The sequence below is a fragment of the Bombus pascuorum genome, chromosome 9, assembly GCF_905332965.1.
Source record: "Bombus pascuorum chromosome 9, iyBomPasc1.1, whole genome shotgun sequence".
In the NCBI taxonomy this organism is placed as follows: Eukaryota; Metazoa; Arthropoda; class Insecta; order Hymenoptera; family Apidae; genus Bombus; species Bombus pascuorum.
This window is the reverse complement of record NC_083496.1, coordinates 8,878,616-9,110,190: the sequence shown is the minus strand read 5'-3', so window position 1 is coordinate 9,110,190 and position 231,575 is coordinate 8,878,616. Positions and strand designations below refer to the sequence as shown.

Sequence of the window (231,575 nt, the reverse complement as noted above, 5' to 3'; positions counted from 1 at the left end):
CTGGATTGAAATATTGCGGTTTTTTGGATAATTCTTATGATCATATACAATGTATTATATTGTATGACTTGTATTAACAATGCGTGAATTTTACTAAAATATATGAATTAATGGCATACTGATGAACAAAAGCAATGTTTATTATCTTCTTACGGAATCAAATACAAATAATATACAAATAAAGGATCGTATAAAATTGAAATCGTTTATTTAAAATTTTACCAATATAACATCAAAATTAAACACATGATTCGCCGAAATATTAAGATATCAATTCATGTATTGTATATTAACTTCTAAGAATAAATGTTTTCGTGTTACAATATCCTGTGATAGCTCCAATAAAGTCATAAAATCATTCTTGAGAAGAAAACATTTCCTGTTTCTCATTTCCTGATTCAATTATCCACATACACAGTTAACTACGTATATCAATTGTTTTGTACCAAAAATACGATACTGTCTCAACAATTTAGATCAATTTCTTGCAACTCTATTGCCATTAGTAAATATATTTATTCTCTAAAAACTATATAACACATTTTTTTAAATGAAGAGAAATGTCTTTCGTTTCTGCTAGGTTCATCTTCCATTAAATAAAACCATTGACAGGAACTGAATATAATAACTCTCGGTTAACAAAAATACGAAGTATCTGTAATTAAACGAAAATAGAAGAAAAATAAAATACAAGAAGTATCTTTCCGCAGGGACAAAATTCAATCCCAGTTATCAAATATTCACGCCTCTCCACTTACAAATGATCACTATCATCGTCCTTTTCCTGAGGACGATAATGCGTGCACTTGTCTTCGCCTTCCTAGTGACGGTGCGAGTTTTGCGTGCGATATGGGGTTGGTTGGTTCTTTGAAACCTAACATAGGCGTGTCCTACGAAGTGAACCACATTTGCCCCGTTATAATACCATACATAGGTGAACCCTGGCAGCGTTTCGCTGGTATATCCAGCAAAGGCAACGGGGGTCCTGCCAAAGATGTCCTGACATATGCGATGCTTATGTGGGGTGGCAGCCCTTAGGCTCACGAATTCGGAACATGTGCGTGGAGCCGAACTGTCCTGAATTCTATGACGGAGTTTGTTTGCAGTCACATGCGCGAATCGTGAAGTGGATGCATGATTATTTTTGTCTTCGCTGGGACGCCGAGGGCCATCAACCTGTCACTTGTTAAATGCATTTAGGAGTTCAATCTTCGATAAGCAGCATTTGGGAGCTGATTTTCAAGCACTGGCGACAAGCACGAGTTTTAAGCAGTGGTCGGTTTTATTGATTCTATTTGAGTGGTACGAACTACGTTTTCTTCTAAAGTCTTGTTTATATTTGTCAAAAGTGTGATTTTCTATTTCACGTTTTCATCAAATATAACTTATTAATTTTTGTAATGTATTTATATCGGATTTTTATTTATATATCTGCATCACGTTCTTATTCAAAATGTATGTATAAATAAGAAGAAGTTCAATTGTAATAATATATGTACATTAGTTATAATTGGATATAAATATTGAATTGAATTGAGTAGTAAGTTCGTTCGTTTTTCACTAGCGTGTTTCCAAGATCATGCTTAAAGATTGTAAAACAAGATGTAAGATCTAAAATTCTTTCTTATAAAAGATAGAAATTTACAGCTAAACTAGTCAAACAAATTACTTCTTGATTAGACTTATATGAAAGTAGTAACGCTTAAATATTTCAAAAAATCGTGAACGAACTTATTACTCAATAGAAGCAGCTTAGATACAAATTGATTGTGATTACGAAAATAAATTGTTCGTTATATATCTACAATTTTCCTATGCTTAAAATATAAAGCGTAAAGTACATCTATATAGTAACACCGTTTTTCCAAAAAAGTCATTTAACGTATAAAAAATGAGTCGACAATAAAGAGAACAGGGTAATAGATATATAGCATTCGTCTAGTTGGAAGTTCAGCATTTGGTATGACAATACGGCTGATCAGCGCATCGGTGCACGATTATAATGATAATACCAGCCTCTGTTCCGGAAGGGGAGAAGGCGGGGGCGCGCAATGCCCCCTAAGGGGTGCTCAAGTTTTTCGGCTAAAGTTTTTGCTACGCAGATGCGCCTCCGGACGGGACCATTTATTAGCACGCCTATCCTGCTTGTATGCTCCCATTCAAAAGGTCTGGACAACAGGTTGCCGCGTCAACGTCATTAGCCACAGCGTTTTTGTTCCTATCCTTTTGGGGTTTATCTTTGTACTGATAACAGGCCCCAAACTTTTCGATTAATCCTTCTCTCCAGAAAATAATCTGGAAGCATTATCTGATTTTAGAAGTGTCTCATAAACCTGGCCAAGGTACAACATGAGATTTGTGCAAAATTTTACGAATATAAAGCATAGGAGAGATTAAATATTTGTTTAGGATTTTTAACACATTGAAATGTTGTATACAAAATTGAATAGAAATTAATATGATTTAAGTTGAAATAGATATGAATATTTAGAAAGAGACAACATACGGTTAAGAAAATTATATTTGTAATAGTTTATAGAAAGACAATAAATTAGAAAGTCGCTTTTAATTAGTGAATATTGATTTAAGCAATCACATGCATTATTAAACCGCGCATTTAATTATAATTGGATAACGTATTTATTCATCATTTATTCAAGAGTATGTATTTATATTAATGTAACGCGTACGTTTCATATAAATGTTTTTATATAAAAATAAGTTTATATAACGAACACAGTATATCTTTGATTTAGTCATTAACTAGAGATTATTATAATAATATATAATTACATATGTACATAGTATGTGTATAATATAATAATATATAATTACATATCCTCCGTATCATAGACGCCCATAATTATACATGAAGTTCCAAATGCTTCTTTTGTTAAAAAAATTGAATACTAAAAATAGCAACATGATTTTATTTTTTAATATTATGTAATTTAATAGATATTATGTATCATACATCTTATTAGAAATATATAGTTAAAATGCTAACGAAGGAAAGGATGCACACCTACTGATTAGATGTGCAAATTTACGTATAAAGGACGATATGTTCCTTTGATGAACGCAAAAGATGATTTCACATCGGATAGGATATCTAAAAATATAGAAAATTTCTATATATTTTGTCGTAGTTGGAGAAAACACTTCATGATTTATTCTATACAGATCGACGGACATAGAACCGCAACCGCAAGTAAACCCCTCCTGCTAGGATCGAGGACGCGTCTGTTTCCATAAACCAAATTATTTTTATATCCAGGGATCTACGTTACCGTGAATTAGTGATAAGCTGGTACGGTCACTCGATACGTTGCTGACCATTCTGCGATCCCTATGACATATATATGTATATGTATAAGTGGATAGAACCAGCTGAACCACAGTTACCATTTTTCCATTTTCTTTCAATACCCATAATGCGAGAGATTTATTTCACTTCCCTTTCTCTATAAGATCTCATTTATCATTTCTCTTTCTCTTACTAACGATATGTTTGGGACGTGTTCTTACTTACAAAGTTTACGAAATGTAAAATGAGCAGGAAGGGAAATGTTGTTTAACAATTTAATGTAGTGGAATAAAAGTAATCTGTGCGAAAGAATACCACAGAAATAATTATATTTGACAAAAACAATGAACAGTGAACCAATCTTCAAGTGCATGTAATCATTAAGAAACTTCTCGTTTAAAAGGAAACATATCTATCTTTGCTTGAGATCAAAAATGTTATACTCTAACGTTCTATGATACATATATTAATTATTATTGAGTTTTACTGATAGAGGAACGAGTGGATGAATCTGTAATAGAAAAATATATTGAAATAAGTATAGGTATAATTACAGGTATTGTGTATGCTGATCCAGATCCTCACTCTTTCAGTGTTACAATATAACAGAAAGTAATAGGAAGCACGTACATACATTTATAGCAACATTACCAAAAAAGTTAACCTTGTTGTGTAGCTTTAGCTGAAGGCTACAAGAAACAGAAATAAAAATCTATTTATAGCACTTTTGTTTCTAAACCTTGTAACCCAAAACATTTCTATTCAAGAGCACAATGATATGGACCTCTCCTTGTTTTGAACATTTTGTGTCAATAAATTTTATTCTTTTCATAACAGAAGTCTCCAGATCATGGGTATACAAAAGAAAAGATGTAGAATTCTTCTTCAAGTAATTACTTCAACAATTATAATTATATTTATATTATAGAATATCCAAAAAGTGTTTGAATATTTAATACGTTATTAAATATATTAACAAATATCGAAAGAAACAGCCGATTACATGTTTCAAACGAACAAAAAAATATCACATATCGACATGTGCAATGCACATATCTATCGTCTACTACATCGATTGTCTTACTGAACGTAATACTCATCTGTGAAATGACAATATGTACGGTCCCGTTAGAGGTTTCGTGGGATAGCAATCGACATCGCCACTAAGTACTACGAATTACCACTGACCCTGTACATTGCCGATTTCATTGGACGTTCGCCGAGGGGGTGGAAGTTAGCCGATCGTTTTGGGGATGAACGCGGGGAATTCGGCCAGTTAGCCAAAGTGTAACGATGCATCCAGGTCGAGAAATCGTTCCGGAGAGAGACGATACGGTGTTACGGGGATGGAGAATGCGGCAGTCGAAGATAGGACACCCACGAGGGCCGTAGGGACACGCTCCGACTTCACTGCGTACAGCAAAGATTACCAAAAGTGTAACTTACTCCGCATAGTTACCTTTTGATGCGCTATTAACTGCTTCTGGTGATCTGCACGTGATACAAGGAATTATGTTGAGAAAAACATTTTTAACGCATTTCAACCTCATATAGGTAAAATATACTTTGATACACGTAACGTCTTTGTATAAATTTTGACGTAAAAATATCCAAAGAACAAGGAATGGTTCCACGATATTTTCTTCGGAAAAGGAAAGTGATATATTTCAATACCCTAATTGTAAAATATTATAAGCTATAATACTTACAAAATGTCAGTTACGCGGAAGCCAAAGTCGTCAACTCGATCGAGGTTGTTTGATATTTGAAAAATGAATAATCACGAATTTGAAATAGAATTGATCAGTTTGACTTTAAGTGGCTCGCGTAAGTTTATTACCCATGTTAATTTATAGTGAATTATATTTAACAGATAACTCCATCGATCATATAATCATATATGCATTTGTTGTGTATAGGAAAAATGTAATATTTTATACAGAAAATATGTTTCTCACTATTCTCATTATCTACTTTCTTTATTATAACTCTGATATACCAATCATACCATGTCTATCAAAATACTGAACAAAATTGAAGTCTCTTAATAAATATATAACGAATAATCTAGTAAGTATCCGAAGACTAATTATCGGTACACTACAAATCGTGCCTTTGTCAGAAATATTCTTATACATTCCTTCTTTATCCGGAATGACTGGCTAAACTTCTGGTCAAGAGTCTAACAGAATTAGCAGGCGATGCCATTCGCCACAGACGATCGACGGCTAATTCATAGATGATACTTGCGTGCTAACGTACGGATCATTAAGTTTTCACGATCGTGCGTTCGTATATATGGAGAAAAGTTGGCGAAAGGCACGAGACAGGCATTACCAAATACGCCTAAGCCACGCACGAAGTCGAACCGAAGAAGAAGAAGAAGACAGGAAAGAAGTGGAAGGACGAAAAACAAAACGGTGGTGAAAAAGGGAAAGAAGACAGGAGGGAGAGGAGAGAAAGAGGGCGGAGGGATAAGGGGAAGGTTTCCAACGCTGTCGACGGGACGTGTATCCGCTGGATTGCGGCCTCGTTCGAGAATTCTCATGGGAAGACGCCATCTTGTTCTCCTATGTAGGTATCCACTGCCCGCCAACCCGATGTCCTGCCACCCCTTTGCATAAACTTACGGACGGACGATGACGTCAGGCAACAAAGGCGTTCAAGTCTTGTTGGAATATCGATTTGGTATTTGTCTCGTCATGACGAAACGCTACGAAATATTGGAAAATTTCGTGTCTTTGTCAGAGCTTAATAATGGAAAAAATGAACACGTTTATTTGATGTGGAAGACACTTTAGGATCAAGTGTGAGTAAGGTTGGAGATTGCATCGAGTCGTTCAGTCGTTCAGTTTATTGTTATCTATGTAACATTTGATTTACAAGTTTTACGTTCTTATTTTCTGCGCTATGTAGTATTTTTTATAGAGGAAGATTGTCGAATTTGAAACACTTAAACATTTTTGCGCCGGGAACTGATAATAATTGGACTTCGGGTTTTTATGTATTAACGAGAACTTTTAATGTTTCAAAATGAACTCTAATTTAGACGACGATCAAATCAAAACCACTTTTCTAAATATTTATAATAGTTTTCAATAAAAATATTTGAACATATTCAATACATAGGTAATGCTAGATTTTGATTTATCAAACATAATCGATAGTGTATGCGTATTAAAACAATTCGCATTTAAAAACAATTCGTACTTTATAAAGATAGTTATATTAATATTACGTTGTCTATAAATCTTTAACGAAATGTACCGATTTATCCAAAGTGGTAACACGATATAATTAAGTGTCAAAACGCGATGATTATTGTAGAATGGTAAACAAGCCAAATCATCATCATTGACAGTCTAGACATATATTTATAGCACCACCGGGAAAAATAGCGACAATAAGTGCGAGTACGTATAATATACGAATACTATTTTATTTATTAAATGGGGCATGCAGAAAGGTTCTTTCGGATCGCTATACTGGGTGGCATACACATTTTATCGGCTTTAATTGGACGCCACCGCATATTCCCGGTTAATTAATACGAAAAATTGCCAATGTTAATATCGCATGCATTACCTATTTGAAACGGTCTGTTGCATCGGCGTACAAACCGATGCACCACGAAGGGTCACCTGAACGGCAGTTCATACAGGGAGGGTGATATTAACGTATTTTGTTGTAATTATCGAACAGTCACTCGCGGTAAACGTTCCGCGATTCTCATTCCGATATTTACCATTGTCTCAGTAATTTTCCTCCCTTCTAAACGCTCCTCCCAAAACAGAGTAAATTTAGATTCAAATCTGCTTTATCACGACACGATTATCGATCAGTTTGATAGGATTAAACGGACAATTGTTAGAGCGAATAGTATTCTTTAGAAGGGTTTTAGAACTATCGAGAGTCGCTAGTTTATGGTCAGTTAGCGAAGGTATGAATCGACTCGCCGATTAAACTGCGCAAAATCACTTCTTCCATTTGAGAACCCCACCGAGGGCGGGTAAATAACGAATTGAAAATCAATGGTATTACGAGATTATGCGTTTATTGGTAGAGAGCTAGTAGAGTTACCGATGCCCAGAGCAGTAATATCAAGTAATTGCGTAAACGCACCCGGATCCCTCTGCGTGCCTCTCCCCCTAACGAAACCCGCGAATGTGATCACCCATCCGTGGAGTTTCGCGCATTCGTGCGATCGTTCGTGATGTTTAAAATAATTATCTCGATATTTCGCGTCTTTTTCCTTTTTCTTTTTTTTTTTTTTTTTTTTTTTTGAACTCAACCCGTTACTGATTGCTTACCTTTTATTGGTTATCGATTTTGGAAAGCAAATATGATGGAAACGCATCGGTGCTCGAACACGAATACTTTCGTGCAAGAACACCTGTTTACTGAAATGAAATATTAATTACTGTGGACTGTAGACGTGTATGCGAATTTATATTTTTATAAATAATAAAGAAATAGAGTCCAAGTAGAGACCTTGTGATACTATAACAAATACTTTATTTTAAGTATTTTTACGTATTATGTGTATTCTTCTCTGGATGCATTTTTGAAGAAGTTCATAACCGTCAAATTATGTAACAAAATAAAGAATTGGAAATGGACGATCTAAAAAACAAATATCTCTTTATTCTCAAAATTTATTAGGTAGGTATATCTATCTTATCATGTTTGGTAACAGGTACAAGAAATATACATCTTGGATTCTTTATAGGAAATAAATATTAATAATTGTGATACGTATAATGACATTTAAAGTATGAAATTTATTTCTCGAACATTTCTCGAACTAAAGTATTAAAGAATTAATTACTTACTTAAAGCTAAAGAAATCTCAATGTTACGGATACTGATAGAAGTATAAATTATTATCTGTATGAGTTAAATCTGCAGGCAATTACTGTCCAAACCTGTAACTTTGTTTATATTACACGCTATAACATTAAGCAGCGGTGCAATATCATGGTTCGTTCCCAGTGGCAATCAAAGTAACGCTTCCTAGGAAAGGACCATGCGTCACAGTCTTATCCGACGACGTTCTCGCAATATTAGCCACCGTAGGATGTGTGTATTTCGCACATTAACGTGTTTACACAGGACTGATTCTGGGCCCCGTCAGCGACACATTGCGTGCAATATCCACTGTTTGTTCCACGGCTCGCTTAATTCGGACACCCTGTTTCCTTGTTTTCTCTGTAAATTCACTATTATGTTGGTCGCTGCGCTGAACACGTTATGCAAAGAATATCGCAAAAGGCATTTTTCTTTTTCGTCTAGGTAAACTCTAATCAACGTAATTCTTCTCCCAAAACTTCCAGGAAAATTATTTTCTTGTTTATTTATTTGTAAACTCAATTCATTTACCGCTTGTTTAACTTTAGGGAAATACGAAGTTTACCAGACTGTTTGCGAGATCATGAACTTGTATCAACGTTCGTAATAAATGACAGTAATTGACAATTGCAAATAATCAATGGTATAAGACTATCGGAAAATGAAAAAAGAATAATCGTCGCGTCACTCTTTCAAAATATGCTATAAGAATCTATTAAGAAGAGCTGAAATGTATGCAGAATCAAATGACGAAAGAACGAACCACCAAATTCAACGGAAAATCATCAGAAATCTAAGACTTATAGATACACTTGCGAAAACTCATTACGTGTATACTGGCAAAACAGTTACAACATAATCTCGACGGTGGGACAATTATACATGGCGAAATAAGGATAAAATCGAGAGAGACAGAGAGACAGAGAGAGAGAGAGAGAGAGAGAGAGAGAGAGAGAGTGAGTGAGTGAGAGTAAGGGATGAAGGCGAGCAAAGGTGGCGCGTTGGATAGTGGTAATTCCGTCACGCCGTAAAGGTTGCTTTTTATCGTCTCCATTCTGTACGCCCATCCAACGAGATCCTACGGTCTGTGTCAGACATCTAGGCATTCCGCGTTTCCTCTCGTATTCTGGCGTTCGTTTCTCACTTGCGCCCGTTTTACACGTGCCGCTTGATTGTTCAGGTTTTATTATCACTCGTTGGTCCCCGACTACTCGTTCATCCGGTATATACGCCCGTGGTCACGGAAACGATCCAGTACCGCGGATGCCCTCGGAAATAAAAACGGGAGTTAATCGTTTTTCGACACGGTGTTACGCGATACAGGAACTACCGTTGGCTTGCCCTGCTTTTATTAGATCGTTGCATATCAAACATTGAATATTTTATTCCTGTTGAGATTCGGCCGTTCTTCAGGCTCGTGCTCGTTGCCTCTCAAATACCTGGGGATTATTCCGTTAACCCGGCGTCGAGCTTTCCCTACACTTTTCACGCTTCTGTGCGATGTAAATCCTCTTTGTCTACAATTAATGTCTCTTCTTCTTTCAGTGTTTAAATAATACTAGACGAGAATATATCTCACGGAATTTGAAACAGCTTGTAGAAGTACGACTAACTTTTAATATCAGAGCAAGAAGTGGTAAATAACGAATTCGTGTCTTATGAAGTATTATAGATTTCTAAAGGCTTATACTTTCTATCGATTATTCTCTGTGTGAGCTATTTCACATTAAAATACTTTTTTTTAATTTATAGGTTGAATAGGAAGTTCAATAAAAATTGACCTACATTTTCCTCGTACGGTCGTGTTAAAATACTTCTTTTTGTCATAGCGCGACGTTAAAATGAATAATTTTACGAAAATATGCCTCCTGTGTATTTTTCCTGTGGTCTTCGTATAATAAATACGCGGTATAAGTATAAAGTTGAACAAAAGCTTTTCGTTAATTACCATTAAAAACGAATCGTCCACCATCTGCATAATTAAATTGAATCGTTTTATAAGCAAAAATGCCCCGTTAACGTTCGTTCGGATATTATTTTTCCGTTCCACATTGTTTAAACGTTTCCATCAATATTTGACGATGAAAAGCTGAACAGCGAATATAAATTATTGTAAAGGAAGGACCGACACACGGACGGTAGAAAAACGAGGGTGGTGGGGCCCTCAGTGGCGCGCCAGCAGCAAATGGAATTAGCGGGCAGTTTAGTTCGGCCGAGTCGCGAAATAGAGGTTGCATTTTTACGGGCGTATTAATATGGTTGGAAACACACTATGATCGGACTTGTAATGCAGCCCTGGGGGCCCGTGTGATATGATACATTTGCTTTGCATACAGGATAGCGAGAGGCGGTGCCGGAAGAGGAGAGAAACGCTCGGTTCGTAACGGACGAGAGAAATGACGGGGTGGAGAGAAAGAGAGCGAGAAAGCGTGCGCGAATACAAACGTGTTTGCATTTCATAACAAGTTACGAACACACAGCAACCGAGGCACCGAAAACGACGGGGGTGGGTATCGATGGTGTTTGCTTGTATCTATTCGAGCGATGCGCGACCAATTATACCTGTTTATTGCGAAACGCTCAGTTCGTTCGCACCTTGGCTACGAATTTACATTGCGAAATGTATATACGCATTTTTGCTCGACAATAACGATGAAATCGATATTTTCATCTTCTTGTGTTTAATGATTTTTCCCCTTTAGATTTGTAAGGATAGCGATATGCATATAGACTAAAATGTCACTTTAATGTGCCATTTTGATATTCCGTTTTTCTATGTTAGTTTGATTTTTATGCTCAATTTGTGTATATTCTTTTCCAAATTATTATCTTAAAGTCAATCTCTATCACAGCGTCGTACAAATAATATGCAAATCCACAAAACTTATTTGCTTTCATTTGTTTGAACGGTACAGTAGCAATTATGCATACTATTGATAATTTAATTATTTTGGGCAGTGTATTTATATTTGTACAATCAATTCTACTCTTCTGTTTAAACGTAAGTATCAATTTTATTAAATACAAAATTCTTTTTTAAAATTTTGTTAAAAAATACCATGATCTAAGCTTTAATACAACAAAGAGATGAAAATTCTTCACGACATCTGCGAGCACTCGTTTCGTTCAATCAAAATCCAGACTGAGAGGACGTATGACCAGTGTTTTCAAACAAACAATTATACCACGCGCCGTGATCAACTTTTAAAATTGTTCACTGAACATTTCTTCCACCAGGTACCACTTTGGACACGGAGCGTTGCGCTGCAGGGTGGCACGACGGCGTCCGATCGAGTTGGCCAGGACAATGGTACTTGTTACGAAGGCAACGAGATGTCACCGACCGTGAATTAGCGCTGTGGTTGAGGTCGAGCTGGGGTTCCAGCGTGGAAGAAGGGTTTTCTGAAAGGGGTGACACGCGATCGAAACAAGAGAGGAGGAATTCTTTTCTTGCGTATTCGTATACAGATGCTCTTTATCGAAACACATGGTACGTCGTGGTAGCCTAAGGTTCCTGCCTCGACCAGCTCAAGATTTATATCCTATCAAACTGACATCGCAAATGCGCTGGTACCTATAGTATATAGTACGTCAACGCCAATAATGAATCATCCTCTTCTGGTTCGGCTAACCCTGTGGTAACCTGAGATGCTTTATAAAGGATTTTCGTCAAGATATGACGAATTTCCCAGACTGCCAGTAATCGTAAGTCACGCTATCTAATTACAGGGATCAACTGCAGCTTCGCATCGGAAAAGTCAGCAATGATTAGTATCACTTCATCTCACACAGACATTTTGAAAGATTAGAAATCAATAGGATTAATTATTGTTAGTTTCCTCATGTAACTATCGTATAATAATTAATAATTATCGTCAAAATATTATAGCAGGGATCGTAATGACGTAATGTTGATAAAACGTACGAATATCAATAAAATAATAATGGTAAAAGAATTTAATAAAAATAGGAGGATTTGGAAGATATTGAAAGCTTACTAAAAACGTTCGTAAAAATGTTAAAATTAACTTACTGTGTACAGCAGAAAATTTCCTCTACAAAACAAAATTGTTTTGTATTTCGTATTTACTTTACACTTATTCAGGGTAAGATGGTTTAATAAAATCTGCGCTTCGAATCCGCAGATATTTGTCTGGATAGCAGTAGTTATCTATCGGTAGATGAACACATGGTGCATGGTTACGGTGAGTGAATACGGCACCCTCTGTTTGGATTACGGACCCGAAGTTTCGTCGGTGTCTATAAACAGAAATGAAGGAGAGGAAGACGAGCGGTACGGAAAACCACGTTTTCGCGACCACTATGACAGATTGAGAGGAAGGCATTGTCCTTTGGTGACCAACGAGGCGTCTCGCTACCTATACCCTCCCTTGGTGCGAGACAATGGCACTATAGTCCATTTCATTGTATGTGCATCATAACATCTATTCCACTTCGACGTTTCAAGTGATCGTTCAATGTGGGACTCTTCATCATTCACGTAAGGTTGCTCGGCGAAAACAAGTTCCGTTCACGTTCACGCACCTGTTAAATGTTCAGAATGTAATATAAATATCGATTACATATCATGCTTGTTACAGTGACCCAGGAAAGTATTTGAATATTTAAGCATAAAACATTTTGTGTTAAAACTTGTCGAAATTTCATTAATATTGTTATGAGATGAAATTATTGTGATTGCATTGACAAAATTGATAAGCAATCTGAATACGTATATAGAAATTACAAATTTCTAGTTATTTCGTACACGGATACATTAAGAATGATTATAAAATGCTTTATAATAAATATTATATAAAAAGATTATACATACGGAATTTAAATTTTCCAAAAATTGAGTTACTTATATTGATACTCGATCGTACAGATCATATCGACCTCATTAATTATTCTAAAAACAAATACCACAAATAAATTAAAAAAATTTTCAAAAAAAGTTTCATAAAATATAAGTTCTTATAACATGTAAGTAACTAATCCAAATTATCATTATAATATAGAATACAATTAAAAATATTATTATACGTAGTAATTACATCTTCAAGTGATATTTACACGGTATTTATATGTATATTGTTACGAATATAGCACGTTGGAGTGTGAATTGTACTACTACATGGACCATTGCATGTAACATAATCAAAAGTAATGCTATATAAGGATGACTTCATGTGCGTATAAAGGTAGAAATGCTACGTAAGGTACCTGTGATAGTGTTGCAAACAATGGTCGTTCAGATATGAGAATGACAATGCCTGGCAGCCAAAATGCACGTTAGAGACGCCTAACTGCCGCTTCTTATTGAAACATCATCTCTGCTTACCGGTATGGAAACGACTGTTGACAGTTATCCATAAAGCGAATGTCCTCAAGATATTGCTTATTCTCGATCTTTTGTTTCTTCGAAATGTAATGATGATTTGCTTTTCTTCTTTTTCGCAGATAATGCAAGTTATTTCATATTACGAGTAGAACTAAGGTGATAAGAATCGTATAACATACAGTTCATTTTTTAACTTAACGATACAAAGTAGATACTTTCTTAAATGACTCGAAATCTTTACCTAAATTAAGAATAGGTAAAAAATTGTGACTATTTACATTAAATTTCTATAAAGAGATTGAAATAAATATCTATCAATTGTAGGTATCTATAAATTGCATATCTAACTTGGTAATATATGAATTTGAAAACATCTTTATAAGTATGATTTTATTCTGTATATTTTTACATCCTTCCTGTAATAAATTTTAGTTACTTCGATAACAATGTATATTAATTAACACACGATACATCTGTATACACCTACATCGATTTATGCTTTCTTTAACTATATAAAACATTTACGCATTATCATAAAATTCATATCCACTATTCATGTTATTTATCAAGTAGATTTACAAAGTATCGAGGTAACTTGTTTCGGTATCAATCAAAAGTAATACTCTTGACCAGATATCTAAGTGTTCAAAACTGATGCTTTAAACCAATCAATTACGTTTGAAGAGGAGCCGAAGTAGGTTTCGTTACGCGTCGAACGAACATTAACCAATAAACGGATAAAACCAAAAAGATCGAGCCACTTGTTTCAATTGCAAACAGATGTGGTCATTGTATCGCCGTGCTCACCCCCTCTTTTGTAACTCAGCCCTCTCAGTCTTTTTAGAACGTAGCTATCGTTCAAACTTGCTAAATGTAGAGATACAGTATCCACTTCGAGGGGAAACGAGGCCATCAACGAGGGTGCCGTCGGTATCCGGAGGGAGCGTCAGATTTTAGACCGCAGCAGATCGGACAAGTGCATGCTCTCTCCATTATAAACGTGCCTCTAGGCTTTACTTCGACGAGCAACGAGCCATGAAGACCTCGTCATATGTGCATTTCCTATTACGTCTGTGATCGATGGCGCACGGCATTGTTATCTCATCGAATAATTCAGTAAGTCTGCCGATACTGTTTAGTTGGAAGTGCACTTGCAAAGATTTCTTCAAAACATTCCAATTTTCAAATATTATATACTTACCAGATACATCAAATGAAAGGCAAAATTTCAAATTTAATCCAGGTAACATTATTCATATTTTATATAATTCCATACTCAACACTATTTCGAAGTATATGAATACTGCTGTTGAGATTTATTATTCTAAATAGAAAGGGATGAGAAATGAAATAAAAGTACGTTCTGTTCAAGAATGAAATCACACCATAGAAACGATTTATTTAGAAATTCAGCTTCGTATTCAAAAATGTTACTCTACATTTAAATTTTTATTCGTCGTATTGCAAGCTTAGTGGCACCGTAGTTATATTTTCAAACAATTTCGAATAAAAAATTGTCTAAGGCTTTAACGGCAAATACAAATCAATCACTAAACTTCTTTCATCAACTGGGCCAACGCAGAAGATTAACGTTCGTTGAGTTTTCCTTGCGATACCTCTAAAATACTTCATCCTGGTAAATAAACGAATACAAACAGAAATCTATATATAAGATCTAATTTATGACCATTAGTTCACAGCCTTCCATTCATAAATAAGATTAAAGGCGGCGTGGTCACAGTAACTAGGCGTTCATTACTTACTTTAAAATGACGTGAACCGAATAATCCTTGGGAAAGCCCCCTTTAGGCGTCCAGCTAAGTCTTTGTTTAACACTTGTTCGAATAATCTCTCTCGCCTCGGTTCTGGCAAGAGGCAAACAGCGTGAGAGATTTTCGCAAGAAGAAAAAGGAAAAGAAGGATATCTACATTTGGGAAGCAGAAGTCAACCAATGCCAACAAAAAGGTAGGACGAGGACAAAATGAATACAAATGATGTTCGGGTCACCTGCACCGTAATTGGATGATCCTCTATTCGGTGGATTATCCTTCGTTGAACGTCCTAGGAGCTCACCCGCACTCTCAGCATCCGCCCATTTCTGCTTTTTCTACGAGCCAACAAATTTCGTCGGTCTACGACTAGGCTGCCAACACATCAAGACTAAAGGCAAGATCCTTCGGAAGGAGTCTCGCGAGAGTCAAAACCGAGATCATAAATCTAGTAAAGGTATACTGGTCCTGACTACCTAAACAACCAAATAATGTCGCGTTGTCCAGAAAATGATGGAACATCATGCTTTCTAATACTTTTACAACACCGCAAGTAAGTTTACAAAACGTATGTTCGTGGTTTCGAAAGTGGTTTCCACGCCGCATCAACAGTCAAAACGTTTACGACTGGAACGAATCAACGGTTGTCCGCTGCTTTTTGTTCCACCCCTGCTTCCTTGAAGCCCTTTCTCGCGTATTCGAAAAGGTTAAGATCTCACAAAATGATAAGCTTTAACCTCGTCGTTTTTACAAAATTATCGTACAAAGGATTTGCAACTGTCTTTGGTTGTCTGTTGTCTGATTTTCTTCTTCGTGATGATAAATGGTTAGATATTGAATGTAGACGAAGATAGTTTTCACAGAAAGAAAAAAAAACACAGTAACTACTAACAACAAATTAATAAAACAAAGCAACAGTTAACACAGTTATAAGAACACAGTAGGATTAAAGGTTGAAACAAACCTTCGTTTAGATTTCATTTTCTTCTTTTTATTTGTGAACATACGTATTTATAGATTTAAATTATTTGGTTATAGATATTATCACTCTTCTGATTACCAAAGTAATGCACTTGTATCTTTGGTTTAAATAATCTTTCAAATTCATGTACATCGATGAATCTCACATATACATAGGTACGTGTATCCTGTAGCGATAAAATAACGCTGGTGCCTCTAGTAATGCTCTCTTGGGTTTTGATAAATTTCCAAGCACGTTGGCATGATTGGGGAAAGAGTGAACAAATAAATCTCATCATGATCTTGACTTTTAGCATATTTTGCCAATTAAAGTACCCGGCGACGTTTTACGAGCTTCAGTCAGTTATTCCCACACTTCGTCTGGCGTTCCCAGCGGTGTCTTTGTTTCGTTCCACTCCAAGCGAATTTACCTCGTTCAAAATGCAAATCTTGCATTGGTAAGTAAACTTGCGTTTCGAAATGTTTTGTATATTCTTTTGCGTTCCTTTTACAATGTTGATAAAATATTAGTAAATACACTTAATCACAAAATATTTCGTATTCATTTTTTAAAAAGCTAACTATCCATTATACATTCCGTTTTATTTTCAAACGATTAATCCATCACCATGGAATATAATAAAGAAATATTTGTCTCATTTCAATTTTATTTCATGACGGTTTCTCTACTCTCTTAATATAGAACTGAATTATTCTGAGTCATATTAATTTTCTCTCTGTTATTTTCCAGCTTACTTTCTCTTGTTTTTCCTTCGATATAATAACAAGAAAGATATAAAATTGCGAAACTGCTGATTTAATTGAAATTGTTTTCAGCGGAACACAGAAGGGACACGTCGTTCCATTAAACTTCCCAATCCTTACGAAGTTCCACAAAACAAATCTCAGTTCTGCGGTGACAACGAATTGTTCTGTCGTCGCGACGAGGTGACCAGTTCCCCGGCCCTTCTCCCCTTTACCCCTGATGCTCACGTTGTACAGCTTTCAGCAGAGTCGGCAACAGGAGTTCCTGAAGTCACGACGAAGGCACGAAGCCAGCTAGTGGCCCCCACAGGGGCTATGCACTGACTTTCGCCCCTATCTACCCTAAACCACACTCTAGAAGCTTCTCCTCGTCCTCCAACGAGCAGATCGCTAGTGGCTTGGACCAGACTTCTGAAGACGGCTTCTCCACCCTTCGCTTTTCCTCTTTCCTTGCGCTCCGCTTAATATCAGTGATACGCTTGAAGCCTTCTGGCGATCTTTTAATTCTTCTATATATGTATACACATGCCATTCATGGTAACTGCTATTATACGAAATTCCCGATAAAGAATATTTCTTTTCTTATCGAACGATAATTTTATTTAATAGCTACTATCCTAGATTAATAATTCAGAACTCTTTTCTAATGTACACGTTCTTTATTGAAATCATTAAAACAGTCGTCTTGGTTTATTCGATCGATTCGAAATAATGCTTGAAACGTAGCGTGATAACTAAAGAATATATCCGATGATAGCCATCCCAAGCAAACAAAAATAACAGAGTTTCTCAAAGAGTGATATTAAAATGGTACGAAACGGGAAAGGTAATAAACTGACAATTCGCTAAAAGGAGCGAATGGCAGATTGAACGGATAGATCGTTAGTGACAACAGCTATTTTACTCCTGCTACTGGCGCAGTGATATAGGCATTAAACTTTATTAATATCCTTATCAAAAACAGAGACGTGGCTAACTGCCGTAGTTGCAGTTCGCGGGATTCGGAAGTTCCTTGGTTGCTCTGTTCGAGGATAGTTGCCGGGGTTTCTCCCGTGGGCGCCGTGGCTAGCCATTGGGTTTGCGAGCCCTGAAGGACTAGTCCGTATCTCTGGTAAACTATCGTTCAGGACGTGTACAAGAGTCGGGATAGTGGTCGACGCAGGTTTCGGGTCGTGCGCATCCCGTCATATCGGCGTATCGAATTAAATTCGTGTAAAGAAATTCGAAAACGCAGTGGATTCTTGTTCGAAACGTGTTGTTTCACGTGATAAATGGAAATGTGTTGCTAAACGATTGGTTTCAAATCTGTATGGGTATGTGATCTTTCTAGTTTTCACGTCACGTCACATTTGTCACGAAGATAAGTTGCTACGTTAAAGGAAGAAAGTGTAGAAGAATATAAAATGGATATTTTATTATTCATAAGATACTGATATCTTTTTGATCTCCAGTCTTGAACATGGTATTGAAGCTACTTCAAAAATAGAATTTTTATATTAATATCTAAAAGTTTGTGTGTGTGAATTATTCTATAGAATTGAAAATTTGTTAAATTGAAATATCTGAAACTTATCAAACCTAATTGTGGATGGTAAGATACTATAATAAATATAGATTTTATCCTGAAACTTGATGGTTGTAAGAATTAAACATTGGTGAAGTTGAACAAGTTATAATGACTCATTTGCGACGAAAGCTAAGTGCGTTCCAAATGGAGGTGGAAGAGACATCTCGTAACACACGCGAGTAAAGTTATGATGGTTTATGAATACCCCCGTAACGAATGGCACGCTAGCCCCATGAACCGTGGTGAATAGCACTCCGTTATGCTATAATACAAAACTATAACGCGTGATTTTCTATGCTGAAAATTGTTTTACGCCTATAAACACAACCTGCTGTGCAGTGACAGTTGGCGCATAAAAATGTAATGACCGTTATTTTTACGGTTCTATATATCGATTTAGCGCTTTTCTTTCCGTAGTATTGATAAAACTGGATAAAGTATTAACTTTGTAAATTAATGTCTCGCTGCAGTTACTATCTCACTTCTTACAAAATTTGTAGCACAATTTTCTAGCACAATGCTTGTTACTACTTGACATTCATTCGTGTTGGGACGATGACTAGACTAGATATGTAAAGGCTAAATTATAAATGCTGGATGTACATACATATACTATATTACTAATGTACTACACGGTCGTAAAATTTTTAAGTGTAGATGTATATCTAAATTACCTACCTGTGTGGACGTTTAATCAATGTAGCAATCGCTTCACCTTAATCAAGTTTTTTACTTAGGAACAAATAGTACACGCAAAAACAGTTGAAGGTCTTTAATTTTCTTTCTTCTTTTTTGCAATATGAAAAATATTATTATACAAATATGTAGTAGTATACACTTACATGCGTAAGTAAAGGGACACAATACAGTCTAATGTCGAATTCACCAATAATGCATTCAGGGAGTCATGACGTATCGTTGACATAACTGCGGGGGGCGCGATAGGTAGCAATTTGTAAGAGGAACCCCTGCGGAGCGGATGGTGTAGAGTCGCATTTAGCTCAGGGCGCAATATGCTATGCCACTTGATTAAAACACTGTGCTGCATTCTCCATCGCATAAAACACTCCTAAACGGTGATACAAAGGGATTGCTCCACCGAGGCTAATTTACTTGACGAATCAAGAACATCGGCGATAATGAACACGCCAATGTATTCGCGAATATCTTTTATATCAGTCTCACCTTCTGCATTTCTTCAAAAGCAACAAGACGTCAAAAGATTTACGTTTCAAGTTTATGAACTTATGTATTAACCTGAATCGGTACAAAATATGATGGATATTTTGTTTAAGAAAATTGAAATATATTGAACAGGAATTAGAGAGGCTGGAGTATCATTTTATTTTACTGTAGGAAGATAAATATAGACGAGAGTCGTTTTCTTTACGAGCTCTTTAATTATTTGTACATATTTGGTTATCCATTATGATTTTATCCGAATTGTTATTTGTAATCTTATTTTATGATATGAAATAGAGGGATGCATTTGCTACGAAGTCCATTGCCAGCATGTAATATGATGTGGTGGCTGACTACGTAGCACTGCAGAAGTAGAGGTCTCTGGCAAGATGTACTAACAGATGGAGGTGTTAATAATTGATAGTCGCGCCCCCTTGCTGATACTTGAGGGTACGTTGCTAAGGGTTGATGGATATTTTTTCAGGGAGAAGAAAGAATTACGCACGATGTACTTAATTATTTTGACGAAGCCCTTTGTTCCCTTCCTCGATACTAGGGGTTGAACTCAATACATCACAAATGTTCAGAAATTTGTTGACTTATATAACAAGTAAAATGTGTTTCAAGGAAAACGGAGCAAAGTACATGTATAATTATTATTCTTTGTTTGTCTGTAGAGTTTTATTAAAATATTATATGAGTTTTACGATTTGATCGTTTTTGGAAAGCAAGAGTTGATGCTGGAGATTGCTATTTACGCGATTGTACATGTGTACATTTATCAAATACCTCCTACTTTCCCAAAAGTGTGACAATGTTAACTATTCATTTATCAATTTCGAGGGAAAAGTTCCTAACTTTTACTTATCGCATTAGCTGAAAATATACATGTACAAACTTCAGGCTACTTGATCTTGGAAAGATGGAGGAAACTTCCGTCCTTCACAGAGTAAGCGAGTTAAGTAATTTCATTCTTCAAACAGTATAACTAGGTTGATAAGTTCTCGGTGCTGTAATTGGTCAGTGTTCAAACAATATTAACCAAAAATTCTATTCCTATATTCTCGAACGTACTATTGTACATTTATATTTCACATGATACAAAACATTTTATTGTCAACATTTTCAAAATCCTTTATCTTTTAAATGTTGACTATGAATGTTTATATAAATCAAAAATTATTCATAATCGAATTCGACAAATTACAGGAGACGTTGTTCATAGCTTGACCTAAAGTACTCAAATAGGCTTTACCCTACATATTAAAATATTTAGTGTATGTACGTAATCTATACTGTATACTGTATAGTATTCTTTTGAGTATACATTCTTAGTAAGTAAAAAAAATATTCGATTAAAATAATTTGTAAAAAAATATTTATATCACACGTGCATAAACATTCTCAGTCTATTTATAACAATTCGTCATATTATACTACCAGATAATACATGCCGTTACTTACGTTTATACTATCTAATGACATAATATGCATTTTAAAAGACTGTCTTTCTGATAATAACTACACATCGGTGTGGTACAATTTTTAAGGTGTAGGGAGCAACTTCTTGGCGAAAATCTTACACCGCAAGGCAGCTTTTAACGTTGATCGAGCAGAGGGTCAGAGGTTAAGACGGTGTTGGGCGTGATATTTAACGTTCCCAGCAGGTTGTGGTCGGATCAGGGTCAGAGAGTGAACGAACCGCGAGAGATAGCGAAGGAATAAAGACGAGGGGAGGGACTGAGGGTCCGGTACGAAGCTTGGCCGAGGGCAGGACGACATAATGGACACATTAGTGCTTGGCCTCCAGTTTAATTAGTTTACATTACGGTCGCATCGTCACCGCCGCGGAAGGGAAGGCCACAAACTAGAAGGAGAAAGAGGATCGGAAACCGAGAAGGAAGATAGAGAAGGATGGAAGGCGCGCACGGCACTGTAGGGCCAGGCCAGGTTGATTAATCGGGAAAGTTTGATGTGAGTTGACGGAGACGCTAATCACGCCTCGTAACCGAATAATACTGCGCACTCTAGCTTGCAATATTCATGAACCGCTCAGTATACACGTACCAAACGGAATTCATTATCAGTAACACTCGTTAAATATCGTCACTCAAGAAACTGCCAGAATATTTTTCATTGATGCTGTCGGCTAGCACCGATTTATTCTTGAACCTTCATCATGAAGAATGTCGTAGAGAAATTACTTTGATACTTGTTAAATATCCTTTAGAAATTACCAGAACATCTTCCATACATCAAATTGTGCGAATTTCTTCTTGAATTTTCCCCGTGAAGAATAATATTGAGAAATTATCTGAAGTCTTTTATAGAGTACGTATAAAATAATAATATTACGTATAATAATAATATAATAATAATAGTAAGTAATATTACGTATAATAATAATATACGTGTAAAATAATAATCGGTGTACTAATAATACTGCTATCGTCACAGTGTTTGATAGCTATAATGTGGCAGAAATTAGTTTGGACATAAAACTGCGCTTCACATGTTTTAGTGTATACTGTTCACTATAAAATATTTGAAGACGTTACATGAATTTTGTTAGACTTTGTTGAGGATTATTATCCGCTGAAAAACACATCGAACACGAAAGATCCATCTTTACACTTTTAGGGTACCGTAAAAGTACCGTTTACACAATCGTTAAGAAGACAGTCTAGCCAGTTTTTATTGATAACCGGGTTATCAAAAAACAAAGAAAATAGTCGGTGGTATCCATAATCCTGAATTGTATCTAAATGTGTATTCCAAACCAAATATCCCATCCACATCTTGCATCGAGTAGTGCATAAAATTGAACAGAATATCGCATAAGAACTGAAATCTTGGAAAAAGGAATAATGCAGGAGGAAGAAAAGCAGTTCCATAACAATATATATCGTAATCTCGATTGACCCACGTGACCAAAAAGATTGACCTACTTTACCATAAACATATCATTCGAGATGTTTTAAGACGAAAGGAGAAAATCATGTCTGATATTGAAAATGTCGTAATAATGAAGAGGGAGGGGGCACATTCCGACACGCAAGTAAGACAGAAAGAGGCGCGGCATAGTTCATTTAATTACAAATTCCATTAAAATGAATGCCAGTTCAGAAACAAACTCCACATATCTGCATTAAGCCACGGGACGACACGTCTTAATCAGGTTAATATAAATATGAAATATGCAGTGAGTGTTAGCCCTGGGTTACTCGCGGGTAAAGGGTGGACGTAGCCAACATACGTGTGCTACCACCTTACGACTCCTGGGGGGCGCCTTCATATTAACCCCTGCATATTAAGCACGCGATAAGCGGATTCTCAAATATTAACGTTGTCACTCGGTGCTCAACGAGGCGACAGCTTGCTCGACTAGTCCTTACCACGCGCCATTTGCCCAAAGACGGATCCATCTCGTTGCGGGAATAATACACGAACCTTCTACCGTTATGCATCAACCGGAAAATCTTGGCGTCCCGTAGCAGATTGCCTGAACCGTAGCGTTTTCCTAAGATTCCTCTGATGAAACTGTAGACGGCTAGAAACTAAAATTCCGTGGTTAACGTACAGTGGCTATTGAAAGATTTTGTTAACTAATTCTTTAAGTAGATCGTTCGTACTTGTAGAAATTTGCTATAAGTATAATATGTGTATTATATGCAACATTTTGAAGTTTCATCAACGCTATGACAATTACGTTTTAAAGTTTTGGAAGTTTGTAGAAATCTCGTTGGAAATAATAGTACTGCCTTGCACAATCACATATATTTTGGAATGCAGTCAAATTCTCATTTTCATCGATCGAAGATCACAGGGAAAGGCGTGATAAATCCATTTTTGTTGACTCTCTGATTTTCATGTCATTTGATCGCTAACAAGAGTTAGGTTTAAATTTCGTTTTAATGTGAAACGATTGAAGAGGTTAGTAATACCAGAGACTCACAGAATATGACAAAAACTTTTAAAGCAGTACAGCAAAGAATCGCTATTAAACTCATTTCTTAAAGTCGTGGAACCGTGAAGAAGCTATTGCATCGGTGTGAAGCGAAACTGCATTAGACGACATGTTTGCCGACCCGCGAAGGGTAAACTTTAATCAAACTCTGGCTGGATCCGAGAGCAGAAAAATTCCATAGAGAAAGAGCGTAGGAAAGAGAAAAAGGCAAAAAGGAAAAAGACAAAAAAAATGGCAAAGGACGTGCAAACATTTCAACGACTCGATATTTTTCAATATAGCCGGCTGTACCCGTGACTCCGGTCACCAAGGGAAATCTGGCTAGGTCTTCGAAAACTGGACGATATTATAAATATTAGATCAATTAAGAATTAACAGACGGTCACTGTCACAAGTATACGCTACCCTCGTCTGGAGTCTCTCATCCGCGGCGGTCGAGATTGCAAGGACTAACGACTTTATAAGTCAGGATTTACCCGTACGGCGTCGTGTGTCGGAGTCAAATATCGTGGCACGTACGGAAGCGAGATCGAGGAAACGAGAAAAAGAGGCGAAACGTTGAAGAACGAGAGAGACCGTGAGAGAGGGAAAACGAGAAACGAGAGAAGGAATACTCGTGCGTGGTCCCAGAGTCCCAGAGCCGATCCTGCCAAGTTATTTAAATTCAAATTCGAAATATCGTCGGGGGTTGCTAACATATTGTTTGTTTCGTTTGGGCCGTGGCGATAGTGAGAGAGGGTGAAGGCTATCTCGCGGTCGAAAACGTTCCCCTCCTCGATTCCTCTTTGCCAATTGCCACAAGTCTGGACCCGTTGGAAAACAAGCTCTGCAATAACGCATTCCGATTTTAATTAAAAATAGACACTCGCTATGTTATATTTTATAACAATAACAACGAGAAGATTGTTCGAATACACGCGATTAAATAACTCCTACACGATCTCCGTATATTAAAAATGAAGAAAATTGAAACGAAAATATTTTCATTTTGTTTCATTGATTGGTAACGTGTTGTAAAAGGATTCCTCTTTGGTGAATGTATAATGGATATAAATTATTTAAAAACATTCCCTATCTTTCTCTCTCAAGTAATAAAAATAAAATTAATTCAAACAAAAATGATTTATTACTATCTGCTCCCGTTAATTACTAACAGATTATAAAATACTTTATTCTAGTAAATATACCAGAGATAGGTATTATTTTCAAAAAGATGTACATATTTTATAATTATTCTTCTTACAATGACAGAAAGAGTGTAATTTCCAAACTATTGTAGTTTATATCAAATATCCGTGTTCGACTATTATCGATTTTATTTAATTTTATTAATTTAACATTATTTTAATGAACTTTCCTACAATTCTAGATAAGACGGTGAAGATAGTCTACGTTTCGTACTGAATTGTATCCACAATCACTTGCTGTTGTTTCATTTCACACCTTTGAGCTACCTTGGACTGGTGGTCTGAAACTTACTTGCATACGTGAGCGAGAGCAATATGTAGGTTCCCACAGTTCCAGCATGGCTCAGATGTCATGTTCACGTACGTAGTATTCCCTATCCCTTAACAATTTGCCGCTAACATGCCGAGGAAACTCGCTTGCGACCATTCTGCGACCCGGCCCGGTCGTACAGGCCTCTTCAAAGTTTCAAACGTTCCACAAACCATGCCACGACAAATATACCTTGCGTAATCAAATCGTGGAAATCACAGTCTTTACATTCTCCTTTTATTCGATAATTATTTTTTTCTTTTTTTTTTTTTAGTGTTTGGAACACCATTTCGTTAATCAGTTATGTAACATATATGTTAATTTATTTTTGGATATAAGTTTTTTGTTAAGAGATCTATCAAGGATTCTTCGCTATTTGGTCTACTATTTGATACTGTTTATATTGAGATTAAATGTACACTATCTTCAATTTGGACATTTATCTTGGATTCCTCAATATTTGAATTACTTTTACTGACGTAAAAAATTGTATTAGAACAGAATTAACTGGTTCCGAACGACGAACATTGAGATTCATAATTTTTTCCAATGAGAATATTTTTTCGAACTTTCATTAACACTTCCTTAAGTAACTATATTTTTTTTACACACGACACGACTCTATATTGTATTTTTAATATCCAATCAATTTAATTGTGTTTCAATTATTGCAAAGCATATTACTTATTTTGGTTTATTAAAAATTTTAATTTCCACAGAATCTACATCTACAGATTTCTAGTTTTTGATCGCGTGAAAAATATAATTTAGACCAACGTCTTCAACATTAATAATAAATGTTTGCGAAAAGTTCTCCTCGAGCAACGTCTTCTAAACTTCCAAGGCTTACTTGTAAATGAAGAACGTCTGGAGGCTGGTGGCGAAGAAAAAGATCCACGAAGAATAAAACGAATTACGAATGACATAATATGGTCGAGTATCGGTGAGCAAGCGAAGATGAGAAAGTCTGGCGTAGGTGATAGAGGTTCGGTGGCTTTTTAAGCTTTCGTTGCCACTTGTGCGGGTCAGTCTGTAAAAAGACTTAATTAATGAGCAGCTTCTCCCTAAGGACGTCCATGGGACAGTACGGGGAAGGCTCGAGGTGAGCGAGAAGCAGTGAGATGACGGAGTGCCCTCCGAGGAACGACCCTCGATGCAAACTCCTCGTATGAATATGTCTCTGCTAATTCAAAGTTCGTCCCAGAGGTAGATGCTGCCTGTTTACGGGGAATATTAAAAACTTCAACGTCGTCCGTTTTCGCCTGACCGGTTACACCGAGAATGGAAGAATACCTAGAAATAAGGCTGTAACTTCTATGACACGTCCCAATGCCGCGATAGCCCATAGAAACATAAAAATTCATAATATACTCATAACTTATTTATAACTGTTCTATTCTTCTTCAATTTGCAAGTTGATCAATATACCTTCTGAATGTTTTGCTACAGTTTTTGATATATCTGTAAACCACGGAAATTGAACTATAACTTGTTCTTCCTTGGTGAACTCTGATAATGAGATAACCGTATTAACTTTTCCAGAACCAAGCAAGTGAAATATTAAGTTGAAACTTGAAGAACTTAAGTATGTATATAACAACATATGTGCATTTCACACTGTTGTCTCAAGAGCTATGGCTTTACTCCATTCCTATAAGTGTAGCCTTAATTATTGACTCAACCTCGTATATGATTTGGAGGGAAGTACCGGTAATTATTTATCGATAGTTTGTATAATTACTTTAATCTGTCCAAGGTTTAAGACTAAATTTGTCGAATAATTAGGTCAAAAATTATCCAAATGATATCGTTGTATTTTATTAACATCGAATGGTATCGATATAAGATATCGATAAGACTAGATAATTTTACGAGCTGCATAGTCACTTATTCTCCTTGAAACGCCTCGTGTAAGGGCATCGTTGAGGCATGCACAATTCAGTTAGGGAAACTAAGACTAGTGTGGGCGGGTTTACGTCATATCCTGTCGTCCCGTTTTCCGTTCCTTTCGTATTCGTTGAGAGATGTTTTATTTACGTAATAATTGAAAATTCCACGGGATACGACCAATGGATTTGACACCACGGAAGCTTTTACGCCTCCCCTGAATTTCCCATTGCGTTTCTCCACGACGCTCCCGTAAGGGTACGTTTGACAACGCGTGACGGTGTCCTCGTTTCCTCGATCGCAGTCGTAACATCCAGAAATAAACATCGTGCATGTACGTAATAGTATCACGGCCTTATTGACCATGTTACGTCGATGTTTTAGTAATCGTTTAGTCCGTTTGGCAATCGAGATAAGAAAAATTGATCAACTTCACTCTGCGTACATTTTTCGATCTTATTACTTAAGTGGACGATTAGAATTCGACTTCCCAAAAACAAAAGATTTATTTCTATGAATTTTTAGAAGGAGACGCATAGATAATATAAATTCTACCAAAAATTGTTTACCAATAATGTGTGTAATATCATAACTCCTCTTTGCTATATATTTTATGGGGTTGATCAGTGTGTTTTCTGAGCAGCTTATAAGTTGCTAACGGCGTATTACTCGTACATTACGATACTTATTGTCACCAAAAAAGGTACTTAATTGAGGTATCAAAGCAACAACGATAATTTTCTGATATCCACAGAATAAATTAACCCACTTTCAGTATTTAATTCTGCACAGCGTACATCATCCTAAATCTAAAACTGTGGTAACTTTTGTGATCATTTTATCTCATTTCCAGAATTAATATAGATTATCATAATTACTATAAGATTACTACAATTATTAGGAAAATAAAATTAATTTCTATCCCACATAGATTGCGATCTGCGCGTAATATAAAAAATCACAATTAAAACGAATTTACATTTTCATACCGCGGTAATTGATTCCTCGATTTTACGATAGAGCGAGCATGGATGCCAGTTCGAATTCATTTTATGAAGTGAGAAATGCGAGAATTTGGTGGCGGTCGGTGTGTCGAACTCGATGTAGAGGCAAAAATGCGTGATACTTACGCGGGCACACGTGAGCGGGTACGTGTGAAAACGTGTGTGGAGAAACGCACCGAGGTCGGAACGACGCGGAGGTCAGGGGTGAGGGGTGAGTGTGGATTGAGGGGACCCTATGGAGTCGTGAAATCCATCAGACCAGGCCTCGAGCCCCGTTTGCCAGCGCTACTTACGGTGGTGCGGCGAGAACGGCATCAACGGGACTGAGAAGACCTGGAAGATGTCATGGAGGAAGGAGGGGATAGAGGGCCAAGAATAAAATATCATCCACGGTATGTCCCCTTTGAGAACGTAGCATCCCTCACCATCCTTTCCATCCTTTTCTTCCATTCGCATTTCAAGGTACTCTCACTGGGTCTCACCTACTCACCTCCGCGTACGTCCCCGGCGCACGTCCGGGCGAGAGTGCATGGTTGTCATTCAAATTTTCAATTTCGATCTCTTTGACGCGGCAATCGCGTCGCCCGATGCTAAAAGTAACACCGCTAAACTCTCAGCGGTGCATCACGGTGGTATTTTTAAGATTTTAGCATACACGAGTCTGCTTTACGAAATCAATGTTAAGTTTGAAAGAGAGAAACGAGAAGACCAAGAAGCAAAACTATCATTATTTCATATCTTACAACAATTTAATAAATTTAGCATACCATTACGTCACATCTCTAAATGATTTAAGTCAACGACTCCTACTGCCATGCACTGCATCGCATTACTAATCAAGGCAAACATAAGATTTTATATTTTTTGAACGTTTAGGATCAAAAACTATCTGGCTAACGTAAATATTTTCTATCGTTGTCGATATTAATTTGTATTTATATCGTGATATAGTGAGAATTATTGTAATAACGAATTATTGTATTCGATTTGAGTCGATGAATATGACGCTTCATGTACCGAGAATATTCATTCGCCATTGTTTTGTGAAATAAACGAGGCTTACGTCGAAACAGAAAGTTAAATGTATATATTCCATATACCAGAAGCCATGTCAACTAACGAAACATCATCGACTACTTCTGACATACGTTCTCATTTCTTTCCCCAGTTACTATTACACGCAGGAAAGAATCACGATGAAAGGAAAGTTTGAATGGCGCGAGAGATTCTTCTTCAGCTTGCATCAACGGACAATCCAAAATCCATAAAGTTTGGTACTCGGTGCTTCCTTCGGAGCAAAATTCGTCGCCCGAGGGATCGTGCAGCGAAGACGTAGACGAGGGAGAATAGGCGGTCCTTAAATCTGAAAAATTAAATTATATCGCCGTAAAGAACGATGCCCGGGGGTTTAGCGTCTCGCGGATGGGGCCAGCCGGTGTATATGGTGTGGAGGCCGTTGAATAAAAACAGCATTAGTCCGTACATAATGTATGGATGATGGCGACGTGTCTTGTGCTCCTATCGTATACAGGACAAGGATACAGGATACACGGAACAGCGGACGAGCTAAGGGAGCTGTACGAGAATGCTGGGACTCGTAAAGCATGCGCTTGCTCGCATTTCGCCCGTTATAATAATTTAGTTCATAAAATTTGTGCCCAAACCCGACCGGCTACGGCCTTCTATGGGATTTCGCGGACATCGGGAATACAGAAGTTCATTTGCCTCCGGCCAACTTTGCTTTATGGAATAGGTCGATAACAAAATCGCATTAACCAACCGCTTCGAACCAGTATCATTTATGGGATCAAAATTGAAAACGTTCTGCTACCAAAACTTGCCAATTCTGATATTGGTAAAACGAAAAACATATGCAAGTATATCAATCGTACCTCGCTACATCTTACTACAGCTTATCATGGTAACTAGCTAAAAATGGTAACAGGAAAGAGTGAAATAAAATCTGGAATATAGTAAAAAGAAGCAATATATGCAATGTAACTCGGAGCTTCTTTTCAAAACCACTTCCAACCGATTTCAATCTGATTAAACGCTGATCGCACTAAATTCGCACACGGTCACGTACACTGCCATTCATAACTAGAAAGTCAGAAAATCAAAAAAGCTGAACTTATCATATATTTTTTATATTGTCTTCGTATGTAACGTGGAGGATATATTTACATTCAGAATTAGTAGCCAATTCGTTAATATTTTTCTCGTAAGTCAACCAATACAATGATTTGATAAAGGAGATGAGCAGATGTTCCCAAAGGTAGGATGAGAAACAAGAAGCAGCAGACATTAGGTAGACACGCGAGGTAAATAATAATAATAATAATACACCAGGAGTGATGGGTTCGGATATGAAATCAATGAAAAGGGCCTCGCGATGGAGGATCAGCAGAGGATAAAAAAATTGATTAGTAGCGAACCGCGCGAAATACCGATTTGATTTATCAAGCGGGAAATCCTATCATCTCCATACTACAAGACTTTTCACTCCGGGTCTTTGATTAAAATGCGAGCTTAATCATCGCTCTCTGCCGGCACCTGGGGACTTCGCTTGTCGCCTCCTCCGCAGTCTGTACAGCCCTTCTTCAGCTACAGGCTACATCCAGGGCCTTGCTGTCTTTTCTTTCCCTACCACTACCTACATCGACATCGACAAAAACCTGGAAAACCAGAAGGATAATGCATGACGCGGTCTTTTGTTGTTTCGCCGTTAACAGAGAGAGAGAGAGAGAGAGAGAGAGAGAGAGAAAGAGAGACGAGCAAGAGGCCGACGAGAACAGAAATTCACCGGCTTCCCAGCTGCTTGTTTTAAGATATTAAAATGTGTCATCAGCTGATGCCTTCGTTACTGCATCGTGATGGATCCTACTCCGGTTCTTCCTTCCGACAGAGTTCTTCTCGCGTTTGCCCGTACTCCTCCCTCTATATCTCTCTTGGTATAACCGCAACTTTAATTACGAGAATGTTACTTTACTTGCGGCGGCGAGGAGACTGAAGAAAATTGCACGAATTACCATACGACGTTATCGCATGGGAAATCGATTCCAGTCGATTAAAATGAATCTTCTTCTTTAGTTTGACGAGTAACTTCGTCAAAATTAGTTGGAACTGAGAAGGGAGAATTTTAATATGGAATTAAGGTGAGAATTTTAATTGAAGAAGAGTGGTGTCTTCTAATATACTAACGGTCAAGAATACGTTATAAATTTTGTTATAAAATTACAAACAGAAAGACACTGGATTATTTCTATTCTTTATTAGAGTTGATGGAGTAACAGTTAATAAGTGTGCAATTGCGAAATTGGCATCTGTAAGCGTCACACATTATAGAGTTGTTCTGTTATTTAAAAAGTTCATCGATAGATCGCCAATATTTATGCAACTTGTGCGTGTGTGTGAAATATCGATTATGGAAAGTATTTTGTACATAATCTCTGTAAATTTTCAAGCACGTACGATCAAAATTCGCACGACGCTAGTTAAATCATTCCGCGTTTATCTCATACCGCGTTAAAAGCCTCAAATGCTGTGATTGCTGTTTGCCGCTTTCACAACAATTCAACGCTGTTTCGTTCCCCTCCAAGCGTTACATACCGGGAAAGTTTTGACGCCGTTTATTTCGAACCAAATTTTTACGCCGATTGGGAACATTAAGCAAATCGTATACTTTCATAACGTACATAATACACTAACAAAAATATTAATCCTTTGACAGTATAATAACGCGAAAGAATAAAAAATAAACAATTTAGAAGATAATTCTCTCTACCCTGTAGAAGAAGATAAAAGTAAATACGCTTTCAACTTTCTATAGCGAATAAATATTAATATTCATGTTAGGTATAGTAGCATTTAAAATTTGAAATTTATAATACTATATCTGTATGCGTATATTTGTAGTTATTGCATTAATATTTTATGTTTCAATCTCGATTTACTTTCAATCGCGAAAGAATATTAATAGCATAAATAAAATTCCAAGATTAAATTAGATTAAAAGATTTTCTAACAATAGATTCTAACAATAGAAACACACGATCCGATGGAAAGTGGCTCACAGAACATAGTAGGAATACGAAATAAAAATTTCTATTACAGATACAATACATTTCGCAAAAATGAACATCACTCGACAGACACTAGCGAAGAAACAATATAATTGCAAAAAACACTTGTAATTCCGTTATAGCTTAAAGAATGTTCCAAGCAGATGTGAAAGGTGTTTCTTAGAACGTTGACAGACAAAAGTGTTCGTTTTTAGGTTTAGAACGAAATTCGTGCGATTGTCTACACTGTGAGGGGATGGGTGACGATCGACAATCGTCAGGTTTCCAATTTTCGATAAATCATCTCGAGACGAGTGCGCGGGGCGTCAATAGGACCGCAGCGGTATCAGGGACGTAAGGCGTCGGCGAAAAAGGTAGGGTGAGTCGAAGGGTAAAAGGTAGAGGAGGACGGGGTGGTTTCGAAGCTGGAAGGTAGAAGAAGGAGAGAAGAGAAGGGGTAGTTCTCCGGGCTTAGCGGGAGGATGGGAAGGCGAAGTAGTAAGGGAAGGGGATGGGGGGTGCAATTTCCGCGGCTCGTGATTGGGGCAGCCTCCTCAGGGAGCAAAAACTCCATCTACAAATGAACAGCCGTGACAAGAGCCATAATTTCTCGGGGCTGAGCCGCAGCCACCGTGGCTTCTGCCAGCCGCAACCTTCCTTTTCGCTTTTCATACGATCTCGTGTATAGAAGATGCCACAACTGTGTCGAAGAATTCAGATCTTTGAGGATCTTCTTTCGTCCCTGTTCTTATACTGGTAAAACTGCCGATGAATTTTCTGCTACACCGGACAACTCTCCATGACGATGGACAAGACAACGGAAATTTTATTGAAAATACAACGGAGAAATAGCAATTACAAATTGACATTACTATGGAAGTAATGATTCTTTAAGTTTCGTTCAAATTAGTCAAGTTTTTGACTTTGACTTTGCGTCGCTTAAATCAAAAGTAAGATGACTAATTTGAACGATACTTTAGGGTTCTTTGAGATTATAAACTGAAAATGGCAAAAATAATACATTATTTATCACTTGAACACTTTCAATGGACTTTCAACGTTTACCAGCTTTGCAGAGAAAAGGTGGAAGGTAAAAATGTATCGAATGAACTAAATTTATTTATTTATATGTACTTTTGTCTTTTTACCTACGATCACAACTATGTCTTGCGGCAGCTTTAAAAGTTAAAATAAATTACTTTTATTCTTTTGACATTCTAAATCGTATGCCATTTCGACACCTCGATTGCAAATTATAATTTCTGTTTCAATTTTGTACGAGTAATTCTTTTTAGAGTCAGTGCACGTCAGTTCACGTAAACGATAACCACGCTGTTCTTCGATACGTATTCTTCGTATGTTAGGAAATCGACCCTAGCCGAGGCACATCGATATCATGACGTGAGACGTCAGCTCAGATAGAAAAGACTTTCCTGAAAGTTTCCTTCAAGGGGCGTGACGTGTAGATCCTGTCGTCAAGCTCCCCATATATTTCACTGGTATTTCGAGCGACTGTTCTCGTTTCCTTTAAAAGTGTAGATATACCACAAGACATAAACAAGACGTTGTAGAGAAATAGTAAGTATACGTTTTCGTTGGTTCGGTCAATCTATCAGTTGCAATTTCGCTCTACAGCCCGGATCATAGTTATTCGCGAAAGAAGCGAAAGAAGGTGGGGTTCCATTTTCCGGTGAATTTCTCGGTTGGTAATCCTGCCACGTCTACGGAAGCGAGCTCGACCCTCCGCAGCCCTAACCGGATCACGCCTCGAGGATGATGTATGATTGTGCCCGCGAAAAAATTAAACGTACATTTGATAAATAGAGTTGGCGGCAGTGACTGCGTCCGTGGAGGGAAAGGAAGTGAAAAGGTCGGTTAGACCATACTACAGTAACATTGCCGTAGTCGACTGGTATAGTGGTAACTCGACCTACCGTACCTTTCGGTTTTCCTCCGAAATTCACTGTCCCGCGGGATCGCCTGCTCTCGATGCTTCTCTACGCTCGAGATCGTATTCGTTTGATCACACTTTCCGTAAATCATTAAAACCTTTTAGCACGCCCCGCAAACGAAATCGCGCGACCTCTTCACCTTCCCTAGCAATTTTATGATATTCCGTTTTACATTAAGTTCCTTTCTTGAAACGAATATAAATGCATAAACCTATAACACCGGAAAAGAGTTTGACGTACCTTATTTCATATGCTATATATGCAAAGCGTGCTATATTTCGTATAATTCTAAAGAAAGAAACGATGGTTGATAGAATTATAGCGATATCCCACTTTGCCGTTAGTTGTGTTTCTTTATTACTTTGTAAATTTACCGCTTATCGAATACCGGTCAAATAAAGTTTATCATGATGTCGCATGATCGTTCGTATACATGTGTGTTTTAATGTTATACTTCCCGCTTTCTTCTGCAAAGTTACTTATTGATATATTTAATATACATGTACTTACATCTTGTTCATAAGTGTTAGGACATTTATTTATAAAATACGATGATTAATTCAGGTTATCAGTAGAACCATTAATCGATTGGAACTTTGTATTCACGCAAGAATAAAATTCAAAGAAACTCGGAGGGAATTTGTAAAAACTATATGCAATACGACAATAAGTTAAATAATGGATTAACAATTATATTAATTCACGTTGATCTCTGTTATTCCAATATGAATATACAACAAACACTTTATTACAAGACGTTAAACATCTCTTGCACGTGCGTCATTTTCGTAAGAAGAACACAGTTTCTCTGTTTTAAATCTTTGTACGAAATGAAAAATAATGGATCGTGCAAATACTTATAAACGACGGTGTAGGTTAGACAAGTTGATGTTAGATATACACAATCACAATATATCTTAGCTTGTTAGGTGTTTTAATTGTTGCTGACCGAAACTGAAATGACAATCCAGACCAAGACGATCGTAAGTTGGTTTGGTACCGCCGAAGAGGGTAGACCAATTTCCAAAGTCCGAGTTCTAGCCCCGAAGGGGCTGACCTCCATTACGCGGGGTTAACCGCTCAGCCTTCTCACTTCCGGCAGACTTTGATTGGCCGCGCAATCCTATTAGTCCTAGATATCATTCCTTGAGGTGTTCCGTTATTTCACGAACAAGTAACGCAATCTAATATTTCAATTTCAACATTGAAAGTCATTATAGTATGAAATGGGTAATATTCTAAAACACTTTGGACTTTATCATAATAGATACGTGACCATCTATAATGATAATCTTAATATATAGTAGTAGCACCTTAAATAGTATAGGTTTGATGTTACTTCAAATCAGAGATTTTGATATTTTTTATGTATGACGATATGTATTGTCTCACAATATAAAACAGTCGTCAAGAAACGATTACTCCGTTACGTTCATCAAATGTAACGTGAGGTAAGAATAAGAAGATAAATGAGACTTATGCTTCTTACTAATGCAAATTAAGCAGGAATAGCCATAGAATAAATCTCTCGAGATACTACTTTGAAATTCTGACACGTATTATATTATCGAATTACAACATGTAACTCTGTATTCTGTAATGATAACTTTACAAACCATGAAGACTCTAAACGATTAATACGCGCCACTGTTAATATCATATAAATATAAAGAAATATTATATCTATGGTATAGTCTTTAACTGTTTTAGCACATAATATGATTCCAGTAAAATAGAAATAGTTAGTATTTGATACAGAAATAGAATTTCTTGATATACAAAGTCTTGTAGTCTAGACCAAGCATGAAAATAACATTTTATTCGAAAGAAAGGTGTATCACTCGGTCCAAAGGGTGTTTGTGTGTATTTTTTAAGAACTGAAAAAAGAACGATGGGCTACGCGTTTCCCTTTGCGCCTTGATCTTTCTGTTTGGTCGTTTTTCAAGCTAGACGGAGTATAGATCAGATCCACATAGAGAAGCACCTTCTTCGTGCATTCCGCGTTTCAAAGCATATGCAGATGGATAGATGGAAAGCTGTGACGTCGCTACCGCCTCGCCTTCGAATCTCCGGAGACACCGTACGTCGCGACCCTAAATAATGCACAAGCATATTTTTCTATCGCGTACACGCGGTGTCGTTGGCACCACTGGAAACACGCGATTGTCACCGTCCCAATTTATTCTCCAACGTACCAAGTCGCTCGAAGATATTTCACAATATTTTTAAAAAATCGCGACAAAAAGTTCGTTTGAAAAATATTTTTCATTCGACCACAGTTTTCGTACATTCAGTCGTGTTATATATTTTAATACAATTCATCATTTTATCAAAAATTTCAAATATAGAAATAATAAGTGAACCTTTAAGAAGAAAAATAATAAGCGTTTCACACGTATGAAGAATATAGTCCATGTTCGTTCTCTTAAAAGTATGCAGTCTCACCTTTTACACTAGATAAGATTAGAGGGTAGCAGTTATGAAAATTTATAGCAATCAGTTTATTCTGTCGCGTATTGTAAAAAGATTTTTCAATTTCAGGCTTCTTTCTTTAAAATTTGGCACGAAATCGACAAGCCAAGCTTATCGATAATTATCTTTTCATATTTTCTCAGAATTTAAGAATTCTTTTAACGGTAGGAGAATACGATTCGGTTGAAAATGACCCAAAGGACGCAGCCAAGTTAAGTATTAATAAGTGTGAGAAATGGAATACGAATACCTAAGAGTTTCCAATGCATCTCAGACGTCTGAGATACCAAACTCACGTTTCATATTTTAGTAGCACTTAAGCAAGTTTGATAATTCTTTTAGAAGCAACTTTTTTCGCGCACTATTGGTATACGCGATACCGGAAAAAGTTCAGGGTAACGCCGTAATTTCGAGGAAAAACTTTATCTTCATGTTCTATCTAGCATGTTGTGCCAAGGTAGAAGTAGAGACGAGAAGAATCTTGCGTTTATAAGAAAACGCTATAAACAGCGCGTAGCCTTTCGTTGCACTGACGATATTAAAACAGTATGAAGATAAATATCGTCTACCTGGTTAGAGGAATTGAGAACCTACACGATAACTTGATAAAACATGGAAGCGTCCAATGTTACCCACCTCAATTTAAGCGTATTTTACTCACAAATTCCATAATTTTCGTCATTCATAGTTATATTACCATTTCTGTTATTATTATTTTCTAATAAATTCTATCGTTGCATCAATTGCAGAATGTAGTTATTAGCGACAGTTTTGGAGAATGAAGAGACCGATTACATATCAGAATAGAACATCGTGTTTACCGAAAAGGACAAAACTCCTGAATTGTTTCCAGTCACTGAGATTTTCATTAAGAGTTACCTTAATCCTCGAAGGTCGTCATGAGTGACATTTGACCCCATGCGAATTTTTTTCTAATACTATCGTCTCGTAACGATACCATCGCAATAATTTCATTTGTAACGACCCCAAACATTAACCCTCCTATTTCTCGTCTAATATCGAATAATAATAAAACATTTAATTTAAATCAATTGCACGTGTACGACTCTATCAATTGTTTAATATAAGAAATATGTGCTGTAATGAATATTCACCCATGACCAAAGATGAATTTGGAATTTAGAACGTGGACTCAGCATATTTAGGACAGTTTAAAAGAACATGTTTTACTTTGGCAATTACAAAATATCACATAAAGTATTACACATTTTCTTACCCATATAACGCGACCGTCGAACATTGTTAACGTTTCAGAAACATTCGCTCACTCCTACGGTTCACGACAGAGCACACCAAGAAAATATATTTCCATGAGTTTATCGAACGTATTTCGATTCGAATAATTTTATTTACAAGAGAACGCGAGTTCTACGAACTGGGAAAAGTAATCGAAAGGTGATCACCATTTTCCTGGTGAGCGAGAGAAGAGTCGGGTTGGTTCCAGATGGCTGCAGCTACGTGTCGTGATCGCGCAGGTGCAGATGGGCCGGAGCAGTGCTCCGCAATTAAGAGCAAGGCCTCTGCAAATTAAGAGTTAAGGTGCATAGGTGGCCCCGTCGGAGTGGGGTCCTAGGGGTTGGTGGATTTCACAGGGGTTGCTTGGCTGCGAAGGCGGCACCGGACACGCCCCTGGTGGCCGTGCGCGCAACCACTGTGCGCCTTTCCTTGCGATATTCCACCTATATACGTCTGAAAACCTAGTACAGCCCGGCTATCTCTCTATTCCTGGCTCACTCCACCCCTTTTGCACTCGCTGGGACGAGCTGGCTATGTACGGATCGGCGCAAACAGCGCTAACCCCGTTGCACTGTTCGCACACTCCACTCTTCGCGGTTTTGTTACTATTCTGCGGATACCTTGTCGCCATTAATTCTGGTATGTTCGATTTTCTCAAATTTAAATGAACAGTGGAATTCTCGACTGCCCATCTCTCGCTGCAAAATTTACTATCAATTATAGGATCAGAGAAAGAAGAATGGCTTCTCACTTTAGCAGTTGAAAAATTTATTTAGTCCGTCTCGGATGAATTGTGTGAACTATATAACAGGTTGTATTTGATTATTGTGTAGATAGTTAAATGAAATGTTATAGTATTTTAAGTGTTGAAAGATACAGTTTCTTCCCTATTTGTAATTTTATATCATTATTTGTTGCTATTATCTATATTGTTCCCTGGCGAGTAGCAGTTATCAAATTGTCACTGACATAAGTAGATATGTAATATAACTTGAAGAATTTTATAAATTGAAGTTTCAGTGCAGATGCAGACTTGTAATATATGTCTTTTATTTCATAAACATGTTAAATGGTGAATGTTTAACAGATACAAGTATCCTATATACTATTATAATGTTATATGGAATTACTTTGGTACTCTTTATAGAATTGTAATTTCAATTTACGATGTATCATACAATTATTCTTATCGTGATTAACATCTGGTTAGAAACAAGAAAACAGTCACCTCTGCTGAAATTACGTGAACAGTAATCTCATATTACATCTATTCAATGATTCGTTTATATCCAAAGTTACTAAGTAACATAGACATCGGTATCGAATTGTTTCTATATATGTATATAAGTGATAATCAAGTATTAATATCTTATACCAACTTTACTCGAATTATATCACTTTTCGTAAAATTTCTAAATTTGTATAAAATTGATCTTCTGAAATGAATTACACGAGATAACATGGAACGATGCGTACTTTTATGGTTGATAGTTGAGTATCGCGTTTTGACATAACTTGGCATCGAAACTGATCGCACGTGTCCACGCGGGGTGCGTACGGCTTCCGATACTTTTGGGACGAGTTCACGAGGGCACGAGCCCAGAACGGTAATTACGCGAGTCGGAAAGTCGTCAGCCTCGGTCATAACTTCGTCGATTCCCTGGAGGACGTGGGCGCAATTTGTCGGTAGGCACGAGCAGGAGAAAAGGACTGGTTCCGATTATTTGGGGTGCAGGATGCACGATGCAAACAACGACGAGGGACGTTGAACAAATGATGTGCGTCTGTTTGTGCATTCGTTCCGTTTTGTCGAACGCGTATCCCTGCTTCTAGTCGAAGCAGCATGCAAAATTACGTATCGTACTTTGGACAAATACGGAGCTCCGTTACTGCGACAATTATCTTAACGACCTACGATGGAGCTCTATCAAAACGATAAATGAACGTTCTTCCTTTCTTTTTGAAAAATTCGCCTATTTCCCTCGTAACGTGCTTTCACAATGGAATTTCATTTTCTCCGATCTCATCGACGAACAAGTTCAAGTAACTAGAGTTCATATAATAGAATTCTATATACTGATTGTCCTCAGCAATGGTAATTTTTCCTTCATGCGATAGAAGTTCACGTTCAGCTTATTGGATTCAATCGATAAAAGTTCAGTTTAATCGGACACTAGCTAAAATTTCGTTCTAACAAATGGAGTTCTATGCTGTATTTCGTGACTACTTTTTCGTAACGTTGACAAAAGCTTCACTATTTTGCATAGTACACTAAAACTTCGATTTCTCGAATTAATAATCACGCAGACAGCATATTTGCAAAAGTATGAAATTGTATGAATATATAAATATACGCATCCATCAGTGCAACTAAAGGAGAACTTACTCGCAACACGTATTTAGCAACAGATAAATTCTTGAAAGAAATCACAGATGTCTTAAACCTGTTTCGCGTGTACTTTAAAAGCCGCGAGCGATATTGGTCGAGCAATGGTTCGTCAATGATTCAAACGCAATCTCATTTCTTATGATAATCCGCTGACCTGGAGAAATATTCATCGTGGCGGTTCAGTGACTCTCACGAAATTCCAGGTGGTTCTCGCGGCTTACGCCCTTCTTAGAAATCCACTAGGGGCTGTACACCTCCTCCTCCATCGGCTTCCGTGTTTCAGAAACGAGCCGGCACTGCGCGTTACCAGGGCCACGTGATACATGCAGAAACATTCCTGCGAGTTCTTGCCGGACAGAAACAAAAAGATCACGAAAGAAGCAACATCGAGCTGGTTGGAAGTAGAACGGAGGGAAAAAGTTGAGTTTTTTCAGGAAAAGTTTCTCCGCTGGTCCGGTGATACGAGAAACTGTTGGATTACCGACGGTAGGGGATGATACTTTCGGGAGTCGGACACAAGTAAATGATGGATCGTCCTTGTCGCGATGTGGAATGTAAAACTCGCGTAAATCTCCACCTCGCCTGGTATTTTGACACGAAGAGTGCCTAACGTACTTTGCACTTTGCTTGCTACTGGCTTTCAGGATTTCTTACTTTATCTCCACCATAATTAAGGAATATTTATTCTTTAAAGAAAATATGTGTATAAAAGCAACTGATATACGTATATGTGTGATTGATAGACTAGAGATGTTTATAATATTCTCTATACAAGTTCCTATTTTTATGAATACATTCAAAGGAAAGGAACCTAGATAGTTTCCACCTAGCAAATATTATATTCCTATAACGAGGATCTTATCTTGAATTTTTTATATTACGTGCATTCTGCGCATTTGTATAACTTTAAACTTCTCTAACTTAGAGTTACGGTCAGGTTTAAATTTAAATAATTTCTTTAAGTGTAAAATGTTACATTCGTTACCTTTGATATTATAATGGACGAAATCGTGATCGCAAACAGAAAAAATAGAAATGTGAAAAGAAACTAAAAATTCAAATCGTTAATAATTACGACAAATACAAGGAAGAATATCTACAAGAAAAAATTCTTCGTTTATACAATGATATTCTCAGGTACGGTTAACTTAAAGCGATTATCGTGACAAAAGTACCAGAAAGAATGCAATGATCGTTCATTCTCTTGAGAATTTTAATGAACAATGGTACGTACTGCAGACATGAATCGGAAACTAACACCTTTCGTTTCGAGGTTCGTTCGGAAGTCAAATATTTGGACGGATCATCGAGTTATTGTGGGCCACACGCACACGGTTTTTCATAGAAGAATCGGTAGTTTTCACGAAATTCGTTGTACTCTGCAGTAACGGAAGAAAAGAAACATTGTGCGAGCTACGTCGTACCCTCTGGGACGTGCTCTTCTCCGCCTCGCCAACAGCTGATTAATCGTCCTGGATCTTCCCCGGAGACTACGGAGACGCATCGAGCGGCTTCTTTGTCGTTGCGAACGTCGTTTCGTGCCGACTACCTATTTTTCGCTTACCGTTAGAAGGAATGAACCGATACAACTCGTTGAATATAGAGAGTTTCTCATAACACGCCTCCCAGCCTCCTCCTCCTTCTTCTTCTTCTTCCTCGAGCATTTTAAAGCGATTATATCCTTCTGTTGCTAAGCGTTCTTGATCAGCAGCCAGAATGATAAATCAAAAACGTACCTTAGATGTATGAAAATTATTGACAATTTTTTTGGTCGTGCCATGATGGAATATTTAAAGAAAGTTCTGTGGAATATTGCTGACGATGAATTATTGGCGCTTAGAACGTTTGATTGATTACTCCTGTATAATATTTCTCAATTTGCTGATTGATTTATAAGATTACCTATTGGTCATATTTTCCAACAATTTTGCAAAGTATCTTAAAGCAATGGATATTCGTATGTAGATAATCCATTTAACGTTTTAGCTACTATTGCATATACGTTGTATCGGATTAAGTATTTAAGTAGAACTGTTGATACATTTGTTGCGGTTTTTTTATCCTTAACCCTTAACCTGTTGGTCGTGTTATCTCTTACACAAAAACTTCTATAATCATGAAGTTAAAACTTAACACACGCCAAATTAATTCATCAGGTTCGTTTTAATTCTCGCAAATATAAATGTAATTTATTTTTGAGAAAAATGAAGCGACATAGGAAATTGCCAAATAAGGCAATTATTATGTCTATAACGAATTAATTGGTTTTGCTCAGTCAACAGGTTAACATCAGAGCAACATTGTAAGTCGTTAAAATATTATATTATTGTTTCATGTGTCTAAATTGCTTTTGTAGTTGCGTTTTATCCTGTAAATCGTCTGTATAGTTGAAGGGAGAGCGACTCGAAGGATAAACGGGAACGTTAGGAAGAATAGACGTACGGCAGTTTGTTAAGCGTTGAAGTTGCCCCTGCAGTGCGGCACATTCGTTGCAGCTTAATTTGTTTATTTGTAGAAAACGTTGGTAGGAGATAGGGATCCGAACGGGAGAGCGAATTGCAGTGCGATACAATGTTTTATTTAAATACGTCGCTGCGATCTCACTCATGCCCCATGGGTGTCCTGGGCGGCAGTTGCCTACACTTAATATGGGAAGCGACAGACTCATTTTTATTTCTCAGTCCCATGGAAAGCGACATGGTAGCTCCTCTTGCGTTCTCTTTCAGGCGCGATTTTATGATTCCTGTATATTTGCATTCCAAGAATTTATTTTTCTCGCTAAATTGGAAATGTACGTCGCCACGTAAGATTTATTAAACGCTACTTCCTTTCGATTGCTGTTTTAAAAGTCATTTATGTAGAAAGAAACACAGAAAGATTGGAAATTTATCTTAGAAAACTTAATACTAAAATGGAAATTTGATATTAAGACTTACTTATTTTTACGAATGATTCGAGATTAGTCGTAAATAAAGTATTTCATTTTACATGTTTAATCGATGTTTCTAGTGAATATATTAATAACAAATAGCGTATCTGCAACTTTTTATTTTATAAGTGAAAAATAAAACAAGAAATTCTTTTAAACTTCCTTTTTGCAGATAAAACATTCTTTAAGTAGTTCAAGTCAATAATTCTCCATGCGTATCTATGTATCACGCCCAAACATTCTAATCAAAAACTATACCAGTATTTACCAATATAGTATTTTATGCTATTTCACTCATTCAATATTCAAGATAATTAACAATACAATTACGTATTTAAATAGAGATTCATATGCAATAAAAGTACATACATATGCACGTCTAATTGAACACCAGGTATTCAACGTTTCATGATGGGTACAATTAAAGAGAAGGAAGAAGTATCCTTTGTACGACGCGTGATCATGTCATGCTCGTTATCAGGTACTTCTCTTATGTCAGGGACAATGGAGATTTTGAAAAGACTGCATGAATTCTAAATCCATGCTGGGAGCATGGCCCAGCGCGGCGTAATTTGAGTTAATTCCGCTGCAGGGAACAGGAGACTTGATTAAAAATCTTGACTCATTGTCTTATGTTTGCTCTGGGTGCATACCAGGCTCGGGCCAATTTTCTCGAACGATGGTGGAAAGGAATTCATTAAAATTCATAAAAATATGTATCTAGTTAGCAGCCGCTACTAAATCGCTTCGTTACACTCGCTATCGAATAATCCGTCCATTTGACGTCTTTTGTTTCTATTTGACTCGTCTCCTAGGGATTTTACGATGCAGCATCGTTGAAACGATATCGAGGATATCTTTTCGATCGGAACTGTATGCAGAACCGAAAGTCGGATCGCCACAGTCGATACGCAAAGATAATTATAAATTCTCTTTCCTGATTACGTCGAAATCCCTACGGTATGCCAGAGTCAATGAAAAGCGACTTGAACTTAACTCCAAGCTACGTTCGGTAATCTTACCGTGAACAGAAAGTTTTGTCCGATGCAAAAGGCAAGCTGCTTCGCTAAAATGCTGCGATTGCTTGATCTTAATTCACTCTTGGTCGATAGCGGTCTAACTTCGTGTAACGAAACGCGAAGAGCAATGTAAGGTTTCCCTTGTTGAAAGTTAGGTTGAAAATTTAACATCGCTAGGCGAACGAACGGAGACATTAGATCGGCGAGGACGTAAGCAAATACGGTTAACGCTGTTTGCTTTGGTTTGAATAGAAATCACATGTGTGGTACCTCGAGTAACCGCGACCGAGGACCTCCTACTCTTACGACCTTCTCCACTTCGATGCGCACCAACGGTCCCTCAAGTTAAATAGTATAATGGCCAATTTAAAATGTCCCGGAGTATCTAAGATCTGTGTTTGCCCGTGGCCGAGATGTGTTTGAACGACATCTCGTACCTCGACACTGAGAATAGAGAAAGGAGGTGGTTACGACGATGACAAACCCCATGGGCTCTCGATCGGAGAGTATCTTGAACCCTGAAACCATGGATTCTTAGCATGTATATTCAGATGATGATTTAAAAGTAAAATTCGCGACTATCTTTTACCTTATCAATGATTAATACCTTACAGTATGCATTTCAATGAAAGAAACTTTAATAAGACTATATATAAGATATTCAGATGTCAAATAAGCGATGCAATGATCAATATGCATACTTGGAAAGACTATATTAAAAATACATATCTTTGTATGTACGATGAATTTTACTGCATTAACGTCTAATAATTTTTAGAATTAGTTCTTTCCACTCCAGCTAAAAGCTCCAAGCAAACGTACAGTTTTCTATGGCGAATTAAAATCGTGTGTAAAAATCTCATTATTCTAACTGCAACACAAATTATTATACGTCGTGTAAATAATACATGACTATACACACAAAAGAATTAATTTATTATTACGTTATATCATACAGCTACATTCGCCATAGAATTTATTTGATTCGAGTGACATTATAAATGTCTTTGATCTGTGTGAATCGCCAGTACATTCTCAAATATCATTAATGATGATATTATCCGATTTAAAGACAAAATTTAAAGTGTGTGGTGTTAGAATTTAATCTTAAAGTTAAGATTAATAATCTGTGGAAGACACAATGTTTATGTTAAAATAATATTCACTGATAATTAGTAAACAGAACTACAGAACCAAATGTATATAAGCGAGTGATATAATTAACAAAGTATGCAAGAATTGTTGATTGTTGGCCTGTTACTCTCAGACTAGACGTGATCCCTTAAATATTTTGAACCCCACTCTTTATACAGTAATGAGTATGATCTGTGTAAGTGTCCTCTTCAAATGCCTGTGTGGGTGTCTGTGTAAGAGTATTTGTGCCTATGCGTGTAATATCGTTGTATTCCAACATGTGGCAAAATAACGAGGACAAAGTATATTATATGATGTATTATGCGTACCAAAAAGGAAAGCGAATGATCAAGGCAAACAGGAAAACATAAATTATTAACGTATACAGTACAATTTCGTTTATATGAATTATATTTAACATGTTAAACGCGAAACCAATTTTGCCAATTTTTAATATCGGGATATTATTTGCATTTTATATCGTTTATCAAGATCTTGCAGCAGTTTCGCTATCGACGATAAACGCGACTTAAACGGACAGTTCATCGTCGGCCGCCGGTGATTAACACGATGTTTAATGTATTAAAATCTTAGTTAATGTCCGACTAAATAAACTCGTTTTGGTTGAATCTATTAGTCTAAACGTAAACACTTACACGAATAAGTTATAGGTAACTGGAAGAACAAATAGACTGCTATTAGCAAACTATTTATTCTCCGACAAATTCATATAAACGAAGTTTTACTGTATATACTACATCTTGGTAATTAATAAATTTTGTCATTATAGTTGTTCGTATCGTATTTGCGTCCCAGTTTTACCAAAATTATACAAAATTGTCAAGGTTCTCTCTCAATTTAACAATCAGGGACTGTGAGATAAATCTTGTAAAAATAATTTACATCAAAATAGGAAATGGTAGATTACGTGTAGTACAGGAGGACAGAGAAGAAGAGTAGCAGAACGCACCTATTTTTCACGTAGCCACTGGAGAGGAGCAGAGGGTTGCGCATTATTGCATTGTCCAGTTTGATAGAATCCCAAAATCCTTCAGGTCGTGGGACTGGGGCCACGCGAGGTGCCTAGCAATGCGCCTTGCGACCATTTTCCCTAGGGCACGCGGTAACCCATCAAACTTTTAGCCGGACATTCCCCACCCAATACTCCTTCGCGTTGTTCTTCTTTTCGTTGGAACGTGCCAGAAGCCAGCTTCACCAGCAGTCGTGAGAGGGGTTTACCGTGATGAATATTGCAGGGGGCGCTTATTGTTTCCACTCACAAATCATCCGCCGATGTCTCGCGGGGGGCGCGCCGCAATGTTTTATTCTCCTCCGGTCGACAGGGTCGACATTCGAACGCCTTTACTCGAGCTTTTTTCATCTCCTGCGACTCTTGTATCGTCTCGTTCTCGTTTTGGGATAACGTTGACCAATTCGAAGACTTATCGATGCCACTTTGTAAAAGGATTCCCGGCCCTCTGTGACCGCTGTGATTGCTATACGAAATTTTTTGGAAACATCCGTACATCACGGGATGTTATACGAAAAATGATGAATGATGTAGTCTTTTGCGAAATGTTACGGTTCTTTGATACTTGTTTAATGTAATTTAATTTATTTTCAGGGAAAAATATTTATTGTTGTTATTGTTGGTAATTTATTTTTATGTCTACGAACATAATATAAGAGTTTGAATTTCTTAAACGGCAGAGTTAACAATTGGATTGTTAAATACTTGGACATAATAATCAGTTTATTTAAGGAATATTATTCTACATGTTTATTTCAGTTGAATGCAAATTATATCATATTAAATTTGAAAAAATTGAAGCAGAAGTAACTGAGATATTTACCATTTTTAAATTCTATAATTATGGAAGTTTTCAAAGGAGAATCAATTTGGTTAATACGTAAATTCATAATACTAGTAATAAATAGTATTTTAAATATCGAGTACGCGAAGTTTAATTTATATGAAGATCAGCCAGAATCAATAAAAATTCTTGTACTAATATAATGCTACGAAAATTCAAATATTAAAAATTCATGTAATCGTGTAAGTCAAAAAGAGTATCATTTAAATCATACCAATTTCCTTCTTCGTGTAACAATACGGGAAAGTAAAATTCTCAGGAAGAATCGCATGTTAGTGCAAGTATATATTTCTGTTCTTTATGAGGGAGGCTAAATGGTGGTTGGGAAAGAAACGTGAACTCGTTTCTTTGCTAGGCTCGAACACCACCCTCGTCCCAATTCCGTAACAATAATTTTGCAAATAGCCGACGGAAGCCGCTGCTAAATAATGAAGAACCCTGTCGTCCGAGAAGATTCAATTTGCGGCACCAACGCATGGGATGAACCAAGGTATATTCTAGTAGAGAGAAAGACGCGTGGCAAAGTTACTTGAACTCTGGTAAAATATCTGGCTATCCTCCTTCCTCCTCCATTTCGTCGAGGAATTGTAAGGAAGAAAAAGTAGATCGCGTGCATTTTTCGATGTTTCTCGCTTCAAGAATTCATGTTGCTTTGTTCGAGCGTTATGTCTCACAATTTCTTTCCTTTAATCGACGAATACTCTGAGAATATTTCGTTCGCATTTAACACTCCATGACTATTTACAGAATTTTGTTCGAATACGGGAAGAAAAAATTATATACAATTTTTAAGAGATTATTAGTTTAGTTTGAAAATAAAAAAGCGATACATAATAAGCAGATTGATTGATATTCATGATATAGCGATAAAATATAATGATACAATAATTTAAATAACAATTGGAATAACAATCTACATATTGTGAAATACATATTAGTATTGTATAGTTAAGAACCATTTATATTTAAATAATTAATGTTCAAATCATTTTCATCCTTTCGAAATATTCTATCTTTGTATACTATATATTATTGCTCAATTCTTTCAGTCATTTCTTTAACTACGTGCGTGTACTAAAATTTGGTGATAGAATATGGAAATTAGGCTGATCACTCGTACTTCCTTGTTCCTAAAACTTTGAAACTTGTTAGTGCTTTACATCGCATCTTAAAAAACGAACGGTTCGGATAAGATATTCAAACGCAATATTCAAATCCTGACCGTAACCCACAAACTTGATTTTCGTCGTATGTATATAAAATCAACGTTCGTTTTTGAATGGTTGTGTAGTTGGTTGAAAGAATTGATTTTACAAACTCGGAAGATTTACAAAGCATACAAAATATGTACTGCTAATCAATAAAACATTATGGTTATTTTATAAAAATTCCATATTTTGACTGCATAAAACTAACGAATAAAATAATACCTATTTGAAATATTTAATTATCTCTTAATTTGTACCATTTCATTTTTGTTCCACGTATAATCTCAAACTAGTGACTGCTTTTATTATAAAAATTCCATTTGATTAAAATAAACTAACAGAAAACAAAAAGAAAGAATCTGTGCAACAGAATAAGCGAATATGTTATCTCACGTGTTATTTCACTCGGAATCTAAGCTGTGCTTACCGAGACGTTTGGCAGTCAGTTTAGGGTAGAGGGTGAGAAATTGCGGATTTCTGGACACCAGAGAGGGGAGAGATTCGCTGGAACGTGTTTACTCCCGGTGAAACTAATTGCGCGTGCACAATTTTATTAAATTTGTCCACAACGTTAGCTCGTTTGCATTCGTTAATGAGTTTTCGGTCTGCCAGTCCGAGCTAGGGACGTAACGAGGTTGGGACAAGCAGAAAAGGGTGAGGAACGCTAGAACAAGCGGATGGACAGGCGAGTAAGCGAACTGTACCGGTTTGGTTTTTGTTCGTATTTGCATATTTTTCGCGGTAGGTTAATTCTTGGGGTTCCAGAAAATCGTGCAATATCCTCTTCTTTCTACGGTATCTCGTGAATGTCATCCGACTGACCAGAGAGACTTCTATGCTGTACATATAAGTACACGGAGGATACGATAGAGAACCGTAGATCACTCTGTGGTCTGGCATCTCAAGGGTCGCATTATCCCCACGCCCAGGGGGTAACAACCCTTTTTGTCGGGCTTTCTTCTACAAATTACGTTTTACATCCTACTGCTTCGACCGTGAAAGAGTTTAATCGACCCTACGGAAAAAGATGGGCACCTAAGCATTTCTTAACTAATCCAAAAAGGACCTTCCTTGTACTGGTTCTTGACCTTTTTGATTTAATATTTCGTCCAACTGTACGTGTTTGAAATAAAATAAATATAACGATACATTTCTTTGACACTTCATGAATAATAAGGATATTTATAGAAATCCATTTCTCATTTTTGATAAGTTATTCTCAAAGAAAGCAATAATATTTTAATCGTCAATAACTGTAATTTGGAAAAGATTATACCGTATAAAGTAAAATTTACCGAAGTTCGAAATTGAATCGATTTTGAAACTTCTTACATGTTAGGGGTATGTTTATGATACTTCTATCGCGATTGTTCCTAAAACTTTTTAATCGCCTCGTTTTGATACATAGCGAAATCTTGAGCAAAACACACTCCTCTTAATGTCGAGACTTCTACAACGATACGGTATCCCGTGGGAGCGAAACCACTTGGAATATTTACGATAAATACGCACACGTACCTTCCTGTCTACCAGGCGGATAACAAGAGGGCGTAGGCCGATAAAAGACATTATTCAAATTTGCTTTCCGTATAATCGAGTAGGATAAAGTGAAGACTGAGGAGAATGTGCCGAATGACAAGATCATCCAGCATCTGCTACATTTTAGAAAGAATATTTAATTTTCCCGAGTACACTGAACACTCAATGTCGGAGTAAACCCTACTCTCTACTACTGGCAGGTATGTTACACCATAATAGGATTATATTATCTTAAAGGTACAGTTAATCTATTTCTGAAGTTATAAATCTTTTCATCAGGCATGCCTTTATTTCAAATAATATTATTTTTGTCGTCTTAAGTACTTTGTTGAAATATACAGAAACAGAGGTGCATTAGTTATGCTAGGAAGGTTATTTAAATAATGGAAGTAACGAAAGAGTTACGGAACATTATATGTGTAAATCTAGAAATGTACATAAAGTACGTAGTTTTAAGTCTTTGAATGTACAGCTTAAACATATCTTGTACGTTTCTATGTAAATGAAACTATCATTGATGTCCGTTATACAGCTTACGGCAGAGACCGCGAGTCACATAATCCGGCTCTTTAATAGTAGAAATTTGCCGACTGTGAGAGGAACCAGTGAGCACTACGATGAAGATATGGTGATAGCTTGAGTCTGAGCAATATCACGGGGACGTGGTCATCTTAATGGAGTCGTCGGTCGCCGGTGCGAAGCCTGGAAACCGAAAAGCACGCACCAATGGCTTTAATGAGATTCACAAGTCGCAAATCCCGTCTGAAGTGATGACACGCTTTCACTGTTGGACCTTGTAAACTTAGAATTCCCTTCCAATATATCACGAAATTTAACGAAAGCTATGCTTATTTCAAATGTGTATTAACATTTGATATCTGTGTAAGTCAGTTAATACATAAGTTAATCCCCCCTCTAAAAATAGCACAAAAATATGGGAAAAGTGTTTGTTAGTGCTAATGTAGCGTAAATAGTTCTTTAGCGTTTGCTGTCTTATCTAAAATAATGTTATTTAAGGCTAGCTAAGTAATTTGTCAAATTTCAACAATGAACAATTCTTAAACCATCTACTGTTACAATTTTCTACAAGCATATAACTTCTACATATCAAAAGATAAGACACCCAATAACATTAATATTCTCAATTTTAATTGTCATAATTCAATAGCGCGTAAACATCACTTTGTTTCTGTAAGTTATTTTGATGTTCACTCTCTTAGTTCTTACATAAAATCTTTTCGTTGACTCAAATACCTGCACACAGGCTTATTTCTGTTATTATCTCATTTTTTACATTTTCTCCCCTGAAAATATACAATATCTTCTCATTCTTTTGTTATTACGTTGAATACTAACGGTATTTCATGATAGAGGAACGAGTGGATGAATTTGTAATAAAAAAATGTAAGTATAGGTATATGTTAGAATTTAATCTTAAAGTTAAGATTAATAATCTGTGGAAGACACAATGTTTATGTTAAAATAATATGAATATTACTGATAATAAATATTTATTAAACAGAACTACAGAACCTGATGTATATAAGTGAGTAATATAATTAACAAAGTATGCAAGAATTGTTGATCGTTGGCCAGTTATTCTCAGACTAGACGTAGGTAGTAACCCATGCTCCCTTAAATATTTTGAACCCCACTCTCTATACAGTAATGAGTATGACCTATGTAAATGTCCTGTTCAAATGCCTGTGTGGGTGTTTGTGTAAAAATATTTGCGCCTATGCGTGTAATATCGTTGTACTCCAACAGTATAAATATAAATACAGGTATAGTGTATGCTGATCCTGATCCTCACTCTTTCAGTGTTACAATACAATAGAAGAAAGTATGATACGGAAGATGTTCATATATTTATAACAAAGAACATTACCAAAAAGGTAACCTTGGTGTATACCTCTAGCTGGAGACTACAAGAAACAGTTACTTATAGCTCTCTTGTTTCTAGACCTTGTAATCCAAAACAAAATTTCTATTCAAGGGCACAATAATATGAACCTGTCTTTATTTTTCCTTTTTCTCACTAAATTCTATTCTCTTCGTAACAGCGGTCTCTAGGTCAGCGGATATACAAAAGAAAAAGGTATAGAGTCTTTCGTGAAATAATTACTTCAACATCTCATAATGTATCTGCAATACATTATCCGCTTGTTCTGTATAAAGCTGAAGATTAAATTTTAAAATGGTAAAGCTGATTCAAACAACCCTATATTACTATATATCTACTTACGCATTAAAAAGAAGAAAGCAACCACGTATATCAAGATCACAGAAGAGTTTACAGGGACGATTGGTTTTCAAGCTCTCCACCCTCGGCTACATAGGTACCGCGTGATGAAAACGAAGTGGAAGAGGTAGAATTTCAGTTTCGCTCTGCCGTATGGTCCGTGAGCACTGAGGGTAATGGGAGAGAGAAGAGAATGGGAATAGGAAGGAGGAGAAGCTGACAGGATTGCGTTCGTGTTGGTCATGAGTTTCGGACTTGGGAATTTCGACCGGTGGCTCGTTCGCGGGGCACAAAGCGGTCTGCCGGACTTAACGTGATTAGCAGAGATACCCCGGTAGCTTCCTATTATCCGCGGTCCAGACGCCGCCACACAACTAACCCCACCTCCCATACCACCCCCACATCCTCATTCATACTCCTTCCCCTTTCTGACCCCCGTCAACCACTTCATCTCGGTTCAACCGTACAAATGGATAACGCTGACTATCAATGTCTTCGGTAAACGATGCTCTTTCCTTCCGCGTGGTTTATATAACATTTGTAACTCATTTTCTGTATGTATTAAGAAGTAGTGACGTGTGATTTATCATATGTACACTCCTGCTCACAAGTATTTTTATTATTAGTATCACTTCAGATAATGAAATTGAAATTGCATTAATCTTTTCATCTTTTCAACTTCATCTTTTCCAGGTTTGACGTATTCGAAATCCTAAGACTTTTATAAGTGGTATAACTACGGAAGTATAACCCAGATCCATTAGAATTGTGATTACATCCCGTTGTGATCCTTGTATATCTATATATTAATATTATATATTTTGATCTTTTAAAAACTTGTTTAACACGTTCACTGATAAAAAGTACAATGAACAGTTACCTATGGAAGTATACGTATTTTTCATTACAAGTATCTTTATCATCGTTGCCTCCCTTTTAACTTCTATAAATCATTTCGTCGAAACACACGAAAATAAATATCGTCAGCGTAATTATTTATATATATAATACATAAATTAATTAGATAACTGACACGATATAATTTATGCGTCAGTAGCAACCATAGAATTAAAAGTATTAATAAAGGATCGAATATATTTCCTTAAACTTACGCTTTAATGCGTAAAAGGAAGCATAGGTTGAAATTATAAGCAAGTAATTGTTAACCGATACAATGGACCGGAGAATATCACGAAAGTGTGGGACTACGTTTGCTACTGTTTAGCAATAAACGAATCTCGCAGGATCGGTACAATTAGCAAGGTTAAAACGATGAACCTCCGGCGTAGCTTCGGTCGGCTGACCGGGATCACAGGCGAAGAGTCTGATGCTAAAATCAGAGAAGCGAAGCGATACTCGAATGCACGAGCTTACGGTCAGTACACAGGGTGAGAGTCCCTGCGAGTATGAAACTCAATTTGATTCCTGCTTCCAGCCGAGCTCGGTCGTCGGAAGCAGGAGGTGGGTGGCCAGGGAGAGGAGGAGCGGCGGGCCATCGCCACCCCAGAAAAGGGGGTGCTCCCAGGGGCGTGCGACTGACCCGACATCCTGCAGGATCCAGCCACTCATATTGCCAATTACCAACTCTACGACCCTCTCGCTCTTCGCTCGCTTCGGACTTCGGATGATTCCAGCCACTTTCAGCCTGCTCCAGTTACGTCGCCAACATTCTCTTCGTCATGCCACTAAGAAACGTTGTCAATGTGTATATACAGCTCCTTCCGTGCAAACGTGTTCGTGTACGTGGGTGTCGTAAGCGAAATCTTCGTCGAGCACCGGAAAGTCTAGCTATTTTAGAATGCAGTGGTTTTTATGCCTGTGAATCGAGAGATATCAAGATGACACTGATTTATTTATGATCGATGTTCATAGGAAATAGGACACGGAAAATGAGATAAACTTGACAAATTACTGGGTTCTTATGAAAAACCTGTATCAGTATTTTAATTAATTTTGGAAATTTAAATGACTCTACCGTTTCATAAATCTTTAATCATTGAATTAGGATTACTCAACAGTTTCAACGCCTTTCCCTCTGTTTTAGTAAAATTGAATGATGTGAACCATCTTTATATGGTGAGAAAGTTTGTTAATTACAAGGTTGTTATTCGTGTACATGTACATGTCATGTCATAGCTCGACTTTACCTCCCTTACCTTAATTAAATTTTGAATGAGTTATTTAGTTATGGAAATACTGGGAGGTCTCTATCATGAAAAGAATTCTATGACACATCTCGCTCTGTGACATGATATAATAACAAATTAATTACTATGTACACATGATCATTCATATATTTAATAATAATCTGAGCAACTAAAAATCATATATCACATGTCATTTATGGATATATTGTAATTAGAAGAGTGAACTTTGTACATGTTGTTCTAACTCGATGACCAAAGGCTGTATATCCAAAATACCTGTTTTAATTATATCTCATTATTTCATTTCTTATCACTCTGATATATTGATCTATTTGGTTTCATAGGATTGAACGACACATAAACAACATTAAAGCTTTGTGATCAAGACGAAGACTGCAAGTAAAAGAAGGTAATAGAAGCAAACACTGTAAATCTATAAACGTCCTGGAAAATATACAGAGAGTCGGAACCAGCCGGTCGCATCAAAGTGCAGCACAATAGAAATGGAACCACGAAAATACGGTCGCAAAATCACTTAGGTTTATTGAACTGGAAGAAAAATGACGATGCATTTGCAGAGGTAATCGTATATAAAATCTATATGTCACTCGTATATGGTCCTATATTGTGAAGTTTATGCGTTATAAAAGAGGGGACGACCGATGGCACACGGATAGAGGAGAAGCCAGAGGGATGTCAGAGAGGTAAAAGGACGAGGAGTTGAGTTTAACAAATATTGAAGTCTTGGAAACGTCAACTCACACCGAACCTCTCTTCGTACCGGTACGAAAAGAAAGTTCTGAGTTTAAACTTGTCTAAATGTTTATACTTTTCCCTCGCTTCGATATTTTCACGAGACCTGACCTAACCCCTCACTCTGATACGGTCTAACGCTGCCGTCGACTTGACGTGTTCTCAAAACGACATTTTCGCCCAGTCGCCTTTCAATATTTTCCTTTACACGCCACCGACGCAGCTTCATGAACAACTTATGTGTCGTCTTTACCCTTTTACTATCCTCTTGCCCAACTTGTTGTACGTTTCTTCAAACTCCCACTTTGTTGAATACAGGGTTGCCCATTTTTTGCCCATCTGTTACTTCACCATAATTACGTGCCTTGAGAAGAACTCGTGTATACTTGAATATTCCAATAATCTGACAAGATAGGTAAATAAAATGAAAATACCGTATCAAAAATATTTGGTTTTATTAAACCATAATATCTTGAAAAGGTTTTCAAGTTTTATTATTTGAACCAAGCAAATTTACGGGACACGTGCAAGTTCCTCCTGTACCTGTTCTAAAACAGTACTTAACTTCTCAAAGATCCTATTAGTATATTCATTTTCACGAAATAATATCTATTTCCTTAAATAGTATAATTTATACTTCTTTACGTTATCCGTAATTTTCCACAGATTTATATTATTTACTTACACCATAGTTCCAATTGTTTTTTATAGTACTCTTCGCTTTAATGGTCGTTGATTGATTAAATTTTTGAAATAATTCCACGTAACATTCACACCGATCATAAAACAATTGTAACAGTATTCAAACTTGTTTGGCACGAACGAGGACAGGAGAAAAAGTTTCAACATCAAGGAACGAACGTGCCTGTGAGTGATAATATCGAGAAGCGATTGTGGCCGATTACAAACGCATCGAGGCAACGGTTGCAAGTGGCGGGGGTTGAGTTGATTCGTAGAAGGGTAGTCGGTGGGTGGTTCACGGCAGAGTAAGATGTAATTTTCAATACACGGGACCGGAGTCTCTGGAGGCGCAAGGGGAGCCACAATTCCGGGGGTTTACCGTGCACTGTCGACGTAAACTCTCCTCAGTCGCACCCCCGTCGGCCGAAGTCAGCCACGGAGAGTACCACTTATTCGAACCCCCAGTGACTGTCAATACAGGTTCCTATAGTGTCTCCAGAAGCATATCAGACGGATGAATAAATCTTGTTACATACTTGATCCGATAGGATTCGAATAAGCCGTAACGTGTTAAATCGACGATCAAGACGGCATCGGAGCTCTTTTATACTGTGCCTTAACACCATTTGTTAGGAATTTGACATAATTTATTAACATATTCCGATACATGTATGAGACACGTAGAGATAATTATTACACTTGAGCTGGACATAATTCGTTAATATATTTCAATGAATGTAGAAAATATATAAAAATAATCATTATACCAAAGCGTCTACTATAATGAGAATTTTAATAGTTAATTAATTTTCGTTGTACCTATCAAATATTATTATTAGACTACGAATATTTATATGGTTTAATATATTTTATAAATATAATTAAAGAAATTTATTTTACGTATTTCGATTATTAGCTCGCAGTTAATTTGTATATTTTAGTAACAGATTCCTATATTGTTAATATAGATCCACCAAAGTATATATATATAATTAGTAAATTATACTTTTACTCTGATATATATCAACTTTATAATATTACAATATATCTTTCCTCTTACAGAGTAAAAGCACTAAAGTATAGAATATTCATCGATCGTCTAATAAATCGCACGAGCACACTTAAGTGCATCTAAATGCATCGAAAGGGTAAGTGTGGTTTTTTTCTTTGAAATAACCTTGTTTCAAAGTTGCAACTATGCCATTCGATGTAGTAAGGTAAGAACCATGTGGGAGCGTCGTTCAGAGCCCAGGGGAGAGCTGAGAGTCACACTGATCTTGCTCTTTGTCGCGGGGCCCATTGGAGTGCATCCTCCACCCCCATAGCATCTAGCAGCGCTCCCTCTACTACGCCACGATCTTCCCGGCAACCTCTCTGGAACGTACCTTCCTTCCTTCCGGAGTCGCGAGCTACATATCGTGGCTTTCGAAACCTCTTGAGAGGGTACGCTGACTTCGATATTCCGTATCGAGTTACGCTCGTTTCGTGTACCAAACAGTCCATAGGTAAGGGGGCGTGAACTAATACACAGGTACTGTTACACGAGAAACTTGCTAAATTATTAAATTAATATCCGTCGCGTTGTTACCAAAACATATATAGAATACGCTCTACAACTATGTATATTCAAAGATTTTTCACGTTAATTAAATAGTTAAAAATCAGTTTGAATATTATCGTGTTTGAAGGTTACAGGGGAAAAGTGCACGTGTGAGTTAGAGTTTTCATCTTTTAAAGAGGAACAGTTTCGGAATTCAACATGGAGAATTGAAAATCATAGTGGTGTAAGCGAAGATTTTGAGAATTTCAATTAATTGTTACACATGTTTGAATTTTTCAATGTTTTCTACTTTATTAATTTTTCTACTTTATTAATTAACAAAGCTGCAATTTTCTTCTCTGCTACCATATGATTTCGTGACGTGAAAAAATGTAATCAATTTTGTATGGTAATAAACGAACAATATTATTTTACGAAAAGCATGCATTGATTTGATTACTATAATCCTCACCCATCTATTTCCTAATAATGAAACTAGACTCTTATTTATGTGAGTCACAATGGCTCTAATCATTTTTGCCATTATGTTGAACGAACAAAAGTGGACTTATCGTGTTTTTCCTATATGACTTTCACTTGTAAATGATATTAAAACACTGATTAGCAAATGGAATACGAGACGACTTAAGAGAAAAAATTCATCGATCTTACTTGCACGAAACGACATTTGCAACTATGCGTGACGGAAAATACGAAATTTCGCAACAATGTAGAAAACGTTCGTGTGACTAGAAACTAGCGTAACGGTAATTAGAGTAATGAACGAACCTTGCAAACCTGTTACATCTAACTAATGATTTCTTAATCTATAACGCTTCTTATATAGATTGTAAACTAGATGTGTCTGAACTGCTATTTAATATACAATATACATTTTTTTCATATTATGTAATTTTCAATTCATATCGACACCATTCAAAATACATTTTTGGTAACGATACAGAGGAAGCAACGGTCGCAATGATTGCGACCTTCGAGCGTATAACGATCTTCGAATCAAGGAAATTCCCTGAACGCTGCAAATTAGTATCCGTTTGATTTACCCATGGGAGGATAAGGTAAGTTGGCGATCGGCCGTTCGTCTCAGGTACACGCAAAAACGTCTTCCGGCCCGCCACTGGAAATGCGATCGTCATCTAATTGGAACTCGATACCCGGTAACGAGGGTTACAAACTTTTCCGTTTTCTATCTGCCTCAGCCCTCTTGCCTCTGACATCCTCGTTCGCGTCCCCTTAGCTCGTTCCTCATGGGCGCGACCCTTCGAGTCGAAACTCCGTAAGAGGGGATGAAAAATTGTTATCTTATTTATGGGCACGAGATTAGACCACGTAGAACGTTTCGTGTCACTAACAGGCGTCGGAATGATGAATGTCCTTGGGATCGGGCATGCCTCAACTAACTCGGTCAGCGAGTCGTTATTAAGTCCATTTACCGGCTCTTCATTAATTAACTAATTAAACGAATGCAGCTAAATATCGGACAGTCGAGTGGCGTCACATCGCAAAGACGCAAGGGCAGATTAGAACGTATGGAATTGCTATGGGGTTGATACGGGACACCGATTACGAGGTAATTGTCACGTCGTTGGCGTGCCACCTATCTGTATATCGTTCTATGCGAACAAGCCACCGATTCATTATGCGACAATACTAGCCACGATCGAAGTCCACGCTGTTTCCTTTTCGCAAAGTGGATATTACTTTAATCCGCGTTTATCTTCTTTCGAGAAAGACGAATTTTGATGTTTGCAGTGCATGCGTGTAATTTATGTCAGCAATTATCTGTGTTTTCATACTACTTTGTCAAATGACATACTTTTTACAGCACGAAATACGTCATACTCAATACGTGACTAAAAAATACATTGCAAGAGATACAAGGTAAAAGTAGGCTCATGCAGATGTGGAAATAAGAAAGGGAATTTCAATTATCAATAATCCACGCATGAAACATATACAATAGAATCATTAATCACTTGATGTAATATAACGTACATGGGAAAAATGTATTGTCGGAGATACGATGAAAAATCAGAAGCATACGTGAAAATAAAAAAGCGAATTTCGACGTAATGCGTTCCTATAAGACGTGTGTATGTTGGGGTAGGTGGGCGAAACGAGTAGTGTGTTTCGCGCGCAACGACGTCGGATACGGGGAATTACTCCTGCGCCATTACGAGCTGCGGTTCGTTTGCAGAACGCCTCAACGATGCAGACAGTGCATTCGACTGCAACCGGCCACGGATCCCCAAGAGAGATGCAACACCAGCTTACCTACGCGCCAGTTTGGAAATCTCAGCGTGGAGATGCGATACATCTGGAGGGTAGGTTGCAGACATCACGTGAGAAGTACGAATGTTGGATGGAGATGGAACGATATCAGGCTACGAGAAAGGGGGAAGAGAGTCGAAGGTGGAGAGCCGAAAGGACGGAAGAGGAAGGGTAAGGTCGCTTCAACCTCTCAGCATCCCACGAGGCCTCCGGTGTAATTAAGCGAGTGCACCCTCACATGTCTACGTACGTTCGCATCGTGTCTATCCATCTAACCGTGGCAGGGTTGTTCTCTTCGTTGAGTCCGTGCCTTAAACCAAGGGTCGGAAGATAAGGCCGCAAAAACCTTTGAAACCTCGGTGCAAACTCGTTCGTACATCTTGTCGACTCATACCAGAATCTCGAAAAATGCGCGTGTTAGAAGAAACGATTATGTCCAGGGGGAACCGATGCCCACTTCCATCAACGAAACGATAGTTTTCTAGTTTTTTCCTTTCTTCTTTTTCGCGTATATCGTTGTTCTCATTAAGTTCACGTCGAATGGAAATATTATAGTTCTTGACCCATTAAGGAACAATCAAAGTCAAATAACATGCAAAATTCTACAAGTGCAACGTTATTACTGGATCGCGGATTTTTATGCAAATTTATAATCTTGAGAATATAATTAAAAAAGTAAAGATAGAAAATTGTACTATAAAAAAATATTGGAAGCACTGTGTTCGTTATATGCATTCGGTTTAATTTTACACTTTCAAATTTCGTATAAAACATGAACATTTGCAGTTTAATTATTACAAAACACGAATAAAATAAGTTATTGTTCTTTATGTAGTTCCAAGAAATGTATTAGAACAATAGATAAATAGGTGGGAGCCTATAATCGAAGCTTAACTTCTCACTCTTTTATTATTGAGATTTCTGCTGAACAAATTAGAAATTTTCTGATATGATTCTGATAAATAATGATCAGATGAATGCAATAAACATATAGAAAATAAATATGAAAGAAAAGACAATACTGTCTCAAGATAGAAATCTCCGAAATCTCTCGAGTTTCTTTTTGCCTGGAAATCCAGGAAATCGAAGCAGATCTAAAGGTGGCACAGGAATATCGTGGAAGACCGCATGCACGTTAGTGTGCACGTTATATGGTAATGGAGGGCCAATCATGCGGTAACTAGCCACCCTAGGGAGACGGTCAGGGCTGCCAACCAGTGGTCAGCTCCCGTCAATGTGTCACTTACGTAGCTAGAATACCGAACCCTCCCGACAGAATGTTACTGCTGAACGCATTTCCCCTCGATTGCAAGTCCCGTCAGTTTCGTGTCTGGAACGTTCTGTCTGCGAACATCAAAATTCTTCGCGACTTTTATTAGTGTGTAATAAAGTTCCGAGAAGATCTTTTAATATTTATCGCCACTTCGAAGTTGTTCAGTCCATTACTAAACGTTTAACTTAATACAGTTTGTAGGAACATCTAGCGCACGCATTTAAATTGTACGAATAGAAATGTAGAATATCTACAATATTTCCTGAAGCTGGATTTTAAAAATCTCAACAAAATTGAACTCTTCAAATTCTATTAATTTTTCGAAGAATTCGGATCGTAATTGGCTCTGATAATAATCTAAGCAAAGAATATTACCTGACATAATCAAATTAAACACATTGTTAAAAAAATGTTACAAATGTCTTTCAACAACTCGAATAAAGGTAATACTTGACCATTCACATTTTTCAAAGTTTACTTTCTTATTTATTTGACTACATAAATCAGTCGTTTCATTGGAAAAATAGCGACGTTAAACAGATTTGCCACAAGCAGTAGCAACAAGTCCCGCCTTTGTTCGCTCCATTTGCCAGTTTGTGTGCTGATGGTGGAAAGATTCGCAGAGTCGCGAAACTGTATTAAATCTAGCATTTAAAGGGCCACGGATGAAAGGATAAGGGAGAGAAAAGTACGATTGGGGTGGAGTGAGCGAGCATAGAACGAAATGTGTCGGGCAATTCTTGATTCCGAGGGTCATGAACGACTTGACGAAGGTCGGAATAAAACTACCGCTGGTAGAAACAAACGTATCACGTTCTATCACCGATGCCAGCGGCCAGCTATACCACCTTCGCCACTGGTCAAGTCAAGGGTGTATAGAACCGCGAGAGAGCGAGAGAGAGTAGGGAACAGGGCGATAAATAACTACAGGATGAAAAAGGGGGCGCGGTACCCTCCCGGGGCCCCTAAACCTAGACTACATACCCCTCGCCATCCCTTGCCACCCCTCATCGTACCAGCACCGTATAAACCGCGCACGGGCCGACCCCGACAATTATACCCTCGCACGCGAAATGTTTTATTACCCTGACGTAGAATGCTTGCGTACGCTGAGAGCGTGTGCGCACACGTGAACCAATATACGAGAGCAGCGCAGTCAAGTTGCAGGTTTCGATGCATCCGGCAACTGCCGCTTGCTGGCCTACAGAAGCTGACACTTTTACAACTGAATCATACAGAAACGGATTTAGATGCAATTTCTTCGACGACGGTAAAATTGTTGATATTGCTTGGTACATTTCTTAGCGTGACATCAAGTTGATAGATGCTTCAGAAAGCACACAGACGTATGTTCTTTAACTGGTTATACGATGTAACAATTACATATAAGAAGAGGATACTAGTTATTTTTGAAAGTAAGTTAGACAAGTACATAATTATATTTCTCTGCAAATACGTTTTAACTTTCTCATTTTTAATTTCCAATTTTCTAATATTTTAGCTTCTATTCATCCTTAATTACCTTTTAATTTGTATTAAATTGAACAATTATCTGTGGATAATGTAAAGCGAGAAACAATGAGTATTCTATTTCTTAGTCTCTGCAGGGTCGTTTTAGACGTAATGTTCAGCAATGCGTAATAGCATTAATGAAATTGGTAACATGCGAGAAGTAGTAATGAATAATAATTTCTATATTGTTCTTCAGAGTATTATAGATTCAAATGAAGTAACACACGGTGTTATAATAGAAATCTCTCAAGATTTCAGTGGAACCTTTGAGATTCAAAATGGCTAATTACGAGGCAAAGCACCCGATAAAGTCCTCTACGTTGGACTATGGTTTTGGAGGGATATACGAGGTCCGTAGCACTCGAGAGGATCTTGTACTCCCAAAACGTGCAGCAGATGACGCTTGGTCTTTCGCCTAATTTTGCAATCAAGGCACACACTATCTGTTAATTGCTCACTAAATCGAGGATCCAATCTTCCCTACCGTCCTAACTTTTCAGTACGATGATATGTCATTAAGAACGAAGTCTTCAGTCGTTTATTAAATGTTATCCGATGTATGAAAAATAAATAAAGATATGAAAGTTTTCTTTAGTTTCTTGATTCTGCACATTTGTTGGATTTATTGTTCTGTATTATTTTATTAATAATTCAATTGTATAATTAATTTGTAAATTTTCGTAGTAAATCTAATTCATTATCGCATAATTTGCATGATGTTTTTGCAATGAACCGGAAATGTATCAGTCTTCATTAGTGGAGCGCTTTTATCTTGACATCAGCCGTATTTTTCCATGCCCCATGTTATCAAGTTTCGTGAGCATGCGTTAAACTTCTTAAAGTGCATTTCGCGTGCAAATTGATCGTTAATTAATTAAAAATGTAGAGACTGACAGCAGAGGTATTTACCTCCCACGTCCTGTATTCACCCCTCCAGCTAAGTCAGCTCTTAGTCTTCCGTTAATCGGGTTAAATTAACTTAGTTAGCGTACGACGGGCTGCTGCAATGCCCTCATAGTTGGTGACTTGTTATGTGAAATCGGAATTGTGATTAAAAATTTCATACGTTTATCATGATTCTACCAGTAATAATAAAACGTGCTAATTTTGAAATAAAGTAGCTAAATTTTCTTTTATATCAAAATTTGCATTTACCAATTGTAATATTAAAATATTTATAAAATATATATACAATATAATTTAACTTAATTTTAAGCTAAAGTTATTAGTTATCATAGTCAAAGGAGAAAGATGTTTCGAAATTAGATAATATAAAGTTATGAATTTTATACATGAATAATATGATGAACGTTTAAAATAACAAAATAGGCTACTGAAAATAATTATCTATAAATAATTTATATGTTTTGTCACACGGTTTCATACAGAAACAACATAGTAATTTATCTATTTTATAAAAATATGTTTTTTTTATCATAATTTTAACATAAATTTATTCGCATTCATAATAACCATTAAATCAACTTAGATCAAATAATTTAATAGGATTCACAAATTACAGTAGAGTTTTTCTGTTGAATAAGTTTATTTCTAATAAAATATGAATTCTACGGGGTAAAAAAGTCGTTTCGGTCTTAGCAGCGCTGCTTTATTAGTTTCTATCGAGGCATTGATTTTTAAATTGTGTAATAAATAAAATTAGCAACGGGGATGACTTTGGTAGCCGCCCGAGGGGTCGAGATGTAACTTAATCAGGGCAACTTCCCCCGACTTAATAAAGCTGTCTCAATTTTCGCCTCATTACCGAAATACCTACCAAGATTTTTTTATTCGATTTCCGCATGCTCAGTTAGTTACGAAATCTCATTTATTAGCAATCACTTGAAATAAAAGATAAGACATTGTCTCTAACTACAGGTTATACGAATGACTATCAATTTATAATAATTCGATATTCATCACGCAATTAGGTAACGACCAAGACAAAAATTCTAGTTACTTTCAACTTATTATTAAAATGTTAATCCTAGCCTATATTTATTATCTAACGCTTACTCACTTTCTTTGATCATTTGATTTTATTCATTTGTCATCTCACAGGATACTTTTCTTGGCTTACCTAATCCGTATAAATCTTCCTATTATTTATATTAACGATCGACTTAATATACAATAAATAATAGTCAATAAATAATAATCTGTATTTAGTATAATATTTACAACATATACTCAATTATATTTCGACGCATAAAGCTGAAACTCATTTTCGCGATGATCTTACGTTTTTCGTAATTAGGTTGTCCCTTCAGTACAGAAGCATCGAGCGTTACGACAAGGGTTGATTTGACCCAGACAGTCGGTTGATTAGTTACAAGAGACCATTCTGGTCGGTGCTCGACGTATACGATGATACGAAGACACATTCACCTCGACTCGGATACAGTCCGCACGATCCATACGTCAATCGTCGTACTAATGGAACATCAAAATGTACACGATGCAATCATGTTATATTATGCATGACGCTTCTCACATTTCGTCCTATACAGTTAAGTTCATAGAAAGACACATTGGATGAAACACAGACAGAGCATTTATGAAGAAAGTTTCACTTTCGCGTGAAACTGGTAAGTACATTGAAATTATTGTCGCAGATTTGATGGATTATGTAAAAATTATTGAATAACGACTCTGCAATATACCATGAAATTAGTATAGAAGTCATAAAATTGATTATTTCTGCTTTCTCCTTCATTTTAACAATTTAAATTTCTACAAAGAAATAATTTAACAATATATTGCACATTATCGAACAAATATAAATTTTCCTCTCTTCTTTTTATTAAACAACTTAAACTTCTATGGAGAAATTATCTTACAATGCATATACTGTACATTATCGAACAAATTGTATTACATTGTCTTCTTACACTCAGATTACAATTAAAAAAAAAAAAAAAATAGCAGGTAAATAAAATCAGAAAACCACGCAATCATGAAAGACTTCAGTGTGTCATTCCAGGGTTAACACTGCTCTTTTGTAAAACATGGAAAATGCGATCAATCGTGTTTTTCGGATGCATTCTACGCAATTTGCATCTTTAAGCACAGATACGTAATAATCAGTCTACAAATAACAAATTCGAGTCCGTTTATTTATCCCCGAACAATTCCATAATGTGGTCAAAGTTGTAATCAATTGTGAAACCAATTGAAAATGAAAATTTCAACGATATCATATATCCAACGGCGCAACGAAGTACGATGCAATTTTCGAATGTCAACTGCTGGAATAAAAGCTTCGGTCGAAGCCTGGCACGATTTCGCTCGGTTGCGATGTCGCAGAGGTAAAGGGAAAGAAAATAAGAGAATTGTGCCGAACAAAGTAATTATAGAGTGGCGGCGTAGCGAGAAGAAACGGTTCGTCGGGTTGGCGAGCATTCCGTGAGGCGGAGGTGGAACCAAGGGTCGGAGTTGATAAAGAAATAAAGAATCGTGAAAGTTCGCGTCGAACCCCGCGCTCCCGTGGGGCCTTATGACTTAAAGTCTCCTTACTCCGTTAATTCTGAACATTAACAAAAGTCTCGCTAAAACTCGCCGCCAACTTTCTCGTCCTCGTGGGACCGGCTCGGGACTTGTTAATGAAAAAAATACAATAAAACTCTCTCACGACGAAACTCGTCTCGAATTGTCGAGACTTGCCGGTTGTTCGCGCTTTGCAACGACAGACTCTTTCTTTTCGCTACGAATCTTCTAGGCAGAATTATTGCTGGCGACGGATCAGGATTTCTAATTATTGAACGCTTACTTAACGCTTTTAATGATACATATTTGTTCTATGAAACGATCGATCTAGAGGAGAAAAGTAACTTCCTATTGAAATTGGAAATTTATCCGGAATTATTGTATGAGAAGTAGACGAAGTATGTGTATAATCCCAATTGAAAATCTTAGAACGTTATATTTGCTTCAAATTTGGAAACAATTAAGTAATTATTAAGACGAACGAAGAAATATTTTATTCAGCTGAATATTTTGTAGACTAAAGAAAGTATACGCTGTTGAAGTATCAATAATTATAGTGAGAAATGTATAAACCTTTAAATTCATAGTCTAGATCAAATGTTAAAGCTTCGCTACAGATAGAAAATATTTCCAGAATTTTGGACGAGTGTGTGTGTGCGTTTTTCTCGTAACATGTTCAAAAGAGAGATGAATTAGAAAAACAGTAAGTGTTATACATATATTACAGAAAGTACATGATAATAGTTAATTCTTCATGTTTAATTATTTTCATAAAATTTAATTGTATGGATACAAAATCATTTTGTATTTACAATATTTTATAAAGTCTTCCCACAGTTCTGTATTTGTTTTATACATATAAAATAATATTTATCCAACAATATATATATATATATATATATTACGACGATATTCTAACATGTTAAAACAGATAGTTGCGGAATAAGTGTTTATATTTCTGAAATATATTTAATAAAAGGCTGAGTGTTCTCCGCTATTGGAAGGTACACGATTAAATGAAAAGTAATACAGAAAGTATGGCATGCTCGCCTTTCGTTAAGTTCGTTTCTTGTCACGATTGTCGAAAGTAAATTTAAACTCCGTTTTCTTTCGGTAGGGCTGGAGGTTTAATATCAAAGTGGCGGTGCAAACCGCTTTATGTTTCCGCTTTATACCCACCGACCCTTTCTTTCCTTCGCGAACGAGATCTGTTATTTATTCATTTATTCCGGCCGAGATGAACTTTACGAAGATTTTAATAGCGCCTCGACTTCCTTGAAACTCAAGCGTCAAGTAGACGTTTTAGATTTAGGGACGTGTGATGTACGTGGTTCGAAACAAATCCCATGGAAAATGGCTTTAGACGGGTAGAGAGGCGCGTCGAGATGCTCCCTGCCTGCGAGCATTCGCCAGGGAGGAATATTGTGTGAACTCGTTTCGTAAAATTAATTACTCAGACCTTGAGAGGAAAGCGTGGCTCGTGATTGTGCCACGAACGTGTAACGGCAGACATCATAGCAACGTATTCGACTATTTAACGACCGTCGCGCTTTCTGAATACGAACGATTTTATTACGGTACATGCAACATTAAATGCAAGCAGATTATTTCATTCGAAATGGTTAAAGTATAACGCACTTTGCTATTCCTGAAAGGTGAAATCTTCTTTTGAAGATAATTTCAAAAATGAAAAGAATCTATGACAGGTACATTAAAGTTGGTTAAAAAATGGCAAAATTAATCAGAAGCATCTGTCGACGAATATAACATGAAATTAATGAAACTTCAATCTTCCATTATATTTTTTAAACTTGCTGCTTTCTATCATTTACGTGTGAAATTAGACAATTTTATACCGAAATTTTATGCCAATGCACGTGACAATTAACAATATTGACCATAGATTACTTTGATAAGAACGAAATCAAACTCCCTGTTTTTGACAACAATTTTACGGGCCTTAGAATAGGGTGCGAAATTGAAGTAGGAAAGGAAAAGTCGACGAGAGAAAGTTATCTTTAACACGAAACGAAAAACTTCTCAATATCGGTTAAACGAAAGTTTCAATGTAGTGGTGGAATAGGTTGGAAATAACGTTTGATCGTGCTGAAAATTAGGGAAGCGATCTTATGGACAGGCAGGAAAGATCGAAGAAGCAAAAAAAGTATCGAGGGGAAAAGGGACACAATATCGAGGAAAGATAAGGGTTTCGGAAACGTGTCCTTTTTAAATTTGTTTCAACATGTGTCCTTTATTTCCTCTTTTAAATGTATCTTTCGTTCAATATAACGTTAAATTATTTTTTAACCATTATTTTATATATTTCATTGCTATTAAACAATAACGAGAGTATGCTCAACAACAATGTCAAAATGAAGAAACTCTGATACTTCTACTATCAAAGAGATTCAATTTAATATATTCTATAAATCCCATAAACGTCAATAGTCTGGTTTCAGTGTTACTAGTCACTACCACTAAAATAATCTAATATTTGATAAACGATCCGTACACGCAGAAAAGAAGAATCGAACTAGCTAAAGAGAAATGCGTAAACTTAGCCTCTGACAAGTCTACGTAAATTGGTCCTGCGGAGCATCCGTCGAAACTGCCAACTTCGCTTACCGATCGAGATTCGATCTTTCCCCTTCGGGACGAAGAACGTGGCCTCGGAACGCGAAGATGAAGCTGGCCCAGGGGTGATAGCACACCTAGTTTTGATTCGCCTCATGGCATCCTACCGGTCACGGGGCTGACGGCGCGTAATTGTTCTCTTGTCTGGTTCTCGCACGGCATCCAACCCCTGCCAACATCCGCCATCCCCGCGATTGCTATCGCGCCAAGAATGCATAAGCAGCCAGCTTTACCAGCCCGCAATGCTGCAAACTCTTCTGCGCTTATTCTCCCATCTTCCGATCATGTTTTCGTTCTGGAATCACGCTGGAACGTTCATCAGTGCGAGAAATAACAGTTTCTTGCTCGTAGGCCTTTTTCAAAAGCTCAGAGGCGAGGAAGAGTCCTCTGAATCATGAAATCTTCATCACCTTTAGAGATGGGTATATATGGTGGTCACATTACATATAAAATTTACGTTTCTAAGAATAATATATGAGATACAAGAGTTTAAGGTATACGAGTTCCTATTTCGTCATGCTCCGAATATAGAGAAAAACTGATTGTGAGTTATAATTAAGCGTTTCATGCATATTACAAGTAAAACGTACAAACTCACTTATCGTATTGTTCAACGTATCAATTCTGTAATAATGTATATAAATGATTTAATATTACTTCTATTAACGTTCTTATTATTTCCTGATAAATTATGATGTCACTTCACACACTACATATCGTCTAATGTAAATTTCATACATTCTACACTACACTAATTCTTTTCTAAATTCAGTAACAAATGCACAGAATTGTATATGAGAACATTTAAAGTCATAGGCAAATCACAGACGTGCCGATCAGTTTCCTTGTAAACGATAACCCGATTTACGTCTGCGAAGCTCCGCAAACCTAGGTAATAGATGAACGCATCATGACACGGCTCAACAGCCAATCGACGGGACTTTTAGAAATTGACAAACGATCATTTTCCCCTTCGTGGTCTCCCTCGGATTCGAGTATCGGTAGAGAAATCGAACTATCGATACGCTTGATGGATTATTAATGATTGACGGGAACAGTCCGATTTCTCTGACTCTGTTCTCTGTACCATCAACGAGCTCACTCTGTCGCTCTGCTGGCTATCCGATGGAGAAACGATTCGCGGAGGTGTGCACTCAATTCGCAGCTGAATCGCGCGATTTCACCCGCAATCATATCGCGACCTGATAATTGGCAGAGAACCGACAATCGTCGTAATTTCCGGTTCCCAGTCCGGAAATTCTGACGTGTGACACGCGACGGTTCGACGCTCCTGGGAGGCACCTCATTCAATTAGCCACTCAGTTACTCGCATCACATCGCATTTACCCATCAACCTCCCACCCAGTGTTCTCTCTCTCTCTCCCTTTTACTCCCTTCCCTTTAACTCCCTGACGACCCTCGAAAATCGTCCGGGCTGCGCGTACAGTTCGCCTTCACCGTGAACTCGTGATTTAAACCTTTCGAGAATGTCGACGATGATCCCTTCCTCCGATACGCGCCAGCATCCTCACCGAATGTCACCAGCCTGTCATTCGGCAAAACGGTTTTAGTTCGCTGCTCGTGTCGTCAGGAATATTACCAGCGAGTCTGGTTTCCGTAACTTCCTGTAAGTTTGTTTTCCGCGGCTGGTGCCAACGCCGGGCGAAATTCTAGACGCCTAAGAAACGACGCTGACGATTATTATCACTGCGATGAAAGACTGTCCTGGGTCCTTGAAATATTACGAATATGACGAAGAATTGTAACGTGTAGATGGACGTGTTGTATAGATCAATCAATTCTTTCAAGAATTTATATTCTGTGTGTATAGCTTTTAATATGATATCGGATCTGCGTTCTTGTCCTTTGTGTCGGCTGAAATTGTTCTTTATAGCTGGATGCAGGAGAGGAATAGAAATGTGGATTTTACATTGAATTTTAAACGTACTATCTGCAATGATATTGATAAATTTTTTAAATTCGAGTAATACCTATATTGATAACGATAAAGAATGTAAAGGAATTGCATAACATGTGTTCATCATTCATTTATCTTTGCGAAGTACGTTTTACGCAGGCTGGAATAAATCATAAATTGCTTTTATAACTTTAGCTATGCGTCAGCAAACATTTGTGGAAGCAAAGAAGCGTAGTATAAATGGAAGATACAGTACACCATGTGTATACGATAATACCTACGTACATATTATACGAAGTATAGGTATTACCTGTTTCACTTCTGTTTTTCCCATTAACGCTCACTAATATTTTTAATATCCTCTTTTTAATTCAAATACCATCAACACTAACGATCGTATGTCGTGTCTCAACAATCTTCTCAGCAATCTTCCTTCGTAATTGCAGCTGAGTATTCCATTCCTTTGTCGTTCATCTTCCGACTATCGTATTACGTTCGATTAAATACGCATAAAATAAAGACGAGTGATTAGTAAGAGGACAGTGAGAGAAAACGTAAGTGAAGGCTACGAAGCGTAGAAGTTGCTACGAATTCGCGAGTGATCGCAAACTCGCCGAAGGGCCGAAACCACCGGCACAGTGGAATTACTCGACGGCTGCCTCCCACGGGGCTAAACTTGTCCGCGACAATTTCAAACTTATTTTAACATTCATATAAGCCCCGCGCCCTAGCCTGGTCCAACACACCAGCGAACCGTCGCCTAAGCATCCCTTTCCACGTGTAACCAGAGAACCGACCCACGTAAGTTGCTTTTCCTATACAGAAAGGGCGTACGAGCATAAGGGAAACGCGGGATTTACATAAGATTATGCGTTAGCTCTCCGTACGTCTCATACAAAAGGGAGAACGAGATGCCGAGCGCCAACGAAACGGTACTCAGGGGTGTGCTTCTCTTCGGTTGATAATTAGAATCGGCTGAGGTTACGCGATTCGTGATTCTGGGACGAATTTGAAGCCCTGGTTCAGATAGATATAAATAATAAGATCTATACGTAACACAGGCATGTGCAATGTACATGTTATATAATAAAATGTATATAGATTTTAATCGTCGGCAGAGAACCCCGAGTTCTGTTTCGTTGTCGCTCGGTATCTCGTTGTCCGCCTTTCTATCTAAATACAGATATACTAACTGCTAGTTTAAACGTAGTCCTTTAAGCTTAATCTGTTAATCGTGGAGATAAATAATAAATTTAAGTTCGATCTTATTGAGTATAATTAATATTGTTATCGAAAATTACAAGTCACGAAGGATGATTGTCATTGTCTTATTTCACGCGATTAATTGTACATTTACATAAATTTTGTACAACACAAGTTTATATCATAAAAGATATAACTTAGAAAACACGAAGTTGGCACCCCGCTGGGGGTAGCCACCCACATGCTATATTTATTTTTATTTTATTTTTTTATTACCAATGAGACATAACACTTTACCAAATGTCCTTCAGGACAAATTGTAAAAACCAAAATAAACTATAAATAAAAAAACAAGTTTATAGTCTTAGAAGTTACAACTTATCATTTCCTTGATGTATTCAAAAATATTATTAGCTAAAAAATCATTGTAATACTGAACCGGCGATATCTTTTTCCGAAAAATGTCGATTCTTTTATATATTTTAATGAGTCAGAGAGAATTTATTATTACGTGCACTGTTTTTCATGCCGTTGTTAAATCTCTACCGCTCCCCATAATGTGTTTCGTATTCATAGTCTGAGCGAAAATTGCTCCTAGAGCACAATAAAGGTTATACGGGCCATAAAGTAAGTTCAGCCTACCTTGCCGATGTTTATTTAAGCACAGGAGAGGCTTTGAATTTTCCCCTATCTCTTCCCTTTTCCCTTTGCTTCCACTCTATTATTCCATCCTATTCTTTCGCTTTTCTCCGATTTTCACTTTGGCTAGCGCAGCTTTCAACCAAATTGCACCACCACGAAACGAACTTATCGATCGAGCACATGTAATAGTTTGCGCGAACTACATCGAGGGCTCTTCTTGTAATTCTGGGAAATTCTGCCCTCTACAGAAAGTACTTAGAACTTAAAATTCAAATCTATCAAAAACCGATGCCTACACTATCAGAAAATAAAAAAATAATTTATAGGCAATAACTTGTTGTAAAAGGCCTATGTATAGTATTAGTTTAACATATGTTTAATAAAAAAACATTTTGTTCTTGTTACCGATCGTAACTGTATGTTAATTATTTTTGCTTAATAAATAGAAAGATACGCGTGGATCGGCGTCGATTCTAAGTTTAAAGGAATAAATTTATTAAAAAAGTTTTCTCTAATTTCCCTTCAAATTACGCTTAAATATTTCTTTTTGCATCGTCGCTTGAATAAAACAGACGAATATCGTAAATTAGTAAAATGGAGGAATTCGCTGTATAAAATTATTTGTCAAACTCTACATAAATAAAATTTTAACGTCATTTTATCTTGTACTTCACACTTTTGTATTATGATACGTGGACGGATACTACCACTTTTACAAAATGAATATTCCATGTTTAGATCCGTTTTGTCATCCACTTTTCACACGTCAAAAATTGTTAACAGAAAGTGTTGTAAAAGAGAGCAAGAGAAAAGTTGTGAACCTGTATCTGTAGCTGTTGTAAGTACATACATGTGTAAAATATTATAAAATATATATATATTAAATTAGATTAGATGTGTTATTTTTATACGCAATAGTTCTCAAAAATTAAAAGTTATATCGTTAAACTTCTCTGTTTGACTTCTGCAATATAATCCATGTTTGGTCTGAAATATTTTCGCTGCAGATTTTGTGCGGGTGCGGTTATCTAGATGGTACCGAAATTTCGGAAGCCGTATCGTCGGCGATACATATCTGCCGGAAAGATATGGTGCCACACTTTTACGCGCCGGATGTAGACATTTGCGAAACTGTCGATCATTTCACTAAACAACCAGATACAAACAGTCCATCCAGAAACGGACTAGTCGAAGCTGCCAGATTGGCTAGATCGAGTATTAAACCGCTATGCGAATGTGAAGCTTGCATGCACGGGGCACTCGTTCTCCCTGGAGGATTTGGTGCGGCAAAGACATTGTTGGTATTTGTATTTTATTTAAACATCGTTAAAGAATTAATTTCCGTGAAATTTTTACATTCATCCTTTTTGTTTAAACTAATCATGATTTGGTATATGTAATCATTTTGATCTTTTATCTCTTTTTTATTTCTTCACAGCTACAGTGGAAATAAACAAATGCAATTAATTTTAAGATTAAATAAAATTATTGCATTTTCATTTCTTATATATCATCCATTAAGTTTCTCATAAATAAATATGAGAAAATTATATGTTACCAGATTTAATAGAATTGTGTTTTACCCCTTGCTAAATACTTTCGATAATTAAAACGAGTAAGATACGTAAAATTACTGTGTTCTGAAATAGTTTTTGTAATTATGGGGGAAATCATGCCACTCGTAAGATAACCATTCCTTTCCAAATATGAATGCTATAAAATGAAAATTTATCGCTTTTGACCTTGCTTTCGATATAATCATAACCAGCTTCTTTTCTTATTATCAGCGATAAATTCCGTATGAAAGGATTTATAGTACTATGTTAATCTGCATATAATATTAAGAGACGATGATATGAAAAATGTATTAATAAAATGAATTTTTCTTTATTACTCTGTCTACCTGTTCCCTACTCACTTTATGCATTTGTTACAGGAGCAATTTCGCGGCAAAAGGCGCCGACTGTACGATACTTCCTGATTTGGAAAAGCTTATCGAAGACTTTTACTGTGAAAAGAAACCAATTGCATCGATGTGCATTGCAAGCGTTCTTGTGGCGAGAGTATTAAAGGGTGTTAAAATTACACTTGGAAAAGATTGTAAGTTATTAAAGAAAATAATTTTGTCCAATACTTTTATTTATAGATTTACCTTATTGAATTAATTATTAGATTAGAACAGTTATCTTAAAGTATCCATCATATTATAATATATAATAATAAAAATTTTAGAAGATTATAACAAGTATAATTTTGTACAGGGATGCATATTAGTCAAACCAAAAATTTATTATTACCAAAAATGTACATCGTTATATGATTTTAAATTTAGCACCAGCACAAGATTGGCCGTACGCCGATGCTATTAAGAAAGCAAAAGACATGGGAGCCAAGATAGAAATGAAAAATGTGAAGGGAGTAACGAGATGTAAAAAATACAATGTCGTTAGTACACCAGCCTGGATGTATAAACCTGCGTCTTATTTAGATATCCATAATGGTATAGGGAAATTAATTACTGCGTTGAAGAAATGCATGAATTGACAACGATGTTTCGATGTTCTATTCGATATCATATTAAGTTTTTAATCGCTTAAGTGAATTACAAATATCCCGATTATCGTGAAGTTTCACTTTTCTATTTCTTTTAAGTGCATCGCTCGTGTGTAAATATTTATCAATTACTCGAAATATAGTGATTGTAAAGTATATTAATAAATTTTCAATTTATTAACTTTTCTTGCAAAATCAGAATCACTTACTCATCGAGCAAAATTTCAATCGCATATCATAATCGTTAATTTCATTTTCTTAAAGCGATTTCCTTACTCATCCTAAGAAATCTTTGAAACATTTGTCTCAAAAATTGATTGTACGATATTAGAAAGTATAAGCATTCTTGAATTTTTTCCCATTTTTTGTACGTCTGTTCTGCAGATGAGATTAACTTTGTCTTATGGTATATCCAGTACAATTTACTTACCTTGAGAACAGAGTGCCCGTGTATAAATCGTAGGAAATGATCGTAGTAGGATTTCACATTCACGTAAGTTATGAAAAATATACTTTATTTCGATATCTCATCGTGTCCCTTTGCACCATATTAAAAACAGCATGAGACAGAGTATTCGATTTAATTATTATACCTACTTCATATACTTAAAATAATCAACAACAACTGTTATAACAATGCGCCGAAATCTACGGCGAATAATTCACTTGTAGGCTGTCCTCTTCATAATTCTTTCCTATTATGAAGCACAGGATGAATCTTCGCCGTGATTTTTCCCGAGAATCAGAGCAAATTTTTGTTAAACAAACCACCGATCTAACGATTGAAATGCATGATCTTCAATCGAATTAGAAAAGACATATCAAAGGGTGCTGTGAAGAAAAGTCGCTTACATGTAGATCTAAACAAAACTAGATGCTTTCATGAGAGAAATATTAGTTTAATTTATGAAAAAGGAATGAACAATTCTACGTTAAGCCGATAATAATTAATAGGTGAACAGTCTTTGTGAATTTAATAAATGCAGCGAGACACAGTCTGCGTGTAAAGAAAAGAAGAGGAGAGATACTTATCCACGATCGATCTTACTCGTTTAGAAACTACATAGCTAGACGCAGAAACGAGATCCGAACGAACAAATACATATTCATGGAATGAAGGCGCGAGTGTTAGTCCGGTTCTGCTTTAGCTAAAACACTAAAGAAAACACGAAGCAGAGAGCGATGGAATTTATTTACAAAAGGCCGCGATGCACGCAAATCAACGCTCTTGCAACAATTTTTCTTTTTTCTCCGCGTGATTCCGTTCTTGCGCTCGATGATAACGCGCGTGGCGTAGAATTTTCTATTTTCACACTCGGTGTATTCGCACGTGATCGCGTGCGTCAACTGTGCACAGCGTATGAACGGAAATTATCGTTAGTGTGTACGAGTTACTCGTACCGGATCGAGGTTTACTCGAGCATAACGAAACTGCACGCGCAAGTGCATTCAATCAATTTAAAATGTGTCCGTGAATTGCCGATAAACGAGTTTGACACAATCGCAACTCGCCAACTTGAGATGACTACTTATACGCGCATACAAAAGTTAGGGGATTAATCGATCGACGATGAAAGCAATTTTGAACCGTCGCACGTTTCAATGCGTTTCTATGCGAATCTTAAACGAGATATTCTCATGGTGGATATGAACGAGATATATTATACCGAATTATTTCATTGAAATGACAACGTACGTGCTATAGTACGTTGCTAGGAAAAGCTTCGAAAATGGTTGATGAAGGAACCGTATCTATTGAGAAGAGAATTATCTTATAATGCCTGACCATACGTAGGATATTAATAGCGAGATAATAAAAATTAGGAGACACTGACAATTTGAATTCGTTGATATTTCTTAAATGAGGATCTTCTTAATTCTTAAATTAATGGAAAAATGTTATGTACGATGCAAGTGTATAAAAAGTGTTGCTTTGTTGGAAATATCACTGAAGATATACTGAGAGAACGTTATTTATGATTCAATGTGATCTCCACAGACGAATAGGCTAGTTTCTTGAATTTGGATTTACAGATAAAGATGAAATATTTTATTCCTTTTAAATTGTTTTCTTCGTCCAACGATTAATCCGTCATTGCAGAACACGAATAGAAAACACTTCGATGTTCACTTGACAGTATATCGATGCTAACTTAAGAAATTTTCATATAATTTCAGTAAGCTCTAAGTTTCTACAGTATCATTAGTGGTTCGATTCGACGGTAACCTGTATTTTGGCGCTTTTAGTTTTCTCAGAATGTCTGAAACGTTGAATTACAAATCGAGAACGGTACACAAATAACAGCTTATCTCCCATAAACAATTTAAATAATTGCTCGAAACACGCGGTTTCCGCGCAATCGTTACAATTGCAAAGGAGATTTTTCAATACGCCAAGGTGGAACGCATTTATGTTAATGCTGATAATCAAGAAATACGAAAACGGAACACGCTTACGTAGGAATAAGATCTCTGTACGAACGTTCTTATTAATATAAAATCCAGTCTCAGGACGTATCGGAATTTACCTGGAAAAAATTTCAAAACGATCATATAGTTGCTTCGTAAACGTTCAGATAAACGCGAGGCAAGCGTCCCTTTGATCATTGTTCCTTTCATTTTCAGCACAAACTCCTCCGATACGTAGTAGGATGTGACAACACTTTTCAGACTTTGGTTCTGATCTCGTGGCCAGATTTCGCGTTTGGGAAAAGATCCCGGGGTTCGCGTCCACACTACCATACAATTTGGATCCCGGCGTACGTTCAACTGAGCGCTAACAAAGGTTCGACGGTCATACGGGATCTTCTGGCTTTGTCCTCTTCGTATTGCTTCATCTTCATCAACTTCCTTTTCCCTTTGCTCTGCTTCTTCCTCGGCGCTTCTGTCGTGGTCGTTACCTCGGAACTAGTTTGCCCTTCCTCTTCCAACATCCTCAGGGTCTCGATAATATTCCTAGGCTCTGTGATACGCCCTGCTGTGCTGCCGTTCTTATTTGCATAAACCACGGATAAGTGTGAGAAACTGGACTTAGGCGGAGCCGTGATATCGGCGAAGTCTCGGAAATTCGCGAAGAAATCGCCGCCGCGAATCGGCTGAGGTTTCGGATTGCTGAAATAGTTTGCACGGCCACGATTTCCACCGTGGTAGTAAGGATTGTACAGACTATCGTCCATCGTGTATTCGTCGTTTTCTTTCTCTTCAGGGTAGTAAGTGCCGCCTCGAATCACACCAAAGTTCCCCGACCCTAGAAGCGGATGATGAACGTCTTTCGCCGTTGCAGTCGCTGTTTGATAGCCACTGCGATCGCGTTGGAAGTATCCGAGGAATCTATTGGGTCTGTACCTTTGTTGCTCCGCGAAGGAAGCCCTGTGATTCGCAAACAACTCCGCAAACGAAGGGAAGAAGTTTTGACTATCGGTTTCCAAGCTTTTGTCTTCAGAGTCAGGCGCATCCGTTTGACTCGATTCTTTGGTATTTTCCGCTTTCTGGTCCTTCGAGGTAGGCTTGTCGGTGGTAGAGCTTGGTAGTTCGTCTTTTATCTCGGCCACGTCTGATGGAACTTCGTCAGTCGTGTTTTTGTAAGTTTCGTCCTCTTGGTTTCTTTCTACCTTGTCGCCTTCGTCCGGCTCGGTACCGTCTGGCTCCATGTACATATCCGAGTCGTCACCGTCTTCGTATTCCTCGCCTGTTTCAGAGGCCGACGCTATGGAGTCCTGGAACATACAAACGAAATTTTTGTATGTTACGATCGCAAGCGAAATATTGTTTGTTCGAGCAGTAAGAGTCTGTAAGATTTACTAAATAGACTGAATATTTGTGAAGTGTCATATTTTGACGAGCGCAGCTAGAGAAATGAAACCTAAATTGGTCGTACCCAGTAAATATTAGGACGACCCTTATCTTGTACATTTTTATATATTATATGCACGTTTTTTAATTTTTATATAATTTTAAATAAACTTGTACATGTACGATATTCTCCCCCAAACAGCCATATTTATTACTGGAACATAAAATGTTTTTATTTTAAAGATTGACGAGATTGAACAAACGAAGTTAAAAGTGTTAATATTATTCGATACTAGAGAAAAAGAAAAATTACCACTTGACGGTGATATTATTCCGGGACGAAGATACCGAAACAATATTCGCATAGGGCAAAAGAATCTTAAGAATAAAAGTTAAAAAAAGAAGCTTCTAAAAATGAAAAATAAGATGAATCAAACAAATTTTCAACAGGATATGTTTTCCTGGAAAAAGACGCGAGTAGTCGCGTGACGAAAGATTTATCGCATTCATTGTTCTGGAGATGAACTCTTGTTAAAAGGTATGCCAGGATGACGTATACCGAAGTTCCTTTCGCGGAGCTCATTGACCGATCGTATAAAAGGCGATGGTCTATCCTCGGCTAGGACAACACCACCGTGTCCTCGCCTTGACATTTAAGACATCTTCGTGCCGACGACCGGCTGCAAAACTAGTTAGCTGCTATCGTGCATATGACGTGGATACCAGCTGCGCCTATATATTTGTGCCGTTCAATATTACGCGTACTATACAGTGTTATCTGGTGGAGGAACGTGCACGTGCGGACGCGAGCAATACTCACGCGTCAATGCTAATACGGACGATAGTCGTTGAAATCAGTTGCAACACACCGGTGACACGCCTAGTATTGTTACCAATATGTCAGGTCAACTTACTCACGTTATAACTGTATTCGCCTACTTTGTATTCGTCGAATGTTTCGATCCTAGAGTCTTTCCTATGGCTATGTATTTTTTTATCTATCTAATCCTAAGGGTAACGATCAATTCCTACTGGACGTTCGATTATCGGTTATTTACTGGGAGGTAAGCTATGCGTCTTACGATTGTATGGTAATTCGACGTTGTATACACGTGTATAACATGGTGAGTGAGTCTACGCGGTAATTTAAACGATAATAAATGGAAAACAGTAGGTGCATGTGCTGGATGTGTCGTATAATTAAAATGCAATCTTTTTGCAGTTTTGATTGTCTCATATTTGTATGGAAATTTCATGCATCGATGAATGTGTCACGCGCAGAAATCTCTGTTTCACATGCATGTACACACGCCTGTTCGTATCACAATACGTATAGTTCTGACTATGTACGTGGATATTTGTGTATTATTTCACGTGCATTGGAAATACGAATTTTCAGGCTGTGGCTATCAACGTAACGAATTTCCAAATTCTAACAAGTTCTCGGGTTAGTGTTGGATACTAATAATAAGTTTCAACACAGCAGTTGCGGAACCTCCAGTGAAATATTTAATGGCAGCTGCAACATCGATTGCTCTCGATGTTTTTCAATTGGTGAAAATACTGTTACGCTAAAAAGAAGTTGTTTGTTGCCACAGAATATAAATACTCCAATTTTTATCTCCTTTTATTTCTAATCAGAAGTAATCGAAAATTGTATTAAAATTTGTTATTGATACTTTCAATATGGAAGTTTAGACAATATATATGCGTATCAAAAACATCTTACGGAACTTTAATTGTTAGATAGAGAGTTGCCAATTTAGAAAATACTCACAAGAAGCATCGTTATATAGTAGTTTATATATATAATAAATTTATAGTTTTATCTATACGTATTGTAAAATAACATATATACAGATACGATAACAACAATTAGCAGCAATTATGATATTTAGCCGTATTATTAGTTATTAATTTATTTGCGTATCATTTAATTATTTATCATTAAAGCTAATTAAATTTGGCTTGAACAAATGTGATGATTGAAGGTAGTCAAGCGGTTGCAAGTTAGCGTGTTGATGCAGTTATGTAGAAACAGTGATTGAAAAGCGTAAATACAATGATTAGAGAGTACGAAGAGTTGCTACAGCCGAGTAAAAGTGTTGAAATAATATTTTAATTCCGTTACAAACAAACCTTTTTTTTCCCTTACAATTAAACTGATATCAAATGAAAGAAAATTCTATTCATAGTATGACAATTATTTGGATTAACAAATGTTTGCAATTGTATCTGACTTCACGTCTTAAATGATAGATTTGTTTAAATAAACGTAATTTAATTTTCTTAGAGCTGAAATGTAGGTATTTCATAATACGTTCATCGGACGATGAATTAACACTTCTCTGACACGATTTACGCAGGCGATAATTGAATTTCCAACTTTTTTACTATTTCACAATTTAAACGAGTTATTGAAAGTCAAATGTCACAATTTTTTAAATCAAACTTTTTAAATATGAACAATATGATCTGTGCGTACGTGTTGACGATCCAATTGAAATTATACAAATTTAAAATAAGATATTCTAGTAAAATATAATACGTTCATTTTATTGTAAGATAATAATTTTCTCATGTTCAAGGCAGTATCTTTTAAATCATGCCATATTAAATAATTAAATATTAATCAGAGAAACAAAAATAAGATAAAATTGTCGATAAACCTTCTAACACAAATCCTTGTTACATTCTTGTTATAAAGATCAGTTGATTTAACATAATAATATAGCGCAATAAATTGTTTGTTCAATGAAATCATTCCATTTGATGCCTCTATTTGAGGCATCCAGTATGTCTACTTTAACATATGTATATTATGATATCATTTTATTTCAACATGTAATGCACTAAATAAGCAATCATTCGTTATAAACGGTAATATTAAAAACGAAAAATTTATTGCTTGCTACGATAGAATATATTTCCTCAGATACGATAAGGAAGTACATACTGTTACGTGTAAGAACATAAATAAAGTTACAAGGTTTCAGATGGGTAGCGAACGAACCAAGTTATAAATCAATGAAGCACAGAACATTTTCCGGCAAACGGACGTTAACATATGCGCGCTGCTTTTTTACGAATGACCTCCGAGGCGAATATTGCATCAAGATTTGTAGACAACGAGCACCTTTTGCCCTCGTAAATGAAAGTGATAGATGAGCTGTTATGTCGCGTAAGAAGAGATGATCACGATTCTGAATAAATACTTCTGACCGTGATCACGATAGAAGAAAATGTCGCGGTAAATTATTTAGATACGATCAACCGGCATTTCTAATTAACACAATCGTATTTTTAATTAACACGTTGATTACCTCGGTGGCCTACATTTTACGACTGAACTAAGAGAAATTTTATCGAGTAAAAGATTTTTAACGACGTACGTGACCGGTGATATTGTCAGAGAAAAAGTTGCAGAAATACAGTATGGTATTTGGCAAAAATTAAATGTTATGATGCGCTATATTTCAATTTGTTGCGTTTGCCATGGTAAAATATATAAAATTTGTGTGGCAATTAACGTATTAAGAAAGCGAGTTCTTTGTAAGTTATTATCGTGGAACCTATTTATATGGAAACAAAAGTCACATGACAAAATGGAAACTTTTTATAGATATTTATAAAATAATTATTTCTACATAAGATCTCCATCGGAGATAAAGCATTATTAATAGTAAAAGATATCCTAAGATTTCTGACCGCGAGTGTACATCCTGCACAACTTGGCACAGATATCTTCATATTTGTTACATATTTTGACACCTTTATGTTGCATAAATATCCACGGTCTGATGATTACATTAAATGCGATAAACGCTGAGCGCGAGTAAAACTTTACGTCACTATAGCCATTACTTTACACGAATCGAGGAAAAGGATATCGTAACGAATATTTTTCTGACGTTTTATCAAGAAAAAACGTGTAATAAGATCTAACGTATGAGGAGTATAATCAGCAAAGCGTTTTATATATCGTTTTTTAAAGAGAATTCACAAGAAGTATTTGATATATATCTTTCTTGTTTTTATTTACAATTAAGCGGCGTAGAAAGGCAACGAAGTAACGCAAGTGAAAGGGTTGTTTGGCTGAAAGAGATCAAAATCATGACAAATCTCCCCTGTATCCTCAGCCAACGATCTTAGACACAGGACACAAGAAGATGGATTGTTGCATCGGCTGACCGCAAAAGAAAGAAAAGGAGCTGTTATTAACACGCGATTACAGAACGCGAATTAATCTTGCGGCTCGTTCGTAACAGCAACACAACGCACCGATGATTATTATATTAAGTCAACGTTTGTATGCAGGGAATCCAATTAGCTGCAACGTCCTATCCTCCCTCTCCTCGGTATAAATTATATGTGTATTAAGGGCAATCAGTCTACCGAGCTGTAGGCTATAGGATAGATGATACAACGTGCGCTAGAGATACAATCGTAGCGTAAAGAAACATGGAAGCTTTATTGCACAGGTGCAACAGACGGGAAAGTATCGCACAAATCCTCTAGCGAAATCCGTTTCGACGCCTCAGCTGATCGTGGGATATCGACCTATGACGTTTCGGTCCCATTCCGGATCAAAATGATCGGCACGTTGCAATAATGATTGATTGAGTTCTGGTAAAGCTGGTCTTTTCGTTTCTAGAAATCAAGCTGACGTTTCGTATTATACTTATTTCTTATATTACTCACTCGACGATTCATTAAAATTCCATCCTTTGCACTTTGATCTAAATACTAGAGCAAATATAGTATTTCACAAAATCTATTTAATTCACGGAATCTTTATTGCAGAGTACAGTTTCTCGTTGTAAAAAAATCGACAGAATACGTAATATGTTAGAAAAAAATTTTCTTGACCGTTCCTCACACAAACTTATAAAAGTAGATCATTTGCCTTTTAAAGAATGAAATATGAAATTGAGAAAACAAAAGGTATATTCCCTATTTATCATCTGTGGATCTTCTCCAAATTTTATCTTCTATGAACATATTTGTTAACTATTTACAAAGATCTACGCCGTTACATTTCACATATATCTGTGAACCTGTGAAAAATGTTTATTAAACTATTTGGGTCTAATGGTTTTCTAATGATAACAATTTTTCAGCTTGTAAAATATTTCATTCGGTGTGAACATTTCCTATAAGTGTGCATCAACGCGTCAAATTTATGAGTGCCAGGCATCAGTTTCACTTTTATTTTAGTTTGTTTGACAGGAAAGAGTTGCAAGACGATAATCTAAACGCATATTGGCACAGTTATATAAAGAGCTAATGAGTGCGTTTTTAATCGATGTCATTATCTCCTTTCGTAACGAGAGTGACTTTAAATACGCAATGTGCCAAAGAAGAGGTAGAGTGTTCACGATATCTTCTGACTTGATTCATTCGTGGTCGATCTACATAGTTTCTTACTTGTAATTCCAACTGAAAAATACGTCTCACGTAATATAGCAGACTCATAAATCTTGGTATTTATATCACGCAATACGTCAATAACGTAATATGAAATTTTTAATGCAATGCTAGAATATAGCGAATATAGCGTTTGATACGAAGCATGAGTCATATTATTTTATTGCAAGACAAACGAAAGCGAGACAATGTACAAATTATTAACGATACGTAAAGCGCCTAATCTATTTCATTAAGTGTGATTTATTAAAAAACAAAATAGTTTCCTTTGCTGTTTCATTGATCGTTGGTTTATTGATATTATTTTAATGGAATATAAAAGCGTGAAATCATAATGAAACACGCTAACGCGAGTCATTTTACGCGAAATTGTTCAAACGGCAAGGGGCAATCGTATTTTATAAATTGACATGCAATAAATAATAAACCAGCATCGCAATCCATGAAATAAATCAAGTCACTGACTTTCTACACGTTCTGTTAAAAAGATAAAAAAACCCGCGTTTTCTTTCTAGCCTTTTCTTACCTCGTGTTCAATAGCGTCTGCAGGAACTGGCGCTCCATCTGAAACAAAGAATAAGTTCTTGTAAGATACAAAAATTATTTATGGCAGAGTAGTTAATTAAGAAATATCGTCATTAAGATAGTATTTATTATACAGATATATATATTATGAATATACAATAAATTGGAGAAAATGTGTGATGTATAAGTTCTCAGGTATCTTGAAGTTTCCGCGGTTTTTGCTATATATTCGACTTGCCCCATGTATATTTGAGGAGTTATACAAACATAGTTGGATATATCCCATAGTGTATTTTTCTTTAAAATGGCGATTAGTTGCTCTTGTTTTATTCAGTAGATATTAAACATCAGCGATAAAAACGAAAAAACAGTACAAGCTAAGAAGTACAATCATAAATTGTATTAACTGGATATTCAAGTTTTGTTACATTTCCCACATTGCCTAATTTATTTCTAGCCGATATTCTCTCTTCCTGCTCGCTTGTTAATTTTAGAAAAAACGTTATAGAAAAATAATTTAGAGAATAGAATTATATCGAATATTCCTTTTAGAATCTTTCAGACATTCAGTCATCTATCTAAATTTTATTGGAATCAGTTAAACACAAAACGAGATGCAATTATCCGACAGGAAGGCTTACCATTATCGTTCGATCATACGCAAATCTGTTGATTAATCCGCTAATAGGCACGATCAGGAAATTACTCATCTAATAAGGGTTAAATTGAATACCGGAATGGCCGTTGATAAATGATCGTCCCCTCGCTGTTCAAGGCATACTGAGGCGCTCCTTGAAATTTTCAATCGAGTAACAACGAAGCTGCCTGAGAATGATAAATGCGACCGGTCCAACGATCTACATAAAGGCCGAAGACGATTATTACCAACACATTGGGACGCATTTTATACAATTTTCATGCCTAAAATTATGCTTGTAACAACAGTTTTTTCACACCTTATAAAATGTTTAAACCTGTCATGATCATAACGCGTTTGCGCGTAACATGCAAATTGCATTCTGGTTTCAGTGTACGCGCAATGTGGTACTACAAGAATAAATTATGGCATAAAAATGAATAAAAGCAAGGAGTTATTAAACGCGTAACAGCAACATTCCTATTTATTGAGACATCTATTAGCCCAGTAGTATATCGCGATACATTAACTGCGCCATTACCGCACTGGTTAATTAGTGTTTCTAAGAAACATTTCAAAAATAGTCGTTTCCATGCCTATGTTACAAATAAAATTCGAAAAGCACATTCTACCACTTTCTTCATTAGACAAATAATAAATTGCTATAGGTAAAGCTTCGAATGGGTCGAGTTAGAAAGGATTAATTAACGCAGACTGTCCGAGCGTGCAGCTACGACAGTTTTCTTTCATCGTTGTCAGGAGAGAAAGTCAATTACTGCGATGACAAGCCACAAACGTTTAGCGATGACGTAGTACGTCTCGGGAGATCTTCGTGGTACGTGTTCAAAGTTAAAACGCCCGAGCAGTTGCTCCCTTGGCTCAACCTGTCAAGTATAGTTTGAAAGACAAGGCGCTTGGATCACCTCGTACATTTCCTACTTACTTGTCGCTCCGCTTTACATTTTCGAACGCGAATGTCTCCGACGAGGCTCACTATTCAAATCAACTTTAAAACAAACTATGCCTACATAGTCAGGCATAATAAACTCCTAATAAACTCCTAATTGATCAAATCCGTTGCATGAAAGAAGAAAGTGCCTCTTGCGACGATAAAGAGACATTAATCGTCGTTTTTGCTTATTACCGTGGCTACGTTAGAATGTAAATCCAGACGTTTAATCAAAGCGGAATAAAAGAAAATTTATTTATTACAATATCGTTTTTTTATATACGGATGGACAATATATTACAACGAATTTTGGCGAACAAAAGAAGACGTGAGAGGCAAATAAGATGAAAAGGCATCATAATTTTACGAAATGGAATTATAATTGACAATAATATTGCCAATATCAATAATATAAATATTACGAATACCTATATACACAAGTATAAAAGTCAAACGTTCTCTCATTCGAAATATAGTGCATTAATTACGGTAGATGTATCGATGCAATACTGTAGCGCAAAACATCGTTACGATTTAAATAAAAAGTTCTCCTCGCGTTAATGTGATCACTCATGTTAAGATAAAGTTAATACATAACAGACTGCAAAATATAATAAATTTATTACATTCTAAAACAAAATATTATCCACTGTATGACTCAGCATGACGCCTGTTATTAATTAATTACACATAATTGGCTTTTATCCTCTTTATTCAGATAAGTTATCATCATATTAATCGGATAGATATCATAACATTATTCAGAAAAAGATTTCTCAAATAAAATTGTTAAATCACAGTGTGTTGGTAGTATTTCACCACACCAATTACAGTCACCGCAACGTAATGCGGCATCGGCCAGTAATTTGTTGGACCGATTCTGTGAAATTCTCGTAATTTATTGCAGTGCGTATCATTGATCGCAACGAAAGATGTATCGCGATTCCTGCGTTTAGAAAGGAATACGCACTGCAAAGAATGTTCATATATTATTAAGTACACTGACAGTTTTAAAGAGTTATTCAAAATATCAACTTAGGACTGTTTACGATTAAATATATAGAAATTAATAATTTATAAAGTACCTTCCTAAATAATAATGGATTAAATAAAGAGAAATATTTTAAAATTATATTTATACGTGTAAAACGTATATGTATGTACATTTAGATGTGACATTCAGTTTCCCGTTGTGCTGACATTATTCCTTCGTACATCTTCCCATGCCCATACCATGGTATAGCTGTGAACTTTAAACATTTAACGTTGTTTCAGCGATACGTACAATAAAATTGCAGTGTTTCATAGTTAGTCAATAATAGGTATGCAATTTTACAGCTGATTAAATTGCTTCGTCAATGATTATCCTAGATATGAATTATTTATCTAGAACATGTCAATGCAAAATAGACTAGGCATTGATATTCATCTATGATTGAAAATTGAGAAAACTTCTACCAGAATATGTATACGTATATAGAACGTCCATAAGAACATTCTAAGTATATCTTTACCTACGAAAGAAATTACATAAAGACAAGGAATTGTTCTTTTGCAATATATGGGAAATGCATAAGGAAGGAAAGTTATAATCACTGTATTAATCATTGTTAGAAATTAATTACATTCATTCGCTTTCAAGCAAGGAATGTAGAACGTACCATCGATTTAACATTCGTATTAGGTTGATAGGTATGAAACATCGGCTCCTAAAAATTTGAAATTGGCAATTCTGAATACCGTACATTGAAGTTCCTTATAAGTTACGTGGAAGTAGAAGAATCATCGTGATATTGAAATAAATCTTCTTATAACTTTAACCTTCCTACTACAACAAAATATTATAACTTCGATATATTCTACTAACAGAAACATTCTTTTATCAGGAATAAAAATGACTTTTAGTTTCCTAACGCATCAACATAGACGCAACGCTCATTCCACTTGAAACGTTAAGAGAAACGCAAGACTCATTCTACTGAAACTCCGAATGACGCGTATTCCATATTAATCGTACTTTATGTTACACGATGACATAGATACCGATCTTTTAACGCATCGATGTACACCTCCACTTTCTAAAGAACTGTTGCCAGCAACATCTTCACGAGGGAACAATCAACAAGGAGATGTCGAAAGATACGTAATGCCCGCACTGTATTCTTGGGTAATAACGTATGCTTGATGCGACACCGCTTTGCTATACATAGAATATTTCGCTTTCATCGCGCGACAGTAGCGGTTATCGAACGCTGATCTGCCTCTTACGCGACCTCGTTCTTCAATGATACTTCTTGAAATCAACAATAATGAGGATGATCCAGACGGGAATCTGTCCGCTCGTGCTGCGCTTTCAACAGTGTTCACGCCATTGTTTCAACTAAGAACCGGAGATGACGTGTTATTATTGTCTATAGCTATCGCAATGAATAAAAGGCTATGTTGTGTGCTTATAATAACTTAATAAGACAAATTGGCTGACCTGGAAATTCGCGTTCTCCTCTTTATTTTATATTCTCACGATCATTGATTAAAGAGGACACCGATTGAAAGAGCATCCTTGCTTGGGATAAAAATATGAAAATTTATATTCATTATTTTTACATATTTTATATTTTCAATGTGTACATACTTTTTGAAAGGAAAGTGCACGTTATTTATACGTAAAATAGAAATTCAAATAATATGAACTATATTACCTTCTGCAAATGCCATAAATTACTTAATACAGCTACTAAAATATTTACGCACATTTACAATTATGTAACAGCCAAGAGATATTTTTCACTTGACACATTAGAATAATTATCTTGTAAAACAGTTTCTGAAATTATAAATATTATACATATATATTAACAGTATATGCATAGTATACACATAATAAGTTTATGTATAAGATCATAAGAAATTAATAGCGGAATAAATTTTGTCAATTTCAATGATCAGTTTCTCAATCGAATTCAATTTATTTCCTTATTTTACAATTAAAAACGAAGTTTCTGTATTTTTGGTCGTAGGATTTGATCGTATATTGTCCAGTCTCTGTAGCAGCTGCAATGAAACTGCACGCGTAAACGCACGTACACGGTACGAATTGATTTGATGGACGAGCAATCAAAGTCGACAGAAAAAATTGCACGCTTACTCGCGGTGTACATCGAAGCGACAACATACCGTTTTCCGTTTCTAGATAACCGGGGCTGCTTTGAAATTGTAATACGCACGCGAACGACATAATCAAATCGCAAATCAGACCGGATTCTTATGACCGCGCGGCACACCACCGACGAGGAAGTGATTACCATCGTTCGAAATACGAACCTCTCTCGTTTCTTTTTTCGCCCTGGGTTGCAATGAGAAAGGACTCAGGATATTACGTACCCAGCTACGAAACCCAAGGAAAATTTGTACCTGAACGATTGGAATTGTGGATTGGGTGCTTCCTACTTTCAGTTCATTTTGAAAAAAAAAAAAAAGAAAAAAGATCGTTAAAAGCCAACGGCGTTCCCGTATTTGCCGCCTGCTGCCTGCCTAACGAGATCTTTGAGAGACCTTCCTGAGTGATATCTCAGCAATATTTTATCTGGCTGGTGAGCGGCGAAACGACCATACCCGCCCCCTTTAAAGTCGCCAACGAGCGATATTCATGTCACGGGATTAATTAATATATCTACTTGCAGTTAGCACATTAAGTAGAAGGCTATTTTTCGAATGAACGTTTCTCTGTATGGATTTGTAATTGGATGTAATTCGATCGTAAAGTTTGTTCAAAATTTTCTTTGTACCAAGGTTTTCTTCTACCTGTTTATAGTTAATAATTGGTAATGAAAATATATCTTTCGATCTTTATTGCAAACGTGTTCGAAAACCGGCCTATCCATGGTGATGAGGCAAGATTATTGAACGAAGGTAGCTGATATGCAAATGTATGCTATAACTTATACATTTTCTCGTATACGTTTTATTGCATCGTTTAAATTTCTACAGTTAAATAAAACGTGTTTGTAGTTATCTGTAGTAAAGAAAAACATGTTTTACACGAAGTAAAACGAAAAATACAAAATAGATATAATTCTTGTTTAATGTCAAAATGTGCTAATAATGAATAGTCAGCGATAATCGCTATTGTTAGAGGCTAAAAGTAAATGTATTAAAATGATACTTTGAGAAAGAGATATATTATTGAGAAAAGAGTAACCTCCTCACTTCAAAGATATAAGATTAGCATCATTTTCTGAGTTAACCATTTGTCTTTTGACGTTAAATTGACACGATGATTAATAACATGATAAATAATCGAATTTCCAATTTCTTTTATCGAAGACAAGAAAATAAAATTGTACATCAGGCACAAGATTATTCGTACCACCAACGAATAATAAAGCAACGTACCTACATACATGGTATACTGCTTTCTTACTTATCGCAAAAATTGACACGTTGCTCTCAATCAAAATCCCTCGCATAAGAAATGGAAAACATGATTTATTATATTCTTTCCCTGTGGTCTTCAAATCCAATCGTTATAATCATGTTCTTATGACCGACTTAGGAAATACGATTTTGCCGCAACAATTATGATTTCCTGCGCTCGAAGGTATGCTCTAACGATATGCGCGTAAATGTTTTGTACAGTAGAATACAGGTTGAACTATAAAGTTGTATCTCCGACGTTGCATTGAATGGTGCCACAAAGAACGATCGAATATGCAATAAAGTAGTTCCATAAAGGAGTTGCTACGTATTTGCTGGAAACGTTGGTCCCATCAATAATCATTAATGAGACAAGCGCTTTATCGACCCTGTATTCCGAATCAACGATTTCGAAATGTAATTTAGTTGTGAACAGAGTCCCGTCTCGAGTGACGAATCTAACGTATTCCATGAACACTGCCAGGCGCGAGGCTACCTCGTTAATTCAAACTATCGTGATCTTCGAGCTTCGCGCAGTTGCAGCGGCGTCCCGAGTAGACGTCACCAACACAAGATGTGGGTAATTGAAAGTACATTGACGATAAAAGAGGCGCGTAACCGTTGTGATAATCTGCATTTATTCACCGAATCGTGGGCGCCGCATCGAGTTTAATTGAACGAGATTCCATTAATCTTCGCCTAAGTAGCAGAGATCTTGTTACTGTTACTATCCACCTTTGGTACTTCTTGTTTATTCGTAGCTACTATATCGAAAGTTCGTATGTTTAAATGTGTTCAAAGCATTGCGCTATTTGGTATGTTACGATTATGTATCGAGGTTACCGATACGTGTATGTATATCTTTTATGATGTTTGAATAGGAGAACTATTTGAGATTTAATATTTCACGTCTCGTGGAACGTGTAACACACTTGATCAATATATTGCGTGAAATTAATAAACGATCGTAATAAATTTGCATATAGTCCGCAATGAGGTTACAATGTTTTTATTATAAACCTGCTTAACATTTAATACATCTATCTAAAATTTTTTATTTTCACGTTGATTAGACGATATACAACTTCGTCTATCTGAACTTGTCGGAGAGGAAACAGTTTATATAATTAGAGTTCACAGAATAGAAAATCACGTTCAGAGAAATAAATTCAACCAGCAAAAATGCAATTCATCTGGCATTAACTAAAATTTCGTTTTAATATATGGAGTTCTTTCATATTTGCGATTCTTCGGGTTTTGCAACGAACAAAGCATAACATACTGTTGATATACAATAACGCGATTAAAACCCAAAGAATCATAAATACGTCATCGAATACATACTTCGTAACAAATTCCTGCCTCTTTCACGCGGTTGACAAGTAACGTTAGAAGAAAATCAAATGGATACTATTAACGCTGCAAACTGGCAAATTCGAACTTCGTAGAAACGATATTTCCTAGAGTTCGGTTAGAACAATGGCAAGAAGAACCGCAGAAAGGAAGGCGCATCGATGCGCAACATTAACAGGCCGCGCACGGTATCATGGGAATCACTTGCCACGGAACGTGGGAGTTTGCAGGAGCCACACCTTGTTCGTCGAAGAATCGTATTGAAAAGGACGTTTCGTGAAAAGGCTAGGGGAGAAGAGAGGGGAAAGAGACAGGCGGAACAGGAGGGACGGAGAAAGAATCTCGTCCCTCGAAAATATTTCTCGAGAGTGAAAGCATCCGGCTCGGCCACGGCTCGACACACAGCATCTCGACACAGCACCTCCGGCCACGTATCGTCAGCGTGCAACGCGAGGTAGCGATCGTCTCCTAGGGATCGTGACGACTTAAACTTTCGTTTAATTTATCATGGCGTGCGCGGGGGTCCAATCAAGAACTTTCTCTTGAAGGGAAAAATCCAGCCGATCGTACTTCGCCTCTTTCACTACTCGGCGTCTTCTCTCTGTATCTTTCATTGCTTTCATCCGGAAACAGCCGCGGAACGTTTCTACGACGTTATTAACGATACTCGTGGAAGCGGAAAACCTAATATGTACTTTTTCGACAAGTAAACATGATACTTAGTGACGTAAAGTCTTCCGAAGTAAATGCTAAAGACGATTTGTAATACTACAAGCTTTATGTTGATATGTATCACTGGGTATAGTAGATTATTATTTAACGAATTATTCGATACAATTGAACATCCTTATGATTCAATAATTGAAAAAAATGATTTTGTATTAATCAATTTACTTTAGAACCCTGATTTACTTAAACACTTCCGGATATAATATTATTAAAAATTATAAAGTAAATGAAAAGATCTATTTATTCCGGGTATTGTCCTTAACTCATGACAGTAAAAAGTTAAATAAACCATAAATATGCTAAGTTCATAAAAAAATCTGATATTTATGCATAGCCCATATACGCATAGCTTACAACTGTTGTATGTTAATAACAGCTGCGAGCAAAGTAATTTATATAATACCATTTGCCGTGAAATCATCAGTTATTCTTTAGTACAGCAAAATGTAGCCCTGCAGACACAGTTCTGTTCCTTGTTCAATGATTTATGATAACCAACATGGATTATATTTCATATACGTCCACATAAACAACGAACGACAATTTAGTCGGAAAGAGGAAACACGCAGATAAAACTAATCGTTTGTTTTCAATTTAGTAATAGCCAGATACTTTCGATACGATAATAAATTTAATTTTCTCTGTTACATACGTAGTTTCCTGGCTATTATGCAGAATGCTATGTGTATTAAATAAATAAAATTTATGTTTCTCCACTAACTACAATAAGTGCTTTAATGGATTAAAACATAATCAGAATATCTCAAACATCGTTGTATCTGAATATTAATAAATGTTACTGTATCTATGGCAAGTTAATAGACAGATGCACAATACTAGAATCATGCACCCGTAATAAACAAGAAGTGCATGCACCAGTTTTTGATTACCTAGCAATTTTCTCGGTGCACTCAAATTTGAAATCTGATAAATCGAGCAGATTACATCTACGTTCATGCGCTCATAATTCCTCAAACATCGCCGGTTATCCTACGATCAGATGCACCCGGCTTCCGTATCCTTATATGGAGAACAGATCACGATCGATAGGTTGGATAAACGACTTGCAAGGGCTCGCGATCAAGATTTGCCGGTTTCGCAAATTGATTTACAAATAGATTAATAGAACTCCAAATTGCGGAAGCGACTTGTCACATAAGAAACACTTTAATTTCAGTTTTAGAGTTAATAGAGGAAACTTTTCAATTGGTACTTTCGATTCTTGCAAATAATATAAATAATATTCTATAATAAAAAGTATATGGAAGTGCGGAGTTAATAGTATTTCTATTACGGACATTTAATTATAGATATTTAATTATTCTAATTGCTATGATAATATAATTTTTGCGATTTTTAAATATTCTACAGTTTTTATTTCATCTTAAATTTAATAAAAAGATATCTAACACGATTTAACTATTCTACTACATCTTCAAATACTTGTCTCAAAATAATATTTATGATTTTCACGTATTCTACATTTTCTATTTTATTTCAAACTTAAAAAAACAAAGGATTATAGTATTTTATTATAATAGGCGGATAACTTTCTTTGTTAAGGTAATAAATATAAAATGTACAATAAATGTATCCTTACATGCATAGGTACTTGTAAACAACAGGAAACATTGATGACGATGAATACTGAATATGATGTTAAATAGTTATGTTATGAAGGAATCATCAAGCTTAAATATGTATAATATAGACTAATTAGTCGCATTAAAAAGATAGGCGTTACATATAGGCGGCGTTCGTATAGGTGTTAATTCGACTTAAATCGCATATTCAAAACTTCTATCATCGATTCATATTAGACTAAAATATCTTTGAATACTGATGAAGTTGAAAAACTCGTTTCACGCACACACGCTTGTTTAAGATTCGTGTGAAATCGTGTTGCTCGTATATTTTATTTAATAACGCAGAATCATATACAAAGCTTGCACAGAAGTAGATCAATTATGAGATGAAAGTAACACGAAATCGATTGTAGAATATCGTGTTCGGTGATCGGTGATGTTTCGCTTGCTCTCTTTGTCGTTGAGGGAGATTGGCCTTGGCATTACCAGAGTTAATTCCTAGTACTTTCAGTATCAATTGCTCTTATTCCATGTCACTTTCACCATCAGAATTATAAACAAGTTTATTTCATCGTTTGGAAAATCTCACGAATGTCTTCATATTTTAAACGAATATTTATTTAATCATGAATTACGAAGTGTAATCTGATAATTATATTTTTAGTAACGTTATGCATCTAGTAAATTATAATTCTAGTTTCTTTCAATTTATGTAATTCAATTTCAATCGTCAATAAATAAATCGATAATATATTTATACGTCCCAGGTTATTTAGCGGCGAGTTATGAATATTAGTTTAGATTGAGCAGTCGAGTACGGAAAAGCGAAGTTCCCTTGTACTTTTGCAAGGAAACTGTGAAATACAAGAATCTTGCGACACTTTCTCTCTAATTAAAGAGCAGGCTAACTTGTCACGCGAGCTATTGATTGCGATTTGGCTTTTTACTGTTAATTTATTGAGGAACATGGACATCAAGTATTACCTTATCAAACGAAATATTTCATTGCATTCATTATTGATTCTAATAACAATCTTTCACGACATTAAAAGCCCACGTTTGATCATTATAGCTTTAATTAGATATTAGATAACTAGAGCAGAACTAAGTGTATTTAATCTTACCGATCATTATATAAGTAACGAAAGTGTCGGATATGCTCCCTTATAAACGAAGATGTTAAAAATCAGATATAGATATGATCATAGATTTAATTTTTTTAATTAATACATTTATTGAGCATAAATTAAGTTAGATTTATAAATTATTAACCGATACGTAAAAAGGTTAACTTTCTACATAATTTCATGTTTCAATTTATCTATTAATTAATACTTTATACATCATTCATTTATTTACAAGTGTTATACCTGTTACACAGTGACGAATTCAGCTATACGAGAAATTTTACATATTTCCCTTTTTTTTTTTTATATAACATAAGATTTAAAACTTCTGTCCTTCTACTTTGAAACAGAAATTAAATTAAACTGAACGATCCATGTTCTATACTTCTATTTTAATAATAATATAACTATTAAATATGCGATGCACATAAAAAATCCTTCTTACATTACATTTATATCTCAGGAAATTAACCTAACGTTAGCACCGCTTGGTTAGCGTTCAGCACAAAAACCACATAGTTATAATTACAAAAGTGAAAACGCTTTCGTTGCTTTACCATAGACACATATGGTTAGACTATATTAGCGTTATTCTTGAGGGATAGATTTCAAAGCAGCTGCCTGGCACACTACCGCAATTTATCACCGAATGGAGATTGACGCCCGTAGAGATTGGTTCGATACAAAGCATCGCCGCAAGTATATACGATCGGTATAATTTTCTAGGAGAACAGTAGAATCTTACAAGAGTCATGATGTTCGTATGACTTTCTCTCCATGCCGTAAGGTGTCTAACTTCCTGGTAACGAACGACCGAGTTATGACAAACGGATTGAATACGATCACGGGGATTCTCAATCTTCTAAATAGTTTTTCTCTCAAGATCATTGGAGATACGATGACTCGAAATTTAAACTTCAAATTATCTCGATACCTATCGGGAACGATCATTACGGGTGATTTCAAACGATTGCTCAGTCATCGATCTAGAGATAGTTTCGATCATGTATTATCTTGAGAAGTTGATACTGTTGAACCTTCTCAGTACACTAGGAAATTGCTTATTTGCTTAGCTGTCTGTTACGTGAGATATGATTCTTTCGGTAGATAATATAACAGTTATAATTAGACTGCAAATATTTATGCATTTATGGAAAGTTTAAAATACAAAAATGCATAGAATGATGAACACAGATTGAACGTATGATGTACAAAAATATCGTATTATAACGATATTTATCTGTGTGTTTCATTTCTTCGATTGTATCAGAATGGAAATTTGCATAAGCATCCGTAGTTTAGTTCTACTTCGGAATCTGTCACGCATTTGATGAGTCAATAAAATGGTAACTCACGTACAACGTTTAGTACGTGTTATTTAGTACGTGTTAATTTAATTATTTGTTAATTAGTAAATCTTCATTTAACGAATGTTAGAGTTAAAATTAAAATAAGAGCAAATACGAATCAGTTGAAAGAAGAGCACAGCATCCTTGTTACCATTTTCTTGCTGCAGAGCCATGACATCTAGAACACTTCGATCGTTGGTGCAAGGACGTTCCGATCATTAAGATTCTGTGACAACCAATTAGTCTAGCATATTTATTTTTCTCACGATGATTTCATCCTTTACGATGAGATTACAAACACAGAGATATCTAAGTTAGTAGAACAAACCATTACAGAGTATTTTGTTCCTAATGAAACGACGAAGCTTAATCATTATACAGAACATAATCAGGGATCAAGATATACATCCCTGCCAATAAAAAGATATTTTTAATCAGTAGTCTTTCTAACATCTTATCATTTTATAAGGATGTCAACGCGTAACTTTCAAGTGCCAGAGAAAGAACTGCAATAATTCCTTTCCTCGATCACTCAGAATTGACATATTGCGTTTCTTACTTATGACAGATATTTTCATATCGACGTGAAATAAGTCGCCAACAGTGCTACATCGCCTTATTTATGACTTGTCAACACGTAATTCTTTGACTGATTTATAACGCGTGGCTATCCTGTTTTACAAGGCGGCAACGAATAAAAGAAGTCACAGGTATCTCGTTCCTAGATACAATGATCGCAAGACTTCTTTCAGGTGCTCGCTCCGGGTGTCCAATCTTTGTCGAAGTACCGTTTGCCATTAATGCAATGCACGTGTTTAACGGTAGCGAAACGATTTAGTTATTTGTCATGCCTGCCGGCTTTATTGTAACAACCTGTACCTAGCTTGCTGGCTCGACCATAGAAGCTGACAACCGGAGGGCGATACTGGTTTCCAGATTAGAAGTTCAATGGTCAGCGACCACTATACCTAGATAACATTAGGGTTCGTGTGCTCTAATTCTTTGGGCAACTACCAACACGAACGACCATCCCACGCGATAGAAAGTGAACTGACCGATAATCAGTCATTTTCTTTATTACGCCGTGCGCACTTGTAAATGTCAGACGACCGATCTTGATTGGCATTGTGCATGGCCATGTGGTACGATGGAATAGTCAGGAAAAATGCGCACAAGTATCGCGATGGTGTGAAGCAACAGCAAACAATATGAGACGAGCAATCAGTCATCCATTTAGAAACTTAAGCAAAATGAAAAATTGACACGGACAAAGGGATAAAAAGTGAATGTAGCATTGTGTATCGAAGGAGAAGAAATCTAGGTAATTGCATCAGTAAACGTAATTCAATAGAAAAGCAAACATGTAATAGTAAATATTAATGAAATTACAAATCTTAATCATTTTTCATTATTATTTTTATTTATCTATTTAGAATTATATATTTATTTATCACATTTATTTATCTATTTAGAATAAATAACGAGAAGGATGACTCTATACCGTAGATTTTATAGAAAATCGCATCACATATATAACCGAATCAAACCCACAGAGATTTTGTCGAAGACATAAGAATTTCCAATCTTATAAAATTTCAATCACGCACAATATTTTCATGAAAGTTTTCAGTGGTAAATGTTCAAATACTTTCATGTGCGTTTCTATGTTTTAAGTACCATTTCAAATTCATATCTTACTTGCTCAAAAAATCATAGAATGAAATACAACAAATAGAAACTACAATACTGTCAAAAAAGTAGTTTAATTTATAGTCTAATATAAAGTCCTCGAGGTTTCAAAACGAAAAGGGGTATACATTGAAAACGATAGCAACGAAGCTTTCGTAATTATATGAGTATTGCATTGTCATCTTTCCTCATAAATTCTAATAATTTATACCTAACATTTATATCTTCCTGTACGAAACTCCAGGCGTTAACAGGGTTTCTCATTAACACGTGGTTACACGTGACCACCAAAAAGAAATACAACACCTAGCCTCGTGTCAACAAATGGGTGCAGCTGACAGACAATCTTATTCGTTGAAGTTGAATGATCGGCGTAGGTGGTGCATTGTAGCTACTTGATAGGTGGGCGCCAAAGAATGTGCGAGTGCATAAGAGTGCGTGAGCGTTTCTATCGTTTCTTACTGCAGAATAATGTATGCAGTATGCGTGCCAAGGCTCACGAGTCACGCGTGATTCCTACGATCACGTGATGATTCCAACGGCTGATCATCGTTCCAAACCATTCATGCTCAACCTCGCACATCATGATTTATTAAATATCTGTCTTTAGCGCTATGGCTAGTTTTGCATGAACATAACTTTCATATGAAAGATCAACAAAATATGTAGATTGTAAATAGTCTGAGAATAAATAACTTTTCCAAAGTGAATTGCTGTAAATTTTGTTGAAAATTGAATACCACTGTACTGTATCATTTCACTCTTGCAGATATCAGTATTTCGTTTCATATATGTATATTAGTTGTTTAAAATTAATTTCGCCAAGTCATATAATTAATAACAAAATGATACATGCCAAAAATAAACGAGTGCCCAGATACTTCTGACTGGTAACGTAACTATGTACATCATGAATTAATAACTATCACTTACACAACGACGTTACTATCCGCGTCGCCAGTTGCCATGATATTAAACCATATATTTTCGACGGAGTTCCCATCGTCCTTGTCGATTCTTCGGTGAAACAGATGAAAATAATTTTCACGATTTTTACCGTTCATGATACTGTACTGAACGCGTTGGCCCGAAGGTTCGTACACTTCGCTGTTTTTAGTCAAGTTAATAATTCAGTACGAGAGATACGATCTTTTATTACACGAGAACATTAACATTGCTAGAGGTCTTTCCCGGATGTAATCTTTTACCTATTGGTTTATTTCTCATTCAATAAAATTCAAGCAGTACCAAGGACGTTATTCCGGTACAAATTGCAAAGCATGAATCTCCGGTTCACGAGCTTATTAATATTAGTCTACTTTCTTACACGTCGATCGAAAGCGAGCAATTTGTTCGTTCGGCATCAATCACTCTGGCATCGGGACAAAGCGGTTTCCGCAATGCTTTTGCTATACTGCTTTGAACAATATCGAGAGTGTTAAACATTCGTACGTTCGCCATTGTGGGCCTCGCTGCACGGTATATATGCAAATTTGCAGAAAACCGGTCGCGATTTGCAACACGTCAGGCTTGTCATTATTTAAGGAATAATATTGCAATAACAAAGGTATCTGTCAGCATTGCTGTTTCGTTCTTTCTCCGTGTCGAAGTGATTTTTCAGTTCTTTAAGTTTTTACATGTTCGATAAATTACACGCGTCGTTGGTGATAAAGGAACTTGCTAATTTCCATCGTTCTTTCAGTTCTTTGTCGTACTCATGTTGCTTACACGACTGAGTTATACAAAGTGTATCATTTGATTTTAAAATATCAAAGGATTGAAAAATTGTTTCTACAATCCTGTCGTATGACCTACATACATGGCTTGGACGCATTAATGTTTTGCATTTTGTATTGTAAAAGAATATGTAGGTACAGAATTTCTCTCGTGTACTATTTTAAAACACGTCGTGTTGAATAACTATACACGTGTATTTCATATTTATTCATTTTATGTCTATAATATTTCGTTAACGAATAATATTGCAGCAGGCTTTTCATTAAGAATTTAATTTATATTAACCTGTCCTTTTTATAGTAGTAATTAATGATGGATTTCATTATTCTTGGAAGTAAACAAATTGCAAAGCCAAGTAGTGTACAATTAAGGGGAGTAAGTAGAATGAAAATTGTCATCGCTGACAATATATTATCATAAGATATTAAGGTTCCTTCTCTGTATTTTATAAAGAATATAAAAAGCTTTTTCTTGTATATAATATAGTTATTCAACATATTTTAATAAAGTAAGCAATGTACAAGTGATAAGTGAATGAATAACACTCATTTCTCACTTGCTTGAAAATACCACTTATTGACATGAACGTAATGTCGTGTAACTCATATTTCAAAGTGTATTTGCAATTACATTGCTTTTAACATTATGCTTTCGAGAAATAATCACTGTATCGAATGACTTAAGAGACTGATGTTATAATATCTATATATTTATCCTTACGTTGTACTACTATTTTCAATTCTGATACTCCTTGAAATTAATTATTATCAATGAAAACTAGATTTTTCTACGTAACTGCACAAACCAATTGATCAGAAAATATATTTAATCGTACAAGCACTTTTATACAAATAATTTTTTCATATATAGAGTCTCCTATTAACTTTGTTCGTTTCAAGTATCTCCATTTTGTTTCCAATATTGTCCTTAATTAAAGTATCGTATCTACCATATCAAAACTCAAGAAAATTGAAATTTCATATTCTATTATGACATCTTTGGCCTTTTTTTTAGAATTTATAATATCTTTACTCGCAATAATTTCATAACTATGATATATGAACCTGTTTCTCGCTAGCATTCCAATATAGTGAATGATCGTACTGGTAATTGGAAGACATAAATAGTATATGTATGAGACTATCATAGCACGTGGTAGTCATGGATACGTAAACTATGTAGAATAAGGAAGAGCATTGGAGAAATGTTAAAAAGTGTATGATTTACACTACCGTTACTTAATATTTATCGATAGGGACTTATATAATTTATTTTTCTTTCGTCGATTAATTAATGCATTAAAATCTAATTTATTAAATGTATCCTCGCTCGTAGACTTCATTTGTCGATTAAATCGATTTGCATTAAAGTTGGGCGAAAATAAGCTAATTTGTCTTGCGTAACTTAATTAGATGATAGTCTACCAGTGGTCTTGTTTCCGTTTTATCTTTTCATCGCGCGACGTATACCTTGTTTCGAACAACGCGCACGGCGCAAATTAATGCACTTTCACAGCGTTCACGGTGTGAGCTTTCTGCGTGAAGTAGAAAGTCCGTAATCACTCGAAACAATCGCGAGATTGTGTGCCATCAGATACGGCGATATTTGACAAACGAGCTGCCAAAATTAACGGCAAAACAAGCATCGATCGATGCTGGTAATCAATTTCGAATCGGATCGGAGCTGTTGAAAGTCTCCAAAAAGACCTCTACTAGATATAAACGTCTATTACATTCCTCAAATAACGATAAGATCGCGCAATTCGTGTTAAAGTAGTTGCCCGTATAGATTGGATTTTAGAGAATGCGTTAAGTATCGGCTATCGGATATCTTAAAAGTACCGTAATATTTTTCTACAGCTGTTTGATCATAAATCAGTTCCAATAGTTATGCAAGGTGGTGTATTAGAGTTATCTTATCTGCTATCTGGAAAATAGAAAAGAAAGGTACGGCTTAAAATTGTCATTAATGCTAATGATTACATTTTAATTCCTCCATACTTGGAGTAACAAATACTATCAAAATATTTTAACTTTCATTAAATAGAAATATGAACGTATTGTCTGTATAGTACGTATAAAATTAAGCAATAATAAATTTTATTAAGCGAGAACTATTTAAGACGAGATTGCGATCGCAATTTAAATATATTCAAAATAATTTGAAATCGCTGCAATGGGAAAAAAATGTTGTATCCAATATAGTTTCAGAGATTTCACAGTTCTGTTTTAAACCTAAGAAAGTTTCAGTGAAGAACAAAACTTATATATTCCGATACATATGCGTCTCAAAAAAGGATCTTAAAAAGTCTTGGTGAAAGCGAACGAAAAATGATCTGATTACCCTGTGAAAGAGACCGATCGTGGCGAACACTTTCCTTTGCATCGTTGTATAAGTATATGCATATGCGTCTCGTTCTCAATTATACGTTAGCAGCGTGAAAGAGCCTTTCTTCCTAGGGGGCAGCAAATAACGAACCCGATTTTAATCGGTCCTTATTAGCACATCTTTCCGGGTCTCCTAACTTCTGTCTTCAGTTTGATCGTTTTAGAAGATATATCCGTCACCTATGAACCGTGAATTTTCCTCGTTCCGCCTTATTGTGTGTCCATTTTTAATACCCACGGGTTTCCTGTTTTCTCGAACTATGATTATCTACCGCCCAATATACATTGCAACAGGCATCGATGATAAATCTACAGTAACTCACGAAAGTATCTCTTCCGTATATAAGATATGTATGTATATATTGCGTGTTTAAAAAATTTGTTTGAAGATTTTCATTATTACTGTAAATTAAATTAAATTATCGCGATTATATTGGTAAAATTTGAAAGAAATATGAAAATGTTTCTAAAAGTCACAAGATATTTACCGCAAACGTATACTTATGTGAACAGTCGTGTTAAATGTACATAATAAACGTATATAATGTAAAAATTAAATTTTTACTCCTTTGATATCGAGGCTTTCTAAAATAATGGATAACTGACTGTAATGTATTTTACAATGAATATTTTCTAACTTTTTCTATGTTCACTTTCGGATTTGTTTCAGACTTTACCAATAGAATCATGATTATCATATTTCATCGTAGTCTTAATGCAATTTTTAAACGTTTTGTATAACACACATACCTAATAGATTAGACAGATTAAAGATTTCTCTAAGTGTGCAAAAATGTGCAAATACTTTCTTGAGTACACTGTATATGTACATCGATCGAGATCACGTGTTTAACGAGAACCGCATAAAATTTCGTTTTTCTCTTGTATAACGCAGCAAAAAATCGAGATCAGTGACTTTCACGATGAATGAGCGCCGGTCACCGAGCTAACATTGGATGGGACGTAAGAAATTCTCCAGGGTCCACGACCTGGACGAGTTGCCCGTGCATCTTTCATGGCCAAGGTGACCAGTGTCGTGGTTAGCTGGCTGATCGATTCTCTTCGTTACAGAGTAAGCTGCGTGTTCGTTTATGACAGCAATAAAATATCCGAGTCACTTTCACGCATCGATTCGGTAAATGCGAGTCCTCGAGAGTGTCGATGCGCTGAAATACAGCCTCGTTCAAAGTCGCAAGGAAAGATGCCATAGAAACCGGCAAAGTACTTCCCGTTTCGTATAAACTTTCCTACACCATTTTCGCCCAGATTCTTGCCAATCGTTTAACAACTTCCTTGAAATCGCCGCGATCGAAATATGTGGCCGCTTAACTGCAGCTCGATACGGCGAAAACTAAGTGCGTCCAACGTGTTTCGCTAACACGATAATAACAGTAATAAATTAGAAATTAGCGTTCCGAGGAAAAGATGTAACTAAATTAATGAGTCTGTAAAAAATACGAGTCGACTCGGAGATAAGGTTAATAGGAAATATTGGAACGAAAGAATGGAAGAAACAATCGTTTAAAATAGTAGCTCTTAACCAGGATTGAGCATTATCGAAATAAATTATTTATTATTATATTATTCGGATAGTTATTCAAGCAAAATGTTTATTTTATTTGTAACTTTCTTTGTGAATGAATCTTAAGTAACATTATTTAAATAATAATGTATTTGAAAAGTAAATTCCTTTAATATTAGGTAATTGTTTTAATTATATACGAATGTATTATATCCATTATGTATATTATAAATTATCTATATTATATTATATATGTTATAAATATATATCTATAATACACGGCATTTATACCCTAAAATTCTAATGCAATGATTTAAAAACATTTCTTTTAGTACGTTTTAATTTTCGCATTACTTAATGCGATTAAATATTCCAGTATGCAATTATTTCTAAAGTGAATATTTCATACGAATATTCGAAAACAGCTTTAAATATTCAAATAAATTTACCCGTTATTTTATTTCGTATAATTGTTTGACCTTTTTATCTACCATTTTCGTTGGAAAGAAAAAGTGCCCAACCCTGTTCTTGACCACAGCCGCTTCACGATTCAATCGATCTTGGCACTGACATCATCTACCGGCATCAAACGACTCACAATTGCAAGCAGTTTTCCATCAACGATCTTCAACTTCAACTGTCCTGAATAAGAAGGATGCTCGCGAATGAATAATTCTCCGACCAGAAGAACGAAAAATGTACAACTTCGCTCGAGGCTTGGAGAAAGTGGTCGGTTCGAGTTCGTGGTTCTCTCGGAGCTCATCCAAGTCGTTCGTAACTGGTAATCGAAGAACTGCGACTGTACACATACGTGGCATGGATTCATCATCGGCCCTCGTTTCGTCCCTCGACTTCTGTCCGCGATGATCTATGATCGAGCGTTCGCGAATCGCAACCAGGATGGATACGCGCTCGTATATGAATATTCATCGCTCATTCCGCTGGATAAATTGCGATGCGCTGATCGCCGAGGGTCGCAAACCTGTTAATTGCGGACCAATGACTTTGAATATTGATACGCATCGCTGCGTCGTGCTGGAATTATTTCACCTATGATTGGAATGTAGATATGTTTGCTGCTGTTGTGTTTCCGAAAATCGTACTCGGCTTTGGCGATCGTTACAATTGTCAAAGTAAATATGAAGTTATTATTGCTATGACGTACAGCGGTCTGTATACGTTGAAACATTTTGAAATATTTATACCAACATAAATATTTGTGCACTGTGGTTAATCTATAGTCAGTAGTTACTAAACAAATATTTGAATATTTTTAATGACAAATGTTTGACGTTTATTGATAAATATCCTGTTATATCTCATTAACTCTTTTTACTCAGAAAGGGAGAATAATACAATATTTATTGCTTTTTTTAATTTTTGCAGTGAGATGTTCAAATAGATTTTCTCCAAAGGCAAAAAATTATACATTTCAATGTGGAATTGTATTGTATAGTAAAACTGTATGATGAAATGTATACATAATTACAATATGTGACAAAATAATGGTGTTATAATTCATTAAGGACTCGTTCACAAGATAATTCAATTTACTTTAAAATATACATAATGTTTAAGATACACACAAATCAACTGATCAATCAGCAGATTAATTTGAGCTTTAGTCTAAATACGTTGACGTAAGTCGATCTAACTAAATCTCAAAAGAGTTAATGACAGCGTAATTGAAATCGCTATCGATCGACATGCTGATGTAGCTTTGAACCAAAGAGTGAGATGTTGGTCTTTCTTATTCCACCGGATTTAGATAATCTAGATCTAGATCTAGATCTGCAATCAAGTGTACCAACCTATCGTATTAAAATGTTTTGCTCCTTGATAGGATATACGCTTATCGAGCGAAAAATTTCGCCGCAATACTTCCTATCAAATAACAAATATACTACAATTCAAAATATACGAACACTTGCTCTTTTCCGGTAGAATGTAATTTGGTAAGAAAATGACAGAAAATTATAATTGAGAGATAAAAAAGCTCAGAACGATTTTATTCTTTATTAGAACTATCGTAGAATTTTATGATATAATTTGCAAGTTCCACGTGTTTTTCTGTTTACAATCCATAGGCGTATCATTACTCGTTATACAACAGTTATATATCTTTTTCTAAAATCATTGGAAAATGTTTCCAAGCATGCAAATTGCATTACTCATGAGAAATATCGAACGTAACACAGGAATTGAAATTTGCTATTGCGCTTTCATAGACACGCTTAACTTCCCGCTCCACTTTCTCTTATTACAATAGAACCTTTAGGTTCTTTATACCTTCCTAATTTCCGAGACAGATTGGTATTTGCTACAGCTATCAATCGTAGTTATGTATTTCACAATGATCGGTTCTACGTAAGTCTTTTTCTTCTCTATCGATTTCCGGAACGACACTTTTATTAATTCCTTTATAGTATCCACAAATCACGTTATTCTTGGCACGGATCTTTCCCAACGAAGGTTTCTTCCTTTCCCTATTAACGTGTCTCTCGTGCCACAAAAGTGATATCTCGCATACTGACCGCTACAAATCACGTGTCCTAACGCAGCAACCAGCTAAAGAATGTTTCCCATTTCAGCTGGACGTTACGATTGCATAGACGAGTACGCGGATATTACTAGTAGAGAAAGGACGCGTTAGCTTCTGTCACTTACCTTACTTGTTTCTACAGGAAAACTCAATGAGCTACAAAGAGATTAATCACTTACGGAAACGTCATTGATCTATCTGACATGAAAATTATTTAGCAAACTGAATCTATAATGCATAATTCTGTCAAAGTTATTACATAGAAGATAGATCCGTGTTTTGACAAACGTCTACTAACCTTGACAGAAAACTGAATAAGGTACTATTACAAACTAAACAAGTTACATACTACAAAATATGGTATTACAGATATGGTAGATCTGCTCTACTGACGACACAAAATTTAAAGATCCGTTATTTTTGTTTTGCTCTAAAAAATTATAGGGGAATGGAGAAATACTAATAACAAGGCTGAGTATCCTCTTTCCTTGCAAAAGATATTTTCCCCTTAAGAATGAAACTAAGAGAATATCGATTTAACACTTTTTAGTATGTACTGCTATACATATTAGAAGAGATCGATTGCACAAAACTATACTGTAGATGTATGGAGGAAAACGAACACGAAGTATTGTCCAATAGAATATTAATTTAAATTATGCTACAGCTCAATTGCGATTACTCATTATCACGTTTCAACGCAACGATGATCATGAAATTGAATCCACTATTGTAAGTTCGACCCTAATTGGATTTCAACGGATCGTGAACATTGCCATCGATCAAAAGCTATCGAAATCTTTAGTCCTACAACGTTCACTCTACTACTCTTCGATAATAAGGTAATATATGACTTTTATAAATGATAATGATACTTCCCATCCATACCACGTTGTCTTATATAGATACTTTTATTCAGGTCGTAACATGATTACGCATACTTGTTTCTTTCATCATATTGCTCTAATTCTGATTAACTATTTCTAACATATTTAAACGATATATATAAATATTATTTCTGCAGGCATTGTTAGCAGGCAATAGGTAAATATTAAAGGCATATATATTAAAGATCGATAGTATATTATAGCGTTAGTAAACTTTAAAGGAAATTAACTAATTTTTTAAACACATTTAAAAACGCCACAGAGATGTACAATTTACTTTACAAATAGTTATGTAGATAGTTCATACGTATAAAAAATAATCTTTTCCTCGAGAAGTGAAATACAGTAAGCTGATAAACGATAGGTGGAAAACAGATGATAAATTACTATTGCAGAATACAGCATCCGAAACAGTTAGGCGACTTCTCCGTTTCGGTGTTGTCCGAACGTGTCGTTCGGAAAGGTGAGCAATACTAGACAAAGTAGCCGTTACAAATAACGCGTCCTTATTTACTTGGTTTGACCAGCGGGAGAATGTCTCACCTGCCATTTTCGTCGGCCGATCGAACGGTCTGGTCGAGCTCGCGAACGTGCATCTGATCCTGACATAAGCCGTGCAAGGAGGTCGGCGAAAGAGACACCAGCGGCGACGTTACTTCACCAGATCAGATCGCTTAAAAGGTGCGAGATATGAGGAACTCGCTTTACCCGGCATCCGTAGAAACCTCGGCGTCCGCCAGTCTTTCCTACCCCCTTTACCAGTTCCTTTTTCTCCTTTTTCTTCCCATAGCTCGCGACAGAAGCGTCCACACAACCTGCTCTAGCCATGTTTCCTACCGCCTTATCTATTTGCATGCGAGACAAGCAGCAAAGATTTAAAACAGAAGTAAACAGCAAAACAAAACATCTCTTATATACATACATACATATACATAGCTATATCCAAATATGTTACAATTTTTTTAATATTATTTAGTATTAACTTTTATCAAACATGTTTGTAATATTAGTTGAGTCCAATGATCGCTTATTTATTTTGCGATTTTTATTTTTATCATTTAGAATAGGTAGATCATAAATTTGCATAAGTTTCTTTAGCAAACATTGGAAATATAGAAATCTCGAGCGAGAGATTTCATATTGTTCATTGTCATCCAAAAATAATTTAGTAAGAGAGAATGCAAATGTAGAACTATGAATTGTTGAAAACTATAATCAGAAAAATGGAAAAAAGTAAGCTGGAAGATGTAATTCTCATTTTACATAGCTATTACTATACTTTCAAACTGAGAAACTACACTCGAAACAGATTTAACCTAAAATTTACGTAGAATGTTGCTGATAACATATCCTAGGAAATGAGAAGGTAAGAAGAAAAAGTCGAATAACGAAAAGTGAAAGCTTGGATAATTGGTTAAATAATCCGAAAATTATCTGTAACGTTGTCGAAATCAAAATTTCACGCGATTAACGCCGAAGTTAGTCATGCCCGCGCGAGGCAGAGAAAGGACAGAAGCGCGCACCTACTGAGAATTAGCCTGAGAGCGATTTCGTGGACGTTGTGAGTGATTTTGCAAAAGTGCAGACGCTGAAACGTGCGTCGAATGAATGTCGCACGAGCGCACCCACGATTGGCACATGTTAAGCTCGTTAGCCTGGCATTCGGTTGCCTCTCGGAATTGCTCCTAGTGGCAATTACGAGGTGTTGTGTCTTTCGAAAGTATGCACAATTAGGGAATCGGTGGAACAAAGGCAAAGAGGCATCAAGATCTCGAGAATTTCTATTATTTAAATAAGTGCTCACTTTTGCGAATTAATTCCTGAACACTGTAACAAGTTCACTATTGGAATCTTTCTCAACCTATATGTTGTTTCTGTGTATCATTGATCAACCTAATGAAAGGAGGTCGTTAGTCTAATTAAACGTGTGATTAATGAATTGTCAATTTTAAGTATTGGTTGAAGTACATCTATGTAAAAGGCAATAGAACGATACTTAATTATTTATTCCGCACAGTGTATTGGTAACTGTATTAGAAGCGATTATGACAAACTTGGCGTTCAGTAATGAAAACATTTCCAGTAAAATTACTCAGCCTAAACATAGACATGTTTCGTGTGAAAAACTAAGATTATTACGACAATAAAGATCATCGAGAAAGGCTTGTTATTAGAAAATTCTTCGCTGGCTGCGTTCGTTCTCCTTTTATGATCAAAACGAACCTCTACAGAGAAAACCGGAAAAGCGAAAGGAACCATTGCAACGGCCTGAAAGTATTTCTGGCATTTAATTAAGAATCATTTTGCAAATAGCTTGTTAAGGAAGACGTATTATTGGGACGTTCTTCGCCGTTTACGTTGAATTACTTTTTATGATGAAGAAAAATTCCAGTAACGTACAACGTACAAAGATCACAAGGGAAAACGTAATGAGTACATTTCTGTTGACTCTTTGGATCAATATAAACTTCTGACTAAAAAGGAATGAAGACCAGACAAGAAGAACATAATAAGTACATTTCTTGTGGATCTTTTAATACGGATATCACTTTATTAAATAAGAGAACTTTAATATAACATAATTGGACATTTTTTAAATATAGTTAATAACTAAATCACAGGACAATTTTGATACTATAATATTAGTTGACGACACGCTGAATTTTAAAACTGTTTTGTAAAAGGAAAAACAATATTTTAGCGTGTCACAGCGTTCTAACCTTCGTATGTTTTAATACAAAATTTTTATCAGAATACAGAACAATACAAAAAGCTATCAAAGCAACATGCGAGCACAGGCTACTACTGATCTCTTCAAGTGGTACAAACTGATAGTTATTCATGTTTTCCTGTTCCATACATGGAAATACCCTCTCGTTACACCTACAATCTAGTTTTCAAACGATTTACTTGTATGGCGGGTACTATTCTACACCACGCTCGTTATATTACATTACAGTTATATTACATGTGTAATTTCAATAACACGTTATTTATTGCACACCAAAGATTAATATCTACATATGAATCAAGGTAACTATTTCAAGATAGAAACGTTAGATGGTTATACAGTGAACCAAACGACTTGATCGCCTCTATTACCGTACGCACTTGTTACGCATAATTATATTAAATTGCTGGATTGTGGTAGGTGAAGTAAAGAAAATTCGATGAACGTAAGTACACAGTAAGATATACGTAAGTATACGTAGCGAATACTGTAAAGTGTGGTACTACAAAATAAAGTGTGACTCTCTATAAAAAAAAAAAAAGAAAAAATGAATAAAAATGAAGAATACAATTTTTTTAAATAAGGCTCTGTTTTCAAGATAGTCGATTTAATATGTTTATCAATTACGCCTGCATTTAATTTTTAAGTAATAAATTAATGAGCTTTGCTGTGTATTCTCTTCCGATCCTCCTTGTGTTTATGAGTGTAATTAATTAACGCAATATCCTACCTGTCGTTTAGCTAGTTTCCAATAGATATCGATAAGTGTGGATTTATTGATTTTAATTTATCCACGTCGAAGTCAAGTACACGCGTACTTGATATATTTAAAAATTGATTTTTATGAAAACGAAATGTTACTTTAAGATTTATTTTACTATGGATGATTAATCCTGTTCAATAATAATATACATTATGGAACACGCGTGTATTATGGTTGACATTGGATAAACCGGAAATTTCATTAATTTTTATTACGCTTGCTTTAGGTTCATACAGCCCATTAAACGCGATAGTGAAATCGAAATATTCTTTTGTGGGAAAGTGCAGTCATTATGCAAATTGGAAGAATATGAAATTTAACTATTTTCATAATAATACGCTTGTAACGATTGCTTCTACATGAATAAAAAATACAATATCTGAACTGGTATTGTGATATTCTCAATTGTGTTAATTATTAATTATGATTAATTATATTTATTAATTATAACAATTATTATATTTAATAAATTCAATTTTGCACGACGACAACCATACCATAGTATTCTCAAATAATGAGATTGTTACATAAACGCTAAGTTATTTAAAATAATAGTACTTGAAAATTTTATATCCACTGAATATATGAACTATTACGTTCTGAATAATGTTATCATTATTTGTCAAACATATGAAATTTTTATAGGAAAGATAATAATTTTCCGACCTCGTCTTCCTAATACATCATCTAGATTGTATACTGTCAATTCGTGCTCATGCATATATCATGCAGCTCAAGATTTTCAATTATCCATGCAATTGTAAACATCATCGATTAGTTACGGAACATGAACCAGATTCCAATATAGTAGCCTTGCTCCATATGTCTTCTCGTTTACTTTCTGTCCTTCCTATTTTACATGTTCGCGCGTCCACTAGGCGACATCTAATTACACGATCAGTAATTTACCTTCCGCTTAAATCAGTCATTGGAAAAATCTAAATTACTCGATCGTCTAACGATCGTATCAACTCCTTTTACTGTGAAACGTGCGACATATAAAAGAAACGTAACTACTTCTTTAGCGATTTATTAGCGAACGTTGCGGAAGGCACTATAAAAACAAATTAAATATTAATATAGGAGAAATTTAAAGAAAGAAGAGAAGTAAAGCTTTGTATAATTCGTGCTTCGAATAAAATTATAGAAATCCCTAAATTGAATAAAATTATTCACAAATTAAAAATCGTATTCCATGCAGCCAATGCTTTGCAGAATATTTTCGAATTTTGGGTTTTTAACGCGCAAAAATATGCACCACATTCGCAACACGTTTTTCCATAATGTTAGTATCGCGACTTGCTTTGCAATTTCGTTAACGTTCATTCGAATGCATCTGAAGGTGCACTTTCTAACTTAAACATTGACTACATTTTGCAATACAACGTACTGTTTATCATGCTTCAACAGCACGTTAAGGATTCACGTATGTAGCTTGATGAACGTTTATCGTTTTATTTAAATCTCTCGATTTCTCCTTACACAAATATCGTTATTGTGATATGTTTTCTGCAAACATGCATCGAGAACGCAATGAACAAGACACTTGCCATAATTTAAAATAGAGAAAGAAATATAGGTCGTGTAATACCCACGCAGAAAAAAGTTGCATGCTTTTAATTTGATCGTTTTCGTATTTTCGTGTACATGAGTTTTTCATTAATATCTATATTAATTAATTTGTTACTAATTACAGCGACAATTAATTGAATCGGTAATAATGAAATTAATCAAGATATTTATCACAATTTCAGTGAACCGAGAAATTCAAGAAACAGTAATAGAAAATTCACTGAAAGGCAGTTTCCATTAATATTCATGTCAATGAACTTGTTATAAAGAAATATCGTAGCGCAATAAATATCAGATTAATCAAGACATCTATTACAATACCAATATAACAAAACACAAAGGAAATACATGTTGGAAACAATTTAATCGAAAGCCAGTTTCCACTAATCCATTAATTAAACCGTGATCGTTGCGCTCAAGTATCGCAACGCGATACGAGTCGACGAATAACGGCATAGATTGAGATCAACGTCCGAGCTTTACAGTTTTTACAGAACACGGGCCGATAGCTTCGCCCGAGCGTCATACTCTGATTAGCTCGTCGACTTCTCTTTACGTTATCCAACGAGCAGAGCATTCGTAAAGCACGAATTCACGTGTAAGCACGGCTGCACGTGTATTATCCCGCGGATGAGTCCGTAAACGGCCACCAGTTGCTCGGATCACAAGCAATATTATAAGATCGACGTATAACATGTAGAGAGAGCGCGATGTGCATGTGCACGCGTTTAATTGCATTAAACCAAATTGAAATGGAATTCTGGAGTAGATAGTCGCATGTAACGCGCTTCGCTGCTGTTGGTAATCGGTCAGAAATTGCGTAAACATTTTTCAAACGATTCACTCGACCGCTCGCCTCGAGCGCGCGATCCGACGAGGATCACGCTCGAAATCCGTATTACGCATTCACCGACTGTCCAATTAGTAGCGATAGGATCAAGTTCAATATGTATTTATAAGTTCGAATCAAATATATCTCAGAATCAGATTTGTTTCATGGGATTGGAATATTATTCGTAAAATGTAACGATTCGTTCATTAATGTCAATTAATAACCAAATAATATGTTTACTGTCGGTAATGGTTACCGATAACCAAATGTATTTTTGCTGGTAGCAACGATTATAATTAATCGAAAACATTTCTGTTATTAATAATGATCATTGGTAACCAAAAAAAATTCCATTACTGATCATGCTTACAGGTAATCAAAAAATATTTTTTCCGCCAATAATGGTTATCAGTAATTGAAAAAGAATTCCATCGTCGATAATGGTTATTCATAAAGAAACAAAAGAATATTTTCATAGTCAATAATTATTGCCAACTAATTTTCGTCTTCGATAATGATTACCAGTAAATAAAAAGATGTTAGTCATTTATAGCGGGTATTCCTGGCCAAAATCATTTAAACCAAGATTTAAATTTTAATATACGATATAAAGATAAGATATAAAAATCTTCTTTGCAAAGTGCTTATGAAGGATTCGAATCTAGTTACAACGTATTTAAATCCATTACTATCAATTACCTTCCTCCGCGGGCGATATCCACGCATTTTCGAATCCTACTGTCCACTTTTAACATCAGAAGGATTTCACGACACGCGTTAAAGCGCATTATCACTGTCCGTCAAAGTTCCAACCATACGTAATGATTACGAACAAACATTTAGACTCAGAAGTATGTCTCGAAAGTAGCTACGACTATTCTCGTTTCTGCACGCTTGTCGGAGCTTTAAAGAACAAACGCGACAGCTACGAAGTGCCGTGTAATTCATAGTCCGCGTAGACACAAGAATAAGGTCATAAAAGTCTTTACAGTAGCTATTTAGAAATCTGGGACCATCGCTCATTTGTTGCAAAGATCTTTTTCTTCGCTGACATCGTATATATTGTGTGTCAAATGTTTATCGATGGCTCTTAATTCGGCGAGAGGATTGAGTAATATAAATTTCTTAAGAGAAAAGGAGACAGATTGCACACTAATGATGTTAATAAACTTTCCTATCTTGGATGCGTTGTTAACTAATTTCTCAGTTGTAATTAACAACTGTATTACAAAAGACAGGCTTTCTCAGCCTTTAGTTATAAAAATGTCAAATATGATCGTCGTTAACAAATGATTAATTAGCAGATACAGAAATCTAAATTATTTTTCTGTAAAACAGCAGCCTTTAAGATCCGAGATAATTACCTACCTTTAAATATCTACCTATGAAACTAAATATATCCAACTAAAAATACCTATAACTTATATGATGTTTATTAATAAAATTTACCTTCCTTTAGCCAGCCATACACATCTGAACTTCGAAATATGTACATCCATCTTTAGCTGAGAATATATTGTGCACTCTTACCTGTAACAAACAGTAAAATATTCCTTTATAAATCTGAAAATTAATACAACGATACAAAATCAATATAATATAATATAAAAGAATGAATAGCTGCAAATTTAAGAAAGAAACAAAAATATAAGAAAGTAAAATTTGTTTAACATTCGGAGGACTATGGTCTTGAAATTTATAAAAACGGTCAGGTAACGACTTCCTTTTTGAACTTTCAGCCGCGATAAGAAAAAACTTAATTCAACGAAAAAGGCTGTATTGGTTAATCGAAGACACTAATCGAGGAGGAATGTTTCCTTACGTAGTTAACTCGGAGCCGAAAGGATATTTTGACCCGATTCCTTTTAAACTGTTCTCATAAACCATCGACTTGGCTGTCGGCGCGAAACTCGGGCCCCTTTTCCGACTGGCAGGGCCCACGGAGACGGACAGGTGGTTCTATTATACCCCACGCGTTCCACCGGTTCGTTTCACCGTGCAGATTTGTCGAACCGGCCAACCACGATTTGCATATACAAGTAGCAATGTCGGAGTGGAACATTTCCACGGTCGAAACACGGCGAACCTGCGATCGACAGCGTGGCTCAGGGCGCTGTAGTTTTTTAAAACGATTGCCTGACTATAAGAAAGTCATCGAGTATCGTGCAGGTTAATATCATCTGACGTTTAACTATTAGAGTTACTATATTTATTCATATAGTACAGCCATGAGAGAAATACGCTGGCTCAAAAAAATATTCGGAAACTCTTATGAATATATTATATATGAAAGATCTTATAATTTGATCAGCATTATTATGATACTCGACTATCACGATTATAATGGCAAAGTTCGAAACAAATTTGAAAATATATGCAGGGATTGTAAAATATTTGGTATAAGCATATATTTTGCAAAGTTTACAAAAGTATGATAAAAATAACGATTTTTTTTTTTTAGTCAAACAACCGTTGTTAAAGAAATGTTATAGCCAGAAATTGTATGCAACTCGGTTGCAGTGGGCAGCAACACTCTTCCGCGCCACGAAACCAACTTATCGGAACAGATCGTGACGGTGTTCGTGACGGTGTTCGTGTCGCAATGTTGCTGGGTGGCGTGCACTGATCGCCTTCGTTGCAAACATAATTTTACCACGCTCAGCATCGAATTGTAGTCTACGCGTTGTATGTAATCAATGAGTTCGTTTGCTTCTACTTTGAGCATCGGTAGTTTATTCGTTCTTTTGCTTACAAGGAATCTCGATTCCTCGATTTGGATTGAATTTGGGACGTTCTTTGATGTTAAAAACGTATGCGATAAATATGTATATAAAGAAAATTACTGGTATTGGTTTAAGAGTGGGTGAAATTTATTTAGAAGAATGAAAAGAAATTAGAAAGTTGGGATTTTTCGACGGAAATAATTTTCTTCATTTTTTGTTTAAGACTTCTGTAAAAATCCTTATTTCTGCAAAGACCAAAGGATTAACTAATTGCTTAGTCTGGTTCTTGAATTACTTATATTTCTATGGAGTAACAAAATGAAATATAATTTGTCTGTTTCTAATCTAATCTAATCAATTGTTTGAATTTATGCATTAATATAACACAATAGTGACACTTGAATTATAAATAAATTTAGGATGATGTCGTTCACTGATCTGTTAAAGGTTATCTGTTAGGAAACAATGTAGCACTTACTGGTTTGCGTAACGCTTCTGTAAATAAGAACACTGCGAAGGTTTATTTAGTTGCTAAACAATTATTTAGAATAACGGGGCCACCCACGAGTTCAACTCAGCATGTATCCTATGCAACGTTAATGCAATAATCGTGTAGAGAACGTAGTTACGAGCGCATCGAAGAGCAGTGATCATCCATCCGCCTCTAACGATCTGAATAAATCTAACAAGTTCGTTAATTGCATCATTGTATTTGCGTTCTACAATTAAATTTTAATAGTTATTTGGATAGCAATAAGTCTTAAGAAAAGATTATTGATTTTAATACTGTGTAGTTTATAGGATTTTTTAATTAACACTAGAATTGCCATTTTTCTAATATGCTACACATATATACGTAATCATAATTATAATTCTAAACGTAATTGTATAATGTAAGTAAATAGATATTATGAAAGATAACTATGTTTCTATTTTAATAAAACTCAAGATTAATTTTATAAAAATCAACTGTATGTTTGTAATAATTTTAGTTTTCAGAATAAATAACTTTTATGAATTTTATAATCTTAACTAGTATTAAATCTGATATTAAATCTGGTATATAGGGAATACGGAAAAAATGCAGAAATATCCAAAGTAAAGTATTTTAATTATTGTTTACAAGATGAAACAAGTACCTGTTTAGCTTCCATGTTTTTATTTGCGTTTATAATTTCAACAAAGAATAAGCTATAAAATATTTATGATCTTTTAAGAAAGGAAACGAATCCCAGAATTCTTAAGTTTATAGTTAGGTATCGACAATCGTTAATCCTAATTGCTATTATTTCTATTAATAATTGAGAAAACTCATTATCTGAATGCACATTTACTTTCCGTAGTATAACAACTAACAAAGACGAATCAAGTAAAAAGACGATTATTTACGCAAAGAAATATCTTTAATACCATTTATAGTTCGTTGCAATACCGAGCATAAACCCAAAATTATACTTCTATAAATCTTTACGATCGGCAAAGCTGCAATCAGCAGTGCACTAAGTATAAAACTAAACGAAGTCGTAAAGAAGCATCGTGTCATTCTCCTCTTTTCCTTCGTTCAACAGCTCGCTGTCTTGAACACTGAAAGATCGTATCGCAAAATCTGATTCAACGGAAATAATGAAATAAAATACGTCGTCGCATGCATCTTTAATTACGAAACGTTGAGTATGCACACGACCTCCGTATGAACAGGCATCGATAGCGATCCGTGAACAAGGACTTTATCTCCTGTTTATTGCACGTCGCGTTACCAGTACGGCAGGTCATGGTTGCCAGTTGAAACAATAATAATTCAGCTTGCGTTCGACTATACTTCATTATTCGGCAAATAGACATCACTAGGTGTATACCTACTAGTTACATGGTAGATGGGAACAGAATCTTTATTAGTAGAAAGTATTCGAAGAACCGGATTCTCCAACGATTTAATTGCGGAAACGTTCTGCGTTATTCGTACGGGAAAATTTCTTTATCGACGCATCGTTGCGTATCTTCGTTACTCGGTTGTTTCTCCACTATTCTCCGTGATTTCCTTTCCTATCGTATGTTTGCCACTGCTTAATACTTTCTTCTCTACTGTCTTTTCTAATTTGAATTTTACCATTATTTTACCATTATCGTATGGACTCAGATATAGGTGCCACGCAGGTTGGAATTCATTTTCATCGAATAAATATTAATAACATAATTAAAGTAAATGTTCACAGAATTAGATGAAATGCACCATCACTTTCAATCTTATAAAATACGCCTTTCACTAACTTTCTTTTTACCATTTTGCAGTATACTTCATTAAATACGTTAAAAAGCGAAAATGCCTAAGTGCAGTGAGTTGTAAAGTTTTATGTATTAAAACATTCAATGCGGCACACAGAATCGAAGTCAGGTCCCTGGTGGCGGAAATCGATTTTTCTATAACGTGTATCCATTTATCCGCAAGAAAATACAAAATCCTGACAACGCATACGTTCACTTCTTTTATATGTTACAATATTCAGAAATTAAAACGTTTCAAATAAAGAGTTCTTATTATGTATCTAAGCGTAGACACTGGTTGATAAAAGTCATTATTGTATCACGAATAATTTAGTTCCTTTAAACGTCGATCAGAATCTATTCTATTTGTTGTCCTTTTCGTAAAATGAATACATCTAACACGTGAGCATAAAAGCTGTAACGTGCACACTATCGTGCTACACGTAAGCTCAGGTTGGATGTTCCGCTGGTTTCTCGGTAATCGAGCCGCAACGCGAGTAGCTTATCGCATGCAAAACTAGTTTTCAGCGCGTACGAAACGACGCGACGTCGTACCTTTCGTAATTTATTGATCATCGATGCACGTATAGTGGCTTGAGCATGGATCGTTGCCAATAGGCGATAGAGGCTCGTTTGAGACAGATGCAGCTTAATTATATTTCGATTTCGATACGAACTAAACTTGTTCAAGATTGATATTAATTAGACGCGAGCGCCGAGCTCGCATGCTCAAAGTATCGTAATTATGGCATCACAAGTTTCAACGAACGGCATCAGACATGACGTAATCTTATCGTGAAAAATTATGTCGGTCGTAAGATCAAAAAGGATGCGCGTTAACATTTGCATAATTTTATGATCCTACACAAAGGTGTATTCAGGGAACGTGTGATACGTAGAAATAGTCTCTATACATTAATTAACGTTATCGACAATCCTGTAACTACCAAAAGGCATTAATCGATGGGTATGCATGCTCGTAAAATAAATTTCACTATGAGCACTGTGTTTCGGTCGATTATTCGATAATCTGGGAAAGAACTATCGTCGTTCATCCGTGAGACATAAAAAAACTCTTCCTGTTTCCTAAAAGAATCGCTTTCTAATGACGAAATCTTGTAAATTTTGATGTGTACAATTATTCATGCTAGTGGCTACACAACTAGAATCGCCTACATTTAATATATTAAGAATATTTCATTCTAAATATTTCTGTCGTGTCTTCTTAATCCTCTTTAGCATTCAACTGAGACCAAGATTTGTTCGAATATTTCATAATTTTATAGAAATCCACAGCAAAGGCACAACAAATTTTTTAAACAACCCAATATATAAAAGTAATGTGTAATTAGGCATCGTGTAAAATAAAAATATATTTTTATCAAAAATTAATTACTAGTTGCAACACACGATAAACCTTTCAAACGTTTTGTAAATCCCAAAATATAGTTTTCGTAATGATTTTGCGGTCGTATCTGCTTCATTTCGCAATCGTTGCGAATTACTAAGTTTTATACACGGCTGGCGCAGAATCGCAATACGATTAAACACTGAGATTTTCCGATTGCTTCCTTACATGACGACATTCATCCGTTCGCGAATTGGCAGAAAAACACAGCGAATACAACACTTTTTCGATTTCAACAGATTATTATTAGCGAGGAAGAATCGCTTGGTAATGATGCTGGTAATTATATTAATTTTCATAAGAGATCGGAACTGCGTTATTCCGATGCTATCTGTAACATTCTCTGCAGTTTAATAACTTGAAATTGAAATAAAGATTTGAAACAGAGAAAACGTAATAAGTTTGAAAATAACTGATTAGTGTCCAAGTTTCCAAGCATTTTTGTGATTTATATCGCAGAGAAAGTAATGGAGGATAGTAGGACAAACATTTCTCTTTTTCTTCGATCAAAAAGAATCCATTAAGTTTCGTTACATATATATGTATAAATGTCTGAACCAATCGTATATATTCTTATTAGATAACCTATGGTATTTTATAAATTAAGGATTATTTCTCGTAAGTATAGATACTGCAGCAAAACGCACTGGATATTTCTCTTAATAATCTTATAAATAATACTTACAGGGATTTAATGATTCAACATAAACTACTTAATTGTAGTTACTAGTTTGATATTTCTACAATTATATAAAATTAGTATTTCATAAAATGTGCAACACAATTTCAGGTATGGTATTAAATTATCGATTAATACATATAGTAAGAATTATCATTCATATTTCCGTATAGTAATGCGTTTTAATTGACCGGAGTTGCTAATCTGGAAGTTATTTCCAAACACTGAAAGTTCGTGCATAAATTATTTTTTAAGCCAAGATAATTACTTATTCTAAACCAACGTTCACTAAACTTTTACTTCGAATTATCTTTTCTATGTAAAAAAATTGATTTCCAGTCTTTCTTTCGCAATTCTCCTTTCTATTGGACTGCTCGCCATTTATAGCGGAACAAATAAATCATCTTATACACGAAAGAAAAAAATACGTAGAAAGTCAGAGTTACAGATTGTGTTTAGTTCTTTAGGTTCATTATTTTGTTCGGAAGCTTGATAATTGCAATAACAGCCGAGTAATTTGAACACCGTGAAGAGTGTATTAATTGCATGCGGTAAAGTATATCACCAAAGAGTTACTGCTCTCTTAGCGGCAGAATAATACTTTTTAGAAGCGGCATTCTGACGTTTATGAGCGTGACAAGTCGTAAGTTTACGCGTGAAACGTGACTTTAGATTCGAGCACGGTCAGATCGTTAAATCGGCGAAGATGGACGAGCGGCTTCATTACACGTCCGCAACCCGTGATATCGCGCGAACGAGTATAATGTATATCGTGAGCTTCCAAGCCGGTAATTATACAGTTGTCAGTCAATTGGTGAGAAAATGCGATCACGATTGAGAGATCAAGCGACGTGCGGATATCTTCTTCGACGTTCACGTCGTTAACTCGCTCCACGAGATCGAAGAAGAGCAATTATTACTTTCTGGATTTCCATTTCTAGCAGCACGTGAAAAGATGCGTTTAACGTGCATACGTGTTTTCTTCAATGTCAATGGTTTGCAGAAACGATGTATGAAAGCATAACGCAATCACGTTGCGTAATTTGACTGATGATTATAAAATTATAAAATAATAGTCTTGTGTGCTTATGTATGTATTAGTTGAAATTCTGTCTAAATTAGTTACCTTAATCTTACAGTAATCTAATTAATAATAAATCCTTGTTGCAAAATAAATCACAAGTGTAATTCTGTCTAGATTAGTCGTTTTACTTTTACGATAACCTAAGAATAGTTTTCTATGTATTTAGTAGTTTGATTTAGTAATCAAAGAAAATAGGACTCATTTTATTGATTTTTCGTATATAATATAATAGATAATGAATAGAAATAAAATTAAGTCATGTATACGAAATTCTCGGCACGTAGCTTTACTTTTGAAAAGCATTTAAATAAAAGTTACCTGGTCTGCAAATTAACTGGTCTATATTTTGTAAGTAACAACTTACCATAAAAGGAACACGCCAATAGCACTATTAATCACAATTTTAACCGCAGTTATACAAAAGCCTGGCTCGTTTCTTAAAATTGAACACTCGAACTGCACTGTAACTATTTATTCGAAAAATCAGCTTTCACTGGAATCATGATCGAGCTGTAAAGTGGTACAGTCGCAAATCAGTCACAGCGAATGGGCGATCAATAATGACACTACGATACATTTCAGAAACAGGAATATGTTAGAACCGCGAGTGCAACTGTTATTCCGTAATGTTGAAATTCCAAGTATCCAAATATATAAATTAAACGAATTTATTCGATTGCATGATTAATTAAAGTAGTGCTGATTGTGCTTTCTCCTTTTATTACCCCATTGAATATACGATATTCTACTGACTCAAATTATGGACATATTCATAGAACGTCGATATATTAACTTTTCTAATTATATTTACTTGTTTTATGATAACAGTGATAAGCAGTTTAATAATATTAAATTTCTTGCCATAACATACGCGTTGTGATATTTAAACGTACGTGATACTTATATAAAGGCATCAAATTTACGGGAGATGATATTATATACATAATTTCCATTAACTAATTAAAAAAAGTTCTCTGCTTTATCTTTCGGAAATTATCTAATCAAAATCTTTCAATACAATTTAATCCTTCTCTTAAGAAATTTTATGTTTCCATTTTAGATTTATTATAATAAACAGAAATTCCCTACTCTGGGAAAATATTTCAAATTAAAAAATAAAACGAGACCCAAAGAAATTTTTGCGTCATTGTACGCTATACAACGATTTCATACGAAACCTGTTCGTATAAGAAAACACGAAACGCCAAAGGCACTCTTTGATTGTCACCGATCTAATAACTTATAGTTATGTCGCACTATACAGCTACCGACTGCGTTAAAATTAGATTTCAATTAATTTCATAGAGCAACAATTTGACACCTAATTGCCATCAATAAGACCTAACCAGTACCAAACTATATACGTCGCTATCTAAAATTCTTTATTTATGCATAACTCGGATACTTTGCATCTACGCATTTCTAATCCCTTTAATAACAATACGAAAAAAAAATCGAAATCAAATTAGAATTGCAAGAACTTCGAAAATATACCTCAAGCATAGCAATTGGTCAACCGCGAAACTAAGATCAACATGCACAAACATTCGTTTACGCTCACTGGACCACATCGATTATCGCATTAAAGCTACGAATTCTTCTATTTCCTTGATTATCTCTCGGTTACGACTATATTTTTCTGCGAACAGGCCACTTTGTATTCAATGAAAATTTCCGTCAGGCTACACAGCCGTAGATTAACATTCTGATCGTAAATGGTAGCATTCTGTTCGCCAGCTAAACCCGTGTTCGCTTCTAATTGCACCAACCATTGTTGGCTATCGATAATAATTTTGTGCCAGGGATGTTGTAATAACGCTGACATTACGGAAGGGTTTCAGGTGCTTGGAGTCTGTTATTAAACGCCGATGTTATTTAGTGAAGCGCGATGTAATCGCGCGAGCTCATAATTGGATCGGAGAAACAATTTATGTCTAATTGTCTTTTACAACTCGAAATTTTTCGTCCAATTAAGGAGATTAGAAATAATTCTACACAAAAGTATAACGTTGTTTCATAAATTAAATTGTTCTTGTTAAATTCATACGAATTCTTCGAACGAATTAGATTATTTCTCAAACTGCTTCATTTACGGTAGAATCTTTATTAAACTAATTTGTAATCGATGATCAGTGTGTTTAACTAATTCAAATATTTATAAAATTAAGGAGATTATTGATTATTGGACTTTAGTTGTCGCTACTATTAATCATGGACTAATTATCCATATTTTTATAAAATTTCAGAGATTGTTTCAAAGAGTGTATGTATATTCTTTTGAAATTATTATCTACCTTCAGATATTGTTACTGTTAATCGACTATAATTATACATGTATTTAATTAACCTGATTTTGTATAAAATGAAGGAGAACCTTTACAAAGTTATATATATATATATTTTATTAATTAAATTAGCCATCCTTTTAATTGTGCTTAAAGCAATAAAATGGAATTACATTAGAAAGAAGAAGTATTTTAGGAGTAAGTTTAGGAGAATCGACCATTCTCTTGTATTTGCCCTCGTTGCAAAACTAGGAAGACTGCAAGTTGTACGTTTGTGAGCAATTAAGTAAGCGTGCGAATAATGGCGCGGAAATAGGTCGAATTTGTTTAATCAAGCGTACGAAATCAAAGTGAAACTCCGTTTCGTTCGGTTCTTCTCTATCTCCATCCACATAATTGATGTAATTATCTTACAAGTCATTGGCACATACTCATTCTGCCATCTAAGAAACTTCTTTTCTTGTCTGCTCGAAGGAAACGCGAATGCACGTCCTCGAATGCATTCATGTCTACACAGGACGTTGTCTTTCGCATTTCAGTAATTGTTCACGCGTGGTACATCCACCGAAGGAGATCCTGTGCAATCGAGGATACGTTCAGTGGTTCTCCTTTCTAAATTTCCAATTCTATTCATTCCACAAATTTTCTGTTGTAAGATTTAAAGCACAATGTTAATTCTTCAAAATGTTCACTATCATATTCCTAATTCCCTTAATAACATAGCAACTCTGGCATTGTTATTACGTTTAAAGACAATTAATTAAACGTACGAATAAATTAATAACCAATAATAATTTGTAACTATTTTTATATTACGACAATGTAATAATTCCTGCAATAATATGCATTTAAGTTGCATGCATTTATCGTTATGCATTTATTCTTATTATGTATGCATTTATTACAAACAAAAAAATAGAAACTGACTTAAGACTTTCACGTTGTTCTTCTAGTGGAATTCATCAGAGTTGGTCTCCGACTTATCAAACATGTTATATGTTGTTTCGTAAACCGTTTCATGAACGTTGCTCATAAAGCTATATATAACACGCTTGATAACCCGAAGATCAACCATGATGAATTCAAAAAATAGAAATAAAAGACATAGAATTTAGGATATTTGAAATGACAAAGATACGATTATGTTTCTTGAATAAACATAAAAAATATTTGTCATTGGTCCTTAAAACTTCTTTATATGTGTATTACCATACTTTAATACTGAGAACCGTCCCGTTCGTGAAATTAAATCGCGGAGACGATATGAAATGGAAAGTGCGGACTGGATCTTGCCCAACTGCAACCTCTTTAGAATAGTAAATATTTCTATGACTTAGGCTAATCGCTCAAATTCCTGATTTACAATCGTATAATCTCATCTATCGATGGGATAAATGACAAGCATGTGATTATCAATTTCGCTTTTCCCCATTTGCAAAGAAATAAGGATTCTTCGCACATTGCTAACGAACCTGTAAATTCCGCTTTCTTCGACGCTTCGTAACTGATTGCTTCTAACGAACGAGTCGATCGAATCTTATCCTCGAATCATCTGGTTTCCGTGATCTTAACAAGGAGGGCAGAAATTTTCACGCAATTCGCATCGCGTACTTTCCATCTGACTTGTCTCCTTTACTACCGCTAACATAAATTTCTTTCTCAGCTTTATCTTTTTTTTATTTTATCTCATATAATATCCGTTACGAACATCAGAAATCTACAATTTCGCAACACGCAATTTTATTCCAGGTAACGGAACGAAATACTTTACTGTCATTAAGAAAAATGATAATTATTTGTATTCCAAGACCAAAATGATCGCAAATTTTAATTATCCAAAGTCTGGATAACAAATAATCTTTAGGTATATTGAACAGATTACTGAGAAAACTTACCATTCTTTTAGAATATATTAGTTCTTTCAGGTAAAATGGTACTCTTATACCGAATAGGACATGTTGAAAACACAAACCGTTCCCTTGGTCGCCTGAACAAAGTTAAACAAATATCTACGTAGCTATAATGAAAAGTTTCTTCACAGTCTGTAGCAATGTAACATTTACTTCGTTATGCGAAGCATTTGTAAGGAATGTGTGGTAATGCACAACATGACAGGGTATTGTGAGAACGATCTACCTGTTAGCATAAGAACAGCATTATACACTGGCCAATTGTAACGCACTGATTTCGACTGGCTCGTTGAAAGAAAAATCCTCCCGTTGCGCGCACATTACACAACAAAGGTGAATTTAAACGTATCTGGAAGCATTACGCGTGTGTTTATAGGGGTCAAGCACTTTTCTTCCCGCAAATCGAGAAAGCGTTTACCGCGAGTTCATGACACCAACTGACAAAAAATATTTAAACGCATCGTGAAACGCTGCTGAAAGTAGATATACACGCTGTTTAAAAACTATAACTTTCGAATGTATCTTGCTACATACTTTCAGTTCTTCTCAGCTCAAATTGATTCAATAGCATTTTTTTAACGTTAAAAAAGCATCTCGAATTTGAGCAAAATAGTACTATAGAAAAAAGACTATTACGATTCCTTCTTTCAATCCTAATATTGAAATATAAAAGTTCAAAAATTCGCAGTGTGGTTAACTGTATAATACTTCATTAGATATCGTTAAACAGCTATACAATAAAAGTAACATATTTAGAAATATACGCTAAACTCCTTCCTGTGAAATATAAGATTTCAGTTACTATAAAATTGAAATAAAAATTGATCCAGAACTGTTTCGTAACCCGCATGAAACCAAAAAGTAGTTTACAAGCTATATAACAACCAATTTTTAGATTCGGAAGTTGTATTTTACCAATTACTTAGATAAAAAATCATACCTTATACAGAATTACACAGGGTTTTACAGGGAAAATTTGATTTATGCCAACACTTTTGTTCATTACCGTAGTTTATCGAGCAGAAAGAAGCTGGATAATGGGAGAACTCGTTCACGTATAGATGCATGTATTTCATCGCTGTACGTCGATTAAACGAGGGTTACAACGTACCCGGAAATCAATCGTAAATCTCGCCATATTCTTCTTAAACTTGTTTCGACGGTAATTCGACCGAAGGAATGCAAATCTGGCCGAAACGGTGGCCGTTCGGCAAGTGAATACAGAAAACTATCGGTGATCCAGATTCGAGCGTGGACGGTTGGTCGATACGTCGTCGAACGATAAAATATTACCGCGAACGATATAGAAAGAGTCGAATTAAACATAGCCCGAGGAGTAATCGCGTCAGGCGATCGTGTAAAGTAAAAAGCGCTATACACGCGAGACAAATCCGAGACCTCGTGGCTATTTTATAGAAACGGAACAAACGTTAATCTTACCGTTGATTCCTTTTCTTTCTTAGTTTCATAAGAGGTTACACGCTGGCAAACAAAAATAAAATTGTTAATCAAGGTAGATAAACGACATGGGTAATGTAGCAAAGCTCGCAAAACCCAAGATAGAAACGTATATACAGAGTGCAAAATATCATAAAAGACATGTAAGAGATCTTATGATCACGCACGTGAGGGAATTACAAGACAGGTTGCGTGAGAAAATTATTTCTTAATCGATTTTCCTTCGTGAAAGATACATAAAACGTCTTCCGCGTGTGACGAATAAGTCTACATTAGCAGCCAGATGTTATTAGATATCTGGCTAACAAAGTATTGAAGTATAATAACTTGGATGTAATAGATGTAAAAAAAGGAATTAGTCTAGTTAATAACTTCAGGTGGTGAAATGAATGAGATTTTACGTCGTTTTTCTATTAACGCAGTCCTTTTTTTTCATTCTAATCTTTTGTGTTGAAACATTATGAAGAATTAGGCGAGTAAATATCAGGTTTCCCTTTCGATTAGTGGTATAGTAAAATAATTAATTGGAAGCTATCGTGCTGGAAACATTTCTTGACTGCATAAAAACATCGAGTTCTTTCGCGCCTCAACAAAGTAGGAAGTCGTATGACTCAGTAAATTCAAACGCGACTCATTGAATGGAAGACATGACCCGCTGTGTGCGGTGATTTATCGCGTGTCGATCATCGATCGTATCGGCGGCCTTCTTAAAATTGCGCGTTAAACGGTGGTCGTGGCACGTTATTCGCCAACAACTAGCAAAGTGATACGAAGTGTGCGGCTGTTTATGTAAATAGGCTCCCTGATACGATCGTCTTAAAATCAGGTGCGTGGTTACGGTTTTCGTGTGTAATTATCTCGACCTGTGCGTCACAGCTACCTAATTACACCGACGACGATTGAAACCGCTCGATCGGCAACACGCTGACCATGCGACCTAATCATTGTGCCTAACGGTGAAACTCGCATTAGGCGGCGCGTGATTATACCTGCAGCACGAGGATATCGCAGCTCTCCTGTCGCTCGAACCCTTCACTGAAGGTAGAGCACTAGGCTGCACGTGCCGGCAAACCACGTGTCGATCTACTTATCCATATCAGAAAGTATTTCAGTTCAGTAGTAAATTAAGCTATTAAAAAATGTAGAGTATCTTTCGATAATGTCTCTACTGAATGTTATTTATTCATGATATACCACTGTATTACGGTGTGCTAGTTGAAATTGTTAATATTGAAATATATATTTGACAATTAAATGTGAGTATTAAGTTTCACACACACACACATATATGCAATTTACAGAGTACTTCGTGTAATTCGGACAAATTATATCTTTGAAATTATCAGAAACAGACGTTATAAGGTAGAACTATGTAATGATGAAGAATGAATGATTTTATGCGCCGGTTCATTTAAAAAATACGATTATTTACTATTTAAAAGTACTTGTTCTTAATGGAAGCTCGTTAAAACTTTATCGACTTGGTTATCTCCAGATTTCGATTGCCGTTCTCTGCAAAGAGTTATGAAAATACCTATGTCTTAAAACTATTAGTTGAAAAATTACTTCAGCTTGAAATAGGGCGAATGACAAGTATTTTAATGCGTGTAAGTTATTTTGGTATTCCACTTCTATGTTTCCTTTCTTTATCCGTTCTATCAATACAGAATACGCTATCTCCGAGGACATAGAAATATTTGTCTTATATGTATGAATTTAAACTGGGTCATAGTGAAACTGAGACATGTTGAAATATGTTAGCGAAACGATTATGGTTTCAGAACTACGAAAAGATTATTTTATTCAAATTTCTTTGATTTAAACATTTTTTGATTTTGATTTTGAAATGAGTGGCGATGATCGAAATGACCTCGATTTTTCAGACGTTAATATGCAGATCTATGGAATATATAATGTACTAGTTCCCTCTAAATCTAGATGGAGTAGTAACTCTAATAACAGTAGCATCATATTGCCAGGAAATTGAAATGATATATTAAAAATTGATTCAGTGATATTTATGTATATAATGCAATATGACATTATCTATCTATAATATATCAAATTAGTTTATAGTACTGTCCTAAAAAAATACGTGACTCTGAAAATATCGGTATTGCAAGAGAATTCCATGCTATTTGCAAATTTATGAAAATTCCACACGGTACGAATGACTCATGCAAAATGTGGTTTAGAGAACTGACGGCAAAAAATTCTGGTAAAAAAATTCAATCGTTTGCCAAACTGAATTTATGATAGAATTTATGACATACTAGACTTAGCGCTGTAGCGAAACTCAGAGACATACATAGATGGTTTTACGAGATTCGTGAACTATTCAGAGTGATCCACTTTATTGTGAGATAGCGGTTAGTGTCACAAACGACTCTGTCCAGAATAATATATAGCAATTTCATTTCGGGGTCAAATATTTCTTTCTCTCGCAGAGATTATCATGATTTCGAAGTTACGCACTTTTCGTATAACACACAGTGGAATTAAACACATGATGGCGATCAAAACTTTTTAACTTTGTTTCTATCTTGAACATTTCAATCAAATTTTGGCAAATTAAACGAATATAAATGATAGTAAATAACAGAGACTGTCTAGATATGTGTTTGTAAATGATTAGGATAAGATACTTTTTATAATTTCACAATATTTGATTTTTTATAACTTAAATTAAGATTACAATTAAAAGAACCAGAATTATCAAAGCAAATTAAAAGTATCAAATATCCTATAAAATATCCTACAAATTTCACAATATTTGATTTTTTATAACTTTGTAGGATACTTTATAGGATATTTGATACTTTTATTTTACTTTGAAAATTCTGATTCTTTTAATTGTAATTTTAATTTTGTATTTTTGAAAGTTGTTATAATTTAGATCTCAAAATTCACTTGTCAGATTGAACGATTTCGAATTATCAATTTAATAGCATACCATTTTTTACACGTGCTGTTCAAAAATAAATTAAAAAATAATATATGTAAGAACTAACAACACATTGCATGGATTAGGCACAGTAATATAAAAATTTATCACATTTTCCACGATACACGCCATGACGATTCGAGTATTCAGTGAACTTTTTTTGATCCTACGCTTGCGAATAGAGACTGTGCGAAGTGCTCTTACGTTAGAAAGAAATAGTTGGGCTGCGTTCTATATAGAAACTGTGTCCGATTTCGAAACAACGAGCACGCGTTTCAGGAATAAAAAGCAGCAACTCGAACCATTGCTAAATCGAAAAACAGGGAGCAGTGACATCAAACGTGACTAGCGAATTCTGTGGAATCGTAGCATGTTTTCAGCTGGCCAAACGTATTCTGCACTCGCGGTTTTAGCGTTTGTTTTCTTCTTCAGAGAAATATACGAAACAAGTGAAACCGGTACAAAACATAACACAAGCACGAGCTACGAAATAAGAATAGTTAACTGGAAGTATAGCGTCGCACAAATCACACCCTACGGCGTTACAATATCGTTAATTTTGATTGTACGCATAATAAGCTTATATTGCGGTAATTCTCGACGGCTTTCTAATCCGTAAATGTTTGTTGAATTAACGGACAGAGTTAACTAGATTCCAGTTAACAGCCCTGGTAAAACCTCGGATAAAATAGGTGTAGAAGTAAACAATGTAAATAAATCTGTCAAAGCAAGTTTAAAATAAGGAAAACGACGTTGGAAGCGCGTCGAATTTCAGTCTAACCGTACCAGAACCGAACATTCCTTAAACATAAAAGTTTTTGCGCTCACTTTCAGATCGGAGTAACGAATCAAAACATAAATGTTTCCGCGAAAACAAAGAAACTTGAATAAATCTTGCGAAACTGCAGTGAAACTAATCGTTTTACTGTGTAAGATGTAATTACTACTGTGCATATTAGATATTTAAATTTTATAAAGAAGTAAAATTGATTGTATAAAGAAGAAGAATATAATTTTTATTTTACGAGTTCAGTAAGTAGCATGTGTATGCGTATGTTATGTATTTATATATAGGATATAAAAAATATTTCACTGCATAATTCTTACGAAAATTATAAAAAAGTTATTGAGAAATATCCAAAATGTTATGAGAATTTATATATATTTTTTATTTTAACAAATTTATTTACCGCTATAAATACACATGTGTAAAATATATTATTGTAAATCACGCTAAAATCACGGAAAAATAAAACAGACACTAATGGCAAAATATAATTTGTTCATTAAATCTTGATAATAATCTTAATAATTATGTACTCACAAACGTGAAATTATTTAAATTGCATACTAAGAATAAGGTTTCTGACACATGTACAGTTCTCTCGTTATCGCGATACAAGGAATTAGCTACATTTCTTGCCTACAGTAGACCGTTAATTGACAATTATGAAAATAGCTACTGTCGGAAAAAAGTGAAAAAGACTAATCTATGCATTCAAAGAATATTTATCAGCGTGCAGCACGAGACAAGAACAATACCCATTAAAGTGCATTCCACAGGCACAACTCAAGGCCTGCCGTGCAAAATTGCAAAGCACTTTTAAAAACCTACGTAAGTCTCGTGACCCCAAGTATATTCTTACGCGCATGAGTATAGCTCATAGCCGATAAAGAATATGAGTTTGATGTTATCATGTTTCAATTAAAAGCTGGATTAGATTGAAGGCAACTAAATTATTAGTTGCAAATCATAAAACGTTTTCCAAAACATTTACATACTAATTACTGTATACAACTATGACATATGTAATATGTAATTAACTTTAGACAGTTATTAACATATCCAAAAAGAATAATTTTCTCAAGTGGAATGTTAAATTTTATATAAAACAAATATTACTAGGGAGAGAGAGAGACTTAAGAAGTTAAACTGTTATTATTTCATCATCACTTACATTCATTTTTAATACGCTATTTATCTTCTAAAACGCATGTAATATACGAATAAGCAATCGTCCGCAATTAACAGAAAAAATTACAAGAATAATGCTCCTAGAACAAAAACGTTCTCTCACTCCATCACATTAACTTCAACTGACTAATTTATTTATTACAACATAAACTAGTCTATTAGCTTTTTCTTTAACTGAATTGTGTCTGACTAAGTACGAGTTAGAGACAAATGAGAAAATAGCACGAACTAAACAGATTTATCCTCTAACCACATTGTCTAACTGTTATGAGCATAAAAGCTTGCAAATATCATGGTTAATAATACATTATGCCCGTAAATTAAGAATATCAACAGTTAGCAGCTACGACAGTCCTATCTTTCATTATTAATTTTATTATATCTTATAGCATCAAAGAAAAAAATAGCGCATACAGCACAATATTCGCTTGCTGTACTAGATCTACGCGTGATGATGTACAATAGTTGTAAACCAAATTAAGAGACAATATATAGTTATCTATATAGTGATACAAGCTTAAGAATTCTTTGTTTCAAAGTGTATCGTATTAAGAGTCAATTAATTAGGAATTGTGAGAAGTTATAAAGATTAATGAAGGAATAATATAAAAAATTAAAATACACGTGAAGCATAGATAAATATTAAATTCATGTGAAAGAAGGAAGACCATATTTAGTTATCTTAGTGAGCTCTCATAAGGTTAACAAAACTGACACAGTTATGCAAATTCATATTTTCCTGATCACAATTGAAAAAGTAATCTGAACAGAGATTTTATTGGAAATTTATGGGAAATTTAAGAATAAATAAATGTATAGAAGTATATAGATAATGCAAAATTATACAGATCTAATACTATTTCGAATTAGTTAGAGGTAAATTGAGGATGCGAGCAAAAACAACATTCCAAGCCAATAACTTTTCTCTATATTATATGATGGAGGAATTACGTGGGAGACCGAAGAAGTTGAGTTGAAACAAGTTTTCCAGACAACGGCTGTGACCGAGAAAAAGAAGAAGGTGACGTGGTGCATTGCTTGGCGACTTTCCGTGCCGGTCAGCCGATCGAGTCACGAGAGTTGCACGATGCGCTACGTGCTACGTGGCATCTCGACGTTGTATCTCGGGATTCGATTCAAGGACTTGCAGCGTGTTAAAGTTCACCACGCTCTCGGAGTCTCGCAAGAGCTATGCTATCGTGGGTGCAAGAAATGCATCGCACGTTGCACCACGATCGACGAGTAAAACGTTTGCCATCTTCTCACGTGACCGATACTCCTTACTCGCGTCGTTATTATCTTAAAGCCAATTAGAAGCACCTGAGAAATAGGGATAACTGCATTCTGATTCATCGTAAGCCGGAGCTACTACCACTGTCAGTGCATAGTACTTCACGATCGTTGGAATTCTTCTCCTTTATCTGATGTTTGTTACGGGAACGTCCAGAAGGTCTGTTTGCGAATTGGAAAACGTAGAGAGCTGAGAGGCTGTTCTCACGAAAGGTCACCTGTAGCGAATTCAAAATGGCTCATGAACGTTGCTGATTGTAATTGGCTCGCTCGCGGCTAATTCTATAACTGACAATTCACGGCCAGATAAAGTTCCCTTCCGTCGAATTACAAGAACGTTTATTAATTTGATAAATCTGAAAGTAGCTTAAAATTAGATCAAAGGATTTTTCGTTTCAAGCTACACGGATTGCTCTAAAATTGTTTCTGGAATTTATATTTTAAAGTAAAGGAGGTTTATCTGAATCTAACAGTTCTTCTATATTTTATATACATGTCGTAATTTATTTTATTCGGTAAAATTTAGTAAAATAAATTGAGGCACATATATAAAATACATTTCCGTACAAACCGGAGGACTGTTATGTTAGATCCAGATATGTTTTCTTTACATACGTACAAACTCCTAATTACTAAACTACGGACTTCTCGAGCTGTTCTGAAAGTTGTTTGTCAACTTACATTTTAAAATACAAACGCTTTTTTGTTTCAAAGATTACACGAAAAGTTTTATCGATCTTATAATCCTGCCTTTGGATAAATATTTTTAAGAACTACTTAAAGATGTAGATGTTTAAACCTTGATAACGAGACTTCCTAATCCATGTTTACCAATATTTTGTTCTTTAGTTTTTAATACTGCTTTCTTGATAACAATCTATGTGTATCTACCGTATTTACGAGACAAAATGGTAAAATATATGAAGCAAGGAGGCAGTAATGTTGACGTCGTAAAACCATGATACTGCAACCCTTAACTCTCCAGATATGCATATGCAATCTCTGCCTCTCTCTCGCCTTTTTATTCGCCCTCTGATAACGTTCCGGTTTTCAGGATGAAACTCGCTGTGTCCTATTCGTTTTCATAATTGTTCTGAAATTTACGACCTATCAAACTCAGTATGACATCTGAAGTTAACGTTCTTATAGCGACTGCGTGATTTATAATCGGTCATAAACTTAATAAAGAGACGCATATCCATAAATTTTACTTTAAATACTTCTTAGAACTCTATTAGCTTCTGAACCCATCTGTTTTTATAATTACAATTTGGATTTTTTTAAGATATATGGAATTTACTTCCTAATCTTTTTTTAAGTATGCTATTTTCAAACATACGACATATTGAAATCAAATTCACTGATTTATTTAATGAGTGATTACAATTCGTCTTTTTAATATTCGTTTTCCTATAATTTCGAAATTTGTTAATCCAAGTATACTACTTCACAGTAGGAACTTAATTATGACGTTACTAAAATTGCTATCAAATCGTAATTATACATATGTATATGGATCTCATGAACATTGTTCTTAAGAATCGAAAGGCAAGCTCGTACGCGAGCCGTACAATTTTTCACGGTAGAAATTAAACGCTGACCAAGACAGTAATAATTTATGTAATCTCATTCGACGCTGCATGCAACGAGAACTTTGTAATAAGCCACGATCCGCATTGGAGTCGACTGTCTTAATTGCTAAACCGTTGATTACTGCTATACCGTAATACATTCTAAATCATCGCGTCGACGGCTCATTTGTATCTTTGTACGTATTACCAGTAGTGGAACAATGTCTTGCAATCACACTGATTCGAAAAATTGCAAACGAACGTAGCCAACGGTGATTCAGAAGAGTAGTAAAATAAATATGCACGCTGCAAATGTAAGCTTGTCATGATTGCCTCTCATTTAAACAAACTAAACGTCAAAAACATTTATGTATAACTTATATGTAACGAATATATACATAACGTTTTAATGTATCATAGACCATTACTAGTTTAAAAAAAATGCATGTATCGGGCAAGGAATAATATGAAGAGATAATACTAATCCCTTCGTGTTAATTACTAGTATGAAGTGAGTATCCTGTTACTATAGTTGTACGTAGACAAGATAAAATATATAGAAAAGATGTTAGAGAAGAACTTCCTGAGAAGATAGAAACATCTATCATGATCTATTTATTATACAAAAGTATAACCATTTTTGAGTCTAATGTAAGAACGTTTCCCTGGTACGAATCTATATCTATATAAGATTTCTTTTCTTATTTTTACTCAAGGAATAAACCGACACAACTTTGTAAAATAGTCTTAAGATATCCTATGAATATGTACATAGTTAAATAGATTCACTTACGAAGACATTACTCATTACGTCTAACATTCGCAAGGAATAGTACGAATATTACACAATATGAGACTATTGATAATCGACAGTGACAAACAGGGTCAGAATGAAAGGAATGGCCTGCGAGCGAGGAGAAGTGGTTCGAGCAAATCGTGGGTGTAATGGTATCCGGTAGTAATATAACGGCAATATATGGGAGCGTTCTTATTTTTGTAGTTTCGCGTCACGGCTTGTCGCGGAATGGAATAATTCTCGCCAGTAAGCAAGATCAAGGGAATCTGGTTTTCTTAAGCAGTAGGTGCAGTTTCAAGTGTATTCGTGCTTATCTGGACGCATTGCCGTATTTGCATGAAACCGTGGCGTATGTTAGCCGCCGCTTCGTCTCGTGACGAAGAGTACGATAGGAAAACGGCTCCAGTCATTGTGCTCGCTTTAGAACACCGCCACAGATCTTATCCTTTAATCACGACCGACCCGCATAAATGGATTCTTAGATTCCAATCGTCGCGTTCTTTCGCTAGCCGGCTATTATGCATCCTGAACAATTGCGTTTACACGTAGAGGCGTCAATGCACGGGAATGATTTTTTCACGGGACCGAGAATTGCGGTGAAACGTCGAATAGAAAGCTGTCTGGTTTCTACAGCCTTTGATATGTGTAATTAACAATTTCACGTTAAGATTTCATATAATAAATTTGTTATACATATAGTGGATATTCATCGGTATTTCATTTTAGTATTATAGTTGTGTATCTCTCAGTTGAACGGTAAAGAAAATTGAAAGTGGACTGCTGGATAATTTGGTCAATGTCACCTCTACGAAAGTTTAACTTTCTCTCAAAGAAATTCTACACTGCAATGAAGGTATACGTTTCTCGGAAAGAAACAAAGTTAAATAGCGGAACCTTGACTTCTTACTCGTTCCGTAGGATATATACCACGTAGTTGTACTTTCTTAGTGGTTAATGAGCTGCATTGTGCATTTATTAATCAAATGGCACATACGATTATTAGTTCTATAATGATTTATCAAAGACGCAAAAAGATTTCTATAAGAAAGCTGTTTATTGTAATGAGGGGAACTTAATAGAATATTTGAATTATAAGATGCATTTAATAACGTACATACATACAATATATGTATGTATTATATGTATGTTGAAATAATAAATTATCTATAAAACGAATTATGTACATCGTTCATTGGATGCAGCCGACATTACAGTTACTTTGTAATGACAAAGATCGTCTAATAAATTTTCTACCAATGTGTTTTACCATAGCATGTTTTACTCTATAACCGCGTGCTCTGCATGTATGAAATTCATTAATCATAGTTTAACCTGCTTTCGTGGCGTTGCACCGATATTTTAAAATCATTTGATTCGTATGATATATACGTTTAACAAATATTCACCTTGGTGAGGGAAAGGTTATTAAAGCACGAGCGTACTTGACACACGAATTTATGCTACATTAACAAGTTTATGATATCGTTTCGGTCAACCACACACACAATCTTCTTTCTATACTTGCTTCTACTATTTTATGCACATTCATCACCTCTCGCCCGTTTCTTTCACCCTCTCACTGTTCTAATATCCACTGGTTCTGCAAGTAAAAACTGACCGGCACCATACACTTTAAACTGTCCCCTACTTAATTGAGAAATAAGAGACAATTTTCCACCTGTTAAGGTATTGCAAACCTTCGTTCACTAGGAAAAATGCGTTCGTAAAAAAAAAGATTATAAGCCGGTTTCTGATCATTTAATTGATCATAGTCCTAGCATCGACCGAATTTGGTTTCATGTTTTTATTGATTAGATAATGAGTTCTTGGCAGAGTCCTGAAATGAGCGATCGACGCGTTTTCTTTATCATTATTATAATATATTTAATATATTCGATATATATATATTCATATATTTGGTATATACATATATTAAATATATGTCATTTATTATTATAAGTTGATCTATTTATAGAATATTTGAATTTCAATAATTATTTATACAACATAGAAAGAAATGAATTAAACAGAATACAGGCAATGCAGGTTAATAATCTGGTGATTACGTGACATCGTTGCGACAAGATTTGCAAACATGTTCTCGCATGTCGTACACCTTCAATTTTCATTGCATATGTAAATGTGTAATACATGGAAAGCATGGTAAGAGAACACTTGTCTATTTAGGTTGAGTGTCATTTGCCCAGGATTACTTAGAGATTTATAATTAATATTTGACAACATATATTTACTTGGATTTAAAACATCGAAACTATCGTAACTTACTAACCGAATCGCTTTTTATGTCACATTTATCGAAATGTTTTCGTCAATCGTAAACGTAAATCAGGAAACAGGAAAATTAAGGAAATAGTAAACCTTGGAATTTGAAATACGTATCCTAAACTGAGAATGAACTGTTTTTGCATATTCACTTTCTCTGCCCTCGTTTTCCTAATTTCAAAAAAAAAGATAAAAAATGATATTCGAAAGTTATCGTCTTACATGTAAACTTAATTAAACGAAATTTTTATTAGAATATTATAAATTAGTTTCTTATATTTAATTAATCCTGATATTCCGTTCTGGTTTACAAGACTCTAAATTAAATTTATATTTCAACAAATATTGTTAAAACATAGATAGAAATACAAATTAAAAGAGAAAAATTTATTGTTATTGAATAGTATCGCAATTCTTCCAACATGTAACCATTTACTCGGGCAAACGTTAAAACAAGACAATCGGTGACAAATAATAACGGAGAGCGTGGGTGTGAATTTTTCAAATGCCCCAGAGATTACTCATTGTCTTTCCCTCTTTGTTCGCCTGCTAAGCTAGGCATGATTGCATCTTTACATTCAAGGATGACTGGAATATATAAGCGCGACATGCACGAGTGGTGATCGTTCGACCCGAAGTCTCGACTTGTTGACTGCATTCGAAGCCGGTTAAGAGATACATAGTACAATACGTACATGCATATATCGAATGGCGTTAAAAGCTCAACCGCTGGAAAATAGTGGTACGAGATACATTTAGAAATAAGAGATTGATAAAAATACCAAATTTATGATCCATAGTTAAAATGCGACAATGAAAAAGAACTATTCTGATTCAAAATTCATGTTCCATATCTTAAAACAATATAAAAGTAACATAAAATTTTTATGTAGTCATATAAAAGTATTACCAAATGGTATCAAACTTAATATACTCGAACTTCGTTAATTATATAAATGTTCTAATGAATAGGAATGGTATACAAATATTTTTTATAACCATTGTATATAAATATTCTTCGATAAAAATGACCGAATCTTAAAAATAAATTCACATATCTTCTTTTTTTAATTGACGTATCTTTCTATATAAAGTAACAGTGAAAGGAAAATGAAAGTCAAACTTGTTGAGGTGTTTTATGGAAACTTTAAAAGTGTACGAGTTTTAACTTCGCCGTTTTAATGAACCTTAGGAAAATCGGTACGGCTACAGGAAACTAGAGAGCACTTAAACGTGTACGAAGACGAACAAGGAGATGCACGTAATCTCTCAATTTCTCTCAAAGAGAAGCGTTATGAGATCTATCTTACGACAGTCCTTTTTTTTACACTATCAAGTGGCACATTCTCGTCGCCAAGAATGGACAACGTTGTAACGAAACTCGTCAATCGACGTCCCTCTGCGTCCTTTCGATCGCGTGTTTCTATTTTACTTAGCATTTGATATTTGCCAATGTTACGAAACTTTACGGTTTCACCCGCATATCTATTTGCGTGCAGCAAAATTCATGCGCTCATTGGAAATGAACAACGCTTGTATAGTTCGAATTGCTTTATAATGATTGGATGTATAGTTTCTGAAGAAAAATAAATATTATCTGAAGTGATAAGGTCATTAGAGATCTAATTAATATGTAATTATATCTAATAATAATATTTAATTCTATTTTTAATATGTTAAATACCTAATATGGCCTGTATTTTATTCCGAAAGTATAATAGCGCGTTTCAAAACCGGTATAAAAAACTTTGAAAGGTTATTTAAGAAATTTTGAATAAAAGCCACGCAAATATACAGCCTACTGTTAATATTCAGGTAGTTGAAATAGAAAATTTAATATCTACTGCTGTGAGTTTATTTCGCTGTCTTTCAACCGAAAGGGCACATCATGAGTACTTATTACAAAACTGACAATAAGTTGGAAGTAAATGATATCTCATATTCTCCTGTCTCCTCTTAATTTCTTACCATTTATTAAGTTTATAGTTTTACGATAGTAGTAAAACTTTAAAATCCTTTAACTACCTATATAAGTACGAAGAATCTGATTTATGCTCGTGTCACTCTTTTTCCTTGTAATGGACCTCCAAGCAGTCTCTCAAAGTTTTTATATCGATATATGTACTTATTTACTCTATCTACGTTCTACCAATATATCTCTTAATAATTCAATTTTAATTGCGTGACGTAGCAGAGAATTTTTTCTTTTATCAGAGCAATTTGGATCTCCATAAAAAGATTTCATAGTGGTATGGCCAATAAATTTAATGCTAGTCACGTTTATGGTATCGTTCGTTTTATTCAAGTGAAATCATTTTTAATTATTTCCTCTTAAATGGATTCCAATAATCACTAAGATTGCAATGTGACACCATTTAGCTGGATGTAAGAAACTAGAATATTAACTCGGTCCGTCTTAAACGCGGGTGTCAGCACCTGTTACTTATGAACCAATAGTCGGTCTTTAACAGAACGTTAAATTCAAGGCGGCAAAGTAGGACCGCATTCCGACCAACAAGGAGTCAAGTGTCGTGCAACTTATAAGTGGCCAATAAGTGTAATTACTTATGTAGGCTTAGACTAAGGTCGACCTAGAAAACCGGACAATATTAATCATTTCAGAATCCTGATCATGCGAATACTAGGTATATATGAAAATATACGTGTTTGCAAGCGAGACGTGCAAGAATTTTCGTATAACTGCATATGCGTGATCAACATATTTATTTCTCTAAGCTATATAGATATATAGATGAGAAAAAAAAGACACTTTAATAGCGTCATTATTGTTTGCTACAAGATATGACATTGACTTATGCGAAATAAGCTGGCTTTCAACTTTACCTATTCGACTATATGTATGCAGTACGTAAGTGCATAGCTCTCTGTGCACTTGAAAAATGATTAAGCAGCACGTGCTTGCTTAACTTGTAGATACTGACGTCGATGAATTTTGTATCTTGCGCTATTATACAGGTTTTCTCCTAATAAAAAATTATACAGAGACAATCTAATTAATCAAATTTGGTAGATGTTTTAAAGATGTTCTATAAACTATGTCTATGATATTTTATAAGCGAAATAAATCTCTACATAGGTTTCATTTCTGTAGTTGAAAAAATGTCTTTCCTTCAAATATTGGAAAATCATAATTTTTAAATTTACATCGTATAACTTAACAAATTACTATAGGTGATATTAAACATTTTAAGACACTATTTTTAACTTTCTTATTATGTTCAATTCCTTACGTACACATATGTAAGTTACAAGAATATTTTTTTTCGCCGGTATTCTTTGAACTTTTTCTATGGTCAGTTTCGGACCATTCCAGACAAAGGTATCGGAGTCTTTTGACCAAAAACGACGCAAGTACGAACGTCTCGTATGATTCATGTATATTTCATCGTGTTCACGACGAACGCGACAGCAAATCTATACGTTCCCTTGCCTTAGAGAGACAGAATGTGCTTGGCTGGTGCACGTGACTATGCCCGGCGCAATGTGTTTCGCGTCACGTGCATCGGACAGTGCACCGACTGCCACGCTCTCGTGCACGTGAATTCTGCATAAAGGAGCAACGGTATCGACACTTTTATAGCTGGAGAACAGAAATCAGGTCTGTCCAAGCTCGCGCCACTTGTCAATCGGATTAATAACATCCGTTGCAATGCCTTAACCTTTCGTGTAATTAAGGTATATTTCTTTAACACTACAGCTACTGAAACATTGATCTTTTCTTTTTTTGTTAGTTATGAACGATAGCTGACATGAATGCAGGCTGATGAACGCAGGTGTTTTAGACAAAGTTAAAATATTGACTTTTATTGAGATATAAATATGATTATATATAGCTAATTATTTTCATTATACCATTTTAATCTGAATATTTTATGTATAAATATATTCAGATATGTGTTATGAGTCTGTAGTTTTAATGTTAATACAAGTTATATTAAATTTTATTGCATTAACATTAAATATAACGAATATTTAAAATCAGACAAATTTTTAGAGAATTGGTCTGAACTCGAGATTAGCATTGTTGTTTCTTTGGTGAAATTAATAATGTTATGCAAGTGTTATGAATTTTTATTAAATAAACAGTCAAATGATAGTGATAAATTGATGTTGTTTGCAATTATGTTATGCAACAACAGTAATGGGAAAGAATGTTACTAACGTAGTATGTCTAGTTTAATTTTAGTTAAATGCAATATACTGTTGGTTTAAGATTAAGAAAAATAAGAAAGTACATTAGTATTAGTTTAGAAAGGGTTGCTTAATAGTATGTATTACTTTAGAAAGGTTAGATAGAGAAATATAGAAAGGGGGTAACCAATGAAGACGTAAACGATGAAGGAAATGCGTGAGAAGTGAGAATTTTTCACAAAAACGGGCATCCAGTGTTTAACCTGCGAGGTGCGGTCATGAGAGAATTATAAAGCACTAATAACTCAGTTTTAACATATAGGGATATTCATGCGGTTGCAACAAGTAATATCCTTTAAATAATTCCATCCAAATAGTTTCTTGCTTGTATATATACATATGTTAAAGGAGAAAGATGAATGGCAAGAAGATATATTTTTCCACAATTTCGTTTTTTTTTTTTTTTTATAAATATAACATATAATGCAGTCTTTGAATAATAGATGTACGTATCTTCCTTTTTACGCATTGGTTATAGTATTTTGATCTGTTTAAGGTATAAGTAATATTGTATACCTCAATTAAATATTACAATTACTTATTTCACTATTTCCCCTTCCTTCCTTCAATCGTTTAACATTTAATTGACCAATTTAATTATTTACCTGGTTGCTAGATTGTTGCACACTGGTCTTGAAATTTCAATTGTTCGAGAAAGCCTGTATTTGTGTTTCACTCTATTAATGGAACGAATATCGTACAATGGAAAGAAACAAATCCATTGCCAATAAAACGCGTATGTGCACGATTGCACTCTCTGTAAACACACCAGATAGATTATTATCGTGCAAAGATAAATTCATTATAACGTAATACTGGAGAAATTATATCTTACAGCGTTCCGAATCTTTGCAGAAAAATTACCAAATAAACTTGCTCACAAACTTTGTCTGCTCATCAAGACGAATTTGTACGTTGACAAACGTACCTGGTCGATACAGATCGATGGCTCGAATCGAACATATTCGAGCTGGAACGCGATATCGACTCATGAATGTATTCTTTCGAGTTTCTTCCTGTGATGAAGTGCGTGAAAACATCGTAGAAAAATAGTTTACTTATCGTAGTATAAGCGTACGTTTAGATATGCGATAATACGAAATGGATACCGCGCGCCGTGTGTAAAGAAAGGGTTAGGCTATGTTCGACTGGAATATCGTCGTTCAATAGGCGTGGTGATATATTTTAAATGCAAATCTACTTACTCGATGGCCGAAATAACTTCTTGTAATATGTTGCGTTTTTCCTTAACGAATTTTCTAATCATTTCACTTCGAACGTTTCGCTCGACTGTGTAAACTACGCGATCACCTTGAAGTACCAGTGAAACTATAGTGTATGTATGAGGATGTTCGTCGCGACACGCCATCTGCGTCGCTCAAGTATAACTATCGTCAGTATGAAATGGCATCTCGATTTCGATATGTTTACGTTTTGTGCGGCTCGATTCTGTTCGCGACAAAAACATTGTATTTATTCGGTATTACTTATTCAGTGAATGGTTTCGGATTAAAAAGTGTAAAGTGTAAATTTTTGGTGACGAGGTATTCTTTAATTGCCAGTACCAACGTGCGATGGAATTAAGGAGAATGCAGTGGAACAATCGAAATTATGGTATGTAAGTCTCTGTTTCGATTATCGTTATGATCTGAATAGAATAGAATATGGCGGGAAACGAACGATACTGCGGAAAACATATTGCGTATATTTTGATAACGTGTTTTGATTTCGACGCAATATACGTAATATACGTATTGTTTACGATGGAAGGAACGAACCGATATAGCAACGACAAAAATCATTAATGAGAATTTGTGATATTGTGGTTACGCAATGATTGGTAAACGGCGTTCTTTTATCGAATAACATTCAAAAGCACCTTTAGGCTTGCATAGTATTATCTATACAAATATAGCAAATTTTATAAAAATGTTTTAGATTAGAGAACACCGTTCCAGAAATATCGTTATATTAGAAAATATTGTTGAATTAAAAGTACGCTAGCTAAAATTCATATCATGAAACGTCTATAATATACCTTCTAATTAACACGAACATAATAGAGTTCGTACAATATAATATCAATTTTCCTGTTACTTGTTTGTAAGTCCGTTTTAGAAAAGTTTGAAAGTAAATTGAAGTTAAAGTTACGAATAAAAAGAAAGTTCGCGGTCATCGATGTAACATAAATTATACCAAATCCACCATGATTCACGCATCCTTTATACTGCAATTTAAATTTACGTAACCACTGCTTGGATTCCATACAAATTCGTAAACTCATCGATATTAAATTCCTAAACTATGAAAAATACATTTCCTAGTTCTAATAAATGAACCATAGAATTTGTTTATATAATAAGAATCGAAAGCAATATTGTGCATCGTTCATGAAAGGAAACTACTACGTGTGGACTTTACCAATTCTCATCATTTTCTTTAAAACGATACATAATGTCACCTCGAATGATGCAATCCAATCAAGAAAGTCAAACTTCCGCAATGTCCACGATTTCTTTCCACCGTGGAATTAAGAATAAGTTCTTTAGGGTAGTTTCTCAAGCGAAAATGGGAAGAAAGAAGAAACAGAGTTACCTCGCGGCAATATAAACGACAGTGGGCCAATTCCGACCTAATAATTGGCAAGAAAGAATGTGTCATACTTGCGAAAAGTAAAAAGTATATTAGTAAACTGGTGGGACAAACCTAACGTTTAACCCCCACTATAGTCTCGATAAATCACGGTAAAAATATATCGACTGCTTAACGATGTTGATTGCTCGAATGAATTCGATTCGCATAGTCCTTTGGGGTCTCGTTCTGGCATTCGATACAATAAACCATACTTGTCCTTTTTTCTGCGAATCTACCAGATACATATGTCGTATATTTGCTATAGTATAGAAAGTTGATGTTTAAATCGTTACATTTCTAGAAGTCGCTAAGATTTCTCTAGCATTGCCGTGCATTCGAAAAATCCCTCGAGTACGAGATCATGTTCAAACCACGAAAACACGAGCAGGAAGAATAGCGTTCTTACGACAGTCTCTCAGATTGCTACAGGTATTGCTGCCTCGAAAAAAGTACACGCGTAATTAACCGTAGACACTAACGACGGGATCAACCTCAATATACGTGATTATGAATTCGAGTCGCATCAAAATTGACTATTTGATAACCGAGAAAGATTATTTTTAATGAAAATGAAACTTCCTTATAAAGTTTAGAACTTCGTCGTCCACTTTCGAATTCTGTTTCGGAATATTCTTATTTCACAGAGTAGTCATAGTGGGCTCAAATTTGTCGTGTTTAGATTCGAGTTTATTTGAATACCTACTGCTTTTCTTTTTCAAAATCGTTAGAGAAGATTCGAATATAGTCGGCCGACGTTCGAATCTATTATACTTGCGATGTACATACTTGAGTCCATCACTAGCAGACAGCATAGATCTTTAAAAATTTGCAATCCTATACATCGGACGTATCTCGCTCGACCTAAATACGTGGGTGACTTACGTTCTAGTCCAAGATCCAAGTATAAAATGACTTCAGCAAATGACCGTTTGATCAGCTTTGGAAAGTAAACGTTAGCCATGGATACCGCTGCTTTCTCATTCAACTTTCTGTATCAGCTCAATAAAGATTAAAAGTAAATTGCAAAACTTCTGGATGGATATATCCTCTCGGTATGAGTAAGTAAAATCTAATAAGCGAGTGCGAGTGTCAGTAGCGAAATTAACGATATGCACCTTCTACAACCTCGTTCTGCTGCCGTTTTAATGGTTTTGTATTTAAAAACTCGTACTTCCAATTAATCCGTCAATGGTATTTGATGAAATTCTACATAAACAGATGTTAGAGATAAATTGATTCTTCGTGCTATATAAAGGAAAGTTGCAATTTTATAGCTTTGTTATAGTGCAAATACTGTTTGAATAAAAAACAGAAGTTGATTCATTTGATTCATATGGAAACGCTGTTTAGTAAAAATCAGTATCTGACTCATTTGGATATGTAATGTTTTAAGATCAAGGCATCTTAAGAAAACAATATTCCTATTTTGCCTTATCGGCTGAAATTAATATAATACATAAAAAAGATATTTGAGTCTTCTTTTGTCGATTAAATGACAAATAATTGGCAGTTCTTTTAAATTACCCGAAATTACGAATTATAATATACGAATTAGTAATTAGAGATAATCTCGCTGTATCTTACTACGCTAATAACCTTGGCGAACTATAGCTGTCGTATGTGAGAGATAGTATATAATGGCAAATTTGCATACCCAGCGTGCTGAAGGCTCGTATACGGTAAATTCACTTCCGTGCATTAATTATGTAGCTTGATTTCACTAATAATTTACTGGATCGACGCGTTGTTACATGCACTTTGACACATTAATTCAGTTCCTTGTATGTAATTGATTGCAAATCAATCACACGTTTACAAAACACAGGTACTCGAAACTTGAAAAGAAGTTTTACTGATATTTCGTGAATGTAATTAGTTTTACGCGAAAACAGCTTTGAAGTATTATACGTATCTATAAACAGGCGGTAAATTCATACAGAAGTTAATTGGCTCATGTTATACAATAGTAGCTACTGTTGATACTTCATTTAAAATTATTATTTAAAATACTGAATAACTTGAATGTTCTTTATATTTCGGTATTTACGTATTATATATTATATAACGCTTATTATATACCTTTATATATTCTTTATATTTTGTTTCTACATGAAATTCATTACAATATTCCCGGAGAAAGATTTTCTATTATCTTCTGGCAACAAAGCAGTTTATTTATAAAAACGTGTTCGATACTTAGTAAAAGGTGTTGCAAGATTTAATGAAAGATATTAAATATATTCCTATAAACAGAATCCATCACTATTCTATTCAAAGATAATATAAATAAATTCTCTGCATATATACAAGTTAAATTATACAATAATTATATATATACAAGTTAGAGACAGAATTTCATAGAATTTAAAAATTTACTATGTGACAACGTATTCCATCAATGTCTCTCAGATGATTTTCAACATTACTATTCGAAAGTATTTTTCTAGAAATACACGTCTTTGACCCTCGATCGGAAACGAGTTTGATGATAGCCTCGTACCACACTGTGCTGTACAAAAGTCGCGAAGACGACGCTGCGGTTAATTGACAGAACAGCCGGTCGCGTGAATCGAGCCGAGTGGCTGACGTGTGCACGAGACTCGGTCACACTTTTCCTTCGATGGTATTAACCCGTACGAGGAAAGGTGTACAAACACGGTTCTCTTTCTTTCTTCGTAGTTCTCTTTCCCGTTCATTGGTTATAGAGTCAGCACGTGCACCAGCACGTGGTATCATGTGCCGCACGTGATCGCAACATCAACGTGCTTATGGGGTCATTCTTATTCTTATTATCCTTCGTTTCTCCACGTTCACATCATCGTAATGCAGTTTCTCCATCGACGCCCGTTACTGAGCTTATAATAGATGCAAATAGATGTAGAATGTTCGTAAAATAGTTTTAAATAGGAGAAACACATGACAAGTACGATTTTGCTGATTTCCTGACTTTCATGTCATTTAATAGTCAGAAAGGTATACTTTAATATAACATAGATTAAAAGAGGAACAACCTATTCAATTCACAAAAAGAACCAAGCCTTTTAGCAATAGATAAAAAATTCATAAAATTTTATGAAAATTAATGGAATATATAATATTTAAAATATAATAACCAATACTTTTGAAATTAATATTGTTAATGTAAATATTTTTCAGAAGAGAACCTTACAAAAAGATTTGATAAGAACACAGTTTTGATAATATGTGATTGACTAGTGTAATGAATTTTAAAATTACTCTCACATGGAAAACGAAAAATATGACTTATGTCTCTTTCCTCTAATCTCTTCGTATGGTTTCCATCTATTATACGTTAATTTATAAATCTCAGCACCTTTGCTGTTAAATCGAACTTTTCTCGAAAAAGATATATTTGCCAGTCTTTGCCTATTCGTATCTATAAATTATATCGTTATCGTGGTACCTAGCTATTTGAAGCTGGCAACGGAACTTGTTCACGGACAATGCACAACTCCTCGGCTCGCACAATGATTTCCTAGTCAGTATTAAACTGAACACGCGAGACTTATCAGTCAGCTTAAAGGAGGCTCTCGATAGATTAAACGTGTAGGATAAGCAGGAAGCCGGAAATCCAACATACGAACGTTTGTCTTAGTCTATAGAACGTTCTACAAGTTGAATACATTAGTCTGTTTTATGATGTTAAGAGATACTGTATAAAAAATACCAACTTTTTCTGAAGTACGATTAACGAGGAGGTTTTGTTTCGATGTGGAAAGTCATGCATAATTGCATGTTAACTTAAAATAAGTTTCATAAGTCTTAAGAAAGTTCCTGTGTTTCATATAAAGATGTTACGTAATGTCACACTGTCTGGTGAAAATAACACCGTTGAAAACAATGAAATTGCGATACATAGGGTGTATCAAGAAAGGGCCTAAGCTTTTAAAGGCTTGTTCTGCTTATTAGGAGAAATAAAAAGTGTTTGATAGATTCTCGAATTAATATTAGATAATAAAATAGATTTTAAAATCAATATTTGTTTGTGAAAAATGCAATTTTGAACCTCCTTATAGGTATATTAATGATATTTGTTTTTTTTTTCAATAAATGTACCTACATTTAATATTCTATATAATTATATAAAAAATATTCCAAAGAAATAATAAATAGAAAGCAATTCTGCGAGAAGATCTCCAATAACATTATCAGTAGACTGATATTGCAAGAAACAGAAACAACAAGAATAAACATTTTATTATGCATATAGAAGAGAATCTGCAAAATTGCAATTACCGCTAATTAATTTACCTTCCTGTACGAAGAAGATCGAAGAATATTGAAGAGCAAAATTGCAATTACTACCAATTAATTGACGTTCCTATACAGGGGAAATCGAAGAATACTGATGAGCAAATCGATATACGGCTCCTATTAAGGAATAATAAACTAAACATTCTCATAAGGATATTTAACCTTCGTCTCATGGTTACGAGGCCAATTAAAAGCACATTGCCGAGATTTAAACCTTCCTAAATATCATGGAAATCTGACACTATTAGCAACGAGGATTCTCAATAAAATATGATCATCCGTTTATGGCAACATAAATACGCGTAAATATAATTTATATATGCTTTTGACATTTTCTGAGCACAGAAAGTTTTAACACTTCATTAAAGGATACGACATTGCTGTATTAAACCGTGACACGGTCACTCGTTGGTATTTAAATATCTTATTTGCACGTTAAGAATAAAACAACTATTTAATATCTAAAAAATTCTAAATTTCCATAATTTTATTCATAATAAAATAGAATAATATCTAGTTACAATGAATAAAATTGATTACTCTATTACTATTACGATTACATTAAATTAATTACTAATTTACATAATATTTGAACAAAATATATGGAAAACAATATTTGAATATAAATTTGATAAGATTGGATGAATAATATTTTTCTATAAACAGAAATGATACAAGTAAGATATTTCTACGTATAAGGTGCTATAGTCAGAAAACAACGGACATTTCTAGCTTCGTTCCAAGAAACTGCGCACGCGAGTTCAAGGTTTGGTATAAAAAAATAAAATGGTAGAGGGCAAAGAAGGGAAAGGTGATGCCTGTAAGGAAATTTTACTGTAACAATTTTGAATGCTGTCACGTATCGTGGAGACTGCTCACTGTACGAGATTATCGTGATTAGCATCTGTAGAAGGAAGTGTTCTACTTTCATGAGAGCGAAAGAGAAACGAAGAATGGGAAAAGGGTAGGGCTGTAATTGTCTGGAATAAAGGCGAACACGAGAGAAAAGAAATGAGAGGGAAAGAGAAAGAAGAAAAGCAGCGAAGATTAACGCTCTTGGATAGTTAATTGCAACGATTAGAGGTAGTAAACTTTACAGGATTTGCCTACCAGCCTGTGTGCACTAGATCAGATTTTCTGACACGAAGCAACGTACAATAAATTATTTCTTGTATGTACAGGTATATATACTATTTATGTTATTTTAGTTACAAGATATTCTTACTTTCATTGTTCTTCATTTAGCTGGTATCTATTAGTGTTGAGGCAAGCCAAGCGAGCCAAGATAAATATATTATTACAGTTAAGTTTACACGTTGAGATAAAATTTATGGTGAAAGATAATATATGAGATGAATGTATTTTTATTTGCAATAGTATAGTCAATATATATGTGTATGCGTAGATACAATGTTATAAAATGAAGGAAAAAATGCATTTTTATTTGCAGAGTTAAAATAATTTAAAATATACGCATAATAAGTATGTGTTCTTATGAAATTTTTCCATAAGAATCTATGAATGAAGTTTGTTAGAGAGGTGAAATTAACTTGTCAGATTGCGAGAAATATCTTGCCATGCTTTATGAGCACAGTTCTTTTTATTCTTATTCATAAATGTGAAATAAATTATTGAAGTTAGCGCTTGCACACAGTCTCGTGACCAATAAGTAGCAATTTTAGGCGGCAATTCAGAGAAGCTACACAGCGTTCACTATATGCATGTATTAAAAATTACTGCACATACTTTTAAAACGTCGTATCGTTTATAAATAATTTCTTACGAAAATCTACACGTGAAAGTGTCTTATAAAAAACCACTTTACTTCATCTCTTCACAAAAACACATACTTGTTGTTAGGAAACTTTTAACTCAACTTCATTGCCTTCAAATACAACACTCCTAACATATTTAATTCATATGAAATTAAAACTACCAGACATTAATTTATACGCACAAAAAATTAATAAACTAAACAATTTGCATGTAATATCGCAGAAGAAATTCGTTCACGTACCTGGTCTGAGTCTTCCTTGCGGAGGGTATCCTAGCACCTGTGTCCCAGTCAAAGATACGACGATCAGAATTTTGGCAACTATCATCTTCATTGTCACTCCTGACCTAAGCCGCTCTAATCACAAATAATTGGGGAGCGTGTTAAAGATACCGAAACACGAGAAACGGTGAGTGGCACGTAACCGAATGTTCTCAGTTTCGTTGATGAAACTTCCGATTTATTGTGAAAGATCGTTAATTGACAATCTAAGTCTGCCGTGACGGTAGCCGGCAGAGCTCCTGCCGCTGTCGTACTGTGCGATAGTCTGGAGGGTCGGCAGGCGCTTTCACTGGTTTTATAGGTGCGCAGGAAAGCACTTCTTCTGGAAGGGGGGATTCTACACGACTCTTTGATACGTCAGGAGTGTAGTATATAGTGGAAGAATTATTATCGTAAAATGTATTAGTTTGGCTGTGCACGAAATTTTCAGGCAACGTGATAAGTGAATAAACACAGGATAGATAAGAAACTATCATTCACTAGTAGATTACACAGAATTTATTTTAAAGGAGGCAAAATAATTTTTTATGAATAAAATTTCAGTAATGATTAATTATTTTTCTAAAGTTTCACATATCTATTTGGTGTCATTACATTTATGTTGGTATTGAATTATCTTCATTTACTATCATCTATATTAAATAGAAAAATACACATTTAAAAAAAAATATTAGTCAATTAACTATTATTTTATTAAAGTTAAATATAACTGGAATATATCATCGTATCACCTCCTCTGGCAGTAAATGAACACATATTCGAATATTGGGTCATATTGTAAAAACTTTTTTAGTACTTCTGAAAAACCACGCATGTGTATGTATATGTTTCTAATCAGATATATCTAACTCTGTTACAAACCACCACGATTCACTGATAAGACACTAGCAAACATGGTGCAGGAAAAATAACAGAAAGCATGCAAACGAAGCGTCTGACAGTTCAATAGAGGCGGTTTCGTTGTTCCGTTCTCTTAACAGTTTATACCAGTTTGACATACCCGCTCTGCTCATGCGACTTATCATCGCTTTACTGGATACGTAGATACTAACAATCGTGCTACCTCCGCCACATTGATCGATCGTTAAGTTCGCCTGGACATGAATTATGGTTAAAGTTACAAGATTCAGGATTTGATCGAACATTCCACGTTTGCTTTCGTGATATCGTTAGCTAGATCGTCGACGCTAGTTAGGAGGCAAAATTATCTATTTAAACGAGAAATCGATCTTCGATATTGTCGTTTCCGAGTACCAATCGGTAACAGTCGGTTTCTATTGAGAGATAGTTCGCGCCACTTTGTATATACATGCACAGGAACTAATATAGTTGATAGTAACAGTAGCAAGATTTATGGAATTTTTGATGAAATAAATTCTTCCTTAAATCGAGGAAACATCAAATGTACATGTAACTGCTTCGTTGATGTTAAAGGTTCTTTTATACGTTTCTTGAAGTATAAAGTAATTAAATTCGTAGATTATTTTTTATAACTAATGATATAATTACTCATTTGCATATTATATAATTAATGAACTATTAATATATATTGTATATTAATTACTTTATATATATAAATATAAACCCATCTTTATACTTTGCAAGAAGAATAATTAAAGCAACAGATCTGTTTCAGTAATTTGGTAGTAACGAAATAGATGAATGATGTGATGTTAAGAAAACCACAGACTTGGTGCTTCGTCGAATCTTTTTATTCCCTCAGAGAAACGCCGTCTCGTTATATAGTCTTTAAGGTCTTAAAACGTTTAATCCGTGTTATATGTGAAACAAACACGCACGACCTTAATTTGTCAGCGTTTTTCTTAACAAGCAGGAACTTATTATTAGCCTACTTATACGAGAAGCCATTGAAAATCAGCGTGTCACTTTTTATGATACAAGATTCCCCTGGATTCTTACTTTTCTCGCGCGCTGGAGTACATTCGACAATTACGGCAGAAGAACAGTCTTGAAGTTGTTTGAATCATTGTCCGTTGCACCTTGTCGGTCGTTCGCAAGATGGAACATTATTGCGCCTGAGATTATTATCCTTGCTTGTTGAACATAATTCGTTCGTGTGTTTCGAAAGGCTCGACGATCCTCCCGAGTGCTATACGTTTTATATTGCCTAACGCACGGATACGAGTGCTCCAGTCTAACTCATAACGCTCAGCATTCCCGGGTCACTTTCGTGATCGTGCATCAACGTCATGTATATTCCGTTGTTTCGAGATCAGGTCGAGCGTGCCAGCAGCCGAAAAAGAGATAAATCCGTTCCTTTTTTGGCTACTTTGACAAATAGACCCGGCCTGAACTTACAGTAGCATCGAACTATAACATAGCTCTAATTAATATCCGTGTTACGCAATTGTCTGTTATCTGATGGAATATGATTTAAAGGTTATTAGAATGCTAGAAAATAGGTATATAATTAATATTCATTAATTCATCTATTTTAATACAGCATACGAATTTAATTATCAATTCTACATTTCTTATAGAAATTCGGATATATTAAGATATATAAGGAAATGCATCGAGTTACTTTATATTTTATAAAAATATTTTTAAATATATACATATACACAAAAGAACGCATTGTTGAAATTCACATATTTCTAACAAATTCTAACTGATAATTTTCAATATAAACATCTTCACTATAATGAAATATCATTTAAATTATTTCTGATGGTTGCCATATACCTATTCCATTGTGACTGAACATTCTCAGCACGTTCTACCGTATAATTCTAATTGTAAAAATAGCGTGAAATTGATGTGAGAAAGAAAAACCTGGAACAGCACTGGTAGGTACTGCATCACGACAGCTGGGCTCGTGTGATAATCGCTGATGCAATACCACGCGTTCGTGCTCATCGTCTCAATGGAAATCGATTGATCTTCCATTGATACATACTCTTTCACGTGAAAACACAACTACATATGCATGTAATCCTTGCAAGACCACATAGCCCTGTTGTCTTTGTAAAAATATTTTTCAAAGAAAACTTTGTTTTTGTTACATAAACGCAATTTATATTGATTTAGTCTGCTCGAAACTGAATAGGAAGAAATAAGTCAAAATAATGGGAATTTATACACGTGTCATTTTATAGTCGTACATTTTTACGAGCTCATAAGCAACACATCACCATTACAATCTGTGCTGTTCTCAGGCAACGGGGAGATATTTTTTTTCATGCAAATGAGAAGTAAATGAAGCTACTTTACGATTCCTACGTGCTCGGCCTAGAGCTTGTTCTAATATCTTTCATCAATGTGTAAATATCACTGATCGTTACATATGCGATGAGACCTCGTCTAAATACATATTTGATCTACATATATACATATATAAATTCCATATACCTATGCGTATTTATATTTTTGTATGTCGTGCAAGATAAAAGTATCTCGATTGAAAAACTTGTTTTAACGCTAGTCTATTTTCATTTGCATTCATAGATCTAAACGAATTCGCATACTTATGTGAATTTGTCTTGATATCGTAACACTAATCTTGAATGAAGTAAACATCTCCAATATAATTAGCAACACAAAAGGAAGTTAAGAAATTGTTGATCCTCATTCGTACTATCGCCTGCGATCTTTCGAATTACACTTTCACCCAAACATGTTCCTTTACAATTATTAAGGTGTCAATGTATTATACTTGACCATGATCTTAATTAATGTGAAAAATTCTGACAGGGAGTGAAAACCGACTTCCGTACATTAAATGTTCCATTTCATTAAAAAGCAAACTAATCATCCAACAAACTGAATAATTCGCTGACCAAAATAGTTGCGAGCATAAATTATTTAATACAACTGAATTTTGTACGTTACTTTGATTTCATTTGATAAAAATGAATTTCCCCACTTATGCACGATTAATATTGTTTATTGGAACAAATTAACGCTACAAATTCACATTCAGAAAAAATTTGGCTTACAATTAAAATTTTTATCAAGATACGTATACTAATTCGCAAAATATTTTATCATAAAATAAGTGACTTCTAATAATTTTATTTTATTTTTAATATTTAACACCGTTTTATCAAAATCTATTGTCTTTTGCATCGCGTATTACAATGAGATGCATATCCAGAATGAACGTCGAACGGAGCAGGTAACTGTTCCACTTATTAATCATAGCGAACGCTATAAAAGTGTTCATTGACGCTTAATGACTCGACAGCGAAGATCCTGGCGCAATTTAAGCTGGTTTCAACGTTGCTTGAGAATACGTGACATTTGTTCTCGCGTTACGTTTAGTTTGCTCTATATCTTCGCTGACACTTTCGGAGTCTCGAATTATAAATCGTAGAATAGTCAACGTTGCACAATAAAATGTACGACAGAAAGCTTGATATAATTAAGATGTGAATCTTCTCGAAATATTACTACGTCAGCCCCTCTAGTTTTCTTCAACCTGATTTGCATTAATCAAATCATTTTGGGAAACCATTGTATCATAGAAAATAATCTGCTTCTACAGCGATATAATAGCACCTTATATTAATAGCGCTAGATCAATTTGTCAGTTTTAATAACACTATTTGTATGCAAATAATGACATACAAAGGTGTGTAAGTATATATTAATATTCTCTATAACCGGAAGGAATAAAAATATACCTATTTGAAATGTAGTTTAAACAGCTGACCTTTGATTAACAAATAAAAGGATCTCTAATTTTAATTTAATAATATAGATATTACAAACCTTATTCAATATATATAATGATACAAATATTCTTAAATTCTTGTCTACACGATATTGGATCGCCTTGGATGTCAGCTTGTCGCGACATGATCTATCAGATATCAGCTAGGCGCCACATACTTGATCTACAGCAAACATATCCTGAACAGTTCCTTAAATATTTTACAACGTGACCTCTAGTTATCTAAAGCCTTTGCCCCTTTTCAAATTCCTTTCACGCAATTCCTGCTTCAAATTCTTCGATATCATATAAGTATGAGTATTTTGATTGATGAGACAATAATTCTAAAATAACAAACAAGAGTTATGTATATACATAACAATATTTTAATCTGTCATATATATACTTAAATTTACAACATGTTATTCTTCTTCTCAACTATCGAATGGTAGTAAAGTCAGAAAAATCTACACAAATGAACTTATCACATTTATTTCCTGTGACTTTTACTCTGATATCGAACAAGAAGCTTTCCTATCATTTCATAATCTTATCTGTAGAAAATCTCTTGTAAGAGAAAAGACTTGTAAATTGAAAAGACTATTGAATTCAATTCCATAGATGAGATTCTAATACCTACGTGTTTAATACATATAAAAAAGTATTTGTACGCAAAGGATATCCTATCTGAGTTTCGACTTTCATCCGAATAATTTCGCACGTAGCAAAAAATAGTAAAATGTATCGTAGACAATAACGCGGAACGTCTCGCTGTGCGCTTCTTTACGGTACAATAAATAAAATTTGTACACGCTTGAAAGTACTCCATCCGTTTGTGATAAACATCTAAACCGTTGCGACTATCATCCGGTTAAGTTGTTTCGAAAGTTGGACCATGTCGTAATATTTCCTTTTCCTTTTTTTTGAAAAAAAAGTAAAAGACTATAAAAATAGTAATAATTAACGTTTCAAGGAAAGCAGTTTTCATTTTTCTCGATTTTATCTCTTGCAAAAACCTTGGCTTTTCTTCAATGTTTGAGAACAACGACCACCGTTTACCTGAATCATTATGCGACTTTCTTCGATCAAGGCACTTACTGTCACACTGTTTACGGCGTTACTACGACTATTTATAGTCGTGAACGTATTACGCTGCTATTCACGTGAAAAGTTCACGGAAATTAAATTCCGATTTTTTACTCTCCTAATGTTATCCACAAGAAGGAATAAATGTTTCTTGATGGTCAATCAAATTTGCACCGTTTCGCCTGATTTATGCGACTCCTTTTATAGTATAAGCGATTAATAGCTTATAGTCCATCATACCACTAATTTCTCATTTCCTTCGTACTATATGAATTAATAAAATTCGTATAACTATATGTATATATATATGAGTATTACGTCGGAGTCAGTAGTAAAGATATTTGCATAAAATAGAGCACTAGGAACGATCTAGTACATACAAAAAGGTATAAGGCATTCTTTTATAATAAATATATATATTATTTGAAATGAATTTCCTACATGCATAACGCAGTTGCGTTAATATGTACCTACCATAAATATTGATTTGTGAATTATTCTTAATTGTATTTAATATTTCATGAAAGCTATAATTACGGTGCAACATATTATCGTATATAACTTATGATTACAAAATATGATTGTATTGAAGTGTTTTTTTTAGTGTATTATTATGCAAAATTAACGACACAAAAGAGAATATAAATATTTATATTGAGGTACAAATATTGGTTCTATTTTTTTTTAATTGAACCATATTTTATCACATAAATCTAGTTTTTTATATTGTAAACCTTTTTATGTCCCGATATATTTATGTATAATTTTATAAACTTTATAAAGATTCGTTTCAAATTTTATCAGATAATCGCGATAGCCGTGTCTTATTACCATGCTAATGCAATTTCAAAATGTTTCGTATAACATACATAATACGTTCATAAGACGTTTCTATAATTATTTAAATATTTTGGTGAGCCAGTGTATAAGTTATCATAGATTTCTAATTTTTACAATTGAAAATGAACGTGTGCCTTTATATCTCGACCTTCCTAAAAGGGTACTTATGAACCCAGAGATATGCAACTTTATTATGTTTATTCTTGCAAAATAGATCACGTAATCATTTAGGCTTCAATTAATTATCCTTCATCGCCTTTCATGGAATATACCAATTACACAATGCAACATACATCCTATTATGTCACGGTTGTCAATAAAGATTTCACTCTTGACATTGAGTGTAAAAGGTTTAAAAGGTTGTTTTACATCGCTTCACTATACGTATCATCTTATTTTATGCGTTAATCATCGACGCGGAAGGTACCCATAACAATGTAATCTCAACGAAGTCATTAATTATTCACGAGACCTTGTATCGTTCGACAATAGCGTGTCAGTACTCTCTATTTATGCACGCTATTTTTTCAATCTGTTGCTTCCGGATGCTCCTTGAGTCGGAATCTACATCTCGTAGGTGGACGTGAAATAGTGGTAAGCGTGGGTGTGGTGTGCGATAATGGATATCGCGGGAGAATGAAGCACGTGCGCAGTCTCGTGTTCGTCTGGTCGCAGTCGATCAGTTTCAAGTACCATTCAACCGATAAGATCAAGATAAGGGAAGCTAACGCGTGATCTTATTCAACTTATTAAGACATCTATTTATATACTAATCAATTATTGAATCTTCGAACGCAGTGATTAAATAGCTGGAAATATATATGTATCTGTTACATACAAAATTTTTTAATTCATTATCCTTGCCCTTGCTGTTTTTAAATTTATGTCGCTCGAAAAGAAAGTGTTATATGGTAGCTTGTATAGTCTTCTTAGTACAATAGATTCTTACGCATTCGTAGAGAGTAATTTGCTTTCTCAATTTGTATATATATTAAACTCTGTAATGTTATTCTTCGAATTTTTTTAGGTAACGAATTTGATATGATAAAATCTAGAACAGCAAATTCAAAACTCTTTAAAAACACGATAAATCGTAGTCTTTAATCCGAACACATTCTAATACAAAATATAGATCATTCATGGCGATACTACACGCGTGTAACATTAACAGCTGGTTTTACAGATCATAAAATAGATTTTTGCCCGCTAGACCAATGGAATCATGTAGTAATACGGTAACATATGAGGTGAAAAAATTATGAGATCTACGGTCGAAGAACGGTGCAAATTGATCGTGTACGTTGTTAGAGGTAACGCCGAGAGAAAGACATGTCTTTTTTCGCCTTTTCCTCAGATACAATCAAGAAATAAATAATCTGCCGATAATACAGTTAGATATCGCCAAGTGTGTAAAAGGAATCGCGTTCTACGTGTTATTAATCGCAGCACAGCGAGGAGATAAAACGGAGATTGAACTGTCGTTTGGACATTCTCTCCTCTTTTCATTCTGATATCCTCTGTTCGTGGCATAAATCATTGCCTGCTTAATTGGGCAATCGATTCCTGCAGCTTTTTTCCCCATACGTCACAATCCTAATGCAGATGCTTTAACCGCGATGTATTCTAGTGCAACCGGACGAAACGATTGTTATTAATTAACCGTCATGAAAGCCGAATGATTTCATGGTTAGCATGAATTGTTCGCTCGCATTTGCTTTGGAAAAAGCAGAATACGCGGCAAATCGTGTGTTAAGTAACGCACACCACGTGAATGGTAAATGATTTTCAATCACGAATCATTTAACGGTTACTTCGATTGATTATGAAGCTACAGTTTTATTCGAACATCCATGAAAAGCGTCTAACGAAGGATTTCTGATCTCCTAGTTGGAGAGTCAGGTCTAAAACTATGACACGATCATTAATCACCTGTATACTAATAGCTGTGTAAACTACGAAAGGATATAGGGTAAAATATTTACTATATTGTTATACATGTTGTGCTAACTGATGGGAGTACGCGGGAGTAAATTCAAATAGTGATGCCATTTCCGTGTACATTTACACGGTCATTGAAACTTAGAACTATAGAACTCATACGTTAATTGGTTGAATTTATATTTGGGTGATTGCAATAAAATATGAGATCGAGATGCAAAAATTAGTTCACATTTACATTCTTAGGATTATACCTATTGCGAAATTTGTGCTGGTCAATATAAATATAAATACTTATTAAATACTAAATACTAATTACAGACTAATTAAATACTATAAATACTAAATACTAATTTGTGTTTGCATATACAATGAACGTTGCACAATATATTACACATAAAAGAGCATAATAAAATAGGAGCGTATAATGAAAAAAGAAATTCTTTTTATTTTCTTCTTCTTGAAAAACAAGCCCGTTGTTCAACTTTACCTTTAAATATCCTATAATCGACAGCATTGCATCGAGACGAGAATCTCGCATTTCAGAATGTCTATTAATGCAGTATTTACTGTACAGAGTCACGATCAAATGCAATTATCCCTTTTGTAGTGGCAACAATAAAGTGCTACGTGACAATAGTTAGATGCCTCGGGTGTAGGCGGATAACAAGCGGCGAGTGTCGACCAATTGCCAATAAACCATTAAACAGCATTCCTCGTCATCGTATTCTTCCATTTAGATACAAACTTCAGTGTGAAGCATTCGTTGCCGTTCTACTTGATTAACGGAAAAAAAGATATTACATTACTACTTAGTACTAAGCTGATTTTATCGACAATAGATCGACTGTTTCTTTAACATTCTAAGGACATTAATTGTTCCATTTAAATCTAATCGATTTTGTAAGTAGAAATCGTTATAAGAAAGTTTTATAAATGTAATTAAAGATCACAGGAAAACGAGAGGAAAGTATGTTTTCGCTGATTTTTCATTTTAATATCATATTGTGATTTAAAAAAAAATGTTAATCCGCAATAGTCAAAGGTAGAAAGAATTTGTTAGATTCAAAGATATACGTAGTTAAGTTCATAGAGGCCAGGTCATCCATCAATGAATATTTAAATTGTAAAATTATCTCGATAAAAGTGTGAACGAAAATCAATTTTAAGAATGCTAAAAAATACATTGAGAAAGAAACAAATTTTTAAAAATATATAAATAAATATATAAATATAAAAATATATAAATATAATCTTCCTGCAGCGATTAATTTATTACGACATACGTTCCAATTTGTACCTATGAAATGTCCGACTGATAAATATCTGCATGCATCGTTTAGCAAACGATTGCCAATAGACAATAATGATATTAATCAGCTGGTAGGGTAATTTAAGTTTTGATAATTGGACATCCGTGTTCTGTTGTGTATTTTTTCATCCGAATCTAATCGCGATCTCTAATTAATACCCATTACATTTGAAAATTCATAGCGGCACCAATGATAGTGGTTCACTCATTAGCAGAATCCTGTTACACAAATAAACTAACATTATTGGGGTCAATTAGGAACAGTACTTTGTTTAAGTTTTGTATTTTATTACATAATAAGTATTCGTAATAGACATTCATAATAAATCATTCTTTCTTATTTCAGACAAATATATAAAATACAACTTAATATTTTAATTATCAGAAGACGGTACATTTCCAAAAAAGAAGTCTGTAACCTACAATCTGTAACTTGTCAATTGACTAACACAATTAATTGGTAAATTATTGTGCAACAGGGTCCAGATAAAGCAAATCTCCAAATATCCGATAATGGCGATGTTTCGAAATTAGTGCACGCGTCCTTCGCATTAACCACAAATGGCGAATCCGGGGAGCGTTTTATGGTCCTGAAAACATATACTGTGCGAGTATCGCGATAACGATCCGCAACTCTCGACACCTTGTCGAGTATCGATAAAAATGGCAAATCTTATGGGACTTGGCGCGGTACGCTGTTGTAACGGCAATTCTTGTGCACTGTTGTCTCTCGCGGATTGATCTGTGATCGATACACGACCGCCATATTCCTACCGTTCTCAAAGACACACATTCCGCGTGTTCGACCTACCGTGATCGATCATTACTTCACCTATTAATCCTCCGTGTGATGCAGGTCCCGATTTCGTTTTTCCGAAGGGGAGAAACAGCGACCGTAACGCACTAATGAATTTTGATACGTTCCACGCTCAAGTCGCCGCTCGTACAATGAATACGACAGTTTACCGATACTGGCTCGTTTCTGGGCCGCATTTTTATCCTTTGAAAATTGTATTTGTGGCTGGTCGCTACAACTTTAAAGCTGTTCCAGTATATGTTAACCGAGATACCAGGCTTAAAAAGTGATCTTGCTTGGTAGGACTGTTACAATCCTATTTATTACTGTTGACCGAATAGTCGTCAATTTAATAGCGCGGAGAACAGGTACCCCTCACTTTTGTACGTTTCTCTGTAAAACGCTTGATGGTCATGAGAGAAAAACATGATATTATTTTTGTTAATTTTTTGATCTTAGGTATCATTCTATGACTAAATAATGCTACTGTAATGTGACACGGTTGAGAATGAAAGAAATTTGTTTAGTTCAAAGATATAAGTCTCTTAAAAATACCTTCTAGGTTGATGGAAACAAAATAATTGGATATTCTTGCTTTGGTATGGTATTTACAAGCGTAGAGGTACATATTGCATAGAATAGAATTTCAATTTGATTTTCACGATGAAGCTACTTTGTGACATTCTTCCTGTGAAATCCTCTATAATTTTTTATTAAGTTACTGTTTAAGCATTTTGTATTTTATGACTGAAACGCTGAGCTAGATTGTACATTTTAGAAAAGGCGTTTATTATCCTTATTATCCATACGAAGTATGTATGTATATTAAACTTGTTTTGAATAGAGGAGAGTTAGGAACCCCCGCCCCTTTCTGAGTTATTACATTGGCAATAAATCGCATAAGGTTTTCTTGACGTATATAAAGAGACCTGTTAAGTTTTACACCTAAACCTCACGTTCTAAGTTCGTTGAACGATATTTGTATTCGTTAACGAGATAAACTGTTTTGATTTAAAATTTTCTCTATTTTTATTTGGCGCATATCTCAAGTAAAAAGTATGTTTCAATTATTATATACATATAACAATTACTAGCGTGTTATAAGATAATAAATAAAAGATTTTTACTTGGTTTTATAATGCGCAGATATATACATTTCATCAGTTTTATTTTATTTGAATAATGAATGTAACCATATCTCGTTGCTTTATAAAACAAGGTTACGAATAAAATATTATTTGATCCTTTTAAATGACTGTTTGAATAATTGATGTGTGTATGAAAACCTTGAAACTGTAATAAAGCGGCTTTCTGTGATCAGAACCGTAACATCGTGACGGAAGCTCATTCTTTAACGTTTGTCGCCTGTGGCGTAGCAATTATTTTACGTGTGTGCGGATTGTTTCATGCTTCACGAATTTCTGCAAAAGCATTTAATGTCCGTTTCATTTATGATAATGAAAAGGTGAAACTTATGTCATTCTAACCACCCAATGAATCTTAATTATGTATATCTAAAACCATACAAATTTTAACGAATCGTATAATAATAAATTTTTCATTTATTTCAAATAGTGAAAAAATTCAAATAATTAAAAATAGTGAAAAATAGTTAAATAATGAAATAGATCATTGAATTTCTATTCAAGTACATAGAGTTTCACTGTATACTTAAGATTACGGGGGGAAGAAATACAAATATAGTATTTAACGTATGGTGTCTGTTACGATTAAATGATATCTCTACAAATATCTCATGTTCTTGTATTATCAATAAAAATATTTCTACATCTTCTCGCCGTATTTACTAACTTATTCTGTAAAGTTATTTTTGTTAAACTTTGTGCAAGACAATTTACCATTAGATAAAGTTGTGCAAGGAAGAAGATTCGCTGAAACAATGCAATAGACGCTCAGTATCTTCGTTCTAGATCTTTCATAACAGGCGTCTAGTTCCTGTAGTCACGAAAACGAGAGTAAAAGCTGCTTCGTACCAAACAGAGAATGCCAAACTATTGCAATGACAGTTCTATCGTCGCGTGATTTTGCATAAATTCTCTGCAATCGTTCGATCTTCCTAGCAGACCGCTTTCTAATACAAATATTCTCAGTAATCATTATTATTTGCTAGAACGATGTTGTTAACAATGTAAATTGCTGTGGTGAACATATAATGAACCATTTGATACAAGATCTATTTATTCTGTAACTATCTTCACATCTTTTGATTATACCTATAATCATCTCAGTTTAACATAATAATCATTTTTCGTACATGATCACTTTCAGTAAGAGAAAACGCGAGAAATATCCTGCATTGAAGTCATTGTATATACTAACTTGTTAAATTTTATAATTAAAAAGTGTTAGTATTATAAATTCATCTTTTCACGTTTAATTTCACGTATTGCTATTCATGATTAGTAAAAAACATAATTCTCCCACAAGCTGAAAAGAGTTTAGTTCTGACGGATAATTCTGGAGAATTCTTAAAATATTTTATATCTTTTTGCGAGTATTTTAAACATTAGGTGTAATATTATGACAATATTTAATTTAAAAAAATTGCACTTTGTATTTCCATTTCCACAGGCTAGTGTAAAATGCAAGTAAAATGATAATATCGTAATACTTGCTACCACACACGACTATTAAAATTCCTGTTATTTTGTACACCATGTTATATATCATATTGTATACCTATTCAATAGACTGCTACACTTACAGTATTTTATGTATACTCTAGTATACAGTGCATAATGTCAGTTATAAAACATGTTGGAGAAACTGCAACAGGATTCAGAGTACTGGAAACAGTAATAAAATTCAGTTTCACCATCACTCTTTCTTAATATTTTCTCATAATAATAGCTTCGTAACATCGTTAGTTTAACAAAGTTGAATAGGCAGCTCGAAAGTATTTAGTTAATTGTTAGTCTCGTCAAATGGTGTACAGTTGACTGTTTCCTAACGCAAAACTTATAATAATCATATCGATGTATATGTAAGAGGAAAGTAACCTTAAGTTCATAAATGTTACCTGCAAACATATTGCAAAGAGTGTTGCATCATATGCGTCGCCATTAATCTTTGAAAAGATTTTTGTTTTTTATTATGGCATGGTCGAAGTAATTAACACACTTTAAAGTGAGTTAATTTTACTGTTGGAACTATTTAAGGAAAGAATGTAACATTAGAATGATCGAATATGATAATGAAAAAGTATTGTAGCATAAAAATAATAAGTAGAGATTGATAAATTATATGATACTATTAATTGAAGCAATTGTTCTTTTGCATATGATGTTGATCGAAGAACAAAACTTGAGAAACAAATGTGGAACTTAGGCGGTAACCTAGAGTAGTAAAAAGATCGACAAAAACTTTCACTTCCGGAATTGTTGAAGTAAAAGAAAATTTTTTTGTAATAACACTTCTTTAGTATAAACTGGTCTATCATACGATTATAATGATTTTTCTTTTCCAAATTGAATTTCTTATAAGGTATGAGTCGTTTCTTTTACGTCATGCTACACTTTCAAATTCATATATTATCGACAGTTTTTGAAGCGAATACAAAAGTTTCTAACACAAGGTCAATCAGAATCAGTCATTTAGAATGTGCTTCTTTTTCTTTTAAAAGTATTTGAAGTGTTGGCTATAAGTGCCAATATAGAATCATAGCTTTATAATGACTTAATTACTGCTTATTTAATTACAATTTTACGATGTGAGAAGCTGTGAAGGTAGAAGTTGCGGTAACATGCTATCAGTCATAATAAATTATAAGTTTCTTACAATTGTAACCTTACTTGTTTTCAATAAAAATAAATGTAAAGAAAAACTATAAAATATTTGCACATCGAGATTACAATCCTGTCTGTCTCATAAATTAGTTTAAAAATCTTTCGTACAATTTAAAATTTACATGTAATGCACATTCATAGCAATGATATGATATCACTTTTCATATATTTTATATTTAATATTCAATTCGGTAGAGATATTCAAGAGGAAACGACTTTTACAGAATTTCAATAAATTTATGCGATTAAATCTTGTAATCGATCATCAACAATTTTAAACAACTTCTAACAAGATTTGTGCATTCGCTTCGGCAAATAAATATAAAAATATAGTAGATTGAAAAAAGGAAAAAGAATTATTGATGATAGCAATGTTTGTTGTTACGTCAACAAAACGATACGAAATATGAAACAAACTGTATCTGTATGTAAGCTAAAGTTAATGTCTATCGATAATTTGAACAATATTTGCTAACCTTTGTGCAATTACAATGCTCTAACATCAAGATAAGACGCTGTCAATACATACATATATACATTGTGATTTAAGTACCTGTCAAAACGATATATATCTTGTATGAATAGTTTCCATGCCCCCAATCCAAAGTAAGATTGACAGTTTCTTATGCAAATAAGCTTACATACATAAGCTTATTGTTTACGAAATATTACTAGCAGCTGCAATACGTAAAGTACCTAAGTATTTATTATTAAAAAATAAAAAACGATTATTAAAATATTGGACAAATATATATGTTTCAATATATCTTTGAACAACAGTACATTGCAATAGTTAATTATGAAAATAAATATTAAAATAACTTTAATACTTATGATTACTTTCCAAACGATGAAGTGAATTTTGTAGGAACGTGTGATGATAGTTATTTATAAATTATGAACAATCTAATAATTATTACCATCTGGTACTTGTACTTTTACTTCTGGAAAAATTACAACCAATAAATCTTTCTCCTTACATAATTATTTCCGGAACACACGTAAGAAATAAAGTTGTGTATGTCTTCTGGCAGATACTTTATTTTTGTTCGAGGATAACCTTGTGTAACTTTGTGATCGTTTTGGAACTATTTGGAAGAAACGTGTTGATACTTCTCAGATCGCAACCTTGACCTACCGTTGCATAATTAGTAAATGACAAATTTATGCTTACAATAATAAAACATGATTCTATGTATATTAAGATATAGATAAAAATACCAATGAATTAATTTTATTCAGTGATTCTATAATATTATAATACGTCCTCGAGTAGTAACATATATATGACTAACTTATTAATAATTTTCAACGATTTTACGAAAAAATATTATTTTATCGCATGTTTTTTTTCAATAAAATTCACTGGAGGGTACAAAACACAAAAATGAATACCATTCCACTCTCCATTAACCATTCAGTGCTATTAAAGTTACGCGAGAAATAATACGTACATAGTTATGCTTTTTGCATTACTTGTTATCTGTTTCATATAGTTAACGATGGCGATATTTCATTGCTGATAAGCGTTCAAAGCAATAGATTCAAACGTTAATGGAGAATAAATTCTTTCATTGCCAATAATTCCAAGCGATCTGAATACATTTCATAAATACCTTTCTTCGTTTAGATCGTATTAGAACAAAAAAACAAACAGTCATGTTATCAGTAGACAGATATTTCCATCGATAAGCAAATTGATCTAATTATTATTTTATAACTGTGCAATTAGGAAAATTTGGGGCAAATTTAAAATTTTATTGTTTAGAGAAATTACTAAAACGACAGAAATAAACGTATGTTTTTGCCATCTTTATCCAGTTTTAAATGAAATTAGTGTTTTAAACCAAAATTAGTTCAGTGTGGAATAGTGTACTTTCTCGACCAGTTTTCATGTAACCGTAATATGGTGTAAAATACGCGGACGTATTGCTTTCACTGGTCGTCGTCGAAAGCAATCATCCAATACGCGCAGGTCATCCATGTCGTACACTCAACGAGATGAAACATAACTTTCATCTTATAGCGGATATTCAGCAGTTACATCCTACTAATGAATGAATTTTTTCAATATAGAAATCTAGAAATGTATCTAGAAATCGTCCCAAAAAAGTGAGTTGTAAATAAATATTATATTCGTAACATTATAACTGTTGGTTATTGGATATATTTGCTACTAGTCAAATTAATTTTTACAAACTGTTTCTAACAATTTAAGAAAACAATATGCTTCTAGTTCGTACTTTACCTTGCAATCTGAATGAGAAAGTACTATAAAATAATCCTTATAGAGTTTCAAATTGCCTCAATTAAATGAGAGAGAAAATAGCTACACTTAATGTGGAAATAATTCATACTTGCCTAATAATAACGAAAGAAAATTGTATTATAATGTTAACATTATCGTGATATAACACTTCTTTGCCGTATTATATTCCATATACAATAGATGTGCGAACATTTACTTTCGAGCCATTATTTTGCATATATATACATTATATAACAAAAATTTAACGTATAGTTGTTACAGTTACGCAATTACATTGCTCGTTTGTAAGGACAGAAAACACAAGTAAAGTGTACTTTCATGTTATGGTGCTATAATAACCATAAAAAGATGCTTTACCGCACACGTAATGTATTACAAAAAGTGAAGTGATACTAGACAAGAAGATGTATGTGTTTACCTTCTGTAGATGCCTGCACACGAAAGTAAGAAAAAAATGTTTATCATGAAAGAGTCATTACGAAGCTATTTCCGTGAAATCAGAAGTAACTAGTCGACGATGACAGATGAAATCTATAAGTTTGGCGGACACGTGATACATACTCGTTTCGTGTTTATAATGCCCCTTAATTCGGATGTCGATTGCGCAACGATTCACAAGTTTGACACGTTTGAATTTCTCCCAAATCGTCGTCACTCACATCGCATCATCGATACGGAATGTATGAAAAGCTTTCATTTCTGACACCAGGTCTAAAATATAGGCTTTAGATTACACTGTCGACATAATGAAGATATATGAATGTAAAAACGTAAAATTAAAACGCAACAATCAGAGATGATGCATTTATAAATTACAAAGTGAATCACGATAGCACGAATACGAAAGTATATGTATAAATTGAAATAAGAATTTCGAATTAAAAATAAATTACAGAAAGTGGAGTACGAATCGAATGCCTGTGCATCGCATGGTCTAGTAATTATATTCCAAACGCATACATAAATATAAAATGAAAAAACTTGTCATATTATATGTAATTTTATTAGAAATTTCAGTTTCGTTAAGACATGAAACTATCGTTAAATAACGCTAACATAACACGAAAGTTCGACTTTCTCGTTATATAATTTTTCATAAATTTTATTTAATGCTCCGTTCGATTCGCACATTTCTTCGTGTATCTGTAATACTTTACATTCCAATACTTGTAAATCTGTATTATACATAAAAAACAAATTCAAATTTAACTGCAAAGATAATAGAAAATATATGTATTGATCACACTAAAATTGTACCAAAGAACGATTACATCTATTTTCATCGTTATATTACTACGTTATAACATGAAATATTCATGATGAAATAAGCTCTTATCTATAAACATACAAATGCTCGTATTAAAAACAAACATGTAACTTAACATAATGAACGACGTATACTTCAATGACTGCATCATATTAATAAGTTGAAGTGACCTCGGTCTTTGGAAAAAATACTGAAGGACAACTTATGACCCTGTTGCTAGAAATGCGGAGAAAATTATACATGGCTACTGACATTGTAGCATATCGATAGACCACATTCTAACCTGCAATCTTCCGCAATCCAGGGTATAAGCTGAAGAATTTATCCGTTGATATTCACGTGACTGCTAGCTGGATCTATCCTGGACGAGCTTCTATGAAGATTCAGGAGCCTGGCATCGAAGGCGCAGTAAATCATGACTGCGGATCTAATGCTGAATAGGTCAATATACACCTTCCATCACATTGCACTTTATCTTTTGCTTTCACATGTATAAGTGTGCTTATAACTGCATTAATAGCGCATAGTGTCACTTTACGAAGACACCTATACACATATACACTTTCTTACATACATAAGTCGTGTGACGGTTAAAAGACATTCGTCCTATGCACACTTTCCAAGAGATTCTTCTGAAGAGACCATGGACTATTGTTGCAACGACCTAATTGCATAAAATCATCAATCGTTCGTAACTGTTATCCGGTAGAATAAATTTTACCATCAGACGACGTACCTTCGAATTATCGAAAGTGGTAAATAGTCTACGCGATTAGATTCGTTAGAATCTCACTCGTCTCGTCATTTCCTACGCGATCTTCAAATTATACGCTTTGTCCTAACATTCGATAACCACCTATTTAATTAGATATTTATACTAATTACTCGAATAGAAATTATCGCTTTGATTTTATTCCGAATAATATAAAAATCGAGCATCTGAGCCCGATGTTAAACGAACAAATGAAAAATCGACAGAACTTTTCTCATTTCCAGATAAAGTTGGTGCGATGTTGCATCACATATATTTCCATTGCATAGTATGCAAAGTGATACGTAGATTCGTTTCCCTGCTCCGATCGCACTCGCATAATTGACAAAATTATTGCGAATAAATCACGAAGAGCATCAATAACGTTGACTCGTTGTATGTTGTGCAAACACATAGCACTGCTTCCTAGTTTCTCCTTCGATCGAACGAAGCAGTGCGGTTTACTAGTTTATCGTGGAACACGAGCTCGTCGTTTATACAATAGTTTTATTATAATGCAACCGAGGTGAGGAGAATATGAGAAGGTTGATACCAACCTACTAGTGTCCTTGCATTCTTGACAATCGCCGTCCCAAATGCCAGGACGCTCCTTCTTCTTTTCTTTCACCTTCATAGAGATGAACCTTAAACCACAATATGAGAAGTTCGCGCTTGGCAGAATGGGATCCTGATCGCCACCGGATTAGCAGACGCTTCCAGTGACCTTTGTATATTGCCTCGTGCCAGGTTAAACTATGTGATTATAGTCACGTGCAGAATGCCGTTCCTTTAACCTTAGCGCTGCTTTGTGCATCGCTGCAGAAATCAACCATTGTTCCATTTAACTAGAATAATACATCTGTTTACTGAACCTCGAGAAATTTAAATTATGATTTTATCTATTAGTATTTGAGTATGACTATTGGATAATGTGAAAGAGTAATATATTTTACGATATATTTGAATTGCAATACTATTCTCATTATCAATATTATCAATATCATTTAATTATCGTTTCGTTAACTGCCTCGCGAATTTTATATATTTTGGAGCCTGGGACCTGGTAGCCGCAATAAATTAAGGTATGCTGCACTACACCATAATGATTCACATTGTTAAAAATTGTCTAGTACATGAAATTTATCTTATTTTAATCACTGCAAAAATTTAAAAACGTGAGTCACCGATGAGTAACGTGAAAGGGAACGAGTTGACATAAAGTTCTAAAGTAAATTACGCCAAGATAGTTTGGTTCGTGGAATTCTAATGTAAGAAAAAAATACTTATTCCTTGTTTATTCATTAATAACACAATTTGAAAATCAAACAATAACGAGTGGTAATTAAGATTATTCTGTTCCAAGAACGACGTATTATTCGGTCCAACGATAAATGATTTATGACTGTATCTAAAACAGACATTATCAACAAATCTATTCATGACATTTGGTGTAATGAACATTAGCAGACAACACAATATAACCAGCGTCGTCGATGGCTAGTCGATTAACGAGATAATAAGCCAACGACTCGTCAGCCAATGGCTCATAATGAGGAATCGTACGTAATGATCGTACGTGAATGACATATCAACGACAAGACAATCGTATAAGATCGAAGCACTTCTTATGTCGACGGTATAATAAATCCGTGAGCTGTGCAGAAAAATTCTACAATTCCTGAAAATGACAAGTAGAAAGTACATGACGAGTGTACAAATCGGAATCAAAGATTTAACAAGTCCCTACAGTTCGTAATAGTATCCATTAAATTACGTGTATACTAATTAAAATTAGAACAGGGTGCTGTCAGTTCGACGAGACATTCGTTAAATTCCCCTGGTAATTCACAGGAATTTAAAAAGGCAAATAGAATCCCTACTTTTATATTAATATATTATCATATTTAATGATATGTTATTAATATATTATCTAATGTATCATGTAGTACAAACTTTTACAATTTTCTTATTATGTTACAATTGTTCTAATATTAAAATAAGTAAATAATACGTACAATAAAAAATGCCATAATATGTCTTATGATTAGTATAAACAATAAGAATCTTATTTCTACTATAACATATTGCAATACATTTTTAAAATAGAAAAATGTAACAAATGATTTAACATTTAACAAAAGTGCGAAGAATACATGTTAAGAAAAGATACAAATATTCTGTATGAAGAATAAATATTGGAAATAACAATATTCTGACAATATGAAGAACAGAGAGAAGATAGCACCGTTGTGTAAATCTGGCACAATATCGAACATCGATCGCATGATTGTGCCGGCATTTAGGAGAAAACCTTTTCACCCGGCGCTCCCTCGACTAACGGATAGAACAGAAATCGCTCGTTTCATGCTTTGGTACCCTGGCTACCATTCTGTACTACGTTCCGTTGCGAAACGGCGAAAAACCAAATCTTGCGCTGACTTTTGTTGTCGAGCTAGACTTTCGATCATCCGGCAAGCAAATTACGATCTGCCAGATTATTCGGTTTGTGGTTTAACCGCGAAACCTTTAGAAATTGCACTATTAAGAAAACAGATCAAATCGTGCAAGCAAATATCTGTGAAAGCCTTGTTCTTACAATTTGTGAATCTTACCATTAAAATATCGATCTGTCTAACAACAAGGCATAAATTCAATTAGATCTTAATTCATAATAATTTAAAATGAAACGAATTATATTTCGATCTTCGACAGAAGAAAGTTTACGTTTGTAAGAAATGTGACGAATGATAAATTTTGTACCTAATAATTTAAGTTATATTTGTATTTTATTTATTCTATTACGCTTATTATTATATTATTGTATTATACTTCTTATATTTACCAATAGAAATTTATTTTAATATTCTTATTACCGAAGATTTTGGTACTGAATATTCTACTTTATTGTACTTACTGTTATTATTAAAATTGTTATTATATAGTTTTTATAATCTCCAGACATGGAGTTTCTTTTGTAAGATAATAATAGATCAATAAATATAAAAATATTCTACTATTACGTATTTTTTAAAGATCAGCCATTTAGACTGGCTTTGGCAGAGATAGCTACGTTTCAAATCCTGGTAGTTCCAGTGTTAAAATATAAATACGTAGTTATATTATGAAATTCATTATATATTCTGTAGATTTATTTATAGCTTCTGATAGATACGAAATTAATTAAAATGCAAAACAAAGTTAGCGCCATGAAGGATTAATCGTTTAATCACTCAAGAAACGCTCGTTCCCTCGCGACACAAGAGAAATTAATATAGTAGTATCGCAGGTCTCAATCTTTGCACAGACCTTTATTTAATCATCAATTATTCAATATTCAATAAATATATAATTTATCTTTTTAGTATAATTAATCGTTAATCGTCACAGCAAGAAACGTTTTAAAGTGATTGGTCTAAACGGTGTCACTTACGAATAAAAAATACAGCAGCTGCTAAAAGTTTTCGGCCAAGGTGTAATTTCATTATCGTATTCAAATAAGATTTGCTGTTGCAATGGAGAATGTACTGTGTTTTAAAAGATATAACGTAATTAAATATTTTGTAAGAAGAATTTCGTTAACGTCTAATTTAAATAGATACGATTTAAATAGAAATCGAGTTACAAGTTGATTGAAAACTTTTGACACTCACTCTACGTGTTATTAACACGTTTTATCCTTCACGATAAGATAGATAATAAAAAGTGATAAATCTCAATATAAGAATCAGGCTTAAAAATAAAATTACATCTTGCTCTTCATTTACATAACTTTTCACTATCACTTTTTACATAACAACCTATCTAGATACAATTGTACAAATTCAAGTAAAACCTTTAGAAAGTATTAAAAATGAAAAAAAGATGAAATTGAATTTCTTACTATCCGAGATGTTTATAAAACATCGAGCCAAGTTCATTGCCTGAAGTTGTACAAATATTTCCATAAATACAACACCTAAATTATGTATATCTCTAATGTATCTCGAATCCCAAATATTCAAACGCTTCCATGTATTTTCGATAATTTCAAACAAATAAATTCTCCAACTTGGACAGACTTTCTAACGTACGTAAATCGACCACTGCCATAGGATTCGGCTGATAGAGCCATAGTAACTAAACGCGAAGTGTTTCGTTCGTTCGAATGTATTCGTGACGCATCGAGTGATGCAATTAATCGATGATAACTATAATTAAGAGAAACTCTCGTTAGAAGTTTTATCGAGATACCTGACCTCACAGGTTATAGTGGCAATCTACCGCGTCGGAACTCGAGTCACCGCAAGTATTGGCTCCGTTTTCACGATTTCTGGATTCCAAAGCCGTCGCCAGAGCAACAGCCACGGAGCACATTTTTCTTACTTGCGACACGAAAGCAATACGTTGCGAAATAGAACAGTGACATAAGTATTATCCGATGTTTAGGCTTCCGATTTCACCAGCCCTTTCATCTCCAGGTGACAAGGATTCACATTTATCTTCGACTGTTCTTTATCCACAAGCTATAACGAGCTTTACTTGCCTTTGACGACTGAGATTACAGCCAGTGATATCCTTTAGATACAATGGAAAGCTGAAACCGTACTATTAATTGGCTTTTTGTTCGGCTTACTTGGAATAGTGGAATTTCTACGGGAATATTTTCACTTTTATTCTACCTGTGGCACATTCGAACCTCCAATATCCGAATTAAAAATTTCTGCTATGAAGTGTGTTCGAGTCAAAGGTTGATTTAAAAATGTAACTGTTCTCGGTATTAAGAGATAAATCTCTTAGAAACTAAGCTGATCAAATTCATTTTCTATGCAGTTATCAATGTTATATTATCGGGATACGTAATTAATATTCAACATATCAGAAAGATAACTCATATTTGTAAATTTATTTATTATAAAGAAGTAGTATGAATAATCACAAATAATAACGTTTTATAATTGTCGCATTTCTATGTATCTTGATTTATGGAGTTAATACAATATCTTAGAGATTTAATGTTTCATGATGTATTAAAATACGTCATTCTAAAACATAGGCTTCTTAAATATAAGGGAAATTACTTTTCCAAGAATCTAAAAAAGCTTAAACATACAGTGATGCCACTTTTTACATTAATTTCACTAAACAATTCAGAAATCTATGCTTTCAATCCACTGTACAGGCAAATTTCGCGTTCGCAAAAGCAATCACGTTTGACTTATTACACGGCTTAAGCAATTACCCGTTAAGTCTTTTAATGAGACACTTCAATTAAAGGTAGTCGTAATTGCAATCTGTGTGTTATTGCCGGTATACTAATCAGGAACACAACATAGAAAATGGTGATTTATCGTGCATCTTGAAATTTCAACATTCACACTGTTCGTCACTGTATTATCCTGCGAATGATCCTGTCTCTCTCGATAAATTATGATACTTATTTACACCTACTCGTATCGTTCCAAGCAAACAGGCTGTGAATACGCGAAACCGCTACACGGTGTCTGTAATTGATTACCTCCGTAATTTAATTACGATCATCTGGCTGATGAGTTGTACATTAAACGAAAGCGCGAGCGCTCTCTAACCAATGATCAAGTTCGTATGTTTACGTAGCCGTTCGTCAGATTCGTGCCAGTGGACTGGACAAAACGACAGCCACATGGGTATGACGAATCGCGCCACACTTGATTGACTGTCATCCTCTTTCGAAGGCAGTGAGAGCTCTTAAGGACTATAGGCAACCGGCTTTCTTGCGTGTTTGCGACCAGGAAGGGATCTCACCGAGATTACATCGACATCTTGAAATATTTCCGTGTCTCTCTGAGACGCGTATAACAACACAGTGCGCTAACCACGTGAAAAAAGAAGTTTCACGCGGACGCAATGCTCGAGGAATGTACAGCCAGACGAATCTTTGAACGAGGTATAAGCGACCTCTCTAACAAGGGTTTCCGTGCGCGCGTAAAGAACGTTTTTCATTCGTCCTGAATTCCTGTTAATTGTACCTGACGTCCGGATCGAACGCAACCATTCGGTTTTTTAAAGTTAGATCGTAGAATGAAAACGCATGACGATTATGATCGTCCGATGGTGTTTCGAAAGTGACGTATAATGTTGCTTAAAAGAAATGGAATAAAAAGTATATTCTGTATTTGGAAGGAGTTTTATATAGCCGAGGGAAATTATCGTGGCGAATAAATAAGTTTCTGCGAATGTTTTATGTTTCTTTGTTCTAATTGTATCTATAAACGAATATACAGGAAATTCCACGTTTAATTAAGAACGCGCAAGGAAAACATAGTAGGGTCGCTTTCGTTGAATTTTTAATTGACAAGTGTAGGATTAGCTGAAGTAGAAAAATAGAAAAGCTGAATCGTCATGAGTTTCACCTGTAATCGTCGAGTAATATCCACATTATCGTAAGCATGAGATGTTCCACTCGGAAACCTTAGATCTATCAAATACGGTCATGGCTGTTTCACGTTATCATCGCCCATTACACTCGTCGGTAGCGTTAGTTCATTTACATAAGCTATCTACTACTATTGTCGATTACTATTTCTTAATTACCGAGATAATCGAAGAGTCGACCTTCGCGCATTGTTCATCCTCGTTCATACATGAAGTTGAAAATGAATCGCGCTGTCATCGATCGATGAATCAGAAGGACGAGGTCCCGGCACGTCGCGTCGTTCGGTTTTTTCTTCCAGTTGCTCCTTTTTCTCACGCTGCCTTCCTATAAATCACCGTGTTAGATAATCACCGTTGACTGCTAAGGAATTCGAGTAAAGCCTCGTACGTATTAGTCAAGTTACCTGAATTCAAGTCTGTCGAGCTCGAGTAACGTGATTTTCAAGGATAATGGAAAATAAAAAGAAAACAGTTATACATAGGTACATATTTAATGTACTTATTTAAAATATCTATTATAATCATAAACGTAATGGAATATTACATATGCGAACTAAACGAGCAACCAGAGAATGCTCTTGCTCCCGCTTCGTTTTTACTAACTCTTAAATACGCCTTTAAGAATAGCTGGTGGTAGTAAAAAGCGATTCACGGCAAACCACATGCGCTACCTAATTATTACAAACTATACGCGTACCTACATGAAAGGTAGCCATGCGCATGGTATACAATCGTCGACTAATCTACACGACGATATCACTGCTGTACTTGCGAGACGACCATCTGCAAAGTATAATCCTCGACGTGGAAACAGGCAAACAAAGAAGCTGGCATTTGAATGCCAGCGATTGGCATGATCGGGCAACAGACTTCGTGATCCTGCGAAATTGCCACGTCCATGCCTCTGCCTGTTTATTGCTTCTTCGCCGGTAACGCCCGGATCTCGATCTTCGAGTTCGTGCATTTCGTTAATGAAGCGCTAGACATTCCGTTTCGTTTACCACATCGTATAATTGTTTGATGTATTCTCTATTATTAAAGTTGAAAAGGCTGCGCAGCGTATGTATTCAAAGGCATTTGAGGTGTTCATTGAACGTAGGCAAACTAATTAAACTCTTCATGGCGTAAACCGATTCCTTAATTTCTACATATATGGTACGTGGAAATTCGATATTATGTATTGTTACGTTATCAATCACATTAGAAATAAACAAATATTGTTGAACAAACGAAGGTTGCTGTATCTAAAAGCAGGGATATCATCGAATCATTTTTAATAAAAGAGTATCTATGCGACGTTTTCTATTTGATGGCTTTACTTTCTCGCAGTTCGAGTTTAGCGATGAGTCAGAATAATTGTATTTTATTCTAGTCTAATGTTCGTGCGCGCGTTTCTGGCGACGTAGCATTAACGCTACGCTTGCATCTATCGAGTATTACGGGTATTACGACACTTTGCGTTTTCGTATTTTACACAAGGGGAACTCGTCGAACTATGCTCCTATGTATGTACGACGTATACATAATGACTATTATGCATACAATAATAGGGATATTACGAAGTGGTACCTACTAGTAATAGATACTCATCGTTTAACAAACTGAAGATTTTGAATTAAAGATATCTATGAAGTTTAAGTATATTTCTTTTGTGCAAGCATGCAAAAGAGTAATCGATGTATGGAATGATTGGATAATAGTAAACATAGGCTTCATTCCTACGTAGATTAAACGTGAAGATAATTGATTCAAGTTAACAATTAATGGTCGTGTCAGTGAATTATTAAACGTAATTAATGTCTGCAAGATAGATTTCAATAGAACGTTACGTACAGAAATCGTAATAAAGAAAACATTTACATTAAAGAAAAACGATATCGTTTAAAACATTATTTCATTTAGTAAAACTCGTTTGCTGCAGAAGAATATGTATTAATATTTACTTAATAATAATCGAATGATCTTTTAATGATGTTAGGGAGGTTGCAAATTTAATGGATGTTTAATTATCAAATATTGATCGTTAAAAGTAGTTAAATTCGGTTTGCACGCGATCATTGTGCGATAAATTACTATGTAAATGTAATTGAACAAATCTGTGTTGTAATAACATAATAGTTTTATTGTATCAAAGTGTTTTCTTTTCCTTAGAGGTAGTTCCCCGATAATGAAATTATTATTCTGATTGCCACAACTGACATTTCATTTTCGTGGTAAATATTCAGTGTAAACGCCAAGCTTGTTCAAATACATAATTCGCGAACTATTTGATTAAAGATACTTTTTATTAAGGCGTGAAAAATATTTATAGTTGAGGAAAGTAACAACATTTCTGACGCGAGAATGCTTGAACTGTAAGTGGGTAATGGAAGTTTACAGCTTAATATTCTTTCCACAAAATCACTGCATTGTACACCTACTCTCTAATATACATGTCCATTTAAACATAATCATGATATATGCAGTTCAATATTTCATTTCCTTTAATTAAAAGTTCACAAGTTTTAGAGAAATTAATGTGACGTGTTTAATATAGAAACGGTTACATTTCCTGATTATTTCTTACAAGAAATAAACATTCATTATACAGTACTATCAACTGACATTAAAATTATAGAAATAAGCGCATAGTTACTAAATAAGTCTCCAGAAATGAAAGTGGTATAGGTAAAAAGTGTTGGAGAATTTAACTTCATTAAGGGAATACTTCCGTGTTTCCATCCACAAACTGTATGTAATATTCCAATGAAGTAAGATCGATACTTTCCATTAAACTTGGATACCTAGAATAGTGTTGCCTAAGACACTTAAGTAAACTGATTTGCTATACAAAATATAAATGGATCATATCGAAGTTCCAATGAAAAAAATAATAACTAATGATACTAGTAAGTGAGTTGCGATGATAATTAGTTTGAAACTGAAACAAATTATAAGTAGATTACGTCGATTGTATAACATATCTATATGATATAAAGTTATGTTAAATATGTGTATCATTTAAGAGGAAATAATATTCTATTTTTACGTAAGTATTCCAAAATTGTATATTAAATTTTGAAATTCAAATTTCCACTACAAGACTGCAAGCAGTTCTCTGCTATTATTTTTATTATATACTTTTTAAAGATTAGTAGAGAATTTAAAGTAAATTAATGTATTTAGAAACGTCATGTTTTGGATTTAAATATAAAATCTAATAAATTAATAAATACATATCTTTATAACAATCGATCATGTTACTAATTCGAAAAATTAATAGTACAAATATGTGTATATTAATAAATTTTCTCTTGGTACAAGAAAATTATCCATTGCTCTTTAAGTTTTAAAGTATTTGAGATTCTGATCATTATTAAACGTGTGATCATTAGTCGATAAGTTTGCTACCTTTTATCCCTACATAGAAAATATTTATAATGCCAACACTATAGCAGACGAGTATGAATCACAGACAGATGTCTATGATAATTCCTATGTTCGCCGTAACAAATCGCAGAGGGCGTAAGAAACACACTAACTTTTCCACAGGTCGGTATTTCAGTATCTGAGATACAAAGTCTCATTAACGTCACGTGTATCCTGTCTTTAATCAATGGTTAAACGTTATTACAGGAAATATATTTATCTACCTTTGAATCATACTCAATCGATATACTTGCCAAAGTGCCATCTATTAGTAAGATATTCAACATCTCGTTGAATATTTGTACTCAATAGCTAAAGTATCTTTTGTAGTTTCAGTTTAGTATCATTGTTCATTTTGAATGGGTAACAAAGTAAACATAATTGTTTTTAAATAAATTTCATCTTTTATTACGAAATATAATGTAAAACGTGATAATAAATTATTAAATATTAAATATCGTAGATACATAAATATGTTGTTTTCATAAATACTTAATATAAATATAAATATGTCGTTTTTATAAATAGCTAATATAAATAATAAATACGTCACCTATAAATAGATCTACGGTATAAATATCTACTCGATAATACTGAACAATATATAACCTATTACAATTATTGTCTTTCATTGATACCTATTCACTAATACGATCAATTATTAGGAAGATAATTTTCCTAGATAACTGATTATCACAAATTGCACCCGAGAATTCTTCGAAAAGGCACTTCAAAGAGGTTCATTTTAATAAATAACTATTCTAAATAAATAATGAATAGATAATAAATACTAATTCTAATGCTCGATGATCGTAATAAATAATGTTCATGAATAAATAAATTAAGTAACATGATGCCATTTCAACTACGTTTCGCAATTGTCAGGTTATCTCGAACGATTTTATCACAGCTGACTTTAGCTGTTGTCGTTTATTAGTCATGCATATTGTGACACGATTTTGCTTCCCTCGTCGATCGGAATTCTATGTCGTAAATTCTCGATCAATTTTGCTCAAATTTTAATTAAATAACTTAAGGGAAAATCAAGATATGTCATATTTTTGGCCCTTTTCTAGAGAGCAATTTTCAAATTTAAAATACCCCATCAATTATTCACCTTCTATTTCATTTTGAGATTAAAATTTCCCCATAAATAGTTCAAAAATATCGATTGTTATAACATTACTCAGGCTTCTGATTTTTACAAAATATAAGAATTTACTTTCAAAAGAATTATAGTTTCGAACCTATCAATTTCTTTCCTCCTTCGACTTGCTCTTACTGAGATACTTTCCTTTAGCTAAGAATTAATATGAAAATTATGACAACAGGTCACGACTTATCACGTTGTTCCCATGTGATCTTCAATTGCTGTTACTGAAGGAGACAACTGCACTTCACAGTAATCTGAGTAAACCATGAAACAGCAATGGAAAATCAGCCAAAATAAAACCCACTTTTCAAACGTTTCCAACACGAGACCCTCCTTCTTCCATCGCAATAAATACTTTTTAAATTGATAATCGTTAAAATATTAGAACCGCCTCCTCATTACCGCAAATCCTCCAACTACGTTCGACGTATCATTTTCGTCGAACCTGTTATCGACTGTGGCAAATAAATTTTTTTTTCGACATTTTTACTATCGAATTCGAACGTTGTTATCAGACGTTTCTTCCGGCGCTACTTAATAATTGAAAACGTGCCTCCAAGCGTGAAGATAATCTCTGTACTTGAGAAGCACGCCCCAGTCACGAATAAGTCTTCTAGTATCGTCCTCAGGGTTTCGTTCTACCTTGTTCATGATGCTCCTTCCTACACGCGATGGAATCCTAAGAGACGGCAGGGCCACGATATTGCTTTCTACTTCGCACAGCATCATCATCAGGTAAGACTGCGTCGTCTTTAAAGCTTTGTATTTTTTCAAACTCATCTCGTCCTCCAACAATTCCTCGAACGCTACCGCAAATTTTTGAAGATCCGTGTGCAACTTTGGAAAGTGATTGACGATCTGTAAGAGGAATTAAAATCGTTTGTCATATCTCTGTCGATGACTCATAAGCGTATGGAATATAAGAGAACCTATAGTTACAGCTACGTTGAAATTTATTCTTGAAAGATAGTACACGTTGATAGAATTTCTGTTTGTAATTCTCAAATCTTGTTATTAGAAAATTGCTTTAAATTAAACAAATATAGGTCGCTATAAAAGATACCTATTTTTTTATCGCCTCAGGTTCCAATACGAATTAACTAAATTTTAACGCAATGTATTTTTCTATGTAACACACCTGCTATGTTAATCTACTTTGTTCAAAAAACCTATACATGCGTCTACAATTTAATTTCCCCTATACTATGTTATAGGATATTACGACATTTCCAACGATATTATATTTAAATGATACCATTACCTAATCTGTTATCGAATTCATAAAATGCAATATATATATTCTAACGTAATTTCAAACTCTTTTATAATTCTGCGATGATGGCTTTATCAGCGAGTCAGCAACAAAAAGATAGCATTTTAAAAATTCAGTCACTTAAACAATCCATCAATGGATTACGTATCAATAGATCGATCACGATTGTGTCACCTGTTTCACACTTCAATTAGTCTAAGAAATCTTTTCCAACGGAAGATGGAAAAAAGCGAAGCACGCGACGTGTAGAAAGAATCGATATCGTCTGTCGTTGAAACGTGCCGGTGTGGAGAAAAAAAAGAGCGGCGGTATACATCAGGGAGTACCCTGAATGTTATCACGGATGCGTTATCAACGTGCACGCATCGTTCTGGAGGACAAGCGCGATTACGCAGCCGCGCGACCCGGCTAACATGAGCAATCGTGTACATCGAATACGCCAAGTTGCATTGCGCGCGCAAACCTCGAACAGCCGCGCACGCTTCTGTTTCCCTGCTACTTTATAATAATTACCGTCTCATTAAAATTTGTTATTTAACGTTACGTTAATTAATTGCAACATCGGGATGCTTGGTCAATTGGCCTGGCCGGTGAAAATACGCGCGACCAGCAGCTCTCACCTGTCCTCTCGCGAGTTCGACGCACCGCACCTTCTTTCTCCCCATTTATCCGCGCGCCCCGAAGCTTTCCACGCTCGATGAATATTTATGCAAGGGGGAGCTAAATTAACCGCGTAAAAGAGAATCTTAATTAACCAGCGATACGAACGATAATTAGGTACACCTTTCGCAATGTTGGACACGATGATTCTTCTACTGGCGCGAAATCGTCGTTCTTCCGAGACGAGTAATCTCTTTCGCGTGTTACCGAAGGAATATCGAAGAAACTTTTTAAATATCGTACTTGTCGTTTGATTTTCCTACACTCTCTATATACTCTGTCGCTTTCGAGCGAAGGGTGGCTGGTCTCATTTAAGAAATTTAGAAACGAAAGCAGTTTACGTAGAAGATAAAAATCTCAGTCAATCTTTGCTTTGATAAGATGACAAACCGCGATCGAACTATTTTGAAGAAACTCTTCGCGCGTTATACTTGCTGGTTATATGGCTCTCTTTTAGTTTTGAAAATTATTGATCCTATTTGAAAAAAATACAGGAATAAAAAATAATTGATAATGTACTGGAGAAGATGAAGAAGCAAACGATTCTCAGTCAAATATTCTTGTTTTCATATAAGCAAATAGACCGTGCGATTCTATTATTTCGAACATTATACCGATTCTAATTCAACGATTCCTGAACAAGAACATTTATCTGAAAGATAAAACTGTCAAAGATCTTCGATCTGACAGAAAGACAAATCGCGGCTGAACTACTACAGTATCTAACCTCGAACGTTGTACGATCGATTTGACAAGCAAAAGGAAAACACGAAGAACAAAAGACAAAAAAGTCAGAAGTTAAACTCACCGTTTGCGAATTAGTGTTAGCAAGATTCTTGATCATATGCGTGTCCTTCTCGCCCGGAACCCAGTTCGGGATGTACTGATGCTCTTCAACACCGATTCGAACATTCTCATACAGGTACTCGTAGTCTCGACTCAAATAATCATTGATAGTCAATTCGTGTTGTAGCCTAAGATTTTGTATACTGTTGCTGGTTTCTTGTTCGATGTTTCCGTCCAAATTATCGTCGATTTCTAGTTCTTCGCCACATGGTAAATGCCACAGCGGTAAATTCGATCTGGTGTGTCTTCTTGGCGCTGCAGACGCAGCAGCGACTATCGAGATCAACAGGTAACCACGTGAGACGAACATTTTCGCGATTATAAATAATAAATTAAATAAGTTAAATATGAAGATTTTGATTGCGTGGTACGTAGAACTATCGTAGCGCGTTTTATCAATCGAAGCGTACGATTTGACTAAAGCGACGTTAGCGATTGGCGTGAGATCGTGAACTGAGATTGTCAAACTCTCGTGCTTCCAGCTTATATACGACATTGTGTAAACAATCGGACGTATATACGCACGCACGTTCGATGACGGGGTGGCGGCTTATGTTTTGTCCAAGTTTTTCACCGCTCTGCTGAAACTCTTCTTCGAAGCGATTTTTTTTCGAAAACACGACCTACGCCCTGGCTGATTCACGTAACTCTCGACTCGAAACTAACTGTAGTATCGAACTAATCGCTACGGTAACGTTCGATAATAATAGAGGTAAATGGTGTGAATTGCAATAAACTCTCTGATATTTATAATTCCGTAATAAGATACGGCGCGACGCGACGTAGCAGCTGATTAGGTGTGTCATATCACCAAATGTTAAAATCGACGTAATCGCTTCCTCGTCATCGCGTTCCGACCTACAAATTACGTTTTTTACGTTCCTCCTCTATGACGAGTTACCTTGCCTCATGAATAAAACTATTCTTTTATCGTTGTCTTTTTTTCTTTCGTAAAAACAGAAGTGTGGAAAAATTATTTATTTTAATCGAATATACTAGCCGCTACGTTAACTCCGCGAAACAAGAAGCGGAGACAATTGATGAGTGATGAATGCTTTGGTATTTTAAAATTTCCAAAATTTCACAAAGTCCGGTTTTAATTACTTTGAGCTGTGAAGGACTCGACGTACATATAGAGCCTAATGTTAGTGTAAATAATCTGATCGCTAACGACACCTATGTGCTCAGGAGTTATGATAAGTTATTGTAAAAGGAAACTAAGTTAAATTAAACCACAAGTATTATGAGAGTTAATAACCGTGAGAATAGAATCTCTATTATTATTCTACAGTTTGTTTTAAAAACTGATCCGTCACATAAATCGAGCGCTTCCTAATCTCGGCTAATCTTTCGTCAAATTTATCTGTATGACGTGTTCATATTGCGGATTTGCGGATTCCTACGTATGTAGACATTTCAATTTTCTTCGAAAAATCGACAACACCTGTCATCGATCGTGTAGAAGTATTCGCGAGTACATCGGAAGGAAGAAGGTGCATGTGGTTCCGTGAGCGGTCTTCCGGAAATCTCAGTGCACGTTACGCAGGCGTAAATGCCGGTGTTTGTATTGTGATTCAAATGACGAGGCTAGTAACAAATACCGGGTGTTGATGTTAGATCATAAATCTTACCGTGAATTAATCTATTTTTATTGATAAAACTGATATTACGTACATATACGTATACGATTAATTTATTTATTAACATTCTTGTGTCCATACGTTTCTTGAATAGAATTTTTGTATTAGCGTCGGTGTAATCCTATTTTTGACTGATTAATAAAATTTTTATTATATTACTATTCATTATAATTATTCTCTTATGTTGGTACATTTAATAATCAAACTCTTAATATCAGTATCACACCAATATCATGACGTTCGTTTTATTATTAATCCTGCTCGTAAATCATTGATAAATCTGCTGTGATATTTATATCATTATATAAATTCCCTTGGGATAGTGTTTCTCGTTTCTCTTGATACAATCTGCGCAATTTATATATAAAATTTAATTCTATTATTATAACTAATTTTCTTGCACTATCAGCATCTTCGTTACTAGTCTTGTTATCAGTGCTATTCGCAAATCATTGGCATAATATTTTCTGTTCTTCACAATATTATTATCTGTGTCTGTAAAAATGATTCTCTCGTTGATACGTCTTAACTAAAATCTTAATACAACATACATAGTCGATTCATGTTTTTCTTAAAATACATACGATACGAGCGATCTGCTAAAGTTCGTAATTTCAGTCGAATAAAAACGTAAAGAAACGAGATCTCTCGAGTGAATGAAAATTAAATATAAATTCGAAGCATCGGCAGCAGTGATTTTTTCAAGCGGAGCTTGCTCCATATATCACCAAGATTCGCGGCAGAGTAATACGTATGTACGAAAGCAGACGGTGCAGAAAATTGACGTCAAAGCGGTCAATAATTTCGCAACGGAACCCGAACGGCTAGTCTGAGATGATATGCATAAAAACTAGTGAATGAAGTCTCTACCTAACGTACGCATACTATACGTCGACGCTAATCCTACGTAATTCATCAAACATATGCCATATATGGCGATACTATTATTAGCTGGTCGGTAGAATTTGTCTGACTAAAATTGGATCTTCTCACATCAGATTAGACTAACGCCATACGGTATTCCGGGTATGATTGCGTACATCAGCATCCAGGTCAAACAAACAATACTGCGTACAGTAGGAACATTTGCGTACGAACATTTCAAGTGTCGTCCACTATCAGAAATTTTGAACAAGTTATATAAATTAGGAGAGATTACATATTTCCAAACTCGTTTTTTTACGATTCAAATTAATACGTTAATTACTGTACAGCTAGCGGCACGAATGACTTTGTACTTTCAGCTTATCAAGCACTTATTGAATCAAATGTAATCTCGGAATGTAGATTGTTCGTTTTGTATGTCATCAATGATTAATAAGATTGTAAATTAATTTGAAAATTTTTTTAATCTGTGCGATAATTTTCCTTTTTTATAATAATTTTATCATTATTATAGATAGGCATTATGAGTTCTGTTATTTTCTTCTTCTTTTTTTTTTTTTTTTTTTTGACATTTTCTCATGCTTGTACATCTCATCCCATGCAATATGACAAGTTTTTATTAAAAAATAATTGATTTATTTTAAAAAAAGCGATAACATAGGCGTTTGATATATGATTAGGCTGAATATGTTTGTTTAATTTCATATAGAAAATATCGATACTTTGATACTGAAAATTGTTACATTGGAAAAATTGTTCTAAAGATAAACCATTACATGGGAACGTTTATGTGTGTATGGAAATAGTAATGAATATCGGTAACAACTTTTCCATCCCTCGTGCACTCCTGATACTGAATCTGTTGTTCAGGGTACTTTTCTAGTCGATAAAGGACTCTGAAGGGCTTAAAGTAAGATGACAACAAAAGATTTCATTGGAAAACCTGACAGGTACCAAATATAAAAATCTAATATAATATTTTGCATCGCCAAAAATTAAATAGGTATAAAAGACAATGGGAGTATTAAAAATAATTTATTACACTAATTTAATTAATTCTCATGAATCATTTGTACCATTATTAATAATATAATATTAATTACGATAATTATAAATACGAAATTATAACTTGCACCAAATAAAACTAATTAATTAAATATTTATTATAGGAAATTGAAAATAGGAAAAAATTGTAATGTGTGTAGCTATGTTATATAAATTTATTGTATATTAATTAAACATTCTTCGTAACAACAGTTGCATGGTAAATTACAAAATATCGAGAGAATTATTCAGCAGCTTATATTTAATCGATACATTACTCAACCGTTTCACGAGTCGCATAATAGAAACGAAAGTACATTTTAAATATATGAGTAAAGGATTAATTAATTTTTCCACAGCAACTTATTATACAAAGTTAAATTTTATCTCTTTAAATGTTGTGCTGACCAAGGAAATTTGTTCTCATTAAGAAATTTATTGCTTTATTGTTTTCCCATGAAATTTTTATTTTATTTCCGTTTAATTACATACTTCTGTGTGGGTAACCTGCACAGCTTCACCAATTCGTTATTATCTCGCAACACACCAATACTAAGCTGCCTGGACAGTATCGATAACGATCGTCAGCTGATTAAAGGCGAATGCGCGAACGGTTCATAAAACCCTGATACAATTTATTAAAGTCCGGTGTTGCATATAAATAGGAAATTTGCAATTAAGCTGAAATGTTGTTTAAGGATGCCATTGGACAGAGTCAGGAGAATAAAAGTCGAATGACTGTTCAATACAAAAACATCGGATTTATTCGAGACGATTACATAAGTATAGAAATGACAATAAATAATATATGCGATGGTAACGTGATATAATAAATAAATTGTAACGTTATGTACGCCTACGTGTACGTCAGAATAAATACACCTACTACGTATACTTGATAAAATGCAAGTGAAATCCTTAATGTTTAAATGTGCGTGTATAAAATGTTCAAGTATCACGTCGTATGAGAAATTTTAATATTAAGTACAAAAATATCTAACGTTAAAATACATATATAATACCTAAGTACCGGTTCGATACAAAACATTGATTGTCTATAATGTAAATATATTTTCATTTTAACGCAGATAAACCCATTGTTCTCGCGCTATTCGTGCGCGCATCTTCAACGTCTCTATACGAATAATTCTTATAAATCCAAATTATAATATTGGTCCCTCGTTATTCGTATCATCTTTAAGGAAACAATGAATTATTTCGTCTGGCCCAAAACGGAATGGAAATTAAGGGAACGAAAATTGCATCGTTAAAAGTATTCCGCTCTGTAAGTATCGCTAAATCCTTCCATTCGAAAGCAAGTAAGAAGCAAAGTATCGGGTAAGATAAAGTTTGTCATGTTCGCGACAAGACGAGATTCTACGGACTGGAGAAAAAAAAATAAAATAAAAATAAAAAGAAGTTATGGTATTACATCTAAATACGTATTGTACGCGTAAACGCACGTTACTTAAAAATATAGTATAATGCGCCTATGTATAAAACGTAGGAACTCTGTACGTCCGCGTACGCTCAAGATATCACAGCTAAACGACATTAAGCTTTCGTCTGCTTACGTTAAAGCTACAATAAATAAGTTTTACACGAACTGTTCTGTTCGATATTAAATCGATTACTGTCACGACCTGTTAATTTCACACACACGTTTCGAAATCTCGATAGTATCGAGTCTCGTCTCGATGTTAAACACGTGCTGTAGAACTTCGTTTATCTGAACTCATTGAAGGACAAACAATTCAATGGCAATGATATACACGCGCATCTTTAACATTAGAACCAAATTAAAAATAGAGAAATCGGTAAGTAATGTAAAATTGTCGGGCCACACGTTGACTTTCGTATTGTTCGTTCGCAAAACATGGAAAATTACTTATTACGTTTTTCTCTATTGCGATCTTCATACGTAAAGTAATACGATATATAAACGAATATTGTGTAAAAATTATTTGTTCATTCCGTAGCATTATACGTAATGACAATCAGATCCACAATGAACGTGTTAATACAGTGTACTAACTAAAATTTCGTTCGAATAAATAACAAGGTTTAGATAAAATCGAATAAAAAGTAAAATTCATATAAACGAAGTTCTACTATATTCGTAATCAGCCACGATTGGTCAAGTATCAAATTATCATGTTAGAATATGCGCGCATTGCGTGCAATGCGAAGAGTTACAACAAGTTCTGCAAATATTTTTCATAGCGAACAAACTAACTATTGAAACGATAATTTGGATTTTTCTAATTTTTAATCAACTCTCGTCGCATTTTCCACGCATCTGTTACATTTTGATAATGCTAATTTTCTACTATTTTGTTTTTCCGTACACGCAATATAGTCAGAAATTTCAGGCGCGTTCATTCGCAGCGACGATCCTTTTTTAATTCGATCATCTCTTAGAAATCGAACTTTTTCTTTTATCAATGTTATTCGCTATTCTAGTTATTTAAGTATGTTATTTATCATAATACTGTTCTGAAGTACACTTCGTAATACTGGTCTCTAGTATACAGCTTGATTTTCAATAACAATTTCATAGTACTGTCAAATGCACCAGTTATCGAAAACAAAATGGCGATTTTCTTTTTTTTTTTTTGTAATATGATTGTTATTCTCGTCTAATTCTATCGCGAAACTCTTAACGCTACACCATCGGAACAAACTGGCAAGATTGTAAAATAGTAAGCATCTATTGAATGATCGTAACGATAAAATAAATAAGACATAGAATATATGAATGAAAATTCGAAGAAGGTGAAAATACTGGGCGTCCCGTAACTGAGGGTACTATTCGCAAATATCAAAGTAATTTTATATGAGAAGATAAGCCGAGAACGTAGAATACAATTGTTTCGTACGAGTTCATACGGTTTCGAGTTCTTTTTATTCTTTCATAAAGTAGCATTTACTTCGTATTTTATTTAATAAAAATTTAGTACGGAAAGTAAAACTGTATACTCAAGAAACTGAAGATTATGTTCAACAATTTCCAAAGTAATAAAATTATCCATTGTTTTTTTATCCTACCCGATAAAATAAATGCAAACACAGACAAATATCAGAGATCATTATTTTGAAAATCAAAATCTCGTATGGAAAATTGTTCCCGTATGCACGTATCTTATATCTACTTATATCTTTACGTAGAATCGTCTCGTTGTCAATCGTACCACCAATTACGATACACCCTATACATCTTCGTGGAAGATTGACAGGCAAATCAATTTTTACGCGATCATAAATACTAAGTGCTTAAAACACTAATCTTACCAGGTCCGATCAAACGACCGGTTTCAAAATTTAATTAAAAATTGTAAACTCATCGTTATATCTTTTATTCTACTAACCTTCTAAATTCTTGTATTAAGAAAAATCGAGAATTTGATTAATCGGATAATATAGGAATTTGCATAAAATTAGATGAACAAAAGAAATAACATTGAACGTGCAATTTTAAATTAAATTTTGAAACCGGTCATTTGATCGGACCTGGCAAGGTTAGCGTCAAATAAAAAAAATATTAAAAAAGAGAACTAAAGGAACTAAGGAATATTTACGCGTTTTCTATACACAATTATCTTAAATGCCATTTAAATTAATACTTGTGTCAAAATATAAAAAAAAAACAAAGAAAAAATGTAACGCGATGAATATGTGTTCCAGTCACAATAATAGAGAGAGTTCTTTGCCACAAGGTGAAAGAAGTTACCTGTTAAACGTCCCTTTAAAATAATCGATAGAGTAGATCTCGTAAAAACGAAGAGAAACCTTGTGAGATGAATTTCATCACATTCCCGCGAGCTTCTTTTGTTTGTTTCTCATCAGTTTGTTCCTCGGAATACCCTTTTTTGGTCCCTGAGGCAAGGAACTATTTTGGCCAGCGCCCTTTGGATGCTTCCTAACTGGCCTTTTTTGCTTCTTAATTTTCGATATCCCTTTACCCTTTGGCCTAGATCCTTTTTTTATGTTCTTAGCTCCTGGATTCTGCCTATTAGGATCGCAAGTGCCTGGACCACGTTCGGTCGCGTTACGGAAGGCCGCCGTCCAGGCGTCTAGAAACGTCTGATATAATCTAATCACGCCCCAATCTTGTATTAACATCGATGTTGAGTCGCCTTCCTCCGCCCAATACGAACTTTCTGTCACAATCTTTGCCGTATGCGCTTTGGGAACTTGCAACCCTAAGTTTAAGATCGCAGTCTCCACTTCGCACGATACCTGGAACGAAAAATGCAAGATTGACGTATTTATTGATGTGATAGATATTAAAGATAATGAAACGAAGGATCGCAGTATACAATAAATTTAGCCATAATAATATCGAATCGTTTGGAAAGTTCGTAGCAAAAATGAAGGAGAGTGCATTGTGTTATTAAAAGGATTTAATTTCGTTCGATGGCTTCGTGACATCTTTTTTGAGAAACATTCCGTTATTTTGCCCAATAAGTTTCTTCGAGTGCTTAGAATATTTAATTTATAGTAATAGAAACAGTTTCAGAAAATTAAAGACAAAATATCCATACGTTACATCAGGTAGATAGAATCGAACATTTTTATTAAGATACAATATATTTTATCTGTTTTTTTTTTTTTTTTTACCGATACCGGTCCGACGTTATCTTGTTGAAAAAACGAAGCCTTTGTAATTAATCGATACCGGATGTTTCTTTTTAATTTAGTATCTAACTGTGAGTAGAAATTTCCATTTTGTGATTATATCTTCTTCACTTCCATCAAATATAAAACAGTTACGAACTTATCGAACGATCCATTCGGTCTGTAGTAAGAATTTTATAGCAAGAAGCAAGATGAATGAATTTATGTTAAACATCAATCTTCGAAATATTCTATTTTTAAACATTACATCCGTAGAATTTAAATTTTAAATTGTAAGAATTTAAATATTATCTACAAAAACAAATGAATCGTTCATCGTATTTTATAGTATTTACATCGTAGTGTGATATAAATTTTCCGTACCCTGAGGATCTCATTGTACATTTGATTAATGATCTCGTTTCTGGTGTCCATCATATTGGATCCATCGTTAATATTAGATTTCAGATGGAAAGCTCTGAGATGATCGAACGTGATGGCGAACCTTTGCAGCGAATCGTAAAGGTGTGGAAGCGCAAGCTCAGCTTTCTTTCCCTTTTCGAGACACAAAACCGTCTTGCTATACCACTCGTATTCCTTCTCCGGCAGCCATGGCATGTTGTACTGCTCCTTCAGCTCTTTGTACACCTGCGAATGAAAGTTGAGATATTGTTTTGTCTAAATATTTTTCATGTACATATTCGACGCTACAATTTGTGCGCTCGATTTCTTTGAAACTACACAAGTGCACACAGCGTCATTCTTCGTGGAACTAAGAGAGTGCAGAATTCTTCCCAAGCAGTTTGCTGAACTTTTATATCGTAGCGTACGAATAATTTTGCCAGTTTAGCGTACGATCTTTCTGTTGCGAAAACAATTTTATTTAGTTTCGAATATTTTATAAGTACGTCATATTTTTTTGTTCGTAGATAACCAATACAACGTATAGAAATAGAAACGAATGTAATAATTAAATATATTACAAGTACTATCAAGATGTAGAAAAGAAACTCTGTGCTTGTTATTTCATGCTCTCTCTTCTCCTCTAAACGAAAATTATCTTTATTTGGAGAAATAGATATATCATGGAAATAGTCTCTACTGACTCTGACTCTAAGTTTTCAAAGTATTTTAAATATCACGTGCTCAAGGTATGAACATAAAGATTTTCTATAGTTCAAGTACTTTCTCCGGTCGATATAAGTTCAACGCTATTTGTGTGTTAATTCCAAATGGAAGGATTTGACAAATAGACTATAACGCTATTAATCGCGACAGATTTTCGCTCGCTTCGAGCGATATTGTTCCTTGAAAAATGCAATTACGCTCGTGCGTGGCACATCGTAACAAATGTAAATTACAAGCAGAACAGAAAGTAGGACTTTAGCACTAGCACAACTCGTGCGCACGTGCGAGTCTCTCTGAAAGAGCCGCCCACTCTCCTTTACCCCGACGCGACGCGGTTCAGCGATTAATTACGAATCGCGGTCAGGTCGAACGTTATGCTTTACCTTCGAGTACACTTTATGCACATCCTTCCGACGCGTTTTGTAATGATCATGGGCAACTCGAAGCTGCGTCCGCACCCTCTTCAACGTTCTATGAACGCTGTGCCTCTGTGGCATTTTTTTGAATTGCATCGCCACTGGATTACCGCAAGGTTGTAACCACCGGTCCATATTATTCGCGTTGGATACGGCGGTGCGGGGGTCGTAAATGGGTGCACCTGAAACCGTATTCAGGCCCGAACTCAGGAAGAATGCAAGGGTCGTCAAGGTAATCGTCTGTGACACCGGATCTGTAACAAAAGCAAAATTGCTAATGTAAGGAAATTATATCATATTGCATAGTGATTTCGTTGACATTGTTGTATATCAAATTCCGTAATGATATCATGATAATTCCTATTGTTCTATCTTTCTGTATTATACATTAACCGTGATGCTTTGAAAGTTATGCATGTTCTCATGTACTTATCTTTTCTTCTTTTTACTCTATACAGTAACTATTGTAGCGACATATGAGTCTCATGTTGTTGTTGTGCCTGGGAACACAAACACCGCCTCGACACACGAAAACAGTGTTACACTATCTCTAGACAAAAACAATGTCGCCGTGGGTGGCAACTGTCGTTCTAAGACAAATCTGAATTTTCCAACTCTCCCCCGATCAGTATAAATAAATAGACACGATCGCTAGCGGGCAGTTATTGTCATCGAATTATTACCGAGATATTACCGAGTCATTATTTGTGAATGAACGGAATATACGAGTCTTTGAGTTATCCGCGAGCATTTTATTATCTATCTTCGCGACTACGTTTGTACGAACGTCTATCGACGGTACTTATAAATCTTTATATTAATATTTATTCTAAATACACTTGACGGTTGCAATAGCAATCTTATTCATCCTTATAATTTAAATCCAATTTCTTCACTTCATCCGTCACACTATCATTGCTGTCTACTATTTTACTAGCGCCAAACATTTTCTATAGCAGCCATTAGATGTTAGAAGAATTTATGTACGAAGAAAGTTATGTATGTATTCTTGTATCTATGTTCTTTTTTTCATTTTTACTGTATACAGTCACTATCGTTGATATCTACCATTTTACCAGCGCCAAACATTTTCTATAGCAGCTATCAAATGTTAGAAAAATTTATGTATGAAGAAAGTTATGTACGTATTCTTGTATCTATGTTCTTTTTTTTCATTTTTACTGTATACAGTCACTATCGTTGCTATCTACCATTTTACCAGCGCCAAACATTTTCTATAGCAACTATCAGATGTTAGAAAAATTTATGTATGAAGAAAGTTATGTATGTACTGTTGAACCTATGTTTTCTTTTTTCATTTTTAATGTATACATCTATCATTGCTGTCTACTATTTTGCCAGCGCCAAACATTTTCTATAGCAACTATCAGATGTTAGAAAAATTTATGTATGAAGAAAGTTATGTATATATTCTTGTATCTATGTTCTTTTTTTCATTTTTACTGTATACAGTCACTATCGTTGCTATCTACCATTTTACCAGCGCTAAACATTTTCTATAGCAGCTATCAGATGTTAGAAACATTTATGTATGAAGAAAGTTATGTACGTATTCTTGTATCTATGTTCTTTTTTTTCATTTTTAATGTATACAGTCACTATTGTTGCTATTTACCATTTTACTAGCGCCAAACATTTTCTATAGCAGCTATCAGATGTTAGAAACATTTATGTATGAAGAAAGTTATGTATGTATTCTTGTATCTATGTTCTTTTTTTCATTTTTACTGTATACAGTCACTATCGTTGCTATCTACCATTTTACCAGCGCCAAATATTTTCTATAGCAACTATCAGATGTTAGAAAAATTTATGTATGAAGAAAGTTATGTATGTATTCTTGTATCTATGTTCTTTTTTTTCATTTTTACTGTATACAGTCACTATCGTTGCTGTCTACCATTTTACCAGCGCCAAACATTTTCTATAGCAGCTATCAGTTGCTAGAAAAATTCTAATCAATCGGAAGCGTTTACTTTCGTAAACAAAGGGAACTTTATTTATAAAGGTTTAATCAAACGTTTCAACACTATGGAACACATGGAACACATTAATCGTTATAACACGAGTTAACTGTATTTTAATTGAACGCATAGTTTCCTTCATGCCGAGATAACCAGAATATACCGTAGTAATTTACGGTTTAAAGTTTAACTGTACTTAGGTCTAATTGTGCTGATCATTTTGCCGTTGTGTTCACTTGATATGAAGAAACAGACGAAGAATGAGAAAATGAGTTGAGGATGCAATGAGATAATTGATATGTAAACTGGATGACTTAATTTCAATCAGAATTCAAGTAACGCGTCGCTGTCATTCACCAGCAACAGCACAATGCATTAATAAAATCGCGTATTGTTTCGATTTTGAAATACGTCACGTCGGTACGTGTAATGAAGATGGCATTGCATCAATATCGTGCGTACACGCTTCGCCGTTTATTTCGTCTTTAAATAAAAATGACTCAAAACTCAAGTCTACGACAGATTATTTTTGTAATCGGAAACTTATTCGGGAAATAATAATTTCAATAAAACGAATTTATTTTCCCCAATCGACAATAATCCAATCGAGTCCAAACTCAGCTTAAATTATACGAATTTTCACCAATTCTCTACGATCGTTTATACCATGAAGAAACGAAACATAGAAATTTAATTTCTCGATTTTCTGAAAGAAATTTGCCAAGAACTTAGTTCCTGACACGATGGATACTCTTCGGGAAAAAATGAAGAAAGCAAGTAATTCCGAATTTTGGCGGTGCCGAGTTTCAAGAGCCTCGAGACGTCGCAAGATTCCGAATACCAGTTTCTCGAATTTAAAGATCGAAGCCGGAGCCGTCTCTGGTGAAAATGATTACGCGCATTTTCTTCCAGCCGATGGCAAGTTGAAAAAGGACGTCGATGTTTGAAGAAGTCCGTCACTGCGAGGCTGTGGAATCAACAAAGAGAGTAGAGATCGCGATTGAAGAAAGGTCGTATGCCGTTTCACGCCCGAGGGTGTGATAGAGAGATTGCAAAGAGAGAAAGAGAGGAAAAGGGAGAATCGAGGCTCTTCCGACTTTCACAGTCGGCGTACCTACATGGATACGTAGGTACCTACCATTGCACCTACGCGCCAATTTAACAGCGACCAATCGTCGCCCCCGCAGTAGGAAATGGGTTGCAAATCGGAGAATCAGGATTTATTGCGCAATTAAACGTCCCAGCTTACGACTTCCTTCGCGATTCCATACCTTGCGAACTCACCCCGAAGGCGTGCGGATCTTTCGAACTTTTTACGAGGCCAGACCCCCGCCGGTTAATAAATTTCGCGCGAGCTTCATTATCGTTGGATTTCGTGTAAACGTAAAGGGGAGTGTCGATTAAAACTGATTTATCTGCTATATCGCGAAACGCAAACACCATTCGACCCGAAATTTGGATAATCGATGAGATGTGCTTTAACGAACTTTGCATGCGCGTAAAAATTGAAAAATGTAAGGACGTGAATGCTGAGAAAAATATCGAAGGTCGGATTTCAGGATTTTACGCGACAAAGTTTTAGACGCAAAATTTATAAACCTGAATATTTCATTCATTTTATGAAAGATTATCGTGTGATCAAACTTATCAAGTGGTTGCACGAACAAAAAGCAGTCGTAACTTATTCCGAAACGCGATAAAATATCTTATTATCTTCGGTATATGTTCGGCGCCCGTACGAAGTAACGTTATATCGATTTTAAATAAACGTAAATATTATGCTTAAACAATAGATCGTAAATGTAACGAAATTATATCTCGAAGATTCTTCCGATAATTTTACTTAAAATTTCGTATTACACGAAAGTTCCAATCGTCAAATTGTATTTTGTCTAAATTATCTTTTATGGATAACACGTCATACGCTGCCGCAATTTTACGATTTTTACGTTCTATGAAAATTGTTTCCATGTTCACAAAACACGTGTAACCCGAAGATTATCCGTGGTATCCATCTCAATCGATTTGTTTCACATCGTATTATTCGATGAAAGGTTAAACAAGTCCGATGTATCAAAATCAGCCACATGATGGATCGCATTTTCTAAATGAGACCCTGTCTCTGATTTTTCGCCGTACAGCTTATATACGACAAACGAATTTAGAATCGACGCGTTATTGAACGCGCCGACAAAGAGCCGGAGGACCACCACGGGGATAATTAACGCGCGTTAATTGCCCGTGCGTGCGTGTACATCGAAGCGCAGCACCGACGCGTGTGTTCAGACGCGAGCTGTCACGGCGATTCGATACGATCGTTCGTGCAATTCGCACGTCAGTCACGCGTGAACGAACACACGTCTTAGCGCATTGGTCAGCGAGAGCACACGTGTACCGTTCGATGATGCGCATCTCGCACCCCGAGACCCGCTTTCGTACTCCTCGATCAGAATAAGTGATTAATTGAAACCGCCTCTTGCTTTGCTTTTCCATCATAAATCAAGAGCTTTAGCGTAACTGGTTCTACAGATTCACGACGTATTTCTCGTTATCAGTTAAATATACGTCGTTAAGGGTGGCAAGGCGTTGCTTGTTAGAGAGAAAAATCAATCCCGGAACGAATGCCAGATGATATCGCGTTAAAGCCGATATTTCACTTACAACTGCCTAGTGTCGACGCACGCGTCGCGAATCAGAAATCAACTATACGATCCACTCAATTTTCAATAGCGTCAATTTGATCGTAACAACAAGCGATATACCTTACGCTTGCAATGCACATCGAGATCTTTGTTGATAATATATCAATCGTCGAAAGCATTGAACATTATTCTATGGTCGATCTTCCGAGTAAAATCGAACCGACATTCAAGTGTTAACCGTAAAGTTCTAACGAACGTGACCTCTGCGCGTATTTGAATATAGACTTAGCTTGACAATAAGTCACGATTCGATTAGCCCGTTGCGGCGAAACCGGAGGGAGCCAGTCGCACGTGTGTATCTTATCGTAAACTCACGCCTCCTCTTCTTCTCCCGGAATTGCTCTCAGCCGCTGGTTCCAGCCGAGTCGTATCGTCGGATATACACACTGCGTGGGTGTACGCAGCCGCCGTTAAAGGTGCACCCCATATTGTGTACACTTCTAACGACCATTGCTCCCAACTGTATCAATTTGCATCGCTACCCGCTCGTGTGTCCCCGTCTCAATTTCATCCCCAGTTCTTTTTCATAAAATCTACTCATTTTACGCGAGTATCATCGAAAGTTATAACATGGACGGTGGAAGCGTATTACGATACCTTTAACCTTCTCGATGTTGATTAAAATGAGAAACCGCTGCAGATGTTTAAAACGGGTATAGTTATTTAGTTCCTGGTTAATATAAGATATCGGGAGCAAAAAATGAACTAATGCGAGTTTACGGGTTTGATTTATTCCAGTAAGCTGTATTTATTGTACGAAAGTGGAGAAATTCACGTTTTCCAAATCACGTGCAGATAACGAAACCGGTTGTCAATATTTTGTACTTACGTTTATTTCAGATAGTAAATTATTCGGTTTGTTGAATATTACGGTTAGTCCACTTTTGTTCTCGATACTTCGTACGTATTTATTTCTCGTATGGTAGATTTTAAAACAGGAAACATATCGTTATCTGTGTCGTTTTATATAATTATAAGTTTTAACGATTTATAGTCTGCAGCGTGCTTGTACAACGTACGCGCATAGTGACAGAGCTAATTTCAAGATCACCTTGTAGCTCTAATCAAGCAATTCAAAGCGAATTCAATATTACACGCAACGTACCTACATACATGTAAATGAGGATTTCAAAGATCCCATACTTAACTGCCATCTTCTATAACATACGAAAATATATCTTGAAACAACGAACGGTTAATAAAACAATTATTAATCAACGTCGGAAAGATGATAATTGTCGCAAAGATGGAAGGCCTAACGATCGTTTTAGTGGCTGCGGATGATCGAGTCGATGAGACGATACGCCTGATTCTCGGGTCAATCGTGTACTTGAAAATCGGAACAGAATTTCAGATCGCAATCTTCACAGGTTATAATAACGGTGCTATCCGGACATCATCCCGTTCCAATGATCCGCATTCCGGGCAATGTCGTGTTCGGAAGATTGCTTACTCCGCTGTTTAATACGTACGTTCGAGGTCTGTCGATCGGTTCTCAAAGTGGAATCGCCGCCATTCTCGCGATGGATTCCCTGGATGCCAGTAGTCGGCCGATCGGTCGGCCCTCCGGTGATTTGGAGAAAAGAGGCGGAGAAGAGGGTGGAGGGTGGAGAGGCCTTTTTTTCCCGCGGAGCTGAGGATGAAGATTGTTGGTTTTGCTATACCGGTACCGTAGTGGTGAATGCCCCACGGCGGCAAAAGGCGGTTGCTGCTTTCTGAGAACGGGTCGGAGTTGGCCGCACCGGGAGCGGTGATTGCGTGGTGATTAGCCTCCACCTTCGCCTCTCTTTGGACCGACTCGAACGAGGGAGAAAGGAGTAAAAGAGAAAGACAAGCAAACAGAGAGTCCACGTACTGTCCAGCCGGAAAGAGAGGCATATCGTGTTGAAAGAAGGAACGCAATATCATTGCCAGGCACGAATGTGGGAGCGAGTTGCTCGATACAAAGCGTTCGAGAGTATTTCGCGTACGAGTCTGTAAAGTAACGCGACGGGACCTGGAAGATAAGTATGTGCTCCGTCACACGTACGCGTCACCGGGAATCGCGTGTGCGAGGCGAACGCGTCGCAGCAGACATTAATAAATGTGAGTTGCACCTTCGCAAACGAAAGAGACGGAATTGTAGCGTGAACTGTGGTTTCGTTGTTGGACACGATTTCTACTTCGCTTGGTAAAACATCTGCAAATTATTTATAGGGAAAACAGCGGATGTATCGTATTTGTACTATTTTTTCATCATATCTGAGTAAAAAGAAGCAATATCATTGTAGAAAAGTATATGTTTAGAAAATAATAAGTATGCTCGATAACCAAGGTTAAGGTCAGGTTCGATGTAACATGTTTGTAACATTTTTCCAAGGCTACTGTTTTATCAGATAATTTCCTTGTAAACAAGTGTTAATGTTTCAACCAATTTTCTAATCATCGCAAAGTCGAATATTATTTCATATCGATAAATTATTTAATAAAATATTGCTTACTATTAACACCATATCCATAAATATTTTACGCTTTGATAGATTATTCTGATCGATATATCTAACGTATTGATTTCCTTCATCTTCAGTTTCAGAGATACGATACGTGTAACGTCAGATCGAATGGACAATCGAATTATTGGCAAGCGCGTATATGCCGAAGCATGTCAATACATTTCGTTAGTGCGGTGTCATTCAAAATGGTAAGTGGGACGCGTTTCTGCATCTCTCCTTCTACACCTCCTCTCTGAATCTCTTCATACATACTCCGTGCACGCGCGTACACGTATGTATGCAGATATCGTGTTTGTACACCGAAGGTGTACCATCCTCATCCGCACCTACGACAACAATATCGCGTACTATGCGCGAATACACGGTGGGCACCATAGGAAGAGGCAGGTTATGCACGGCACGCAACATTTAATACGATACGCACGCGGAGGGTCGTCGAGAATAGTCTGCAGAGGCGTCGAGCTTTCTCCTCGCGTTCAATCTCGAAACCATACGATATCATGTATATCCATTAACTTCTACCATCAGCTCATAATCCTTCCTGGATCGTGAATACGAAAGATGCGCCTTATTTAACAATCCCTCTACGAAGAAAATGAAACTCAACGTTCCTCCCTCGCTATTGAAACTGCACGCGATACGCGTGTTTTCACAATGAGGAAGGAAAATCAGGTCAAGCCGTATCGCAAATGGTGTCTCCGCCAATGGAACCTGACGTCACGGATGCGCCAGACAGATTAGCGGGCCGCAGGAAGATTTGCATTTTGTCTGGTGGAACCAGCTCGCGTTGGATATTCCCCGTCGGAGGACGACCCCACCCATAAACTGTGCGCGATGCTGAGGGATTTTAAGTTGCCAGGGTTGCGCGTTAAACTCCATCCTTCGCCTCTCACCAATTCCGCCACCGTCCACTCTTTTTCTTCCACCTTTCTTCTCTTCCCCTACTTGCTAGCTGTCGTTCTTTTATTCTCTTTGCGCGTGTTTTCTCCTTCGTCGTCGTCGTCGTCGTCGTCGTCGTCGTCGTCATGTTCTCGTACTCGTTCGTTTTTGACGGACTCAGACCGACTGTCTGTATGTATAGCGCGTTCATCGCTGTCTTACACGCATCGTCCAAGGTATCCCTGCGAAAACAGCAACACTGTGCAACCGTTCACGTACACACGGCGAAGGTGCTTTACGGTATTACGACGATATGGATCACTGATGTCATACTGACGTCACCCATCGTTTATATCCAGAGGTGACAGCCTACCGTTGGCATCGGTGCAAGAGTTGATCGGGAACGACGTTTCACGACCGCATCGCGGCGAGAGGGGGAGAAGCTCAGAGCGCTGGAATGCACGCGATCGGCTACTACGGCGTTCAATGTCATCGTCGATTACATTATCTCGAATCCTCGGCCGGCGATAGGCCGCACACGCGTGCGCACACGTGCGTAAGAAAGCGCTCGCGGAGGCCGATTCTATGTGCGTGAATTGCGGTCGATGGTATCGCGACTCTCTCGCGTCCTCCTGCCTCCTTTCTTTTTCGAACGATGCAATTGCGCGACCCACCGTCTCCCCTTTTTTCCATTGAAAGATTGCGCGTGGCTCGGCGTTTCGCCAGATCCTCGTTCGTACACCAACGTCCAAATCGTCTATTCATGAACCTATAGCTTCTGCCGATGCAACAGAGAAACGGGAAACTAACTCGATAGATAATGCATGTAATGCTACCCGCGATAGGTCTGGTAAACGTATGTAGTAATGTATATAAAGTTATCGAAAATTGAAAACGATCGAACGAGATATCAGAGAGGAAATTACATTTGGAATCAACGCCTTTTATTGCCGATATTCGCTGTTATCGTGCAAAGGATCTGTTATGGATATTTACGATCGGATGTGTTGTCGTGGCGTTACACAGTGAAAAAATAGATTATGCAAACGATTGTGAAATTGCCTGTGGTTCGGCGTGATAAAACGGAATAAAAGAAACATTGTGATTAATGGGCAATAATATGCATTATTCATTGCGCGAATTCTTGTCAGTCTAGTTCTCAGCGGACGACTGATCTTTCTTGGAACATTCCGAGAGAAAGATGCAGGGAAAAATATTTTCCACGCCCGTGTTCATTCACGCTTAGACACGTTAGTCCTTGCACATTTATGAGCTACAGCCAGTAGACGTAGCGCCGATGGTAGAATATAATGGAAGGAATTTCACGTTATGTTTGAAAGCGAATTCGCTGTTATTTTTTAATTTCCGTTTGGCTGTTAGATCTACGATAAAATGGTGTACAATGGAAAGGAATTGGTCGTTTTGTTTGGTCATGACCGAGGGTAATTCGCTGTTTGTCGTATGTTCGATTTCGCGACGAGTCTTTACGACCAACGTCGTAAAGTTTCATTCACACCAAACTCGGAGGATTATGTCTTGCGAATGGTACATTCGTGAACGGTCATCGCTTAATCTAATCAGAACGAAGGTATTTGGTAAGACCGAGCATGTTTTCATCGGCGTTATATTTCACCGGTGTCGGAAGTAATTTATAGCCTTTGAGTAGGAAACTCGAACGAATTAAGTACACGAGGTTCACAAGATTATTTTTATGATATTTCAATACACGACTTTTCATAAAGTTACAATTTCCGTTCCGTACAAGGAAAAAGCTTTATGAATCGCTACGTAAGCTCTTAATCATCTGTCGTACTCAAATCTCTACGTATATTCAGACTTCACTTTTGTACGTTATACGGACAAATAAGAATAATTTAAAGAAAATCTTTAGTTTAAAATTAAACATTAAGAAATTGCATACCAAAGTCACAGGTGAAATACACAGCAAGTCATTGATAATGAGATATATCGTCAAAGAATTTCAAATTAAAACTGTCTTTGATTTTGGAGTTAGATATATACTTTAGTTATCCAACTTAATATACATTACGTATGTTTAGAAATACAAAACGCGAGTAGAAAGAAAAGTCGAGTCGAAATTTACGGTTGATACATGTGTGCCGGTTTAATTTTCAAAATTATTTTTCTTAAAAACGAAATCTTATACATAAAGACTCTATTCCATATCTTCCACTTATTTTTCCACAGGGAACCACTCCTTGCTCGATTGTATCGACAATTCCTACCACACCCTATATATATATATATCCAAAAAAATTTCTACATGTGTTCAAATACTTTTGCAAGCCTCAGAGTTTGCCATAATATGAGCGTGTCGAATTGCTTATGGACAGTAGGATATTTATATGCATTTTAAGAATTTTTTTAAACATGATCGCGCTTATCCTTCAGAGTTTCTTGCAGCTTTTTTACGAGTATAAAGACGTACGGCCGTAATAAACGCACTGATATCTTACCGCAAGGCAACAGTGTTATCCGATTAAGCAAAATTCTCGAACGCGAAACCGTAAAATTGCGCAGCTCGCGTCACATTAAAGAAAGCAGAGAGTTTTGTGTGACTAACGGCGGGCGGTCTTCTTCGTCTTGGAGGGACATAAAATCAAACTTTCGCGCCGCAGCTTATACGACCCTTTATGAGGATCTGGCGCGCAAAGCATATACAGAGATGTCAGCAGGACTTTTAGGTGGAACTGGGTACGCGTACCACGCCTCGACGTCCTTTTAGGATCTTTACGATTTTCACGCATTGTCGAACGCGCCGAGCCGATAACGACCTCGACCTCGGGGTCATAAAGTCGGTCGACTCTGTCACGATGTGTCATCGCGTCATTCTTTTTAATGCTCATCGCACGTCTTTCGTCCAATGATTAAAATACGAGACATCTATGGAAAGCTTGGTTAATTTTTTCTTTTATGGAGTTTATGTTCTCGGACGGTGACTACGTATATTTAATGAAAATTGAGGGTGTCTGAAAAATCATGACACAACCGGCAATGAAATAATTCTACGTGGAAGAAATAAATCGATAGTAGAGAATAGAATAGAATCTATGCACCCTTAGGTTCTCGATAAAATCAAATTGGAAAATTTGTTTGATACATGCGATCTTGGCTAATTACACGCCATTAATAATTATCTATTTCTTTTAAGCCGCTGCATATTTTTTAATTTTTTTATTGCACCATGATCGCCAGGATTTCTGTTACATAAATGTAATTAGGTTTGCTAGGATATTGAAATATCGCAATCATATCGTATTAAATGTAATCAATTCACTCATTATACAAATTATATCGCTCGTAGCGTTGCGTGTAGATAGAGTCGTGGATAGAAGTAGATGTAGGTCAATATTTTAAGCTGACCTCTTAAACTAATCACGTCATTTGCTACTTTGCAAGAAACTTTGTTTGACATTAACCCTTTCAACACCCTATCGACACCTACACGCATTAAGCAAAATCCATTCTCTTGACCTATAAGCGCATATGTACACCAGAAAAAAAACTATTACTATGGCCTATGAATGTTCGCATCAACGATAACATATCTTAGTTATGTCATTACAACAGCAATGTGAAGTTCATTAAAGTTCAAAGAATGTCATCTTGTTCTATTACGATACTACTGTAAATGTAATTACAGCTTCTTCTTTTTCTTATCATTAATAATATGTCACTTCAACTTACGACTATTGATGAAATTGTATATTATGACTTATGTTGAAATCTATTTTAACAATAACGACATAATATTATATAAATTATGACTGCAGAATAAATTTCGCATTAGGTGTATTATAGTACAACTCAAAATATGAATCGGGACCAGTGTTAAGGATAAATGTGAATTTATCGAAGTAAATGAGAATATCATCATGTTTTCGTATTAGTTCGACGTTCCTCATCGTACGAATTTCACACTTTTCTGTAATGTTCTTACAAAATTACAACGATTCAAGACCTTTTAACTTGTTTCCTTTAAAATCGTGATTCTCGCGTTATTATTGCTGTAACAAATGAGCGATATGCAAGTACGTGGAAATTGAAACGCGATAGAATAACGAGCACGTGGTGGCGAGTGTGTAAACGTGACTGAGCGGCATGTCCGCGGCAAAACGTTCGTGTGATTCTTGCGTGCACGGCTCGTTGCAGAAGGAACGAGCAGCGGTGGCCGTTGGTGTGTCGCGGCGATCATTGAACCGACTTTGCAACAATCGCACTGAATCAAAGAGTTGTCGGTGGTCAGGCACAAACTCGCTCGCTCCACCCACGATACCCGCGCGTCTGAAAGAGTCTTCCAATGCGTACCCATTGTTCGACGTCTGTGTTTTTTTGTCAAGGTCGCGCGAGAACGATCAGGACCATCGATCGATCTGGCCATTGTGCACGTGCGATCGTTTAGACAAGCGTCGAAGCAACATTTTGTACAACAGAGATGTTTATCCGAGGGAATTAATTAATGGAATCCGTCAGAGCCGAGGGGCTAGTTACCAGATTGAATTTTCACCAGGACGAGATAAACCGGCTTTATTGCTCGAGATAAAATCGATCGATTTACTTTAATTTGCAAATATCCTGTTCGCCGCGACGTTTTTGCAACCGGACCGCGAAAAATCGTGTTTCAACGGGTGACAAACAGGAACAGAGGGAGAAGACTTCTCTGATCTCATCTGAATATTTCCAGCACGTGCAGTAGATAATTAAAGCGCACACGTCATATCCTTGAATATTTCGAATGTTTCACGAGTATTACATAACGACATGTACTGGTATAAGTACATGCTAAATAGGCACACCTATAAGTGTCGTTATGATTGGTAATAATTCAAACGACACGTGCGATTATCGCAAAAAAGAAATTGCTTTTCATGTCGATTCTCATTTAAAAAACGCGATTATATCGGATCTTTTTGTAACGCTCGGTTAATTGCCCGACTCGCCGAAGCGTGGATATTTCTTCTCGTGAGAAATGGTAAACAGGTCGCGTATACGAATCACACATGGATCGCTATCGGTTCTGATCGGATCATAGGCCGCGTGCGTGTACCTCTTGGATAGATCTTTCTCGTACAGATCGATAGCCGTGTATCATTGTGTATCAAGCATCTCTATATTATAGTAGAAAGCGATCCGCGCATGCTGCACTCGCGGCGTAGACATCGCAACCCTGTACTTCGACATGAATGAACGCATCGCTCATTGCGCTCACAGGGCCCCCAAGGTAAAGAATAGCAATCAGCCGCACGATGGATGGCGTCAGGTGGCGAAAGATCGTAGATGGCCGCGTGTCTTCGGACGGTCGTACGACCATTGCTTATTGCACGTTTCGTAATTGGCCTGACTTCAGAATCAACACACCCCGGGCTATCGCCGGTGCTCTCTTCGTATCGTCAAACTCTGCTACGACCAATTATATGCTCGCCACGGTCGATCCTTTTCACCAGCTCCAACGTGGAACGTTAGGAGTTCTCGTTCGAACATTGCGTTCGAACGTTATGCTTTGTTATATGCACGCTAATCTTTATATATAATATAAATCTCTATTTATCAGTTCATTCATTATTGAACTAATTCATTAGGATTATATTAACAAATTTTACGAGCATAAAGAACTTGTATTTTCCTAATTCTAAGACTACGATTAACTCATCCCTTTCTAAACGTAATAAATTAGCATGTATGTATAAGTATGTTTTTCATATTATCGCTGGACCATCTATCGTATAAAAGCATATCTTTTTTATATTTTTATTAGATGCTGTTGAGATATTTTTACAAATACTCGGTGTTGTTATAAAAAATACATTTGATATGATTTGAAACTGAGTCAGTGAATATATTTCATAACACACATTTTAAGTATCTTTAACTTTTGTTACAAAAGAATCGTTGATAAAGATATTCGTAACAAGATATCAATATCTTGCGTGATATATTAAAACTTCATACAAAAATACCGAAAATCTTTTCCAACAATTTATAGCGATTTTTCGAAAGCGTAATTTTAATTTTCCAATCTAAGAAGTTTCACTAAACAGAGCAACATTTCGTACGTGACAGATATGATTTCTTCGTGATTAGATATCCAACAAATATTCTATATCTTTTTGTTTACGTTTGACGAATGATAGATTCGTAACTACTGCGAAAAATTATAAGGTTCGACGTGGTACGTGATGCACGCCTCCTGAGACATGATAAATGCAGATTCTTTGCAGTTGTGAGTATGGAAAATGTCGGTATTTAAAATATGGACATGCGTTATTTTACAAGCGTCGTGCCAGTTTGCGGAAGTAAAAGCATTTCCATGGCATACGATTTGCTTGAAGCCCTGTAATTGCCATCGTAGGTGGTGGAACGGAAGAGTGTTCACCAAGGCCTCGTAAAGCTCGATTTGCTACGTAGCGTGTAATTTAAACATTGCCTCACTTCTGCGCAGTACAATGCCACCCGTACTCTGAACTTTCAAATCTTTACGTACGAATCGAGAAATTTTGTTCAACTGGAATTATACTATATTTCATAAAAATAGAAATCTTTCTGATATCCTGATTATTTCGGTATTAAATATCTTATTGACACTGTATCGAATATGTAAACAAACATCGGTTAGCTTCACGTACTAGAATACATTTAAAAAATCATAAATCATTAGACCGTGGATATTTATGCAAATTCATATTTTCCATGAATATGCATTTTTAAAGAATACGATTAAAACAAATTGAGCTTAAGAAAAGATTTGTTTCATTCGCTAATTGCAACCATTATAACGACTACTATATTTCAGGTATTTTATATATTTTTGCACTTTAAAATTGTCCATAAATCCATAAAAATCCACAGTCACAATATTAAAAAGGAATTCTAATGACATAAAATTCAAGTTCTTTAAACATTGCAATATTTAATGCATGCTATATTGTTTATCTCATGTTAAATCTACCTCTTTCTTTATACCGTACAAGCAATTTTAAAACGTTCGAAGAACAAGTACTTTAATTATAAATTTAATTAGGGCTGACAAAAAACGTTAATTATGGCAATAAAACATATTGTATGAGCCATAAAAAATTAAACGTTGCTTATCATGTTCTCATATAAATAACAATGTTATTTCACATGTAAAATGGGGCCCGGTACGCGCCTTAAACCAATATGAAATAATTACCGATGCTTAACGTATTCGTAAATCCTTGCAATTAGCGGTTCATTAGGGATAACGAAACCGCGGTAAATTTTCAATTGCAATAGCCGAAGCACAGTGACCAAATTCACCGATAATCGCAAGTAAATACCGTAAAAGAGTTAAATGGAGATATGAATGACAAAATTATCGGATAAATGCGACAACTTTAAATGTTTGTTAAATCTTCGTTTGATAGCGATGGTTCAGCTGTTCTTATTAACTTTTGTACTTTCAAGTGAGATACGGACATGCTTTTAAAGAGGATTTCACATTTCGGGATGGCTTTTATGTCTGATAAGTTATATCGCTAACTGTCTGCTTATCTCTTATTTGCTTGTCATGCGAACAGAAATGCCAGCTTTTTGCGATACTGTAATTATACCAATGAAAATATGAAATTTGTTAGAAAGTGTATCAATGTACATAGTGCACAATCGTATAAACAGTATATATATGATTTATTATTATACTATACTTGAAGGTATATATTTGAAATAAAATGATTATTTTACCCACATTTAGAATCATATAATCATTTGCTTTTTTCGAAAACAAATGTCAATAATAAATAATTATTTCTACGTATGATATAAAACGACTAATTTCAAATAAATTCAATAAATTTGAAAAACATTAGTTTGTATCAAATTTCTTAAATCTTAGTCAGTAAATATTTCTATCTTTGTGGATGTATCAGTTTAAAAAGTGAGAATTTTCTCTCTCGTATGAATTATTTTTAACACTTACGTGTACAAAAAAAAATCCTTTTAAAATTCGTAAAATATGAGTCACTGAGAATACAAATAAAATGAAATTCGCGCAAGCTTTCATCGGCCAGCTACCATTAGTTAAAGTAAGAAGTCTTCCGACTTTTATGTAGTTTTGCCATAACCTGGCACGATTTACACCGAAAAGGAGTCAGAATGTGGCAGATATCGTACAGAAAGACGTAGTTCCGGTGTTTTGCGAAATACAAGATGGTGGTAACGCAGCCGCTGGTGATAAGCCGACGGGCAGATTGATATTATCGATTTGCCCATAAATCTTGGAACAATGACTCGAGATCGCCCTTGTTTCAACATCGTTCGTGTATCTCTCGAGGCAGAAGGAGATCGAACCGGTGGCCGATAGTCGGTAGTCAGACAGGCGAACCCGTCAGAAAACCAGACAAGAATGCATGAAACTGAATTTATCTTGAACCCGGTTTGCTCTCAGGCTCTTTTATTCTTTTTATCTTTTTCTCTTTCTCTCTCACCGACCAAGGCTCACGTCGTCGCGCTGTTAGTAAGTGAGCGCACGATTAACAAATTGGTAGAAAAAGTAACTCCGAAGACTCGACAAAATCGACACACGATGACATACTGGCGACATATGTACGTTACGCCTGCGTATCTTGTCAATTGAATGCACGTCTACTACCGCCTACCACGTTCGGTTTGTCACGTCTTGAGTAATTTTATATGTGAAGCAACGAAAAAGTTGCTATCGAGCAACGAAGAGGCAGTCAGACGGAGATAGAAAGGAACAAAGAGAAAGAGGCGACAGAGTAAACCCGACGTCCGTCTGGCTTTCCGAATGACGTACGTCTAGCAGAGTTTTTCCTTGCATACGAAATTACGTGTATTGCACGACAAGAACTCTGATCGCGATCGAATATTTAAGGTTATCACTTGGTATTTCGATTCGGCGAACTGTTTATTGTATTATAAATCTTTAAAAATTATATAAATAGGTAGATTAGTATAATGATATATTTCGAAGTTCTATACATTATGATAACGCATGATTAGTATCACTGGAAGTAATATACGTTTCATAAAATTTCGAATATGAATATGAGAAGTAAGAGAAATTATAATATAAATATTTATCTCGTTATATTTCAAGGTGCAGTTGCATTTAGTGTTTAATAACTAACTGGTATGTTGAATAATTAAATTGCTGAAACTTAAGCAAGCGTAACCAATTTCATTCAAATATTTGTAAATGTATGCTGTACTGTGAACAATCTGGATTCGATACGACAGGTTTATGCGAATACGTATCTCTGATACAGTTACACGTTATACCTAGTTTTAATGTTATACTACGTTTAGTATATGTCTACGATTTATGAAATATTTTATTAAAGTAAAGACTCAGAAAAATCAATTTATCTTCAATAAACGATTACTGCTTACGAAAAACATACAGATACTATGATGATATAGATAAGTTGCGAATCTTTTTTCTTACTTGCAATATCTTTCTTTAAAATATTTAATTTTTGCTAAAATACTAACTAGAATTTGTTATTCTATATCATTGTTATTTTATATTTATTATTCTAGTTATACATAATAGAAATGCATTTTTTCATGTAGTTTAAAAAGAAAACGTAATACAAAAAAAAAGAACAATTTTAATAATACTTTAATTTAATACTTTTATTTAATACTTTATCAGAATATTAGTTTGCATATATCCAACATCGAAGGTAGATAAATTAAAAAATTACTTTCTTTTTAGAAAAATTAAAAATTTTCATCTTGCAACGTGGAATAAAAATATTTTAAACTAATATGTAACAAGTAGTTTCACAATAAAAATCTGCCGGTCGTAGTCTTTAGATACACCCAGTGTCGTTCTATAGTCTACAGTCTAGGGACTGGCATAATATTTTGATTTCACGCTGGAATGCCCACCTGTCCTATATAATATGTCCGGTGAACCCTGATGAACCCGAAACCGCAACCCAGTGCTTGTTCGAGTCATCCTTAGGTCTCCGCCATTTTTCTTTTTTCTTCTTTTTATTTCCCTCGCGGTAAATCAGACACGAAGACAGAAAAATTTCGCGGTTCGTCAAAGATTCTTATTGTCGAAGTGATTTTCCACGTCTAAACGATATTCATATGTGTGTGCGTGCTACACGAGAACCGTACTTTTAATTCCGCGATCGATCGTACGTAGCAAATGGTACGATGCAGTTTTTGGTTATTTCATGTAATTTTCTGTGGAAGTGAAGGGGTCGATGCAAGGACAAATTGCGATTGGTGCAATTTCGAATGGTTTTCTCTTGCGACCCTATTTCGGTGATTGGAATGCAGCGTATAATTTCAGTTGGTGAAATTGCTTTATTACTTTCACCCCTGACTTGTGAATTTTCGCTACAGCTTTTTCACGAACGGCAAAAAGTACGGGTAACGCGATCGAAACGCGAATACGTGCCCGGAAGTCATTCATTTCAAACGCGCGTTATTAAAAACACTCGAAACTCGTGAGAGGCACCTTATTTACCGGAGGAATAAACTGCAACAAATTATCATTACTATTATCCTTAAACAATAAATATTACATTGCTATATACATTGTGAGTGTACTTTTTACAAATTTGATTCATAAAGTTCATCTATCGTGGATGATATTGTCTCTTTTTTACGCATCTTTAAATTTGTTATCAAGAGTTAATGATTTAATCTTTTCCATCTAAACTGTTGTGTAATATTATTGATACCAGATTCGTGTTCGCGATACCACCTTCTGAATGATCATTAAGAAACGAATGAAAAAATGTTACTCCTATTTTCTATAAACTCCAGAATCAGATTATATCAGCCGACGTACCAATGTTACATCTATTATAGGACCGATAGTTTACGTAATAGAGATGGGCAGAATTTATGCAGCAACTGGAAGTTCTCAAATAATTCAAGAAGCGTCTACATTCGAGATAGAGCATTTGAATTTGTATTTGTGCTGTAACTTTAATGTCACAAATCACTGCGCAAATACAGATTCGAATGTTTTATCTGGAATATACTCGTTGAATATGCTTATTGAATCAACACGTTCGATATCGTACGATCGCTTGCCTGAATAAAGCGTGTCGTCGCAATTACAAAAGATAAAGTAGCAACGTAGCAAGAAATCTAAATGAACATAAATCGTGGAGCCGAGAGTGGTGGTTTCACGGCGGCTGAAATGTGCTTGACAAAAGAAAAGAAGGTTTGCCTTGGCACTTGTTTGACTCCTCCTTCGTTCGTTTCACTCCACCTCCGGTGGAACGATCGGTTTCGTCTCGTGTGCCATTAAGAGCAGTGAACTTCTCTCCTCGTCTCGTCGCGAATCAGCCAAGACGTATATATATATATTACGCGTGCGTCCAGGAAGATGACGAAGCTCCGTCGACGTCGACGTCGTTCCTCGTCCTCGAGATCTCCCTCGTCTTCGTCACTTTCAGCAACGTACGAGAGACCACCTCCGGGGCGCACGAGTGTTTGATAAACCGGTTAAGGCCCGTCCCCGGATCTGTTTGCCTTTGGCTTTTGTAACTTTACTAGTGTTGTGACTCGACTTGGAGCTAACATGAAAAAAGGGTCCGCGATGGTACCCCGAGCAAACAGTCCGTGTGTGTCCCGGATCAACACGGCGCACGCCTCTATCGGCGACCGTAGCCTGCTCACCGACTGGGATGCGGAGGACGAGGCGGACAACACCGGACGATACTTTTCACGATACCTTCGCCCGTAATCGAGGAAAGCGAGGCGTCTCACTCGCGTTTCTCTCCCTCTTCCTCCGCCTTGCCTACCCTCTTCAATAGCTGGTACGCCTAAAGTCCGAGATTTGCTGTTTGGATAGCAGAGGACAAAGTGAGGCATCAAATTATTACGAAACGCGGAAGATAAGAGAGCCTACTCCACAGACATTTTCATGTGTACTTAATAGGAATTTTGAATGATTAGGATTGTATTTGTTATTATTAACAGTTCGTTGAAGGGATAGCTACGTGTGACAGACAAAAGTATTTCCGTAGATGGTTTGTTGTAAATAGGAAACTGAGAAATAGTTTCTATATTACCAGGTATTTACAATTTGAGGACTATAAGAGAAAGAGTAATTTTTAAATTCGATAGCTTGCGAAGTATATAGTCCCTCAAACTGTCTTTTTGTGAAATTTAATTGCGAGGTTCTCTTGAAAGATATTTACGTCATAAATATTGATTTCTCAATTCTCTCGGAAAATATTAATTTCAAAAGTATGGATTATTACATTTTGAATACTAGGTATATCGTTAGGTTTTTCATAAAACTTCATGGATTTGTCGTCTATTGCTAATATATGTATATTTATACGTATAATATATCTATACATATATATACTATGTTCTTAACCATGTTGTATTAAAGTATACCCCTTTATACTATTGTCATTTATTATTGCAGCTAACTAGATTATATCGTTGCATGTAATTTACAAAATAATCGTAAAAATAAGATATTTCGTATTTTGTATCTTACTTTCGAGCGAGATATAATAACGAAAAACAGTATTCGTGAAAATACCTATGTCCAAATGGCCGTTAATAATGTACATATCGAGAAAAATCGATTCTCAAATTACGAGCTATATATTTTTTAACGAGAAAATTATCTAACGAAACAAAAATCTAGGAATATTTTATAAATATATATTGTGTTCTTTGTACGCGTTCATAAAGTAGATCGTATGAATTTATATAATAAGCCAATTATGTATAATGAGGTACACGATGTATACATATAACGGTTAAGATAATCGATATTGTATTATGGGGTCAAGAATTTCAAGAAATTTTCGTATTGTTCTAAAATAAAACTAACCCTGATATTTCTCAAAGATCGTCGTCATTTATGGTTACGAATTATTTTTTAACTGTTGTAGAGATGCTGGCAAATATAAGGAGGGTAGAAAGATAAGTTGCACACGAAATTCAAGATCCCGTATCGTTTTACGAAAATTTTGATTTGGATTTATTTTAAATGCGAAGGACCAGTTTCTCGAGGCTCGTTTCTCTCGCTAGTTAATTTATGTTTTTCAAGGCGATTTATATGTCGGATTGAATTCCGACTCTGTAATAATTATACGATTGGTTCTCTATCCAGCCACGATGGTTAATTTACAACCATGTAATTAGATAATTTTTTCATCCGGAATCGAAATATTTGTCCAGCCTTTCGTATCGTTTTCCTTGATTCATAATCATAACGTAAACTTCTCTAGAGAAAGCCGAGCGCATGCAAGAGAAGGATCGAACGAAATAAAAAAAGATCTAAGTAGACCGAACGTTATCGTTCTTTCTAGAAGTCACTTCTGAAGTCAAATAAATACCGACTAGAATATATGTTGTTTTGGTTCAATGCTTCGCCATCCGTTTACTAATTTTTCCCACAGAGAATACTATATGCTATCAATGATTGATGACCTTCTAATCGTATTCGCTGGAATAGAAGCTATGTCACACGAAGCGGCATTGGAGCAATATATACGTCTTTCTCTTATCTGCATTGTATAATGCATGAAAAGCACGCGCATCGTTATCATCGTGAAAAATAACACTTATGTTCATTTGTGCCCTAAACTTGAGATTACGATTGAAGAAAGGAATAATATATACCGTCTGTTCTGTCGAGATAACTTTCCATTTAATGTTTATATGTGACGTAATGTTCTAAGTTCTTTGCTGCATTCCCTTCGCGTCGATAACGCTGCTATCGATTATAATTTTCTTCGGTTGAGACGAGTTTCATCTTATTTGCTCTAGTTACGAAAAAATCTTGATTTTATCGAATGAATTACTAATTTCAGCACAAATACGAATAGATTCTAAGGGCAATTTTTCTGAAAATGCTCGGTCTATATAGATAACGCATAATAATGAATTCAATGTGGGATCATACTACAAACAATTTAGTCCAATTATTCTATCTAGACTATTACAGTAGATATATTTAAAGTGGGAAAACTTCTTTGTAGCAATTTAATTTCTCTATCTTTAATAATTTCTCTATCTTTTGAATGTCTTACCGATGTATACCTGTTAGACAGGTGAGCAACAAATACAGATATTTAATTCTATGTTGGCAGACAATTTTATCGGAAGACTATTACTTCCCCTTCTATTGAAAAAGTGAACACACTATGATTACAGCATATAAGATACTATCGCACGATAATAAATTCAATTAGCTTATTCAAGAGTCGCGTTTGATCAATATTGATTATTGTATAATTATGTAAAGGAACTCGAGTTGCTTTTCGATTTACTGCAATCAAGGACTGTTTTGCTCGTAAAATCCAACAAGTAAAACAATTCGTATCATTTTAAAAAGAATCGAATAATATTGTTTAATTTGTTACATAGAATAAGGCGAGATGGTAAGAGTTGCATCAATATTTGTTTCAATTATTAAAGATTCTATTATTTTCTTTGATTCATGGAATAGATTTAAAATGTTTGATCGTTATACTTTCTCGTAGCAATGGAATACGTCAAATATGTGTTAACATTTTAGATTATTTTTTATCTATCGAAAAGTCATTCACTAGCAAACATTATCGAAATTATCATAAATTATCAGAAAAGCGTGGCGAAATATAATCTTCGTCGTTAAAAGGCAAATGACACATGGAATTTTTTCGTATCTCAACATCAGAAACAATTATACTTCCAACGCTGTACAGTCGTTTAAATGTTTTCTCTTAAAAGATTTTTTAATCGTGCTACGCGCAAATAAAGAAAAAAGTGGCTGAAGCATCGCGAGGAATCCTCACGTGTCACTGCATCATTATGTACATTACGGCAAAACTTGAAGCTAGATGCACCTTGTCGTTAGTTCTTTCCTGCAAGTGATTCCACGAAATGCTCATGGTAGAAATAAATTGCAGTTTTCCAGTAAGTACGGCTAAACAAGCGGACACGGGCAGTCGGTCGTGCTTGAAAATCTAAAGAACCGATAAAACCAATCGTTCGTCGATCGTATTTAATCGAGAATTATTCAGCATGACCAATTTTTGCTCGTGTCATCGCTCGTTCCGCGTTTTGCAACGTACAGAAAAACAGAGAGCATTTTTTTTCTCAAAGAAACGGAGAAAAGATAAAAGCTAGAGAGAAAGTGGATAGAATTTAGCAATGTACACACACCGCCTTAGTGTGGCGAGGGCGAACGCTCCAGCCACCAGCAGCTCGTAGATCATCTCTTCCTCGTCCTTCTGTAGGAGAGTCTTCGGCTTCTCCCGTCGATACCTCTTGCTTGCATCCACTCACGCACTTCCGGTCCCACCGCGACTCGATGTTTCCCCCGGGAAAGTCAGTATCCTTCGAAATCGAGATCGATAGAAGCGAAAACGCGAAACGCGAGACGCGATGGCCGATGATGGCAAAGGCCTAGTATGTGTTTGTTATTTTCGTGAAACGTAACGAGATATGATTGTCGGCGAAAGGAAGAAAAAAATAAAAACGATCGCGTCAGATCGATGTCAATGTGACATAACAGCGCACCAGAAATCTCCACATTGTGCGAACGTGTTCTCGTGTTGTTCCTCGTTCGATCTCGAAAAATCGAGCCCCGCGTGCTCCACCGACAGTGGCACGATTCGAGTGATGCGTCCACAAAGGAGCACGCTAGTTGACATTCGAAAGAACAACGTGTCCTTGTTCCGATCCCTTTTGCTCTGTGCAGAGTTCCGAGCGGGAGAACCGGCGCGGTAGACCATTCGGCTTGCCGATCTCGTGGTGACTGAGTGGGTCCTCGGTTGCGACTCCCAGTTACTCACTCGGGCTCACGGGCTCGCTACTCACCTCGTCCTCTCGCTCTTGCACGTTCGCTCACCGCCACTCGGTCCCACCTCCTTCCCTCCTGCCACCACCTCCTACGACACCCCACCTCCTCCCTCCCGTACTCCTTCTGCTCCTCCGGCTACCTTTCAGTCCTCCCTGCCCTCCCACCTGCGGCTGCACGCCACCCTCTCTTTGCGTGGGGGATAGATACCAGGTTTCCCCGAACCTCGATCGTTTCATTACGCGTACTCTTAACCCCTTCGACGCACTTGTCACTCGATTCATCGATCTCTATAAAAGTACTGTGTATACTACTTGAGATCCAGAACGTATAAAAGTAATTCCAGCATATATCGAGTTTGATTATATTGAAGATGTTTATTGGCTAGATTAAATAACCAATGAGTTTTGAGAAATTCAAAATTTCTACAAGGTCACTCTTGAGATTAGTGAATGAATCAGTGTAAAATATTGCGAATTTGTGTCACGTGAAAGGAATTAGATGTCTTTTGATGATCTGTATGTTCGATGGCATCATGCTCCGATATGTAAGAGACATCGTGATATGATTTGATGTAGAATGACGTCGACTCCCTCGAAGATTGTGACGCGACGCAACGTTCCGATAAAATTCTAGTTCGAGTATCAAAACTTTCCTTCGCGTTTTGGTTTAATATTAAACTCTGATTAAATTCCTTCTATTTCAATATAACAATCTATTCTATTTACAATTCTATTTCAACATTATTATCTAATAATAATTAATAACTAATTATATAGAGATACCATACCTTCGAAATTTTCTTAAATTTTACTACGAACTTCCCCAATAATCCAGTAATAAATTTCCAAATCATTTAAACACCCTTCACGGAATAGATATCGTAACATTCGCGTTTAAACAAAATGTAAAAACAAAATTGTCGATAAACGCGCGACAAAATAATTTTGACACCTTCCATCAAATTACTGTCGAAAAATAAATTTATCGAAGTAGTACTGCAAAAGTTTGCAAACAATAATGACTGACGAGATAACGAGCGCCACACGATGAACGCATTCGACACTTTTAGTATATCCACCGGGACGAAATGCCGCGCCGTCGGATACGTCACTGATAAAACATTATGCCTGCGATTAGATGTGTCGCGTCGCATGCTTTGATCAAGTGGCTGAAAATGACTTATCACATATGCTCGATAAGGGGGCAATATTATCTGCCACAATTCAGGGTGAGGCATTTGCATCGCTCGGAGACGGCGCGTAAGGTGTTTTCTATATGCATCGGACCGCGTTCCTCGAGGTTCCACAGGACGTTCGGTCCTATTAGCGCGTGCAAATTATTCGAATATTATGCGCTGCAAATTAGAAGGCACCGCTGAGGTGGCCCGTTGCAACTCCAGACGATGGTGCCGGTCGCCTCGGGATTTTAATTTAACGATGTGCGCGCGCTGTCTTAACCTTAGGCCCCAGGACATGCGAACCACTCGCGAGGATTCATCCACAAGGGGATCGAATTACCGCGCCAATTATGGTGTCACATCGTTAATTAACCGGTAGTCGAGCCTAACGGCGTGTCGAGGATGATCCTTCCGTAAAGCGAGTCATTTGCCGATGTGAATCGTCTTGTTAATACGGGACAAAATCGTTCTTATCTTCTAGAGTTATGCTACAGTTCAGAAGTATATCTTTTCTCAAACGGAATATGTTATGAGAAATTTGCAAAGTGCAGTTTACAATTATTTTCTTCTTTAATGCTAGATCGTAGATATTTATGGAAATTCATATTTTGAAAAGTGTTACTTAACAAATGAGATCTAGGCGAATAATTGTTTTACCTACTGAATATTATATCCAGTAATTTAAATACTTGGAACATTTTTTCACATTTCGAAACATCAAACTAATTATAGTCCCTGTTACAGTTATATGTGTAGTAGAATATTATGGCGTGATGAAATTGATTTTTTAAATTTAATACACGACAACGAAATTGACATTCCCAATTGTCTGAACTCGTAGAATTAGTTTGTTGTTTAAAGGAGTTTCTTTTTTCGCCATGGTATTTACCCTATAATTGGTAAGGTCTATTAACTCACTTATTCTTAGGGGAAACACTAGGAATTGTTATTTTTCTGATAATTTGGAAAGCACGCATCGTGTCGTGAGATGTACCGATAACCAATGGTTAACTTAATGACTACCAATGTGTATATAATCATTGGTTATTAACCAATAATATTACATTTTGTAAACCTCTGAACATTTCTGTCTATGTATGTGAGAAACCATGTCAATTACGGATAAATTTTCTGAACTAAAAAACGAATAAACGTGATACTTCTTCAATCGATATCGAGAAAATGAAACTCTGAATTATAATTTAATTGTAAGAAAGTGTATTATCGTCGCTTTTTTAAGAAAATCTGCATTTATAATCTGCTGGCTTCGTCAAGAAGATAACAAGTATATCTCGCAGCAATTAATTCGCCAATAAATTAAAATTTCAATAAAATTTTTAATTACTTGATTTATAGTTGCTGGATTCTGAATTGCTGCTATCGTAAATCTATAATATCAAAAGCATACTTATGATGCATATACTTATGAACGATAACGTACATAGCAATAGTCGCATAATGAACGCAGAGTTTCCTTTTGCAAAAAAAAAAGTGATAATTGTGATGTGTTAATTGATAATAACTGTCAGAAGTTAAGAAATTTTTTAATATCTTGTACTTTGTACAATTTTTCTGCATTATTCCAGCAAGTCATGCTTACTCACGCCATTAATAATATTGTGCCAATTTGTGTAATATATGCGTCTCTGCATATTAACCGTGATACGTAAGAATATTCATGAAACATTGCTTTATTTGAATATATATTCCGTTTCATCGAATTGCATTGACATTGTCCAAGATTAGTTTACCGATAAGAATCGGCACCGTCAAGGAGAGTATACTAGGGGTTTCCCCGAGTTTTATCGTGTCTGTTTTTCACATCTTCGTTATATAACGCGGCAAAGGCGCATACTCTTTTCGAACAATTGGCTAGCTTACTTCGGCAGGAAAAATGGAAAATTCTCGTTACGCAAGGCTAACTCCTGAAATCGGTCGATTTCTCGGCGCACGGTCGTTGTTTCCGACACTAGTGTCGATGCAGGTGTCAAGTTTTTGCTAGTCATTAGAACGGAAATACGTGGCACCGTTGCACGACTTATTTCTCGTTTTGCCTCAGACACGTTTCTTCGGCCATTCTTTCGTCAACTTCGAGCACAGCGAGGAAGCAAAACAACCAGAGGAAGTGTTATTATGGTTGGTAGAACTGTCTCATTTTTGTTTCGTTAAAACATTGTTACGTGCAAAATATTTAAAAGAAAACAGTCTCGTTTTTTTGATCAACTTTCGGCACGAAAGATTAAAAGATCCGACCATTGAATAAACTAAAAATTGAATATTAAGACCAGAACGTGAACCAGAATCTGCGTAAGATACAATAAAATTAAATTTTAAACAGAATTATCATACTAATGTTTCCAAACTTTCTAATAAATGTTATATATTGAAATTATTCGTACGTATTAATTTGTTAGAAAACACGTATTTGTGAAAAAACAAAGTAATCTCGTATAGTTAGCTCTCAAAAATTTCCAACCAAATATATCTCTCTGTAATCACAAATAGTTTTGGTATCATGTCATTGTTCGCATTAACTTGCTTAAAGATAAAGTTACCACACGACAGGTAGCAATCAGTGATGTATAGACGCCACCGCGCCGCTGAGGATGATTCACGTTTGATAACTATCTAGCACGTAAGTTTGCTTGTTCGCTAAAGCATTTATCCTTAGCAACATGAATTTAATGTTTAGATACTTTTTATCGTTTAGCGATTTATATGTAACACGAGAAAGGGTTAGGTAGTATATTGTAATTAGGGAAAACTTAAGATTTCGATAAAAACAGCTAAGAGGAAGTAGTGCAGATGAGAGAGAGAAGAGGTACAAAAACTGATAGTTGGGTCGCACAAGGGGAATTAAACCCAGCTGCGAGTCTCCTCTTATAAAATCACTCGAATAGTTGAAGGCAGAGCGATTACCTGACCGTCGCATTCCTCGTTTGTTGTAGAAAAACCGTAGAGGAAGCGCCACTTCTTTCATTCGCTTTCAAGAATCGAGTGGTAGATAAAAGAACAATAAAAGATAGCGGCTTTTGCAGGGCAATGTGAATGGCGTTTTGAACTCCCTTCGAACAGCCGTGGCACGAGCGATTTGCTGCAGGCGACTTTGCGCCTTCTCGATGCCGAGCAGAAGCTTGAAATCCATTAGTTCCGTTAACGTTCAGAGAGACGATCGAGAGAATCAACCCACCCACAGCAATGATCGATCGACGAGGAAAAAAAGATCGTGCGGCTTCGTCGATCTTGCTTCACAAGGCACATTCGCGTACTCATCTCGATAATTACTAACACATACGTGTTACGCGTGTATGACGAGATCGGAAAATTGATGTCTACGAGAAAGTAAAAATAGCCGACTATGCCGTTATGTTAAAATCGATGAAACTTGCATACCTTGAACTGGAATATCTTCTTTAACCAACCGCTTCGTAATCGCGCTGTATTAATAAGACTCTGTTAAACATCGATAATTAACACATTAGAAATTACTGTAAACACGGTATTCAATTGAAAGCACTTGGAAAGGAAAGATGATGTTTCTCGGTGCGTGTATCGTCAAGGGATGCACTTGCGGATCGATTTTTTCGCGGCATCGGCTATTTTAAACGGAGCCACGCGACGTGCTCGCCGGTAAACTGTTCGCTTCCTAGAAGCTTCGTATGAAACCGAGTCTGATCGTGAGTCATTCTCACCTATTCGCATTCTCCGTGTTCGATGTTAATCCACCTTGTCGACGAGCTGGTACTTCTCGATTTCACGAGTATCGTAGGACGTTGTACACCCACACACACACACGGGCGCGCGAATGAGCGCGAGCGCGAACACGAAGGGGGTCACTCGAACGATTGAGAGTCGTGATCAGCGCACGCTCTGTAAGGACACTCTCGCCGTATCGGATTAATGAATGACTAGACAGGAGTGGAACTATGAATGAACACCGCATAGCACTAGAGTACTATATAAGCGTGCACGTTGTGGGCGTCTTCTGCTCTCGGCCAATAAGATCCTCTTGCGGCGACTTGCACGCGGTCTAATACGATTACGCCGGCTTTTTCTTGGAAATTTACCGCACGATGCTGATCGCAAACAGAATACGTAGATTCGAGCTATTGAATAGATATCGCTGACATTTTAGCGTTTATCGGTAGGTAGTTCACGCGTTGAAAAATTCTATCCGGTGCACTAACTTCCGATGTGATTCAGCCAATTAAAAATATTTTCTAACTAGTTATGACTAGTATATATAATGACGTGATCGGGTCATCGGGTAGAAAGCAACATAAGTACATAGGAAATGATAACCTAGAACGTACAAATAAAATTCCGTTAATGTTCTTCTTTTACTGCTACCATTAACCGTATACGAGCTTATGTTAAATCGGAGTTAAGATTCTATTTTACTCTTGCCTCTTCAGTTTTAAGATATCAAACATATTTTATTGAATCATGTGGCAATTTAATAGAGACATATCAACCTAGATAGGTAATGGGTACATATATAATTTATAGATAATGGGTAATAGGTAGATACGAAAATATAAAAATACATTCAATTATTAAATATTATCTAAAAGAGCTTATAAAAATGTAAAAAGAATTGCCGAATTCTACATAGCTTTTAAAAATAGCTTAATGATTATGAGTTGATTGAGATTAAATGGTGAATGCTGCTTGTGTCTGAAAAGGTCAAAACAGTTTAAGGTAATAATGTTGTAACGTAAATTTTAAAAAGTATCATTATTTTATCGAATAAATTATTCCAAGAAGCTATCGAGTAGTCTATCAGTGAAATAATAATGGTTAAAAAGAAACTACTTCTCCGAAATATTTCCATTGATATTTCTGTTCGAATTATTTTAAGCTCGTGTGAAACACTTAATCTAAGAATGTCAATTTTATGAGAGAAATTAATGACAACATTGCAATAGTGCAATATCAGACGATAATTGTTGAAAATACATTAGGCGGAAAATTGTATAATTTCCGAATATGTGATGTGATAAATGGTATAATAAAAGTAACGAGTTGTTATAAATGGCAATTGATTTTTTCTGCTTTGCATACTCGTTTGAAAGTAGTATTTCATTTCGACAAGTCCTTATTTATTGCCAGTTTAGGAACAAAAAAAAAAAATATGGAAATATGTACTATGTAGGAATATATGTCTATATGTGTTTAGATACAGAATTAAGATCTAGAAATTCTTAATGTATTTTGTCATCAAATCTGCATCGATTCTACGCTATCGGTTGGTCGAAATCGGGCAACGTCAACGAAGGTGTATTCGGAGATGATAGGAACCTTCGTCTAATCCCCAATGAATCATACAAATGGAGGTTTTGGTGAATCCCGTGGCACGATAACTTTTATCAATTACATCATTATTTAAGCGAATCACCAATTTCATTCGCGACACTTGCAATTTTTTTACGATAACTTGTTGAAACGCTTTCGAAGCAAATGGCTCGAATTGCAATTCTATTGTGACAAGTATTACATAAAAATGATGAAACCACCGGTCCATTATGCATTAGATATGCGACCATAGCGGGTTAACAGTAAATTAATGCCCGATGAATAACGTGGCTATCGCCGATCGTTATTACATCCACGTACGCACACAATAATTATTACTCCTACCGCGATAAATCACAGACATTCCTACGCCGGAATATTTTACTACTGCCATTTGAAATGGTTCTAGCTGAGCAAGTAGTTATTTACGCTCAAAAATCGGAGCAAGGAGACATTAACAGCGGCACTTCGAAGCGGAGCCGATGACGCAAGCGTCACTGAACTTTGCGTGTTTCTCGCGAGAAGAATAAATCTTGAGAATGTGAAATCGTCGTTACTCTCGTTGTAACGTTGTGCTCGCGAGTCGCATGCAGCACGACCGACATCTCGCAAATTATTGGTAACATCGAGGTTTCTGTCGTCGCGGGCCAACCTTCTCTGGATACCCGTTGGCCAAGGACTTTCGGGCACAAAGTCTCCCGCTGGTAATCCAGCCGAATCGAGACCGGTTGGAAAGTTAATTAAATCATTTGCCAAGAGGCCCGCGATCGGTTCTCTCGTACATGCGTTTCTCGTGGTCAATTAAATACGTCAAATTATCTAAACGAGTTTCACGCGTGCGAGGATTCGATGAACGCAAAAACTGGTACTTATCCACTGCGGTTTATATGTTATTAAAATATCAACGATTCGAACGCGTCTGCTTAAACAATCATTCAAACGTTCAGATACACGAGAACCATCGATCTTGCTTCGATTCATCTCATTTCGATAACTTTCTCAGTTTCGCTGATTTACCACGGCAATGCGGTGCACGTAAATTCTCGAGTACATCTTTCAGAGAAAGGTGTTAAACAGTGCGAGCAGCAAATTTCTCGGAAGCGTAACCATGAGAAAGCGAATGTGACAAAACAATGGTACGATTTCGAGTCCGATACGCTCACGTGGATTCTGTAACAATCACTTTACCCCCAATCCCTTTCTTTTCGTCTGGGATTTCTGTTAGAATGTTAGAACTTCGAAATCCCTTTCCCATTCTTTCTCTCCATTCTTCTAACTTATCTCTTCCTTTCTTGGTCATTTTACAAGGGATGTTTTGACGAGTATAGTGTCGCAGTGGTCCATGGCGGCAACTTGGACGCCGGTAAAGAGAACGAGAAAATACGTGCGAACCTAAAACCACGGCGAAATCGGTCGGTCGGACGTCGGTCGGTTTCTCAAACGCATCCCTTATCTGATCTGCGATCCAAAGGCATAGACATATACTACGGAATACTAGCGATCGTGTTGTCAAAGTCTATCCCGAACGTATCTCCGGGACCAGGTCTCCCGTGGCGAATTCGGCCATTGTTGCCCCGTTTGGGTCTACCTTCTAAAAAGAAACACCGATCAACCAACTATAACTTATTAATATGTGGGTGAAAGTTCTACCCTTCGGCATCATAAGCAAATCCGACTGCGAGGGGCGTTAGTCTTTCGTTTCTGCGGACTCCCGTGGGAACAGAAATGGTCACGGAAGGCGATCAGCAGTCGAGAGAAGTCGATGGAACGCAACTACGAGATGCGAACGTGCCGGTGGCATTGTGGACGCAGTATTCTCGACAGGTGCAGGTCCACCTTCCAGGAAACATCCTGCACCGCTCTGTCAAGAAAGAATTCCGCGAGAAACCTCGACGTCTTTATAAAGAATGCCTAACGACCAATGATGTACACGCTGCTCTTCATTAGTTGCAAACTTCTGGATATCATTTCGATAATGAAGGAAACCAAAGTTTTAACATTTGCTTTGCCATATTTTTCTCTTTCAACGAATCGATTTCAAGTATTTAGTCGTTATATCGTTACAGACTATTCGCTATTTGGACACCTGTAGATGTCTTTTATGAATATATTATTTGCGTTATAGGAAACATTTTGGAATTTCATTAGCACTATTAGGAGAACCGACTATCATGATTATGTTCATAAAGTTTGAAACGAATCGGAAAATATACACCCGTCCCTCAATTTACGCGAGATATCCGTTTCATGTGGGTTCGTTTTACGCGAATGAAAATCGAGTAAATAAAGTCTGTCAGTACAAAAGAAAAAATATGTACAATATGATGACTAGCATAACGTAATGTACTTTTATTCTTATCTCGTACAGCACTGACCTGACTAACCACGTAAATTCAGATCGAACATAAAAACTAGCGCGTAAATTATGTTGTAATTTAGCGCATAAAAAAGAGAGTACGTATGTAGAAATTACAAGATATTGGATGCAAGTGTACAAGACACAGTACAATGAAATGTTCTCTTTGCACCTAAACTTAGGAGTGCCTAATTTAGTAGATGATACATAGGATATTATGAACAATAGTAAAACCATGTGAAAGACATTCGCGAGAAGCTTGAGTTAAACAGTAACAAACTATTAATTTATAACTTGGAGATCAAGGGTTTCTCTTTTTAATTTAAACAATGACTAGTAGGATCTACTTAAAGCAATAATCAATTAGTAACAAGCGGTGGTCGGGTAAAGTGGTTTTCCCTATTAGTTTACCCGTTCAGCTATTTTTAACCGTTACTCTTTGATGTTCCACGAAAATAAGGCCGCAACTTCATTTTCTCATCCTTCGAATCATTATTCCGATAAAATCGTAGGGCAAACACGATTCTATTTAAAACAAACTTCCCCGCACGAGAGAGAAGTACCGGTTCGCTTGTAATTATAATCTTTCATTTTTCCCTTCACGTCAAACGATAGGAAATCCAGAAATATATCCGCTTATAGAATCGTATGTTTTACAGCACAAGACTGGATCTGAGTACGTAATAGATTCCACGAACAGACATGCTAGGTGATACCTTGCGAAAATGCGTACATCCCGCACGTTTACGTGCCGTATAGACTGTCAGGTTAAGACATCGTCCGGTAGCTAGACAGGTTGACAGGGGCTGAACCAATTACGCGGAATATTATCCCACCGACGATTTGCACTCCCCTGCAATCACCGTGATTAGTGTTTCGCCGACGCTCGTGTACAGGCATCTCGTAACCACAGCTAATTTGTAAACTCTGGCCATATATTATACAATACATGCACGCACCTATACATATACATATTGTATAATATATAATATATATATACATATATTTATGTATACTCGTATATGTAGGAGCTAGTAACTTACATAATTAGATAGGATCGAGCTGTTTTGACTGTCGAGCGCAGTCAGTACGAAGCGTAACTGTATCCCTGATATGCACGTCGGTCGTCGTTCTTACTCATAGATTTAAACCTTGGATAAGAAGATTCAATCATCGAGTCACTTGTATGTTAACTGCAGCTATTGATGCCCATATTGAAATGTCGCGTCTTTGCTTGTTATTAATTGTCCGCGATCAGCTGCTCGCCAACGAGAATTTTCTACCTTTAAACGAGCCAACACTTCACCGCTCATATACACAGCTGTTATTAATATTCACTCGATCTTGCGGTTATTGATGTTATCGAAGTGAATTTCTATAGAATTCAAGTAATGTAGATTGACAACTCGGACCGCACCATTTTGTTTAATTTTTAAAATTTATTTAATCATTACATTTCATTCTATGCAGACACTATTATTACAATAGATAACCAAGAAACTTCTGTCGTTTCCATTATGATAGACAAGAACGATGCAGAAATATAGGGAAACATAATTTTATTTGACAAAATAGTTATTTTTATTTTGACGAATGATTTTTTACGTTCTTCGTATGTCTTTTTCTTTCATGAAGAAAAAGAAGAACAAGCTTTCTGAGGGAGAGTTACTTGTAATAATTTCAGGGTGGAAGCTAGCTCTTTGTAGTCTGGATGTTTCGCAGCAGGCAAGCCAGCCGGTAGACAGGTACCTACCTGGAAACGAGTAACTACTTATTGTCACCTCTAACGAGGCCGCAACAAAAACTCAGCTATTCGCAGGTGGGAATGCTGCCAGCTTATGAAAGTATCAATTACCTTCTACGTCCAGTTTCCTAATGAGGGGAACAGAGCCATGGATTACCGAGTCGCCATAACTGTGACTCCTAGATCCGTTGCGATTTTTTCATAGATCAACATGGACAGCGTTCACCAATCAGATGTTTACATTCACAGAGTCTATATTTCTTCTCAACCAATCGTGGCGAGCCTGTTACACAAGATTGTTATTACGTATTATATTCGCCTTTAAATGAAATCGAACTGTATGTACTTTCATGTTACATATGTCGGCAACATGTGTACATAATAAAATAAGTAGACATTTCAGAATTATAGTTATGCATGAGATCTATACGTAGACAAAAAGGCGTGGTTTTCGTTTCGTGTATTTTCGATTATAAAAAGTCATATAATTTCTGAAAGTCTTATACTTGAAAGTCTATCGTTTAAATGCTTCGTCTATTGTTAGTGCCTGCTGTTACTTCGTATTTTTGTTATAACCTTTTAACAAAGCGCATAAGTTTATGTTCATATGACATTTTTTGTTATTTTTATTCCAAGAGCGTGCTGATACTACTTTATGGAAGAAACCCAGTACATCCTGTAGGTCTAATATTATATCGTATGTCATGACATTGCCAGGAAGAATAGGACAAATCAATTCAGTAACATAAATAGCGTTTTTACTGAACAAATAAAATGTGGAATTAAATCTACACTTTATCGTATTTATGACTTTATTTTCTAATTATTCTCATTAAATGAAATATACTATGAAACAATACAACATTTTAAAAATTAGATTTCGGCGCTATGGACACGTTCAATGAAAAACAAATATTTTAACTTTTAATAAATATTAAAACTAAAAGTATAGAACTCTTTAAACTAACATTTACTATCTATTAATAGTAACGTATGTAGCATCGTCATAAAGGTATATTTCGTATTAAATCATAAATGCATGTCTATTACTGCGATATGTTCGGAAAGAGATTTTCAAAATTGAGATTATTTACGGATATCCATATACAAAATCTAAATTTGTCATGTGACAGTTATAAGTAATTTAATTCTTGAATAATCTGTATTATAACCTTGCCTATTACGAGAACATATTCCCTGTATTGAAACTGCATCTTATCCGATCAACGCGCGTTACAATTCGTTAATGCCATTATTCAAAGTTATCGACTTTCACATAACAAGGATTTGTGGTTGAAGCTGTTGAACCTTACGAAGAAAGATCTAACAATTTTACGGATCATATGTTTCATGACGAGTCTAAGTACCACTATTACATAAACATCAAATGTAACGATTGAAACGGTTACATTTACGATCTCGTAAATCTGTTTAGATCGCGATACGCCGCTTTCTTTGCGCATAGTTTCTGATTTGTGACTGCCACCAATACAGTGGACGTGGGTAAGATTCGTACTCCCAACTTGAGATCCATAGAAGGTACGATTCCGTATTCAGTGACGTCAGTCACCTTTCTGGCGTTTCATTGTTCAAAGAAACAGACATGCATCGCTAGACGAAAAGGGAAGCAAGAAGTAATCATTGAAGTTCGAATGGCAGACCGGTAGATTCATGCGGAGGAGTAGGGTAGGTTGAAGCGCATACGTGTAACATATGTTACTTACATACGTATATTGCTGTGGTGATCATTCATTGCGATATTAGCCACAATTAGGAAGCGCTTAGTCAATAGTTCCACTTACAAAATCGATGAGAGGAAGTACGGATTGAACAAACGTGACTAAAGCTCCAGGCGAATGGACTTCAGATGATGCAGGCAAATCGGTGCTATAACTCATTCATTTATTCTATACACTACGTGTACGTCAGAATTACACGGAAAAACTGGAAGGGAAGAATATAATAAGTTATGTTACTTATCTTTTAGCGAAGAAAATCCAGTACACTACTAATGTTAGCAAAATCGCATTTTTATTTGGGTTTAGGACTTAATACGTGCCTTTTCAAAATTTTAGAAGTATATTATTTAATATATATGCTGATCAAACGCTCATTAAATATTAAAATGTTTCTTATTTCAATGATTAAATATATATCTGATCGCTACAAAATTTCGTTAACTCATTAGCTGTTTTTAAAAGGTCGATATTTTTGAATCTAAAAGATTTTTTATCTTCATTTCATTCGTATTTACAATCATCGTAGCTGGCTGCAATAATACGAACATATGTATTCGTTTTGTTATTTGGAGCTTAATTAAATTCTTTCCTCGGTAAGATCAACAGTTGCCGCCAAATGCACGTACCTCTGACGATACTCCAACGTCACAAAGACGTAATACGACAGCCATTCGTTCTCGATTTAACAGCAATCCTGAAAATCGTTGGTTAAAAACGTCTGCCAGTGTTTTTTTGAAAGCATTCTCAGTATTTCAATCTTGCCAACGTACGTACTCGTCTTACGTATCTTCAAGATCGTTTTAGTTGATTCATGGAAAATTCCGATCCAATTTTTACCACGAACTTCTGATCCAGATTGCAGAGACCATGACCATGGTAGCGATGATGTCATCGTCATCGAAGACTTTCTCTTCCGCGAACTTTCGTACGCGGGCGGCGTCTCGCACCATAAACACGGAGGTGTACCGTCGGGTCTCAGAGTTTCCATTCATGAATTCAGTCTTTCTTCTGAGGTGGGAATTGTTCGATGCCCTGAGTGGGAGGTAAAAGCATTGCGAGAGTACAGTACGGCCTGCATAAAGGAAACCCGCTTTCCGAGTAAGTATGCGTGCCATACTTGTGTACCAGGCCAATTGCATTTCGTCGAATAATATTATGATCGTGAAAGTGTGCATTTATTAATGGGGTGTCAAAAGAAACGAAGGGCTGCTCTTAATTCTTCGCTCGAGCCACTGGTTTAAAATACTGATTTATATGTACACCGTTGGCCATGAATATTCGAACACTTTGTAATGCTAAATCGAATGTTTCCCACTGCCTTTAATTTTCAATTGCTTTATTATAGATCTGTTAATTCATCCGCATCATATGTACTTTATAATGCAAAATACTAAATAAAGTAAAATTTGTTAGAGTTTGGCAATAATTGCAACGAATATGAAGCAGTGTCATTAGACTTCGTTTCTTGAATTGTATTCGTAGAAATAGGAATTTGCATAAACATTTGTAGCAACATTTCTTAAGTTGTAATTAATTTCATAACGTAAAATAACGTAAAATTAAAATAAGAAAAATAAAAATCCCACTTTATGCTCATTTGCCTTTGTAAAATAGGACCAGAGTATTGCACGATGATAATAATAGTTACGTCAATGTAATACTATTCTTCTATATGTTTGCTTCAAGTGATAAAACCAATTTGTCGCGTGCGATATTGTATTTAAAACTGCACGAAGAGAATTTTATTTACATATCACAAGCAGTCTAATTATTTCATTATACATAACGTTCTTCCATGTTAATGAATCAAACGAAACGAACAATGCTATATACTGTAGAAACAAACAGTGTATCAACGTATCGACGCTTCGCTAGTGAGTCAGAAACTCGGTTACAATGTATTTACAAACCAGTCGAGCCACTTAGACGATTAAATTGATTTGTGTAATAACACTTTCAGCTCATAAATAGCTTATGTTCGCGAATAATAAGTCACTGGAAGTTGAAATAGTTT

General features: G+C 35.4%; 4 protein-coding genes and 1 long non-coding RNA gene across 10 annotated transcripts; 2 read left to right on the top strand and 3 right to left on the bottom strand.

The window, feature by feature from the left end:
* Positions 1–72,940: 72,940 nt before the first annotated feature.
* On the top strand, positions 72,941–74,799 carry LOC132910566 (ES1 protein homolog, mitochondrial-like). Its single transcript, XM_060966336.1, has 4 exons — positions 72,941–73,093; positions 73,263–73,552; positions 74,192–74,355; positions 74,588–74,799. Exons 1-4 carry the CDS (start codon positions 72,941–72,943, stop codon positions 74,797–74,799), a joined length of 819 nt encoding a protein of 272 aa, XP_060822319.1.
* Positions 74,800–75,302: 503 nt separating this feature from the next.
* Positions 75,303–151,465, bottom strand: LOC132910408 (uncharacterized). Of its 5 annotated transcripts, XM_060966089.1 has the most exons (6): positions 143,443–143,571; positions 143,073–143,253; positions 142,843–142,994; positions 114,807–114,887; positions 84,554–84,591; positions 75,303–78,524 (listed from the first exon to the last, which is right to left on the bottom strand). In XM_060966089.1, the coding sequence occupies exons 4-6, from the start codon at positions 114,850–114,852 to the stop codon at positions 77,574–77,576; spliced, it is 1,035 nt and encodes a 344-aa protein (XP_060822072.1). In that variant the 5' UTR covers positions 114,853–114,887; positions 142,843–142,994; positions 143,073–143,253; positions 143,443–143,571; the 3' UTR covers positions 75,303–77,573. The 5 variants fall into 5 exon arrangements, with proteins under 5 accessions (XP_060822072.1, XP_060822071.1, XP_060822073.1 ...); XM_060966088.1 differs by having other exon boundaries at positions 142,843–143,253; XM_060966090.1 differs by lacking the exon at positions 114,807–114,887 and having other exon boundaries at positions 142,843–143,253.
* LOC132910417 (uncharacterized) lies at positions 143,710–229,801 on the top strand. Its single transcript, XR_009658770.1, has 3 exons — positions 143,710–143,851; positions 200,656–200,769; positions 227,763–229,801. It is a non-coding gene; the product is annotated as an uncharacterized LOC132910417 (long non-coding RNA).
* Positions 180,294–183,982, bottom strand: LOC132910414 (uncharacterized). The gene is made up of 2 exons (XM_060966096.1): positions 183,635–183,982; positions 180,294–181,751 (listed from the first exon to the last, which is right to left on the bottom strand). The coding sequence occupies exons 1-2, from the start codon at positions 183,980–183,982 to the stop codon at positions 181,428–181,430; spliced, it is 672 nt and encodes a 223-aa protein (XP_060822079.1). The 3' UTR covers positions 180,294–181,427.
* On the bottom strand, positions 187,977–222,886 carry LOC132910410 (uncharacterized). Of its 2 annotated transcripts, none has more exons than XM_060966091.1 (4): positions 222,120–222,886; positions 193,370–193,656; positions 192,243–192,506; positions 187,977–191,480 (listed from the first exon to the last, which is right to left on the bottom strand). In XM_060966091.1, exons 1-4 carry the CDS (start codon positions 222,127–222,129, stop codon positions 191,049–191,051), a joined length of 993 nt encoding a protein of 330 aa, XP_060822074.1. In that variant the 5' UTR covers positions 222,130–222,886; the 3' UTR covers positions 187,977–191,048. The 2 variants fall into 2 exon arrangements, with proteins under 2 accessions (XP_060822074.1, XP_060822075.1); XM_060966092.1 differs by lacking the exon at positions 222,120–222,886 and adding an exon at positions 216,611–217,355.
* Positions 229,802–231,575: the final 1,774 nt, after the last annotated feature.

What these genes read in the sequence shown, in the direction of transcription:
- LOC132910408 (XM_060966086.1), bottom strand. Translation starts at nt 151,254, where the DNA reads ATGAAGATGATAGTTGCCAAAATTCTGATCGTCGTATCTTTGACTGGG. An exon ending in GCAAGGAAGACTCAGACCAG is followed by an intron (nt 84,592 to 151,163) that starts GTACGTGAACGA and finishes TCTTTGTTTCAG; the next exon opens with ATGGAGCGCCAGTTCCTGCA. An exon ending in CAGACGCTATTGAACACGAG is followed by an intron (nt 78,525 to 84,553) that starts GTAAGAAAAGGC and finishes TGTATGTTCCAG; the next exon opens with GACTCCATAGCGTCGGCCTC.
- LOC132910410 (XM_060966091.1), bottom strand. An exon ending in TGCATAAAGTGTACTCGAAG is followed by an intron (nt 192,507 to 193,369) that starts GTAAAGCATAAC and finishes TTTCATTCGCAG; the next exon opens with GTGTACAAAGAGCTGAAGGA. An exon ending in TGTACAATGAGATCCTCAGG is followed by an intron (nt 191,481 to 192,242) that starts GTACGGAAAATT and finishes TTTTCGTTCCAG; the next exon opens with GTATCGTGCGAAGTGGAGAC.
- LOC132910566 (XM_060966336.1), top strand. Translation starts at nt 72,941, where the DNA reads ATGATACGTGGACGGATACTACCACTTTTACAAAATGAATATTCCATG. An exon ending in TTTGGTGCGGCAAAGACATT is followed by an intron (nt 73,553 to 74,191) that starts GTTGGTATTTGT and finishes CATTTGTTACAG; the next exon opens with GAGCAATTTCGCGGCAAAAG. An exon ending in AATTACACTTGGAAAAGATT is followed by an intron (nt 74,356 to 74,587) that starts GTAAGTTATTAA and finishes TTTTAAATTTAG; the next exon opens with CACCAGCACAAGATTGGCCG.
- LOC132910414 (XM_060966096.1), bottom strand. Translation starts at nt 183,982, where the DNA reads ATGTTCGTCTCACGTGGTTACCTGTTGATCTCGATAGTCGCTGCTGCG. An exon ending in CTAACACTAATTCGCAAACG is followed by an intron (nt 181,752 to 183,634) that starts GTGAGTTTAACT and finishes TTCCTCTTACAG; the next exon opens with ATCGTCAATCACTTTCCAAA.